General features: G+C 30.9%; 23 protein-coding genes, 2 long non-coding RNA genes and 3 pseudogenes across 32 annotated transcripts; 16 read left to right on the top strand and 12 right to left on the bottom strand.

The window, feature by feature from the left end:
- Positions 1–6,832: 6,832 nt before the first annotated feature.
- Positions 6,833–8,909, bottom strand: LOC124946053 (annotated as a pseudogene).
- Positions 8,910–22,623: 13,714 nt separating this feature from the next.
- Positions 22,624–23,943, top strand: LOC124944841 (heavy metal-associated isoprenylated plant protein 7-like). The gene is made up of 5 exons (XM_047485186.1): positions 22,624–22,632; positions 22,723–22,921; positions 22,985–23,196; positions 23,264–23,345; positions 23,430–23,943. Exons 1-5 carry the CDS (start codon positions 22,624–22,626, stop codon positions 23,825–23,827), a joined length of 900 nt encoding a protein of 299 aa, XP_047341142.1. The 3' UTR covers positions 23,828–23,943.
- Positions 23,944–36,884: 12,941 nt separating this feature from the next.
- LOC124944840 (11-beta-hydroxysteroid dehydrogenase-like 4A) lies at positions 36,885–39,183 on the top strand. The gene is made up of 6 exons (XM_047485184.1): positions 36,885–37,070; positions 37,630–37,822; positions 37,938–38,026; positions 38,165–38,296; positions 38,390–38,521; positions 38,899–39,183. The coding sequence occupies exons 1-6, from the start codon at positions 36,885–36,887 to the stop codon at positions 39,133–39,135; spliced, it is 969 nt and encodes a 322-aa protein (XP_047341140.1). The 3' UTR covers positions 39,136–39,183.
- Positions 39,184–41,408: 2,225 nt separating this feature from the next.
- Positions 41,409–46,756, top strand: LOC124945678 (DEK domain-containing chromatin-associated protein 1-like). Its single transcript, XM_047486148.1, has 12 exons — positions 41,409–41,586; positions 41,670–42,158; positions 42,248–42,281; positions 42,424–42,503; positions 42,597–42,656; positions 42,862–42,972; positions 43,057–43,137; positions 43,268–43,321; positions 45,089–45,599; positions 45,953–46,050; positions 46,133–46,163; positions 46,253–46,756. Exons 2-12 carry the CDS (start codon positions 41,757–41,759, stop codon positions 46,399–46,401), a joined length of 1,611 nt encoding a protein of 536 aa, XP_047342104.1. The 5' UTR covers positions 41,409–41,586; positions 41,670–41,756; the 3' UTR covers positions 46,402–46,756.
- Positions 46,757–50,526: 3,770 nt separating this feature from the next.
- On the top strand, positions 50,527–77,715 carry LOC124944673 (protein MICRORCHIDIA 7). 4 transcript variants are annotated; one of them, XM_047484993.1, is made up of 22 exons: positions 50,527–51,089; positions 51,441–51,515; positions 51,623–51,657; positions 51,733–51,811; positions 55,512–55,604; positions 55,747–55,831; positions 56,786–56,861; positions 58,540–58,668; positions 64,862–64,960; positions 65,044–65,145; positions 65,589–65,750; positions 65,841–65,936; positions 70,898–70,949; positions 71,026–71,137; positions 71,213–71,274; positions 71,357–71,403; positions 76,146–76,535; positions 76,620–76,672; positions 76,753–76,840; positions 77,014–77,136; positions 77,230–77,414; positions 77,449–77,715. In XM_047484993.1, the coding sequence occupies exons 1-21, from the start codon at positions 50,693–50,695 to the stop codon at positions 77,311–77,313; spliced, it is 2,439 nt and encodes an 812-aa protein (XP_047340949.1). In that variant the 5' UTR covers positions 50,527–50,692; the 3' UTR covers positions 77,314–77,414; positions 77,449–77,715. The 4 variants fall into 4 exon arrangements, with proteins under 4 accessions (XP_047340949.1, XP_047340948.1, XP_047340946.1 ...); XM_047484992.1 differs by having other exon boundaries at positions 65,589–65,936; positions 76,146–76,524; positions 76,621–76,672; XM_047484990.1 differs by having other exon boundaries at positions 65,589–65,936.
- Positions 77,716–81,135: 3,420 nt separating this feature from the next.
- LOC124944839 (TPD1 protein homolog 1-like) lies at positions 81,136–82,854 on the top strand. Its single transcript, XM_047485183.1, has 3 exons — positions 81,136–81,220; positions 81,291–81,362; positions 82,520–82,854. Exons 1-3 carry the CDS (start codon positions 81,136–81,138, stop codon positions 82,852–82,854), a joined length of 492 nt encoding a protein of 163 aa, XP_047341139.1.
- Positions 82,855–82,923: 69 nt separating this feature from the next.
- LOC124944674 (RNA pseudouridine synthase 7) lies at positions 82,924–87,458 on the bottom strand. 2 transcript variants are annotated; one of them, XM_047484995.1, is made up of 12 exons: positions 87,315–87,458; positions 87,147–87,190; positions 86,934–87,011; positions 86,753–86,853; positions 84,989–85,076; positions 84,515–84,593; positions 84,332–84,414; positions 84,016–84,081; positions 83,863–83,919; positions 83,615–83,743; positions 83,235–83,443; positions 82,924–83,148 (listed from the first exon to the last, which is right to left on the bottom strand). In XM_047484995.1, the coding sequence occupies exons 1-12, from the start codon at positions 87,418–87,420 to the stop codon at positions 83,049–83,051; spliced, it is 1,140 nt and encodes a 379-aa protein (XP_047340951.1). In that variant the 5' UTR covers positions 87,421–87,458; the 3' UTR covers positions 82,924–83,048. The 2 variants fall into 2 exon arrangements, with proteins under 2 accessions (XP_047340951.1, XP_047340952.1); XM_047484996.1 differs by having other exon boundaries at positions 83,863–83,916.
- Positions 87,459–87,795: 337 nt separating this feature from the next.
- Positions 87,796–90,615, bottom strand: LOC124944643 (glutamate-1-semialdehyde 2,1-aminomutase, chloroplastic-like). Its single transcript, XM_047484952.1, has 3 exons — positions 90,350–90,615; positions 89,696–89,869; positions 87,796–89,054 (listed from the first exon to the last, which is right to left on the bottom strand). Exons 1-3 carry the CDS (start codon positions 90,554–90,556, stop codon positions 87,987–87,989), a joined length of 1,449 nt encoding a protein of 482 aa, XP_047340908.1. The 5' UTR covers positions 90,557–90,615; the 3' UTR covers positions 87,796–87,986.
- A 1,639-nt stretch (positions 90,616–92,254) lies between these two features.
- LOC124944837 lies at positions 92,255–92,788 on the bottom strand. The gene has a single exon (XM_047485182.1). The coding sequence runs from the start codon at positions 92,786–92,788 to the stop codon at positions 92,255–92,257; it is 534 nt and encodes a 177-aa protein (XP_047341138.1).
- A 35,160-nt stretch (positions 92,789–127,948) lies between these two features.
- On the top strand, positions 127,949–130,147 carry LOC124944836 (bidirectional sugar transporter SWEET13-like). The gene is made up of 6 exons (XM_047485181.1): positions 127,949–127,994; positions 128,126–128,162; positions 128,264–128,477; positions 128,964–129,125; positions 129,243–129,362; positions 129,956–130,147. Exons 1-6 carry the CDS (start codon positions 127,949–127,951, stop codon positions 130,145–130,147), a joined length of 771 nt encoding a protein of 256 aa, XP_047341137.1.
- Positions 130,148–153,438: 23,291 nt separating this feature from the next.
- LOC124944835 lies at positions 153,439–154,949 on the top strand (annotated as a pseudogene).
- Positions 154,950–156,369: 1,420 nt separating this feature from the next.
- Positions 156,370–157,348, bottom strand: LOC124944834 (annotated as a pseudogene).
- Positions 157,349–164,558: 7,210 nt separating this feature from the next.
- LOC124910342 (squamosa promoter-binding-like protein 13A) lies at positions 164,559–167,411 on the top strand. The gene is made up of 3 exons (XM_047450976.1): positions 164,559–165,217; positions 165,393–165,523; positions 166,764–167,411. Exons 1-3 carry the CDS (start codon positions 164,838–164,840, stop codon positions 167,255–167,257), a joined length of 1,005 nt encoding a protein of 334 aa, XP_047306932.1. The 5' UTR covers positions 164,559–164,837; the 3' UTR covers positions 167,258–167,411.
- A 3,633-nt stretch (positions 167,412–171,044) lies between these two features.
- LOC124945354 (F-box/LRR-repeat protein At5g63520) lies at positions 171,045–176,168 on the top strand. Its single transcript, XM_047485775.1, has 10 exons — positions 171,045–171,407; positions 171,480–171,587; positions 171,678–171,770; positions 171,859–172,002; positions 172,146–172,238; positions 172,321–172,360; positions 173,029–173,172; positions 174,469–174,650; positions 175,247–175,365; positions 175,484–176,168. The coding sequence occupies exons 1-10, from the start codon at positions 171,165–171,167 to the stop codon at positions 175,938–175,940; spliced, it is 1,623 nt and encodes a 540-aa protein (XP_047341731.1). The 5' UTR covers positions 171,045–171,164; the 3' UTR covers positions 175,941–176,168.
- On the bottom strand, positions 176,108–177,442 carry LOC124945355 (thylakoid lumenal 15 kDa protein 1, chloroplastic). Its single transcript, XM_047485776.1, has 7 exons — positions 177,165–177,442; positions 176,999–177,094; positions 176,832–176,904; positions 176,702–176,763; positions 176,550–176,631; positions 176,398–176,458; positions 176,108–176,326 (listed from the first exon to the last, which is right to left on the bottom strand). The coding sequence occupies exons 1-7, from the start codon at positions 177,363–177,365 to the stop codon at positions 176,275–176,277; spliced, it is 627 nt and encodes a 208-aa protein (XP_047341732.1). The 5' UTR covers positions 177,366–177,442; the 3' UTR covers positions 176,108–176,274.
- Positions 177,443–179,408: 1,966 nt separating this feature from the next.
- On the bottom strand, positions 179,409–182,789 carry LOC124944833 (cucumisin-like). Its single transcript, XM_047485180.1, has 9 exons — positions 182,722–182,789; positions 182,525–182,622; positions 182,310–182,447; positions 181,723–181,822; positions 181,131–181,644; positions 180,728–181,050; positions 180,521–180,632; positions 180,226–180,439; positions 179,409–180,156 (listed from the first exon to the last, which is right to left on the bottom strand). Exons 1-9 carry the CDS (start codon positions 182,787–182,789, stop codon positions 179,522–179,524), a joined length of 2,202 nt encoding a protein of 733 aa, XP_047341136.1. The 3' UTR covers positions 179,409–179,521.
- A 1,636-nt stretch (positions 182,790–184,425) lies between these two features.
- LOC124946122 (gamma carbonic anhydrase-like 2, mitochondrial) lies at positions 184,426–186,513 on the top strand. The gene is made up of 2 exons (XM_047486687.1): positions 184,426–184,906; positions 185,976–186,513. Exons 1-2 carry the CDS (start codon positions 184,507–184,509, stop codon positions 186,350–186,352), a joined length of 777 nt encoding a protein of 258 aa, XP_047342643.1. The 5' UTR covers positions 184,426–184,506; the 3' UTR covers positions 186,353–186,513.
- Positions 186,514–188,182: 1,669 nt separating this feature from the next.
- Positions 188,183–188,568, bottom strand: LOC124910294. Its single transcript, XM_047450921.1, has one exon. It carries the CDS (start codon positions 188,511–188,513, stop codon positions 188,304–188,306), a length of 210 nt encoding a protein of 69 aa, XP_047306877.1. The 5' UTR covers positions 188,514–188,568; the 3' UTR covers positions 188,183–188,303.
- Positions 188,569–193,078: 4,510 nt separating this feature from the next.
- LOC124944832 lies at positions 193,079–194,774 on the bottom strand. Its single transcript, XM_047485179.1, has 3 exons — positions 194,589–194,774; positions 193,989–194,519; positions 193,079–193,750 (listed from the first exon to the last, which is right to left on the bottom strand). The coding sequence occupies exons 1-3, from the start codon at positions 194,772–194,774 to the stop codon at positions 193,079–193,081; spliced, it is 1,389 nt and encodes a 462-aa protein (XP_047341135.1).
- A 4,244-nt stretch (positions 194,775–199,018) lies between these two features.
- LOC124944689 (thylakoid lumenal 17.9 kDa protein, chloroplastic-like) lies at positions 199,019–200,671 on the top strand. Its single transcript, XM_047485016.1, has 4 exons — positions 199,019–199,355; positions 199,437–199,551; positions 199,658–199,727; positions 200,203–200,671. The coding sequence occupies exons 1-4, from the start codon at positions 199,054–199,056 to the stop codon at positions 200,421–200,423; spliced, it is 708 nt and encodes a 235-aa protein (XP_047340972.1). The 5' UTR covers positions 199,019–199,053; the 3' UTR covers positions 200,424–200,671.
- Positions 200,672–202,577: 1,906 nt separating this feature from the next.
- LOC124944831 (nuclear transcription factor Y subunit C-1-like) lies at positions 202,578–203,492 on the top strand. Its single transcript, XM_047485178.1, has one exon. It carries the CDS (start codon positions 202,578–202,580, stop codon positions 203,490–203,492), a length of 915 nt encoding a protein of 304 aa, XP_047341134.1.
- A 20,154-nt stretch (positions 203,493–223,646) lies between these two features.
- LOC124944690 (protein transport protein Sec61 subunit gamma-1-like) lies at positions 223,647–245,330 on the top strand. Of its 3 annotated transcripts, none has more exons than XM_047485019.1 (3): positions 223,647–223,811; positions 223,902–224,017; positions 245,151–245,330. In XM_047485019.1, the coding sequence occupies exons 1-2, from the start codon at positions 223,718–223,720 to the stop codon at positions 224,015–224,017; spliced, it is 210 nt and encodes a 69-aa protein (XP_047340975.1). In that variant the 5' UTR covers positions 223,647–223,717; the 3' UTR covers positions 245,151–245,330. The 3 variants fall into 3 exon arrangements, with proteins under 3 accessions (XP_047340975.1, XP_047340974.1, XP_047340973.1); XM_047485018.1 differs by having other exon boundaries at positions 245,143–245,330; XM_047485017.1 differs by lacking the exon at positions 245,151–245,330 and adding an exon at positions 224,603–224,816.
- LOC124944692 lies at positions 227,813–232,021 on the bottom strand. 2 transcript variants are annotated; one of them, XR_007099956.1, is made up of 8 exons: positions 231,168–231,182; positions 230,722–230,946; positions 230,252–230,378; positions 229,459–229,552; positions 229,264–229,381; positions 229,119–229,168; positions 228,547–228,590; positions 227,813–228,356 (listed from the first exon to the last, which is right to left on the bottom strand). It is a non-coding gene; the product is annotated as an uncharacterized LOC124944692 (long non-coding RNA). The 2 variants fall into 2 exon arrangements; XR_007099955.1 differs by lacking the exon at positions 231,168–231,182 and adding an exon at positions 231,844–232,021 and having other exon boundaries at positions 227,814–228,356.
- Positions 234,911–264,209, top strand: LOC124944691 (thylakoid lumenal 17.9 kDa protein, chloroplastic-like). Its single transcript, XM_047485020.1, has 4 exons — positions 234,911–235,212; positions 235,297–235,411; positions 235,520–235,589; positions 263,765–264,209. Exons 1-4 carry the CDS (start codon positions 234,911–234,913, stop codon positions 263,983–263,985), a joined length of 708 nt encoding a protein of 235 aa, XP_047340976.1. The 3' UTR covers positions 263,986–264,209.
- On the top strand, positions 236,745–237,920 carry LOC124944779 (nuclear transcription factor Y subunit C-1-like). The gene is made up of 2 exons (XM_047485124.1): positions 236,745–237,612; positions 237,712–237,920. The coding sequence occupies exons 1-2, from the start codon at positions 237,018–237,020 to the stop codon at positions 237,918–237,920; spliced, it is 804 nt and encodes a 267-aa protein (XP_047341080.1). The 5' UTR covers positions 236,745–237,017.
- LOC124944693 lies at positions 249,703–250,225 on the bottom strand. Its single transcript, XR_007099957.1, has 2 exons — positions 250,170–250,225; positions 249,703–249,870 (listed from the first exon to the last, which is right to left on the bottom strand). It is a non-coding gene; the product is annotated as an uncharacterized LOC124944693 (long non-coding RNA).
- Positions 250,238–257,075, bottom strand: LOC124910813 (TITAN-like protein; the record flags this gene model as incomplete). The annotated part of the gene is made up of 8 exons (XM_047451498.1): positions 256,909–257,075; positions 253,349–253,369; positions 252,862–252,988; positions 251,685–251,778; positions 251,490–251,579; positions 251,345–251,394; positions 250,779–250,824; positions 250,238–250,593 (listed from the first exon to the last, which is right to left on the bottom strand). Coding segments are annotated over exons 1-8 (951 nt in total), but the record flags the coding sequence as incomplete, so codon positions are not given.
- Positions 264,210–266,428: 2,219 nt separating the features above from the next.
- Positions 266,429–268,162, top strand: LOC124944515 (nuclear transcription factor Y subunit C-1-like). Its single transcript, XM_047484782.1, has 3 exons — positions 266,429–267,082; positions 267,164–267,297; positions 268,090–268,162. Exons 1-3 carry the CDS (start codon positions 266,429–266,431, stop codon positions 268,091–268,093), a joined length of 792 nt encoding a protein of 263 aa, XP_047340738.1. The 3' UTR covers positions 268,094–268,162.
- The last annotated feature ends 20,196 nt before the right edge of the window (positions 268,163–288,358 follow it).

Raw genomic sequence — 288,358 nt, 5'->3', positions numbered from 1 at the left:
TAGTTAAATTAAAAATATGTGACATATATTTATCACATACTATTTTAGTTAGATGTTAAATTTTTCGGGTTTTATCAATCCTTAATAACAAATTAAGGTAAAGTGAGGCATAGTTTAAGGATGATGCTGGCAATCTAAATAATAATAAAGAAACAACATATATATGCAATCTAAATTTATTGCAAAAATAACTGTCTGAATCAATCAAATTATAAAGCTACGTACATTATTTAGAAATTGTTCTATATATCGAGAAGGACTCTTTAGATTTGAGCTAAGATAATTATTATAATGCTCTACAATATTTTAAGAGCGCAAATATTATTCTCAAACACTCTTGTTGAACAATCGGTATGTTTGTCCTTTTATTACTATCACTGTGAGACCATCAATCAAGTCGATGTTCAATATTATTATTTTAAGACCAAAACTTGTGGATATACACTTTAGAAAGAAAAAAAAAATATATTGTTCTTGGAAAGTTGCTATATTGTTCTTTCAAAATGGTATCAAATTTTGTTTTTCATTAGTAAATAAACTATATATATTATGTTTATATTTGCCTTTGAAAAGTTTTTTAGTAGCGCTTAATCTAGATGCACCACCAAATTATAATTGAGATCAAGATTAAGATCGAGATCCAACTCTTTACAACATGGATCTTGATCCAACTAGCTCAAAGTTCATAAATATTTTACCAAAAGACATTTTAATAGTAATACAATAATTCTATAAGGAGTTATAAGAGGAAAGAACATATGGAGAGTAGTTTGACAACAATATTCCTATTGAATAAGGGAACATAGTACTATTCGAACATGCTAAGAATATCCTTACATTAATTAAATCTTAATATTGTTAGTTGGCAGCCATTTGGGGTAGTTGAATTATTATTAGAAAAATTAAATTGTTTTATACTTTTTAGATGGGCTTTATTTCAAAATATTATCTAATTTAATATTTGTATACACTGAAATTTTACGGCCATATATTTATAATTAAATTTTGAACTTGTTGAAATAAAATAAAATTGATCAAATAAATCAAATAATATCACTAATTCCCGTACTAATTAATAAGATGTAAAAAATTGTTCTAATTATAGTTAAGTTATAAAGTGAACAAAAGTTCATGTAATGTGTTTAAGGTTTAGTATACACTCTTTAATTTATAAAAAGTTACATTCACAATAACCCTATTTAATTCAGTTTTAACATTTGAAAAGAAAAATAATTTAAATTGACATGGTAGACAAGTATGACCATTTTTATGATTATTTAAAAATATAAAACATTCCATTAAACGGAAAAGAAATATAAAAAAATGAGTTAAATACAATAAAAATAAATAAAACTGAAGAAATAAAGAATGAAAAGATGACAATACCTCATCATGTTGTCTAGTGAACTATATATCATTTTATGATAGCTTTATTAATAAAAAAATTATATATTTCAAAATAAAATTTATGTAAAACAATTTATATTATGAATAAACAACTAGTAGATTATTTTTAAATAATTTTGTTCAATATAAATTATTAAAAATTAGACTAGGATATAAATATATAATATTGAATCAATATTTTTTTTATAAAAAAAAAATAATGGTATTCTAGTGAATTAAATAGAGATGGCTTAATTCTAAAAAGATAGTAAAATTGAAAGAAAAAAAAAACAGGCTTAGAAAGAAAGGGAAAGGAAACCTTTTAAAAAAAGATTAATGGTTGTATAAGTAAAGAAGCTACAATGACATATACTAGCCATTAAAAAGCTTGTAATGATGATTTGTAGTAGTTCCAATTTCACATCAAATTAAAGGTTTTTTTGTGAACTATATATGAGAAAAAAATAATTATTTAGTCACAATCTAGTTATAATTATTAGAGGGTGATGTTTAATTTGCAAAATTAATTACGCAACTAAATGAGAGAAAGCGACTAAACTTAATTATAGAAGAAGGAAATGAGATCATGATTCATGAACTTCCACTTTTTATAGTTAAGCATTATATTGTATCAAAAAATAAATTTATCACATTTTATCACATTCTCTCATATTTTTATTCATCCATTTGTCATTCATACTGGTAAAATCACTCCTTAAATTAGGTTAGTCAACACAAAAATTCATTTTTATAATCTTTAATATTTGTTCGAAAGAGTCATAAATTCGGTTAAAGAGTTAAATATTGTTCTTCAATAGAATTTACGAACCCAATAATATGTGGACAAAGTGTTTGTGTTTTTTTTCTATTTTTTAATGTGTTGTGATTTTTTTTTTCTCTTATGTTCATGATAGGTAACATTGTGTTTAAAGTATTCATTATACATGAACCATTTTTAAAAAAAAAATCTCATTTTTTATGTAAATGTTTTAAAGAATTTTACACAAAGGAACCTAGCTAATTCATGCAAAAAAAAAAAAAAAAAAAAAACAAAGTTGAATACTCAAAACCTTTAATAACCAATAACCCTAGCTAAGGGTTTCATTTTAACAAGCTTTGTCTATTTACACCAATGGACATTTTATCAGATTCTATTGAATTCCACCAAAATCCAGCAATGATTCGATTTAGGGTTTAGGGTGGAAATTGAAAATGGGTATAATATGATTAGGAATGCGCATATTGATAAGATAATAATATTCAATTACATGCATAAAAAGAAGCCATATTGGCAGCCATTAAATGTATGCCCATCGATTCTTTTTTCTTTTTTTTTTTAAATCACTGATAGTATTCACTTTAACTGCCTTTTGACCACATAATTATTCATTACTATCAATTCAAAACCATTCTTTAGATTAGGCTAGCACTTTCTTTAAAACAATATATATATATATATATATATATATATATATATATATATATATATATGCATTAAATGATTTTATAGTTGGACAGATGGAGAGAAGACCTTTGACATGTTGAAATACCCTCAAATAAAATAGTCCTTGCTCTTTTGACAAATTATCAAACAAGTCCTTAATGTTTAATATCCTATACATTTTGTTTTCAAAAAGATAACTTCAATTAAGGATAAAAGGATAAAAGGATTATAAGCTTTTTTAAATGAGAAATTAGATATAAAAAATGAGTCAAATATCACTATCGATTGTGTCACTAGAACAATAGACATTAAAAGATTTGAATGTTAACAAAACATTGTTATTACACTTCAATTAAACTTTGATACTCTATAAAAATTTTGGTCTTGTCAATTTTATTTCATTTAAAATTGTTTAAACAAAATATAAAAAAATATATATATTTAAAAAAGTAAATGCAAAATATGAAAGTTCAACATTGAGCAATAAAATAAATCACCTTGCACTAGTCAAAATTTTATTATTATAAACACTAGATTAGGAACAAGGTTTGAGTATAAATTTAAAAAAATTATTATTAATTTATTTATACATTTTTTTTGTAAATATCTAATTTGACTATGGATAAAACTGAAATATTATTTTACAATATACCTTATATATATTTATTTATTTAAATTCAAATTTACTCCAATTTAAGATTTCCAGACAAATCATTTTTTATGAGTTTCTTAATAAGATCCATGAAAGAGGGGCATGTCTAAGTTTTTTTTATCACTTCAGTTGTCAAAAAAGAAAATATAAATTAGAGTTGTTATTATTTGGGTTTAATTTGAAAAAAAAAATGGTTTTTAAGTATATATTATCTAAATATATTTATCTTTGATAAATAAATAAAAATAAAAATTAAATAATAAAATTTTATATAATGAATATAATAATTTGATTAAGAAAAAAAAATAGAATTTAAGGATAAATCCCAAATAACTATTTATTTATGGAAAATATATATTATAAGAAATTTTGTATCAAAGTTATGGAAAAGTTGACTTAAATGCTTTTCTCGTAAAGTGGAAGTGACAGGTTGATTGATTGAGATTGCATTCAATATTATCATGAAAATATGTATTTGTTTATATTTAAATATAAATAAAATTATGGGTTAATTATATATGCTAATTAGAAAATTGAATGAGCTTTAATTAAAAATGTTATTTAATAAAAAATAAGTTATTTAAATTTTTAATTGATTAAATTTTTATAATATTTTTATATTTAAATTTTATAATATAAAGTAAGATTATTTTAGATTTGATTTCGGTGGTGGATTATTTAAATAATTTAAAATAATTTAAAAAATTATAATTAGTGGTGATTTTAAGAATGTATAGTTTGTTTGGGAAAAAAATAAAATATATGAATATATAATCATAAAATAAAATAAATAATAATAAAAAAAAATAAAAAAAAAAATATTTTCATTAATTAATTAAACAATATAATTAATGAAAACTAAAAAAAATATACGACATTAAATTTGATTGAGTTATTTTAAATAATCAAAACAAAAAATGTCATACTATTTTATTTTAGACGTAGAATTAAATAATTAAGAAAAATATTTTTATTATTTCTCTCTAAAAAAAAGTCTTTCAAAATCTCATTTCAGAATTGTTTTTTTTAATATTAGAATCGTTTCGTTTCGTATTTGAGGTTATATTTTGTTCGGTAAGACATTAGTTAGTTAGTTTATTGAATTTTTTGTCCCAATTTTTTATAATTTGAATAAAATTATATTTTAGTTGATTGCTTTTGTTGCTCATTTATATCCATTGTTTGTGTGATACTTTCTCGAGTTTATACAATTTTTTTTTTCTTAACAAGAAAGAAGATATTCTATATTTCGAAGACTTTTTTTGTTTAATAAAATGTTTTTGAAGCCAAATTTTCATTTAGAGGCTCTTTTACATGTATCATCCATTTATTTGTACGAGTTTTTCAATAAAAAAGTTTTTGAAGCTATTATTTCATTTGGAGGTCCTCTAACATGTATCATTTCTTCATTTATAGTATTTCTCATTATTTTGACTATATATATAGATAGTTAGTTATCGAATGTCATAATATTTTGCGACGTTACTTACCAACTCACAGCCCACGGGTAAAGACAAATTTCATTTCTGCTAAGAATTGTTATAGAGATTATTCTGACATCGCATTATTGGTTTGTTCGGCTTGTTTTATTTCTTCTCTTATTGTTGTGGAACTCAACAAAGTTTGTATTTTAGAGTTATCCTAAAAAAATTAAAGATTGTAAAATCTTACACATTGGAATTTTAATTTTTACAAAATTGACGTAATATTTAATATATAGGTTTCCATTTAATTATTTTGATTATTTTGATAATATTTTGTATTTGTAAATTAATATTTTATATGTAACTCTTTGTTTGAATTAATGAGAAATAATTCTTTATAAAAAAAATATTTTTTATATTTTAATTATACTCCTACCATTAAAATTTAAAACACATGTTAACAATAAAACAAATAAAATATTAGTTCTACTTAAGAAAAACACAAATTAGTAAAATCTTATAATTTAAAAAAGAAATATATTAAAAACTATTCTTATCTAGAGCTGAACTAACCTTACAGAAGTCATATCAGTTCTACTAAGTTATTCAGTAATTCCTTTTGACTTGAGCCCTGTTCTAGCCGATCTCAGTAGAGGTCTTTTTTTATGGATCATCTGGGGAATAAGCATCGGCTAACTCTGTGCCAGCAGCCGCGGTAATACAGAGGATGCAAGCGTTATCCGGAATGATTGGGCGTAAAGCGTCTGTAGGTGGCTTTTTAAGTCCGCCGTCAAATCCCAGGGCTCAACCCTGGACAGGCGGTGGAAACTACCAAGCTGGAGAAGGGGCTAAGGTCGCTCGGTAGATAGGTTACGTAGCTCAACGAAAGCGATTCGGAGATATCAATATATTCAACTGCCCTATTATGTGGTGAAATATTACATCCTATATGCATAACAAAAGAGCATTTATCCCTATCATTAACTCGTTTTCAATATTTAAATTCATCTATTGTAAATGTAGATTTTTGGAGTTGCTTATGTTCAAACAAGAAAATGAGAAACAAAAAACAGCATCTTTCAAAAAAAAGTATTCTAACCAAGTAAATTTCTTAAGCCAATGACTTTGGAACCGTCGATTTTGATTTCCAAATTTTGTCGGCGGGTACTCATCCTTAATAGGTTGATATGATCTCATCTTGATATAAGCTCGTCTAATTTCATCCATTTGATTAAAATGATATTTCCATATCAGAATACATAATGTTGGATCAAGTTTAAGAGAACTTACATCAACATCAAATCTAGGAGATTTGTTAGGTTCTTGAGTAGAGATATCAAATTCTTTATTTAAATACCGAACCAAATCAATGTAACTATTTTAACTTGTTTATTAATATTAATTTATATTTTCTTATAAATTTTTGAAATAGTTTAAAATTAAGAAATATAAAACACTATTATTATTTTAATTTTTATATTTTACCCTTATAAATAATTTATATTATTAATTACATTGAAATAAATAAAAAATAATGTATAATTATTATATAAATATAATTTTAAAATAAATAATATTATTATATGATTTACATTATTTTATATATAATTTTTTATACTTTATTTACATAAATAAATCTTATTTATATATTAATTAAAATTTATGTATTATTATAAATATTTGTATATTAGAAAATATTGTTAGTATAAAATAAAATATTAGTTTAATAAAATTATGAATTAGTTTATAGATAAATTATATTAATTAAAAAAAATTAAAATTAAAGATGAGGCCACCTGACCTCAGGTTCAAAGTTTAATTACATAACCAACTGGGCTATGAGTTACATGTCAAACATTTATATAAAATATTTTATATTAAGTTTTTAATTTAGGTGGGGCTGGAGTATGTGGTTCCGCCCCTACATCACCCAACCCTAACCAACGAAGGCCCTATAGCCCAAGGAGGCACGCTCGAAAGAATAGGCACTAAAAAAAATGATGCTAAAAAGTATAATCCAATTATAACCGCAGTCAATCATGTCCTCCCCCTTCTCAAATCTCAGCCGACGATTCCACGTAAGTCGCTATCGGCGATACGCCAAGTGCGGACCCCACTACGGTTGTGCATGCATCGACCATGTAGGCTATTTTCGTCTACAAGCCCCGCTATTTCGGCCATGTATAATGTACCTGTCGTTATTTCGGCCATGTATAATGTACCTGTCGTGAATAACACGTGGACGTATAACAAAGTTGTCAACGCGAGCCAAACCTGGCTCGTGTTGAAACCGGAGAAGCTTATTGCTCCTGCGGTTGACTTAATCATGTGAAAATCAACTATCTTTTTGAAATATTCGTATCTCGAGTCCCCAATTAGCGTGTTAGGAAAATTTGTGACGGTTGTGCCCCGCATGAAATTATTGTCATAAATATTATTCCATATATCATGCTTCTTTTATTTTCTTTGTTAAGCAATGACATATTATTAGAAAGCCATATGAGCCGAGCTAGAACGTGGGAACGTTGTCGGGTCAGGACCCACAAGACCCACTCCTTATCCTTGGTTCGATTGTAACCCGACAAATGCAATGAAGAGCCCAATCCCAGCCGCACAAGCCAGCCGGACCAATGGTGGGTGGAGGTGGCTCTAGCCCAGGGTAACTTTCTAAAGTTATATATATTTAAAAAAATAAGTATTTGTCCAGATGGTGATGTAGACGAAGTTTATATGGCAGGTGAGGTGATCAAACCTGGTTTAATTAATTTTAAAAATTGAATTAATGGTTAATTTGTACTGACCAAACCGGAACCGGTTGAACATTCATAAATATTTTATTTTATATAAACAAATATTTATAATAATACATAAATTTTAATTTATATATAAATAAAATTTATTTATATAAGTTAAAGTATAATTAATTATATATAAAATAATATAAATCATATAATTGTATTATTTATTTTAAAATTATATTTATATGTTAAAAATTAAAATAATAATTTATATAAATATAAGGGTAAAATAATTTTTTATATTTCTTAATAAACTAATTCAAAAATTTATAAAAAATATAAATTATTATTCAAAACAAATTACTACATTTATAATAATTTGGTTCAGTTATTTAAATATACAAATTGTTATATTATTTATTTTTTTAAAACGGTTTATAAACATTAATATTATAATTGTCTTCTCAGCTCACTTCATAATATATTTTTTATAACAATTTTGTGGTTGTTTTTTTTTATTTTTATATTTTGTTTTTTCTATAATCTCATCAAATTAGACTGAAATCCATTACATTAGACTTTAATATTTTTTTATTTATAAAATAGTCTTTACTAATTTAATACCTAATTAATTTATCACACGTTTTTTTAACCTAATTTTTATTTAACTATACAATTTATAATTTATAATTTTTTTTTAAAATCGAGTGATCTTATCACTTTTTAAATTTTGTATATTGATTTTATTTTAGTAAAAGTAATCGTGGAACGGTTCAATTAATATGTTTACTTATTACCTGTTATAGTGTAATAAATATATCTTTACTATTCATGGGAAAAAAATTCCTTAAATTCTTTACTTCCCTTTGGGAAAAAATCCTGAATTCGTCCTTGAGCCGGACTGATTTGGTATAAGTCGAGCCAACTTTCCATGGAACCCCAAAACAGTAATGATGAGAAACACGATTCCTTCAACAAGAACAATCGCCATTGCGGTTTGGTATGAAATGGGTCCGGATCCATGAAACCCGACAAGATTATATGCCAAGTAAGCATTAGGACCCATACTCGGAGCCAAACCAAGAGGTAAATTGGCAAAAATACCCATGGCAAATGACCTAATCTTGATGATAATGTTGTTGCAACTATAAGATTCGTTTTCATATTGAAGAAGCATTTTAGTAAGAAACATCGGAATTCGAGACAAAACATGTCCCATTGGAGTCAGTTAAAATGGTGGCATTAACCCTAATTATGTACGCCATGGTGGTTAATAATGTGTTCACATTACCTTCTTCTTTTTCCCTTCTTATTTCTCTCTTCCCTTCTTATTTCTCTCTTACCCGATTCCGTCGTTTCCTTCTTTCTTCGCCGAATCCGTCGTCGCCGATTTGCGTCACTTAGGAGGCGCCTGCGCGCTGGAGTTGTGCCTAGTCTCTTGCAATATATAGTGGTCTTCTTCCCTTCCTTTGTTAACGTCGTCGCCGTTAAATCCACATGTCACCTCCCCTATCACCAAGTAAGGTATGTATATTCGGTTTCTTTCTATCTCTTTCATTCGAACGAAGATCTTGTTCCATTTCAAGTCTAAATGGATTTCTCTCATCTTTCCGGGCTGATTAGACTGTATACACGAACAAACGCCACATTCTTATTCATTTTTGCAATCCGTGAGTTTCTTTCTTCTGTTTCTTACATCACTTTACATATATGAACTCTTAATTACAATTGTATTCTCTTCGATTGATTTATCACGAGATTTGTAGGTAGAAACATTTATGCCTGTTTGAAAACTAGGGCGTGATCTCCTATTTGGTGTTTAATTGACCTGCAAACAACTAAAACAAGTTAAATTTGCTAGTTCAGATATAGCTAGATTTGGTGTATTGAGTCTCCTTCATCCTCGTGTTTAGTTATGAATTCTCTTTTATAATCCTGACTTATTTGTTTGCTAACGCAAACTAGTTCAGATAGGTATAAATCTTTAAGGGTGTGTTTGATGAGAGAGAATTGTAATTGAAATTGTAATTGGCATTGAAAAATCTAATTCCTATGTTTGGGAAAATTATAGAATTATAATTCAATTGTAATTCCTATGTTTGGGAAAATGATAGAATTGTAATTCAATTCCAATTATTTTGTTTGGAAGAAATTATTTTATGAACATAATTTTGAAAAATAATTAAAAGTAGCTTTATATCAATAATTTTATACAAAAATTCTAACAAGAAAATAACTTATTCAAACAAATTTTCAACAAGACAATTTTTTTTACTAAATAATAGCATAACATCAAACAAGTTATAATAATATTTTGATAGAAGATCAAAGTAACATTGAAAAGTTTATAATTTTGTATGCAATAAGTTTCAAGTATCTCCCTACCTATATATGAGATAAAAAAAAGTCTTAATAACAAAAGAAACACAAAATAAGAAATTAGAAATCTCATAACTTGATCACTTCTTTATTTGTAACAAAATCCATGCACGCTTCATACGCTCAGGGATTGTTAGAAATACTTTGTATTTCCTCTTATTTATTGTGAGTACATCAATAGCTTGTAGAAATTGTGTCTCCTCTAAGTCATAAATTTTTTATAGTTCATCAAAAACTTGTTGATCACTTGTCTTGTCAACATTGTATTCCTTACCAACCACGTCAGACATCTTGGATATTGCAGTGGCCATATCATTATGACGAGTTCTTTTAGAAGGTCGTTCTACACTAGTTGACTCTTTATTTAATTTTGAACAACTCTCTATAACTTCAAACATAGCTCTTGCGCCTTCATTAGCCGTTTCAGCTCCACTACCATTAGCTTTATCTTGTTCACAAATAATTGACAAATCTTCCAAATTCTCAACAATTTTACTTCTATAATGACTCGCATCTGGGTGTGTCTATAAACAAGTCACAAAAAATATATATATAAGTGTTATTTTAAAATAAGAATTCAAGCAACATAAACTAATATACCTTGACATAAGTTGTCCAAACTTCTTCACTATCCACTTTCACCACTTTTCTATCACAATCTCATCCAAATCCACTCGTACCAAGCATAACACTTATAACAGCGTAATATTTATCTCAAGTCTTAAGTCGCGATTGTATATTTTCCCTACTAACATTAACATTACATTGATTGTGTAATGCACTAACCGCAGCAACATATGCAACAGATTTCCATCCGTTAGGAGGATGATTTCCCAAATTATGTTGCTCAAGCAATACATTTATTAGCACATTATTCATCATTGATGTCCATTTGAGATACGATTTAGTCTTCATTCTCTTTATCTTTTCAAAATAAAGAGTGAAAATATAAGATTGATTAGAAAAGACACCAACAAAGATTTTATATTTATAAAAAAAAGATACACATCACCACAATTATATTAGTTTAACATAAACTAAAATTGTTCAAGTAGATATAAAATCACTAAAAACATGTAACTAAGTTCTACCACTCCTAACTTGATATTGACTATACATTTCTCTTGCCATATCATCCCTAAAATTTGTCCATTTACTACCACCTTGTACATTTGTTATGACATCTTCATAGTCCACATCAAATACTTTATTTGATTGTTGTGCCAAATCATAATCAACCTCATGCAACAATGGATAATCCAATTCACTTGCAATTTCACGAATGTAGTTATGAAGAACACAAAAAGAATTAATAATACGAACCTGTCATTCAAGTAAATTAATTATTGAGACAAATATTTGTGTATCTATGTCAAGAAAATAATATGACTAATTCTTATAATTATGTTATAAAAATTCACTTGTGTATTAGTACCAAAAAATGATGGTTGACGAAGTACTGCCCATCGTTTTTTCAGCAATCCAAATGTACTCTCTACTGAATTTCTTGCTAAAGAGTGTCGTAGGTAATAATTCCTTATATTTAGAAGGACGATTATCATGACTTAACCATTCATTTAGGTGATAACGAGTAGAACGATAAGAAACTAAAAATCTTGGAGTATTTGCATATCCAGCATCAACTAGATAATATTTTCCTAAATAAAATTCAAATTTATTAGTATCTTCTTAATGCTACTAATATAAATAAAATTTAAAAAACAATACCAGTCGGCACAAGAAATAGATCTCTTTCTCTCACTAATGCACTTCGTAAAACTTTTGAATCTGATGATGAACATTCCCATCCAGGTAAAACATAAAGAAATTTCAAACTCTTTCTATCACATACTCCTAAAACATTAGTTTTTATTTGTTGTTTCCTATTTCGATATCTACCTTGATCCTTAAATGGAATAGTCATCTCAACATGTGTTCCATCCAAAGCTCCAAGACAATCCTAAAAAATCTAAAATCAAACTATATAATTTCTACAATAATCTACAAATATATGTCAAACTTAATTTTGGTACTAACCTTGAACCATATCCATTTATGATCATTCTCATCAACATTCTCAACTTGATTAGGTAATCTTATAAAATCCTTACTTAAACTGAGAACCAATCGTAGTACTTCATGAAAGCGCCTACTAATTGTCTCTAATGAACGAATATAGATACCTCGAAGTACCCAAAGTTTTACTCCATGTCCCAATACAAGTAAGAACATGGCTACAAATTCTTCAACTATCACATTCTATTATCGTCTAAACTTTTTTCACGCAACAATTCACAAAACATAGTGAAACTGTGTTTTGTGAATCGTAATAAGTCAAAAAAAAGTTTTGTCTTTTTCTCCATATAATATTTTTAACAATATTTTTCTTAATGCATTATTTTCGTCAGTGTCATATCGTGGAACTCTTGGTATAGGTTGTTCTTGTAACCAATCCACAATTGCAATAGTGGTTTGAGTTATCATATCAAGAGTAATCTTTTTTTTTTACTTGTACTAAACTGTTATCATCCATTAATAAGATACCACGTTCTGCAAAATAAATAAATTAAATCAGGTTTATATGTATCATATGATGTTTTCATATTTCACAATTGCAATTAATGGCGACCAATCCACAATTACAATATGGCGACCAAAAAGGTATTGCGGATGTGTTAATTTATCCCATGTTTCAAATCATCAACCAACTTACCTTCTATTTGATTTTAACTCCAAATAACCTGATTTAAATTTATTCTACTTAAAAACTAAGATTACATAAATTTAAACTTTAAAACAGAAAAATCAGAAATGCATTTAGAATCAATCCTAGGCATCAAAATACTAATAAATAGTCATAATCTTACTAGATACTAACAAACATATTTATCAAACTAACACATATCCGATTCTACATACTTTAATCTTACCATATGCCCCATAAATAACCATAATCTTTCTTGATAATCATAAAGCATCACATACAAAAACAAAGAGTCTACTACTATTACACAAATACATGACATCACTCAAACCCTATTGTAAAATACCAGGATCTATCATTAGGATCAAATGTCTTTTTCTAACCAAATATTTGAATCTGAATATAAGTAAAAAACATTCCGATGAGATAAGATTTACAACAGTTAGCAGTTCGACTTGGAAGTTTGATCGGATAATATTCTCAATTAATAAAACTCAACGAAAGGAATATCTAAACGCATTCAGATCCAGAAACAAAAAAAAAATAGAAAGTGTTTCCAATGAGCGTTGAAGAGATATATGAAAAGTACCTGATGTTGAAGGAGTGATAGATCGTTGCCATTAGTGAGAGATCGCCGCCTGTCGCCGCCCGTCGTCGTCCGTTACATAATAGAAGAGAAAGAAGATTTAATTAGAGGGGAAAATGATACGGGCTCTGGAAAATGGGGAAGGAGAGAGAGAGGTGAAAGCTGGAAAATGGGGGAAGGAGAGAGAGGTGAAAGCTGGAAAATGGGGGAAGGAGAGAGAGAGGTGAAAGGAAATTGGTATGATCTGTTTGTTTGATGGAATTAGAATTCTTACCTATTTTGACCGGAATTCAAAAGGTAATAAATACATGGTTTATAATTCCATCAGAATTTAAATTCTAAATCCAATTCCTAAATTTAATTCTTCAAACAAACATCAGAATTGGAATTGACCCCTCCAATTTCAATTCCAATTCCCCCTCATCAAACACACCCTAAGAGAAATTTAAGTTTAACAAAGAACTTACTAGATCAGATACCTTCATTCCTATTTTAAATATGTTTGAGGTGATGATTTGTAGTTGTAATGACCACCGTGTTATAAGAGTATACTCTAGGAAAGAAGTTCATCAATGTAATCATTGCAGAAAGGTGTTCTTTAGTTTACCATAGGAGCAGAGGAACAGTTCCGCTTAATTAAGAAATTTCTCTTTTCTAATTCAGGTGAAATAGTGATTATCAATCTGGTTTGACACATAAATAGCTTATTTATGTGACGAAGATTTTGATTTTAATTTGAAATATGAATATGTTCTTACTTGACTGATATGTGAACTTTGGAAGTAAGATAAAGCCACACAAGCTTAGGATCCTAGCTTTGTGGATTTAGCTTGGAACTTGAAACTATTAATTCCAATTCTTATCAAAGTGGAACATAATTACTTTATTTCTTAAATTACCAACTAATTGTAGGTAAGAATTTGAAGACTAACAATGACTTTAATTTGAAATTTGAATAATGTTCTTGATTGACTGTTATGCGAAGTTACTCAAGCTTTTAGAATCTCATGCTTTGTGAAATTGGAATGGAATTTGAAATGCTTAATTCCAATTCTTAAGGAAGTATTACAGGATCCAGATCAGATTAGCTTTGTTTTTTAACTTGATAGGTTTTATTTGTGTGTGTGAAATATAAACTTATTTAAAATTTTAAAATTATTTTTTTGCAGATATCTTGCCACCTAAACGGGATGCTAGACGAGCACTATTGAGAGAATTGGATGCGCTTCGAGTGCGAAGACTATCGAGACCAATTGGTTTAGGGCAAACAGACGAGTCATTCGGCCTAAAACATATGTCGCACGATAAAATACGGCCTAAGTGTTAGTAAATATGCATATGCAATAAAATGATGTTTGATGTAGTTCTAAATTGTAACTAATTTTTCGTACCTGATAATTGTGTCGGTAAAGAATTTTACAGATGTACAATTATGTCGACAATATTTTTATCGACGTATGAATTTGTCGGTAGAGCATTTTACCGACATATAATTGTGTTGGTAAATCATTTATCAACTTATAATTGTGTTGATAAATCAGTTATCAACGTATTCATGTGTGAAAAAACATTTAGTGATATGTGATTGTGTCGGGAATCTTTTCTGATATATGATTGTCGACAAATCATTTTATTGGCATATGGTTGTGTCGGAAAATTTGGAAGATCTATCTCGTGTCTACTATTGCATTTTCCCATTCTATAAGAACTTTGAAATCTTTTATCGATTTATGTTTGTGTTGGCAAATTATTTTTCCAACTTATGATTGTGTTAGAAAATCATTTTACCGACATATAATTGTGTCGGTAAAGTATTTTATCAAGGTATGACAATCATTTTTCGGCTAATAATTGTGTTATTCGTACAAATTTATGTGTCGGTAAATCTATTTTACTTCTTCAATTCTCACCTCATTAAATTATGAAAAGGTTAATATTCTAGTGGCAATAAATGCACTGCAGTTCTATGTTAAATATCATTTCATGTGTTGGCAAAGATTAATTTTGGTGTAGCTGAAGATCAGTACTTAGGCCTTATTTTTTTTCTTATATTTGACTATTTTTTATTTCTTTTCTTTTTAATGAGATAATACATTACATTAAAAATGATACAAACTATGTTATTCTTTATTCTTTAGTTAAATGTTATCCTTAATTTCAATTTTATAAAGAATTATTCATCGTGCCAAGTTATGTATGTTCGAAACATCATTTATCTTTACTCGTAACAATTACACTTCAATATTATATCAATACATCCTAATTTTAATATAAGAAAATACAATATATTATTAAATTAAACAAAGAAGAATTTTCTTGTTTGCTCCGAGGTCAAAAATCACAGTTCTCTTAAAACAGTTTTATCGTCTCTCGTTTGTGCTGGAGAGTTTCGTCAGTGGCTACTTCCCATGGTACAACGGGACATGCAATGGTTTAGCACAAAAAATCACTACAATAACGAACTAGAACAAATACCTGAATCACAATCATTGAGTTTAAAGAGAACTAGTCGAGTTAAGAACTCGAAACTTAACTCGAAAAACGCTCACAAAGAACATGAAAGACTTTTGGAATTCCTTAGTGGGAAATGATATGATGATGTGTGGAAAGGAATATAAAGTGAAGGAATATATATAGTTGAAAACTAAACTTTAAAACCATTAATCAATTATTTAATTCAACGACTATTAATCCATCACTCATCCATCTAATGGTTATCTTTGATTGTCTTTTCATTATCTTACAATTTACATCTATCAATAAATATTTTATAGTTACAATATCAATTAATAAATGTCTCATTCAAGACATTAATGTTAATTATAACAATTAACAAATTCATTTTTATTTTGATTAAATTTCACATTAATTCTCATTGAATTTAGTATGAATTTCATTTAGATTAACTTCACTTTAATTTACATTTGAATTTGATGTAAATTTTATTTGCCCAAATATAATTTTCTTTTAATTAATAGAATTGGTTTAACTAGCATTAATCTCGTGCATTTGCATGAATAAGAATATTTATAAAATATTATTTATCTATAAATATTTTAGTTATAAATATTTAGATAAAATTAATATTATTCAAATTTAATTAATTTAAAAAGTTTTAGTTTGTAAAAATTAAGTTTAATCATAAACTTAATATTAACATATGTTTTATCCTCTCGGCGCACCCACGTAACCTCTCAATTGATCATCATCTTGTGACTCACACATTTTCATATTCATTTTTTAACTCATCGACAAATCACCCATCAATCTTAGTCAACCTCAATTGTTAACACACCTCTTATATCTCGTTAAACTCATCCACTAACCCTCCAATTGATCACCCTTATTTTGTGACTTACACTTTTTCATATGTTTCTTTATCCCTTGAAAAATCACCACTGCTCATAATCTTGTGACTCACATTATTTCATACGACAAACCACTCACCGGTCAACCTCTCTTTTACTCTCACTTTAACAATCTTGTGATTGGTGAAATAATTTTATTATTTTGTATATATATATATATTTTGTATTTAATATTTATTATCAATTAGTTAATTTTTATATTAACATAAAAATTGTTTATACCCATACAAAAAATATTATATATATATAATGAGAGAAAAAATGTATGATAAAAGATAAAATGTATTTATATAAAATTAATGATAGAAAAATAATATAATACAAATAAGGTAACCAAAAAAATTGTTTATATTTTAAATTAATATTAATATAAATAATTTTTTAGATGATATATGGTAAGAAAATATTATATATATATATATATATATATATTGTAATGGAAAATAAAATTTAATTAAGAAAGAGAATATAAAAGTGGAGAAAAAATACATAATGACTAGATCACATACTAATGACGTGGATTAAGTGGTGTTAGTTTACTCTAAACATTATTTTATATATATATATATATATATATATATATATATATATATATATATATATATATTTATATTTATATTTATATTGATTCCAACCCAAACAATTAAATTAATCAACTAACAAAGCACTCAATCATATACAATTTTGAAATAGTCATCCAAATAAATTTGAAGAATTTTTTTGTCTTCAGAACTTCCTGACAAATTTGAAGAATCATCCATGTCGGTTTATTTATATTCAATGTCACAACTTCCTGTATGAGAACAAATTTGCTTAGAGCTCTTGGAATTATTTATCATCTCTTCGGTTAGGAAAACAACAAAATAATATTGTTTTCTTTATACGATATTGACGTAATTAAGGGCACGATATGACTAGGGCATGGCCATACTTGATTATCAACCCATACCGGTTACTCATTTATTTTTATATAAATTTAAATATAGTTTTATAACTTCTTTTTAATAATATGTAACTTTGAAATATAATCATGATTTTTTAATCATTTTAAATATATATATATATATATATATATATATATATATATATATATATATATATATATATATATATATATAATATGTAAATATCAAAGTGGCCATCATTTAACCTCAAACAAACAAAGCAGGCATGTTCCCACCCATAAAACAAGTCAAGAACTAATGATGTGAATAAATGAGGAGGCAATTTTTATGAATTAAATATCAAATGCAATTGTTGAACCACCTAGGAATAATGAGTCAAACAAATATAATCCACTTCAAACATTTTATTTTTTTAAATTTGTTCCGTATCAAAAATTAATTTGTTAACAAATCAAAATAAAATTTGAAAAATTAACCAACAAACTTAATCAATAACTCATCTTTAAAAGTGATCTTAAATTCAATATTCCTTTAAGAAAACATATCACTATTATTAAAATTCGTTTTAAATTTACATAAGTTGAAATATTTTATTGTTAGTTAATTTATTGATAACATCAAATCATCTTTTTTTTCTTTTTTTTTTTTGTAAACAAAATTCCAAAATAATCAACATCAAACAAGTTTTTAAATGTAACTTTTGCTTAAAATAATATTTATATAAAACTAAGCTTTTAAAAATGAATACCTACTTTATATTTATTTTATTTGGTATACTTAAATTCCTTGATATGGATTTTTTTATTTTATTTTATTTTAATTAAAACTTAAAATTATATATTAATAAAAATGTATGAAACTAATATATTCATATAAATTATTTTAAAATAAATTATTTTAAAATAAATTATTTTAAAATAAATTATTTAAAAAAATATATTTTTTTTTAATTAATAATCATATAAATTATATATTCAATTATAAAATCATAAACATAAGTTAAAACCAGTTCGAATTCCATTCACAAATTTTAAACTATTATAGATTTTTTTATGAAGAAATAATAGTAGTTAAATATTTGAATTACAATGTTGGTTTGGACAAGTGAAGGTAAAAATGATGAGATGGTTATGGTATAAAATACTCACGGGACGAGAGATCGATCGTGATTGGTAGTTGATTTGTCAAGAAATAAGATAACGATAATAAATGAGATATTAGTGGTTAAAAATATATGAATTAGTTATTTGATTGATCAAAGTGTGAGGTCACAAAGTTAAAGGTTGATTGAGATTGGTGGTTGGTGGTTGGTTTGCGGATGAATAAAAGACGTGTGAAAGTGTTATTGAGATGTGGTTTGTCGATGAATAAGAGACCGATAACAAATGATCACAAGGTTATGCGATTATAAGTCGATTGAGATTTCTAGTTGGTTTATCGAGTGATAAAAGACTTGTGAATGTGTAATTGAGATTGGTGGTTAGTTGGCCGAGGAATAAAAAACGTGTGAAAATGTGATTGAGATCGGTGGTTGGTTTGTCGAGGGGTAAGAGGCGCGTGAAAGTGTGATTGAGATTGGTGGTTGGTTTATCAATGGATAAGAGGTGCATGAAAGTGTGATTGTGATTGGCAGTTAATTTTCAGAGGGATAAAATACACATAAAAGTGTGATTGGAATTGGTGGTTAGTTTTCCAATAATATAAGGCGTGTGAAAGTATGATTGGGATTGATGGTTGAATTGTCGAGAAATAAGTGGTCAATAACATTAGGATTGGTGGTTGATTTGTTGTGAGATAAAAGATCGATAACATTGGAATATTAGTGGTTAAAAATATGAATCAAATATTTGATTGACCAAAGTGTGAAGTCACGAGGTTAAATGTCAATTATGATTGGTGGTGGTGTGCCAAGGGATAAAATAGTTGTGAAAGTTTGCTTGTGATGTGGTTTGCCAAGGGATAAGAGGTTGGTAATAAAGGATAATGAGGTCACGAGATTAGAGGTCGATTGAAATTAGTGATTGGTTTGTTGAGGGATAAGAGTCATGTAAAAGTGTGATTGAGATTAATGGTTAGTTTGTCGAGCGATAAGAGGCATGTGTAAATGTGATTGATATTGGTAGTTGGTTTGTCTAGGGATTAGAGGCGCGTGAAAATGTGATTGAGATTGGTGGTTAGTTTTCCGAGGGATAAGAGATGCATGAAAGTGTGATTAAGATTGATGATTAGTTTTCCTAGAGATATGAAGTGTGTGAAAGTATGATTGGAATTGATGGTTGAATTTTCGAGAAATAAGAAGTTAATAACATTGTATTTGGTGGTTGATTTGCTGAGAGATAAGAGGTTAGTAACATTGGAATATTGATGGTTAAAAAATATGAATCAAATATTTGATTGACTTAAGTATGAGGTCATGAGGTTAAAGATCGATTGAGATTGGTGGTTGGTTTGTCGATGGATAAGATGCATGTGAAAGTCTACTTGGGATGTGGTTTTCCAAGGGATAAGAGGCTAGTAACAAAAGATCGTGAAGTCACACGATTATAGGTCGATTGAGATTGGAAGTTAGTTTACTGAGAGATAAAATGTTTAAAAGTGTGATTGAGATTAGTGGTTAGTTTCCGAGGGATAAGAGGCATGTGAAAATGTGATTGAGATTAGTGATTGGGTTGTCAAGAGATAAAGAGACATGTGAAAGTGTGATTGAGATTGATGGTTGGTTTACACGGGATAAGAGGTCGATAACAATGGTTTGCTGATGGATAAGAGACATATGAAGTGTGATGGGGATGTAGTTTGTCAAGAGATAAGAGACCGATAATAAAGGATCATGAGGTCACGATATTAAAAGTCGATTGACATTGGTGGTTGGTTTGTCAAAGGATAATATGCGTTTGAAAATATGGTTGAGATTTGTAGTTTGTTTGCCGATAGATAAGAGGCATGTGAAAGTGTGATTGTATTGGTGGTTGGTTTTCTAAATGATAAGAGGCCAGTAACATTGTCATTGGTGGTTGGTTGACCGATGAATAAAAGGGGTCGATAAAAAAGGATCATAAGATCACAAGATTAGAGGTCGATTAAGATTGATGGTTAGCTTGTCGAGTGATAGGAGGCATGTGAAAGTGTGATTATGGTTGTTGATTGGTTTGTCGAGACATTAGAGACATTGGAAAAGTGTGATTAAGATTGGTGGTTGATTTGTCGATAGATAAAATGTCGGTAACATTGAGAATGATGGTTGGTATGTCGGGGGATAAAAAAGATCGGTAACAAAGAATCTTAAGGTCACGAGATTGGAGGTCAATTAAAATTGGTGGTTTGTTTGTTGAGGGATCAGAAGTATGTAATTGTGAAAGTGTGGGATCATAAAATAAGAGGTCGTTTATGATTGATAATTGGTTTGCCAAGAAATAAGAGACCGGTAACTTTGAGATTGGTGGTTGGTTTACTTAGGGATAAGATGTCGATTCAGGTCAATGAGTGGTTTATCAAGGAATAAAAAAGGCGTATGAATTGTGATTGTGATTGATGGTTGATTTATTGAGGGATAAAAGACGTGTTAAAGTGTGATGTCACGAGATGGAGAGATTCATTAGAATTAGTAGTTGGTTTGGTGAGAGATAAAAGACGTGTGAAAGTAATGATGTCACGAGATGAGAGATCAATTGGAATTGGTGGTTAATTTGCCGAGGGATAAGATACCGATAACAAAAGATCATAAGGTTACGAGATTAAAGGTCGATTTTGATTGGTGATTGGTTTATCGAGAGATTATATGCATGTGAAAGTGTGAAGTCACAAGATGAAAGGTCGATTGAGATTATTGGTTTGCCAAGGGATAAGAGGCGGTAAGATTTAGTTTGTCGTTTGGTTTGTCGAGAGATAAGAAGTCGTTAAGAAATGATCGTAAGATCAACATAATAGAGGTCGATTGTGATTGATGGTTAAAAAGATATGTGAATGAGATGTTGATTGACCGAAGTGTGAGATCACGATATTAGAGATCGATTGAGATTGATGGTTGGTTTATCGAGGGATAAGAATTGTCTGAAAGTGTGAGATCACGATATAGATAGGTCAATTGGGATTTTGGTGGTTGGATTATAGAGGGATAAGAGACATGTGATAGTGTGTGAGGTCACAATATTAGTGGTTAAATGTATGAATAAGATTGTTGGTTGACCAAAGTGTGAGAATGAGGTCACAAGATGAGAGGTCGATTGTATTGATAGTTGGTTTGCCGAAGTGAGGGTAAAGAGGTCGCAATAATGATATGAGATGATTGATGTACAAAATACTCGAAGTGATATCACAAGATTAGTAATGAGAGGTTTATTGGAGAATAAAAAATATTAGTGTTTAAATATATGAATGAAATTGTTGATTTATTAGAGAAGTGAGGGTAAAGTGGTTGGTGATATGATAAGATGGTTGGTTTGCCAAAAGTGATGGTAAAAAATATTAGTAATGTTGAGATGGTTGAGTGCAAAAGTGATGTCACGAGAATAGTAATATGAAAGGTCTATTAGGTAAAAATAGATATTGTTGGTTGACCGGAAAATGAGGGTGAAAGATCGAAGAGGAAAATGTCGGCAAGCTGATGAGAAAAATGTTAAATGAATGTTTTCTTATCAAATTCGTTGTCCTTTTTTTATGAATAACGAAAACAACGATAAATGAGAGAAGAAAAATGATTACATTAAAGTCCTTCATGTTTAGACCATAAATGTTGGCAACGAAGAGTGTGATGAAGATGAGAGGATGAAAATGAAGATGACAACGACTAAAAAGATGATGCGAGTATTGTTTATTTCAACTTAACAATTTTTCTAGTTATAGACAGTGATATAATAAAAAAAATCACCAAATATTTGTACCATTTTAATGATATATCATATATCACAAATTCACAATCTTTTAATCCAAAGTAAAAAAAAAAAAACTAATAGTTGCATTATAAAAGAGAGAGAGAGAGGTAGAGAAAGAGCAATTTCTTTTCTCCCATCACTACTCAAAGAAGGAGAGAGAACACAAATGGGGGAGGTTTCACTCTCACCTCAAATTCATCAATTCCTTCACAAAATTACTTATTTTTCTTTCTCAATCTGCTCTGCTCTGCCATTTTTGTTACAGGCACAAGAACAAAAGAAACCAAACCATGAGGAGAATAAAATAGAAGAGAAGAAGAAACCAGATGAACCAGAAGAAGCCAAAACAGACGAAAATAACTCAAACCAAGCTCCACCGCTGCCACAAGAGATCATTCTCGGAGTTTACATGCATTGCGAAGGCTGCGCCAAAAAGATCAGAAGATGCCTCAAAGGCTTCATGGGTACATACCAATTAGTTAGAAATCATTCATTCAATCATTAAAAATTTGTTCTTGAATTTTCAGGAGTTGAAAATGTTCAAACCGACTGCAAAACCCATAAAGTTATTATCAATGGAGAGAAAGCAGATCCTTTGAAGGTCCTTGAGAGAGTACAGAAAAAGAGCCACAGTCAAGTCGACCTTCTCTCTCCTATCCCAATTCCGCCGGCGCCGGTAGTCGAACCACCGGAGAAGAAGACAGAGAAGAAAGAACCCATAATCCCAGAAGAACCCAAAGTAAGTTTTTATTTATTTTTACCAATAATTTGATATAATATGGTTTATCTTATATATACATCCTCAGGTGATTACGGTTATTCTGAAAGTCCACATGCATTGTGAAGCTTGTGCTCAAGAAATTAAACGCAGAATTCTTAAAATGAAAGGTAATAATTAATTATAACAAATAAAAATCAAATCTTTGATCTATTTTCCAATTACCCATATTATTAAATGGACAATCTTGATAGGTGTGATGAAAATAGATACAGATCTGAAAAGCTCTCAGGTAATCGTTAATGGAACTTTCGACCCACCGAAGCTTCTAGAATATATTTACAAACGGACCGGAAAACACGTTGTAATCGTGAAACAAGAGGAGGTAGAGAAAGCCAAGGAGGAGATAAAAGGAGACGGCGACAAGAAGGCGGCGCCGGAGGAAACGGTGGCGGCAGAAGGAGGGATAGAAATGGAAAAGGTGGTGGAGGCGAAGAAGAATGAGGTTTACTACCATTATAACCAACCTATGAATTTCCAAATGTACCCTCCGAGATTGGGAATGGATATGTATGTAGGGCAACAGAGTTATGGCCGATATGCCCCTCAGATCTTTAGCGATGAGAATCCGAATGCTTGTAGGGTGATGTAAAATGGGGGAGTAATGGAAGGGTAAAATGGGGATGAATGATGATAGTGAGATTATGGGCAGAATGTCCATGAGATAGATAGGGCCGCTGTCTTTTTTTGTTTGTTTGTAATATTCGGCAGGTGGCCTACACGTGTCGTGCTTTCTTGTTTGTATTTTTTTTTACTTTATCAAAAGAAAAAACTTATAGTAAGTTTTTGTACTTTTAACTTTTTCATTTCTTTTTATTTAGTTAAATCAAGAATATGTAATACTATTTTAATTAGATGTTAAATTTTTTGGGTTTTTTCAATCCCTAATAACAAATTAAGGTAAAGTGGGGTATTATTTAAGGATGGTGATAGCATTCTAAATAATAATATAGAAAAAACATATATATGCAAATCTAAATTTATTGCAAAAATAAATGTTCGAAGCAATTCATATTGACACTTTCTAGAGCTACATACATTATTTCATATCGACACTTTAGATTTGAGCTAAGGTAATTATTAAAGCGCTCTAAAAGATTTTAAGAATGTAAATATCATTCTCAATCACCCTTGTTGAACAATAGTATCAAAAAAAAGTATAGTTCTTGGAATGTTGCTACATTGTTCTTTTAAATTGGCAATTTGTGGAATAAAAGTACTTGTGATCCCCTTTACCAAAAGGCCTTTGTGTTTCTTGTGTTGAAGGAGTGGTAATGATAAAAATAAAAATAATATAATATTACATTTTTATCCCTACATGTGAGAGGGCACATTATTGGTCATTTGATAACCATGAGGTCTCCTTTGGTAACTGAGGATCCCAATTGAAATAAAAGCTATAATCTATTCTTTTAGTTAACAATTTGTCCCTTTGTGCTAGAAGAAGAAAAATTACACAAAATGGTATCAAAATTTGTTTTTCATTAGTAAATAAACTACATGTTTATATTTGCCTTGAAAAGTTGTTTTGGTAACTCTTAATCTAGATGCACCATCAAATTATAATTGAGATCAAGATCGAGATCCAACTCTCTATGTTGCTAAAATATTTTACCAATCCCAAATATTAGAGAGAAAAAAAAAACATTTTAATAGTAATACAATAATTCTATAAAGAGTTATAAGAGGAAAGAACATATGGAGAGTACCTCATAGTGTGGCAACAATATTCCTATTGAATAAGGGGACATGGTACTATTCGAACATGCTAAGAATATCCTTACATTAATTAAATCTTAATATTGTTAGTTGGCAGCCTTTTGGGGTAGTTGAATTATTATTAGAAAAATCAAATGATTTTATACTTTTTAGATGGGATTTATTTCAAAATATTATCTAATTTAATATTTGTATACACTGAAATTTTATGTCATATATTTATAATTAAATTTTGAACTTATTGAAATAAAATAAAATTGATCAAATAAATTAAATGGTTTACTAAGTTTAGCATAATTATAGTTAAGTTATAAAGTGAACAAAGTTCATGTCATGTGTTTAAGGTTTAGTATACACTCTTTAATTTTTAAAAAGTTACATTCACAATAACCCTATTTATTTCATTTTGAACATTTGAAAAAAAAAATTAATCCATTCAAGTATGATATGATAGACAAGTATGATCATTTTTATGATTATTTAAAAAAAACATTTCATTAAAAGGAAAAGAAATAAATAAAATAAAAAATGAGTTAAGTACAATACAAAATAAAACTGAAGAGATGACCATACCTCATCACTTCATGTTGTCTAGTGAACTATATATCATTTTATGATAGCTTTATTAATAAAAAAAAATTATATATTTCAAAATAAAATAAAATTTATGTAAAAAAATTTAAATTATGAATAAACAATTTAACTAGTAGATTATTATTAAATAATTTTGTTCAATATAAATTATTAAAAAATAGACTATGATAAAAATACATTAGATGTATATAAATATATAGTGAATAAATATTTTTTAATAAAATAAAATTAATGGTATTGTAGTGAATTAAATAGAGATGGATTAATTCTAAAAAGATAGTAAAATTAAAAAAAAATCAGGCTTAGAAAGAAATGGAAAATTTTGTTAGGTTAGTGTAAGCCATTAAAATCTTGTAATGATGATTTGTAGTAGTAGTTCCAATTTCACATCAAATTAAAGGTTTTTGGTGGACTATATTTATGAGAAAAGACAATTATTTAGTCACAATCTAGTTAGAATTATGTCAGCATAAAATATTTAAAAGGAACGTGATAAGATTAGAGTGTGATGTTTTTTTTACTTCATTTAAAATAAAAATGGTATAGATTCTAATGTAATGTTTTTCTTATTTGATATAAATAAATTTTGTAGATCATTATTTTATTTTATTATTATTCTAATTTTTAATAAACATAATAAATATATAACATCCAATAATGATATAAAATCCAAAGCAAAGTTAATTACGCAACTAAATGAGAGAAAACGACTAAACTTAATAAAAGATGAGATCATGATTCATGAACTTCCACTTTTTATAGTTAAACATTCTATTGTATCAAAATCTATTTTATCCCAATCTTTCATATTTTTATTCATCCATTTGTCATTCTCACTAATAAAATCACCCCTTAAATAAGGTTAGTCAACACCAAGATTCGTTTAGAAAATTTTACCATTTAAAAAGTCCACATTTTCTGTAATACTTTCTAATATTTTGTTCGAAAAAGGCGATAGATTCGGTTATAGAGTTAATCGCTCTTCAATAAAATTTACGAGCTCGATAAAAAAAAAAATATATGTTGGGTGACGTGTTTATGTTTTTTTTCTTAATTTTTTTTTAATGTGTGTTGACCTTTATTGTTTTTTTTATTATTTTCTCTCATGTTCATATAAGTAACTTTGTGTTTAAAATTTTTATTATACATGAATCATTTTTAAATAAAATCTCATTTTTCATGTAAAATTTTTAAAGAATCTTTACACAAAAGAACCTTATTCATGCAAAAATCGTCATCATTGCTTCCCACAAAACAAAACAAAGTTAATACTCAACACCTCTAAAAACCAATAACCTTAGCTAGCTAAGGTTTTCATGTTAACAAGCTTTGTCTATTTACATCAATCAATATTTTATCAGATTCTATTGAATTCCACCAAAATCCAGCAATGATTCGATTTAGATTTAGGGTGGAAATTGAAAAATGGGTATAATATGATTAGGAAAAGGCATATTAATAAGATAATAATATTCAACTACATGCATAGAAAGAAGCCATATTGGCAGCCTTTAAATGTATGCCCATCGATTCTTTTTTTTTTTTTAAATCACTCATAGTTTTCACTTTAACTGCCTTTTGACCCTGTCCATTGATCAATAATAATTAATACACATAATTATTCATTAATTACTATCAATTCAAAATCATTCTTTAGATTAGGCTAGCACTTTCTTTAAAACAATATATCTTTTCTAGCTACCAAAGTTCTTCTTTGAACTGATGCATAGCTGACGTCATTACTTCATGATCCGAGAACAAAAATTAAGAAAAATCATTATAAGTTTGATTGAGAATTTATCTCAAGTCAGTCAGCATGCATGATTTAGTGAAAACATTTTATCCAAAAATAAGAGGTGCATACTATATACCTTAATCTTTCTGGATTATGAGTTCGAGTCCATCAGGCGACAAATTATGTTCGTTTAGTTAAATTTGTTGGGTATGTTTGCAGATTATTGTGTTTAATCCGCGGGTGATTAGTCCCACTCCGAAAAAGAAGCGGAACCCATTCGTTGGAAAAAAAAGTGGATCACTACTAAGGATAGTATAAAATGGACTAAAATAGTGTTGAATTACCTCTAGTATTTATAAGTGAAGATTGAATCAGTCAGCTCTTATGGAATTAAATCTTTTGACATATTACCATCTAGAAGTAACATATGGTTTCTATTCAATTATTATATATTGGCATATATTATCATAACATTTAACTCTAATATGAGATGAAAACCCAAGATTAACTATGTTACCGAGGTGTCTCTAATATGAAGGATAGATCGTTTCCTTGTCCTTATCCGTAGTAAATTTGAGGGAAATCATCATCCATTGATCCTTGAAACCACGTTTGAAATGGAAAAATGTACTGTTATAGAAGAAAAATATAAGAGGGTCTGGATTCTTGTGTCATTAAATCAATAAAATTGGTAAGATTTTGTTCAATAACAATAAAAAAAAAATAGATAAAAAGTGTGAGGACAATGTTTGGATAATCGATTCATTGGCTTAAACTATTATATTATATTATATTATATTATATTATATTATATTATATTATAAACATAAAAGAACCAGAATTTCAAAAATAAAACAATAAATCATAATTTTTTATTAAGTTTTTTTTGTTAAGTTATGAAGTCTACCATTATAATAAATTCTAAAAGTTAATTAAAGTTTACTAAGTTTGTGTTTGAGTTTGGATTTGGATCTGACCAAGAGTTATTAAGTTTTATTATTTGAATATTTACCAAAGAAATATGTTATTGTTAAGGGTTACATTGATAAGACAGAATTCTAAAGAAGGATAAAGTGTGAAATAAAAACTCGGTATTTCTTCTTCTTCATAGTAAAATCTGGTGGCGGTTGAAGTGAACGTAGCTCATTTGAGTGAACCATTATAAATTTATGTCTTCTTGTGATCTTTTTTCTTGCAATTTTACATATCGTTTCAAGCACATCAGATTTGTGGATCCAAATTCAAACAATTGGTATCATAGTTGTTAGGCTAAATCAGAGCATTAGAAACAATGACTAGCGAGAATAATATAAGACACGGGATTGGAAGATTTAATGGAATAGATTATGCATTCTGGAGGATGCAGATTGAGGATTATCTTTATGGAAAGAAGTTTTGTGTTCTTTTAAGTGAGAAACTAGAGATGATGGATGCAGTTGAATGAAACTCCTTGATATATAAGTTTTAGGAGTTGTTCGATTGACAATAGTCAAGACTATTGCTAATGATGTAGCAAATGAGAAGACCATCATGGGTTTGATGAAAGCTCTTTTTAATATGTATGAGAAATAATCTGCTAACAACATGATATATTTAATAAAAAGACTGTTCAATTTAAGAATGATTGATAGTACTTCTATCACTACTCATTTCAACGAATTTAATACAATTGTGAAACAATTATTGTCTGTTGAGATTGATTTTATGACAAAGTTAGTGTCCTGTTTTGTTAGCATCTCTACTAAATAGCTGGGAACCTATGAGTACATCAAATAGTAGCTCTGTTGGAAATTTTAAATTGAAATTTATTAAAGTTAGAGATCAAATTCTTGTTGAAGAAGTTCATAAAATTGATTTTGATCAAACGTTCAAAGGTTCTACTCTGAATGTTGAAAACACGGATAGATGTAATGATAGGAATTTCAATTGAGGTAAGAGAATATTTATGTCGAGGGACATGAGGAGTCAGTCCAAGTCTGGGCAGATATTTTATTGCTGGAATTATGGTAAACATGGTCACTTGAAGAGTAACTGCAAAGTGCCGAAGAAAAATAGTGATGATAAAAATGATGTAGTCAACCTTGTCATAGAAAATGACATTGATGCATTCATCTGTCAGTTGATAGACCGATAGACTCATGTATTGGACTTGGGAGCATCTTTCCATACCACTGATCACAAAAAATTAATGAAAAATGATGTGGCTGGAAACTGTAGGAAAGTTTATCTCGTAGATAGTGAGTCACTAGATATTGTAGGCATGGGAGACATTAAATGGAAGATGGCAAATGGTTTTGTTTGGAAGATGAATAAGGTGAGACACATTCCATATTTAATGCGAAATTTGATTTTCGTTACACAACTTGATGACGAAGGTCACAATTTCAGTTGTGGAAACTCAAATGAATGGGGTTAGTGCATTAAATGGAATGGTGCGTGGAAGGTGACTAATGTGTAATAGTTGTTGTTAGAGATCACAAAACTGAAACATTATACATGACTTCAACATGTAGAGGCATAGTTGATGTTATTGTTGATGACTCAAAAAAACAATGAGTTGTGGCATTGTAGGTTAGGCCATATAAGCGAAAAAGGGATAAAAAATACTTTTAAAGAATTGTCAGATTTCAGAACTGAAGTTTGTTGAACATTAGTTATGCGAAACTACATTATTGGAAAAAAGAAATGTATAAGTTTTTTAAAGATTGAGAATGAGCTCAAAAAGAAAGACTGGAGTTGATACACACTAATGTGTAAGGATCTGCACTCATTTCTTATATTGATGAATCACACTACTACGTGACGTTTATAGATTATTTGACAAGAAAATTATGTGTTTACTTTATGAAGCACAAGTCTGAAATATTTTTTTTTATTTTTAAGAAGGGGAAGACTTTGGTTGAAATGAAACAAATCAGAAAGTTAAGTGTTTGAGATTCGATAATGGAGGTGAATACATTAATTCAGACTTTAGAGAGTATTGTGTTGTGAATGATCAGATCAATATGAGGAAGATTGTTCTTCGAACGCCTCAAGAGAATTGAGTGGTTGAACGAATGAATCGAACATTGAACGAGCGTGATAGAATCATGAGATTACATGTTAGGTTGCCTAAAATCTTTTGGACAGAAGCTATCAACATTATTGCCTACTTGATAAATAGATGATCCTCTATTTCTCTTAAATTCAGAATTCTAGAAGAAGTTTTGTTCAATAAAAAGATAAATCTTTCTTATTTGAAAGTGTTTTGGTTGTTTATCATATGTGCATATTAATGAGGGTTATAGGAGCAAGCTTGATCCAAAGTCTAATAATTTTTTCCATTTGTTATGGTGATAACGAGTTTGGTTATCATTTTGGAGATAATCAAAATTAAGAGATCATTCGTAGTAGGAACGTTATCTTCAATGAACATATTCTCTACAAAGATTGTGTTAGGAAGACCGGTATAGTCGATTTGAGAGATTTTTATGTTGAATGTATATTGACTATCAAAGAAGAACAATGTGTTGTTGAAGATGAAATCGTTGAGAATGTATCCTAGAGGCAAATCAACAAACACTAGTTATACAATTGAGAAGATCGTTAAAAATTATAAATTAGTCGAGAGGTGGTCCCCATCTCTAAATTATATCTTGTTGATAGATAGAGGCAAACATGAATGATATGAGGAAGCAATATAATTTGATAAATCGATTAAGTGAGAGTTTACGATGAAAGATGAAATGGACTCTTTGACGTCGAATCAAATTTGGGACATCACTGAGCTACCAAAGGGAAAAAAGCACTTCACAACAAATGAATATTCAGAATTAAATAAAACATGATAAAAGTATAAGGTACAAGGCAAGGTTGGTTGTGAAAGAGTTTTAACAGAAGGAATGTATTGACTACAATGAGATCTTCTCTCTAGTGGCCAAAATGATGACAATCAGAATTATTTTGAGTTTGGTTATAAAAGAATACCTTCATCTTAAATAAATGGATGTCAAAATTGTTTTTCTTCACGGTGATTTGGATGAAGAGATTTACATACGACAACCACAAGGTTTTGAAATCAAATAAAAATATGAGTTTGTGTGTAAGCTTCAGAAGAGTCTGTATGGTTTGAAATAGGCTTCAAGAAAATGGTACAAAAAGTTCGATAACTTCATGAAAGTAAAAAAAAAAATAGGTGTAAAGTTGATCATTGTTGCTATATTAAGAGGTTTGATAAATCGTACATTATTTTGGTCATCTACGTTGATGACATGTTGATTGATGGAGTAAATTTGTATAAGATTAACAAGCTGAAGAAAGAGTTGTCTAAGAAGTTTGCAATGGAGGATTTAGGTGTTGCAAACAAATCCTTGAGATGAGAATTTTTAGCTTTAAAAAAGTTCTCAAGTTTTCATAAGAAAAATATGTGAATAAAGTTCTTAGTAGATTTAACTTGTATTATGCAAAATCAGTTACTACCCCCTTAGCTAGTCACTTCAGACTATCTAAAGATCAGTCACTTTCAATAGAAGATGAGAAAAGTTACATGGCTACAGTTTCGTATGTCTTTGTTATTGATTGTATTATGTATGCGATGGTTTCACACGACCAGACATGGCACATATAGTGAAAGTTGTTAATAGGTAGACAATATTAGGAGACAGTAAAGTATATATTACGATACTTAAGAGGAGTATGGGTCTTACTTTGTGTTTTCGAAAGTCTAAAATGGGTTTGAAATGATGTGTTGACGCTGACAATGGTGGTAATGTTAATAGTATGAAGAGCACAACATGGTACATCGATACTCTAGGAGGTACTGCAATCAGTTGAGTTTTAAAACTGCAGAAGATTGTTGTTATTTTCTAGTTGCGAGACAGAGTATGTTGTTGTGATATAGACTGCTAAGTCAATGATGTAGTTGCAACCCTTTTTGCGAGAATTGGGTCAAGACTACAAAGGAATTGTATTGTGATGTGATAGTTAGAGTGTCATTCATTTGGCAAAGAATCTAGTTTATCATAACAGGACAAAACATATATAAGTTCGTTATCATTTCATCTGATCAATTTTAGAAGATTGAGTGTTAGCTCTTGAGAAGATTCCCGGGAGTGAGAATTCAGTTAATATGTTGAAGAAAGTTATGACAAACGAGAAACTAAAGTTGTGTGCAACTTCAGTTGGTCTTCATCGTTAAAACGCCAAATGAAAAGTCGCTACTGATCGAGAGAAGATGAAGTTAGTTTTCAAGTGGAAGATTGTGGAGTTATGAAGCCTACATTTATAATAAACTCTAAAAGTTAATTAAAATTTAGTGGGCTTGTGTTTGAGTTTGGGTTTGGACCTGACCAAGAGTTATTTAGGTTTTATTACCTGAATGTTTACCCTATAAATATGTTATTATTAAGAGTTACATTGATAAGATTGAATTCTAGATAGATAAAGTGTGAGGTAAAAATTATGTATTTTCTTTTTTTTCTTCATAGTAAAATCTGGTGGTGGCTGAAATGGACGTAACTCATTTTAGTGAACCACTATAAATATGTGTATTCTTGTGTTCTTCTTTTTTGCATTTTTACACATCGTTTCAAGTAGGTCAGATTTAGGGATTCAAATCCTAACAGTTTTCAGTCAAGATACGCACAATCAAAAAGAAATAAGAAACTAGACAAAGAAAGCAAGACGAAGACAGGCGTTACAAATAAAAACTTTTTTCTTCAACTACTTTTTCTTCTCTTTGTAAGTATTTTCCACCATTGGTGAAGATACATTTTAAATGTATGTGTCATCTTTAACAACAATGATATTTTTGAAGGTTTAGGTAATATGTTAGATCGTAAATCTTATTTTGTAAAAAATTGTGTAACCATTATAATCGATATAGTGAATAGTTTAAGCGATTCCGTTGTTTTTTACTCTTGTTGAATGATTTTTCACGCTAAAGTTTGCGATTTTTTTGAATGAATAAATATTGATATGTTGTAAACCTTGTAATTAAAATAAAAAAATTATTTCCCTCATTACTTTTTCTGAACTTCCTTTTATCAACCAGAATCATCGTTCAATCATGAAATCAAGTTTAAAACGAAAAGATCAAGTATGTTTTTATTATAGTGAAGTGGAGAAGATAATGACCAATTCTTATGTCATTAAACCAAATTGGTAGTGGATGGTTAAATACCTAAAATTTGAGTGTCTATCCAAAAATGTTCAAAAATTGAAATTTCAACAAACAAATAAAAAGTTATAATGCATAAATATGATTTTATCAATGCTATGGCATGAAATGATTTTATAGTTGGACAGATGGAGAGAAGACCTCTGTCCACCCTAATTAAGTAAAAATTTGACATGTTGAAATACCCTCAAATGAAATAGTCCTTGCTCTTTTGACAAAATATCAAACAAGTCCTTAAATTTTGTATCAAAGTTATGGAAAAGTTGACTTAAATGCTTTTCTCATAAAGTGGAAGTGACAGGTTGATTAATTGAGATTGCATTCAATAATATTGAAAATATGTTTTTGTTTATATTCAAATATAAAAAAGTTATGAGTTAATTATATGAGGATTGTTTGGGGTAGGGAATTTGAGAAAGGAAACAAAGAAGATAATGATGTGTCATTAAATACCGATTGAGAAAAGATAAATGGTGAGAAGAGAAAATAATTTTGTTATTTTTTTAGCGAATTAAATTATGCCACGTCATTTTCTCTCAAATTTTATTTCCCACCCATTTCTGTTAATTAGAAAATTTAATGAGTTTTAATTAAAAATGTTATGTAATAAAAAATAAGTTATTTAAAATTTTATAATATTTTTATATTTAAATTTTATAACATAGGGATTGTTCGGATTGAGGTTTTTTAAAAAACTTAGAGGGAGAAAAAAAATAATGTTTTGTGATAATTTTGAGATAGTGATTAATTATTTTTGATAAAAAAAGACTTAAAGTGTATTAATATATATGAATAAAATAAAAAAATAATAATTTGAAATATAGGGTATTTTAATATTTTAGTTAATGAAATAAGTGATGTGATTATTTAGAAGTGATTGATTAGAAAATTAATTTTAGTTGAATTTTTTTAAAAATTAAGGAAAATAAGGCCATAAAATAATATTACTTTAGATATAGTTTGGTGGTAGGTTATTTAAATAGTTTAGAATAGTTTAAAAAATTGTAATTAGTGGTGATTTTAAAAAGTATGATTTATTTGGTAAAAAAAATATAAGAATATATAATGATAAAAAAAAATTAAAATCAATAAAAAAATATTTTAATACTTTCAACTAATTAATTGAGCAATATAATAAATGAAAAAAAATGGTTAGTTTAGATGAATTATTTTAAATAATCAAGACAAAAAAATGTCATACTATTTTAGTTGTAAAATTAAATACTTAAGAAAATTATGTTTATTATTTCTCTCTTGAGAGTCTTTCAAAAAGTCATTTTGTTATTTGTCTCTCCAATATTTTTTTTTAGTATTACGAGATGTCTCGTTTTTTTTTTTCACCTCTAAAATTTTAGTTGACGTTATATTTTGTTTAATTTGATATTTTATTTAGTTTGTTGTTTATTTTTATCAATTATTTTTATGATGCTTTCTCGAGTCTATATAAATTTTTTTCTAACATGAACGAAAAAGATGAAGTTTAAAAATCTGAAGCTGACTTTTTTGTTCAATAATATTTTTTTAAGCCGATATTTCATTCAGAGGCTCTCTTACATGTATCATCCTTTATCTGTACGAGTTTTTTCTATAAAAAGGCTTTTGAAACTAATATTTCATTTGGAGGTCCTTTCACATGTATAATCTCTTTATTTATACTTGTTTCTCATTATTTTGAGAATATATGTAAATGGTTACTTATCAAATGTCACAATATTTCCCTACGTTACTTACTAACTCACGGCCAACAAGCAAAGACAAATTTCATTGCTGCTCAGAATTGTTGGTAGAGATTCTTTCGACATTGCATTATTGGTTTGTTTGGCTTGCTCTACTTCTTCTCTCATCATTATAGAACTCAAAAGAGTTTGTATTTAGAATTATCATACAAAAAAAATTAAAGATCGGAAAATATTCTTCATTGGAATTTTAATTTTTGTAAAATTGTCGTAATATATTTAATATATATAGATTCTCATTTAATTATTTTGATTGTTTGGATAATATATATAGATTCTCATTTAATTATTTTGATTATTTGGATGTTATTTTTATTATTTGAAAATTAATATTTTATATGTAACTCCTTATTTGAAATAATTTATTATAAAAAAAATATTTTTTAATTATACTCTTACCATTAAAACACATGTTAACAATAAAACAAATAAAATATTAGTTTTAGTTACAAAAACACAAATGAGTAAAATCTTAAAATTTAAAAAGAAATATATTAAAAATTAATAACAAAGTTGCAAATAATAAAAAAAGAAAAAATCAATTAATTTATTGGTAAAAATTAAATGCTTTAGCCAAAGAAATGGGGCACGGCTTCCCATGTCCCATGTCTCACTGTCATTTGTAGAAATCTATCTGTAATGTATTAACCATTCAAACCCGTACAAACCTCTAATCGCTTTCATTTAAATAAATCTCTCAAACTCTAGAATTTTTTTTTTTTTTTTTTTTTTTTGAGTTATTTAATCAAATCAATTTATTTATTTATTAAAATATTAAAATTATTTTTTACTTTTTATTTAATATAAATTAATTATTAAATAAAAATATAGAAATAAAGAATAATTTGATAAAAAAAATAAAAATAAAATTGTTAAGTAAAATCAGCCAGAGTAAAACCGTTAAGAACCTGGGTCAAATTGAATAATCGATAATTTATGAAACTGCTAGAAGTCTACGGGTTGGTTGGTTGGTCGATTTATTTAGCATCTATTATTAAAATTTAACGTTTTTTTTTTTTTTTTTTATGAAATAGACTTCTAACCATTTATTTGTGCATAGTTGTTGGAGAAGCTCTCCAATTAATGATGGCCCACTTAACAATATTTTCATTTATGTCTCATGTTCATAGGTATCTTTATGGGGATATTATGTAATATGTTTTTGTAAGTCCTTAAACTGTTGAAAAATTCAAAACTTCTAACTTTTTTTTTAACCCTTAAGTCTAGATTATTTTTAAGATTATCCCACTTGCTTTAGGTACTTAGTTGACTGATTTTGTTTTAGGTTAACCTCAATAAACTCATTTTGTTTGAATTTGTAGTCGTATATATACTATTGTCTTATTAGAAAGATTCAAGACTTACTCGTACTATTTTTCAAAATTCAACTAAATTTTTCAAATTTATTTTTATTAGAGTAAATTGTTATTTTATATTTTAAAAAAAAAGACATTGCTCTATATATATATTGGCAACGAAATATAACAAATAAGTTACAAATATAAAAGTCACTCCAATCAACCCTAGTTATTAAATACAAAATTAGAGGGGTTATTGTAAAAAATACAAAATTAAAGGGGTTAAATGAATCTCTTAAAAGTCAAGGGACTTTAATGATCATTGATTAAAAGTAAAGGGACAAAATTGTATATAAATTTATGTCGTTATATATGATCATAATTTGAGGTAGATGAATTGAGAATCTAAGATGGATTTTATTCAAGACATATTGGATATTATTGCCCCAATTCTATCAATCTTCTTGTTCCCCATCATCTTGCCTCTTATTATATTTCATAATATTATCAAATTCATTTCAAACAGTTTCTTTAAGAAGGCTAATCTCGCCGGAAAAGTAGTCCTCATCACCGGTGCTTCTTCCGGCATAGGAGAGGTAAGTTTCCATTCTATTATTTTAATCATTCTCAAAACAATTTTTATTTAAATAACCTCATTTCATCCTATATATATATACTTTGTTTAAGATAAATAACTCAATTTCTCACAATTCCATATCAATAATTTAATTCTTTCTTTAAAATGGTTATGTATTATGAAAATAGGAGATGATTAAGCATAACAAAACTACAAATTACATAAAAAAAAAGTAGATAAATAATATAAGACTTATAAAATAATATATAAAAAAAAAATCAATATTTTTATAAATTTAATTGTGTTTATTAGTGTTGACAGATACATAAATAATATAAATGAGACAATTCAGATCAGAAATTCACGGTTGGTTGTTCCATTAGTATCACCAGAAAATATAAACATTAATTATTTAAAAAACTCAAATACAAACAATATTGACCTACTACTAGTGATAAACTTGCATAACTTATAGTTGGAAACTCTTTTACTCAAATACTTGTGTGGATCGATCCATTTAAACTTTGTAATATATTATGAGCATTTTAAATTAATGTTATTAAAAAAAAAAAACCTAGCAACTCGCATATGAGTATGCAAGGAAAGGAGCTCGGCTCGTGCTTGTTGTGCGGCGAGAAGAGCGACTCTTTCAGGTGTCAGAGAAGGCGAGGCGGTTAGGGTCGCCGGAGGTGCTGGTGGCATGTGCCGACGTGTCAAAACGCAAGGACTGCAAAGAATGTGTTGCAAAAGCAATAAGTCATTTTGGAATATGTGAGTTTAATTAAGTTTTTCTATATTAGTTCTTTTAATAATTAAATTTTTATGTATATATACTTTTATATTTTGAAGTTTGTTTAATATATTTTGGTTATATTGTAACATGCAGTGGATCATCTAGTGAACAATGCAGGAATTCATAATCCAGTCTCCACTTTTGAAGATATTACTGATTTTGACTCTTTTATGCCCATGATGGTATTATTCATTTATTTATTATAATAGTGAATTTATTAATACACACTAAATATATTATAAAACTTCAACTAAAACCCAGGTCAAAAAAATCTCACATGTGTCAATATTACTTAATTAATAATATATTTTCTTTTGCAGAACATAAACTTTTGGGGTACAATTTATTTAACCAGATATGCAATTCCATACCTAAAGAAGAACAAAGGGAAGATCATTGCAGTAGCATCTTCGGGCGCATGGCTACCCATTCCGGGTATATCGATGTATAGTGTATGAAAATGCCTTCATTTTTATCCAAGTTACAAATTTCTTCTATACGATTTTATATCGAGTATTAGTAGAGTAATTAATCGAGCATTTCAGGCTACAAAAGGTGCGATGATAAGCTTTTACGAAGTTTTGAGATCGGAGATTGGATCAGACGTTCAAGTAACAATCGTGGCACCAGGTTTAGTGAACTCAGAAATGACTATGGCTGAAGAATTTATCAAGAAGGTAATTCAATTCAACCACTACTAATTAATGAAAATAATATGAAGTAATGAAGACACAATATAATACAAAATACTTGGATTTTGTATAAAAATAAGTTAACTTCTTGATATTTTAGTTAAAAGGTAATTCAATTGAAAAGGTTGTCCTTCATGATATTTTAATTAAATAGATATCCGAGTTTAAAAATTTGGATTACTTTTTTTATTAAAAAAAAATAGAAATTCTTAACCATCATAATAACACATTTAAATTAGAGATATTAAAACTACCACGTTTAAGTTATCATGAGTTATTATCGTATTATTTTTTAAGTTGCTTTCGATAATTGATTTGGCTTAGACCGTTCTTTAAGAAGGTTATGTTTGTTGCGTATGTAGGTAAATATGGTTCGTTCGCCGGTGGAGTCAGCAGAAAGATGTGCGAAATCGATCATAAGAAGGGCGTGTTATGGGGAGAAGTTTGTCTTGGAGCCTGCCTGGATGAGGACTGTGTATTTTTGGAACCAACTTTGTCCAGAGTTAACACAATGGATCGAGAATTGGATATTGCAAACACAATCTTGGTCTAGTCAATCTGGGTCTAGTTCAATGAATCATGGTTTAAAGGTGGAATAAGTGGGCTTGGACATTTTCACTACCACTTACCTGAGCTTGTTTGATATTATAGTTAATTGGGATTTTGTCTAAAAATAAATTGTGTTTTAAAAAAATGTAAGGTATTTGGATTTTTACTTGGATTAATTATTAAAAATGTGTTTTTTTTATTTTAAAAATTATTTTAATAATGAGTAAAAAATATTTTAATTGATAAAATAAGTGATTTAATTGTTAGAATGATAATAATAATAATGTGATATAGGAAAAATTATGAAAATAAATAAATTTTTTTTTTTCCAAAAAATCATACCAAACGAGCTCAGTACTGTAGTAATTAGTATATATAATAAATGGCAGCATTCAATTTCCCTGTTCATATATTGAGCTGTCATTGATTTGTTACCCAGTTTTTTTTCTTCATAGTATAATTTTTATTTTGTTTGAAAATACAATAATTGTTTTATATGGAACTTTTGAAGGAAAATTTTTTTCTAATTAAATAAAAGAAAAAGATTAATTATTTGAATTATATGACTCAAATATTATAATATATATATAATTATTTTTCTTGCATTTTTATAATCCTTACATTTTGTTAGCAAAAAAATATCCCTACACAATTCCTTCCGACTAATAGAAAATCTGTTTAAATCAAATATAAAACGAATAGACCAATATCCCTGACTAATATTCACTAGAATTAATAATAAAAAAATTCAACATAATATAATTAAAAAGTAGTTACAAATTATCTGTATATTACTCCAACCTAGTTATTACATGTATATTAAAATAAACATTAATTCTCTACTCTAGTTTAGCGGTAACAAGAAACTAACGGTAACAAGAGATGAATATTCTCAATTTCTTTAAGAAGTGATTTGAGTTCAACAAACTGAAAAAATTATAAGTCTTGTTAAATGTGTTTGGGAATTGTGTGTTTAACTATTTGTGGTTAAATTTTTTAAAAACAAACATTATTTTTTTTTAATTTTATAAACAAATACACCTATAATAAAATAAACTCTATAAGTTACAAATTTAATTTAATAAAAAATTGTTTAATGATAAAGTGTTTAAAATATAATAACTTCATTTAATATCATATGACTTAAATCTTATTTATAAATTAGGGTTTGAATTTTGAATTGTACAAGATTTTAATTATCACAATTTTATCTTGGTTCGAACTTTAATTTGTACAATATATGTAAAATATAATATTTATTACAATCTTATTCATATTTTTCACAAAATGGATGTAGATTTTTTTAATTTATCATATTATTTTTTTCTTAATTAATTTGTTAAATAAAATAATATTTTTTTTAGAATTTTTTTATTTTCATATTTTTTTTTAAAAGATAAATATTAAATCTATCTCTATTCAATTTTTCTCAAATACTTTATTAAATTACACATTTTATAGTCATCAAAACTAACTTTTACAAATTAAAATACACAAATCTCAAAAATAATATTAAATTATAAAAATCTTTCAAAACATCTATAAATATGAGCAGATTTATGTAAGGGCTAAGATAGGTTCAAGTACATCCAGAATTTATTTTTTTTTATTGTAAAAATGTAAAATTACCCTATAATTTCTTAAGTTTTTTAATTTAATGCACAATTTATTTTAAAAAATTACTTTTATTCATTCTCTTTTTATCTATAATTTTTATTTTTTATTTTTTAAAACTTTCCATGTCTAAAAAAACGAAAATAATATAATAAAATAATATTTGAGCAATTTAGTTGGAACCAATGTAAAATTTGAGCAAATGATCCTAAAAACAGGGTGAATTGCGTTTGGTGAGGGTAAATAAATTAAATAGCGCTGGTGACCCTTTTTTTTTCTAACGAAAATGTCCCTATTGTGTCATGCATCCTCAGGTTGCGTTACGCAATTTTTTATTTTTTAAAAAATTTTAATTATGAAATTTTTTGGACGAAAATGTCCTAGTTGCGTCACGCAATCGCAACACGCAACCGCGTCACGTAACCTTAGTTGTGTCATGCAACCGCGAGACGGAAAAAAAAAAAAAAAAAAAAAATCGATTGCGTCACGCAACTGGAATTACGTTACGTAATGATATAATTATCATTAAAAAAAAGAATATCAACGTCCGCACTGATTATTCAACCTATCTGTAGAGTCATTTGCTCCAATTTCTCCTCGAATCAATATGATAAAAACTAGTGAGATTTTTTAATTGAAACTAATTTAATTAAATAATAATATAAGTTACAAATATAGTTGACAATCTCACACCAAAATTGTAGAATTGGCATTTGCCGCGATTTCCAAAATATAACCCCCGCCTGCCTGCCTGCGCACGGCGAAGCCGATCCCGCTAACAATTTTGGCTATGAAAATTTGAATCCATCATCTTCTTACAATCCAATCTCCTCCCCGATAACCTATTTTTCAAAACCCTCGCAGCAGCAGCAGCTTCACCAACTCAAGTAAGTATCCCTTTCAATTTTTATCCGTAATTCATCTAAACACATACTTCTTCCTCACAATTTGTCTCGATCTATCTATACAGCTCCACCTCACCTAGGGTTTCGTCGATCTCGTTTCTCATTCGCGACTATCTGTTTTTATGTTTGTGCTTTTCGTCTGTGATTCGTGAATGGAGATAGAAACCCAAACCCTAGAAGCCAAAGAGCAGCAAGACAACACGGCTGCCGATGCGGTACAATTGCAGAAGTTGACGGATAAGGAGATAGAGAAAGGAATAGAGGATACGGAAGCTGAAACAGATAAGAAAGATGAGAACGAAGGGGAGGGTGCTGACATATTAGAAGTAAAGGAGGAAACTGAAGGGAAAGAGGAAGGAATTACAGTCAAAAGAGGCGGTAAAGGGAGATCTAAGAATTCGAGTAAGTCATCAGCCTTAGAGAAGGTTGAGGATGAGACCTTGAAAGAGCCAGTTACGCCACATGAAAGGCCGACACGAGAAAGGAAGACAGTCCAACGTTTTTCAGTACCCCAATCTGCAAGAAGTGTGACCAAGGTGGTTTCAATTGAGAAGGTAGTGTGATTGAAATCATTTTTTTAATGCTAAATGTTATAGACAATTGATATGACAATTTTCCTCATCAAAGATAAACATATTTGCAGGGTAAAGGCACGCCACTTAAAGATATACCAAATGGTAAGTATTTGGGTTCTATTTGATTTGTTTTCTTCAATCCTGAATTCTGTAATCATCAGTTTGCTCTGTTGCTTGGTGCTTTCATTCTTTTCTTGCTGTACTTATTTCTCTGTCAATGTGCTCTGAAATGTGAATCTTCCAGTGGCTTACAAGTTGTCCAAGAGAAAGCCAGATGATAATTTGCAGATTCTTCACTCTGTCCTTTTTGGGAAGAAAACAAAGGTAAAAAAGCTTACAAATTCTGTAACTAATTTTTTATGGTGCCAAATTTCTAAGTCGTTTAAGAAGTTTTTGGTTATAATTATTTGTTTGCAGACACACACATTAAAGAAAAACATTGGCCAGTTTTCTGGTTTTGTGTGGATTGAAAATGAGGTACTTCAAAACTAGAAGACTTGTTTTATTTATTTGTTTGTTATTAATCTCACTTTCTATCAATGTTTCACTTATTCCTTTTGTTTTCTGTTGTGAAATGTGAACATGAAGGTTGCAGGTTTAGATAATGTTGATTTATCATTTTGGCTAATCAATAGAGTAGTTGAAATTCTTGATGCTTTTCACTAATTATGTTTTTCAGCAGGAAAAGCAAAAGGGTAAAGTTAAGGAGAGACTTGATAAATGTGTCAAGGAGAAGCTATTGGATTTCTGCGATGTCCTGAACATTCCAATTAACAAGACTTCTGCAAAGAAAGTAAGTTTTTCTAGGTGATAGTTGTATGTGATTACTTGGATGGATGAGGAATTAAACTTTATCTTATTTGTTCAATACTTCAAGGAGGAAGTTTCAATAAAGTTATTGGAATTTTTGGAGTCTCCCTATGCTACCACAGATACCCTGCTTGCAGAGAAGGAACAGGTGAAAATGTTAATATTATCTCTCTTTCTGACAGATTTTGTGATATAAATACATTTGTTTATATTGTTCGTTACTCAGAAGGCATGATTTAGACATTTAGATAAAACCATTTACTTGTTTACATACACAGAAAAGCAAAAAGCGAAAGGCAAAGGGTACGAAATCTCGAGAACGGCTTCCCAAGGTTTGTTCTCTACACTTCAAAACTTTATGTAACAAAGTCATCATAGCTGTGTCCTTCGATGTTGCAATTGGATATGCACCAATTATTTTTCAACAATCAACTCCTTTCTTGTATTCATATTGGGTTAAAGAATATTTTATGTTTAGATGTGTTTGAGTGCACACTTGATTGTCAGTATGCTGAATTCTTCTAATGCTGTTTTATTAACATGGGATATTGCAATATTCTCTTGGGGTCTCATAGATGTTATGATCATCTTCATCCCAAAATCCACCCCTCTTTTGGTCTCTGGAGATCTGATGCTGTATAATTTGTTGATGTTCCTTTAATTGGTTCATTTAGTTTTTCGAACTTTGATTCATTTCTTTTCTTAGATTAGTTATATCTTATCATAAAACTCTGATATTTATTAAAATCAAAAGATGAAACTGGGGTTGCTAAAAGAGTTTTAAAAAAAATGTAGCCATGTATCTTATTTGGAAGTAGGCTTTGAACTAATTTTGCCTTTAATTTTAGTTTTGAAGTAATATAAAGTTCAGATAGGCTCAATATTCTGATGTACCAATTGCAAATTAAAAGATAGATGAATACTTAAATTGCCATGTGAATGGCTAGGTTATGAACTTAGGCTTTTAGAAACTCGCTTATGTGATAAGAAATATCTGTTTATGCTGATCATAGGTTCGTTCTGTTGATTCTGGGTATATGAGGTGCTTGTGCCAAGACATTTGTTTTGATTGCAAGGATCTCTTTTTATTTTTCATGAAAAAAATGTATGATTTGTTCGGTAATACACAGTTTTATAGGTTAACTTCTTGTTGCAATTATGTGCTCATGAAAATAGTGGGGTTAAATCTGTTCGATTTAGAGATGAAAGTTGCAGTAGTAGGTGTTAATCTTGTGTATGATGTTTGGCAATTGTGAACTCAAGCAATGTGAATGTACATGTTACCTGATGCAATCTAAAAAAACATCTGCATACTAATGGTTCCTAGACACCTCTATTTTCTCAAGCTGCCTGGAAAATCGATGTAGATTTCGATTGCAAAACTAGTCAGTTATGAAGTAGGCTTATTTTCTTGAGTCACATAAGGGACCCCATTTGGAAGAACTTATTATTTTTTGTATCTGGATCCGTTTCAAGATACAAAAACATTTTATTTTTTTTCTGAATTTGTCTCACTAATTTAGTTTCCAAATGTTTTTGTATCTGGAAACAGACCCAGATACAAAAACAATAAGTGTTTCAACATGGGGTCAAGGTTTTTGATTTACTTAGATCATTTTGAAACTAGTATTTTGTTCACTCACGATCTATTGGAAAATTGTCAAATGTTAAAAATGAAAAGTGTTTTGTCTGGCATACGATTTTGTTTTGGATCATGATCTTAGATTATAGTGTGATTTTTGTTGCATCATTTGGGATACATATTATTTTCTATATTAGACTGTAGTGTGATTTTTTGTTTCATTTGGTATAGAATTTTTTGTATCATTTATGATCAAATTAATTTTTGGATCACCATCATATTATTTTTTAGATGATTGTGATTTTTGATAAGATCAACAAGACAAATTTTGATACCGGAAAGCCCAGTGTAGGGTGGTAGTTGTGATAATTGTTAGGTTTTAAACTCCCTTGTATCAGGTCACAAAACCCAGTGTTCAGAAGTGACAGTTTGATGTATATATGAAACCATTTTTCTTTTATAAAGCTTGCAATAACATTCTCCTGTGTCTTTTGTTTTCCTTCATTTACACGAGTAGAAGACAAAGGTAACTGAAACTGGTGATAAGGATGAACAAATGTCTGAAGCAGAAAAAGATGGAGATGATGAAGATGAAGCTGTGCCTTCAGATAACAGTTCTGATTCTGAAGGTGATGCTGAGAAGAATCAGGAGCAAGAAAGTGATGATGTGAGTAAGTCAGAAGGCAAGGAAGAAGGATCTGAAGAAGACGATGAAGTAGATGAAAAGCCTGAAAAGGAACTGTCATCTGAGAAAAAAACAACTAAAAAGACTTTGAAAGAGCCTGAGAGTAAAGCAAGTGGCAAACCCAAACCTGCCAAGGAGGATAAGTCTTCAAAATCCCCGAGAAAATCTACTAAAAAGAAGCATGCAAGTGATGATGAGGAAGCTTCCGGATCAGCTTCAAAACTAAAGGTTGTCTCAGCAAATAAGAGGAACAAAGTTGACAAGGAAGACACAAAATCCTCAGTGAAGGAGAAAGGCACAAGAAACACGAAGCAATCAAAAAAGGTGTTGACAAAGGATCAAGGTATTAAGCTATCTGCTTTTGTTGATAAATACTGGTTTTAGATGTGGGATTATTGCCTTAACGCTTACCGTCAATAAGAAATAATACCATTGTGCTAGCCCCATCCCCATGGAAAAAAGCCCTGTTGGAAAAAATAATACCATTTTATGTATTTGTCTTAGTAGCTGAGTAATGAATTGATCATTTTGGTAACTGTAGTAGTAGGATATATTAGTAGTATAGGAGCAGTAGGGTAATTAGTATAGGGTTAGTAGAGTAATTAGTAGTTAGGGTTTTTTCTACCAAAGTCAAATCTTACTCTCCCTTCTCTCAAAATTTTATGATTATATATCAAATTTCATGGATCAAAACAGGAAAAGGAAAAGCTGGGAAGAAATCAAAGCTAGAGCCGATGAAAGAAGAGATACATTCAGCGGTTGAAGAGATTTTGAAAGAAGTGGACTTCAATACTGTAAGTTCCTCTGCTTCATATTTTTTCATTTTATTGCCTTCTGCACAAGAAGTGTTTTAACCTTTGTCTTGCTAATTTGCAGGCAACTTTGTCAGATATTATCAAATTACTAGGTTAGCTTCTTCTCGGCTTATTAGTTACAGTTGTTTTAGTTAGGAATCACACACTTGACATTAATATGTTTGACAAAAAAAATTCACAGGCAAACAGTTTGGGGTAGATCTAACGCATAGAAAAGCGGAAGTTAAGGAGATAATTACAGAAGTTATAAACAATATGTCCGGTGATGAGGAAGAAGAAGAAGAAGATGGTGATGATGACGACGACGACGATGGTGGAGATAGCAACTAACCTCTATCTTTGTTAATGGCTGATGCAGTTTAACCTTTGTAAGTGAATGGATGATGATGTTGAGCTCTAGGTTTGCTTTTTTAATTAGGAATTGAAGATTAGATTAAGCTGCTCCTCCTATATGTTAGTCTTCATGTTTTACTTTAATTATTATTGTATTGGTTTGTTTTAGTTTTTATATTTTACATATTTTTGGGTATAGAGTGTAATCTTTTTTAGTTGGAGTTTTCTTTTTTCATTATACATATATGGTGGATTTTCATGAATTTTAAGATAAGATGATAGAGTAACTCTTTTGTATGAATAATCAATGATTTAGTTTTAATATTATGTTTATTCAGATTGTTTCTATTTTCATACATAATCCTCAAAATGTTTTCTTCTCTCTATATTTTTATAGAGAAGTTGAACAACATTCATTATTTGTTGCATTTATTAAGTTTTCTACTATTTAAGTCGACTACTTAAGTTTGTGTTTTGTGGTCTTATTTAAATGAACTAAATTTTTCATCTCAAATTTTGTGATTCAAATAATACTTTCAAACAAGGACATTGATTAACCATTTGATACTTATAGTTATTTTTTTTTTTATATTTTCAATAACTCAAATTTTTCATATGAATGTCGTCTTATATGTAATCTCTTATTTCTTATTTTTTGTTCGAGTTTTTCAATGCAACTTCTACGAGCTTAAAATTGAGCTTAGACAAACTCTACAGATTTGAAGAATTTTTTGGCGAGGCTTTTGATTAACTTCAACTAGTATTTTTAATTTTTAATTTTTTTATAAGTCTTTATTTTCTTTTGCTAAAAACGAATTAAAATTCTATTTAAACCAAATATAGGACCTAGAATCTTCTTACAAACTCAAATTGAGTTCTCTCTCATTTTTTATTTCGCTTCAAAACTTTCCGTCTCATTTGTGTCATCCTTGCTGTTAGTTAAGGATGGCAATTTGAACCCGCCTCGCGAAAACCGAACCGAATTGTCCCGTTTGGGACGGTTTTTCCCCGAAACCGAACGAGGATGGGGCAGGGATGGTATTTGTGTCCCCCGCCCCGTTTTCACCCCGATTCTGCCGCGAATACCATAAACATAATTAAATATATTAAATCACCAATATATTTATTTATTTACTATAATTTATAAGAGTGTTGAAATTATTTCTTTATAATAATATAAAATTTTAATATAATATTATATTAAAAAATTGATTTATATAATTTTATTGTATAATATTTATTTATTTTTTAAAATAAAAATTATTAACGGTACCCCGCGGGATTCCCCGAAACCGAAAAAAACCGAACGGGGCATGGATGGTATTAAAAAAATCCCCGAAATTAAAACGGTGCAGGGATGATAATTGCATTCCCCGCCCCGAACCGCCCCATTGCCATCCCTACTGTTAGTGTGTCTATGTCCTTCGTGCCGCAGTTTATATTTTATTTTATTATTTTTTTCTGCAAGATAAACACCACATCAATATTAAATATTTTTTAATCTTATTATTTATACTAATTTGGTTTATTTAAAATAGTTAGGAATTTAATTAATTTGAAAACTGATTGATATAATATCGTTTCTAAACTAATTATTTATTTTAATCTTGTACAATAAATTTGTATATGTATTTCTAGAAAATCAGTTTATTGATTTGAATTATTAAAAATTATAAATTGGGTGTAAAAAATGAGTATATACAATAAGAGCTGGCCACGCGACATTGCTTCGTTAGATTTTCGCCCATTACAGAAAATTCGAAATTTTGAAAATTCAAAGAGAAGGTCACGACTTCGTTTATCATTACGATAAGTGTCAATTAAAAGCGTATTGATATATTCAACTAAGACATCTTAATATACCAACAAACTTGCATCAAACATTAAAGATCAATCATCAAGCCAAACCTCAAACATCAAACATAATGCCTCAAAACTCAAGCATCAAACATTAAGTCTCATGCCTCAAGACTCGAGCATCAATCACCTAGCATGAAACACAAAATAACAAGCATCAAACATCAATCATCAAGAATTAAGAATCAAGAATAAATCATCAAATCAAACATAATGTATGAAGACTCAAGCATGAAATATCAAACATCAAGTATCAAATATCAAACATCAAGAATCAAACATCAAGATTCAAGCATCAATCATCAAACATCAAACATCAAACATCAAACATCAAACATCAAACATCAAGCATCAAGCATCAAGCATCAAGCATCAAGCATCAAGCATCAAGCATCAAGCATCAAGCATCAAGCATCAAGCATCAAGCATCAAGCATCAAGCATCAAGCATCAAGCATCAAGCATCAAGCATCAAGCATCAAACATCAAAAATCAAACACCAAGCATCAAGCATCAAACACCAAGCATCAAACATCAATCATCAAGCATCAATCATCGAGCATCAAGAATCAAACATCAACATCAACATCAAATATCAATTATGAAACATCAAGCATCAAACATCAAACATCAAGCATCAAGCATCAAGCATCAAGCATCAAGCATCAAGCATCAAGCATCAAGCATCAAGCATCAAGCATCAAGCATCAAGCATCAAGCATCAAGCATCAAGCATCAAGCATCAAGCATCAAGCATCAAGCATCAAGCATCAAGCATCAAGCATCAAGCATCAAGCATCAAGCATCAAGCATCAAGCATCAAGCATCTAACATCAAGAATCAAACACCAAACATCAAGCATCAAGCATCAAGCATCAAGCATCAAGCATCAAGCATCAAGCATCAAGCATCAAGCATCAAGCATCAAGCATCAAGCATCAAGCATCAAGCATCAAGCATAAATCATCAAACATCAAGCATCAAACATCAAACATCAAGAATCAATTATGAAACATCAAATATCAAATATCAAACATTAAACACTAAACACCAAACATTAAACATCAACCATCAAACATTAATCATCAAGCATTAAACATCAATCATCAACTTAAGCCTCACGCATCAAAACTTAAGCCTCAAGCATCAAACATTAAACATCAACCATCTCAAATGAGTTATTAGGAGATTTTACCCAAAAACCCAACCATCAAATCTCCTATATTTTTATTTATCAAATCAATTCATTCATTAAATAAAATATCAAACTATTCTTTATTTAAATATTTTATTATTTATTAAAGATAATAATATTTAAATAATATATACACAAAAAAAAAAAAAAAACATTTTTTCCCCAAATTATATCAACTAATTTTTTTTATCCATTATTTACTCCCCTTCCCCAATAACCCCCGGATCAAACAAGCTCTAAGCATTAAAAGTGGATAAAATATGCTATTTGGTACACATTTCTTTCATTTATTTATTTAAATGTAGAAAAATCTCTACTAAATTTAAAACTTTCTTAGTGAGTTTTTTTATTCATTTATTTATTAAAGTCACAAAAATTAAAATAAATAATATTCGGTAAAACAATTCTAATCTAAAAAATATTTTGTTAACACAAAATATTTTTTACAACTTTCTACTTAAAACATATAAAATAATCAAAAGAATTTGTTTTAAAAGATTAATAATTAATAATAATTATTATTATTTTTATATAATTAAATACAAAATTAATTTAAATAATAATAATAAATAAATATCACCTAATTATAAATCATACTTAAAAATCGAATTATATGACTTCATTTATTTGAATGAGTAGTTTATTTATTTATTTTAATTTATAATTATAAATTCATTTTATTTATGTAAAATTTTAAAATTAAAATAATTTATAAATATTTTAAATAATAAATTTAAAATTGTAAGAATTTAAATAATTTATTTAAAACTTATTTTTTTTTTTAAAATCTTAAATACGTACAATTTTGAAATTGCAATCGTGTTTCTAAAAAAATTAAATGTAATATAACATTGAATTCTCAATTAAATAAATACCATTACTGTATTCCAACTTTTTATTTTTTTTAATACAAAAGGGTACATACTAATTAAATACAATTGAAATTAGACAAATGCTTATATCACTTATTTGAACAAGACCTAAGTTGTTTGATCTTACGTTACTTAAAACAAATTTAAGATACAAATATAAAATAATAAAAGTTGATTTATTTGAAAATAACAAAAGATGTAAGAAAACGAATTGATTCGGCTGCCGAATTGAAATAGGTCCCTCCTTCTTCATATAGAAAATTTTTCCAGATTCGTCGCTTGATATTCTCCCCTGTTGCTAGTTTGTATTTCGCGCTGTTTCTTTCTTTCTCTGAAAGTTTCATACAATTCGAACCAGCAGCTCCATGAAGTCGACTGTCAAATCGTCGGAGCCTGTTAATCTCATCGACCTCAGCACTAGCAGTAGCGATAGTTTCTCCGATTCCGACGTTTCTTCTTCGGCAACTTCAGGAGAAGATTTATTAACCAATAAACGCTCTAGGGTTTCCACCGGGGACCAAGGAGGAGGAACAACCTCTAAGAAGAAAACCAAAACTAAAAAGAAAAAGAAGGATTTTCATTCTGTCTTACCGGCTGATTTTCTTCAACCTCTTCCTAAAAAGAATTCCTCTCTTCCTCTGGGTATCCCGGGGAACGCAAATGCTGAGGCTAGTTCGTCTTCTCAGATCCAGGGTTGTAAGCAGTTTTGGAAGGCTGGGGATTATGCAGGAACGAAATCTGCCGATTTGGATTTCAATTCTGGTAATCTTTCTATGAAGAATCTTAGTGTTACTGGGTTGTCTTCATTTTAACAAATTTTATTTATCTTTCCATGCATTTCTAATAGATAGATAAGAATACCGATGGCTCAAGGCCAACATGTAGTTAAAGAGAAACTAGGAAGTCATCATACCTTATATATAATAAATAGTCTTCTTACAATGGTAAAATAATAATAAAAGACAACTAAAGAAAATAAGATCAAATGTCCCCAGAACATGATGTGGGACACAACAGAATTCCATGTTCAATTCATTTTGCTTTTCGTGGATGAACAACTTTTGCAATGTAATAATGTTTACTAAAATGCTAGACTTTGACCCTCCTCTGCAGGTGGAATGGACCATGTTCGAGTTCACCCCAAATTCTTACATTCAAATGCAACCAGTCATAAATGGGTTCTGGGTGGTAAAATTCTTTTCCTTTGTTACAGAGAGTTCATTATTTAGTTTGGCTAGTGTGATTCGAGTAATCTGATTAGCTTCCTTTATTTTCTCTGCATTTCTTGGTGGCAGCATTTGCAGAACTCCTGGACAATTCACTGGACGAGGTTTGTTCATTCGAGTAGCAGCACACAAAAAGTTTTCTCTTATCTTCTCTAACTTTTATTTTTCTGTTTGATTAGGTCTCAAGTGGAGCTACATTTGTGAAAGTAGACATGGTCATCAATAGGAAAGACAGTAGCAGAATGTTATTAATTGAAGGTACTTTCTCATGGGTCTCTTTTATTTTGTCTGATGTATCAATCGAATGGTTTGAGGATGCATCTTTACGTAAAGAAGAAAGTTATTTATTCGAACTATCTATGTTTTCTACAAGACAGTTGATAGTTAATTGCACTTTCCATAACGGAATGCCTAATGTAAGGCAGTTGATAGTTAATTGCACTTTCCATAACTGAATGCCTAATGTCGTAGCTCCGAATGGATGCATCTTTTGCTTATGTTCTATATAGTTTTTTTTTCAAGTTAAGTTTGCACATATAGAGTTGTCACAAAATGTGACTTGTCGCCAAAGTGACTTCGTAAAGATCTTCTGCTATTATTCACTGTCCCCCCTGGAAGGAATGAAAGGGGGGTAAAGAGAAGAATAGAGGGTAAATAAAAGACTTCAAACAACAGGTCACAAATTCCCCCTGGAAGGAAACAAAAAAATATTGAGACATTTAAAAGATCTTCTGCTATTATTCACTGTCAACTGGACATCTCTTCCAGATTTTGTTTTAAGATGAGATTCTTGGACATCTCTACATTCCTGTTTGTCTACCAGTATTTATGTTGCTTCATGCTACCACAAATAGTTATCTTCCACTAAAGATTGTGTTAGGATTTTTTAATTATGGCCGAGCCTTTCAAGTTCTTTAATTCAAGAAACGGGTTCTTGATGATGGAATTCAACACTCTAGCGCAGCGGATATAGAATTAGAGGAGAATTCGAGGTTAGGGAGAGAAGAGCCGAGGGGAGGAGAGAAATACCACTAGATCACACCTAGCGGTCCAAGAAGGGGGAGGAGGGCCGAGAAATAACTTAAACACCAAGTTCCAAAATATTCAATTCATAGCCCCAAAAAGTGGGGTGGGCATCACCATTTAAAGAGGTTGGTTTGCCCAAGAGTATTCGGTTACAACAAACTTTCAAAATAACCGAATTCAGTTTAAGAGAATTAAGAGAGAAAGTAAACAAAACAGAATTAGTCTATAAAAACATAAACGGGCCCATATGCACACTTGGGCCGAGAGACGGATGAATAAAATATTTTAGGGCCGAGGTTTTTGATGAGCCGCACGTAACATAATCCCCCCCTTCGAGGTTCGTCGACCCCGACGAAAAGAACGTGGACTGGTCAGCCTCTAATATGCATTTTCAACTTCAAAACTATTGCTTCGGTCGGGCTTCGGCACATTCAGCAAAGGTCGCAGCATAAGACCGTATTTTCACAAAAAACTTTCGGCAAAATCGCTTCAGTAGTGGAACTGGCCGGGTCCTTGCGGTCCTTTGCGCTGCTGGGTCGCTTGCCACTCCGCCCCTGTCTAGAATTTCTGTGCACCCAAGATCGAGTTTTTCAGTGTTTAGAGTTGGCCTTGGTTGCTGCAATGTTCCCAGCGCCTGGTGCAAAAATAATTTCTTCCCACTTCGATTAAACTCCATACTTGGCTCAAAAATCCAAGCCAAGTCTTTTTCCCGAACCAGCATAACAGCAGCATCGAATGAGCCATAGTTTCTAATTAGATCATTAGGAATATCTTCCAAAGTCATTGCAGCTAGTGAAACAGTTTGGCCTTCGGGCTTACTCTTTACTTGCATTTTGGCAGCAACAATATATTCATCTAAGGTCTTTTCCAGCTGGTTTCCATGCATCAAACTGGCCTGCGACCGAGGAATCCCTTTAAGGACCGTGGTTCTGTCTTGCTTATCATAGGATAGGGTCAGCTTTTCAAAGTCCCAAGAAGACGGGCCTAGAGTAATCAGCCATTCAATTCCCAACACAATATCATATCCGTCCATGGAAATTACCTTCATTTCTGTTTGGTATTCATTGCCTTCCATCGACCACTTCAAGTCCTTGCAAACACTAGAACATAAAACATTAGATCCATCAACCACTCTAACCGATTGTACCTGGGTTGCTATGCTTTTGTGGTCTATTTTCTCCAAAATCCTGCTATTGATAAAATTGTGGGTGCTGCCTGTATCGATCAAGATCACCACCGGCAGGTTCCCAACTTTGCCCAGAATCTGGAGCGTTTGGAAGGCTTTAGACCCGGTCAGGGCATGTAAGGATATGGCTGGTTCATCCCTTGAGCCGAGCAATGAAGGTAGATCATCCAAAACAGGTTCTTGGTCAGGTTCTTGATCTTCTTGATTGGCCGAGACCATGAATAACTTGGATTTACACTTATGGTTTGGTTGCCATTTTTCATTGCAAGAATAGCATAGACCCTTCTTTCGCTTTTCATCCATTGAGGCTGAGTCTAATTGCTTAACATGGCCCTGGTTTGCATTTGAAGAGGACCCATATGATGAATTCTTGAAGTCAGTATTGGTGCTCGGCCCGGCTGTGTTGGTATTGGACGGTGTGGGCAGCAATGATGTTTCAGCGCTGTACAAGTTACCACTGCTCATTAAGGACCGATATGTTGCTTCTTGGACTTTAGCCATGGCCATTGCTTCGTTTAAAGAATCTGGAAATCGCAGCCTGATGCAGTTTGCAATTTCTTCCCTTAGACCGGACAAGTAACAATCAATGACGTAGTCCCTTGGCATATGTAATAACTTTTGAGAGATCGACATGTACCGGAGGTTATATTCTTGAACCGACCCAACCTGTTTTAAATTCATTAGCTGTCTCATTGGTGTATCATGTATAGATGGCCCGAATTGAGTCATAAGGTCTCTTTTAAACACGGCCCAAGATAGGGCCTCCATATGATTTCGGTTTTGAAGATATGACCCGTACCACATTCTTGCTTCTCCAGAAAAATGAATGGGGGCGATTTCTAATTTAGTGGCATCCTTAGTTTTGTCGACTCTGAAAAATTGCTCGGCAGAAATTAGCCAGCCCTCGACATCCGACCCATCAAACCGAGGAAAATCGACCTTGGTTAGCCGAGTGGGAGGAGCATAGTGTTGATCGCGGTTCTGGCCAGGGTGCGGGGGCCTAAATGGTGAAGGACCGTGGCAAGAATTATCATCATAGGGGCTGTGGCGGGGTTCTTGCACGTTTCCAGATGCCCCGCTCTCAAGGGCCGCCATTCTTTCTTCAGCCATATCAAATCTACGGTCTATGGCAGTTTGCATTGCTGCTGTTTGTTGTGACAAGTTTTCAATTAGGGCCTTGAGCGCGTCCATTTCCGATTGCTGGCGAGTTTCTACCATGTTGAGAATCGGCTAGCTCTGATACCAAGATGTTAGGATTTTTTAATTATGGCCGAGCCTTTCAAGTTCTTTAATTCAAGAAACGGGTTCTTGATGATGGAATTCAACACTCTAGCGCAGCGGATATAGAATTAGAGGAGAATTCGAGGTTAGGGAGAGAAGAGCCGAGGGGAGGAGAGAAATACCACTAGATCACACCTAGCGGTCCAAGAAGGGGGAGGAGGGCCGAGAAATAACTTAAACACCAAGTTCCAAAATATTCAATTCATAGCCCCAAAAAGTGGGGTGGGCATCACCATTTAAAGAGGTTGGTTTGCCCAAGAGTATTCGGTTACAACAAACTTTCAAAATAACCGAATTCAGTTTAAGAGAATTAAGAGAGAAAGTAAACAAAACAGAATTAGTCTATAAAAACATAAACGGGCCCATATGCACACTTGGGCCGAGAGACGGATGAATAAAATATTTTAGGGCCGAGGTTTTTGATGAGCCGCACGTAACAGATTGTCAACTCAATATGTTCAACAGATAATGGTGGTGGCATGGATCCAGACAAAGTGAGGCAATGCATGTCTTTGGGATATTCACATAAAAGCAAGAATGCAGATACTATTGGTCAATGTAAGTCAATATATTATTATTAAGTTTTGTTGTTTTAATTAGTATCTTTGTACATTGATTGCTTTATTTCCTCTAGTCCTAGGTAGATTGAATTAATGGTAAGACAATAATTTTCTTGTTCTTCATGTTCCATGCTAATTAGATGGTAATGGTTTCAAGACAAGTACTATGAGGCTCGGAGCTGATGTTATTGTATTTTCACGCTGCGGTGGTCAAGAGGGCAAGATGTAGGTCTCTCTACTTAAATTCCACGTCTTTTCTTTTTCCTCTATCTTTTATTCAGATGAAATAATGAGGTATTACCGTTTTTATCTCCATGTAGTTTAGATAAATTCTTAGCTTCTGCTGTCTTTTACTACTATAAGCTTTTTATATGAAATGTTGCTAACAGTATATCTATTCTGCTAATGTTAATGTGAAGGTAGTATACTCTAATTTGGAAAGTCTTACTCTTCCACACTTGCTTTTGAGATGAAGGCATTTCTTGTTAGTAGTGTATACAAAACAATATCATAACCTCCTGATTTATTTCTCTACTTCAATATTTCAAGCTCTTCACAGTTTCCCTTTCCCTCTCTAGCTCAAATTTAAGGGTATTCAGTTTTTTCTTACTGTTGGGTTATGCTGTTGATGGAAATTGGTTGATTTTATTCTTAACTTTATGTTTTCTTTACAAGTTCCATGTAAAGTTTTGGATGCCATATTGTGGAATGTAATTATCATAATACTAGATTGGCTACCCTTTGTTACAATTTGGAAGTGTAGTGACATTAAAGTTATTGGGTAGTTATGGTGGTCATCAAAGTTATATTCCAGATTCTAATATGCAACCAGATACAATTATCTTTTTGTATTTCATAAACATGTTTCGCTATCTCATCTTCTAGCCTAGCAGCAAAAAAGAGGTGGATATCCCCAGCCTCCCTGGAGGTCCTGGGTTGACGAGCCCGTCAGACGGCAAGTTTTGCTCGCCTGGTTAAGTGTGTTTACCCGTTGTAACATTGAATTAACCAAAGGATATTTTTCTTATAATGTGACTATATGCAAATGTAATGCCTAATGTACCAAAATACCATTTTGTATCAAAACTTTGTTTTGCTTTAATTTCTTTTTCAATTGTGCTTTGAGAATCTAGACTTTCATGGGTACTCTTCATATTGTGTCACAATTGTTATTTGTAGGCCTACTCAAAGCATTGGCCTGTTATCTTACACATTCTTGACAAGCACCGGAAAGGAAGATATTGTAGTTCCTTTGGTAAGGAAATTAACTCGACATCTGCTATTATTATTTGACTATTACTATGTTAGATGTGGATGCTGATAGTTTTGTTTTGAAAACATTAAAATTGTTATTATACACAAAATAAAACTAGTTTGTGGGTAGTGCACATCTTTTTCAATCTACTCACATTAGAACATTCAAAATTCAAATGTCTCACACGAGAGAAACCATAGAACCTAAAACAAACCAAAAGAACAATCCAAAATCAAATAAAAAGTTCAAAACACCAAGTCATAATATGCACCATGGCTTTTCTAGGATTCCCCATTTTGTCTTCCACTCCTTTTTTCCAAAGTTACACTTCCCAAGTTTCATCTTCCACACAATGTCTCACTCTCCAAAGAATGAAAAATTGGTTTCCAATATTTGGAAAAATTCTATAACTCATCTTGTAGACTAAACTAACAACTCCAAATTAAGTAAGGTGCAGAAGAGAGAATCTCTTCTTGTACTATGGTACTACATTGTTTGACATATCCCCACTTTCTCTTTCACCTTTTAATTATGAGATTAGTACATTCACCTCTATCTATATCGTATATGATCATTGGTTTTCTCTCGTTGTCCACACAAAACACATCTTTGTGAAATATTAGCATATAATGTCATTGGTTTGAATACCTCTAGGTTGCCACACAAGCTTTGCCCATTGCACTCTTTCTACTCTTGATCTAATAAATTCCCAAACCTTGTTGAAAGTAAGTTATTCATTTTGCTACCTTTGTCATTTGACTAAATTATCTCTTGATTGATCACAATCTCTTGTAACATCCAATTCCTTAATAATTTCTCTTCCAATCTCTAATCTCCCCATTATTGCCAATTTTTCTCGTGAATTTGGTGAAAACTCATTCCTTAAATTTGGAAGCAAAATTGCCCTCATTGCTAACCAATATGATAATTGACCCTATGGGCTCCCAGGATTGTACCAAAAAGAAGTATTTCTTCCACTGCCAAGAGTAATAGAAACAAGTTGTATATCCAAGTCTCTATTTCTCCATAGTTGTCTTAAGCTCCTAGACAATGGCAACTTAAGTTGGATTTTTCAAAATTTATTTCCTTTGATTATATTAAGTGTCTTCTCCTTCACTTAATGTCCATTCATCCAAACCTTGTTCAACTCCTCATCCCTCACCCTAGCAAAATTACTTATTTTACTCTCCATTCTTGTCACGATCCCAATTTTGCATGCTCGACTCGTCCTTGTCAGATGGGTACGAAGTTTACAACGAGGCTTGAAGTTATTTGCAATTTTGGGGACCTGTGGGGAGAGGTCTGTACCCATTGCCATCCCTATCACAATACCCTTGCTACAGCTGAGCGCTAATACCATGTAGTATTTGATAGAATAATTGTGTTTTATTCCTCTGTGTTGTATCCTTTAAATCCATGATACATGAGTTACCTAGGATAACACTTGATCTCTAAAAACATTGGATACTACTTATATGTGTTAGTTACAGAGTATGATTTTATATATTTCTACTAATCTACAGTGATTATCTATACATTAAAAACATGGGATTCAAATGTTTCTTTACATTGACTGTTATCGAAGATAGTAGGATATGGTAATTGATTTATTTTTTCTCCAAATGATTGAATATGTTAGTTGATTTTAACATTTTCCTTGGCTGATAAATTTTGAAAGGTCGACTACCAGAAAGGAGTAAAGGGGTGGGACAGGATGACGAGGTCTTCCACTGCTGACTGGCATAAAAACTTGGAAACTATAATCCGGTGGTCTCCTTTTGCAAGTGAAGAAGATCTCCTTCGTCAGGTTATTATCGATTCATCTTTCTTTTTAGGATAGTCAGTTATTGACATTTGATTGTTAAAAGATTTTGTTGACGTATTGGCTTGAAATGTATGTTCTATGTCCAAAGTTACATTATACTCTAATAGAGTTCAAACTCTAGGGTTTAAACATTCTGATACAGAGGAAAGGGTTAGGGTAATTACCCTAAGATGATTTGAGCAGCAAAAGGAGTGTAGAGGGTTTTAGGACGTCCAAAGGTTATGAGGAAAAGGGTTTATGATAGGAGAATACAAATAGAGGACTTGTTAGAATTTAGTATGATGAAATTAGTTGAAAGTCCTGTTATCTCTCCTGAGGATCTCTTTCTTCTCTCATCTCAGTCTAGATTCTCACCCTAGGGTAGGGTTTTCTCTTCCCATCTCAATCTGTAATTCTTCCCTAGCAGGTAGGGTTTCCCTTATCTAAGTCTCAATTCTGTGTAATGTTATCATTGCTTTACAATTAATGTGTCTTTTATCATTTCAATTTCATAACTCCTTGCATCACAATCCATGAAGGGAATGAGAGATGCCAATAGAATTTTGGCTAAGATAAGAGTTCTAAAGCCATTCAGTAGTATTAATGCATAACACTATTCTAATAACCAGACTCTGGGATAAGATAAGAATTTGACCTGTTTTTATATTAGTCTGACCTTATTCTAATTAACTGGAAAATATAAATACCTATTCTAATAAACTGCAAAAGATAAATACTATTTGAATTTCTTCTGAAAAAGAAAACCTATTCTAAGAACTGGAAAAGATAAATACTACTTTAATGATTTAATAAATAGTCTTTCGTAACTATTTACCCTTTTTAATTCGAATCCCCTTGGGATTTATCTCTTTCCCTAGATTTGCGGTGTATCAGATTCCTTCATCATCCAGTTGCTGCTACATGTTTTGGCTAGTGGAGAGCCACTTAGATATATATGGGGCTTAGGAGGAAAAAATCTGCAGTTGTGAAGCTGCCCAATCATCTACCATTACAGATGGTAATGGGTCGGTTCAGGGATAGGGATACCACCGCCCCGATCCCCCGGACCTCTATCATCCTCAACGGGGATTTTATTATATACCATCCCCTCCCCGAAAGGGGACAGGGATTTCCCGTGATTCACCAAATATTCAAATTATTTTTTAAATGATATAAATAAATATTTTTAATATTTACTTTGAAATTTGAATAGCCAAGAAAAAGTTATTTACTTACCTTTTCATTCATGAACTTAGAAAAGAAGATTATATAGAAGAAAATGAGGAAAGATGAAGTATTTGTCTAAATTTTTTATAGCTAAAAAATCTAGTATGATAGGTAGATAGAGAGAAAATCATGATACTTTTTTTTTTATTAATGATGATTCCCGTCACTTAGGTTAGATAGATTGAGATTTGATTTACTTTTGAAAAATGTCAACTTTTCAATGAAAAGAAAACGCAAAATGCGTTTTAATGGATTACAAATGGGAGGGAGAAGAGAAACAAAAACAAAAGAATGGAAGGAGAAAAAGAAGACTAAATGCCAATAAGATCAAAAAAATTCTCAACATGTACAAGATCCCTTTTTCGAATAAAAACAAACGTGTGGAGCATAAAGCTTTTGATTCTTTCAATTCCAAAACTTTTCTCTTGGAATGTTCTTTTATTCATTTTTTCCAAATTGCCACTAAATTATGAGGGTATAGGCTTCCAATCATGATTGATGATATTTTTTGCTCCCCCACCTTATTAATTCTTTCCAGAAGTCAGCGACGGTAAGCGACACTTACCAATGAAAATTGAGAATGTTCTGCAGAAGAACCCACATGTCTGTGGCAAGGTCGCAATGGAGAAGAATGTGTCAATAGTTTCCTCGTTCCTTCTTACAGAGTCAACACCTATTGGCCAAATGTCTCGCCTTTGTTTTAAGTTTAACGGTAGTTAAAACTCTCAAATTAATTGCTTCCCATGCAAAAAATGATATCCTATAAGGGATTTTGGATTTCCACACTTCCTTCCAAGGGAACTCAGTTGGCGCCCCTTGGATGGTCGCATGGTTATAACACTAGTCTTAAAATCCTAGGAGCTAGACAGAATGAAACTATCGTTAGACTCCTGTTGAATTGTAACTTGCATAAGGGTCTCCACTAAGAGAGCGAAAAGGCGGCGATGTGATTCTCCATTCATTGAGGCCAAAAAAGTCAGTCACTCTAGCTTTCTTTTTATTAGAGATCTCGTATAAGTCCCGGAAGGAGTCCACCAATTTTCCCTTAGCATGCCATGTGTCGTTCCAAAAATTAATTTTCTTAAATCAATTTTCTTTCCGTTTCCCACTGAGGAGAGGAGAGGGTAAAGGGTCTTCCACATCCTTGTAATGTGCCCCCAGATACTACTAGTGAGATCTTCTTGAAAGAGGTATCCATTCATTATCGCGAAGTTCATACTCAAGAATGACTGACTGTCATTCTCATTTTTAAACCTCCACCACCAATTGTCTTGATTTTAAGACCACCTTCAAAGATGATAAGTTTTGTAATGTCCCACTTGACTAGATGAGTGACTCTTGTAGAGATACTGTTACCATATAGAAAGTTTCTCATGATGGATTCAATTTTGTTTGCCATAGAGACTGAGATAGGGAAAAGGGGCATAATGAAAGTGAAAATTGTGACAAAAGAGCACGGGGACAAATCTGCCGCCCTTAAAGAGAAGTTTGCTCTTCTAAAGAGCCAATCTGGCCTCCATTTTTTCAACGATTGGGTTCCAGATGTCCTTACAACTAGTCTTGGCTCCTAGAGGAAAACCTAAATACTTAGAAGGAAGATGACCATTTTTTAATCTCAAAAGTTAGCCAATACATGTGTTTGGATGTCACCAGTGAAAAAAAGCTCTGACTTGTCTATATTAATCTCAAGTCCCGAACACGCAAAAGACCACGGAACATGGAAGTTATCAGAAGTGGGCTCTACAAGACAAAGTGTGCCGTCTGCAAAAAAAAAAGATGAGTGATGAAGTTAGCCCGTCTCGATTTTTCCAAATTAATTCCCGTGAAGGCCTTGCGATGGCTGCCCTCTCGAAAAACTTAGATATTCCTTAGACGATCGTAAACAAAAGGGGCGAAAGAGGATCCCCTGTCTAAGACCATCGAGCTTTTTAAAAAAAAGCTAACTTCACCATTAATAATGATGGAGAACCTGGGTTTAGAGATGCATGTTTTGATCCACTTTTACCCGAAGCTCATCTTTTTGAGGATAAAAAGAAGGAAGTCCCAATTGACATGATCAAAAGCTTTCTTGATGTCTAATTTACAAAGGCAACCCCTCCCCCTTTTTCTAATGACAGAGTCAGTGCACTCGTTAGCGATAATGAGGCATCAAAGATCTGTCTTTCTTGCACAAAAGCCATCTGATTATGGGAGATAAGGTTCGACAGGAGGACTTTGAGCCTATTTGCAATAGTTTTAGCCATAATCTCGTAGAAAATAGAAACAAAGCTAATAGTCATGAAGTGTTTGAGCGCTCTCGTTCCTTGAATCTTTCTAATAAGAACAATGAAACTAGAGTTCCAACTCTTTTCAAAAGAGGGCGTCTTGTGAAAATGCTTGAACGATCTTAAGTAGTCATCTTTAATAATCTCCCAAAATTCTTTGATGAATGCAATACTGTAACCGTTGGGGCAAGAGTTTTATCCCCGTCGCAGCCATAAATGACTTTTGAGATCTCATCGATCGTGAACTCCCACTCAATGTAAACCTTTTGATCATTACAAATCTGTTGAAACGCAACCCCCGAGATTAAGTCTTCGCTTGCTCGTTCAGTAAGGAGATCTTTGTAGAAAGAGAGAATGAAGTCTTTAATGGTTGACAGATTGGAAGTCTCGACCCCATTAACCTTAAGAATAGAGATCTGGTTGATTTTTTACGAGAATTAGCGAAGTTATGGAAAAATCTCCAATTTGAATCCTCTCCTTGAGCCACAGACAACGCGATCTCTGCCTAGCATTACCCTCCTCTCATTTGTAAAGAAAATCTAGTCGCTTCATTAGAGTGAATCTATTGAATGTCTCAATGTCTGTGAGAGCACATTCTTTCTCCAACTTGTCAGACAAACGTTAGAAATGTTTGAATGGAGGGAACCAAAGTTGGTTTTCTTTCACTCTCTTATAATTTTTTTTTGAGATTTTAAGTTTGTGAAAAATGATAAAAGATGGTCTCCCCTCAACCGTTGGATGATTGGACCTCCACTTTAGGCACACAATTATGATAGGAGAGAAGAGCGTTTTCAAATCTGAATGGAGGTTTTGGTTGAATGTATAGGCCACAGGTAAGGGTAATAAGTTTGTGGTATAAAAGGCGATGTCGAGTTCTAAAGCATTGATTCTTTGAGGAGTATAGACTCTCCCAATCAGAGATGTAGAGAAATATGTCGATTCGAGACATACTCCCGTTATCGCTATCACTTCGCCGAGTGTATTTCGACCCCTCGAAGATAGGGTCAATAAGAAAGGAGTCATTTATGAAAGTATTAAACATGTCCATCTCCCTTGTAAACCCTCTCGAGTTTTTTCGCTTGGGGATCTGACGAGGTTGAAATCGCCACATATGCACTACGGACATGCAATATAATATTGTTAAGTTCCTGAATGAATCTTGGTTTATTATTGTAATCCACCGGACTGTACACAACACTGAAGGCCTAAAAATTCCCACTGGTGAGGCATTTGAATTTGATGCATATAGAGTATGAGCCTGCATTCCAAAGGACAATAATACCTCTTGAGTGTCCGTGAGCATTTAAGTTTGCCCTCTTAAAGTTGTAATTTCTGGTGAGGCCTATAAGAAGACCTTCTTCGAGGTCCGTGATGAGGGTTTCCCGAATGGTAATAATTTCGCACTTACCAGAGTTAATGTATGAAAACATTGAATTTCTCTTTTTTGGGTGGTTAAGCCCCCACATTCCACAAAATAATTTTACTTAACATAGAGAATTTGTGGAGTTGTGTCCCTTGTGCCTCCTCGCCAACATTAGAGGATGGTGGGAGATTTGATTAGTTTAGGTTATGCATATTTTCATTTTATTTGACCTAAAAGTTATAATACAAATATATTTATTCATATAATAATATATACATATGTATATATATACATATATAATGACATTATTTTTTTTTTGAAAAGCACAAGATGTGTTTAATGAATTACAGATGTGATGGAGAAGAGAAATGAAAACAAAAGAGCAGAAAGAGAAGAAAAAGAGTAAATGCCAATAAGTTCAAAAAATTCCCAAACCCGTACAAAATCCCCTTTCACGAATAGAAACAAACGTGTGGAACATAAAGCCTTTGATTCTTTCAGTTCCAAAACTTTTCTCTTGGAATGTTCTTATATTTATTTCTTTCCAAATTGTCCACCAACATTATGAGGGGTATAGACTTCCAATCATCACTGATGTTATTATTTGCTCCCACTTTATCCATTTTTTCGGAAGTCAGCGCGGTAATCGGCATTTCCCACTGAAACTTGAGAATGTTTCGCAGAAGGACCCACATGTCTCTGGCAAGGTCGCAATGACATTATTATAATTTTATGTATTCGGGCGGTTTCGGGTTGAGGATTGGAGCGGGGCAACGAATTACCATCCCCAGTCATCGTCTTTTGGGTTTTTCCCTATCCGCCCGTTTGTAGATCTGATTAGTTTTAGGCTATGCATATTTTCATTTTATTTTTATCTTGAAAGTTTTAGGCTATGAATAATATATAATATATATTCGGGTGGTTTCGGGATAAGTCTCAGGGTGGGGCAAAGAATTACCATCCCGGTCATTGTCTTTTGGGTTTTCCTGATCCCCAGTCAAAGCGGGAAAATCTGCCCCAATCGGTTTGAATTGACTTGGTTTCCGCTGTGGTGTTTTTTAATTGCCATCCCTATCTACCATTCTTGAAAGCTCATGTATAGAACCACTAAAGCAATTAGTTTATTATTCATAAATAGACAAGTTTCCAACCGCTAACTAAAAAAGAGATTACTATTGTTGTGGTTGTTCTTCTTGCCTGTGCATTGAAGCTATGTTCAGTTATGAATTTCTTCTCCAAGGCTTATGTGGACATGGGTTTGTTGGCCCAAATTATCCTGCCCTGGTTATGGCGCTCCTCTCTTGTTTTTAATGGGTTTCTTTTCCCTCAATTTTTGTTGCAGTTTTCTCGAATGAAAGATCAAGGTACATGCATTATAATATATAATCTATGGGAGGATGACCAAGGGACGTTAGAGCTTGATTTTGATGCTGATCCACATGTATGCCTTCAGGATGTCTTCCATTAAAAAAAATCATAGATAGTTTCTCTTTACAATACATACTTTTTTGCTTGCCTTTGCAGGATATACAAATCAGAGGGGTAAATAGAGAAGAGAAGAATATACAGATGGGGAAACAGTTTCCAAATTCCAAGCATTTCTTGACATATCGGCATTCATTCAGGGTAATCAGTTAATTACTGATTTTCTTACTCAGATGCGTTATAAATTTTCAGTTCCTTACTTTTTAAATATCCCCATGTGCTTGTTTAAACCGTTTTTTTAGAAAATAAATCTTGTTTAAAGTAAAAGTGTTTTTTTTTTGGGTTAAATGATCAAAGTATCCTTTGTATTTAATATTTAAACTTCATAAAAAAAAAAAGGGTAATTTGATATTTTGGTTGATGATATTATTGATGAAGTGATTGATGATGGGATAAAGGTTTATTATATTAAATTTGAATAACCATTTATTATATTGTAAATGCTGTTAAAAGATTGACTATATTTTTGTTTTATCTTTTAATTTCACAGAAATCCTGTAATGTTAGTTTTCAACTGAGCCATGTGAAAGTTCTCTGATTTCCTTTCATCCATGTGTTTTCTGCAAAATAAAATTAAAATGCAGAGCTACGCATCAATTCTCTATCTCAGAGTTCCACCTGCTTTCCGCATTATTCTTCGTGGTCGAGATGTTGAACACCACAACATCGTGAATGACTTGATGATGACCCAGGAGGTTACTTACCGTCCAAATCCCGGTACTGATGGAGTGCAAAAGGATTCCAATGTAATGATAGTTGCTAGACTTAATATTATATTAAGTGCTTTTAGGGATTTGCATTTTCTAATACATATTTTATTTACACATGGTAATCAGATGGTTGCTGTTGTGACTATTGGGTTTGTGAAGGATGCAAAGTCTCATATTGATGTCCAAGGCTTCAATGTCTATCACAAAAATCGGCTCATTAAGGTTTCCTTCCTTTTTCTAATCTTGTTGAAAATGTTTGATTATTTGTGTTGGCTATTATGTTATGTAACTAGAGCTAAATATATAATTATTATGAAAATGATTGGGGGAGAGAATTTGGGTGAGGGAATGGAAGAGGAAATGACGTAGCACAATCTGATTGGCTGAAAAAATCAAATAATTTCTCTCTTTCCTCTCACTTTTTCTTTTTTTAACCGATGAGGTGATGCTACATCTTCTCCCTCATTCCCTCTCCTATCACTCCTCCATTATTATTAGCATTTAGTTCCTTAGTAATGTTACCTTTTTTAGTATATATTAGTTAGACACCGTATGAAGATTTCAATCCTCATATCAATGAAGATTTCAATCTGATACAGAATTTCATTTAAGGGGAGAAGAGAAGAAACCTGAAAAAACTCTTCAAAATAATGACAATTCATTCAATTATTCAACATATTTGCATCAGTTACAAAGTACTTATTTATACTAATTAAACATAACTGAAAATAACTACCAGATAATTAATAAATATATAAATAACTAACTACTAATAATTACAACTAATTTAACTAAGTACCTATAACTTACTATATAATAATAATATCTACTAGACACCTGAAAAAACTCTTCAAAATAATGACAATTCATTCAATTATTCAACATATTTGCATCAGTTACAAAGTACTTATTTATACTAATTAAACATAACTGAAAATAACTACCAGATAATTAATAATGACAATTCATTCAATTATTCAACATATTTGCATCAGTTACAAAGTACTTATTTATACTAATTAAACATAACTGAAAATAACTACCAGATAATTAATAATGACAATTCATTCAATTATTCAACATATTTGCATCAGTTACAAAGTACTTATTTATACTAATTAAACATAACTGAAAATAACTACCAGATAATTAATAAATATATAAATAACTAACTACTAATAATTACAACTAATTTAACTAAGTACCTATAACTTACTATATAATAATAATATCTACTAGACATCACTCATACCATATATCATTACCCCTATAGAATTTCATGACCTCAATTGTGTGAAGTTGTGCCATTAAATAACTAAATACTAGTAATTACTACTTTTTGAGAAGAACAATAATTACTAATTAGTTAGTTATTTAATGGCACACAATTGAACTAGCTAGTAATTACTGCTAATTTAACTAATAACTTTGTTGGTAATGTTATTCAATTTCCTTGCCCAAGACTAGTTGAAATCACAATGCAACTTGTGCAACTTTGCACCCGATAACCAAAATCAAAGAGTTTGAGTAGAAAGAAAGATGAACACCAAAGAATTATAGTGGTTCGGCTAAATTGCCTACATGCACTTGCAAAGGCTGGGCTATGGCTTTCTCAACTAGAATCACAAAGTTTTACAAGTTACAACACACAAAGCTTTCAAGAAGAACTCTCCAAGATAGAATTGCAGCTATTGCTCCCTATTTATAGACCATGGAGGAGGAGGCCTTACAAGAATTAGAAAGCTAGACAATATGTATAAATGAGTTACAAACTCAAGCAACCTTTTGCAACAAAAATGTCTAGAACTATTAACACTTCAAAACAACATATAAAGCATTGACTCTGACGTACTAAGTTACTATCGGCCTATAAATTACTACACATCACAATAATACCTTATCATTTGCTCCCCTATAGAAATACTTGACCTCCATGATTGAGTGTTGTTGTACAACATTACACACACTGTCTTCATTTGCTTTTGTCATAAAAACCAAAAAATACTATATTGTGGCTTCCGTTCTCCGAGTTGGTACATGTCTATAGCCAATGGAGAGCTATCACACCAACCTAAATAGCTTAGGTTCTTTGGTGTTGCCACAAAGCATGAAGATCTTCTAACACATCAAGTGAAGGAATCAATGAAATCACTGTTTCATGTTTAGGTTGAGCACCAGCATTTTCATTGTCGATTGTATCCAAGACTTGTAAATGTGATGTTCGATTGTCAAAATTTTATAGTGTCTACATTTGTTGAATTCATGGGTGGCAAGACCTTGGTAGTTGGTTCTACTCTTGTCATTTTTTTTAAAAGGTCAACTTTTTTATTGAAATCGAGAGTGGAACGTAATAATCGTTCCTAAATAGTTTGCAAAAAATAAGAGAACTAAAAATACAATTAAGTTAGATTCCGATAAGTTCGAGATAGTCTCATCTCGTGCACATCCCTTTCTTGACTGATTTGAAAGTTTGAAGAGAAAAACCTTTAATCTTACCGGTCCGAAACTATTTCCTTGGTCCGAAACTATTTCCTTGAAAATTTCTCCTATTTCATTATTTCCATAATATCCACCACATAATAAGTGGGATGCACTTCATTCATTGCTAATAACCTCTCTCGAGCATCTCGAGATCTATTGTTCCCAAAAGTCCATAATGTTAAATATTAGGAGGCATGGCATTGATAACGTTTTGAAGAAGGGCCCAAATGGAAGAGGCAATGGGACAATGAAGGAGATTATGAATGGCCGACAAAGACGCATTTGTTAGCAAGGGAAAAACTTTTTTTTAAACTTGTCGAGAGTAAGAATACCTCTGTAACTAGCCTCCTAGGAAAAATAAAAAGAAAATTTGGAGGAATCTTTAGCTTCAAAAGCTCTTTCCAAGGATAATGCTCATCAACTCCCTCAACTAGAATTTAGGGATATCGAATGGATCCTTCAAAGCGAAACTGTCCATGGATTATGTAGAGATTGTTGTATCGATAAGGAGAGAAATGAGCATCTGACAACTTAGCAATCCCATCAGTGGAGAGCCTGTGGTTGTAAGTGAGTGACCAAACGATCTGTCCACCGATGAACCGGTGAACCTCAACAATTGTGGCCCCCTTCTTTTTAGAAGCTTCATAGAGATCGGAAAAAATAGCTGAATGGTGCCGCCAGGATGTCACGGTTCAGTCTAGAAGAAAGTCTTTTTGCCGTTTCCAACTGAGAAGTGAAGGAGGGGATGGAGAGATCCCCACAGTTTTGCGATTTGACCCCAAATGCTACTACCACGGTTAACTCTGTTGGCTAAATGGATCCATTCGAAATCCCTGATACCGTGTTTAGATGAAATTGCTTTGGCCCATAATCTGTTATCATCTTTATGGTATTTCCATCACGGCCTCGGATCTACAATGTGCCCTTCATCAACTGAGCTTATTTTACACATGAAATGTGGGGTCCACAATCACATTTGTTTAAAATAAACTCACTTTAATGGAGGGCACATCTGAGGGCACCTATTGTGTAACAACATATTCTCTCCCTTCCACCTCCCTTCCACCACCGCAAAGGAGTGAGTGTAAATGATCTAAGATCCTTGATTCAGAGTCCGCCCTCATGTTTACACAATTTAGTACTGTTCTAGTTAACCAAGTGGGAGACACGTGAAGAGCTAGAATTAGAAGTTTCTCATTATCGTCTCCATTCTTTTTACCGTGCCGGCTGGGATGGAGAGAATATACATCACATAAGTTGGGATAGCCGAAAGAGTACTCTTATAAGGGTGAGCCTCCCGCCTTTTGATAAGAGCTTACCCTTCAATGAGCTAACATTTGTTCCATCTACTTCTGTCATTTGTATGCATCCTTTATCCATTTTTTGGATATATTTTTTTTTGTCAAATTAGATATTGCAATTAAATATCATGTTTTTGGAACTATAGATCCAAATGAGCAACCAACGGACATAGACTGAAAGGTTGCCTCCATATTTTTGTAACCTTAACCCACTAAGGCATAATTTATGCATAGTCTGCCTTAATTGTCGCCAAACAAGCTGAAAAATGCCTCCTTTCTCTTTTCCTTTTTCATGTGCAAGACTAGCCCTAAATTACAAATGGCTCCTTCTGCTAACAAGGCACATAATTTTCTCCTACAAAAAGGCGTCGGCTATGTTCTTCTCCATGACAAGACACCAAAACCTTCTTAACGCTGCTATGTTCCAGATGGTGACGAAGGTGGCCAGATAATCTTGGTGATGAAATTGGGCAGCCGATGAAAATGATTATTGTTTGTAGCTCAATCTAATTAAGCTTTATTACTAATTTAACTAACCTTATAATTTTCTATATAATAATAATATTTACTACGTATCACTAGACATAAAAGACGTTTGTTTTCTCCAACTCCAATCAAGTTTATTGAGCAACTCAAGTGACCAACTAAGTTTATTTAATATAAGTCTATTATATAACCCATATTTATAATCACTTATTTGTATAGACTTAAGTAAAAATATGTTAAAATTAAAATATCTATTTCTTATTTTAAAAGAAGAAAAAAACTAAACACCCTATTCAAAAAATTACCAAAAAATCACTTAATTCTTCTAAATTTAATAGAGTTATTGTTATATATAAAGTTGTATTAGTTTTTCATTTTTTTTTCTATTTACAAGTACAATAAATCTCCTTCTATTTGATCCTATGTATTAGATTTTTGATAATTATTTTAAAAAGTCATCTCAAAAATATAATGTGATCCGATCTAAACAAATTATAAAATAGAGAAGAGATGAGAGAAATTAGAAATATATATATTTCTCATTCTCTCTCCTATATATATCTCGGTAATAAATTATTAATATTGATTTTAATTATTTAGTATATCAAATTATATAAGGGTATAATAGTAATATATTTTGTCGGATATTAGTTTTAGATATTATAAAACTAATTTAAATATTGAGTACTTAAATTTTAGATGTTTCTATTTAGTTAATTTAATCTTTTATCTTCCGATTAAATTATGAAGTACTTTAAAATTCAGTTTTCAGTATTCAAATCTTAATTTTTAGTTTTATCACTTCCATTTAGGTCCAATAACTAAAGAAATCTCCCTTGATCTCCACTTTCTTCATGTTTATTTGAATTTTTTGTGCTCACCAGTGTGTTAACTTTAAATTATTTATTCTTCAAGCCATTTTGGAGATTGTGGAATCCTGCTGGAAGTGGTGGTCGTGGAGTTATAGGCATGTAAACTTTCCATCAATCAAATCTCAATCTCGATTTTGATGTGTTGTTGCTCATATTGTTTTTCCTGTGCAGGAGTATTAGAAGCCAATTTTGTTGAGCCGGCTCATGATAAGCAAGGATTTGAAAGAACAACTGTGCTCTCAAGGCTTGAGTCTAGACTAATACAGATGCAAAAAACCTATTGGTTAGATTTTACCTTTTTTTTATTTAAATTTGATTTTTAAACATATTGATGATTTTCAAACATGCACTTCTATAGGACAAAAAACTCTCATAAGATAGGTTATGTCTCCCGCAACAAAGATGAAGGAGATGGTAGAGGTATTTGTTGTCAAATTTGTTGTATGAATTCATTAATTATTATTTTTATTCATCTCTCACAATTGTGTTTCAAAATTTGCAGAAAGCTCACCTGAATACAATCCTGGATCGACACCTCGTCCTAAACAGGTTAGAGTCTTGTTTGATATGGGGTTATTTGAATAATCAAGTGGTTATTTGAAAAATAAAAACCTTTATAGAGAGCTTCATCAACTTTATCGGTTTCTCCTTTTGACACATAGGAGTAGTTATACTTTTGCAATCCTCCATTTTGAACTTGTTTAAGATCTGATTGGCATACTTCTTCTGATAAATATGTCATCTCTTCTAAATCTGTCATCTCAAAAAAACTTTGTATATCCCTTTCAAATTCTTCAACAAACTTAGCATTGCTTCCTGTAGCTAACAGGTCATCAACATTTAAAGAGATGACAACAAAATTGATTTCGTCACTTTTGACATAGAGAGTTGCTTCACTTAGACTTTTTTTTAAAGCCCAACTTCATCAAATACTCATCAATTCTATTGTACCAGACTTTTGGAGTCTGTTTCAATCCATACAAGGTTTTCTTGAGCAAGTAGACTTCATCTTCATGCCCTTTCACAACTAACCCTTCAGGTTGCTCAACATAAATCTCCTCTTTAAGGATTCCATTTAGAAACGTAGATTTAACATCTAGCTCATACACTTTTCAACCCTTTTGAGCCGTCAAAGCAAGTAACAATCTAATGGTATCTAATCTAGTTAGATGGGCAAATGTATCAGAAAAATCAACACAAATGATCTGGGCATACCTTTTAACAAAAAGCCTTGCTTTGTGCTTGTTAATGGAGCCCATTGAGTTCAGCTTGGTTTTGAACACCCACTTCACTCTATCACCTTTCTGTCCCTTGGCCTCTTTACAAACCTCCAAGTATGATTTCTTCTCGATCATGGTGATCTCCTCTTTCATTACAGTTCTCCATTTTGGATTCTTTTCAGCTTCCCAATAATCTACAGGCTCAAGGACTGCAACATTGAAACTCTGGTAAATATTGGAGAGCAATCTTGTACCCCTCACTGATCATCATCCACCAACTCTTCTTCATTCAGTTGAGGATATGGAGTTGGTTCTACTTCTGCCCAATTCAACTTGTTATTCTTCATGAAGTGTACATCTCGACTTATCACAATCTTTCTGGTTTGAGGCTGACATATTCGATAAGCCTTTGAAACTGTGTTGTACCCCACAAGCCTTTTTGTATAGCTTATCTCTCTTGATCTTTACATTAGAAAAACACAAACACCCATATATTTTAAGGTTTTCACAGAAGGCTTTAAACCATACCATGCCTTAAAGGGTGTCCTTCCTTCCACAACCTTTTTGGTAGCTTGTTGAGTAGAAAGACTGCAGTGTTTGCAGCCTTTGAATCTTGCAGCCACTTTGAGCTTCTATCCACTTTTTGAATCTCAAAAACACACTACCAACTTCAGACTTGAATTTGAGGAAATAGATCAAACACATCCTTATATAGTCATTAATGAAAATTATGTAATACTTGCTCCCATTCAGTTAAGGAGTTCTGTGAGGCCCAGGTATGTGTGGATTAATTTTAGCCTCTCAAGTGGCTCTCCAGGTTGCTTGCTTGATAGCAAGTCTTGATTGCTTTCCTAATTGACAAGCCTTGCATTCTGACAAGTTAGTTTCTAATTGAGGCAAATTCAACACTGCATTATGATGAAAATTGTCTAGCCTTTTATGCTTGAGACATTGTAGCTGAATAGGCTGCTTGCTCCTCCTTTAGTGGATTTAGCTCAAAACTTTTTCCCTTGACTTTGAGAACACATTCACCCATCTGCATCTTTGATTAGGCACTCTTTGCCCTCAAAGATCACCTTTAAGTCTCTTTCGAGTAGTTGACCAACACTTTATAAATTCTGAGGAACTGCCTACCGCCATAGTCCCTTTTCATTTGACTTCAAGGTACTCTCCATTGCCAATCTTGAGCTATTTGTTGCAAAACAAGTTGCCACAAAGAGTTGCTCCTCCTGATCTGCAATTCGAATCACAATTCTTTGCTGAAAGTTCACTTGAGTCACATCCTTCTATTGCAGATTACTTTTGCAAATATTTTGGTGATGCCCCATCATATACACTTCTCACACTGCACATCTGGCCTTCTCCAGCATCTAAAAGGTGCATGACCTTTCTTCTCTCTACTTGTGCCTGGAGAATTTGAACCTGCATTTTCCTTCTTGCTTTTCCAGTTCTTCTTCCCTTTTTCACTTTAACTTGATTGCACTTTTGCTGACAATGCTCCTTCTACATACTCCTCATTCCTCATCAATCTTCTATGTTTTTGTGACAATTCTGATTAAAAAGATAGATGTTTTTGTGGGTTTCTCACACTCACAGCTCACTCAAGAAGATTGCTCTCATACGAGTTTGTTAGTTATTTCAAGCTAAGAATACTTTTCTAAAATACCAGTTTGTTAGTTATTTTAAGTTAAGAATACTTTTCTAAAGTAGAAGAAGAGATGTTAGGGAAAAACTTTGTAATTTTAATTAAGCTGAAATCATTTAAATACAACCAAATGGCTAAATAGTGAAGCTAAAAAATAGGGCAATACATGGACATAATTTCCTAGAAACCACCCACTATATTAATAATTAATTAATCAACCATAAACTAAAACTGAAATGCTAAAAACAAGAGGAAATAGGGGAAATAACAGCAGCTCCAAGCAAACTTCAACATGAGCCTTTGTAGGAACTTCTTTCTTCTCTTTGGCATGCCATTGTCACCTAAGAGTGCATCACTTACTCCTTGTTGAACTAGCAAGGCCCTCATCTTCATCCTCACTAGGCCAAAGTCATTCTTCCCCGTCAACATCGAACAGATGGTAAGGCCCTCATCTTCATCCTCCATAGGCCAAAGTCATTCTTCCCCGTCAACCTCGAACCGTGTTGCCATCAGAACAAATAATGATCACCTACCGAGAATACTTTTAAGATCTTCAAATAACTCTCTAAGAGTCTTCTTCACAACCCTTATCATCCTACTAGGCTTTGATACCAATTGTTAAGATTGAATTCCAAAATTAATAGCTATGCTAAATGATCCAAACCTTCATAGAACAGAAACCAACCAAGAAGAACTTCAATGATCAAGAAACATAAAAGAACATGGAGGTTTGGAAAATTGCCTACATCCACTTAACCAAGACTAGACTATGGTACGATCTCGGTTACAAGGATGATATACACAAGAATGATCTCACAATGTACATTCTCAAGACTACTCAATAAGGTTCTCGGCTAGAAAATGATTCTCATGAGATTTCTCTCTTGCTAGTAGTAGTTCTCTTGTTAATCGTGATTCTCTCAAATGTAGTATATTTCTAATGAATGCCTACTCCTCTATTTATACCATAGGAAGATAAACTTGCAACAATAGAAACTAAGACAAGATAGACTAAATGCAGTTACAACATGACATTATAAACTAGTCTTCACACTTGTCTTGAAGAGTCATTATGAAGCATACATCTCAACATCAGGAATGATAACGAGGCGTCAATCCAATAGGCTAAACTTGAGAGGCCTCAAAGAATGATTTGGTCCCTACTCTCAAGTCCTTTCAAACAATTTGCTTTCTCTCTTGTAGGGGTGTTCAATATTTGGTCTGAACCGAATATCCGACCGAATTCGAATTCACCGAATTCGAATAAACCGAATTCGAATTATATTTTCGGTTTTCGAATCGAATTTTAAACCGATTCGAATTCAAATACGGTTTTCGGTTTGGTTTTCGAGTTTAGGTTTCAACTCGAAAACCAAACCGAAAACCGAATTCATTTTTATTATTCATTATTATTATTTATTTTTATTATATAATTTATTACATATTATATATTATATTATCATGGCCTCTTACTAAATCTCTAAATTAAATCCATAATTCCTCATTCATTTTCCCCTTTCTCTAGCTGTCCACACCTCTCAACCGCCATATATTGTTGTCCTCGACACTGTTTTACTTTCGTCGTTCAATTGTCGAATATATATTGGCGTTAATCACTAAGCTAAGTTTGCATGATTTATATTTTTTTATAATTTAAGTAGATAAGATCTCTTTAACAACTTATTTATTTTGTTAACTCTTTTAAAAAAAATTATAAGTATGGGATGTTCTTTATTTGGTCTAAACCGAATATCCGACCGAATTCGAATAAACCGAATTCGAATTTATTCAAATCGGTTCGGTTTTCGAATTTGCTTAAAAAAAATAAAAATTCGAAGAACCCGAACCGAAAATTCGAAGAACCCAAAAACCGAACCGATGAACACCCCTACTCTCTTGTTGTTGTGATTGGTTCTTGTGTGGAAGCGGGAAACTGATGTAATTTGTCACGTGTTATTATATTTCACAATCTTTATAGGTAATTTGTTTATATTTTATGGGATTGGGTATTGTAGGCCCATTATGACTATTAAAGTATTGGTGTATAAATGGTAGAGAATAGCAATTGAATGACATAATATGAATGGTGAAGAAAATGTTCTTATCTCCTTTATAAATATTAGCTATTCTATTGATCCCATTCTCATTGTTATCTGTTACAAATTGATGTTGTGATATTTGGTTATTTATGATTAATCTAGAAAACCCACATCCAACATGGACTTGTTTGATGTAAATAAGGGGTTATTTGGATAAATGACCAAAATGTCATTATTTAAGTTATAAAAATAAAAGGATAATATGGTATTTTGGTTGATGATTTGTACTATGTAATGATAAATTGAATTGTTGATTATTTGAAAATCTCATATAAAAAAGGTTTATAAGTTTTTAAAAATGAAATGTATTGGACTCATTTATGACAGGTAAGCAAAAAATCTGAAGTACATGGTAAAATAAGTGCCAAGGATAAAGGGAAAGCACATATGCTCAATAAAGGAGACGATAGTGTACAGAACCAGCGCCAGCACCAAAGATCTAGGAATGATTTGACCTTGTTGCCTCCACCATCACCATTGTCTTCTCGACGTGAAGGGGGTAGTGATGACATCATACCTGCGAATGATTATGCACTAATCCTCCGGTTGCCTGATGTCGAAGACATCTTGCCTGTTGCTGCCAGGCCTTTGGGAAGTGACAACTCTCCTACAGTTAGGTCAACAACTTCAAGCTTTGGAAACAGAGGAACTGATCAAGATTGTGAATCGAATGCCATACCTACTTCAGTCATCGATCTTAAACAGGGTTTTTCAAATGTAGGATTTAAGTTTAGAAAAACATTCATCTTCTATGATTATGGATGTTTAAGTTGATCAAATGTGCTTATTAATGACTGATAGGGAAATGGCGAGTTAGAACGGTTGAGAGAAGAGAATCGGCAATTGAAAGAAAGGTATTGTTTAATTGAAACATAATTTATAGTCTTGATTAGTCTTCAGCTGTTTTTGATACATTCCAATCTGGTTTATGTAGATTAAAAAGAAAGAAAGATGAAATCATTGGTGATTATGTGCGGGATTTGCAGCTTGAGAAGAACAAAAGTAAAGATTTAGAAGCAAAGGTAGGTTACTATTTCTTTTCAGGTGTTCTTTTGCGATAATCATGCAGAATTTGAATTTACAAAGGATATGTTTGATTCAACAAAATAAAGTTTGAAGTACCAATTATCATCAAATGATAATTCAAGTAAACACTTAATTATTTAGATTAAGTGAAGTTAATTATTGTTTTTAGCTTGAGGAGTCAAACAAGAAGATTCTGGAGATGAACAAGGAGCAGCAATCATTAATTGAGATTTTCTCAGAAGAGAGAGAGCAACGTGATACAGAAGAGGAGAAATTGAGAGAGAAGTTAAAGGTTAGTTATTTTTCTTGAATGTAACATGTTTTTTTGTTTCTTATAATGAATGAAAGATCCTAAAGCTTTGAAAGTTATTTCCGAGAAATGTAGGATCTGCAGGACAAGCTTACAAGGTTGGAAGAACAACAACGAGTAATCAAACGTGGGGAACCGAGTAAAAAGAGAAGAAAGTAGTAGCAGTTTATGAAGATGTTTTATTGTTTGAGAGATGCAGTTATATAGTAGGAATCCACGATGCGTACTACATTTTCTCGAAAATCTTTGATAAATTTAACATCTCCCTTCTCAAAAATCTTTGATAAATTTAACATCTCCCTATGTAGGATTCAAACCTACATATTTTGTGATGAGATGTTTACTACATTATATAAAACTGTTTTACAGATTTAACATCTCCCCAGGTAGGATTTGAACCTACATATTTTGAGATTTAACAATTCCCCAAGTAGGATTGTTATCTGCATGTTTTGCAGGGTGATGCTTGTTAGAACTTTTAACAGATTTAACATTTCCCTAAGTTGGATCGGAATTTTGGAACCTACATGCTTTCCATATTACATTCTTTGGAATCCTTAACAGATTTAATATTTTGTAGGCTTTACTATTAGGCAGTGTTTGTTCAGCAGTATTAGACTGTATATATAGGATAATAATTCAAACAGTATATTTGATTAAGTGTTTGGTTAAATTTTTTATATAAACAGTAGTTAGAGGTTATATAATTTATATATCAAACTAGGTACAAATTTATACCTAGTCAAACCAGTTACAAAGTAGTATAAAAAATTATTTCCAAATTTACCCCACTCGTTTCTCATTTTTATTTTTCATATTATATTTAAATTTGTTTTTATATTTAAATTGTTATATTTAAATTTATTTTATATTTTAGTTTTATACTTTATAATTTTATTTGGAATAGGTTGATCTAATGTACATTGATTATTGATCGATAGACAAGTATCTTCCATTTTACGAAGATTGGTGTATTGTATTTTAAAAAGATCGAGCTAATGATATAGAGTATGAAAATGTTGGAAAAGAGCCTACATCGAGGTCAGTTTATGCAAGAACTAATGATGCAAAAAAAGGAAAACCAAATAAGAGAATTAAATAATTTGTATTTGACATGTTATGTTAAATACACATTTTTAATCATAATTTGCTAAATCTATTTAACTTTGTTATTAAAGAAAATAATATATGGTGTCAATCCTATTAATTATGTGAGTAGTGTGAGCAACTTGGTTGTCAATCATTTTATTATATCTAAAAAGAAAATTATTTATTACTATAGTCATGATTTAATATAGTGGTAATAAATTTAATTTAAATGAGATTCTAAAGAGTTTAAGACTTTCCCATGAACAAATAAGTAAAAAAAACTATAGGTAAAAAATAAAGTTTCAATATTAAACCTGAACAAAGAACTATATTTGTTAACATCATTTTATAACATAGCACAAAATGTGTTCATAAATTTATGGTAACATTATTTTATAACATAGCACAAGATGTGTTCATAAATTTATGGTAATATTATTTTATAACCTAACACAAAATGTGTTCACAAATTACAAGCATTACAAGAAATAATAAGAAAAATTAATAAAGAGAAATAATAAAAAAAAATTAAGTAAATATTAATTTAACAATTAAATTAAATTTATATAAATATAAAGGGGCAAAAATGTCTTTTACATTTTATACAATATTTTATACTACCAACCAAACAAAAATTTATAAAATCTATACAATTTATAACCCTCTTATACTTTCAACCAAATACAAATAACATATATAACTTATACCTCTTAATACCCCTTATAACTTATAACCCATACAATTAATACCTATATAACTAATACCATCTAACAAACGTTACCTTAAGGAACAAAGGGTATTAATATATAATGATAAAATATATTTTTTTTAAATAGAAAATATTTTAATATTTTGATTATTTTTTAAATTAATGATATAATTGAAAATAATATTTGATTATGATTGTGTTAAAAAAAAAAAATTCAACCGAAGGTCTTAATCTATGTTTCACGGGTAAGACATTTATCACTATATAAACAACAAGTTTGATAGTAAGCATTACTGAATCTTTATAATCTTTTTTAAAGATATAGATCACTTAATTTTTATATCACATATCCTAGTTTGATACAAAGAAATAATGAAAGATTGTTATTTTTCCTATAATTTTTTCTAGGGTTTATTTGAATTACAATGATGTGGTAACTATTTATTTGGATTCACTTATTAATTAGTTTATCATCTTCTAAAGCTAATGTTTGGACAATTTTAAATGAAAACACCCAAGGAGTGAATAACAAGAAGAAAATTAGACAGATTATAAAATAAATAAGCAATAAAAACAAAAAACAAAATTGAAATGTAAAATTAACTATAAAAAGAAACACAATGCTAGTGCCTTTTTGTCAATCCTCCGTAGAAATATATATATATTGAAGTAAATGATATATTGTGAGATTTTACACTAAGATGTATCTTAATGTGTTAGATTTTGAGATATTCTTTTAAACTATTGTGAGGTTTTACACTAAAATGTATCTTAATGCGTTATATTTTGAAATATTCTTTTAAACTAATAATATTAAAATATTATACCACGTGGATTATTTGGTTTAAAATAAATGTCTAACTTTTAATGATCGTAGTCGTCTTATGCGTATCATTCATATTATTATTATAGTTCTTACTGAGATTTATTCTATAAAGTCAGTAAAGTCCGTCGGGGAGTTAATTGTTCTTCTCGACAACTTACAAGCTCGATAACCTATTATATAATATTTTTTTTATCATGTTTTGTCGTTGTGCTTAAACGATTTTAATTATTTTTAATATATATGTAACCTTTAAAAAAATGTAGATTAACTAAAGTGACATTTTGACTATTTAGCATAGTTTTAAAATACGCGGTTCGACTGACGGTTCAAGCTGTCCGACCGCGACAATGTTAGATGAACGGTCCGACTTCTAACTTTAATACGGGTTTACCTTTTGAATCAGTCAGAATCCGATCTAACCGTCTAACTTCAATACGGTTACCTTTCAAATCGGTTAAAATTCGGTCTGTCTAGCTTCAATACGGTTGGTTATCTTCTGAACCTGTCAAAATTGACAGTCTGACCGGACGGTTTGAATAAAAATTAGAACTGAAAATTTTCGATTTAAAAGGTTATCTCTTACTTTATGCGTTTCTTTTTCTCTCCCTAAATGATTGTGACCGTTCTGGTTCAATTGATTCCAAAAAGGGAGATCATTTTTCACCGATTATTGTAGATATTAATAATAGCTATAAATATTAATGATAAATAATAATAGTTATAAATCAGTTGAGAGAGAAATTGTATTAGCTGGACACAAATCCGAGTTATAACTGAAACGATTTTTAAAACATTGATATATATAGTAGATTTCGAGTTTGGATGGATAGGTTCGAGTTAACATATTAGCGGATTGAGTGATAAAATGAATTTATCATATTTAATAATTAATATCAAAATCTTTAACATAACTTACCTATTAATTTATAATTCACTTAAATCCAACTAAATTTATCTAACTCAATTTCATTAATATTATATATCTTTATTTCATATTAAAATAAAAAACTTCTTCATTTGTTGGATTATTGCAATTGGTTGTACAGTTTCTATATATATATATATATATATTATATAGTTTTTGCAATGAATACATGAATGCATTCGGTTGGTATTCGAGACTAGAGTTTTAGCGCCTAATTTTGTGAAAGCTTTTCCTTTATCAGCAGCATCGCTACGATCGATAACAGAACAGACGCACGTCGTTATCACCATTGATGTAATTCATCTCTCTCTTTTGCTGTAATTCAATTTGTCTATATGCTTGAATAGATCTCATCTCTATCTCTTCCAATCTCCCTACGGTACTTGTACCTTTTTATTCATTTCACGCAGCTGTTTTTGATCCCATTTCATGATGAACACGATAACCAGGCGACAGCGAATACCGATTGTTGCCGCGATCAATTTGCTTGGATTGTTACTGATGATAGTTGTTGCAGGTAATTATTAATTCAATCCTATCAAACAATTGATGAAATTCTAGGTTTGTTAATGCAATTCTAATTCTAGGTCTACATTTTCGCCGAAGAAGCAGCAGCAGCGTAAATCTCTCTGTTCCTAATCGGAAGCTTCTCCATAGTTGTAAGTACTACTGTTCCTTAATCCTTATCGTTCGTTTTCGTCTCTCCGTTCTGTATAATCAAAATTTGCGCAACCAACCGCCGCCGGTAATCTGCTCGGTTGGTGCATGAATGATGAATCTCTCCGGTCTGTCTTTGCTCAGACGCCGGCGCCGGTGACTACAATTCTGTTGCCACCTTTTAATATTTTATTCAATCAATAAAAAAAATATTTTTCAAATAAAATTAAAAAAAAAAAAACTGCTCTTAGTCCTTAAAGCAGTGTATCTGATCTAGTATATTTTAATAAAATCATAATTTTATCTATATTAAAAATAATCATAATTATAATTATAATGGGAATTCCCTAATTATAATGACTTAAGTTAGACTATTAGCCTTCTAAAATCAATATAAGAAAAATACTTACTAATAAGATTTTTTAAAATTGATTGGAGTATTATGATTGTGAAAGTCTACCAACTTTTTAAAGTATTAACTTTCTAAAATTAATATAAATAAATCATAATTTTATCTATATTAAAATTAATCATAATATATTTTGTGATCATTGATCAATGTTCATGGCCAAGATTGGTAGTATTATAATTCACAATATATAAATGCTTAATATAATTATATTATATATATAATCTTCCCCAGATCAATTCTATACATAATTTACTTAACAAATAATGAAAATATTGAGTTCGACTTTTACACGTTAAAATACATAATCAACGGCGGATCTAGTTCTTAGTTGTAGTCTTGGTGACCCGAAATATATTGTATACATATAACTAAGTAATTTAAGTGCATTTTGTGAAAAACAATTTAGTTCTGGCTGATTTTAAATCATAATTTCGCACTTTACATATAATTGTGAAATTTTGGTATCTTCGTAAAAAAAAAATATTAAAATTAAAAAAAAAAAATTGTTTGTGTAGTATTCAAAATTTAGGCAATTAGTTAGATATCACATTCATTCTGGTATAATAACAGCAAGTTCATTGATGATAGCAATTCGCCTGAATTGTGTCAGGATTGCACGTTAGACATCTTTTGTTAAATGAATGATTCTTAATTCCATTTTGATTTGTTGCTTTCTCTTCTCCCTTTTAAGGTAATTATTTGACTTCTTCTTCTTCTATATCTAATTTAAATTTTCTACTTACACAGTGGCAGTTGAACCCAGTAGAATGTGGGGAGATAAATGCTCAAAATCTGATATAGTCATTAACCAGGGACAGACAGGGCCACTCTCTAGTGGAATCCCAACTTACACCGTTGAAATAATGAACGTTTGTGTCACTGGCTGCGACATTTCAGGTATCCGTCTTAAGTGTGGCTGGTTTAGCTCTGCCCGTCTCATAAATCCCAGAATTTTTAAGCGCATTCGGTATAATGATTGTCTCGTGAATGATGGGAAACCTTTAGTTTATGGCCGAACTGTTTCGTTTCAGTATGCTAATACCTTTCTTTACCCTCTATCCGTTTTGTCCGTTATTTGCTAGAATTTTCATGCAGAAACTGTATAGTATTAGTATGTAGGCTAAGAACATGTTCAAGATGCAAAGAATAGAATATTATTTCTTTTGTTTTGCTTTATGTTAATGTGGTTGATGAATTCTTGAAAATATTGAGTACAATATATTATTTGTTATGCATTTAAATAGGTGGTAAGTGAAATAACACATTAAATAATCTTTTAGAAGCATGCCCAATTTGGGTAAGGGCATTCATAATCCCAATCAGGGCCTGTGTATCTAACACAATGCAGCCATAGACCCTCTTCATGTATGTCATACCTGCCATACATAAAATACAACTTGTGAATACTGGGAATTAACTAAGTGTGTATAATTGATATTGCTTCATAAATAAATTCTCATACCCTTTTGGGGCCAAATTTGGACAATTGGTACACATAGGATCAATACTGAAATCTTCTTCCTCAGATTTCTCAACAGATTCATCAGATTTCATGTTATTAGTGTTGTTTACCCCAGTCCTATCAGCACTAGACCGATTTGCAACAAAATTCGACAGGTAGAGCAAATCGTTGGCTATTGGATGACCCGTATGTTGCAAATGAACTCGAATCTGCAATAATCATTAAAAAAAATCTCTGTAACAAAAGAAATATTACACTATGATTTGAATTATGAACTATAAAACTAATTTGTATATCACACTATAGTCTGAATATTTACATACTAAGGCAAAATATCACATGACCTATAAAAGTTAGAAAATGAAATGAGGTGTACTTACTTGATGAGTTCTTCCTGTGACTGGTTCGCATGAAACAATGCTATGAACACCATTTGTGCTAATTCTTTTAAATTTTGTACACGCAGTTTTGCCTTTCAGTGGACTATCACTATTGCCAGATGAAGGCACCTGAGAGGTTTGTGATAAATATAAGTTATTATAAAACTAGGTTCCACTAGAATAAACAGATACATGCATGCAAAATGAGCTATGAAATCAAAAGATTAGGTAGAAGACTATAATCATACCTCTACTGTGCTCCTTCCTTCCCGAGCATTATAATTTATGTTTGCATTCACAACCTGCTGAAATAAGAATGAACATGATAATATTTCATTTTAGTCTTCAAAAAAGTAATAGCATAGAAAATCTTTGCTTTTTTATTCTACTTTTTGTAGTACCTCAACATCTGGAAATACACCTATAACCTTTGCAATGTACTGTTTATGCACCATACCAGCTTCAATCTGGATTAATCACGTAACATTTAGTTAAGATGACCTAACTTGAGATACACTAATCTTCTCTGAAACAAATTGCCTCATTCAAGAGATCCCAAGTAACAATAGATGATCAAATAATAGCCAAAAAATAGGGCCTAACAAGATCATGCACCGACTTATCGACTTGATTTTTCTTTTCAACAAAGAATCTTTTAAGAAGATTCACAAAAGTCTTTTAGGAGTTCTATCAAAACACCTTATATATGAAAGCTACCTGCTGTCTGAAAACATCTGCCTTGGAAGCATTTCTTGCCAAGATAAGGAGCCCAGAAACCAAGCGGTCCAGTCGATGAATAGCTAAGGTATTATTGTTAATTGGAAAATACCAGAGTAAATAAATGTCAATAAGAATTATCACTTCTAGAAAAAGAAACTACAGTAGCAAGTGAAAGGATACGAAACAGAGGTGCCAAATCATGTTCTGCCTGAAGGATGCCAACAACTGTATTTTTGCGATACTGACCACATGGGTGCACCTATATATATTGAAACAAAAAATCAAAATATAATAGTCTTTCCCCAACAACACCATGGAAGAAAACAAAATTAAACCCCCAAAACAAGAAGTGCAGTACAAAGTAATTTAGGAGGGATCTGTTCCTTTTCGCACTTTCGAAATACTCGAATGTGTGAGTATATCTCCTGAAAAACCCACAGTTATTGTTAAAGTGGATTTTCACAGAAGAGAAACAATTTTCAAGAAAAACCGTGGAGACTCATAGCTCACTGGTTTAATTCATTCATGTCCTCAAGATTTTGATTCGAGTCTTTACACCGGACCATATAAAAAAAAAATCAAGAGAAACCCTAAAAAAAATTCAAGAAAGAAGGTCCAGCAGTAATAGGGAAAAGGAAAAGCAAAAGAACATACAGGAACAGAGGCAGGCTTGCAAATGGTCAGTACATCAGAATCCTTGTGCAAAACATTAACATCCAATGCCATCACTGGTGGTTCATGCCTAAATATATAATGGTCAGTTTCAAAACCACACCAAATAAAACATTCATTACAAAAGAACAAAAATGAGCATAAAACCCACAAAAGTTACCATTTTTGTCAGCCTAAGTCCTTATCGCTACCTTTCTATGCAAAATAAATAAATGAAAGTGAAACGGAAAGGATAGTGATTAAGACACTGGAGTCGGGTCATACACAGATGTCACAGCTCTTTCTCAACACTACTCCTGCATGAGTAGTGCAGGTAAAGGAAAATAATCTAAGATGTAGGTTATGCATAGACCATAGGAAACTGAATGAAGCTACAATGAAAGATAAATTTCTTATTCCCTTGATTGAAGAACCTACGGATGAACATTATGGTAGTTGCATATAGACTAAGTTGGATTTGACAGTTGGATATCATCAAATAAGGACACATGAGGCTAATGTGCACAAGACTGCTCACACAACACATGAGAGTCACTATAAGTTTGTTGTGATTAGGGCTGAGCATTAAATGGATTAATCCGAAATCCAATCCGAAATACTAATTCAGATTGGATATTTCGGATTGGACTGAATTCGGATTGGATTAGGGTTATCCAAATATCCAAATAAGATATATTTTCCATATTTTTTACTTATTTATCCACAATATATTATTTTTAATTTTACCTTATAATGTAAAATAAATAAACTTATTACACAATTAGATAAAAAAAATTAAATTGGATTATCCAAATAAGATATATTTTCCATATTTTTTACTTATTTATCCACAATATATTATTTTTAATTTTACCTTATAATGTAAAATAAATAAACTTATTAAACAATTAGATAAAAAAAAATTAATTGGATTATCCAAACCATACTTAATCCAATCCGTATTAATCAATATTACGGACTGGATTAATATAATTTGGATTTAATATGGATCGGGTAAAACGGATTGGATTTAACCATTTGCTCACCCCTAGTTGTGATGCCCTTTGGGTTAACAAATGCACCATGAACCTTTCAAAAGCTCTCTTGTGAACTGTTTAGACCTTATTTGAGAAAGTTTGTGCTAGTCTTTTTAGTACCACTGTACCAGCCTAAAAGATTGGCTGCCCTTTCCAGTTCCAAAAAATTTATTCCCAGCAGAAGAAAAGTCACAAATTAACACAATTATGGCCATTTCAAGAATTGAACTGATAACCTCTTCGACAAAAATAAAAATCATACGACTAGGAGTAATCCATGTCAGAAGTGAAAAAGTTACTTACAACACTATTTATCATAAAGACATATCACGCTGCTTTAAAGCATTTACCAGAGCATCCATCGTATCCATCACCCACGCAAGAAAAATGGTTGTATAAATTGATGGGATTTGATTTCAAGGTGCAATACGAAAAAAGGTGAAGCTCTTTGCCTAATGTGAAGTCCTCTTTTAAGTTGTAAACGATCTTTTTAAACGAGCTCTTAACGAACCGAGCTTGAGCAGCTCGTGAGCCCAACTAAATACATACGAGCCGAACTCGAGCTCGAATATATGCTAAACAAGCCGAGCTCAAGTTCCACCTGGAACTGTTTGGCTTGGGTTTTCCTTCTTCTCATCAATTTTATATATTAAGCATTATCAGGGATTCAGGCTGATACTCAAATACAAGGTTTATTATCATATCAAAAGTTAGCAAGAACAGAACCAACCTGTGCAGGAAATGGCTTATCTTTTGAGATGACTTGACTATGTACGAAACAGGCACTAATTCACCATCTACTTGTATTCGTCCAGATTTAACAGCAGAAACCTACAATGACAATGAAGATAGATACATTTTCATATATTTTCATTGATTTCAATAAAGAAGTTTAAGTGATTATAACATACATAGTAATCATAAGGCCTCCCCTTGAATTCATCAGCAAAAAGGTCAACAATAGACTTTCCTGCCCATCGATTCTTGACCTGCACAATGATACTCCAAGTTAGCAGAATAGAGTAAAATCTGCTCAAAGTTAGGGCATAAAAAAGGAAACCCTAGAACCAGAACAATGATACTCCAAGTTATCACTCTTAGAGAAGGTAAGGATTTCAACTTACGTGAGAGATAAACTCGAAGTAATAAGGCTTCACATATCGTACGCCTGAACCGTCATATCCCCGCCGGAAAACAAAAAAGAAGAAAAACTAAGAATAGCTTAAAACTTTCGATTATTAACAAAATGCGAGAGATTTAGATGGAAAAGGATGATAGATTGAAGTATTTACCATCTTGGAAGATATAATCTTGGCGCTCCGGCGGGTTGGCCGGCGACTGCCAGACAATCTCCATTTCTTCTTCGCCGTCGTCACGCCGTCTTTTCATCTCCGGCATTCGCAAATATATATAGTGTGATTACCCGCTCTGGTCTATATGAACGTGGAAACTTAGAACACTATTCCACTTCAAGTGTTTTAAGATTGGTAACGACGTCGTTTTGAACACGGAAATATTAGTTGAAATATCTTAAAAATTGTGTTGCAAAACGATTTTCTTTTTGTTTACACGGATTTTATAAATTAATTAAAAGATAAACTATTATGTTAAAGTAAAAAAACAGACATTTATTCATTTGTGTGAGAAAAGTCGAGAAGTATCAATTGAGACATTTTTTTTAAATATTATTTCTAAAAAATTGGTCTATTATTCTCAATAAAGCTTCAAGATGATACAGCATGCAAAGAAACGAAAATCTTGATATTTGATGAGTAAGAATAAAGAGAAACATTTCATCATTAAATACCACAATGTACTCTCTATATCTCTTGTTACATCTCGCTGCTAACTAAATCAACACCACAAAGTTCCATAAAGCTACTACACACACAATACACCAATATTTCAAAATAACACAAGAAAAAAGCTCTAACCCAAGTGCGCGAAAACAATACAAAACGCAACTAAATTCGACGAAGAACCTTCTCAGCCGCTTCGATGGTATGCTTAATATCCTCTTCCGTATGAGCTAAGCTAGTAAAACCAGCTTCAAATTGAGAAGGAGCGAAGTACACACCTTCCTCGAGCATTCCCCGAAAAAACTTACCAAACTTCTCCGTATCGCTCTTCTTAGCATCATCAAAATTATAGACGGGTCCTTCAGCAAAGAAAAACCCAAACATCCCACCAATATGTCCACCGCAAATAGCATGCCCTGTTTTCTCCCCAGCCTCGATAATCCCCTTTACGAGTTCCCCCGATATCTTATTCAAATACTCGTAGTTCCCACCCTCTCTCAACCGCTTAAGCGTGTGGATTCCCGCGGTCATTGCCAACGGGTTCCCACTTAGAGTACCGGCCTGATACATTGGCCCGGACGGTGCAACCATCTCCATAATCTCCCTTCTTCCACCGTACGCACCAACCGGAAGCCCTCCCCCGATGATCTTCCCCAAGGTAGTTAAGTCGGGCATTATTCCGAAATACTCCTGGGCACCACCGTAAGCTAATCGAAAACCGGTCATGACCTCGTCGAATACGAGAAGGGCGTCGTTTTCTTTTGTGATCTTTCGGAGTTGTTCGAGGAAGCCCGGTTTGGGGGCGATGAAACCGGAGTTTCCAACTACGGGTTCGAGGAAAACGGCAGCGATTTCTCCCTTGTTTGCTTCGAAGAGTTTTTTTACGGTCTCAATGTCGTTGTAGGGAGATGTTAGTGTCTCAAATGTGGCGGCTTTGGGAACTCCGGGGGAATCGGGTAGGCCTAGAGTGGCCACGCCGCTTCCTGCTTTTACGAGGAATGCATCAGCGTGACCGTGGTAGCAGCCTTCGAATTTGATGAGCTTTTCTCTGCCGGTGTAGGCTCGGGCTAGACGAAGAGCGCCCATGCATGCTTCGGTTCCTGAATTGACGAAACGGACCATTTCTATACATGGGACCGCAGAGATTACAGTCTTGGCTAGGTCGTTTTCTAGAAGGCATGGTGCCCCGAAACTAGTTCCTTTCTTCATTGTCTCCGCCAATGCGGCTAGTACCTGAAAGATAAATGTTTGTACATGAGAAAATTGAAATATATACAAAAACCCTTATAATTTGTGTTTATGTATTTGGATTCTGATGAGAAGCCACTAATAAATTTCTGAAACAAAAATAAAATGTGTTTTCAATTATGACAGACTATTTTCAAATAAGCAAAATGTGTTTCCAATTATGAAAACTCATACCTACAAGATCATGAATTCAAGTCTTCGACCAAACCATTTTCAAATACACTTATTACTGATTTGAATTCAAGAAGTCATGGTGAAAGTTATAAACTTGTGATAAAGCATTCCATCTTAACAAATGCCCTTAATAGATTCAATTATGAAAAGTCATGCCTGCAAGATCATGGATTCATGTCTTTGACCAAACCATTTTCAAATAAACTTATTACTGATTTGGATTCAAGAAGTAATGGTGAAAGTTATAAACTTGTGATATTGCATTCCATCTTAACAAGTGCCCTCAATAGATAATGCAAACATTAAGTGACAAATAGCCTATACTATTTGGATCAACTGTTTCAAAGCTACTGCAGTCTGCAGTAGGATATACTTAACACGATAAACTATAATAGGAACACATTTTCAAGAGATCAATGTTGCTATTAAGGAAAAAAGAAAAACTTATAAACCTCATCATCTGCATGACCAATGATGGCTGGACCCCAAGAACCGACATAATCAATGTACTCGTTACCATCAATGTCCCACATGTGAGAACCCTTTACTGAATCCATCACAATTGGCTGCCCGCCAACAGATTTGAATGCTCGGACAGGGGAATTAACACCCCCTGGCATCAACTCCTACCAAAATCATAAAATAATTTAAAGAAATCAGTTAACATCATTCAAAAAAAGAACACCAAAAACTCTATATGCACATATTGAACAGTCAATCTTGATAAATCTCTATTAACCAACTGATAATGCCCATAGATTTCTAGGGTCCAAAAGTCTTAAGTAACCATAGGTTATAACTGTATTTTAGTCTTTTGTACTTGATGTACTTTCTATGAATACAAACAATTGTAAGCCCTAGAAAAATCTATAGAATGTGCGACTAAATCATATAATGTATTCATTTCTTCACACTGTTCTCTAATGTTTGATTTATTACTCAACAAGAGTGATAATCTAGCACTAATAGTATGCCAAAATGCAATGATCATAAAACCTAACTAAAATAATAGATACAAGATGATGCTGAATAATGACTGCACTAATGCTCCTCTACATTATAAGGTTTTGAATAGAGAATGATTGAGGAATTGCGATTGGATTTACCTTAGCGGCATTGAAAGCTTCTTCTGATTTCTTTAGAGTGAAGGTCTTCTTCTTCTCATCAAATGATACAGCCATTTTAACAGCACATCGACCGGAAGATCTTGACGAAGATGATGATGATGATGATGAAGACGACTGTGATAAACTAGGTCTCTGGCAGTGTCTCGACGCCCATGAAAGACCTACTCCGGCGATCTCCACAGCCATTGTTTCTCTCTCTAAAGCTTTCTTTTTCAGTGCTGCGATTGAGGGATAAGAATTCTGATAAGAGAAAGGTAAGATTAACAAATCGGAAGGTCAAGATCGGCGATCCATACTTATTCCAGTGTTGCCGTTTCCAGAATAAGATGTCTGAATCTGGCTGTTGATTTATGGATTCCAAGTCTTTGAATACAATCTGGCCGTTGATTATTCAAAGTATTAAGTTGACTGGTAAATAAGGGAGTAATATCAAATTGGAACCTAAAGTTTCAAACTTGACAACAAAAAAAATATAAAATTATTCACATGGGATTAGTTTGATTAAGCTATAACTTAAGTCAAACTTTAACCGAGGAACTCATAGCAACTGATCCATTTGTAGCCCTATTTTGAATCACTTTTGATATTTTAGACACAAAGAATTGTGACTTGAACTTTTTATTAGGTTGTTTGATTTTGATTTAAAATTCTTACGTTACACTACGATTTTTAATAAATATTTATTCGATCAAGTTTCACTTTGATCAAATTCAAGGCGAGCTCGAGCTGACTTATTAAATATTCGAGTCAAGCTCGAGCTCATAATACTTGTTCGATGATTGTCGAACTTTTTCGAACCTGATAATAAATAATATTTATTTATTTATTTTAATATTAAAATTTAAAAATAAATAATTTTTATTTATAAATATTTAAAAATTTAATTTTAGTTTAAGTTTTTCAAATCGAGCCGAATTTGTATGTAAATATTCGAGTCTAGCTCGAGCTCAAATTTATAAATTCGTTCAAACTCGAGTTCAAGCCAAGCTAATAAATATTTAATCGAGTTTGAATCGAGCTAATAAATATTTAATCGAGTTGAGCTTAAAAATGCCTTAAATTCAAATAAACCCATAATTATATGCTTGTGATAGCTTACTAAATAAATAAAAATCAATTTGAAATGGTTCTTCTATGGCTCACTGTCAAATTAGGAAGATGGCTTCAAGAAAAGGATTGTGGAATAAAAAATGATGATAATTTGAAAGACCTTATCCTGAAGTTTGATTAAAAATTGAGAATGATTTAGGAACTTTTAAGTTGATTGAAATAAGTGATGTTTTGCTGGAATTTTAGAAGTTAAATGGCTTTCAGACCACTTTCTAATCACAATAATGAATTCAAAATCTTGATGTTATATTTTGATATTTGATCCTAAATGCAGTCCTAAGTACAATAAACAAGTTTCATTTTTAAATGAAGATATCTTGTTCAACTCAAATAATTAGAAATCTATTGAGAAAATGGCTAAAAACATGTTTTTCCGTGAAAATAAAACTTGAAAGTTAATCTGAACTTGAGTACTATTTAAACTTTAATTTTTCATAATATATATTTCTAATATCATAAAACATAATTGTAGTTTTTATATTCATATATGTTGAGTTCAAATGCTCAATAATATTAACTAACTTAAATTTTTTTTGGGAAAATGATTTATTGTCATTTTGTTAAAAAATCCCAGAAAGATATAATCAAAGTTCAAAAGAAAGACAAACAATCGAAAGAACAAGTCTTATGACTTTTACACTTATTACAAACAAAAACAATAAAACTCTTATATCGCCTTAAAATTTTCCAAAGAAGTTACTTCCTCGTATGAAATCTTCTAATCCCGACATATATTACATTCGCGTTCGCCTTTGGGGATCCTCCTCCATGTCCTCATAAGAGTCCCACAATCAAAGACAACATCGTTCCAATTTGATCAATACTCCAACGCACTCTTTCGAACACCCGTGCGTTTCTTTTAGCCCAAACATGATACACTATAGAGGCAAAACCGCACTTGAAAACGTTTGCTGGAAATTTGTTAGCCTTAGTTCTATCTTGGGCAGCAGCTATAATCTCTTCCCACGCCTCCGGAAAATTTGAAATAGACATCACCGAAGTGAACTTATTCCATATATGCCTTGTAAATTGACAGCCCCCGAGTAAGTGATCAATCGTCTCCGCATTCCCATCACAAAGTAAGAAACTAGCATCCGAAATGTCCATGTACGCTTGAATTTGATCCCGAGTGCTAAGTCTTCTACGGAAAGACAACCAAAGTATGAAACGGTGCCTTGGGATGACTTTGGACGACCAAACAAGAGATGCCCAATTAACGACTTGACCGCTTTCTCTTATGACGCTCCAAATCTTACTAGACTTTAATTTTCCTTCCTCCTCAGCATTCCGCAAGTGAACACCAGCCATATCGCTCAATTGAATACCGCTCAAATGATCAAGAACTCTCATTCCCCCCGAAACCCGTCTAATAATGGAATTCTAAAGACCACCGTGAATATCATAAACTGTGGCAGCCGCACGTCTCTCATTATCCTCATACCTCGAAACTCCTCCCCATCAATAAGTGGCCGGCTCTCAAACCACGAGTCATGCCAGAAAAGAGTAACCCGTCCGTCCCCAAGTCGAATGTCAAAGATCGATGCAACGCTGTTTTTTAATTTCGGAATCTTCTTAAGGGACCACATCATGTCATCCTTCACTTTGCTTATCCAACACTAAGTTCTCTCTTCATGAATCTCGAGTGAACCCACTTGACCTACAACGATTTCTGTTTCCCTTATATTGTCCAAAGATGTTTATAAGTAACTACTCAGTTCCACTCAATGCAACTCCTCAAACCAATGTCACCTTCGTCTTTCGGCTTACAAACATCATTTTACTTTTAGATGTTAAACTGTTTAAATTGAATATTTTGTTGAGTTAGACTTATGTTTATACAATACGATTGAATTTCTATTAAACATACATTGTTGAGGCTGATATTTTATAAAATGATTGAGAAGTGAATTAAAAAGTCATTTTAAGCACTGTTTCTTTAAAAATGATTTGGTTTTATGATTTAAAACTTGGCCTACACCTTTGATTTAAATACACATTTGATTTAAATTGAAATGTTTGAGCTAATTTTATGATTATACATATTACAAGGTGTAAGTCTTCATTTTATATGTTGTTAAGATCAAATTGTTCTAATACCAATTAAAAGGTTGGACCAAAACTAGATTTGGTTAAGTTTTTTAAGTTTTGTGCTTGTGGACTTAATTTTTGTTTTTATCATTTGAACTTTGAAAAGTTGCAATTCTAAAAGAGCTAGGTACGGTGTAATTAGTTTGAATGAATTATTTTTAGATGGTCATCACCCTAGTTAAAAAAAATTGAATTGATTGAAGATTTTCATTGACCATTTTTTTAAATGGTTCATATAATAATATTATAAAATTGTCTAATATTTTCGTTTCGGAATTCGTTTCCACTAGTAGGAAAACATCTTTGGGCAATTATTTTGGGCTTTGACATTGAAATATTTATGTTTACTTATCTTGGTATGCCTTTTGGTGCTAAAACCCTCTCCAAAGTCTCTTGAGATTTGATTATCTCGAAAATGGAGAAAAACTTACTTATCTGGAATAACAAAATGATTTTGAAACGTATTCGCTTGATCTTCATCAATAGTGCATTGACATCTATGTCCAATTTTATGACATATTTATTTTTTATTCCTAAGCGTGGCCGTGAAATGAAAAAAATTATGTGTAATTTTCTTTGGAGATACTCTGAGTCATTTGGTCATTTGGTGAGTTGGGTGAAGAGATTTGAGGATAAAGGGAGTTGGAAATTAGAGTTTTGATTCATTTAACAAACCTCCCTTTTCAATATGGTGAAGCAATTTCTCTTCGAAGCCTAACAATTTATGGGTCGATACGATAAAATGCAAGTATGGACTGTTGGCCCAGGAAGAGAATCACTCACAAAACTTTGAGAAATTTCTATAAAATCTTAAAAAAACAATTACAAGAGTTGTTATCTCTCTCTTATTTTTCTTCCTCTAATAAGAGTAACATACACTTTATTTATACTAAATAAAAAAAAACTCTTAATTTTCTAATTTAATGAAATTTATTGAAAATATTCTATTTTCCTCATTATTGCAAATATTTTGTTTTCTTCATCATTGCAAATCTGCCGTTTTCCTCATTAATGCAGATCTTCCATTTATTTGTAAACGTTGTAACAGCCAGGAGTACTACAACATTCTCTCCCTTAGTCCTGGCGTGGTTCGAGATCACGAACACCAATCAGGTGTCGCATCATCACCAGTTTTGATGCTGGCAAAGCTTTCGTAAGTATGTCGGCCTTCTGTTCATCCGTTCGAACAAATTCTACTTTGATTTGACTTCCTTCAACACACTCTCGAATGAAATGATATTTTGTGTCGATGTGTTTGCTACGCCCATGAAAAACTGGGTTTTTCATGAGTGCAAGTGCAGACTTGTTGTCAACGTAGAGCTTCACTGCCTTAGGTTTCGAACTACTTAGTTCAAACAACAATGATTTCAACCAAAGTGCTTGACACGCTGCCGCTGCTGCAGCCATGAACTCTGCTTCACATGAGGATAATGCCACTGTTTTCTGTTTGTGGGAGTTCCACAAAACAAGACTATCGTTAATGTAGAACGCCATGCCCCCCGTACTTTTCCGGTCATCTAGGTCACCTGCGAGATCACTATCAGAGTAACCCACTATTTCCTCGTCACCGCCTCCTTTTCGAAACACTAGACCTAAGTGTATAGTGCCTTGAAGGTATCGAAGCACCTGCTTCACTGCCTTGTGATGTATCTCAGTTGGCCTCTCCATGAATCTACTGACAACACCAACAACATAAGAAAGATCTGGTCTTGTATGAAAGAGATATCGCAAACAACCAATGACTCTTCGATATTCAGTTGCATCAATCGGCTGTCCTTCGGGATCCTTATAGAGTTGAGCCCTATGCTCCATTGGTGCCTTTGTTGAGTTACAATCAAGCATTCCAAATTGGTTCAGCACCTTTTTGGCATATGTTGTCTGCTTGATCGATACACCTCCTTCGAACTGATCTACCTCGATTCCAAGGTAGTATGAAAGCAATCCGAGATCACTCATCTTGAACTCCCCCATTATCTGCTTTTTGAAAAGTTTGACACCCTTTGGATCTCCACCTGTTAAAATAAGATCATCCACGTAAATACCAACAATAATTCGGGTATTACCGTTGCCTCTTGTGTACACCGCTTGCTCTTGTGTACACTTTTCGAAGCCCATTTTCTTCAAACTTTTGTCCAACTTTAGATTCCACGCACGAGGAGCTTGCCTTAGGCCATACAATGCCTTTTTTAATTTAAGCACCATATTCTCCTTCCCTATTGCCTTGAATCCTTCCGGTTGAGTTACGTACACTTCCTCTTCCAGTTCTCCATTGAGAAAAGCTGACTTTACATCGAAATGATAAATTTTCCAACCACAATTGGCTGCCAAGGCAAGAATGACTCGAATTGTGTCCATTCGAGAAACTAGAGCGAAGGTTTCTTCGAAGTCAATGCCTTGTCGTTGCACATATCCCTTTGCAACTAAACGAGCTTTGTGTTGGATCACCTCACTATCTGAGTTTTTCTTGAGCTTAAATACCCATTTGAGTCCAATTACCTTGTGTTCGACTGGCAATGGGACGAGAGACCACGTCTCATTCTTCTCGATGGCTTCAATTTCTTTAGTCATTGCTTCTTCCCATTGTGGTTGTCCAACCGCTTCATTGTAGCAAGAAGATTCCTCCGTCTGTGCTAACATCAAGTCTTCAAAATCAAGTGTCACTCGAGGTGTTTCTTCCAAGATATCGGTCATGTTCTTGTATCGAATAGGTCCTTCATCACTCCCAATGTGTCCACCTGACCATGGAGTGGGTAAACCATCGCCTTGGTCTGTTTGTTCAGTCACTTGCTCGAGCTGTGGAGGATTCGAGACAACCTCTTGGAACATTTTTGAAGTATATTGTCCTCTTGTCGATCCACTCTCAAATGGGATCGTTCGAATTCCAACATGCTCGTGATTAACCTCTTCGTAAACTTTGAAGGGTTGATCACTCTTTTCATTTTGCCAATCCCATGCTGCACTTTCTTCGAACACAACGTCACGACTCACATGGATCTTGTCATTTTGTGGTTCGAGCAACCTGTGTGCCTTACTTCCTTCTTCGACACCTAAATAGACAAACGACTGACTTCTGTCGTCTAACTTTTTTAGATGGGGAGTGGTCACCTTGGCATGCGCAGTACACCCAAAAACACGAAGGTGCGCTAGGTGTGTTTTCATTCCAGTCCACATCTCAAATGGAGTTTTGTCTCGAACAGCTTTGGTTGGAACCCGGTTGAGAAGATAGACTGCATGACGAACTGCCTCCCCCCAATACTTGCTCGGGACTGCCATGCTTTTGAGCAACGACCTAGCCATGGCCATCACTGTTCGATTACGCCTCTCCACCACACCATTTTGTTGAGGAGAGTATGGTGTTGTGAATTGTCGCTCTATCCCTGCTTCTTCACACATCTCTCTAAATTCCCTCGAGAAGAATTCACCTCCTCTATCTGAACGAAGGACTTTATTCGAAGTCCGGTCACATTCTCGACCAATTGCTTCGTCTTCTTAAACGAAGAGCATGCTTCGTCCTTTGTTTTCAACATATGGAGCCACATCCACCTGGAATTATCATCAACAATCAACATGAAGTATCGATTTCCTCCTAGGGTTGATGGCGTGATTGGCCCACATAAGTCAATGTGCAACAATTCGAGTGACTTTTTCGCTCGAAACTTGGCTTCTAACGCAAACGGCTGTCTCGTTTGTTTTGCAACTAGGCATGTTCGACAAAGTTGTTTTGGAGGAGAAATTTTTGGAACACCAGCAGCCATTTCCTTATTTATGAGGGACTTTAGTGCTTGGAAGTTAACATGACCGAGACGAGCGTGCCATAACCATGCTGGATCTTCAAGATTAGCTAAAAGACAAACCGTTTTTGCTAATTTCAAGCAAATTTGATATAGTCGATTATGCGTTCGTCTCACTTTCATGATAAGGCATGAAGGGTTCTTAGCGAAGACTTCAAGCTCTTCTCCGTCCATCACCACCCTGTGACCTGTCTCGGTAAGTTGCCCGAGACTCACTAGATTACTTTTTAAAGAAGGAATGAAAAAACTCCCTCGAGAAGCCACTGGTCGCCATTTTTGCATTCGAACATGATAGAACTTTTACCACAAATTTGTACCGTAGAACCATCTCCGAACTTCACCTTTCCAGGGACTGCCTCGTCTAGTTCAAAGAACTTCTCTTTATCGCCAGTCATGTGATTGCTAGCGCCATTGTCCAAGAACCAAGCATCTCTTGATGTCTCATCGTTCTTAGCTTCTAGAATTTCCGGAGTCAACTTCATTTCATTCAGCATGACAACATTGATTGGAGGAATCTCCTCCGAGATTGCCATAAGTAATGCTGGTTCGACGTTGTCTGCGTGGGTAAGGTGTGATACCTCGTTCTTCTTTGCTCGACATTGTGTTGAGTAATGTCCCATCTTGTTGCAATTAAAACAACGAATGTGACTCTTGTCTCGAGGAGCTCCTCGACCACATGAACCACCTTCTTTGTCTTTCCGAGATGGTGCTCTTCGGCCTCCTCTCCCTTGGCCTCTACCTCGGGTTCTACCTCCTTGACCACGGGTCCCACTATCTGTGGAATCCTTTTTCCACTAGTTCAATGAGTCTTCCTCGTCCTTTTTAAACCGTGCCTTCCACTCCTCCTGAGTGAGTAGCACTTGTCCTTCGTTTCCTCCAAAGTTTGTGTTTCCTCGAAGACCTTCAGCCTTCCAACAACTTCCTCAAATGTTAACGTCTCGAGGTTGTAAAACTGCTCTATGCCGGCTACCACACTGATAAACCTTTCTGGCACGGTGTCGAAGAGCTTCTTTACTATCGCAATATCATTTAGTGTTTCTCCAAGGCTTGAGTACCTGACTGATATGGATGTGAGTCGACCAACATATTGATCGAGCGACTCACTGTCGTTCATATGCATCCTATCAAACTCACTCTTCAATGTCTGCAATCGTGCATTCTTCACTCGGTCTGCGCCGACGAACCTCGTCTTGAGACAATCCCACAATTCCTTCGCCGTCTTCTTATTTGCCACCTGCATTAGAAGATCCTCCGAAAGTGCTTGCAGAAGATGTGACCTCACCTTCTTATCAAGTCGGACATCAATCTCTGTGCCTTCTACTGACTCGACTGCCTCCCATACTCCTTGGTCCTCCATCATAGCCTGTACACATATCACCCAACTGATGTAGTTCGTGTGTGTTAGCTGCGGATAGTGGAATATGCCATTGTTTTGCTGCGCCCCTGATGATCCTGCACCCTTCGACATTTGATCCCACTGGATGATTTTGGGCATTCACCTGATGCTCTGATACCAAATGTTGGCCCAGGAAGAGAATCACTCACAAAACTTTGAGAAATTTCTATAAAATCTTAAAAAAACAATTACAAGAGTTGTTATCTCTCTCTTATTTTTCTTCCTCTAATAAGAGTAACATACACTTTATTTATACTAAATAAAAAAACTCTTAATTTTCTAATTTAATGAAATTTATTGAAAATATTCTATTTTCCTCATTATTGCAAATATTTTGTTTTCTTCATCATTGCAAATCTGCCGTTTTCCTCATTAATGCAGATCTTCCATTTATTTGTAAACGTTGTAACAGCCCGGAGTAATACACCATGGACAAGATTAACATGGATGGTTCACCATCTAACCCTAATTAGCTGATTGTAGTGTTTGGAAAGACATCTTCACTTTGTAGAAGTTTTTTTGTGGGCAGTGCAAATTTTCAGCAGACGACGACTCATCGATCAACTTCTTGTAAAGATTAGATAAAATACTTGCATGTTATGTAATAAGAACTAGGCTATATATAGCACTAGTTAGTTACATCAGACTCAAAATTAAAGAAAACTAAGGCTGAATAATAGTCACGATTACAAATAGAATAAGACTTAATCAAAGTATACTAAAAATCCTATAAGATAAGAGTTTATTCCATTTAGGACTAAAGACTCGGACAACTACTGACTCTTTCAATCTCTCCCTTAAGCTAATGTCATGAAGAACCATTAGCTTACTTCTGCAAAATCACACATACCAAGCGAAACTTGAAGTTTTTTAAAACACATCTACCTTCAATGGCTTGGTCATGATATCTGCAATTTGATCAGCACTTGCACAATGAACTAAAGAGATATTTCCTTCTTCTGATAAATCCCTTAAGAAGTGAAAACGAGCATCGATATGCTTGCTACGACCATGCATAATTGGATTTATGAATAACTTGATTGTGGATTGTTGTCACATTTTATGCTTGTACAACTCTTCCCTTCATAGATCATCACCTTGAGTATCCTCTTCATTCAAATGGATTGAGAAACACATACAACTGCCACACATTTTTCTTCGGTAGTAGATAGTGTCATAATAGGTTGTTTCTTCGAACTCTAAGCTACAACTCCTGAACTGAGTAGAAATGCATACCCACTAGTACTTTTCTGATCGTCACTGTCACCGAAATAATCGTTGTTAGTGTAGGATTCAATTTCCTCTAGTTGACTCACTTTCTTGTAAAAAATCTCCAGATTCATCGTTCCTTTGAGGTATCTAAGAACCCTTTTTGCGATTTGCAGATGAATCATGGTGGGCTTAGTCATGTACTTGCTTAGAAGACTTGTACCATACATTAGACCAAGCCTCGTGGATGTGAGGTACATAAGACTTCCTACTATTTGTTTGTAGTAAGTCTCATCCATAGGTACTCCCTCTGCATCGTTGTGAATCTTCATCCCTGACATAGTATGACTGCTTATTGAATTACTCTCCAGCATCCCAAATCTTCTCAAAACTTATTCTACATATCTTCTTCGACAGATAAATATTCATTTTTTTCTTTTGTAAAACTTCAATACCCAAGAAATAACTCATACATCTCAAATCCGTCATAAGTGATATTCAATTAAAAAAGGTTGGCATGAATGATGATGACCTTAGGTGCATGTTTTGAGTTTTAGTCTTAAATTGATTTGAATAAATGAACTGATTGTGATGAACTTGTATGCTTTGATTTCACGAGATGCAGTTAGATTTATGATTGATGCTTAGTATATTTGATTGCCAATAATGTTTGAAGATGATAAATTGAATTTGAACTAGAATAATATGCTTGAAGATAATAAGAGTCATGTTCACATCACATATCAATTAAAGGAGAGAGTGATTATTAGACTATTTCATTCTTGTTCATATATTGTTGTATTTTTTAATATTTATATAATGTATTTTATTCCCGTCAAGATCGTGTCAACTATGATTGTGTCGTGATCGTGCTTGTGCCGTATCCAACTCATGAACCCAAGTGAGATAGTGAAAATTATTAATGCATGAAAAATTATTGGAGATTATGAAATGTATTACCCATAAAGTGATATCCTTTAAAACCATTTTAGAACATTATGATTTCATTTCTTCACATGCTCTATTATTTATGAGGATACAAAACTTATGAAAGAAATAGTTGAACATTACTTTTAAGTTTGAATCTAAAATTGGAATTTTTGTGTTCGTGATCATGCTAACTTGTGTTTGTATCGTGTTCAATCTACGACCCCGAATGAGATAATATTGTATCTTGTAATTCTTTACCAATATCTTGTTAGATCGTGCTGGCCTAGTCCGTTGTTCTGCAATGCTACTTCTCTAGTACAAAGTTTTGAAGAAAATGATATCATTTTATTGATAACTATAAAATCTTCTCCCATGTAAGTATTTAAATAAGTATAATTTAAAAATTAATAATGAATAATGTGAAAGACATAATAATCTCCAACTTTTTTTTCTTTGTTGTTCGACATCCCGACCTTTACATCATCTGGATTAACAAGTCGACGAGAAAGTTTCAATCAAATCAGTAAGTAGTTGACTTTTTAGTGCAATGCTGCCTCATTTACTATTGAATGTTGAAGAAACATAATGTCATTCTTTTAATAACTATAATCAACTTTGTTATCTTTTTAAAACTATTTATATAGTTATTTACCTATTCTATTCGACTAAAAAGGTAAAAGTAAATTTCATATTATATTTATTTACCGTCTACATATGTAATACTGGTTGATAAATATGTTTACAGGTACAAACCGCGAGGATGTTAGTTTTTAACTTTGTAGATTTTGAAGCGTCTTTTCAACCCAATATATGCTTGGTGTTTTGGGTTAGTGTATTTGCAGCACCACTTTCACTTGTGATATGTGGTCATTCTTTTATTTATTTCTAAAAGACTTAGAGCTCATTTGTGTTTGTAATTAAGGACTATTATTTTTCACAATTTTGCAAAAATAAGTAATTAAAAAAATGTACAATTTATAACATTTTACTTGTCACTTACCCTTACCATAAATGACATAATTTGGTTTATTTATGATCTTTTAATCATCTACATGATCATGCATGACTCATGCTTGTGTCATGTCTAAGTGAAATATTATCCGTTAAAATTTTTAAACTAGTTCTATAAATTCCATTAATGAATGAAAATTAGAATGTGGGTAATAAAATCAAATAAAATTCACATGAAATTCAAACGTGAATTAAAGGGTGAAATTTGATCCAAATGCATAATTTGAATCAATTAATTTAAATTAATTTATCTGAAATGCCTTGATGATCAATTAACAAAATGTTGTTAATTTGTAGTGTAACTTACATGAGTTTGTTATTATTATTAATTGTTATGATATTTTAATAATATTATTAACAAATTGGACAACCATGTAATTGAATTGTAAATGTCTTAATTATTTTGGCAAACAATTACTTTATAATGAAGAGAAAAACGTTAAAATAATGAAGAGACAAACAATGTCAACCGTTGTATCAATTGATGATTTTATTTAATGGTTTAACTTTTCAAAAATATAAAACCCCTCATCTCTAATCTCAAACCACTTCATCCTTAATTTTCTCACTCTAGAATTCCAAAAGCCTTATTCTTGTTGTGTGAGTGTTCTTCGAGTTCTTCGCTCGATATTTTTCGTTAAAACCCGGTGATAGTTCAGGTACATTGATCAAGTTCAATGCGTAGTGATTTCAATACAAAAGCACTCTTAGATTTGTTGTACCCTGAGAGACAACTATCTGTGATAAGCTCCAGCACAAACGAGAGACGTTGTAACTGTTTTAAGAGAAATGTGTGTTAAACACATGCCTCGAATCAACCATTTATTCGGTGATATTGTTCTTCATTATTTCATTTATTTCATTTACTTGTAATATCATTTTATATATATTTTCAGTAACTTAATTCAAGACAAGATATCTAACAATCTTAAAATATTTTATTTGTTCTAAGCTATTTAAGAGCTTGCGTCATCGATTTTTTTTGTCTTTGATGTTTCAGAAATACGAGATGCGATGTTACGAAAGAGATGATGTTCATTTCGAAAAATGAAAAGGGTTTATCTTAAGAAATAAAAAAATTAACAAATAAAGATAAATCTTTATTGTATATAGATATGTTGATTATTAACACATTTGTTCTTATATTGTTGAAGCTTAATTTTATAAGCTAATATATTTTGATATAATTTTATTTTTAAAAGAATCAAATAATACATTAACCAATTTTGAAGTAATTTTTTAATATGAAATATGATATTTAATACAAATTGATTAACTCTAAATAAAATTTTAAAGTTTATAAATAAAACAATAATTTTCAAAAGCGGATTAAAATGCACTACAAATAGATATTCGACACGTGCAGCTAGAAGGAATCCACGTCATCTGAGCTGTGAATTGTGGTCAGAGGGAATTATTTGAAACAGAGTTAAAAAGAAAAAGACAAGATGCTTTTCCTAACAAATAGTCCAAAATATGTTTAATCACCTACATCTCGGATCACTTTATGCTTCATACACCTCCAATCGTGTCATCTTCATGTCTTGACACGTGTCTATTTGTTCTAATCAACCGCCATTCATCTCCCATGATATGTGAAATGAAATCAGATGAGAGATGGCTTACTGAATCAAATTCCTAATCGGAGAGCGCGAGAAACTTCTATGGCTTGTATGATTCTGAATTCTTGGATTCTGAGCGTTTTTTCTTGGTGGTTGACTGATTATATTATCACCCTTCGACATCATTCAACTGGCTCCGACCCTTCCTTAGGTACTTAGTATCCTCTTGCACATCATTTGAGTTATGATTTATTCTCTGTGAGACATTGGAAATTTTTTTTGCTGTCATTTCTATAGGCGTTGAGCCTAAATCTTACAGACAGACCTCTCGTGATCCTGGATGACGTGCAACCATGCAGAGTGAAATACGAGCCTTGGAGGACAATGGAATGTGGAGTTTGGAGGATTTACCTCAAGGGAAGAAGGCATTGGGCAGTTGCTGGGTCTACAAGATCAAACACAATTCTGATGGGTCAATTTAGCGCTTGAAAGCACGTATGGTTGTCTTTGGCAACCATCAACTTGAGGGGATTGACTACTCTGAGACCTTTGCTCCAGTTGTCAAAATGAGTATTATTCGGGCCTTCCTTACAGTTGTTGCTGTTCGGGGTTGACACTTGCACCAGATTGATGTGCATAATGCCTTTCTCCATGGTGATCTGACAGAGGAAGTATACATGCGCCTACCACTAGGTTTTGAGTTTGGTCATACCAACAAAGTGTGTCGCCTGCGTAAGTCTCTCTATGGACTGAAACAGGCGTCTTGTTGTTGGTTTGCCAAACTGACAACTGCCTTGCTTTCTTATGATTTTATTCAGTCTCGTTCGGATCATTCTCTGTTTTCCTTTGTGACAGTGATGTTGTCTTACATGTCTTGATATATGTGGATAACATGATAGTATCAGGGAGTGATTTGGGGACACTAGAGACCTTCAAACAATATTTATCATCATGTTTTCATATGAAGGACTTGGGGGATCTGAAGTACTTTTTGGGGGTTGAGGTTGCTAGGAGTGCTGAGGGCATTTTTTGTGTCAACGGAAATACGTTCTAGATATTATTTCCGAGTGTGGTTTTCTGGGTGCTAAGCCTGCTGGTTTTCCTATGGAGCAGAATCATAAGTTGGGGGAGTCAGTGAGTGCGCAGATGGAGGATCCGGAGAGCTATCGACGGTTGGTGGAGAGATTAATATATTTGTCTTTCACAAGACCTGATATAGCTTACTCTGTACATATATTATCTCAGTTTATGCGTGACCCATTACAGGATCACTATCAGGAAGTATTACGGGTTGTGAGATATATGAAGAATTCCCCAGGACAGGTTATACTCTTGAGAAGTGATTGTGATCTTCGGTTATCTGGATGGTGCAATTTGAACTGGGCATCCTGCCCCAAGTCTCGCAGATCGGTTACTGGGTGGATGGTGTTTCTTGGCTCTTCTCTCGTGTGTTTGAAGTCCAAAAAACAGCCAACTGTGGCCTTATCTTCCGTTGAGGCTGAGTATCGATCTTTAGCAGCTTTGATTTGTGAGTTGAAGTGGCTACAAGGGGTCATGGTGTTCCTTAGAGTACCTCAATCGGGTATGCATGTGTACTCAGACAGCCAATCGACTCTTCATATGGCTCTGAATCCAGTGTTTCATGAGCGTAACAAACACATTGAAGTGGATTTACATTTCTTATGGGATCATATCCAGGATGAGACTATTGTTGCTTCCCATGTTCCCACGACTTCTCAATTGACTGATATTCTCACTAAGCCTCTTGGGAAACAATAATTCGACAATTTTAGATCCAAGTTGGGTATCTGTGATTTGCATGCTCCAACTTGAGGAGGTGTGTTAGACTATGTTATATTAGTTGATATTCTATTATTATATATGATTAAATGGGCCGGAAATACGGCCCATTAGGTTATAGAATGTTCATTTATATATACTCTACACAAACCTTATTCAGGGTTAAGAATGAAATTACATTTGACAGAAAGAGTGTTGACTCGTCATCGTGTTATTATCGTGTCAATTCTGTGTTGTGATCGTGTTGTTTCGTGTTTGTTAGGTGACGATGTTTAAGGCCTACAAAGGGTGGTCCATGGATAAGATTTCTCTTGGAAATTCGGTGAGAACATTTGGAGAACTACGCTCTACTTAATTTTTCTATTTTTATTGGAATTCAAAAGATAAAAGGTTCACAGTATATGATAACCATATTCTGAGTTATTGTACAACCGAAGAGTTTCCTTTGCCTGTAACCTAGGTACAAGTGTTATTGATTCGCGAATGATGATGGCTTCTAGGTAGGCAATTGCAACAAAAACGTTTACCAAGAAAAATGATTGGTCATGATTCATGTCAAATAAAAAAAATACATAAGCATAACTTTTCATTTTTCTTGTATTGTCTTAACAATAGTTCATTTAGCCCTTGATAAGTTTTAATTCATTTTTGTACAACTTTGACATTCTAATATACATGTTTGAAAATTCTCCCGTAATTCTGGAGTCGGAATACTTTGTGGCCTATTCTGTACTCGTCATTTTTATATATTTTTCATGCTTTAGACATTCTAGTTCAAAATAAAAATCCAATAAAAATATAAAACAATTTAATAAATTATTTCTAACAAAAATACCCAAAAATATATATTTTCTTTAGATCTAATTTAAATTTTATTTAATTCTCTAACTTTTTTTTTTTAATTTTGTTTTTATTTTTTTATTTTTCAGTTTTTATTTTGAATATTTACGCGCAACTGGTAATTATCCATTTTATTTATTTTATTTTCTATATCTTAGATACTTAGTTGCATATTTATGATTAATTGTAAATGAAGTAGGCTTAGGATTTTGGATGAACTTATAGACACATGTTTAAGTATTAATTAAATAAAAAATTGTAAACAATCACACTTTGCATCATCTCTCACACCCTTGTCAATTTTTTTTCTGTTTATGAGAAACTACTTTTTGAAAATATATTGGATCAATGCCAACTATACTTAATGTGTTCTAACTTCCTCTATTAAATATTCAAAACCATATTTTCTAACATTTTCAAAATATAAAATGAGCTCCTTCATTTTTGTAATTGCATCATAAATTTCCATATCTTCTTCTTGTTGAAGCAAATACATAAATTAATTAAGAACTCAAAATATTTTAATGTAGACATTTTTGCCTTTAACATTTTCTCTCCCAATATAAACATGCTTCTCTGTAATGAATAATTCAACCAAAACATTGAGCATTAATATATGCATTTATTTGCATAGTTTGATTTTCTTAATCTATGCATTTCCAAATTTTAACGAGCAATGATATGCATTTATTTGCATAGTTTGATTTTCTTAATCTATTCAAAATTAATACTGCATAGTTTTTCCATTAAAATTAGATTTTATTCCATTTTTATAATAACTGAAGATTTTATTCCATTTTTATAATAACTGAAGATTTTATTCCATTTTCATACTATTAAATGATGCACCTAAAATACTCCTTCTATTTAATTATTGAGTATTTATATGCATTAGTATATTTCATGGTGAATGCAAATTAAGTTGAGAGTTTAGGATATTATTTTTTTTTTCTTGTAGACATACCTATACTATTCTCAAGACATCAAGAGGTGCTATGGAGTCCAAGTTTATTATAAGTTTTACCCTTCCTTTCCTTCTCTTGTCCCTTATTATAAACACTCACTCTGCATGTTCCTCTAGTGACACAAACAAAGACGAGTTCAATAGTAAAAGATTTCATTTGGGTCCTCCACTAGGAGAGGTCCATATCATCAGCAATGTGTCAGATGTTCGAGGAGCTTTGACATTGAGATGTAAGTCAGGTGACGATGACTTAGGCCTACAAACGGTGGTCCATGGACAAGATTTTTCTTGGAAATTCGGTGAGAACATTTGGGGAACTACGCTCTACTTTTGTCATTTCTATTGGAATTCAAAAGATAAAAGATTCGACGTATATAATATCTCTATTAAAAGTTATTGTACAACAGAAGGATTGCCTGTAACCTACAAGTGTTATTGGGTGGTGAATGAAGATGGTTTCTATGTAGGCAATGACAACATAACGTTTACTAAGAAAAATGATTGGTCATGATTCATGTCAAAAAATTTCATTCAATAAGATTAATGCTTTGCTTACCTAATAAAAAAAATGCATAAGCACAACTTTTCATTTAATTTTCTAACTTGATTTTTTTGATTTTTCAGTTTTTAATTTAAATATTTAAGCACTACTGGTATTTACAATTTTATTTATTTTATTTTCTATAGCTTAGATACTTAATTTCATATTTAGGTAATTAATTAAATAAAAAATGGTAAAAAACAATCACACTTTTAATTATGACTAAGTCTTTAAGTACCACACCAAACAATGAGTACGGGACATATCACCAATGTCTTTTTTCACGTATAACTAAACAAAATTTTTAAAACAAATCGCATTTCAACTAATTTTTAAAAATAAATTGGGTGGCGAATTTTAAAGTAAAAAACTAAGTCCCAAATGTTCAGACCGACATCTCGACGACCTTAATGGTTTTGTACCCGATGTTGTCGGTCGGATCAGCCTCTCGGTTTGAGTCCATTTCGTTTTGATCGGTCGCATTTTCAAAACGAAATTTTTTTTTAACGCATTCACAATATGCTTCCATAATGACATTGTAAAATTAATGATCCCAATTTTACTTCTCTAGGTAACATTTCCATCAAATTATTAAGTTCTTTAAATAATTTATCCATCAATGTAGATTTATTGGTTGTCTCTCATGAAATTTTACAATTTAGTTCAATCTTTCATCAATTTCTTTTCACTACCACTTGAATTTTACATTGAACAAAAATTCAAAGAGTTCTTTATAACGTTGAAATTTCTCAAATCAATCTCGATGCGATAAAAGCTTGATCTATAATGTGGAGAAAATATGTAATTCTAAATTTATCATCTAATGGTTGGCATCATCTCTCACACCCTTGTTAAAAAAAATTCAGTTTATGAGAAACTATTTTTTAAAAAACATTAGATCAATGCCATCTTAACTTGCAAGTGTTCTTTCTACCTTCCTCCATTAAATCTTCAAAACCACATTCTCTAACGTTTTCAAAATATAAATCTTATCTCCTTCACTTTTGTAATTGCTTCATAAATTTCCATATCTTCTTCATGTTGAAACAATTTACTAACATGATTAATTTTTGTCTAAAACTTTGTACCAAATACATAAAATAATTAAGAACTCAAAATTTGTTAAAGTAGACGTAGCCTTTAGCTTTTATTCTCACAATATGATCATTTTTTTCTATAATGGATAATTCAAGCAAAACATCTCTAAATTTAATACTTATATTTTTTTATTTTTTTAACGCTTTCAATACGACTTTCCCAACGAGTCGTCGACAAGGGCTTAGGTGTTAAATTCTTCACAAATGTTTTAAGTAAATTTTTCCGCTGTGTTGAACCTGAAATAATGTCTAAATGTTGAGTAAATATTCAAAAAAATATTTTGTTTGGTCATAAGATTTTGTCATATCACATATAACAAGATTTAAACCATGACATTACGATGGAATATAAAATGCTCTAGGATTTACATCAAGTAACCTTGCCCTCTTATATCAACAATGTTGAGTTGAAGTTCAATCAAAACATCTTATAGTCATTTAAAAAGTCCAAGCCAAGAAAGAACTCAAACACCTTGACAATCATATCTTCAATATCCACACATCTTATAACAATCCTCATTTGTTATTGATGATTTATATCTGAGGTACAATATAGGATAATGGAAAAATATTATTCTTTTGAAATCTTCTTGAGGATTCTTTCTTTTATCTCTTCGGCCAACAAATTTATCAATTCATTTTCAATATTTTGACTAAGATATTGATTGTGTATCTTTTTTCTACCATAAGTTGAAGTTGTTCTTTCATAGTATGATCAAATTCCCAAAAAAAATCAATAAGTTGATAAAAAAAAGTTCATTACTATTTTCATAAATCTTCTCACTAGACCCATAAAAAAGAAAATTATTTTGAGATAGATACTTCACACTCCCAATTATTCGATTTAATATCAACACTCAAAATATTTCTCTCTTTGTTGATTAGTTCTTCCATCTTCTTGTCTATTGTTGTAGTTTTTTTTCCAATTCATTACATCTTAAAATATTGAGGATGTGTTATAAATTACTTTAATGGTCTTTAATCTTTAGATAAGGTTACTCCAATAATTATTTCCTCTGACTAATTTACTTGTCATAATTTTATGCTTAAATAGTTTGCAATAAAAAAAGACATTATTCAAGTCATAACTTACTTGTCATAGTTATGCTTAAATAGTTTGCAATAAAAAAAGACATTATTCAAGTCATTTGAATAAATAAGTCATTTTCTTTCTTGTTTCTCACCATTGAGAAGAATATAAACATAAAAATTCTAGGAAAAATGTCTCCCACTTATACCATCTTTATGAAACTTATCTTTTAAAATCTTAATAGGACATCGTTGAAAAGATTATCCTTTTAGAATAATTAATAATATTTTCTCAAAATCCTATATTATAGTTTACATCAACATCTTCAATTTCAAGCCTAATTGTAAGTTCTTCATTAACACATCCATCCCTAATATTAGCATTCATCTCCAAGACTATCATTTTCTTCATTATAAACTTCAACCTCAAGATTATCATCCATAACCATAGTAATACACTATCATGTTCTTCATTTCAACTCGACTCAAAGGTAAAAAAACTATGATTATTTTTGTTTTCTTTAGAAATTGAACTCACTAATGATATTTCTTTCATTTCCTCATTTCGTTTCTTGAAATTTCTTTTAGAAGCACCCGACTAATATTTTTGAAACTTTATTCAATCTTAATCATTTATATTCTTTTTCGTCATTTAAATCTAAGACATTAAATTTTAAGATTTAAGATACATCATAGTTTGTAAAAAAAAAAGTCATACAATTAAACTTAAGTAATTAAGATATTAGACATTCTAAATTTATAAATTAATTTATAAATTCTTAGATAAATTAATAATAAATTAATACATTAAGTAAGATTACTTAATTAGATCGGAAAAATACCTGGTAGTCGGGTGATATGTTTTTTTTTTTGATTTTTGAAGTTTGATTCGATAATATTGGTGATATACATTCTAACTTCTAAGATCTCTAGAATGAGAGAAATATAAGTGATAAAAAATAGAAAGATAGACATATGAATAAGAAAATAAAAATTAAGTTTAAGGACGTCAAAGGTGTAATCTTGTATAACACTCATTTTTGACAAAAAAAAATTATAACTTTTAAAAATCCCGATCCAATTTATTGTAAGTTGACCAAATCTGTTTTTGTTCAATAGAGTGGTGTTTCGGAAACAGGCAGTGTCTATGTCCTGGTTGTTTGACTAGGTTTGTGTAAGCGTTGTACTCAAACTAAACCTTCTAATAAATATATTTCTCAAAGTTGAGAAGAAGGAGTGACGTAGAAGAGTTTACTCTGAACATTCATAAAAAAAACTTTGTGTCTTGTGTTCTTTTCCTTTCGCATTATCTTACCTCTTTATCTGTCGCTTCAAGTTTAAATAAATAATTTCGCACTTGATTCCAGTCAAGAGTTTGTGACGACTTACGAAGAATAGAAATAGATATTATCTTCTAACAGAGATAATATTGAACGAATGTTTTTGCGGTTAACAATATTTAGTCAACCCCTACTATAGTTGACTCCTTTCCTAACACTTTAACATCAAATTCATGTCTTTGTCTTGGTAGAATCTAGTATGACATTTTTTACTCAAGTTCATGTGGCCAATATGTTTGGCATATTTGATATGTTCTTAACATCATCATATATTCATATTTCATTACTGCAACTATTGGTTATATTAATCTTATTTTTTCTTGGTTTGTCTAGGAAATATTATATCATCTATGATATTTATTTCACCCGTGTAAGTTTGTCTTGATGACACTGCTGTAGAGATACAAATACGAATCGGCACGATCACGAGCACACAAATTCCAGTTTATAAATTCAAATTTAAAAGTAGTATTCAACCATTTTTTAAATAAGTTTCGTATCCTAATAAGTAATAAACAATGTGAAGAAATTTTATTTTCTAAAAAAATTCAATTCGTTCAAAACTACTTTTAAATGGTTGAACACTACTATAAAATTTGAATTTAAAAACTGGAATTTGTGTGTTCGTGATCGTGCCAGTTCGTGTTTGTATCTAGTCCAGTCCACGACCCCAAATGAGATAGTTGTGGGACGAGTATAAACATGAAACAACTCACCAAAAGTTTAGAGTATTATTCAAATTATAATATCCAGGAGGAAAAATCCGGTCCGATTAAAAAGGATATCAGACCGTACAAAATTTAACACCAACTCAAATCTGAGATCAGAAAAGTAAAACGAGACACCCTCCGATCGATGTTAAACAAGTCATTGAAGGGCAAAACAAAATGACTTTTAACCTTCTTTAGACGATTTTTATAGAGTGAAATAAGAAAAAAAAAATTTAAACTTAGGTCATTAACCTTGCCTTAAAAAATCAATTAAAATCAAACTTACCCTAAATAACCACCAATTTTGTATTCCCTCCATAAATTCAGATTCCATCCATCCCTCCATTATAATTTGGCATATCAAATATAATTGGCATTTAAATTCATATTTTTCACGTGTATAAACATCAATATAAGTGTAAAATTTATTACAAGCAATGAATTATGAAAGCGTTTGTTTCTACTTTTAAATGAAAGTATTTGAGAAAGTAGTTAGTTATTAATAACTATTTTCATCGAAGAAATAAATTAAAAGCAACTTAAATTTGTTAATTAATTTATGGTCTTTTAATCAAGACACATCATGCACAACTCGTGCTTGTGTCATTATTAAATGAAATAGTATCTTGTTCGTGTGATTTCATAATAATTTCGTGATGGATCGTGCTGACTCATCCCGTTCCCCAATGTTTAAGTAAAACTGAAAAATTGAAACTCTCGGTCTTATAGTTTATTTGTTCCTATCTTTTTCCTGTGGGGTTTGCAACAATAGAAAGTGCAGGAAAGTCGATTGACGGTAGATTGGAGGCCCCTCCACGAGTAATGGACTTACCCACTTATCCATAACACTTATCAACAAACAGTTTTATGGTGGAAAAAGGTTTACATGATATATCGGAGCGGGACTTCTTTGGGAAAAAGAACTTGAATAACTTCGTTTTTTTAAGGTTTTCTGAAGGAGTCATCATTTTCTATCACGAATGCTATTTCATTTACAACCCCGGCCCATGCATCTTACCAGAGACGAGAGTTCAACTTGGCATTGAGCTAGAGTCATTTCTTCCTCGACTATGGGTGGAGTATTCGCCAATATCTTGGTCATCTGACCAAGGAGCATCACGTTGGCTTTGAAGCAGCTGCATGGTACACTCGTTTTCTTCCAAGAAAGAGAAGTTGCATGGTACACTCGTTTTTTTCCAAGAAAGAGAAGTCAATAAATGACGAACTCCATTATACAGATGATAGGACAGGGCTAAGGCAGTAATCTCGACGGAGATTAGGATGAACTTCCTGAAGGAAGACTATGATTATGCTTACAGGTGGCCCTTGGTCAATTGCAGATCACTACTGAAGGCTTCAGAAGTGGCTGGCGACCTAACTTCAAGCCGGCCGGGCATAAAAGATTTGGTTATTAGGTAAAAAAGAAGAGGTATAGAGAGAGAACGGAACCGATAGATTGCTCCCTACAAATTTATGCTGTAATATCTTCCAAATGGATGAAAACGTGACTGAATTTGTCCTAGTTACTCTTCGGAACGGAGTAGAAGAAGGGAAGAGGTTCTCGAACGAGGAAACAGATCTAATGACTTCAAAAGAATTGAATCCGGTGAAATTGAATTCTCCGTGAAGATGTGGAGTACCAAGGCTTACAGAAGTACCAAAACAACCACAATATGCACCACTTCCAATTGAACAAGCCTCCCACAGAGCGGTAAGACCTCTTTGGTAGGGATGACACACAATTCCTCCTTTGAGTAGCTAACACTGTGTTTTGGCGGATAGGGATTTAGGGATAGAAGACCAAGAGTTTGTCACACCATCACGAATTAAAATTTTTTAGAATACAAAATTTCTTATAACTATTTATATTATTGGAAGATGCCAACTTTCAAATTATTTTGTCCGTCAATGTTCTATGAATCTATGTATTTTGCTTGTTGGTTGAATCAAAACAGAGAGTTATTAATAATAAATAATTATTAGAGATTAAAAAAGTATTTCCCAAAAAGTTATTTCTTTTAAAACTATGGTAGAATATTATGGTTTCATTTCTTCACACATGGTCTATTATTTATGAGGATACAAAAACTTAATAAAGAAATGGTTGAAAAACTACTTTAAGTTTGAATTTAAAAAATGAATTTTGTGTGCCCATGATTGTACCGATTCGTGTTTGTATCATCTCCAACTCACGACCTCGAATTAGATAGTATTGTGTCATTCTGTTCCGTTCCGTACTAATATTATGTTAGATAGTGCAGTGCAATCTACTTCACTATTACCGATTTTTTAAGAAAATAATTTGATAATAATGATATCTCTAAAATCTTCTCACCCATGTAAGTTTTCAAATAAATATAATTTGAAAATTGATAAAGAATAATGTAAAAGACATACTAATCTGATAAAAAGAATTGTACTTTAAGTGCGATGATGTTGCTCTACTATGGAATGTTGAAAAAACACAATGTCTTTTTTCTAATAACTATAAACCACTTTGGTATCTTAATTGAACTGCATATATAGGTACAAATCGCAAGAATGTTAGTTATGATCTTTGTCGGTTTTAGAGTTATCGTCGTTTCAATTCAATTTGTTGTGAAGGATTATTTTACCGGATTGCAGTTGTGGAACGTATAATGTTTAGTGTTTTTAGTTAGTGTATTCGTGAACCGCTTTTAATTATCTACGTGGTTGTTTCTTTTATTTAATTTTAAAGACTTAGAGCTCATTTATGTTTGTAATCTATGATTAAATTTTATTTTCTACAATTTTGCAAAATCAAGTGATTGAAACAAAAAATGCACAACTTATGTCATTTTATTGTCATTCACCTTGAAAATAAATGACCTTATTTAGTTTATTTATGTTCTCCTAATCAACTATATGATCGTGTGTCGACTCGTGCTTTTGTCGTAATAATCCAACGATCCGAGTGAAATAATATCTTGTCGTGTGGTTCCTACTAATATCGTGTTGGATCGTGTTGACACATGTACATTACGTTGCTCTAAATAAAACTATGAAAAAAAAGTCTATCAACTTATTTATAGAATTTCATTAATATCCTTAACAAAATTTATGCTAGCTACTTAAATTGTTTCAAGATGCTAACTTTTCAAACTATTTAGAACATCAATGTTCCATTTTGTGCAAATGACTATGATTATATATCTTGTTGCTGGGTTGAATCAAAACAAAGGGTTATTGATAAAAACAATTATTGGAGATTATGAAAGGTATTACCCACAAAGTTATTTCCTTTAAAATCATTGTAGAACATTATGATTTCATTTCATCACATAGTCTATTATTTATGAGGATACAAAAACTCATGAAAGAAATTGTTGAACACTACTTTTAAGTTTGAATTAAAAAAATGGAATTTGTGTGCTCGTGATCGTGTCAATTCGTGTTTGTATCGTGCCCAATTCACGAACCCGAATGAGAATATTTTGTCGTCAAAGGTGTAATCTTGTATAACACTCATTTTTGACAAAAAAAAAAGTATAACTTTTAAAAATCCCTATCCAATTTATTGTAAGTTGACCAAATCTGTTTCTGTTCAATAGAGTGGTGTGTGTTAGGAGTTCGAAAACATGCAATGTCTAAGTCCCGATTGTTCGACTAGGTTTGTGTAAGCGTTGTACTCAAACCAAACCTTCTAATAAATATTTTTCTCAAAGTTGAGAAGAAGAGGTGACGTAGAAGAGTTTACTCTGAACATCCATAAACAAACTTTGTGTCTTGTGTTCTTTTCTTTTCGCATTATCATACTTCTTTATCTGCCGCTTCAAGTTTAAATAAATAATTCCGCACTTGATTCCGGTCAAGAGTTTGTGACGACTTGCGAAGAATAGAAATAAATATTATATTCTAACAGAGATAATATTGAACGAATGTTTTCGCGGTTAACAATACTTAGTCAACCCATGCAATAGTTGACTCCTTTCTTAACATTTTAACATCAAATTCATGTCTTTGTAGAATCAGTATGACATTTTTTACTCAAGTTCATGTGGCCAATATGTTTGGCATATTCTTAACATCATCATATATTCATATTTCATTAATTATTGCAACTATTGGTTATTTTTTCTTGGTTTGTCTAGGAAATATTATATCATCTATGATATTTTCTTTCACCCGTGTAAGTTTGTCTTGATGAGACTGCTGTAGAGATACAAATACGAATCAGCACGATCACGAGCACACAAATTCCAGTTTATAACTTCAACTTTAAAAATAGTATTCAACCATTTTTTGAAATAAGTTTCGTATCCTAATAAGTAATAAACAATGTGAAGAAATTTTATTTTCTAAAAAAATTCAATTCGTTCAAAACTACTTTTAAATGGTTGAACACTACTTTAAAATTTGAATTTAAAAACTGGAATTTGTGTGTTCGTGATCGTGCCGATTCGTGTTTGTATCTAGTCCAGTCCACGACCCCCAAATGAGATAGTTGTGGGACGAGTATAAACATGAAACAACTCACCAAAAGTTTAGAGTATTATTCAAATTATAATATACAGGAGGAAAAATCAGGTCCGATTAAAAAAGATATAAGATTGTACAAAATTTTAACACCAATTCAAATCTGAGATCAGAAAAGTAAAACGAGACACCCTCCGATCGATGTTAAACAAGTCGTTGTAGGGCAAAACAAAATGACTTTTAACCTTCTTTAGACGATTTTTATAGAGTGAAATAAGAAAAAAAAATTTAAACTTAGGTCATTAACCTTGCCTTAAAAAATCAATTAAAATCAAACTTACCCTAAATAACCACCAATTTTGTATTCCCTCCATAAATTCAGATTCCATCCATCCCTCCATTATAATTTGGCATATCAAATATAATTGGCATTTAAATTCATATTTTTCACGTGTATAAACATCAATATAAGTGTAAAATTTATTACAAGCAATGAATTATGAAAGCGTTTGTTTCTACTTTTAAATGAAAGTATTTGAGAAAGTAGTTAGTTATTATTAATAACTATTTTCATCGAAGAAATAAATTAAAAGCAACTTAAATTTATTAATTAATTTGTGGTCTTTTAATCAAGACACATCATGCACGACTCGTGCTTGTGTCATTATTAAGTGAAATAGTATCTTGTCGTGTGATTTCGTAATAATATCGTGATGGATCGTGATGGATCGTGATGGATCGTGATGGATTGTGCTGACTCATCCCGTTCCCTAATGTTTAAGTAAAACTGAGAAATTGAAACTGTTGGCCTTATAGTTTATTTATTCCTTACATATTTATATGATATATTAATATTCATACTTATTTGTTCGGTTTAGTTGTTATTGTTTTTTGAACGAATTAAAATTTCTTAGAATACAAAATTTCTTATAACTATTTATATTATTGGAAGATGCCAACTTTCAAATTATTTAGTCGTTAATGTTCTATGAATCTATGTATTTTGCTTGTTGGTTGAATCAAAACAGAGAGTTATTGATAAGAAATAATTATTAGAGATTAAAAAAGTATTTCCCAAAAAGTTATTTCCTTTAAAACCATTGAATATTATGGTTTCATTTCTTCATGTTGGAATTAAGCTAATTCCATTAATAAATGGAAATAAGATTGTAAATAAATAAAATCAAATAAAATTCACACAAATTCAAACGTGAATTAACGGTGAATTTAATCCAAATTATAATTAAATATTAATTGTTTAATTAATATTTAATGCCTAATTAGAAAATTAAAGCATAATGTTAGGATAAACATTTAGCTTTAATTGGCATATTGGCTAACGTATGGACTCTTCAATTAGCTAGCATTAGCATTGAATGTCTAACATTGCATTTCTGCAAATCAACGTATAGGCTGATGTTAATTAGTTATGGATTAATTAACAAATGAATGAGCAATATTTATTGCTAATAAATGTTTGGATGGTTTTATTTACAAGTTTAATTCTCAGCAATATATACCCATTCATTATTCATTTTACATCACTTCATCATTTTCTTTCTTTCTCACTCTAGAATTCCAAAAGCCTTCTTCTTGTTTTGTGAGTGTTCTTCGAGTTCTTCACTCGATATATTCCGTTGAAACCCGGTGATAGTTCAGGTACTTTATCATGCTCGTTGTGTAGTGATTCCGGTGCTGAATCACTACTAGATTCGTTGTACCCTGGGAGACAGCCATCTGTGATAAGCTCTAGCACACGGGGAGACGGTGGAACTGTTTTAAGGGAAATGTGTCTAACACATGCCTCGAATCAACATTTTATCTGGTGATTTCGTTCTTTGTAACATTGTATTTATTTAATTTGTTTGTAACATCGTCTATATATATTTTTCTGTTATTTTTCAAGACAAGATTTCTAACAATCTTAAAACAGTTTCGTGTGCTAAGTTATTTAGCAGCTTTTGCCGTCGAAAATCTTTGTCTTTGATGTTTCAGAATCTGAGTCGCGATGTTGCAAAGGAGATGATTGCTTATTTCGATAAGATAATGTTGTTCATCTAAAGGAATAAAAGAATCTACAAATAAAGATAAGTCTTTATTTATACATATAATGTTAATTATTATTAATATTATTTGTATGAAAGCTTACTTTTATAAGCTAATATATGTTGATGTAGATATATATTCTAAAGAAAAATGATGTATATTCATTATTTAAACATTTTATACAAAATAAATTAGAAAACAATAATTTATTTTATTTTTACTTAAATGTTTGTTGGTTATTAAAATTATTAATAACAAAGAATAAAAATAAGAAAGTAACTAATATGTTAGCTTTCAAGTTTTAGAAAATTAATGGTGTTAAAATTAATTATAATTGAAACATATGGTTTCAGTTTTAAAATAATTAATTATAATATATACATTCTTTTTAATTAAGTAATATAATTAATAAGAATATGGTAGGATGATTTAATAAATAAAGAGAGATGATATCTTTATTTATACATATCTTTATTTATACATTGTTTTATATATTACATTTTATTATGGTAATAAGTTATCGTTTTAAATGTGTATATATTCATTGGTTGACAGAGTCTAGTCAAATATGAAGTATAAGTTGTCTCTAGAAAGAAGATAAAAGGTCATAAAAGGGGTACAACAATGAAATGACGCATTGGTGCAGTGGTTCAAAGTTCAGACGCAATAGTGTGTGACGGAAGGGAGGTCCCTTGTTCAAATCCAACTGATAAGATGATTTCTTTTGTAGAAATCAGACGTGATAAAATGACATTAGTCATTTACGTTGATTTCTTTTATAGAAATCGGACGTGATAAAATGACACTAGTCATTTATGGTGGAACCATTCAAATTTCTTGTATAGAAATTATTAGATGAATGGAGCCAATGATTTCTTTCATAGAAATCTTGTGTTATAAAATGACACTAGTCATTTATGTTGAAACCATTCCAATTTCTTTTTGTAGAAATTATGAGTTGAATGGGGGTAGTCAATGATTTCTTGGTAAAAATCAGACTCGTTAAAATGACTCTATCCATTAATGTTGGAGATGAATGAGGTAGTTAATGATTTCTTTGTAGAAATCAGACTTGAGTCATTGATGTGAAAATCATTATAATTTCTTTTGTAAAAAATATTAAATGAAATGAAATGGGGCACTATAGAAATTATGTGATTCATAATGACAGAAAATGAATGTCATATGTATAATGAGATTAAATAAGTTATTTGTTTTAGAACTTATTCTAATCATGCATTTAAAGAGACACGACTATGTTAGTCGAAATTGTCTTCGCAAAAATTTTCTTGATGAAAATAATCTACTCAGATGTATTATGAGCATGCATAGTCATTTAACGTCGATTATTGTTCAAAACATGGCAATGTAAGTGCTTCGATTAAGATATGAAATATATTTGTAGTTATATTTAATTTGATTATGTGCTAATTGATTATTAATATAAATCATGTATATTAGCTAATATAAAGATGATTCATGTTATTCATAATAAGTATTATTATCTATTTTTATTTTAATAGATAATTTTGTAATTTGTCACAAATCATGTGTTCTTTGATTGACAAAGATTTGTTATAGAATGTTAAAGGTCATCTAATTAATTAAGAAACGAATAATTGATGACATGAATATTTATTTATATAATTAGTTAGTTTTATATTTGATTAAAGATAAATGATCAACATCTAATTAAGTGTAATAATTAATATTCTAATTAATTATCATGTATTTTTTAAACGGTATTTTTAATGATAAATGAAGTTGTGTATATATTTGTTTAATAATATATATGACATATTATTTATCTGATTACGTTTCTATGTTATTAACTATATATATTATAGTTGTTTTGTCATCGTGGTGACTAAAACGAAAGAAGCAATAATATATAATATCATATATATGGATATATTAATTTAATTAATATATTTGATATACATTGTTCAATTGCATCATTAAGACTTACTTAATTTGATAATCTTGAAATCAAACAATTACAAGGAAAGTCTTGTTTGATTTGAGAATAATGTGGCAAACGTGCCGATATTGCGGTATGCAAACGTGCAACCGAAAATAAATGTTTAAGCGGCTTTGGCCAAAGATGCTTGAAACATTATGATTTCTTTTGTAGAAATCATGTGATATGGTGAATATTTATTTGATTAAATATTCTAATTTCTTTTATAGAAATTAAGTGTTTAAATAAATATTTTAATTGATTAAATTTCTTATGTGGAGATTATGTGAAGAATGATTTATATATGAATAAACATTCTAATCTCTTGTATAGAAATTATATTTTATTCAATTAATTATTTATGATATAGTTATCTTATTCATATAAGTATAACAAAAGAATTTTGTAAAAGAATTGTGTGACAATTTCTTGATTAGAAAATCATTGATTTAAATTATACAAATGTGTGTGATTTAAAAAAAGGGTACCAACACGAATGTGGGGGCAAATATTTTTATTGATTATAACACAAAAATAATTGTGTATATTATGATAAATAAAAAGATAATTTATTGTTAGAGAAATCTGTTCTCTATAAAAGATAAAGTTGCGCAACTTTACAAAAAGAAAGAAAATAACAAGAAAATGTCTTGTTTATATTTGTTGAGTTGGTGTTCAAATCAATATTTTAGATTTGAGGATTTTGAAATCAAGAAATGTGTCATATTTTGACATTATTTTCATAAAACTTTGAAGAACCAATGTCTTCAAAAAGATTTATGAAATAAATGAAAAAGAAAGTTTATAAAGTCTTGATATGACTTATAACAAATTTTATAATAATGATATGAAAATTTGATCATACTTTTATTAAAAAGTGGATGTGACAATTATATATATCATGAAGACAATGAAAATTATTTCATTACGTGTCTTTTGTATGATATTTTTATCGTTGAAAATTACGATAAAAATAATTAAATCCATAAAGGATATGAATTGCACTAAACGAAATATCATGTTGTTATCAAATGATATATTGATATTATTAAATGAAAGACTTTACGTCTTAAAGTGAATATGTTCACACTTAGAAGTGCAATCTACGTATGGAAATCTTCTAAGAAATTTATGATGGATAGATTAAACGTTATAATCTATATTTTTGACTTATGTCGAAAAATAAAATATTTTTATGTAAAATATATAATCGTTTACACGAAGGCAGAATAGTTCAAAGACATTTTGTCTACTAGTTAGCCAAGTAAACAATATTTTCATAAAAAATTAAATGATAAGCATGTACGAATGACTATGCTTCTTATTAGAAGATGTTCCAAGGTTAACTAAGAATGTACCAACATAAATTTCTAATTATTGTGATAGTAATTAGAAATTGGACAAGCTTAGAGTCAGTGACAAGTCTAGACATACACGTCTTAGACATAATGTCATTAGACTATACTCTCTAATGGAGTTATCAAATTTGACTATGTAAGTCAAAGATAACATTGTGGATCCACTAATCAGATTATTGAATAGAGAGATAGTTTGAAGTCTTTTGAGACATCAGCCTACTATAAGTTGGTATGAAGGAAAACCCAACCTATGCAGACAGGAGATCCCAAGAACTAGGTTCAATGGGACAACCTAATTGTACTAACTTGGAAAGTTATTGTTGAGGATTAATCCTATAACGAAACAATATATATTTTGACGAGGATAAGCATATCGCTTTTAATGATTCTTTGTGAGCAAAGAGATCACCTATGTGAGGGAGAAGTGGGGCCGCTTCGAAAGAATTGCACGGCTCAATTCTAGACCCTCTCACAGAACCAGGCGCGTGTTCCATGGCCAAAATGGACACATCCATGAGAGCTTGACATGTATCAGGGAGAATTCTATGTGAAAGTGTGTAATCGTTTACACAAAAGGCAGAATAGTTCAAGGACATCGAGTCTACTAATCAGCTAGTAAAGTTATATGCTTTCACAAGGGAAGGTTCAAAGGGTTACACCTACCTATCCTATGTAGAATTCAACTGTTGAACCTTCACCGGGTTAATCTTTCAATTTCCATTAATGTGGGGGATTGTTGGAATTAAGCTAATTCCATTAATAAATGGAAATAAGATTGTAAATAAATAAAATCAAATAAAATTCACACAAATTCAAACGTGAATTAACGGTGAATTTAATCCAAATTATAATTAAATATTAATTGTTTAATTAATATTTAATGCCTAATTAGAAAATTAAAGCATAATGTTAGGATAAACATTTAGCTTTAATTGGCATATTGGCTAACGTATGGACTCTTCAATTAGCTAGCATTAGCATTGAATGTCTAACATTGCATTTCTGCAAATCAACGTATAGGCTGATGTTAATTAGTTATGGATTAATTAACAAATGAATGAGCAATATTTATTGCTAATAAACGTTTGGATGGTTTTATTTACAAGTTTAATTCTCAGCAATATATACCCATTCATTATTCATTTTACATCACTTCATCATTTTCTTTCTTTCTCACTCTAGAATTCCAAAAGCCTTCTTCTTGTTTTGTGAGTGTTCTTCGAGTTCTTCACTCGATATATTCCGTTGAAACCCGATGATAGTTCAGGTACTTTATCATGCTCGTTGTGTAGTGATTCCGGTGCTGAATCACTACTAGATTCGTTGTACCCTGGGAGACAGCCATCTGTGATAAGCTCTAGCACACGGGGAGACGGTGGAACTGTTTTAAGGGAAATGTGTCTAACACATGTCTCGAATCAACATTTTATCTCGTGATTTCATTCTTTGTAACATTGTATTTATTTAATTTGTTTGTAACATCGTCTATATATATTTTTCTGTTATTTTTCAAGACAAGATTTCTAACACTTCACACATGGTCTATTATTTATGAGGATACAAAAACTTAATAAAGAAATGGTTGAAAATCTACTTTTAAGTTTGAATATAAAAAACGAATTTTGTGTTCCCATGATCGTGCCGATTCGTGTTTGTATCATGTCTAACCTACGACCTCGAATTAGATAGTATTGTGTTGTTCCGTTCCGTACCAATATTGTGTTAGATAGTGCGGTGCAATCTACTTCACTACTACCTATTTTTTAAGAAAATAATTTGATTATAATGATATATCTAAAATTTCTCACCTATGTAAGTTTTCAAATAAATATAATTTGAAAATTGATAAAGAATAATGTAAAAGACATACTTATCTGGAAAAAAATTGTTGTTCCACAGCCCAGCCTCTCACACCATCTGGAATAACAAGTCCAGGTTTTAATCAATTTCGTATGTCGTTGCACTTTAAGTGCAATGATGTTTCTCTACTATGGAATGTTGAAAAAACAAAATGTCTTTTTTCTAATAACTATAAACCACTTTGGTATCTTAATTGAACTGCATATATAGATACAAATAGCAAGGATGTTATTTATGATCTTTGTCGGTTTCAGAGTTATCGTCGTTTCAATTCAATTTGTTGTGAATGATCATTTTACCGGATTGTAGTTGTGGGACGTATAATGTTTAGTGTTTTTAATTAGTGTATTCGCGAATCGCTTTTAATTATCTATGTGGTTGTTTCTTTTATTTAATTTTAAAGACTTAGAGCTCATTTATGTTTGTAATCCATGATTAATTTTATTTTCCACAATTTTGCAAAATCAAGTGATTGAAACAAAAAATGCACAACTTATGTCATTTTATTGTCACTCACCTTGAAAATAAATGACCTGATTTAGTTTATTTATGTTCTCCTAATAAACTATATGATCGTGTCGTAATAATCCAACGATCCGAGTGAAATAATATATTGTCGTGTGGTTCCTACTAATATCGTGTTGGATCATATTGACACGTTACGTTTCTCTAAATAAAACTATGAAAAAAAGTCATCAACTTATTTATAGAATTTCATTAATATCCTTAACAAAATTTCTGCTAGCTACTTATATTGTTTCAAGAGACTAACTTTGCAAACTATTTAGAACATCAATGTTCCATTTTGTGCAAATGACTATGATTATATATCTTAGTTACTGGGTTGAATCAAAACAGAGGGTTATTGGTAAAAACAATTATTAGAGATTATGAAAGGTATTACCCACAAAGTGATTTCCTTTAAAATCATTGTAGAACATTATGATTTCATTTCATCACATGGTCTATTATTTATGAGAATACAAAAACTCATGAAAGAAATGGTTGAACACTACTTTTAAGTTTGAATTAAAAAAAATGGATTTTGTGTGCTCGTGATAGTATCAATTCGTGTTTGTATCGTGTCCAATTCACGACCCCGAATGAGAGTATTTTGTTGTGTTATTCTGTACCAATATCGTGTTAGATCGTGCTGTGCAATCTGCTTCGCTACTCGCGATTTTTGAAGAAAATAATGTCATTATATTGATAACTCTAAAATCTTCTCACTTATGTAAGTTTTCAAATAATTATAACTAGAAAATTGATATAGAATAATGTGAAAGACATACTAATCTTCAAAAAAAATTCTTTGTTGTTCCACAACCCAACTTTTTACACCATCTGGAATAATAAGTCCACCACAAAGTTTCAATCAATTACGTATGCAGTTGCAGTACGACGTTGCTGCTATACTACAGAATGTTGAAGAAACACAATGTCGTTTTCTAATAACTATAAACAACTTTGGTATCTTAATTAAAACTGTTTATATAGTTATTTACTTGTTCTATCCTATTAGAAAGGTAAAAGTGAATTTCATATTATTTTATTTATATACAATCTGCCTATAGATGAATATTTATAGAGGTACAAATCGCGATGTTAGTTATGATCTTTGTCGGTTTTAGAGTTATCGTCGTTTCAACTCAATTTGTTGTGAAGGATTATTCTACCGGATTGTAGTTGTGGGACATATAATGTTTAGTGCATTCGCGGCACCGCTTTTAATTATTAATGTGGTTGTTTATTTTATTTAATTTTTTAGACTTACAGCTCATTTGTGCTTGTAATCCAAGATGAATTTTTATTTTCCACAATTTTGCAAAATCAAGTGATTGAAACAAAAAAAAATCACAATTATGTCATTTTTTTGTCACTCAACTTGAAAATAAATGCCCTAATTTGATTTATTAATGTTATCCTCATCAACTATATGCTTGTGTCGTGTCCATCCGACGATCCGAGTGAGATAATATCTTGTCGTGTAGTTTTGTACTAATATCGTGTTAGATCGTACTTACACATTCCGTTGACCATGTCTAAAAAAACTATAAAAAAAAGTGAACTTTTTTTTTCTATATAATATTTGGATGGCTAGGTCTAGGCCTTGTAGTTTAATTTATACATTAATATCCTTACTTATTTGTTCTTTTTCATTAAAAGAAATATAATTTCTAAGAAAACACAATTTCTGCTAACTATTTATATTGTTGAAAGATGCTAACTTTTCAAACAATTTAGTACATCAATGTTCCATTTTGTGCAAATGACTATGATTATATATCTTGCTGCTTGGTTGAATGAAAAAAAAGAGGGTTATTGGTAAAAACAATTATTGGAGATTATGAAAAGTATTACCCACAAAGTGATTTCCTTTAAAATCATTATAGAACATTATGATTTCATTTCTTCACATGGTCTATTATTTATGAGGATACAAAACTAATGAAAGAAATGGTTGAACACTACTTTTATGTTTGAATCCAGAAGCTGGAATTTTGAACTCATGAAGTCTAGTTTATTTCTAAGATGATACAAAACCAGAAAAGAAATGAGAGAATCTTGAGCACAATATAATATTTCACATTATTGTATATTTGAAAATTGAGATAACATAATTTACAGTTCTACAAATGTTTTGGGCTCATTTATAAACCAAACTCAATCTAATCAAAGTAAAATGTATATTAGTGAGATGAAAAATAAAATAAAAGAAAAGAAAAGAAAAGAAAAGAAAAGAAAAGAAAAGAAAAAAAAAAAAGTTATCCTTGAGATTGGGAGAGAGAGATTACATAATGAGATATCATTAATTAATCAATAGTGATCATGACATGGATTATCTCCCTCTAATTAATTACTAACCCATTTCAATTCCCATCAACTAGTATAATTCCACTCACTTCTTCCAATTAGTACTCCTTTATACATAAATACATATCATAATCACATTAAACCTTGTACCATTGACATTTGGCCATTACCCCAATTCATTTGCTCCTTTTAGAGGTGAGTGAAACTCTATATAACTCTCTTCTATATGAATATTTTAAGATTTTCTCCCTAAAACACACTTTTTTTTTACACTTTTGTTAAAATTTATTATTTAAATATATATTATTTGATTTATCTATTCTAAATAAAATCCTTGTAAGTTATTAATTTTTGAGGTGAAAATAGTAAAAATTTACAAAAATGATTCAGAAAACACTAAAGTGATTAATTTGATTAGTATTTAAAAAAAAATAAATTAGAATCTTATGTCTGATTTAGATTTGAGTTATTTACATATAAAAATGTTTGGTATCGGTTATATTATGCTGGGTTAAGCTGAAAATATTTAGGATATAAAAAAATAAAAATAAAAGATATTTTGTTTGAATAATTGATTGATAATAATATGTGCAAGTATCATGTAGATTATTTAAATAATCATTATCTTACTTTTTTTTTTTTTCCCTATGTGTGTCAATTAATATGTGCTTTAGTTGTACTTGTCATCAGAAAACAATACAATCTCCTATTAAAATAAAATAGCACCATCTATGGTGATATTTCATTTTCAATATTTAATACTACTAGTTGTTGTGTGAATTTAAATTCCACTTCTCAAATATTTCTTCACTTCAAAAGAGCAAGACCTCAAGTTTTTAGTAAATCTATAAATAAGCCCTCAAAGTATTAAATAATTTTTAAATTCTCCCTTAAGACTATTCATTAAATATCCATTTTCTCTCACTTTGTTTATAATTATTGAAGTATAGAATATTTTAGAATAACCTAAACACACAAATGTATTTACAACCATGGTGAAGTATAAGAGTAGTATAAATTGTTAACATTTATGAACCCTTAAAAAAATATCATAAGCAAATGAGTTTGTATTATCCTTGCCTAAGCACAAAATGGAGTGTTTAGTAAGTATTAAACCCAAAATTATTGGCATAAGCTATTACTCCCTGTCTAAGCATATTATTTTTCATCGTTTAAACTGAAGAACAGACTAAGACATTACTTTTGATTCAATTCAAGACACATCTGAAAATGCATACAAAGAATGTACGAGGTAATAAAAATTTTGAACGAAAAGTACTATGCATAAAAAATAAGTGCCCCCGATATAAGTATGGAGCTGGGTATTATTTTATATGTATTATGTATACTTTTAAGAACTAAGTTAGGTTTAGCTACTTTGGAATCAAGCCACATGGCATCTTGGTACGAGGTAGATCATAAAGTATTGGCTTAAGAAGTGTTTTATGTCTTAGTTGAAGTCCTTGCTAGATAGCTTAATCCTTTGTTTGACACCTAAACATGATTAATCTAATTTCTTAATTTTATTATGGCAAAGTACACTGCTTATTAGTTGTAATTATTACTATCTTAATTAATTGTTAATCTCTCATTTGCCTTTCCTACACTATATATATGTAAGAAAGAATTATATACCCCTTACCCTTCATTTTCGTACCACATCCCTTCTTCTTTCAAGAGAAATCATGTTTTCTATTCAAAACCCATGGATTTTTACTTTTGGAGTACTGGGTAAATTAATATTTGTTTATTTTAATTTAACTTTCTACCATATTTAAAATCATAATTAAAGAGCTAATAAAATCATATATAATAGCGCTGCCAAATATCATTCTTATATTAATTATTAATTAAAATTGCAGGGAATATTGTGGCATTCATGGTGTATGTTTCACCATTGTAAGTTATATTATAATTATACAAAATGTAGTTTTAATACGACTTTTTAGTATTATTTATATTATTTATCATATTTTGTTTTTGTTTTTGTTTTTTGGAAGGCCGACGTTTCGGAGGATTATAAAGAAGAAATCGACTGAGGGATTTCAGTGTTTCCCCTACCTCATCGCACTTCTAAGTTGCATGTTGTGGGTTTATTATGCATGTAATAAACAAACCAAAGATTACCTTCTTATTAGTATCAATTCCCTTGGTTTCATCATAGAGGGCATTTATATTGCTCTTTATGTTACTTATGCTCCAAGAAAAGCCAAGGTATGTATGTAGATGTTTTTAACAACAGTTTTGTGGTGAAAAATCTAAAATAAATAAATAAATTAATAGTGTAATAGAAGCAAAATACAACTCAAAAAGAAAACAAAAGAACATCAAATTCTCATGTTTTAAGGTCTATCTTATTATAATAACTCAAATTCAAATTACATTTCTCAAAATGCCTGACACGGAGAGCCAGCCGGCCTAGGGTAAGCTGGGCTTGGGCAGCCTTTTAATTAATAAAAACAAGATATTTAATAAATTTACACATAAAATGATTTAGCATAATGGTTTAGAGATTAAAAATTGATATTTTTTATCTGGTCATGATATCAAATCTCACAATTTTTTATTTTATTTTTATCAGTTTGTAACTAGAACTAAGATAACAAATTTTTTATTTTTTTTTTTCTACTTGGGGCTGGGGCATCAAAAGATCGTATCATAATTGATATATATGCATCAATCGATGCTTTTCTATTGCAGGTGAGCACTTTGAAGTTACTTATGCTTTTAAATTTCATGGGGTTTTCTTCAATTGTCCTATGCTGCACATTTTTGGCAAATGATTCGAATCGAGTTCATGTTTTGGGATGGATTTGTCTTTCATTCTCTATTTCGGTTTTTGCAGCACCTTTGAGCATCATTGTAAGAGTTAATTTACTACTTTTTACAATCATTAAAAAAAGATGAAAAACATCTTAGTTGTAGACTATATTTGATTAACTGATCCCTTTTTTTGTCTAACAAAATTTGACAATACAGAGGCAGGTAATAAAAACAAGAAGTGTCGAGTTCATGCCATTTCCTTTGTCTTTCTTCTTGACACTAAATGCAATCATGTGGTTCTTCTACGGATTTCTCCAAAAGGACTTGTACATTACGGTAATCGCACTATCCTTTCTAAACTCTAAAAAAAACATCATATTGATCAATATTCTATAAAGAAAAAGACTATTACAACCCCAATATTTAACCACCGGATCCAAGATGAGAAACATGAATAATTTTTTAATCTGTCTAACTAAATACTGTTTTCAAACATGAACTCATTTAAATTCATGTCCAAATGAGAATTTTGAAAGAAAAAAGTTTCTAAATAGGGCCATGAGTGACCAATTAAGTTGGAGATTTATATAGAACTCTAGTCCGGGCCGCCCGGGATGCGGCAAGCTAGGGTCCTTCCTCCCCGGGAGCCCTACAATTATTTTTAAAAATTACCCTACCAAGATTTGAACTTAAACCTAATTGAAATTATTATAATATTTAAGTGATCTAACCAACTCAATTAGATTACATAGGTTATGTTTAGTACAAAATTATTAATATTTTCAATATAACAAGTAAAAAAAAACTAAGAACAATTTTGTTTTTGCCTAGTACCCCAAAATTTGGACCGGCCCTAACCCTAGAGCTAATAATTATTATTGTAAAAGAACAAATTTGAGTAGTTATATTTGAGTGAACATTTGTAACAGCTGCCAAACATTTTGGGGCTTATATTTGGGATAGTCCAAATGGTCATCTACATTATGTACAAAAAATGCATCAAGGGAATTGTAGAAGAACATGAGCTGCCAACGGTTCAAAAACATAACATCAGCCCAATATCTGCTTCTGATCCAATATGCTTCTCCCCTGAAGAGACAGAAAGAGGACAAATGCCATGAAAAAAAACCAGATCTCTTGATTATATGTTCATGGAGCACATTTAGTCATCCACTATTGGCTTATAATGTTATCTTTTCATAGTATATCTTCTTCACTCTTTAGTTCTTTATTTTCTATTGTCCTTTTCGCCTTTCTTTGTTTTTAGAATAATATCGTTTTACATGTATCAAATTATGGAAAGAAACTCGTGTTGCTTGTTCAATTCGCATCAATTAAATTTTGATTTCACTTGTTTTATGTTGTGTTTTCTACTTGCTAAATTTTAAAATTTGCTCAAATCTCTTATCATTGTTTTCCTTTTCATGTGAACTCTGTAAAATTTTAGCAAATGAAATGGCAGAAAGATGTGATATAGTTTATAAGAGCTTTTTATTCTATCATTTTTTTTATTGTGGAAAGATGAGAGATAGTTTATAGGAGCTTTTCATTCTACCATTTTTTGTATCGCTTTGTGATTTTCTTGAAGTGATAGTCATTGAAAATGTGGCACAACCTCTGTTATTAAGGAAATTAAGTGCATTCATATTTTTCTTGAGGGATGAACATTAATTATGTTAAAAATAATGCAACCCGCAATCAATTACAAAAACTAGCACACAAAGTGAAAATAGGACCGTGCAAAAAAAACGGAAACCGATAATCCAACTATCCAACCGAACTGATAACTTACCGATTTCATTATAACGATTTATTAGTTAACCGATTCTAACGGTTCAGGTAAACCGGTTCTAACGGTTCTGGTTAACCAATTTTTTACTGGTTAAACGGTTTGGTTTTGGTTAAACTATTTTTCTAGAGGTTTAACCGGTAATAATTTAATTATGTCCGTTTATATTAGTTATTTTGTAAATATTAGATATATTATAAATAATATATAATAATATATACATATACTATATTTTTTTCTAATTTTAAATTATAATTTATATAGAATTGTTATAAAAAAAATCTAATTTATATTAATATTAATTTAAAAAAATATACTTTTGAAATATATTATATTGTTATGATAATATAATATATTATAAAATATTTTTAAATATATTTATGAAATATTATTATAATATATTATATTGTAAAAATAATATAATATAGATAAAAAAAATGGAGAATAAGCATCAAAGTCCGGCGCAAACAAGGAATTTTAAAAAAAATCATTTAATAAGTTAAATTTAATTTAAAAAATGGAATTATTGGTTCACGGTTAAATCGGTTAACCGACTGGAACCAATGGTTTCAAAACTGGTAAAACTGATACCAATACTGGTCGGTTAACCGGTTTGTAAAATAAGAGGTAAAATACGTCTGCTCGCGCTTGCTTTAGACCACGCCTGAAGATATACGTCTTTTGAGATGTATCTGCGCAAAGATAATTTTCACAACTTAGTTTTGTTCAGACCACATCATTAAAACTATGTCGTACTTATTCTCTTAAGTTTGTTAATTAATTATTTATTTTTTAATTAATTTTCTGTTTTCAATATTTAACTTAATCTAACAATTTTCCCCTCTTTGATGATGTTAAAACTTAGTTAAAATATCAAGTTAAGAACGCGTGCTCAAAAACTAGCCAATATATTTATAAAAAATAAAATACATAAGGTAGTAGTTTGAGATCTCTCCCTTTTAAATCCTGAGTATTCAGCCTCAGAAACCTTTTGGGCCGAACATAAGATTTTCCAGTCGTCCTCCTCCTTGACCACCACCACGGTCATCTCCACGACCACCTCCTCGATAAGTTTGACAACTGCCTCGACCTCCTTGGGCTGGCTTCGTTTTGGAATGAGTGCCACGAGCATGTGTTCTCCCTTGATTTCTACATTCCCCCTTTTAACATGATTAGGGCTAGTATTAACAAGAATTCTCGCTTTAGCAGCTTTGGCAATCGCATATTCTTTATCCTGGAAGCGCCGAGCGACCGCGTCAATATCTGGAGGATGAGGGATTCAATCGAAGACTTTGTCTCATTGTGGCGCTCATTGTTAAGAGACTCGGAATTAGCATGAAGATCATTTCTCTGAGTGATCATAAATTTCTGCATCCTGGACATCTGAGATCGCATCAACTCCACTTTGTGCGTAGTCTTCATCAAATCTTTATGTGTACTCCCTTGAACCGAGGATAATTCGGCATTAATAGAGGAGTTCACAGCAGATTACTTCTCAAGATTTTCTAGAATATAAGAGATAGAAAGGATGCTCTGATGCATCGGCGCTAGATCGTCCATGATGAGCTTGCGGAGATTCATAGCTCCTGGAGAGGCCGCCTCCTCACAAGAGGGAGTAGAGGATACAATGTATGATCCGACTGAAAGAGAGCGAATAGGACTAGAATGAATGCATACTTGTATGGATTGCTCTGGTTCCTTATCTTGAGAAGATACTCGAGACATATTGATTAACGCCCTAGATTCACCTCCAACTCCTTGGATTTCGATGCATAAATCTTTGACAAAACCCAATATATCTTCAGAATTGAGAGGTTGATCAGGGAGGGACTTATTGAATTTTGAGGGAGAGGGTCGATTGGATATTTGAGGGGAATACTTTCTCTCTTCAGACGCATTCTCTTTAGATGCCCTCTAGGAACATACATGTTCACCCTCAGCATACGGGATCTACTCTTGTTCAAATGGCTTAGAAGGTTCCCCCTTAGCAGATGAGGTCTTCTATTGTTCGGTCGTTAGAGGAAAAATTTCTAACGCTTCCTTCTGAGAAGACGTGGGCTGCTGCTCAAACGTTAGATCAATTTCCTTCTCAACTTGAGGAAATATCTTCTGTGCTCCAGAAGAGATGAGCGTATGATTGACCGAATAATAAACAGAGAACCACCTTTGTTCAATAGACGATCTATTATGCTCGATGAAGTGAAGAGCCGCATGCTCGTCATCCACCGAGAGCAGATGCTCCGCCGTAGAAATAGAAATCGGCTCACCTTAAGTGAAAGGAATCTCTTTAATAAAGAACATTTGTTCAGACCCGTCTGAACAGTTCAGATCTTCTTGAGGCACCTTACTCCGAAGACCATCGGAATGAGACGACTCAGTCCCATGGACGTATTGAAGATCCATTGAATAGTACGATTCCATGATAAGTTTAAGACGCTGAATAACCTTCGCAACAGTTTTAGTTGTTCTTCCAAAGGGTTGAATTTTTTCTCTCTTTGACAGAGTATTGGAAAGAGCGCGCGTCCTCTAGCATTAGCTACAACTAGCTCTCTCCTCTTGAGATCCTCGTTGACGATTTTCATTTTAGTCCGGAGAAGACAAACTTTTCCATTTCAACATCTCCTTCCATTCTTTCGTCACATGTTTTCTTGTGATTACATCACTAAAACTCGTGTGGAGCCTTTTAGAAAGTCATTTATCGAACAACTCGATTTTCATAGACGCTTTAACCTCAACGTCCTCCATGATAAGATCGAGTGTTTGAGAGACTTCAGATGAGAGTTCGGGAGTTTCATTAGTTATGTCTTTTCCCTTCCCTATGACTTCAGCAGGTTTGGGACTAGGAACAGGCTCTCTGAAAGAGATACCTCAGGCTGCTCTTAGCATAGCAAATGGAGAGACAGTCTTAGGGAAAACATCTACTAGAAGTGTTGTCTAAAGGGATGCGTAGTTAGACGAGGTCGTCTAACTCCTTTAGACGTTGTCTAAAGGGATGCGTAGTTAGACGAGGTCGTCTAACTCCTTTAGACGTTGTCTAAAGGGATGCGTAGTTAGACGAGGTCGTCTAACTCCTTTAGACGTTGTCTAAAGGGATGCGTAGTTAGACGAGGTCGTCTAACTCCTTTAGACGCTGTCTAAAGGGATGCGTAGTTAGACGAGGTCGTCTAACTCCTTTAGACGTTGTCTAAAGGGATGCGTAGTTAGACGAGGTCGTCTAACTCCTTTAGACGCGGTCTAAAGAAGAACGTCTGATGTCTTGCCTTAGCAGCTGTTTGAAGGAAGCATCCGTCTAACCACGATTACTTAGTTGGCTGCTCCACTTCTTTCAGCAGTCTGACAAGACATCTAAGTCTATCATATGAATGAATTCCACTTACGCGGATATCTCTCAATTACCTTTCCAGTACAAGACAAGATTAGAGGATATTCGGCGCACTACCTGTTCGGTACGACCACAATCCAAATTCTTAGAGTTTGTTGTACTCTCGTACTAAGAGGAGGTTGTCCAACGGACACATGACACGTGTCCACAAAGAATATTCGATCATTGGTGCACTTCAACAATATATATATATAGAAGTTCGAGGACAACAGTCGAACTGCTTCAAACATTCGATTCAAGAAAGTCTCAAAAGTAAAAAGTAAAAATCTCTTACTATCTAGCTGTGAATACATTGTAATTGAATATTGTCTTTTCTGTGAGAAACCTCAGTATTGTAAGTTGAACAGAGGATGTTTTGTTCAACAGAGAGTTAGCTAGATCAGTAAGCTTTATTTGATTCAAAACCTTTAGTGCATATCCTTCTGGTTGTGGAAAAGGGGTGGCGTAGGAGTTTTATCTCCGAACATCCATAAAACTCCTTGTATTCTTTACTTTCTTCCATTCACATTTAGTTGTCTAAATCTTCAATCCGACGAACAGTTCCGCACTTGAATCTATTTCTACAGTTTGGAGGATTGTCAAAGAATATAAACAAATACTAATCTCTCACAGAATTATTATTGAAGAGTTTATCGTAAGTTGTTCACTATAGTCTGACCCTAGTCTCTATTGTTAACACCGATCCCATCATAATTATTTTATTCAATTTGACGGACTAATAATTATTTTCTCAACTTGACGAGTTAATAATCATTTTTCTCAATTTGTTGTTGTTATTGTTCGAGATGTCGAGGAAGGAATCGATGTCGATGGTCAAGTTTATGCATTGTAGTTAACTAATTTATTCACGTACTTATTTTAAGATTGTTATATTATCTGTTCAATTTGGAATTAAAATTTCTAAGAAATCAAAACTTTTGTTAGCTACTTTAATCTAATTGGAAGTTGCTTAATTTTCAATTTGTTTAGTCCGATTTATGGCGTTTAGATGAGGTCCGCGATAAAAAATATTAAGTTCCTGATTTGGGCGTTTGGAGGCGAACAGCAATGAAGTATATATTGTTTCCGATTTGGGTGTTTCGAGGCGGACCACGATGAGGAATATTAGGTTTCAGATTTGAAGCGTTTTGAGGCGGATCACGATGAAAAATATAAGGTTTCTCATTTTTGACGTTTTTAAGCGGACCGCGATAAAGAATATCAGGTTTCTGATTTTGGGCGTTTCAAGGCGTACCTCGATAAAGAATATCAGGTTTTCAATTTCAGGCATTTGAAGGTGAACCTCGAAGACGGACCGCGATGAAGAATATGAATGAAACTTGAGGGGTAATATAGATTGTTCTTGAAGTGTGTCATGTAGAAAGATATTGCTCAAGTCAAACTCATGGATAGACCAAAACATGGTAACAACCAAGAAGAAGATTGTTCGTGTAGTAGTGAGTTTGATGACCGGTTTGTTCAACAACATAATCAATACGTAACCTTTTTGTCGTGAGTTATCAATCACCGATTACTATAATTATAAAATTAATAATAAAAAATTTGTAAGAAGCGGTGAGAAAAAAAAAATGGAAATCAATCTTAAAAAAAAATACATCAACTTTGTTGTTGTAAAAAGTTAGACTTATGTTTATACAATAAGATTGGATTTTGATCAAACATGCACGGTTGAGTCCTGATATTTTATAAGTTTGATTGAGAAATGGAGCAAAAAGTCATATTTAAGAACTCTGTTTTATTTAAAATCGATTAAAATATTTCTTCATGTTTTAAAACTTGTCCTACACCTCAGATATAAATTGAAATGCTTAAGCTAATTGTAAAATTATAATACATATTAGAAGATGTAAGTCTTCATTGAATATGTTGTTAAGATTAAATTGTTCTAGTATTGATTAAAATGTTGGACCAACAACACTACATTGTTAAGTTGTTTTTTCTAAAGTTTTTGAGTTTTTTTATTTGTAATTAATCATTTGAATTTGAAAAAAGTTACAATCCTAAAAGAGCTAGGTAGGTGTAATGAATTTGAATTAATTATTTTTAGATGGTCACCACCCTAGTTTAAGAAATTGAATTGATAAGGATTTTGGAAATTCAAAATGGAATAGAATTATGAAATTGAATGGTTAAGAAACCGATATTTCAAGACTATTCTTAATATGATGATAATTCATATTCATTAACAAATTTATATATTTTTTTTCTTTCAAATAAAGCATAATTTTAATGAGCATTATTAATATGCATTTCAAAACTACCAAATTTTAATGAGTATTAATTTTAATGAGCATTATAGAAATAACTGAAGATTTTATTCCATTTTCATACTATTAAATTAAGTAACTAAAATAATCCTTAGATTTAATTGAGTATTTATATGCATTAGTATATTTCTTGATGAACACAAATTAAGTTGAGAGTTTAGGATAATATTATTTTTCTTGTAGACATACCTATACTATTCTCAAGACATCAAGGGGTTCTATGGAGTCCAAGTTTATTATAAGTTTTACTCTAACTCTTATTCTCTTGTCCCTTGTTATAAACACTCACTCTACATTTTCCTCTAGTGATACGAACAAAGAAGAGTTCAATAGTAAGAGATTTCATTTGGGTCCTCCACTAGGAGAGGTTCATATCACCAGCAACGTGTCAGATGTTCGAGGAGTGTTGAGGCTGAGATGTAAGTCAGGTAACGATGACTTAGGCCTACAAAGTGTGGTCCATGGACAAGATTTCTCTTGGAAATTCGGTGAGAACATTTGGGGAACTACGCTCTTCTTTTGCCATTTTTATTGGAATTCAAAAGATCAAATGTTCAATGTATACGATAACAAAGTTAAAAATTATTGTATAACCGAAGGGTTGCCGGTAACCTACAAGTGTTATTGGGTGGCGAATGAAGATGGCTTCTATGTAGGCAATGACAACAAAATGTTTACCAAGAAACATGATTGGTCATGATTCATGTCAAAACATTTCATTCAATAAGATTAATGCTTTGCTTACCTAATAAAAAAAAAATGCATAAGCACAATTTTTCATTTTCTTGTATTGTTATAACAATAGTTCATTTAGCCCTTGACAAGTTTTGATTCCTTTCTGTACAACTTTGACATGTTTGAAAATTCTGCCGTAATTCTGGATTTGGAAGCCTTTGTAGCCCATCTTGGACTCTGAAGCCTGAGTGGCAGATGTCATCATTTTTATATATTTTTCATGCTTAAGACATTTTAGTTCAAAATAAAAATTATAATAAAAATATAAAACAATTTAATAAATTATTTCTAACAAAAAAAAATTCCAAAAAAATATATTTTCTTTAGATCTAATTTAATTTTTATTTAATTTTTTATTTTCTTTTTTAATTTTTGATTTTTGATTTTTGATTTTTGAAATTTTATTTTGGTTATGTACGCTCTATTGGTACTTGTCAGTTTTATTTATTTTATTTTCTAAAAATAATCGCTTTTCAATAAATGCAAACTTTTTCTTAATATTTAAAAATAAATTGGGTGACGACTTTTTAAGTCCAAAACTCAGTCCAAAATGTTCATAACAACGTCTCGACGGCCTTAGTGGTTTCGTACCCAATGTTGTCGGTCAGGTCAGCCTCTCGGTTCGAGTCCGTTTCATTTCGATCGGTCTCATTTTCAAAACGAAGAGACGTTTATGGCGCATTCACAACATTCTTCCCATAATGGCTAAGTGTTTAAGTATACACCTATACGAAAAAATGGGCATGTGAAACATATCGTTGATGTTTTTTTTCACGTGTAACCAAACGAAATTTCTAAAACAAATTGCGTTTCAATAAACGCGAACTTTTTCTTAATTTAAACAAAAAAATTGGATGACGACTTTTAAAGTCCAAAATTCAGTCTGAAATGTTCAGATCGGCGTCTCGATAGTGGTTTCATACCCGATGTTGTCAAGCGGGTCAGCCTCTCGGTTCGAGTCCGTTTCATTTCGATCGGTCGCGTTTTCAAAATGAAGAGACATTTAAGGCACGTTCACAGCTTTTAAAGTCCAAAACTTAGTCCGAAATGTTCAGATCGTCGTCTCGATTGTGGTTTCGTACCCCATGGTCTCAAGCGGGTCAGCCTCTCGGTTCGAGTTCGTTTCATTTCGATCGATCGCGTTTTCAAAATGAATAGACATTTATGGAACGTTCACATGCTTCCCATATATTTACCTTATAAAATTAATGATCTCAATTGATTTTTTACTTCTCCAGGTAATATAGTCTTCAACTTACTAATTAAGTGCTTTAAATAATTCATCCCATCAATATCGATTTGTTGGTTGTCTCTCAATAAATTTTTCTAATTTAGTGCAATATCCTTCGTCAATTGTTTTTCACTAACACTTGAATTTTTTATTGAACAAAAATCGAAAGAGTTCTTAATAACGCTCAAATTGATCAAACTGATCCCGAAGTGATAAGAGCTTTTGATCTATAATGCGGGGATAATTTGTAATTCTAAATTTATTCTCTTAGGATCGATTAACATTGGCATAATCTCTCACACCCTTCTCAATTTTTTTTCGATTTATGAGAAACTCATTTTTTAAAAAACATTGGATCAATGCCATCTTTACTAGTAAATGTTCTAACTTCCTCCAATTAATCTTTAAAACCATATTCTCTAACATTTTCAAAATATAAAATGAGATCCTTTCAATTTTTTAATTAAATCATCAATTTCCATATTTTTTTTGTTAAAGCAATTTACTAGCACAATTAATTTTTTTATAAAACTTTGTACCATATACATAAACTAATTAAAGAACTAAAAAATCTCTTAAAGTAGACATCCAAAAGCCTTTAGCCTACAATGTTGATGAAGATTCCAAGTCGTCATTCATCGTCCACAAGCCCGAAACTTGGCCCAAACCGCGACTACCTCCTCCATTTGCTGTCAATTGGAGTAGGCTCACCACCTTCAAACGGCAACTGTGGATGCTCTAGTGCACCATACAAGTTGTATGAGGTATCAAAAGAAATTTAAGAGAGTTATCTACAAGGAGGACGTGGCCAAAGGAGATGCTAATATGTTATACAATTGGTGTATGCATTTCTGAACTGTTTTCCTAATAGTTGTTGACCTATTACATAATTATATATGTAACAACCCTTAGAATAGCCACACACACCTCACACTAGTAGAAAATAGGTCTTCTGTAACGACTGCTAGTAACGGCACTCGAACGCCCTTACTAATATTTTTTATCAGTAACGGCTATATTAAACCATTACTATTATTGATCAAAAGCTTTTAAATATGTACCCAACAGGATGTCGTTTGGTTAAAGATTCAGGTTTGGGCACAAGAAAATGTATCAGCCCCAGTCTAGTATAATCTAGGCTGGGCAGCCATTTAATAAACAAAAACAATATATTTAATAAATTTACTAGTTTTAGCATAATGATTCACAGATTAAAAATAATTTTTATTTGGTCATGATTTCAAATCTCAAAATTTTTTATTTTATTTTTATCAGTTTTTTTAACTAAAACTAAGACATGAAAAATAAATAATTAGGGCTGAGCATCAAAAAATTCTGGACCGACTCTAACTGACACGTTCATATTTGTAACCACACAATCGTATCATAATTGATATATATTATGCTTTTCTTTTGCAGGTGAGCAATTTGAAGTTACTTATGCTTTTAAATTTCATGGGTTTTTCTTCGATTGTCCTATGCTGCACATTTTTGGCAAATGATTCGAATCGAGTTCATGTTTTGGGATGGATTTGTCTATCATTCTCTCTATTTCGGTTTTTGCAGCACCTTTGAGCATCATTGTAAGAATTAATTTACTACTTATTTTTACAATCATTATAAAAGATTAAGAACATTTTAGTTGTAGACTATATATTGATTAATTGATCCCTTTATTTGTCTAACATTTTTAATAATGGAGCACATTTAGTCATCCACTAATGGCTTATAATGTTATATTTTCATAGTATATCTTCTTCATTCTTTAGTAATGTCTTTATTTTCTATTGTCTTTTCCGTCTTTCTTTGTTTTTAGAATAATCTCGTTTTACATGTATCTAATTATGGAAAGAAACCTGTATTGCTTGTTCAATTCGCATCAATTAAATGTTTATTTTACTTGTTTTATGTTGAGTTTTTTACTTGCTAAACTTTAAAATTTCGCTCAAATCTCTTACCATTGTTTTCTTTTTCATGTGAACTCTGTAAAATTTTAGCAAATGAAATAGCAGAAAGATATGATATAGTTTATAGGAGCTTTTCATTCTACCATTTTTTGATCGCTTTGTGATTTTCATAAAGTGATAGTCATTGAAGATGCGGCACAACCTCTGTTATTAAGGAAATTAAGTTTTAAGTGACTAATGAGCATTATTCATATTTTTCTGGAGGGATAAAACATTAAATATGTTTAAAAAAATGGCAAACCATAATCAATTATAAAAACAAGCACACAAGGTGATAATGCTTTTTATGAAAGGTGATGATTTAATAAGAACTACAATATTTGCTAAGGTATTTTAAAAAAAAAAAAAAGCTAATATTTATGTTATTGTAAAGTAATTTTATAAGACGAATGACACTTTCACATCAATAAAAATTTATAACTTTTGATAAGACTTTTTCTAACACCTTAATTATGCAATTTTCACCATTTAAACTCATTTTCACTTTATATTTAATTATTTGCTTCAACATTATTGTTTCATAAAAAGATAAATTGTGGATTAATGAACTTTTGATGATACATGTTCTAGAATAATTGGCTATGGAATAAAGTGAACACTCATAAAAAAAGAAAAAAAATTAGAAAAAAATATCCATCAAATATAAAGAAAGTGTCAAGAAAAACTATAAAATTTACTATAAAATTAAGATTTGAGACAATTTATAATCTTTGTTTGTAATCTTTGTTTGTATGTTTGATTGCTACTAATCATTTTTTTAGGGTGGATTGATTGTCATCCTTTAATCCTAACTAAGGTTTGTCTAGTTTTGATCTTTGACCCTCCCACTTTTAGGATTTTAATGAAATTGTTTTAATCATTTTTTAAAAAAAAATTAATTTATAATATAATATATATATAATTAAAATTAAACAAATAAATTAAATAATTAAAATTAAATAAAAAATTAACTTAAATAATATAAATAAAATAAAATATATTATATTATATAAACATAAATTATAGGAATAAAAATAAGAATCTCCTAATCTCAGTCTCTTTTATTTTATCTAACAAAAATTAAATAATTTATATAATAATAAATAAAGATATATCTTAATAAAAAATCATATATTTTCTAATAATTACTCGTAATATTTGTTTAAAATTTTACAAATTATAAAATTTAATATTTAACTAACTTAATATATTAATTAATAATTTAAAATAACCCATCACATGTTAAACTAACTTAAATCACTTAGGTAGATTAATAATCCATCGAGAGAATAGTTCTTTTTTGGTAGGACCCCAAAAATTCGGGAGCAAGGGCTAATAATTATTATTGTAAAAGTACAAATTTGAGGCGAAGAAATAGGAAAACATGAAATAATTTAAAAAATCAGATTAATTAATTAAAACGTGTGGTTTAACATCTAGATCACAAAGAAAATTTATGTATACACAAGTTGGACAAAGCAATAAAATTCAGGCAAAATGTAAATGTCTAAGCCCTATCTTGTAGAGAAAAATATGGTGAGTTATTTTATTATTTTTTCAGAATTTAATAAAAATAATATAGAACATCAGCTAATTAGAAGAAGTTAAATAAAACTAGAGCCCAAATAAACCTACACTGTTAAAGAAATTGAATTGAAAAATATTATTTTGGAAATTCAAAATGGAATAGAATTTTGAAATTGAATGGTTGAGAGTTCGATAGTTCAAGATTATTCTTGATATAATGATAATTCATATTATTTTTTGGATAGTGATCAATATTATCTTTGTAGATCATTAACCAATTTAGATTTTTTTTTTCTTTCAAATAAAGCCTAATTTTAATGAACATTATTAATATGCATTTCAAAACGACCGAATTTTAATGATCATTAATATGCATTTATTTGCATAGTTTAATTTTCTTATAGGAATAACTGAAGATTTAATTTCATTTTCATACTATTAAATGATGTACCTAAAATATTCCTTAGATTTAGTTGAGTATTTATATGTATTAGTATATTTCATGGTGAATGCAAATTAAGTTGAGAGTTTAGGATATTATTTTTTTCTTGTAGACATACCTATACTATTCTCAAGACATCAAGAGGTGCTATGGAGTCCAAGTTTATTATAAGTTTTACCCTTCCTCTCCTTCTCTTGTCCCTTATTATAAACACTCACTCTGCATGTTCCTCTAGTGACACAAACAAAGACGAGTTCAATAGTAAAAGAATTCATTTGGGTCCTCCACTAGGAGAGGTCCATATAATAAGCAATGTATCAGATGTTCGAGGAGCATTGACAGTGAGATGTAAGTCAGGTAACGATGACTTAGGCCTACAAAGGGTGGTTCATGGACAAGATTTCTCTTGGAAATTTGGTGAGAACATTTGGGGAACTACGCTCTATTTTTGTCATTTCTATTGGAATTCAAAAGATAAAAGATTCGCCGTATATGATAACTCTATTAAAAGTTATTGTACAACCAAAGGATTGCCTGTAACCTACAAGTGTTATTGGGTGGTGAATGAAGATGGTTTCTATGTAGGCAATGACAATAAAACGTTTACTAAGAAAAATGATTGGTCATGATTCAAGTCAAAACATTTCATTCAATAAGATTAATGCTTTGCGTTCCCTAATAAAAAAAAATGTATAAGCACACATTTTCATTTCTTGTATTGTCATAACAATAGTTCATTTGGCCCTAAGTTTCAGTTTCTTTCTGTACAACTTTAACATGTTTGAAAATTCTGCCGTAATTCTGGATTCAGAAGCAATTGTGGCAAATGTCATCATTTTTATATATGTTTCATGCTTAATACATTTTAGTTTAAAAAAAAAAATCCAATAAAAATATAAATCAATTCAATAAATTATTTCTAAAAAAAATACCAAAAAATATTTTTTTTCTTTAGATTAACTTTTATTTAATTTTTTGATTCTTTAGATCTAATTTAATTTTATTTATACAATTTGTTTTCATGTTAATGAAAGTAATATGTAAATATCTTAATTTGAATTTAAAAATATTTATAGTATAATTAGGTTTTTTATAATATTTTTTGTTTGGCTGATATTTATAATTAATTTTTGAAGACATTTAAGTTATATATAAATATTTTGTGAGATTATTCAAATAATTTTGAAAACAATAATTATATTTTATTAACTCATTTCATTAATTAAAAAGTATTTTTTTTATTATACAATAAAATATTTTAAGAACTCGTTTGACGTGTTTTTTTTTTATTTTACTCAAAACTCAATAATTCTATCATATATTTTTTTAAACTATCAATTCATTAATAAAAATATTAAATTAATTTTCCTTATTTTTATAAAATTTAAATTTTAAATGCAATAAGACATTATAATAATTCGACAATTAAAAACTCAAATATTCTATATTTTTTATCAAACCAAATATTTAATAAAATCCACTAAAAATCTTCAAATAATCAAACATCAAACAAGTTTAAGTGATTTAAAAAAAAAATTAAATCTCTTTCAAACAAGTTAATTTAAATAAATTCAACCCCAACAAATCCTTAATACTTAAGGAAAATATTTTATAAAAATACTGGGTCAAAATTTTGTTTCTTCTAAGTAATTAAAGTGATAAATTCTTTAAGGGAAGAAAAAATCGAAGACACGGGTCAACTAGACCCTTGATCATCGAACATGCATCCCTCTATTTGGACTTCTACATATGAGTTTGAATCAGGGCTGAGTCTCTTGGCATTGGGTTCGGTCTTGGTTTAGGTTCTGACCTTTTGACTGACAAAGACACGGGTCAATGTGTTGAGTTATGGAGCCTACACTTATAATAAACTCTACATTGTTAATTAGAGTTTATTGAGTTATTTAGGTTTATTACCTTAATGTTTACCCTATAAATATGTGATTATTAAGGGTTTACATTGTAGAGATAAAATTTTAGAGAGATAAAGTGTGAAGCAAAAACTCGGTATTCCTTCTTTTTCTTCATAGTGAAATCTGGTGGTGGCTGAAGTGGACGTAGCTCAATTTGAGTGAACCACTATAAATTTGTGTCTTCTTGTGTTCTTCTTTTTTGCATTTTTACAGATTGTTTCAAGCTGGTCGGATTTGGGAGATACAAATCCTAACAACTGGTATCAGAGCAGCTAGGCTAGATTTGAGCATTGAAAATGATGACAAGTGAGAACAGTATAGGACATGGGATTGGAAGATTTGATGGGACATATTATGTCTTCTGGAGAATGCATATTGAAGATTATCTCTATTGAAAGAATCTTCATGTTCCTTTGAGTGATAAACTAGAGAAGATGGATGAAGCTGGATGGAAACTCCTTGATAGACAGGTTTTGGGAGTTGTCTGATTGACGCTAACCAAGACGGTTGCTCACAATGTAGCAAAGGAGAAGACCACCATGGGCCTGATGAAAGCTTTTTCTGATATGTATGACAAACCATCTATTAACAACAATGTACACTTAATGAAAAGACTCTTTTACTTAAGAATGGTTGATGGTACTTCTATCACTACTCATTTGAATGAATTCTATACAATTGTGAATCAATTTCTATCTGTTGAGATTGATTTTAGGGATGAAGTTAGTGCCCTAATTTTGTTAGCATCTCTACCAAATAGTTGGGAACCTATGAGGGTAGTAATTATTAATTCAGTTGGAAATGCTAAACTAAAATTTGTTAAAGTTAGAGATCGTATTCTTGTTGAAGAGGTTCGTAAAATTGATTCTGGTGAAACGTTCAAAGGTTCTGCTTTGAATGTGAAAAACAGGGGTAGAGGTAATGATAGAAATTTCAACCGAGGTAAGAGCAGATCTATGTTGAGGAGCAAGAGGAGTCAGTCCAAGTCTGGGTGGACATTTGAGTGCTGAATTGTGGTAAACAGGGTCATTTGAAGAGGAACTACAAAGCACCGAAGAGAAATAGTGATGATAAAAATGATGCAGCCAACGTTGTTACAGAAACTGTCACTGATGCGTTACTTCTTTTTGTTGATAGCCCGATAGATTCATGGGTTTTGGACTCGAGAGCGTCTTTCCACACCACTACCCACAAAGAATTAATGGAGAATTATGTTGCTGGAAACTGTGGGAAAGTTTATCTCGTAGATGGTGAGCCACTGGATATTGTTGGCATGGGGGACATCAAATTGAAGATGGCAAATGGTTTTGTTTGGAAGATTAATAAGGTGAGACACATTCTAGGTTTAATGCGAAATCTAATCTTTGTTACACAACTTGATGAAGAATGTCACAATTTCAATTGTGGAAATGGTGCATGGAAGTTGACTAAAGGAGCAATTGTTGTTGCTTGAGATCACAAAACTGGAACATTATACACGACTTCAACTTGTAGAGAAATAGTTGTTGTTGTAGTTGATGACTCGAAGAACAGTGAGTTGTGGCATTGCAGGTTGGGCCATATGAGCGAAAAAGGGATGAAAATTCTTTTGAAGAATGGACAAATTACAGAACTGAAGTCTGTTGAACATCATTTATGTGAAAACTGCATTCTTGAATACAGAAACAGGTGAGTTTCTTAAAAATTGGGAAGGAGCTCAAGAAAGAAAGGCTAGAGTTGGTACACACTGATTTATGGGGACATGCACATGTTTCTTCTATTGGCGGATCACAATACTACGTGATGTTTATAGATGATTCGACAAGAAAGGTATGAGTATATTTTATGAAACACAAGTCTGGAGTATTTGCTATTTTCAAGAAATGGAAGGCTTTGGTTGAAAATGTAACAAATTAGAAAGTTAAGTGCTTGAGATCCGACAACGGAGGTGAATATATTAATTCAGATTTCAAAGAGTATTGTGATGTGAATGAGATCAGTATGGTGAAGACTATTCCCCGAACGCCTCAAGAGAATGGAGTAGTTGAACGAATGAATCGAACATTGAACGAGCGTGCTAGAAGCATGAGATTGCATGTAGGACTGCCTAAAACCTTCTGGGCATAAGCTATAAATATTGTTGCCTACTTGATAAATAGGGGACCCTCTGTTCCTCTTGAATTCAGAATTCTTGAAGAAGCCTGGAGCAATAAAAAGGTAAACCTTTCTTATTTGAAAGTGTTTGGTTGTTCATCATATGTTCATATTAATGAATGTGATAGGAGAAAATTTGATCCAAAGTCTAATAAATGTTTTTTCATTGGTTATGGTGATATCGAGTTTGGTTATCGTTTCTGGAATAATCAAAATAGGAAGATCATTTGTAGCAGAAATGTTATCTTAAATGAACAGGTTCTCTACAAAGATTGCGTTGGGAAGACATCAAATGGTGATTCTAAGTTGGAAGAGACTAGTACCGTTGATTTGAGAGAATTTTCAACTAAATATATACCGACTGACACAGAAGAACAATGTGTTGTTAAAGATGAAATTTTTAAGAACGTGGCTCCAAAGGTAAATCAACAAACACCGGTTATACAGTTGAGAAGATTGTCAAGGAATCGACAACCAGTTGAGAGGTGGTCTCCATCTCTGAACTATATCTTGTTGACAAATAGAGGTGAACCTGAATGTTATGAGGAAGCAATACATTTGATGAATCGATTAAGTAAGAGTCTGGTATGAAAGATGAGATGGACTATTTGATGTTGAATCAGACTTGGGATCTCACTAAGCTACAAAAAGGAAAGAAATCACTTCACAACAAATGGATCTTCAGGATTAAAGAAGAACATGATAAAACCATGAGGTACAAGGCAAGGTTGGTTGTGAAAGGATTTCAACAGAAAGAAGGTATTGACTATAATGAGATTTTCTCTCCAAGAGTTAAATTGATGACAATCAGAACTATTTTGAGTTTGGTTGTGAAAGAAGACCTTCATCTTCAACAAATGGATATCAAAACTGTTTTCTTCATGGTGATTTAGATGAAGAGATTTATATGCGACAACCAGAAGGAGTTGAAATCAAAGGAAAATATGAGCTTGTGTGTAAGCTTCAGAAAAGTCTGTATGGTTTGAAATAGGCTCCAAGGCAATGATACAAGAAGTTTGATAGCTTCATGAAAAGTAACAATTTTCTGAGGTGTGAAGCTGATCATTGCTGCTATATAAGGAGGTTTGATAAATCGTACATTATTCTACTCCTTTACGTTGATGACATGTTGATTGTTGGAGAAAGCTTGTATGAGATTAACAAGCTAAAGAAAGAGTTGTCAGAAAAGTTTGCAATGAATGATTTGGGTGCTGCAAAACAAATCATTGGGATGAGAATTTTCAGGGATGAAGAAGTTCTCAAGCTTTTACAAGAAAAATATATGAAGAAAGTTCTTAGTATGTTTAACTTGTATGATGCAAAACCAGTTACTACCCCCTTAACTAGTCACTTTAGACTATCTAAAGATCAGTCGCCTTCAACAGAAGAGGAAAAAAATTACATGACCACTGTTCTGTATGCCTCTACCATTGGTTGTATTATGTATGCGATGGTTTGCACAAGACCAGATATTGCACATGTAGTGGGAGTTGTTAGAAGATTCATGAGCAACCCAGGTAGACAACATTGGGAAGCAGTAAAGTAAATACTACGATACTTAAGAGGAAGTATGGGTCTCGCTTTGTGTTTTCGAAAGTCTAATATGGGTTTGGAAGGATATGTTGATGCTGACAATGGTGGTGATGTTTATAGTAATAAGAGCAAAACATAGTACATTTATACTCGAGGAGGTACTGCAATCAGTTGGGTTTCAAAATTGTAGAAGATTGTTACTCTTTCTAGTTGTGAGCCAGAGTATGTTGTTGTGACAGAGGTTTCTAAAGAGATGATGTGGTTACAATCCTTTTTACTAGAATTAGGTCAAGACTACGAAGGAAGTGTGTTGCGATGCGAAAGTCAGAGTGTCATTCATTTGGCAAAGAATTATGTTTATCATGGAAGGACGAAGCATATACAGGTTCGTTATCATTTCATTCGGTCATCTTTAGAAGATGGAGTATTAGCTCTTGAGAAGATTCTCGGGAGTGAGAATTCAGCTGATATGTTGACAAAAGTTGTGACAAATAAGAAACTGAAGTTGTGTGCAACTTCAGTTGGTCTTCTTCGTTAAGACACCGAATGGAAAACCACTACCGATCGAGAGATGATGAAGTTAGTCTCTAAGTGGGAGATTGTTGAGTTATGGAGCCTACACTTATAATAAACTCTACATTGTTAATTAGAGTTTATTGGGTTTTCTTTTTGGTTTTGGGTTTGGGCCTGACCAAAGTTATTTAGGTTTATTACTTGAATGTTTACCTTATAAATATGTGATTATTAAGGATTTACATTGTAAAGACAGAATTCTAGAGATAAAGTGTGAGGCAAAAAACTGTATTCCTTCTTCTTCTTTATAGTGAAATCTGGTGGTGCCTGAAGTGGACGTAGCTCAATTTGAGTTAACCACTATAAATCTCTGTCTTCTTGTGTTCTTCTTTTTTGCATTTTTACATATTGTTTCAAACTAGTCGGATTTGGGAGATACAAATCCTAACACAATGCCCCCTTTGACCGGCCCCTTGCCTCATCCTTCACCATCTTCGCTTGGATCCTTGCATCTGGGCTTGGCACCTGCCGAGACTCCGCCTTCCTTGAACTTCGTTTAAAAAACCGATCTGATATGATGATAATTCATATTCAAAATAGAGCTTAATTTTAATGAGCATAAAAACAAATATTGAGCATTAATATTCATTTCAAAACAATCAATTTTAATGAGCATTAATATGCATAGTTTGATTTTCTTATAGAAATAACTGAAGATTTTATTCCATTTTTATACTATTAAATATATGCCTAAATTATTCCTTCTTGGATTTGATATTAATACTTTTTTAATAATGAGAATTTAGGTAAATTAGAGTTATTTTTAAAAGAAAATTGTTTGGTATCGATTATAAAATGTTGGGTTAAGATGAAAATACTTAAAGTTATAAAAAAAATTAAAAGATATTTTGTTTGAATAATTGATTGATAAAAGAATAGGTGAAGTATTGTAAATTATTTAAATAAACATTATAATACTTTTTTCCCTATGTGTGACAATTTAATGTGCTTTGGTTGTACTTGTCATAAAAAACATTACAATCTTCCTATTAAAATAAAATAGCACCATCTATCATGATATTTCATTTTCAACATTTAATATTTGTGAATTTAAATTCCAATTCTCAAATATTACTTCACCTAAAACAAGCAAGACACACTTTTTTTAGTGACTATAAATAAACCCTCAAAAGTATTAAATAATTTCAAAATTCACCCTCAAGACTATTCATTAAATATCCATTTTCCCTCATTTTGTTTATAATATTGAAGTATAGAACATTTTAGAATAATCTTGTTAGAAATAATAATAATAATAATAATAATAATAATAATAATTAAGGAGTCTTAGGTTGTTAAAGAGTTTCTTGGATTGTCCAAAACTCTTGATCTTTTCTAGTAAATGAGACTCTTCATGTCTCTTAGTTTAATGTTTAAGTTATGTTTTACTTTATTTAAGTTTTGTAATCGTGTTATTTTCATTAAGTTCAATAGACAGATTTTTTTAAGGTTATTTTCATTCTCTAAATTTTCTATTCACTTTCTAATATATTTCTTCATATTTCGATCATCGAAGTCCTGATCAAAATTAAAAAAAAGTATTAATATCAAATCAAAGAAGGAATAATTTAGGTATATTATTTAATAGTATGAAAATGGAGTAACCTTTAGTTATTCCTATAAGAAAATCAAACTATGCATATTAATGCTCATTAAAATTTGATTGTTTTGAAATGCATATTGATGCTCAATATTTGATTTTCCTGCTCATTAAAATTAGGCTCTATTTTTAATATGTATTATCATCATATCAGGAATAATCTTCAACTATCGGTTTCTTAACCGAAGCTCAAGGAAGGCAGAGGCTCGGCAGGTGCCAAGCCCAGATGTAAGGATCCAAGCGAAGGTGGTGAAGGATGAGGCAAAGGGTCGGTCAAAGGGGGCATTGACCCGTGTCTTTGTCAGTCAAGGGGTCTGAACCTAAACCAAGACCAAACTCAATGCCAAGGGGCTCAGCCCTGGTTCGAACTCATATGTAGAAGTCCAAGCAGAGGGATGGAGGTTCTTTGGTCAAGGGTCCAGTTGACCCGTGTCTTGTATTTTTCTTCTCTTAAAGCATTTATCATTTTAATTACTTCACAGAAGAAACAAATTTATTGATCCAGTATTTTTACAAAATATTTTCCTTAAGTATTAATTAAGGATTTGTTGGTGTTGAATTTATTTAAATTAACTTATTTAAAATGACTTAAACTCGTTTGATGTTTGTTTATTTGAAGAATTTTAATGGATTTTATTAAAATTTGGTTTGATAAAAAAAATAGAATATTTAAAATTTTAATTAATTGAATTATTATAATATTTTATTACATTTAAATTTTAAATTATAAATATAAAAGAAAATTAATTTAATATTTTTTTAATGAATTGATAGTTTAAAAAATATATTTGATAGGATTGTTGAGTTTTGAGTAAAATTTTAAAATAATTCCACATGAAACTAGTTCTTAAAATATTTTATTATATAATAAAAAACAATATTTTTTAATTAAATGCATTAAGTTAATAAAATATAATTATGTTTTTTCAAAATTATTTGAATAATCTCACAAAATATTTATATATAACTTAAATGTCTTCAAAAATTAATTCTAAATATCAGCCATTTTAAATTCAAATTAAGATATTTACATAATATTACTTCCATTAACAAGAAAACAAATATGTATAAACATATTATTACTAAGGAACCACATGACTTGATTCCAAAGAGCTAAACCTAACTTACTTCTTAAAAGTATACATATAAAATGATACCCAACTACATACTTCACAAAAAAAAAAAATTTGTTATTACTTGGTAAATTCTTTATATGCATTTTCAGATGGTATTGTGGTTTGGATCAAAAGTAACGTTTTTTCTAGTAAATTATGCTTCACCTGGGTCAGTTGTTTAGTTTTATTCTTCATGTTAAATAATGAAAATCAGACAATTATATGCTTAGACAATAAGAACATTTAAATTCCATAGTTTTGGGGTTTAACACTTACCAAAATACTTCATTTTGTGCTTAGGTTATAATATTTTGTAAGGGGTTAAAAAATTGTATCAATTCACAGTCGTAAGTATATTTGTGTGTAACGTTTCTCAAATTTTATATTGTTGTCAGTTGTCACGATAAAACGCTAAAATGTTATATATTTAAATATTATAAATAGTGTGGGAAAGTAGATATTTAATGAATAATCTTAATTGTGAATTTTAAATTTACTTAATACTTTGAGGGTTTATTTTTAGGTTTATTAAAAAAAATTGTCAGGTGTTTCTTGTTTTAGGTGAAGTAATATTGGGAAATTTGAGGAAATGACCATAAAGAGGGGTCAAATTACGGATGGTGCGGGGATAATTTTTATAGCGCTGGTGACCCCAAACTTTTTAATGACCATTATACCCCTGCGTCACGCACCCTCCAGCTGCGTGACGCACCCTAAACCCTATAAAGTCATAATTTTTTTTTCATTTTCGATTCATTTTTTCTCTCATCCATTTCTTCCCTGTCTTCTCCGCCGTGAACCCTAATGGTGGCGGAGAAGACTTTCTCTTCTTTTTCATCGCCGAAGAACCAATCGAAGAGGCACCGTCGACCATTCCACCATATTCAATGGCCTATAGCTGCGAAGAACTTCCAACGGCGAACTGCGGCTCCAACGGCGAACGACGACGGCCGAAGCAAAAATTTCCACTATATTCGTTTATATTTTGTGTTTATTTCGTTTATATATGACTGTTTGTGTTGATTTCCTTTACAGAACGTCATTGATTCGCCCTGATTCGTTGAATGCAGGTTGATTGGTTGGTTGATTGGATGCGTCACGCAGGATGCGTCACACATGATGCGTCACGTAGGATGCGTCACGCAAGATTCAGCTCAAATCCCTTCCATCAATTCAGGTAACAAACAAATGTGTTTCTTGTAGAGTTGGTTAATCCATCCAGTTTGATTTGATATCTTTAGTTATCTGGAAATCGTCCAAGAAAGAAAATTTTATTTATTTGTTTGTTTGTTTTTAGGATCCTAATAATAATAATAATTTGTTTCTAATGTTTAATCAATTGGTTTGTTTGTTTGTTTTTATGAACAATATTACAGTCCCATCTTGTTATGGAGAAAACAATGATATGATTATCCCATCTCCAAGATCAGAGAGTGAAATCCTTTCATCAACTCATGCCAAGGCATTCTCATATAACGAGCTAAGGAACGCCACCTGAAGGCTTCCAAGGTCACAAGGAGTGGTTGGTATGTTTTTTTTTCTTTTTTTTCTGGTTGTAATTATTTTGCTTTGTTTTTGACTTCTTCCAAATATTATTATATACAGACGGAAGCTATAGTACAAATCTTGTTGGGAGATCGATCAACAATGTTATTGAACCCTAGGCATTTATAGTAGATTTCTACATGTTTCCTTCATTATCTTTCAAGTAAATCATTTAGATAAATTATTAAGAATAATAAGAGAATATTCTCATGATCTCTTATTTGGATTGTCTGGAGAAATGATAAGTTGATAAAATTCAGAAAGTGAGCTTTGAGAAATTCACTACACTTCCATTGAGGAGGGTTTATAGAAAAATTATAAGTTAAAGTATTTTAAAAGCATATTGCAGTTAATCAGCTTCTAGATTAGTGGTGGTTATTAGTAGAAGTTATATTTTGGTTAGAATGGCTATATAGCAGATTGAAATAATTAACAATCTAATCAATGCAGAAATATATATACAGTTTTTCCTCTTCTTCTCAAAAATTAACATGAAGTATGGACCTTTATGCTTTTTCAAAATATCTACTTGAGTGTTCTATGAGTGATCGGAGAAAATATAGCTTCACTATTATACATTCCAAGGAGAGACTGCTAGACAATTACTTCAGATTTATCATCAATCAACCGTTAATTCTTCCACTACCAACACATAATGGACTACAGAAATTAGCTGGGTAAATGTGCTTGTATGCAGGAAGGGTTACCCCAGAAAGTGTCATGTTTAGCTTTGGAACAGTGCTTCTGGATCTTCTCAGTGGGAAACACATCCCACCAAGTCATTTAAGTGCTTCTCCATGTTTTTTTAGGTTGTATTAACAGAGTAGTCCATAAAAACAACTTCTAATAATTGCAAACATTGTTTATACCAGGTGTAGAATATTTTATATTAAATGAGTAATTCACTCATGTAGGTTGGTGCCTAGACCTTAAATTGAGAAATTTGAGACAAAATTAAAATTGCATTCTTTATTAACAAACGTTGTCCTAATGCAGGCGCTTGATATGATGCGTGGGAAGAACATTCTTCTTTTGATTGATTCACACTTGGAAGGAAATTTTTCAACTGAAGAGGCTACTGTTGTTATTAATATAGCTTCAAAATGTTTGCAGTATGAACCAAGAGAACACAAGAGACCCGGTTGCTACCCTTGCCCCATTGCAGAATAAACCTGATGTGAGTTCATTGTCTTTCTTTCACTCTAGTTTATAATTTGTAGCAATTAATACAATTATATCAATTCCTCCTCCATTCCATTAATACAATTATATCGATTCCAATTCTATAGTAGTTGGAACTAAGGTCTTCAAAGAATTATAAGTTCATTTATTTAATTCATTTTGCAATTGAAAGTGTCATATTCACACTAATTATAAGTTCATTTTGAAACACTTTATGATCTGTATCCAGATCGAGATGAGAAGTCTTTTATATATTGATGATACGTTGTTTCATCAGATTCAATCTTATGTGATGCTTGGTATCCCTAAATATGAAGAGGCACCAGCCACCCCTCAACATCCTCTTTCACCAATGGGCGATGCCTGTCATAGAATGGACCTCACAGTCATCCATCAAATCTTGGTAACAACTCACTATAAAGACGACGAAGAAACTAATGAGGCATTCTTTTTTGCTAATGCCATTTTGGTGCAAACACAAGCGCTTATTTGTTTATTTGATTTGTTCCAGCTTTATTTTCAAGAATGGACACAACAGATGAAAGACATGATAGATGCAAGGAAGCGTGGTGACTTGGCATTCCGTGATAAAGATTTTAGAACTGCTATAGATTGTTATTCTCGGGTATATAAAAATAAAACATTTTGGTATGTAATATATGTATATTTGGTTGTTTATAATTTGATTATGGTTATAAAAATGTTGCAGTTCATAGATGTGGGAACGATGATTTCCCCAACTATATATGGAAGACGAAGTCTATGTTATCTTATGTGTGAGCAACTTGATGCAGCTCTCCGAGATGCCATGCAAGCTCAGTGTGTCCTCCCCGATTGGTCGACTGCTTTTTACATGCAGGCGGTTGCCCTTGCAAAGCTGGACATGCACAAAGATGCAGCCGATATGCTTAACGAAGTTGCTGCCCTAGAAGATAAGAAGCACAAAGGAGGAGGAACTGGCAGATGACATTTTTTCTATTTTATTTGATTCTTCTTCTTGTTAATGTTATTGTTGTTGTTGACTTTGACAGAAAAATTGTTGTATTTATATATATATATATATATATGCAAATGTATTGTTTTGGGGTGACATGCAATTCTTACAGAAAAATCATAGAAAAGGGAATTAGGAAACATAAAATTCAGCTTTGCCATCAATAAAGAGGCGCATGAACTCTTCACCATCAACAGTTTCTTTCTCTATGAGAAGTTGAGTAAGCTTATGGAGAATGTCAATTTGGCTTGTGATTATTTGTGATGCTCTCGAGTATGATTTATCCACCAGCTCCCTCACTTCTGCATCCACAACATCTGCTGTCGCCATTGAGTAATCTTTCTGTGAATACATCTGCAATCACAAACACAACACAGACTAACTCTGTTACTACACATAATATTTTCATCAAATCAATGGATTTCGAATTTTCGATCAACACTTGTTGACCCAAGAAGGGATTTCCACTGCCTCCACCAATGGCAATCTGGCCGATCTTCTTACTGAACCCAAACCGCTCCACCATCTGTCTAGCCACTCGCGATACTTGCATAAAGTCATTTGATGCTCTTGTTGTTACGTTGTCTGGGGTGCGTTACGCAGATGCGTAACGCAACTGCGTGACGCAACTGTGTTACGCAACTGCGTTACGCACCCGGATTCCGCCGCAACGGTGGCATTCACCTACTCAATCCCTAATCACTAAACCCTAACAAACAATGCGTCGAAGGAGAGAAATAAAGGAAAGAAGAAGAATACAGTTTACAGATTATGAATATATAATGAATCTGAAATGCAAAAAACTACAAAATGATTCATTTGTGGTAAACTGTAATCTGAAGGATAGCAGCGGACATCTCCTTCGTTGGGATTCCGCCGTCTTCGTCGGGGGTGGTCTTTTTAGAGAGAAGGAGGAGATTGAGAAGTGAAGAAAGAGAATAAGAAAGAAAGAAATGAAATGGGAAGAACTGAAATTTTTTTAATTATATAGTAAGGGCATTGTGGACTTTTCACAATGCCCTCGGGTGCGTCACGCAACTGGAGGATGCGTGACGCAATAGGGGTATTTTCGTCAGAAAAAAAAAGGGGTCACCAGCGCTATTTAAATTAGTCACCCTCACCATCCGCTATTAGGCATCATCTTTACTGTCATTTCCTCAAATTTCCCAATCAATCAACTGTTTCAAATTTCATCATTTGGATTCAAATACTTTAATTTAAATACTATTATGATATTTTTTATTTTAAAGTAAGAATATTTTCATATTTTTATTATAAGTTAGTTTTTTAATTAAATGTTATTTTTTATATTTTAAAATAAGATACAAATATTTTAATGTTTACTTAAAATAATTTATTCATACCCCCGTTTAACCATCATCACGACATAATCGTAAAATCCAAGAGTCACCTAAATCGTAAAATTCAAGAGTCACCTAAACTCCAATCTCACCAATTAAACTGTTTGATATCGAATAAGTCAACAGCATTAGAATCATCGTCACAAATGTCGAAACCGCATCGTCATTCCAATTTAATGTCTTTCACCACTTTCATCAATATCATCACCCCAACCATAACCAACTAAGGCCTATAGAACACGAAGGCAAACTCGAAAGAATAGGCAAAAAAAACGACGCTAAAAAGTATAATCCAACTAACCGTTGTCAATCCTGTCCTCCCCCGGCCTTCCCGAATCCCAGCCGACGATTCCACGTAAGTCGCTATCGGCGATACGCCAAGTGCGGAACCCACCACGGTCGCGCATGCATCGACCATGTAGGCTTGATAGTCACCTTCAAAACTTCCATTTTCGCCTACAAGTCCCGCTATTTCGGCCAATTGTGTATAATGTACGTACCCGTCGTGGATAACACGTCAACGTATAACAAAGTGGCCGACGCGAGCCAAACCTGGCTCGTGTTGAAACCGGAGAAACTCATTGCTCCCGCGGTTGATTTAATCGTGTGAAAATCAATTATCTTTTTGAAATTTTCGTATCTTGTATCTTGAGTTGGAAAATTTGTGAGGTTGTGCCTCTAATGCATGAAATTATTGTCACAAATATTATTCCTTATATCATGCTTCCTTTTATATTCTTTGTTAAACAATGACATATTATTAGAAAGCCAGCCCAGCCGAGCCAAGATCTTGCCCGCGGTGCATTGACCAGTCGTCGGGTCAATGCTGAGCAGGCGGTGATTGTAACCAACGTTGTTGTCGGGTCAGGACCCACAAGATCCACTTCTTGGCTCGATTGTAACCCGACAAACCTTATGCATTGAGCATATATTTGGAACTTGTTTGATCTTGGGTTTTTAGCAAATAAGTTTGATCAGAAGCCTCTAGAAACTTTAGAGTCTCGAAATAGCAAGAACCAGAAGCAAGTTGATAGTCGTCGATCATGAACACCATATATGGTAGGGAAAATTTCTCTGGTTTTGAACGGAAATGTTGAAGATGATAGTATTATTCAAGAGATTTACATGCACAATTTTTGTATTTTGTGGAATTATCATACATTTGGAATATGCTATGTTTGGATCGTGATTTTTGTATAATATAAAGTTTCTAGAGGCTTCTGGTCAAACTTATTTGCTAAAAACCCAAGATCAAACAAGTTCCAAATATATGCTCAAGCCTCAATGCATAAGGTCTCGAAATGGAAAAAACCAGAAGCAAGTTGATAGTCGCCGATCATTAACACCATATCTGGTAGGGAAAATTTCTCTGGTTTTGAGCGGAAATGTTGAAGATTCACATTATTAACCACGGCGTTAGGTAAAATCGTGGTTAATAAATAATCACATTTACCACAGTTTTACTTAACGTCGTAGTTAATGTGTTTTGGTGTCAACTTATTAACCACGGCATTATCCATTACCGTAGTTAAAAATGTTTGATTAAGGAAATATTATCTTGTTAATTATGTGTTTTACAAAAAAAAAATCAATCTCCAAACGTGTAACACCAGATTCTCTCAAATTGTCTAACTATTTGGAGGTGGTCTTCGAGAAACTCCCCCTAAAATTGGTCAAGGAAGTTGACATGAGCTTGGACTTAAAGGTTTTTTTTACCTAATCTCTTACCAATCCTATAAATACCCGCCCTAAATGTGAACCAAGAAAATGTTTCATTTAAAGAGACCTTCTACACCCTAAGTTACATCTTATGAATCAACAAAAAAATCATTAAATCCTACACCATATCATATCATTTTTTTTAATTATCTTGTTAATTATGTGTTTTACAAAAAAAAAAAAATCTCCAAACATGTAACACAGAAGAGATTGATGATCATTGAGAAAATTATGTAAAGAACGTACTAAGTGACTGCAAGAATTGATTTATCCTTGTTATCTTTAACCAATGAGCTTTTAACCAATATGCAACTGTATCTGTTCTTAAATATCTTCAATTTCCTTTTAACAAATTAATTGAAGAATATCTCAAATGATCGAACACGGATTGCATGTTGGTTTGAAGGAAATCAGTAGTTTAGGAAAAGTGGTTTCATCAATATACAATCAGACTCTTCTTCGAAATCTACATCTTGAATTAATCATTCTAACTAATTAAAGATTGATGATCTTTGAGAAAATTCTACAAGAAACATGTTAATAAGTGACTGCATGAATTGATTTCTCCTTGTGATTTTTAACCAAAACTCTAATCTGAATATTCATTATTAAGGACGACGTTATCATAAAATCGTGATTAATAAACTATTTATTAATCACGGTTTTATGATAACGCCATCCTTAATAATCAATAATCTGGAAATTTTAGTGAATAATTATTAAGGACGGCGTTATCATAAAATCGTGATTAAATAATATTTTATTAATCACGGCTTTATGATAACGATGTCCTTAATAATCAATAATCCGGAATTTGTTGGTGAACGATTATTAAGGACGACGTTATCATAAAGCGGTGATTAATAAACTATTAATCACGGTTTTATGATAACCCCGTCCTTAATAATCAATAATCTGGAAATTTTAGTTGACGATTATTAAGGATGGTGTTATCATAAAACCGTGATTAAAAAATAGTTTATTAATCACGGCTTTATGTTTTCGCTGTGGTTATTAATTTTCTCTAAAAATGCGGGAAAAGCGCGGAAAAATATGACTTTTAGCCACGGCGTTCATCATAAAACCGTGACTAATAATAATGAAGGGAGTGTGGCAAGAAAACCAAAACATTAGCCACGTCGAATATAATGAAAGTCGTGGTTAATAATAATACTTATTAGTGTGGCGTTACATAATCGACACTAAAAAAAATTATTAACCACGGTGAATTGATCGCCGACACTAAAAATATTATTAACCACGACGTATGGTCGTTGTGGTTAATGTTGGTCGTTAAAAATACTATTTTTACTAAGATTCATCGGCTATGATTTATCTCCACTAAGACTATCTCTTCCATCTAGGGAGTGATGTTTGTGACTGTTATGTCAAAAGCTCAATGATTACATATTAGTAAGTAGGTCTTATTTGTGACTTGGCTCGGTCTCAACAAGCATTTACTTTGGAGTTGTCTCAATTGGAGTTGTGTTGTGCTGTGATTCTGTCCTTTGGGTTGGGCTGTTAGAGGGCGACACAATTTATAGAAAGAATGTGCTCATCAAAGATGGTGTAACTTTGGGCTGCAAATTAAAATATATATATATATATATATATATATATATATCATCACTTAGTAAATTTCACTCATTCCATTTTAATTTTTTAAATGGTCTATATCCCTTATAATGATAACTTTAACTAACAGTGATTTTTTCAACTATGGACTATGGATGAAACTATTTGATTTCTGCTATATTAAATGTTTCATATTTTAGTTCATATATTTTGGAAAGTGAATTAGTTTGAATGAAGACTTTTTAGATTTCATTATAATGAATTAGTTTGATATTTTGTTTATCCTTTAATTTATGTATTAATAATTATATAGAAGGTATATAACATATGATTGGTTACATTCAAATAATATAGATTTTAAGACTGCATAGATAAATGTAAAAATTGTTGGCATTTGTAACAAAGTTTATGATTTTTTTATTAATTATTTTGAACTCTTAGAATTTTGATTATCTAAATAATGAAAGTTTTAGAATTTTTTAAATCTCAAATTATAATGATTTTTTTAGACTATGACAACCTACCCAAAATTAAATATTGTTAAAATATAGTTAAAAATTATGGATTATAATTATAATTCGTCCAACGGTTTTCGATCTGAATTACTTTGTTAGGATATTTTTCCCCGGTTTGGGAATGGAGAGGATTGGTATTTGTGTTCTTTGTCCCCGATCTCACTCCGAGTTTATCCCATACACTAATAAACACAATTAAACATATAATATCAGCAATATATAATTTTACAAATATTTTTTTACAATATACATAATATTAACAAATGCACTAATATAATTTATTTTTAAAAAATATTTTTGTTGAAAATATATTTAGCGTTGCAGGAATTCAAAAAATCGAACCGGGTAGGGAAGATAAACATTCTCCTGCCATCCGTAAGAGGTAAGAGGACTAAATTACTTTTTTATACCAAATATAAAAAAACTCAATTTCAATCTATGCCATTAAATATTGTAATCCAAATTTTGAGGATAGTAAAAATTAAAGATTCATAAGTCTTTTAAGGCTTTTGTTTCATTTTTATTATACCCATTTTCGTTATTCTCACTCAATGGTTGTGGTAGTGCCAACATATAATTTATTTTTTTAATTTATTTTTCTATTTTATCTTAATTTGTTTAGTAATGTTATTTTATTTTTATATTCATGTGACCCGTGCTTTATTGACCTTTTCAAACTTTCATTGCATTGATTTTGAGGAGTTTGAATCGACTTTGGATTCAATGTATATTTTGATAAATAAAAAATATGTAGTATTATTTAAAAATAATTATCTATTTATGGTGTAAAATTTGTTATTTAATTGAATTTCAGAATTTTTTATAACTAATAAAAATAAAATTAATTTGACTTTTTACTTTTGACTGTTTTAAAAATAAAAATAGTAGTTTTTAAAAAGAGTGGATAAAATATGGTACAAATATCTCAAGTAGTTATTTATTCTTTTATAATATCATAAGGAAAAAAAAACATTTATCACAACTAGTTCACTTTATAGTCAAATAAATATATTTAATATAATAATCTTATATCTTGGTCTAGTTTAACATGAGTTATTTACACTAATTTTTAAATAACTCAACATTCAATATATTTTAAAATCTAACTTTACATTATTTAAATATCATATTATATTTACTTTACCTTTAAAATATTAATAAAAACATCTTACAAAATCAAAGCCCTTATCCTCTTGAAGCTAATTATTACAATATACAAACTTTGCAAGTTGGAAAGATTGAAAAATTCATTGATGAGCATTGACACTTATATCTACCTCCCCCAGCTTTTGATCTGTACTTTCATAAAAATTTATATTTTTTTAATTTAATAAGTTAATGGCTTTTATAATTAATATTTTAATTATAAAAGAATAAGTGAGAAAATGATATTCTTTGGTAGATGCTCTTAAGATGGAGGCAAAAAGATCCTGATTTCATGAAACATGATAGTATTATAAATTCTTAATTGGATTTTGCTTAAGCCAATGTTTGTTTGAAAAAAACATGAAGTGAAAAAGATGCCCAAAACTACAAGATGCCATCAAACGTGAGACATTAATCACATGTTTTTTGTCTTTAGTATTTAATCTCTTTTGTGTACTTTTTTCTTGTGTCCCCATACTTGAAAGGAACTAACAGCCTGTCTTTATCCCTTCTTTTTTTTTATTTTATCAAATTTTAACTTTCAAAACCCAATTACATAATCCATATACTTTTATTTTCTTTCTTTTATCACATAATCATAGAATTAAATGTTTTTATAAAACAAATTATTAATCTATTTAATTGTGATGAGGGTAAAAACCCACAAAAGAATAAATTAGTTATACTTTGTTATGATCTAATATGTTATAAATTATTGAAATCTGATTTAAACATTAACAAAAATCATCAATTATGTTAAAAATATATATTAATATTATATTATTTTAAATTTATAATATAATATATTTTAGGTGTTAAGTAGACGTTATCGTTAAGTTTAAAAGACTCTCGTCCATATAATATTATGTGATTTAAAAAAAAATTAAAACTAATTTAGAGCATCAAAAACAAAATATGAGCTCGTTTGATATTGATTTTATCTAAAAATTTACCCATTTTTAAGAAATTTTCTATCTATCACATTAGGATCCTTTTAACCATCAAATAATTCATTATATCAATTAAAATATTTTTATTTTATTTCTATTAAATTTAAATTTTAAATACTAAATAATATTTTAGTAATTAAACTAATTAAAACTAAAATAGTCTTATTTTCTTTAACAAACAATATTTTTTTTATTACAAAATCCCAAGATCAAACAAAGTATTCACACCTACCAAACAAAATATATTAATTGGCACGCGCTAAGTCTTAAAAACTGATAATTAAATCTAAATGTTAATCAATTTAACCAAACCAAAATTATTTTGATTTGTTCAATTTTTGTTGGGTATTACACACATCATTATCAGTTTTTTTATTGGGATTTAATAAGTCAATATCTTTGTTTAAATTAGAGCATAAACTTAAATTTTAAGTTAATTTCTTTAACCATTGAACTATTGTTTTAGCAAGTAAGCACATCTAATTGGTCATATTGTCTATTTTAACTTTAGTCTAATGTGTGTTAAACTAAGTTTTTATGAAAAAATAATTAATGTAAATAAAAAATGGGCCTTACCTTAGATTCTCAAATCAATCCTTGGACCCTTTATTGTGTGGTCAGTGGTGGGTGGAAAGGAGTACTTGAAGTTGAACATTAATGTTAGGCTTTGCAAATGGACTTTTAAAATTGAGTTTTAAAAGTCAATCATCACTCTCATTGTTTATTTTTAATTCTTTTAAGTCTATTGTGTCTCATTATCATCCACAAATCTCTTTATATCTTTCAATCATCCAATTTACTCTTATTATCTTTAATATCACTTTTTTAATTTTATTTTAAGAAATTAACAAGACTATAAAAGATGTAAGATTTTTATTTTCAAAAGATGAGATGTGAGGTGATAGGTCATTTTTTCAACTTTTTATTTAAAAAGTTTGAATAATAAAATTGGACCACGCTCAAATCTTGATGGCAACAAACTCAAAATTCATTTGGTTTTTCAACAGGATGAGATTGATTGATATAGGATTTTTTTTTAGATTTTTTGAATTTTATTCAATTTTTTATAAAAAAAATTTCATGGTCACTCATTTCATCAAATACATTTATTTCTCTTTATAAAATTTAAATTTTAAATACAAGGTTAGTTCGAAATCTTACATATAAATAGTAAAATTACTTTTTCACATTTTTTTTTATTTCTAATAAACTTTTAAATCTTTATATATTTTAATTTATAAACATATATTAATAAAATAAGTAATATGATATGTTTACAAACATAAAAGTTGACAGTTAGACCAAAAAGGTGGAATGAAATGAGTTATATTTAAGAACCTAAATAATGTTCTTAATTTATATTAAGCTGTTTATTATTTTTAAATATAAATATAATTAAAAAAATCATTTTATCTCTTATATTATAATAACATCAGTTAATTTATTAAATAAAATATTAAAATATAATTTATTTCTTTTTAAATATTAATTTTTAAATTTATTTTCAAAATAAATAAATCAATGTAGAGACTTATAATATGATGGTTTATATTTTTATATTTTATCAAATATTTTAAAATCACTATTCTTCTAATTATTAAATCACTTATAATTGATTTTTTATAAAATTTAAATATAAAAAACTATTATAATAATACAATAATTAAAAACTCAAATAATTTAAAACAAAATCTAAAAAACCCTTCAAATAACCAACATAAGAGCTTGTTTGACATTGGGTTTATAGAATTTTACCCAAAACTTAATATATATATTTTTTCACTTTATTTATTATATGACTCATTTTATTTATTAAAATACTTTTTATTTTATATTTTATCTATTATCTTTCTATTTCATCTTGTTTAGAAGATGAAAGGATAATTAAACTGTAAAAAAATATTTTTTTAATAAATTTAAGTCAAACAATTTTTTCTATTATTAAAAACTCATATAAAACTAAAAAAATCCAAAATCAAACCAGCTATGAATTCAAATATATACCCACCAAAAGCCAATCAATCAACAAGCTCTAAGAACATTAAAAAAGAATGGATAAAAACACTCTAGTTAGTCTTGTTATGTTGATCTTTTAAATAATTTAAAAAAGATAACATCTTTTTTTTATGGATTACATCACTTAAATAATAAAAAATTGAACAGTGACAGCTAAAACAGTAAAATATGATGAAACATGTCTAAATGAAGTATGAACCACCCATTAATGGAGCTCTTCATTTGTCTTTGTCACCCTACCTGTATTATCTATTGTACTTTCTTCCAAATTTATTTGTTTGTATTTATTTATTTCATTCATACACTGCTCTCTCACCACTCCTAAATTTTTATTTTCAAAAAAAATTATTTCTCTTCTTCCCTAACTACCCACTCTGCCCCCTTCTTAATTCAATTTTAAATGGAATCCATGTCAGGGGAATGAATGGTTGAAAAGCTCAAACAGTCTCTTCTTCTTCTGTACTTTTCTGCATCTCTCTTTTGAATTAACACCCATTAGTCCATTCAATCTCATTTCACTGATTCATCTTTCCAATTTCTTTTTAGGGTTTTTTACATCTGCAAATTTCTTAGTGTTTGCTTACTGCTTTTCCATTTTCAGTCTCTCTTTTCCCCCACATTAATGGATTGGAATCTAAAGCCACATGATCATCTGGGTTTAAGTGAATTTGACCCAAACCCAAATATGAATCTAGCAAATGGAACTGGGTCAGATAGCTTTAACTTCCATGGAAACTTTTCAGTTGATCTGAAACTAGGGCATGTAGAATCTTTAGATGGTATGAAGAATATTCAAAGTGTGCCCAAAATAGCTTCTTCTAAAAGGGCAAGAGCAGTTAACAATGGAGGTCAGCCAGCTTATTGTCTTGTTGATGAATGTTCTTCAGATCTTAGTAATTGCAGAGAATATCATAGGAGACATAAGGTTTGTGAAGCTCATTCTAAGACTCCTGAGGTCACAATTGGAGGCCATAAACAGAGGTTTTGTCAGCAGTGTAGCAGGTATATATGTTTATATATTTATAAATCTCTAATTGGAGAAGATGGGTTATTATTATAATAAGCCTTTGTTTGATCTGAACATACATGGTTATTTTCAAATAAAACATTCATTTTTCATCAAGATCTTTTGACATGTTATGATCTTTGTTCTCTATGTTTTTTTGATTGGATTTAGGTTTCATTCTTTGGGGGAATTTGATGAAGGGAAAAGAAGCTGCAGGAAACGTCTTGATGGTCATAACCGTAGGAGAAGGAAACCTCAGCCAGAAGCATCTCGTTTAGGCAGTCTTTTGCCTAATTATCCAGGTTTATTAAAAATTGGTGTTTGTCTTCTTTGGAAGCTTTTGATTATTTGAAAGTTTATTGGTTTAGTTTCAAATAAACTTACATATTTTGTTTGGTCTGATGAATTGGTTTAGTTTCAAATAAAAGTGATTTTGTGAAATGACTAAAATACCCTTCTTTTTATTATTATTTTTAATTGAAAAAGAGTTGGGCTTGTTACATATGGGGTAGCAAGATTTTATTATTATTTTAAATATTGTTTGGTGAAAAGGTGTTTATTTAAGTCATATGACCAAAATATTTTGACTTGTTTGGTGGAATTATTTAAATATATTATTTATCCATTCAAATAATTAATTTATTAATCAAGATAGTTTCTAGTTTTTAAAATATATTTTTTCATTAAATATTAATATGCTTTTATTTTTTCACCATTTTTATAACTTCAATAGCTCTTTTGACTTTGATTATGTGACAGTTTTATTGATTGAAATATTTTTTTTTATTTAAAATTTATAAAATAAAGTAATAGTTTTATGGTTGGAAAGATATACAATGAAATTGACAAATTTTAGATTAAAGTTTCAAAAAAATCCACATAAAAACTAGCTCCAAAAAAGGTTATTTAATTGGCCATATTATTTAAATTTAAAAATATTATAAATAATAAATTTAAGCTTGTTGTGGGGAAATGGATTTTTTCTTTTTTCAGGTTTTTTTTTAAAAAAAAATTTGTTTGATAAATACTTTAAAAAAAATAATTTTTTTATGTTAAATTATGAAAATATCCATATTTTAATTTTTCTTATTCTTTTATAGAATTAATAAAAGATAATTTTGATATTTAAATATATAAAAAGAGTAATTAGATAATTGAAATAATGAATGAATAGATAATTGAGTTTTGAGATAAAATCCTAGTAAAAAAAACGAAAAAAAACACACATCAAACTAGCTTTAAGGGTATTATTGTTGATTTAATGATTTGAATTATATGAAACAAATCCTTGTATCTAGATTTATTTGAAATCACTTAAGTAGAGTTGTTTAAACTTGGGTTATTTTTAAAAACCTTGTATCCATGTAATGACTTTTTTCATCAAAGTACCTTTACTTTATTTGTGTAATGTTATATTTTAATCTAAAAAAAATATTTGATTTTGACTTCAAACTTCAAATAACACAAATAACCCCACTTCAAAGAAGATGTGCCTTAGTTTGTTTTTTGAAAGTAACCAAATTGGTGTAATATTATTTTCAGGTGCTAGAATGTTTCCTTTCTCTACTCCTGAAACATACAATTCCATGGCAGCTCTAAACAACAACAACAACACCACAACCTGGCACGAAGGCTTTCGATCCGACTCGTTTCCTCCTTCATCTTCTCGCGCCTTCAGAGACGAGGCGAAGCAAAAGCAACAGCAACAGCAACAACAACAACAATTCAACATGCTATGTGGAACTAATCTTTACTTGAGCAACCAAAATGGTCCTGACTCAACATCGATCGGGCATCCAACAAAATTCTTGTGTGATGGTTCATCTCAAATCCTCGGCTCTGGCCGTGCTCTCTCTCTTCTGTCATCATCGCAATCACAATCACAAACGCAGACATCCGAGATGATCGGTTTGAATCCTAGGTTGCAATATGGAGGAATGGACAACATGGATTCGGTCATGTTTCAGTTGGGACCTGAAGTCGCGACGACTCCTCCTGAAACCCCACAAACACTTCCTTTCTATTGGGATGGTTGATCGAAAATCTCAATCTATTTATCCATGAACTCATGTTTTTGTCATTCTCCTTATTGTCATAACAAAACATGTTTTTTGTTCTTTCTTTTATGAATGTATGCATTGCTAGTTTGCTACCTTATGAACCTATGTTAGAGTATCTTTCTCTATTATATGTAATATTTTATATGAAGAATATTATGCATATTTCTCATAATTTTATTAAATTTAGATGTGTTTGCATAAAAATAAATAGATATATTTAGCTTAGTGTCTGAATAATTCTGCTTCTTAAAAAAAGGTCTCTTTTTGAAATTTATATGAAATATATTTGCAAAATTCTTAGTGATTTTGTGTAATATAAACTAAAATATTTGAAAATAATAAAGATATTTTAAAAAATAATTATCAAATTCAAATTTTAATAACTAAAATTTCAGTGAAGATATATCTATATGATAATTTATGTACGGTAATTTAAAAAAAAAAATCGTAATGATTGAGTAATGAAGTAGAATATGTCAAACAAATCAATCAAACACTGTCGAAAGAATATTTATCAAATACATTAAGCGATGGTGAAGATTGTTCTGGACGAAAGGTTGATAAACAAAATCGAAAAATGTTAACCATATATAAATTGTAAAAAAAAAAGTGAGAAAAACATAAAAATGATAATTATAAGAGGGCCTCAAAATATATGTTGTAAAGACTGAAGTCTTTTATTGTTAAGGAGAGACAAACACATGAGAAATAATTATTGGATAATATGAACATCAAACAACCTATTAACTGCTTAATTATAAAAATTCAGAATGAAAAATTCTATTCTAATAAACAAGATACTCATCGAATAAAACACAACACTAACTCAAATTTGAGTAATGATAAAAAAGATAAAAACACTCTCTTATATTAAAATATATATATATAATTAGAGGACTAAGGAGAAAAAAAACTTTTTAACTTTGTTACTTTTATAACTTTTTAACGAGTCTAATTTTGTAAAATCTAATTATAGTAATAATATATATATATATATATCACAAAGTTAAAATATGTAATAATATAATTCATATTAAACTAGCTCTCATCTTTATCCAAAAAAACAAAAAGATTAGTATTCTATTATTTTTCTTGGTTAGATGGTGGCTAACAAATTATTGGTTAATGCGCAATTTTATATTACATATTTTAATAATTTATTATTAATAAAATTATAATAAATTAAAATAATTAGAATTAATAAATAATTTTAAAATATAATTAATATTTTTTTAAATAAATAAACAAGTTTTTACCTAACCCACTAAAATAATCAAAGGATAATGATAAGAGATGAATTATTATTCACAACTATATATTTTAATAAAATTAACAAGCCTTCACATTTATTATTTATATAAAATAGTAATACTATATTTTTTTTTTGTTAATAATATATATAATATATATATTAAAATGATTTACATATATTAAAATTGATAAAAATGTGCATAAATACACTACAAAGCCTGACATTAAAAAAAATAAAATAATAATTAATAGGTTATTAAGCTCGTAAGTCTTCGAGAAGAAACGATTAATTCCACGACTTACTCTATTGACTTTTCGGAACGAATCTAAAAAAACATCATAACAATAACATTATAAATGATACGCATTGAACGACTATGATCATTGAAAGTTCGACGATTTCTCTTCAATTATATAGTACATCAAAAAATAATTTGGATGATAATAAGTAGGTAGGCATGTCATATCAGTCGCATCAATCAAAACTTCACAGTAAATACCCAAAGACAAGGGCGAATCCAGGATTTTTGTTTTCACTGGGCTGAAAATATTATTAATATATATATATGTATATATATTGATGCTTAATTTTTAAAGTGTCCGAATTGCCGGATCGAGAGTTGTGGTTAATTTGAATACTTGGGTCGGATTTTGGGTTGACCCGCCCATAAATTTAAAACGATTAAAAATAAAATTAAAAATGCTAGAGGTATGTTTCGAACTTGCAACCTAAAAAAAATAAGTACAATATTTTAACTAATTAGGTTACTAAGACTTTATATTTTAAATTCAATGGACGTTTTAACATTAATATAATATCAACTTTTTAATTAATTAATATATATATATATATATATATATATATATAATGATGCTAAGTAAATGAATACTTAGGTCGGATTGTGGGTTGACCGACCCATAAACTTAAAACAGTTAAAAATAAAATTAAAAATGTTATCCGTAATTTTTTTCATAGTTTTCTATATTATTATTCGTGCAATAAATAAAAACATTAATCAAATCGTTCCATGAATATCCTTACTAAAATAAAATAAATATATAAAATCTAATTAAAGATAAGAATATTTCATTTAAAAAAAAACTTATAAATTTAAAACTATATAGTTGAAGAAAAATTAAGTTTAAAAATATAAAAAGTTAAATTAATTAAATTTTAAATAAAAAAAATAAAATATGAAAATAATAATAAAATTATAAAATCATAATAAAAATATATTATTAAGTGAATAAAGATTTAGGAAAAAAATTATTTAGAAAAAAAATTAAAATAAAATTGAGGGAGAGGCAGGATTTGATCACCTGACCTCCCCATTATAGTTTCAATCCAAAGCCAACTGGACTAAACAACATATTTGTTATTTATATACTTATACATATATTTTGTTTTAAAATTCTACCCTGGGCTAGAGCCCACCGCCGCCCGCCACTTCGCTCCGCCGTTGCCCAAAGACTCATCCATCACCCAATAATCATAACAATACTCCACAAAAGACTCTATATATTAGTTACCCCTCGACACTGTAAAAGTAAGTGAGTTACGATTCAACCTCCCCGTGACACATACGACTAACCATAATACAACATTTTTTTATTCATATGTCATTAATAATAATTTCATCGTGAATAACGCTTCATTCAAAGAACGAGATTTTGGATGAAACTTTTAACTCCCAAAGTTTTTCTCAACAAAAAATATATTGAATCATCTTAGCAAACAAATTGTAGTAGTGCCTCACAAGGAAATTATCCATGTCTTGTCAACACATAATGTCTTATTCAGACGAGAACACTTGCTTGCATCCAAATAAAACTCTATTATGAGACGAAAATTCCATTATGTTTAGTCTTTTCTATGTCTAATTCGGATAGCGAAATCACTAGACCGATGATAAAAAATTATTTTTTAACTGTGATATTTCTACATATAACAATGAAATAAAGTTTATGATACGTCGTTGCTAGACTTTTGACACTACACTAAATGTCGTCCAAAAAACTTATCGAAAAACCATATTTCACAATGAATATAGACTGCTCACGAAAACTTTTCAACATAAAATAATTTCTTCTCCAAATTTTAAACTCTACTGAATAATTAGACATTTTGATGAACCAAATAGATTAATTATGACAATACTTATATTTGATTATCGATGTTCAAAGACTATTCGACTTCGTTGCAAATCTACTTCAAATTTTTTTTATTAAAAGAAACAAGATCTCGATTCTCATACAAATTTACGCATTAAATTACATCATATATGTGCCTATTTTCATCACTTTTAATGAGGATTAGACGACTTTGAGATTATTTTATTTTTTTATCTAAACAATTAATATTACATTTTTAGTGATAATAGGGTTTTTAAAGATAGAAATTTAACCCTTAATAACATACTTGATTGATAGGTTATATTATAAAATGGATAACAAAGACCTAATAAGAAAAATCTGTCAATATAAATAGTGAAGTAGACTACACCCCTCCGATTTGTGTCGATTTTGCTCCATTTCTCGCATCCGATTATCTGAATCTGCGATTTGGGTTTTGGAGACGGGGCACGCCTGAATCTCCTTCTAGAATTTCCATTTCCGAGTCCAGGAATCGGTTATGGATGAACCTGAATCATCTTCAGAAATTATATCGGATACTAAAAGAGGGAAGGCTATAGTCGATGTCTCTAACGGGATCGAACATATCGGAGAAGACCTCCTGCATAACGTCCTCTCTAGGCTTCCGGCCACATCCTTTGCATCAGCTGCATGCATTAACCGCTCATGGAATCGTATTTGCAATCGCATCCTTTCTCGCCCTAAGATGGTTTCTGCCATTTCTACCACGGGTTCACTAACGGTGAAATGATCTCTCTTTGTTTAATCCTTTTTTTTGTTTTTCTTTGATGGCTGCTGATAGTTTCTAATGCAGGTTGATGTGACAAGGGTGCTCGAAAAAGTTCTTCAGGAACCAATTCGACCACATTTTGCTATTGTTTCTGTTAGTCCTTTGTATAGTTTGACCACAGTTCATCAGCTTGTATGTTTCAAGTGTTCTCTTATGATATTTACTCTGTTTGTTATCAAGGGTTGTTGTTACATTTCATTTTAATAAAGAGTTCTGATGCAGATAACACAGAAATTTGGCCCAAATACTGCGGTGGTTACTTCTGAATCGACTGGAATCATGGGAACTGACTGTTCTTTGAATACATTTACAGAAGTATCCTATATGGCTGAGTTTTTTCTGAGATTGATAATTTCTGAATGTTCACAACTTTATCTGTTTCTTTAACTATAATTGTTTTCAGATCCAGTGGAGAGTATTCAATATGTGGGATAATATGGATGAAGCAGTTCCATCTGTCTCTGATCAATTAAAATATGGAATCATGCTAGCTGTGGGCTATGTTCCTGGACTGAAAGTTAGCGCCATCGCACTGAAGAAAACTAAGGTAATTTACATAGTATTTTGTGTTCTAATCAAAAGGGAAATGGCACATACTATAGGTGTTTTCCAAGGATGTTGAAATTTGTGGACTTATTTGTTTTATTAATGAATGAGGAGGGTTAAACATAACTCGTGTACTGTGACCAGGCTCCTTTGATTGACAATTTTGTGATGGATATAAAGAACTATGTCGCTTCTGTTTCAAATAATGAGCCTCCCGCTGGAATTATAATGTTTGGCGTAAGTTATTGTTTTTAGTTTCATGTTCTTTTTATGGTTTGGGGTTTGTTTGTTTCTAATAGATATATGAATAATCTTCCAGGCTCCTGGAGCCGGCATGAAACTTGTTCTCTCTACATTGGGTGAGTAGTTGAATATATTCATTATAACCTCTCTCACCCACAGCTTGTGTAGGCAGCTCACAAGATTTTCAGCGTCTTTCTTTATGTTTTGTTCCCCTTTATGAAATGACAAGGTCCGGGCATGAATATAGTTTTCATAATATTTGTCTGTTTTGATTTACCATTTTATTTTCTATTTCATCATGATATCAAAAAATTTATATCTGTTAGGTACTTAGGTTTGCAAAACAATCATATTAAGCCAAAAATATCATGATGAAGAAAAAATCTCTATACCAAGCAAAACAATACACTATAATTGGGATCATTATAAAAAAAAAATAGTTTGTATAGAAAATGAAGCAACAAAAATTACTACAAACTGAATCACCAAAAAGTAATCTAATAATGATGATCCAAAAAAACATATGAAACGAAAAAAATCACTATTTTTCAATGAAATCATTAGTGTCAAAATTACTTGTTTCCAAATAGTCTCGTTATAACAAAAGATGCACTTGGATGATGAAGTCCCTTGGACAACAATTGTAGTTTCCTTTGAAAGCTCTCTATTCATTTTTGACAAACTGATCTTTGTGACTGATTTATTAACTTTCAAATGCATTATCTTTAGCATTGAGATTGGTCAAGTTTTGTTTTATGTACTCATAGTTCTGTTCACATGCCAGATAATGCCATGCCCTTGGAAACACCCATTATTGGTGATGAGAGCTGCCGATTTATGCACAGTGTCAAAAGCACCACTGGGAGTTATCGTAAGGATTATGTTGGTGTTGCCCTGGTATTCGCACGTGACAAAGACAGACCTCGTGGTACAAATACTACATCTTTTCATAGAATATTTTAATCGCAAATTTATCAAAGGAATCTTTATGCCAATGATATATGGGAAGAGTCTAATCAGCATATCAAAATTTGAAAAAAACATTTTCTTTGGGAAAAAGAAAGCTAAATCTTCTATATGAGTTGTCTCGAATCATTCAAGAGAAAGAAAAAAGGGGTAAAGGAAAATGATTGCCTCTAAAATAGGTCTAGAGCTTCCAAGGATGGAACTACTAACAAGCAAGACCAAAAAGAAACCCAAATAAGCTACATAAATATAGCTGAGGTTTAGGGTTTAGCGCTACATTTTTTTCCTTTTCAAGAAAAATATAGCCCAGGTTAACTGAAAGTCTAAGTTAAAAACTCTTCCATGTCCCAACCTTGGTGATGAGTGTGAACCAACCATTGTTTTTTTTTTCTTCCAAACCAAAAGGAATCAGAAAATTTATTGATGAAAATCATTTTGTTTCTTTCCAGTCAAATACACCAAAGGGTGCAAGCAAATATTGCTCCACTAATTCTCTTTTTTTTTTCGGAATTAAAGGAAAATTAGAATGACACTCCACAGTCACGGCCCTTGACTTTACCAAAGCCATCCGTTAAGTAGAAATCCATCTGTAAGAGGTATTTCATCCAAAAATATTTTTTGAAGCGGCAAGCAAACATGATTGGAGAAAGAACATCTGAAACAAAAATCACAAATACCTTCCTCAGAATCTAAGGAAAGGAATTACCTACATGCAAAGTGGATTCTTTTTTCTTTGGGATCATACATTCCACATTGATTGCCTCATGAAAACCAAGCTTGGATTGAATTCTTTGATGCATTAGGAGGATTCCAAATTTGTGTCTATTTCATATGTTGTAAGAGTTACTAAAATAATTATTTAATGCTCAATTGAATGGGAAAGGGAGGATATTTACGAAGTGTTTTGACAAACTGCTGTTCTCCCTTTAACCTGTTAAAATTTTACTTTATTCCAAATTTCTAAACATGCAATGGAAAATGATAAACATTTAACAAATCTTGGTTTATGTAACAAGTAACTACTAAAATATTATCACATTTGAAAATGACCAAATACATTTACTGATAGTGGAAAGGTCATAGATGGGAAAATCCCTTGAATTCAAGGTATATGGGTCTTGATAATCTTCACTTGTGTTCACTTAGTGGGTATTATTGTTGGTTCAAGCATGGGAATCTCAACAGTTTCTCTACCTTTAGTCTGTTTAATTTTATCAAGTATACTTACAGGAAGAGATTTTACGGTTATTCTTTTTAGGTATTGGTGAAATTGAATTCCATGTTTCTCTATCAACTGGTCTGTCAGCTGTGGGGCCTATGTACACAGCAGTTTCTGTTAAAGAGAGATGCAAGGTTTGTTCTACGTGGCTTACTGCAAGAAGAGAAGGAGATGCGGAACTTCTTGATGGATGTCGAATGATATGTGACACTAATGATGAGGTTTGATTCATTAATTTCTTGTGATGAATTTTTGACCATGTTCTCCACTAAAACACATGATAATGGTTTATGGTGTTTGTTATTGATTCAGCTACATGTTTTTCCTATTCCTCATCTCCTTATTTTTTGGGTTCCGGTTCCATTTCTTGAGTAGGACTAGAGAAGAGAAACTTGAATGCACAATTACTTCCACTCTTGAATTTATTCCAATGTAGCTACTACTTATTGCCTCAAAATTTAGTTAATAAAATTGGAAGATTATATAAATTTCTTAAGAATTATAATTTTATGTTTTTTCCAAACGTAGGAATTGAAATTCTAGTTCCAATTCAAATGCTAATTCTACCTATCCAATTATAGCATTAGAGAATATTTTCTAATTTAGATTATTTCCCTAATGTTGATTCTCTCTAGCTCATTGCAACTGCAAAATTCTAAGAGATAGAACTTTCAGACCTGTAGAGTGAAACAAAAGAGTATCAAAGACTATTTTGACTGTGTGAATGTGGGGTTATATTCGAGTAACACACACATTGTTCCTTGCATGTTTGTTAAGAATGAATTATTTCTGGATAATTTGTTTCTTTGTTGTGCAGATTGGCGAGTTTAATGAATATCCTGTTTTATACATTGGGGTAACTAAACGAAGAAAACACACTGTTGGGTTGGGGGATGTGAGGTGGGTAACTTCCTTGGAGTTTCATGAAGTAACAGGGTACGTTGATTTCTCTTTCATTTTTTTTTCTGGAAAATAAATTGGATCTGAGATGAGGAAATCTTATAATCCTATTGTCTAATTCTCGTTGGTTTTTTCACTAAAATGTTTTCTGCAGAGGAGATGACGAATACCTATTTGTAGATAGCAACGGAATTAAATCCTCAGACACTTTCCAATTCTACTGCTCAGATGCCAATACTGCTCTATCTACTTGTCTCAATGTCTCAGAAACCTTAAAACGCGAGAAGCTTGAATGGGGGAATTCTTCTATGAACAAGAAGGAAGCATTTGGAGGTTTCGTTTTCGCTTGTTCTGGCCGTGGGGATTCATTCTTCGGAGGCCTTAATCAGTATCAAAACCCTAGAATTGATAGCTCTCCCATGGTAGAGAATTTCCCTGAAATTCCATTATGCGGAATTTACTGTGGTGGTGGGGAAATCGCACGGAGCACTTCTGAAAGTTATATAAAACCGGGGGATGAAACTACAAGTGAGCATTTGCGTACCTGTCTGCATGCCTTTAGTTCGGCTTACCTAGTTATGACATATAATGTTCAACCTTTTGAAGAATAGATCGTTCTTTTTGCTTGTTTTTGGAAAAAGCTAGCACAATGGAGATGCCAACTGTAGTTGCGGTTTTAAATGTTACTTTTAATATACACTTTATGTGATATGCTTATTCTACCTTATGACTAAACTAAGAATCAGATGCTGTATTGTTTTTGAAATGTTTTTATTGATGGTAAACATTTGGATAGATATCTCTTTTAAGGTCAAACAATCTAAAGATAGTTGACAAAAGTAAATACATCATATAATTGTGTCTCAATAAAGAGCAACTATTTATAAACATTTCAAGTTAAAGCGGGATTAATCACTAGGATTGTACATATCATAGACAATTCAGTTAGTTACATAGAAGCGTTTCACGGGTGGCATTACCAGTCTTCGAGTTTACCCTACAAATTGATTCGAAAGTGTTAACAAAAGATGTCTAAACCCTTTAAGAACTACTGAGATGCAAACTTACCCATCGGCGACTTTGCATAAGTACTCGCGTTGATCCTCTCTCAAAGGCACGTCCGTGAAATCTGATAATTTCAAATATGACAAGATTTATCATAAATTTCGGTGAAATAAACTCGAAAACATCAAAGATTGATCAATAAATTGGAGTTGTACCTGCACCAGTTACATTTGATCCCTTGAAAGATGTATTCCCAGTTGTTAATGCTCCTTCAAGATTAGCATTACTCAAATTCACCTGCATATATAGATTAAGCTCAATAAATCCATCCTATTTAAAAAGATGATTAAAATAAGAAAATCACCACCTTAGCCAAATTTGCCAATGAGAAATCTGCACCTCTAAGATCAGCATCAGAAAGATCAGCTCCTAAAAAAAACAAGAATAAACATGTTTGTTTGTTTGATTGAGAAGAGGTTTGAATTAAAATTGAATACCAGTTAAATCTGCATCAAAGAAGCTGGCTCCTAATAAGTTTGCTCCTTTGAAATTGGCTTGTCTCAGAATAGACTGTTTGTTTTCAGAATCACAGAGTTATGGGTTTGGTGCTAATGAATCTAATGATTGGATTGAAGGAAGAATAGTTGAGAAGATACAAAGATACCGTTTTGAAATCTTGTTTGATTAATGTTTTTCCAGTAAAATCTTTACCGGTTAAATCCTGTCCTCTGGTAACTTCAGAACCATATGGGCCTCCACCCTGTATACAAGAGAATTCGAAATCAGTTTGAAAGATAAGGGTTTGATTGAGAAATGAATGAATGGATTACCTTGTAAGCAAGTGCTGGATCGATGAAGAAAAGGGAAGAGGGGAGAAGGGCTAGAAAACAAGCTTTTCCAATTGATTGGCTGATGGAGGAAATGAGGGTTTGTTGAGATGAAGATGGAATGTGAAAGGAGGGTTGTGATGATGGTTTAGGGTTTGAGGGAAGATTGGAACAGAAGATGAGTGAAGCGTTAAGAACTGCCATTGTCAAGAATCACAAAGCTGCTTCTTCTTCTTCTTCTTTGGATAGAAGATGGATAATAATAGATAGTCCCCACAAGCTCCCAATTAGTTTATTTTTTCTTCCAAGTTCTTAGCCATTGGCAATTTTTATTTTATATTTTTGGAAAAAAAGTCTAGTTATACCCTATTATGCATGTCTACTTTGAATTTTAGTAGGAATTATTAAATACAGTTTGTACTTTCAATTGTTAATAAGTCAGTGGAATTATTATAATTTTAGATATTTAAATTTTTTTTAATTGATAAAATTTTTCTACAGACAAAATGTTTGTATTCTTCTTTTATCGTGTTCTTATATCATGCTGTTTTTGTATTTTTAATGAATTTGTCACGTTTTTAGATGAAAGAGTTATTTTAAGATGACTTGGATGTAATTTTTTTTTAAATTAAATATTTTTGAGAACTACATCTTATAAATTGTAATAGGTTGTTTGGAAGAATAAAAGAAATGTGATTTGAGGAAAAAATCAAAAAAGATTTAAATTTAGTATTTATTTTTCCGAGAACTTCGAAACAATATAACTTATGAAATTTAAATTTTAGTCAGATTTACTTAAACGAGGCTCGAACTTTGTTTCATATGTGATTCAATTATCATAATTTTAATCCTTTAAATTTTTTCCAAATAGACAAAATGTTTGTCTTCTTATTATAACGTATTGTTTTTATTTTTCTAATTAATTTGTCATATTTTTAGCTAAAAGTAAGAGGTTATCGGTTCGTTTTTTTTTCGAATTTTTATTTTTTTTAAGAAAATTCAAAAACGAACTAATTTTTTTTTAAAAGAGTTAACAAAATAAATAAGTTGTTAAAAAAATCTTATCTATTTAAATTATAAAAAAATATAAATCACGCAAACTAAACTTAGTGACTCACCGTTAATATCGGCAATTGAACGACAAAAGTAAAAAGTAAAATAGTGTTGATCACGACAATATAAATGACGGTGGAGATATGTTGATGATTGTGGTGTTATTATGAGTGAAATAGATAGATACGTGAAATTTTTTAATATTCTTAAAATTAGATAAGGTGGACAATTGGAAAGAGCACAAAGGCCAGGAAGGTGAACACTAAAAAAGGAAAGAAATGAGGAATTATGGATTTATTAGATTATTGGACTGAATATTAGGGATTTAGTAGGAGATCCATAATAATTTAATATATAATATATAATAAAAATAAATAATAAAATTTGAATTCGGTTTTCTGTATGGTTTTCGAGTTGAAACATAAACTCGAAAACCAAATAAAAATAGAAAACCGTATTTGAATTTTAATCGATATAGAATTCGATAGAAAACCGAAAATATAATTTGAATTCGGTTAAGACTAAATATTGAATACGGCTTAGTTGAAAGATTCATTTCAAAAAGATTCATTTCAAGACGTTTTGAACGTATTTTTTAATTAAATATTTTTTTTGAAATCTACACATTTTAAATTGACTAAAGGTGGTTTGGTTAACTAAAAAAAATGTGACTTGAGGAAAAAATTAAAAAGAGATAAATTTAGTATTTATTTTTCACATAAAGGAAGATATAATTTTGTGTAAAGTATACCAATTTAGACGTATTTATTTATTAAATTAAGTAATTTTTTTTACAAATATAATAAATTATTTAAAAAAATAAAAAATACTATATTAAAATAATAGTTCAGACACTAGTTTGAAATAAAGCCTCAAAGTAATAGTTCAAATTCATACTACACAATTAAAAAAATCGAGCAATTTGATAAATTTTGAACCAATTCGGCAAAAATGATAGCAAAATCATTTAGACCCATTAATGTTGTTTGATTGGACATGTTTTGGAAGCATAAGACACATAATAAATTCGAACACATTATTTTCGGGACTTTTATTGTTTTGAGAATCATATAATGTGTTACGGAAATTGTAAACAATTTTTTTTAATCATTTGTAATGATTTCTTTAGTGATTATTAGGCTTCTAAGGGCTCTTGAAATTGTGCATGAGGAATAGGAGACAAGTTTTATTACAGAGATGAAACAGGATCTAGTTTTATTGAAAATTGAACACAAGATCCATTTTTTCTGTAGCACTACAAGAGCTCTGAAAGCTCAACCAAAGAAGGATTCGAAATGACATAGAGCTCAATTGCGACGCCCAAAGATCCCATTCTTATGATAAATTGAAGACCCTTTTCGAGTAGGCTTCTTGAAAGTCTTAACAGAATCAGAAAGATCATAAGGAGCACCAGGTAAATAGTTATAGACTACCAATGGAGCTCTAATTGAATGAGATCCATCAGACCATGTTAAGGACCCAGATACAATAGGTTGCTGGGAAATGGTTGGCCCCGAGACAGTCACCGTGAATGATTTCTTCTCTCCCACAGCCGAAAATGAAAGAGTAGAAGGCTCAATTGTGATTTTCACGCCAGGAGGATTGATAATGGTACAGTTATAGGTCGAAGTGGGTAGACCCACATTGGTGACAGTTCTTGGGAATACACCATTGATCACTTCTCCATCTTGAACATAAAGAGAAAAAGATGGGTAGTTTAGGTCCCAACCACGTCCTGGATTGGTGCTCTCACATGTGCTGTTGTCACCTGAGATGAGTCTAACTGTGGTTGTATTGTAACCCTGTTTGCAGAGGAAGTTGATATAATCTGTTTCAGAAGCATCGAAAACAAGCCCTGGATCAACAGCTCCTTGTGGATTTATGTGCCCAGATCCATACGAAAACTCAAGGTCCGGATGCTTGTTTGGGTCCATCACATAGGCTAAATCAAACAGAACAAGAAGATTAATTAAAACAAGGTAAAAACTTACCATATAAACAAATACCTTACCTGTTGTCATGAGAGCAGACTTGATGGCAGCAGGAGACCAGTTAGGGTGGGCAGCCTTCACATAGGCGGCAGCACCACTTGCGTGAGGGCAAGACATTGATGTACCCGAGATTATATTGTAGTTCACGCTCCTGCTGTCAGCATAGTATATGGAAGGCGGTGAAACAGGTGACCAAGCAGCAAGAATGTCCACTCCGGGAGCAGTAATGTCAGGCTGTTCATGATATGTTCATAATATCAATTCATTTTCAATAACAAGTTCTGAAATTGAAACAAAAAGTAATCAGATTTCAACCTTGAGAATGTCCGGGCTGATCGCGCTTGGACCTCTTGAAGAAAATGATACTACAATTGGAGCCATCACATCCTTCCATGTCTCCCCAACCAAAATAGTTGCAGTTGGGTTCCTAAATATATATGCACACAACTACACAATCATCATCATCATCATCAAGTAATAACATGAAGATCGAACAATTAGATGTTTAATTACTCTTCTTACTCTTCTGATCTTATATAATCCAAGACTTTGATACCGTCTTCATTACTGATCACAGTGGTTGGCAATGGGTAATTGAAGGCAAAATCAGAGTAAGTGGAGTCTACCATAATGGTACCGAGTCCATTAACAGACAGAATTCCAGACCCATCTGATAAACCATTGCATAGAACAATCTTTCCTTCAACTAGTAAAGAATTCATGGATCCCTCAAAACAAAAGCTCGAAATTTCTGGGTTAGAACCAACTGTATAGTTTGCTGCATCTCCTCCCCAAACCAATGGAAATGAAGTACCATTCAACTCAAAGTTATTTACAGACAATCCCTGAGAAAAATGGTAAAATTATTATAAACTCAATCAAAGATTCAAAACTAATCAATTAAACACTGAAATAAGAACCATACAGAGATGATTTGACCATTTCCAAGTGCAGCCTGCGCAACGAATTTCCTATCAATTGTGCTTGCAGCAACTGTAAGCGTCCACGGCGCAATGTTACAAACAGTTACCGGATAAGGCCCCGAATTCCCGGCGGAGTTTGAAGTTAGGATTCCGTTTCTCATGGCATGGAAAGAACCGATCGCGATCGGATCTTCGGAAAATGCGAAGGGGAAATCGGAACCGAGTGAGACAGAGATTATGTCGACTCCATCGGCTATGGCGTCGTCGAAAGCAGCGAGGATGTCGGCTGAATCGCAACCGAAGGACCAACATACTTTGTAAACGGCGATTCTTGCTCTAGGAACACCGCCTCTGGCGGTACCTTTGGCAAGGTTCAAGTAACTGACTCCGGTGACTTGCCGGCCGGCGGCCGTGGAGGCGGTGTGAGTTCCATGGCCGAGAGAATCTCTTGGCGATTTGAAGTCGGTTACATCGTACAAATTCTCACTGTTGTAATATCTCCCTCCAATAATTTTACTGTTTAGAAATAGACGGTTATTTTAGGGTTTGACTATTGGTCAACGGTAAGAAAATCTAAGTGGAAATTTAATTTACTTGTTGCATGTAAAATTTACTCCTTGACAAGCTCCTTTCCATTTAGCCGGAGGTGGACCCAAATCATTGTCACTAAAACTCTCCGACTCCGGCCATATACCTGAAAATTATAATTCATCCTACTGTTTTGATTAAGGCGATTTTTTTTCTAGTTTAATCGGTAATTGGCTGGGGATGATGCGTAAATATTTTTTATGTTTTCCTCTCTAATATTGTTTCAATTTCACGATTCTGTTCCGAACATTAATAATGATATAAATTGTCAATATATTAATATATTTATATTTATAAATTTATTTATAAAATTTTATCATTTTTTTTGAAAGTAAATGGTATAAAGATGTCAACAGGGATTTCTCAAAATCAAACATGGCAAGAATGGTAATAAAAAAATTTAGTTGTAAAATAAAGTAGGGATGGTAAATATTTTCTGTTCCAATTTGCTCAACATTCTTAATTGTCATGAATTTGAATATTTATAATCCAGTCATTTTTATTTTTATTTATTTATTTATTTTATGAATACTATATTAAGTTCTCAAGCATAAACCATAATAATAAATTTAGTATTGGATAATTGTTAATACCAGTGTCTATAAGAGCGACTACAACATCGCTTTCGCTTGAACCAAGATTGTCTTGGGTGAAACCCATAAAATCCCATGATCGCGTCGTGTGAAGTTGCATCCTATGATTGTCCATAACCGATACCACTCCTTCCATTCCTGCACTCATTATCACAATAAATATTTACGACTCGTTTTATAAGATTTATATAAAATAATAGAGTCATGTCACCAACCCGAAAACCTTGATGCTTCTTCATCGGTTAGCTTGGCTGCAAACCCATTAAAGCTTTTTCCATAACTATAGACAAGGGCCTTTTTTGCAGCATTGGCACTTCAATTACCATTTATCATATCAAAACATTATCAATTACTATATAATTTAAATGATAGAAGATAAATGGGTCATGTCTTGTATTAGTGAATTACTAACCTTCCCAACACATTGCTCAACATGGCATGATGTTTGGATGCATTTTCTTCTTCTGATGGTGCTCCCATATAAATGATACGCGTCTAGACAAGTTTGAATTAGAAAATAGTCTTAGAAAATGAAAGAAATGACGATTTATAAGTAGTTTGTATGATATAGAACGATCAAGATAACTTTGTTGGGTCATGCTAATTATTTATTGGTGACCCTAATTATTGAGTTGTATTGTCTTTGACGTATTGGGTTGTCAAAGATCGAGGTATACCCTAGCAAATTGGCTTACTCGTGGGCTGGCCTAATCAACTTCGAAGAAATTCGAAAAAAGATGTTACCTTTCTTTCATTGGTGCAATGACAATTCACCAAGAGAGCAGCAAAAAGAAGAGTAACTAATCCTAGTTTTCCCATTGAAGTGTGACTCTTAATAATGTGGAGATAAGATGGGAAAACTCAGACACATATATATATGGAAATGAAAATTCATAAAAACACTTGCAATCTCCGAAATGAGTGTCATTACTTTGTTGGCAATATACATATGATTTTGGCTTGGACCAATTAGATGTTTCTTCCTTTCTTGTTTAATCTCTCTTTCTTTCTTGTTGTGCATAATAATAAAATAAAATGACAGCATTTATGTATTTTGGATGAAGTTACATATATATCAACTTTATTTTTATGAATTTATTTAAATCTTTTACTTAATTTTGTTTCATTAATTAATTTTAAAATTTCCAAATATAATTAGGAGATGTATATATTTCGATATTTAAATCAATCTAATTTTTTATACATCTACTTTGTTGAATATAAATTTAAAATATAGATTATTGATCAATAAAGTTGAAATTTAGAATTATTCTTAAAATTTTACAATTTTCTTTTACAAGTCCCCTTTAATTAAACTTTTAAATTAGTTAAATTCTTATATTTTATCATTAATTTGTAATTAATTTTTGTACTAGTGTTATTTTTTAATTAATTTTATATACAAATAATAAATATATTTTTAAAATAAATTTATATAATTTAAAATAAATTTTGTATATTTTGAGTTATTTAATTTATTTAGTCTTATAAATAAACTTCTATTTATTTAAAAAAATATTGATAAGTAATGATTTTAAAGAGATGTATGTTGTTTTTTTTATTAAAAAACTTAATAGAATTTTAATTAACAATAATAATAAAATATTTTTTAAAAATGAAATAAAATGTATTTTAATAATTTGATTAATGGATAAAATATAGATGTAATAATGTTTGATTTAAAGAAAGTAACTAACTGATAAAGGGATTAATAATATAATTTAAATAATAAAATTGAATTTAAATATATAATAATAATAGTAATGTCATTTTATTTATTTTAAATAAATTTGTTTTTATTATCAATAATATTAATTACATAAATATTTTCGAACTCCTTAATATTAATCATTTATAGAGAAAGAATAAATTATTAATTATTAATTATTCTTCATTATTTTTCGGTGATATAGTTAATAAAAATTATCGAATTTTTAATAATTGCAGTATGATATTTGTTTCGAATTTAAAAGAGGTTGTAATGGAGAATGTTGAATATATGAACTAGATAATAATATTTCTAAATAATTTTTAGAATTTTTAATATATGAACAGATTTAAAAATTACATTAAAACTTGTGAACCTTTATTGTGTTGTACCCGAATCCGAACCCGAACCCGATTAGTCTCTCTCTACCCTGTTCTATCTAACTTTCTCAGTTCCATTTCTCTTTCTCAATCAAATCGTAATCTGAAAATGGCGAATCGATCAGCTCTTCTCCGACTATCTCAAAAAGCCCTAACCACCGCCGCTTCTCCTTCCCGGAATCGCCACCTCCTCAGCCGGAGGTTTTCAACAGATGTAGCGGCGGTGGCAACATCAACCAAGACAAATATAATTCAATCGCTAGATCGTGTAAAATGGGATTATAGAGGTCAGAGAAAGATCATCCCTCTAGGTCAGTGGATCCCTAAGACGGCCGTCGATGCTTATGTCGCTCCTAATGTTGTACTTGCCGGTCAGGTCACTGTCTGCGACGGTGCCTCCGTCTGGAATGGTGCCGTTCTCCGCGGCGATCTCAACAAGATCACTGTTGGGTTTTGTTCTAATGTCCAGGAACGATGCGTTATCCACGCTGCTTGGTCTTCTCCTACAGGTTCAACTTTCTTATTTTTCTTCCCTAATTTACTGCTTTTATTGCGAATTTTGTTCCTTGTCCTGCTGTTTTATTCAATTTATTTGCTCTATGACTGGTTTGAATAGAGATTTAACTAGATTTCTGAAATGAATCCAGAAGAATCCACTGGTGTGGATTGCTTCATTTCCAATTTTGCCCAACAGATAATCTCCTATGGAGGTGTCTGAGTTATCAGATACACATTGATTCATCTACCTCATTCTCAAACTCTTTGATAAGTTTTCTACAGGCCACTTGTTTAGTTCCTGGGTGATTAATCCCATGAATAGTTCTAACCAAGGTTACTGCATTCTTGAGAAGCCTTACCAATCATATTAACAATCCCATTAGGAGTTGTAGATTCTAGAACTGTACTGAATGGTTATAACATATTACTAAAGTTAGATGGATAGATATCAAGACTGTTGTTCTTCCCCAATTTTGAAAAGTTAATGGTCTATCTTCGAACAATTTGACCTTTTCACAACAAAGATATATTGTTCTTGCTATCCCTTCATCATGTCATACCGTATCCCCCACTTGATTTAGAACAATTTTAACAAGTTAAGAGTGGTGAATCCTGTATTTCAAATCAGACACCTTCGAATACTTCACAAACACCATCTTATGAGCAATTCCACATAGAGAAACTGATGGATGTAATCAAAGTGCATGATTCATATTCAAGTTAACTTGAGAATGTAAGTCTTAAGGACACATTGACATGTATGAAGGCAATGTGAGGTCTCATTGCAGGCCTATCAAGTGAACTTATTACCCTTAAAAAAGTAAAAGATTGCGTTGCTTTCAACTTATGAGTACTACCGTTTGATTCAATCAAAGAGCATGAAACAAGATGTCAAATCTCATTTATCCCTACCACTATGAATTCATCATCAGCTATGCATAGAAAGTGTTTTCTTACAACTAAAGGGTGATTGATCCCTCAATTTGGGATTAATTTCACTTTTCAAATAATAATCTCAATCATTGTAGTAAGTATTTCTCTTCTAGTGTGAATAATTTTATTGTTTCAAGTTCTTTATAGGGTTGCCTGCTGAGACATTCATTGAGAGGTTTGTGACAATTGGTGCATACAGTCTTCTGCGATCATGTACAATAGAACCCGAGTGTATAATTGGTCAACACTCGATCCTTATGGAAGGATCTCTAGTGGAAACTCATTCGATTCTGGAAGCAGGATCTGTTGTGCCACCGGGAAGAAGAATTCCTTCAGGTGAATTGTGGGCTGGAAATCCAGCAAGATATGTACGAACACTCACGCATGAAGAGACTTTGGAAATTCCTAAACTCGCTGTGGCTATTAATGATTTGAGCCGCGCCCATTTCTCCGAGTTTCTCCCTTACTCTACTGTCTATTTGGAGGTCGAGAAATTGAAGAAGCAGTTAGACATCTCCTTATAAATTTATCTTTTTTTTCTTTTGTGGCTGTCCGATATACTGGTCGTGCTTCTGCCATTGATTCGATTTCTTGTGGATACAATTGTTGTTTTTGTGACTCAATAATTATATACTGGATTTTTACATGAATATGTATTAATCAATTATTGGTTTGCTTCCATTGACATTAAAATGAATGTAACTCAATAAGCCTTTATTATCATCATCTTTCAGATAATTGACAAATATTGACAAATATTTGCATAATACAATTAAAATGGATATTACTCAATAAGCCAGTCTAACTAATGAATATTAATTAAAAATATTGGTTATAATCATGACTATAACCAAGTATGAGACGAGGGTGCATTTACCATCCAAACACGTTCTACTTCAACATTTTTGTTGAAAAGATGTTTTATATAATATATTAAAAACACATATTATTATAAAAAGAATTAAACTTAAAACTTTATAAAATGGGAAAAATAGATAAATATAGTATTGATGTTATACGTGTGTAATTATGCTGATGAATATTTATGGATAAAATTGAGACGAAGACACACAAATACAATCCACAATTCATTCCCAACAAACTAACTACGGGTTAAATCAGAAAAAAAAATGTGAGTTCAAATCGAAAACAGCAAATGGATTATAATTGATCCAATGGTTAACTCAGAAAGAAAAAAACGTGAGTTCAAATCGAAAACAGCGAAACAGATTATAATTGATCCAATTGTGAGTCGTTTTCAGTGAATGTAATTCAAATTTTGGATTGTGCCCATATAGACTCAAACTATAAATATTTTAGACGCTTTTTCTATTCGTTTTTAGTGAATGTAATTCAAATTTTGGATTGTGCCCATATAGACTCAAACTATAAATATTTTAGACGCTTTTTGCGTTTGTTATTTTATTTTAACTTATTAATTTTATTTTTTAATTGATTTACCACCCTTTAAAGTTGATTTGGATAACTAAAGAAATGTGTAATTTAAGGAAAAAAATTTGATTTTTTTTATTAAAGATAATATTTTATTTATTTAAAAAAAAAACTTGATAACAAGATAACTTTGTAGACTAATTTAGATGTATTTTTATTATAAATTAATTTTTTTTAGATATAACTTATATACGTGTTCAAAACTATTTGAATGTTTTAAAAATGTGTAATACATAAGAATAATTGGCTAAATGGGATCTATGTCAATGATGAAACCTTTCATTTGACTGTTTGTATTCATGTTTACTGTAATTTTGATTCATAAAATGTAACTTACTGTTAGGTTTGATTCAAATTTAGGACAAAAGTCTGGTTTTTGTCCTAATTAAACATTTGTATTCACCTTCTCCTTTTGAGTTTTATTAAATAAATGACTAAGTCATTTAAAATAATAATAATAATAAAATAATAGTATGTTAAAGTAAGAAACCTTAGAATTGTGATAGTTTGATCCAATATGAGAATTGGGTTTGGGCTGATTATATAATTACATAACATTGCATATAAATTTGTCCAAAGAAACTAACTTTACCTACTGATCAAACAGAAAGACTTGACAAAAAAAACATGAAAAGCAAACAAAAGAAAAAACAAAACTGAAAAGATATATATTATATATTTATATATATATATATACAAAGAGAAAGGGACAAGAAAAAAAGAACAGCTGGGGAAGACAAAGACAAGACGGCAAGATGAAAAGGAAAGTATATTCAAACTAGTAAACTACAATCATCCATATCATACTCCCAATTTCAGATCTACCTCATCTTATACATCTCAACTAAATCCATCATCCTTTACGCATCAATGAACACACAATCGAATATACTAACCAGATCAAACTTGAAAAAAAATAGACTTAGATAAAGTTTCAAACATCATACATTTTTCATTCAATTCAAATCAAATCAAATCACAATGAGAAAGTATAACAACATATCATAAAATGAAAACTTAGTCTTAACCTGTGTAGATATGGATCCCAACAGCGATGAGAAAGATAGTGATGAGGCCGAAATAGATGATGGCATGAACAAGAATGGAGGCTCCGCTGGTCTGCATATTTCCAAACTCCACCACCCTGCTTCGACCGGGAAGCTGGAACAGTAATCCCGGCGTTAATAGTACGAATAGAACAGTCGCTACCAGTACTGGTCCCCAATCCGCCATTTTTGTCTACTTTCAGAAAGAGAGAGAAATGGGAAGAAGAAGAAGAATGTTACAAATGGATGGAGGATTGAAGTCGGTGAGTGGTGTATCATGTGGGGTTTCGATCAAGGTATCATCCGACGGCTGTGATCTTCTTGTGTAAAGAATCTCTTGTTATTAACGTTTTATTTTTAAATAAAGAAAAAAATTGCTTTTAACTTTTTATGAAAGAATATTTATGATAGTAAGTAAATGCCAAATATTAAAAGTCTCTGCTTTTAAAGACTTGTTTGGTTGAGTGTTAATTAAGTTATGCTACATTGATTTATGGATTTTCAAAAATTGGGGATGGATTGGAGGAAGAAAACAAAAAGGAAAAAAATATTACATTTGTCTATTATCACATTTGTCTTAATAAAATAACCAAATTCATTGCTAGATTGAGACAATTTTCTATCTCTTTTAAATCGGTTAATTTACAATCCATATATGGAGGAAATTTACAACTATGAGATTGGTTAACTTCTTAAAGAGAATAATAAAGATCCAAAAGTTGTCAAATAAAAAATTTAGAAGCAAAATTTTGTAACTAGTAATATTATTGAAGGCTTGAAGCTATCTTATACTAAATCTAATGAGAAAGAAATACAATATCTAATGTGAGATAATTATATTCATTCTATGTGTTTTTCTTAACTTTCTAATTTAAATGTTTAATTCCGATTAAATTTTTTTAATATACTAAGACAAGATTTCTTTTATCCAACGAAATGATTACATGGATTTTCTATTTTGGGACATTTTGTAATGAAATGAATATAACTTAGTTTTTAAAAATATATATATATATATATATTTATTTATAAGAAACTGTAAAGAACATCAAATATAATGAAAACCTATTAAATCAAACCATGACAAGGGGAAATTTGATCAAATAACCTCAAAGATGAGGTTATTTGATCTGATGGTAAAGTGATAATTTTATTGCGCTCGTGGTGATTTTATTTTTTTTGGACGATTTTGCCCTTGTCGCGAAACGCTAAGTCACTTAGCGTTTCGCGAAGTGACGACATGTGAAATGTCCAAATTGCCCTTACTATTTAATATAACCTGGTGTACTTTTTTTTCCATTTTTTTCTTCTCCTTCTCTCTCTTCCCGCTCTTCTCCTCCTTCTCTCTAAACTCCGGCGACGGCGGCGGCGATCTCGTCGGAGAAGTTCGTTCGAAATCAACTATGAGCTCGACGACGTGCACGAGCACTGTTCCAATAGGTACGTCTATTTGAAGCATGTTTTATTGATGTTCGTTTTCTGAGATTGATTAGGGTTTACTTCCCGTTTCGCTAAGTGCCTAGCGATTCGCGAAGGACTTCTCGTTTCGCTAAGTGCCTTACGATTCGCGAAGGCCTTCCCGTTTCGCTAAGTTCATAGCGATTCGCGAAGTCTTAATTATCCGTCTCTTAATCAAATCATGTTTTTATATTGCAGCTGAAGTTTTCGTTTTCTATAATGGAGAGTGGAAACTTGATGCTGATGGAATACTGTTTTTTGATGCATCTTCAATCAAAACATTTGATCTACCCCAAAATACTCGTTATGCTGAATTACTTGATATACTCTACGATAGACTTAATCTCCAGATATCAGCATACGATTTAGTGCTCCAAGTGAAGTATGATATTCCGAATATCAGAAATCCAAAACCTGTTTTTATTGATAATGATGGGGATTTGAACACATATCTATCACGCTTGATTTTGGGTCGAACAGTGTCACCATTGTGTGTATCTGTAGTGGAGAAGTCAGCGTTTACTAAAGAAAAGATACCACTACTTACATACCCAACTCAAGAAAGTATACTACCACCACAACTTACTCAGAAATTTGTTCCACCTGTTGTACCCTTTGAATTCTTTGTTGAAAGTCAAAATGAAGCCGGAGAAACCTCTTTGCCTCACATCCCACTTACTCAGGACTTGCATGTTAATAGTGGTGAAAAAGCATCAATACCTATACATCCAAGTGCAAGAAGATCATCATTGGGTACACCAACTAGTGCAAGAAAGGCATCAAATGGTACACCAACAAGTGCAAGAAGATCATCAATGGGTACACCATCTAGTGCAAGACGATCTTCAATGGGTACACCATCGACAGACCCGACAGACACATCACCGCCAGACCCCACATTTGCGATGGCATTAACTAGTGAAACCGTATTGGAAGTTGGTTCGTTCTTTGAAAATAAAAAAGAACTTCAACTTGCTCTATATAAATATGCGATGGCCAATCATTTTGAATTCAAAGTGGAGAAGTCAAGAAAAAATCTTTGGGAACTCAAATGTTTGGATGAGACATGCAAGTGGAGTTTGCGGGCTGTGAAAGGTAAGTTTTCTGAGATGTTTGAGATCCGGACATTTGAGCATCAACACTCATGCTCAACTTTGTCGAGGCCGAAGAAAAAAATGCAAACACCAGCATGGGTTATTGGGCAGTGCGTGAAGAGCAAGTACATGGACCATCATCATAACCACTTGCCTAAGAAAATAATTGAAGACATGCAGACAACTTATGGGATATTTTTGACTTATAATAAGGCATGGAGGGCAAGGGAAAATGCTTTAATAGCGGTGCGAGGGACGGTAGAGGATTCTTATGGAATACTGCCATCATACCTTTACATGTTGGAGAAGTGTAATCCTGGTACCATAACCGACATACAGACAGACGAGCTCGATCACTTCAAGTATATGTTCATGTCCCTAGGCCTCTCAATTAGGGGTTTCAAATCCTTTTGCCGTCCTGTATTATGTGTTGATGCTAGTTTTCTTAAGCACAAGGTGGGTGGTCAATTATTGGTGGCTATTGCATTGGATGCGAATGAGCAACTATATCCTGTCGCATTCGGCGTTGTTGATTCAGAGAATAATAACTCCTGGACTTATTTCATGCAAAAACTGAGAGACGCAATTGGATTAGTTGATGATCTCGTCTTCGTATCCGACAGACACCCAAGCATCGCTAATGCCTTGTGTGCTGTTTTCCCAGAAGCAGACCACGGTGCGTGCACATATCACATAAAGATGAATATTGTGGCCAAATTCAAAAGTGATAAGTGTCATGCGGAGTTTGATTCGGCTTCAAGGGCATACACTGTCCACGAATTTAATCGTTGGTTTCAGAAAATCAAGGTTAAAGATCACCGGATTGCTGCCTATTTGGAAGAAATTGGGTTCCCAAGATGGAGTAGAGCATTTTTTCCCGGTAAGCGATACAATCAACTGACAAGCAATTATGCTGAGAGTTTCAATAGTCAGAGCAGGGAAGCCAGAAAGTATCCCATTTCAGAAATGGCTGAGTATTTAAGATTCACAATACAACAATGGTTTAACGATAGAAGAGAAAGAGCGTCTAATCACGAAGAAGTTTTATCTCCAAATTATGAGAAGGTGTTACGTGAGGGATTCGAGAAGGCCAGATTCTATACAGTCCAATCCCTTAACCGATTCGAGTTTTATGTGCATGACAATCAGTCCCATTTCAAAGTCAATTTGAAAGACATGAACTGCACTTGTAGAGTATTCGAAGTTTCGGGACTTCCTTGTACGCATGCAATGGCTGCTGCCCGTAGTCGGAATTTGGTTTCTTATGACTTCTGTTCAAGGTATTAATATCTAGCTCACGTGTTCATTCTGTTTAACCAATTAATAATTTTGTTGTGTTACACAGGTATTACACAACTGAGTGTTGGATAAATTCATATGCCGAGACATGTTATCCTCCCGGTGATGAAGAAAATTGGGATGTTCCCGAACATATCAAGCAACGTTCGTGTCTTAAACCAAATGTGAAGGTTAAGAAAGGCAGACCACAAACAAAGCGTAGGTCATCCCAGGGTGAGGTCCGTAAGATCCCGAGACGATGCAGCTCATGTGGTGGGCTTGGACATAATAGGGCAACATGCAAAGCAGTTATGCCTGCACCATCTACTGCACGAGCTTCATCATCTAAGCAGCATGACTCATCATCTAAGCAGCATGACTCATCATCTCAACAATATGAACCTTTAGCTTGATAGATACTATGTTGTAATATATGTTGTTAATTGAACTATGGTACTGGTATGTTGTTAATTCAGGTTTAATGTGTTAATTCAGGTTTAATGTTTATGTTGTATGTTCTAGTAGTAGTATATGAGTAGGGAAACGATGAGTATTAACTTATCGAAACGGGAGGAACTTAGCGAAACGGGAGGCACTTAGCGAAACGGGAGGCACTTAGCGAAACGAAAGGGACTTAGCGAATCGAAAAGTGCTAACTTAGCGAAACGGAAGGGACTTAGCGAATCGAAAAGTGCTAACTTAGCGAAACGAAGGGTACTTGGCGAAACGAAGAGTACTGGGCGAAACGAAGAGTACTTGGCGAAACGAAGGCTACTAACTTATCTTTTTTGTAGGTTGAAGGGTCAATTTACAATACATCAATTTACACAAAATAATTTACAATACATCATCCAACCACCAAAATATTCATCAAGGTTTACAATACATCAAAATAAGTTATCACTTTTACACAAAATAATGTTTAAGGTTCCATAATCTGATGGAATAACCTGACCGCCATCTTCTGCCTAAAAAACCCCATGTTTTCTGAGGTCACATTGTGCACGGGTTGATTAGCGGTCAAGTGTTCCATGTACATTAGCGTGAAGACCCCACAGTCCCCGCTCTCTGTTGCCCGTGGGACTTCTCCAACCTTAGCAGCAGCGGTTTTCACTTTGGGGTGTGGAAACCGTTTGTAAGTCATTGGTTGGATGGGGCCTTCGAAGTTGAAATTAGGATACTTTACCCTCTCACTGGGAGTGATTGTTTTGGCGAATATAATTGGAATCATGTCGCAGAAGGGTTTCAAATAAGGATCCAGATTCTTATAAAGATAGGCATCACAGTCGTACACTTCAATGCGGTACTTTTGAAGACGTGCTACACACAAAATCCAGTGTTTCTGGTTAATGTTCACTGGCATGTAGACATCGTCAATTGTTGACCATTCTGGCATATATCTATGTGGTGCGCCCATATAATAGTCTTTGAATTCGTCGACTGGAAATTTGGCAGGATCCTTAATAAAATCCCTGTGCAGTCGCCTGATTCTATCCGACAATACGCAATCCCCAATTGCCGCATGTGTATTTTTATATGTCTTGGGATAGCAGGAAATCCTTTTCCGCAGAAGATGGCAGAATGCATCGATTTCCTGCACAATGGGAGAATACAACATTCATTGAGTACATATCAAACAACATTGACTAAGTAAGTACTTTGCGAAACGAAGAGTACTTTGCGAAACGAAGAGTACTTTGCGAAACGAAGGGTACTTTGCGAAACGAAGAGTACTTTGCGAAACGAAGAGTACTTTGCGAAACGAAGAGTACTTTGCGAAACGAAGAGTACTTTGCGAAACGAAGATTAATGAATTGATTTGAACGACTTACCTCGTCTTCAATCCATGTAAGCCTTGTTACAACTCTAACCAACACTTCCTTCTTTGCTTGAACCGTATGTAAATCCGTTGTCGAATTATCGGTTTTTGGATCATCCAACCACGCCTTTACTTTATGAAGTAGCTCATCATCAAATTTTTGAAGGTGATTCACTTTCATAGGATCCTTTGTCTTGGGCATTTTTGACAAGGAAGGGTTGGTGTACGAGTCATCTTTTTTCGGCTTCCTCACTCTCCTCCCATAATTTCCTTTAGGAGGAGTATTGTATAACTGGAAATCGTCATTGTCATCATTGTCATCATTTGCCTTCACATCCCCCACAGTCTTCTCATCCTTCACCTTCACTTTCAAATCCTTCAGTTTCAGATCAACCTCCACATCATCCACCCTAGCCACACCATCCAGCTTCTCACCGTCCTCCAATTTAGCCTCAACCTCTATCTTTACGTCCTCCACCTTCGCATCCTCCACCTTCTCATCATCATCTACCTTCTCATCGTTGTCTTTTCTTTCATCCTCCACCTTCTCTTCATCATCGACCTTCTCATCGTTCTCCACCTTATCCTCATCCATCTTTTCATCATCATCCACCTTCTCATCGGTCTCCACCTTCTGTTCATCATCCACCTTCTCATCGGTCTCCACCTTCTGTGCGTCCTCCACCTTCTCAACGTCCTCTTTTTTTTCATCCTCCACCTTCTCATTGTCCTCCATTACATCGTCTTTCCCATCAGTCCCATCATTCACCTTCTCATCATCCCCCACAGTCTCCTGCATCGCTATCATCTCCTACAAAATAGACAAAATTCACACTTAGCGAATCGACAACAAATAATTTGCGAAACGGAAACTACTTTGCGAAACGAAAAATACTAACTTAGCGAAACGGAAACTACTTTGCGAAACGAAAAATACTAACTTAGCGAAACGGAAACTACTTTGCGAAACGAAAAATACTAACTTAGCGAAACGGAAACTACTTTGCGAAACGAAAAGTTCGCAGAATACCTCTTTCTTCTCCTCCTCCTGTTCAACCTTGCTCTTCTCAACTTCGACATCCTTCTTAGAATCCTTAACCTGCAAAATATGTACTGGTTAGATCAGATATGTACTTGGCGAAATAAAATGTAAAGTGCAAAATTCAATATCTCCATACCTCAGTAGTCTTTTCCTCTTCAACCTTCGCAGCCTTCTTAGAATCCTTCTTCTTACTCTTCTTCTTCTTTATATTATCCTCCATATCATCTAATCTGGTTAATAATATGGACATCCTTTTGTTGGATTTTTCTAACAACTGTGTGGACATATTAAAAACCATCTTCTTGAACGACTCAACGTGAGTTTGTTGAGTTTCTTGGATTGTGATTTTTAGCTCTTTGATGAGCTCTGTTTTCATCTTTTTCATCTCCTCTTTCAACTCTATTTTCAGCTCCTCCTTCATCTCATTAAAATCACATCCAACAGTAGAAGGTGTGTCAGCCCGAGGAGAAGGTGTGTCAGCCCGAAGACTTGAGGTCGCGGATGGGGGAGTAAGAATGCGGGCCGGAATCGATTCATAAGCAAGCTTCTTCTTCAAGTTGGCTGCTTCTTTAAGAGTAGCATCAGCCTTTCTCTTCCTCGTGGCAGGTTTGGGGGGAATCGGAGTAACTTCTTCATCTTCACTTTCATCATCTTCATCAAAATCATCTTTTATTACCTTCCCATCAGTAAATCCCTCAAAAAAATCATCAGCTGTCTCGTCGATTTGCTCAAATACATCACCACTGTATAACCTCTTCTCCATGGAGGACTCTTCCATCTCAGTCACATCCGTGGTCTCTAGGGCAGTCTTTACCTCCATCGATGTGTTTTTCCTGTTGGAATGATAGAGTAACAACCTTGGGCGTAGAGGGTCATTAATCTGATTCCTTCTGGCGAATTTAGGGATAAAGCTTTCGATGACCTCATACGTCCACACTTGAAGTGCCAATGCGAACCCATAGATGTTATATGCAAAAGGAGCATAAGGTTGTTCAGCCTTCTCCTTCTTGTCAAAAAATGAGGTACAGAGATGTTTCATGTTCTTGTTTAAACCCTTGAGGGTGGCTATAAAGGTGACCTTACCCCATGGATATTTGAGGAAAGTGTCCTTGTCTTCCACCATGTTGAGTATTTTTGGAAATATAACTCTTTTTGGGTCAAATGTGAATAGGTACTGGCAAATCAGTACTACCAGCCCCATCTTGAATGCATCTTCCTTGTCTTTGCATTTGAAAAAAGCCTTCTCGAAGTCGCACATTTTCACACTCATGCTCCCTTTAAAGTATTTAACCGAGAGAGGTGGACAACAACGCAATTTTTCTTGGTCCAACTCAGGATAAACGCCGAAACATAGGCCGGTAACTAACGCATACTCCTTCATACCAAATACAAGCTTTTGCCCATTCACCATGAAAGTTATCTCCTTGGAGTTTGAGCTTAACCTCCTCATCAACATTTGATGTACAATACTTCCTGAGAACTGCAAGAGGGGGGCTGTGAATAATGATCTGAACTGGGTATTGTACACACTCTCCAGAAGATCCATTTCCTCGAACTTATTCACAATCTTCTTCAGGGTGAGGGCACTTTTCCACGAAATCCGACCGGGAAACTCAGTAACAGTTGTTTCTGCCATCTACAAAAGGAAACAACATCATCAAAAATGTTAGAACAAACACATACAAACGTAAGAACTTAGCGAATCGGGAGGAACCTATCGAATCGCTAAGTGCCTCCCGATTCGCTAAGTACTTCGCGAATCGGGAGGCACTTAGCGAATCGCTAGGCACTTAGCGAATCGGGAGGAAGATAGCGAATCGAGAGGTACCGAGCGAAACCGTTAACTGAACATAAGACAGCATTACCGAATCGGAAACAATACGAAACTAATCAGAAACAAACAATAAACTTAACATGCAAAAACCCTAAACAAAAAATCTGAAACAAACACTTAAACTTAACATGCAAAGACCAAAATCCATAAGCAAAAAACCAGAAAATGATCGACCACAACTAGGTATTTAGCGAATCGCTAGGTCCTTACCGAATCGGAAGGTACTTACCGAATCGGAAGGTACCTCGCGAAACCCTGATGAAACCCTAATGGCAACAAAAATATACTGAACAGAAACCCTACTGGCAAAAAAATATATACTCAACATTACACTAACATGCAAAAACCACCAATGAACAAAAAAGCAGAAAATGATAATGAACTAACCTTAATGACGAACGAGAAGAAAGCAGAAATGATCGGGCTTGACAAGATTCAGTGAAGAGAAAATGGGTTAGAGAGAGAGAGTCGGGCGGTTGAAATGAAATGTTCTGAATTTTTTGAATATATAAGGTCTAGCGCGTGTGAGTACGCGCGTCTCTTCAACTTCCGTAGCGAGTCGGGAGGCACTTAGCGAATCGGGAGGCACTTAGCGAATCGGGAGGCACTTAGCGAAACGGGAGGCACTTAGCGAATCGGAGGGACTTAGCGAATCGGGAGGGACTTAGCGAATCGGGAGGGACTTAGCGAATCGGGAGGGACTTAGCGAATCGGGAGGGACTTAACGAATCGAGAGGTCAACGAGCTCCAGCTAAGAGAAGATGGTTTGAATACGTTTTCGCTACTATATTTTAATAACGAAATCGAATTCAAACCATTCTCCTAGCTGGAGCTCGTAGTACTTAGCGAATCGTCAAGTACAAAATTTTTTATTGGTTTCATAGGTAATCTATCTCGTTTGACAAGGTATCAACAACAAAGTCATGGTTTTGAAAAGAACATGTGTTAGCAAAACAAACCCTATAATTTTACATGGAAACATTTAGATTCTTCAGAAAAAATCTTTGAAGAAGCGATCGTTGAACTCCAGATAAGAGAAAATTGTTTGAAATTTATTTCTTTAGCTTAACGACTAACGAAATCAAAGTCAGCCAATCTTTGCTTATCTGGAGGTCAATGATAGATTCTTCAAAGGCATTTTCTGAAGAATCTAAATGTTTCCAATGTAAAATTAGAAAGTTTGTTTTGTTAACACATGTTCTCTTCATAACCATGAAGTGATGTAAATACCTTGTCAAATGAAGTTCATGATTAACTATAAATAACAAAAAATCTTGATACTTAGCGAATCGCTAGGTATACTTTGCGAAACGGTAAGTCCGTAGCGAAACGGAAAGTCCGTAGCGAAACGGAAAGTCCGTAGCGAAACGGTAAGCAGATCTGAAACGGAAACACATACGCTCTTATCAGACAGATTTTCTGCAAATATGAACAGACAACAAATAATAACCTAACGAAATGCTCAATGAACCAATATGAACCATATAAGAAATAAGAATCAACCAAAACGGAGAAAATGATGGACATAAAGAAATATGAAAAAGTTTTTGAAATGAAGAAAATGTAAACAAGAACATAACTGTTAGAATGAAGATCTACCTCGACGCCGTTCAAATAGTTAGAATCGGAGAACTCACATAAACCCTAGTATAAGAAACCTGCATGCAAAATAGATCTAGGGTTAGAAATCGACAATAGATAAACATAAATGAATTAGTTAGGTTAGAAGAGCTCTGATCGGGTTTGATTTGTATGGATATTGGAGGAAACGGAGATGTCGTCGCCGCCGGCCGCCGTCGTCGCCGGCCACCGTGAGTGAAGGAGAGTATTGGAGGAAGAGAGAGAAAAAAATTTAGTGAAATGAAATTATTTGGGTATTTATACAAACCTCTAATCCACTTCGCGAAACGCTAAGTGACTTAGCGTTTCGCGACAAGGGCAAAATCGTATAAAAAAAATTAGAACACCACGAGCGCAAAAAAAATTATAAAATTCCACCAGGTCAAATAAACACGTTTGCAAGGTCATCTCGTCAAATTTCCCATGACCAGCCTCATTTTGATACAAAATTTAAGCAAAATAAACTAAGAATTTCTCTTATTTTTATAAAAATAAATACTGAAAACAACTTCAACACCACATGTTTGGTCATGTACCATGTATGTAAACAAAAGGAGAGAAAAAAAAGAAAAGAAAAAAATCATGACTTGCATTCATCTCCTCCTCTTTCCTCCTCTCACCCAAACCAAAATAGTGAAGCGGTTCTCATTCACAAGAAACTCCAAATCTATCCAACCAAATTCAATATCTTCTTCTTCTTCCCAAAAACTATCAAACCCTCAAACCACCTTCTTCTCCGATTTAATCCCATTTGCATTAACAGCTCTCATAACCCTAATTTCTCCATTACCCTCCTATGCAATTCCTTCTCTCAAATCCTCTCCTCTTTTACCCACCACTCCATTCTCACAGTCCAAGAACTTACCCACTGGTTTGGAAGATGGGTAATTTCTCTTTTCATCACTTCCCTTTAATAATTTGTAGATGATTAATGAAAAAGTTGTGAAATTTCTGTTTTATTTCAGGAAAATCAGGCCCTGTCCTTCTGTTAATCCGGGTTGTATTTCCACTAATCCGAAATCTTCTTCCTTTGCATTTCCATGGGAAATTCCACAAGGTTCCATAGACAATGCTATTCAGGTTGAAAATTCATTTTTATTTATTTCTTTTGAGATCTTGGATTCTTGATATGTAAATGTATGATGAAACTATCACCAGTACTTTGATTATTTCTTTTGAGTTTCAGAAATTGGAAGAAGCCATTTTGAAGACACAGAAAAATGCAAAGATTATGGTTAGGGAAGACATGACTGATGGTAATTTGTGACACTCAATTTGGAAACATATGATTCATACATTTTTGACTATATATGTCTAATGTTTCAAATGAGATCAATTTTGATCAACTTCTTGATTTATAGTAGCATTCAATATTAATGATTTTTTTTTTTTAATTATGTTTCTATGATTACAAATTATTTTATAAATAATTAAATAAAATATATATTCAAATTGAAGAGAATCTTGGTTTGAATTTCAATTAAAGTTGTTTAAATGAATAGAGTATAGTTATATTCAAATTGAAGAGCTAAGTTCTTAAAATAAAAACGATATCAAATGTATGAATATATGTATAATTAAGTGTGTGATAGAAATGATCTTATTCTAAATCAATTTTTGAATGAGATACTTAAGAAGGATTCAAACATTGGCTTAAGATGTTTTCAAACAATTTTTTTTAAATATAGTTCATTTTGTTAAGTGTAAATGACTAGTTTAATGATTGATCAGGTCACTATTTGCAAGCAGAGATTGATAGTGGATTTGGACGTGACGTTGTGGAATTTTTGGTGAAAGGAGACGTAGTTTTGTATCGTTGTATGGCCACAAAAGTTACATATGTTTACCCATTCACCACCGCTTTAGGGGATTCCAAGGGCCAAGAAGAAAGATTAAAGAAGATCAATGAGTATTTGGGTTGGTTATCACCCGATTTTGATCTCGGTGAGTAGATAGGCCAATTCATTCATGTTTGTTTGTAATCTTCTTAAGCTAGTCCAACTCAAAATGGTGGTTGGTTTAGTCTGAGGTATGATGTCAAACCATATGTTTAGTGACTTAAAATAGTTCTTGAACACAAAGTCACAAACAAACACATTAATTACTTTTGTATATTGGTTTTGCCCATTCAAGGATAAGGCAATATTAAGAACCCATGGTACCTTTTTGATTTAGATGAAAATATGGTTATTTTTTAACCCCTTGTTTAACTTGTAGTTTGACATAATTTAGTGTCAATTTCATTCAAGAATATTGCAATTTTAAGAGCCCATAATACCTTTTTAATTTGAATGAAAATGTGGTCATTTTTTTTACTCATTGCTTAACTTGTAGTTTGACTTAATTTAATGTTAATTTCTTTAAAAATTTCCATAAATTAAATTTAAATTAATTTGTTTATTATTTTACAATTTGAGAAAAAAAAGCTTATAAAATTAATTTGGTCTATAGTTATTTTTAATCATTACTTGTGATTTTTTTTTTTTTCTGTATTGAGTATTTTTATTTTTTATTAATTCAAATTTAATTCAATTAGGAGTTAAATATATAAAAAAATAATTAATAAAATTTATACAAACAATTAATTGATAATTTTTATATCAAATTGTAAAAATAATTTACAAAACTAAACTACAAATCAAATGAACTTACAAAATAAATTTTAAAATACAATACTAATATATTGAGCATAATAAAATTATTTAATAAAAAAATAGCATTATTGAATTGTCCCCATCACGGTTTTAATTTGTATTTTCAGAAAAAGAGAAATGGAAATTTACCGGGAACAGGAACAGTGTGCGTTCTGATCAAGGTATCATCAGACACAGCTGTCATCTTTGGGCAAGGATTCTCTTTTTATTAACCGAAATTGTTTTTTTTTTTTAATTTTAAATAAAAAAAACTTTGTTTAACTTTTTCATGACATTTATGATAGTCAGTAAATGTCAAATATTAAAAGCTTACGACTTGTTTGGCTAAGTTATGTTACATGGATTCATAATTTTTCAGGACGGATTGATTTGGAAAAGATGTTAAGTTTAAAGAGAAAAAAAATAAAATTAAAACAATTAATATAATCAATATTTTTCAACATTTTTAAAATTTATAGAATAAAATAAAATACATTACTTTTTATTTTTAAATAGAATATTTGCTTAATTTTTTCTTTTTTGTATACATCAGATATAAAAATTATATTTTAGATAAGAGTCTAAATTATTTTAAAAAATTAATGTGATCTCTTGTAGGTGACATATAAGTTGAAATTGGATAATGAAAGGTGTCACAACACAAATAATACTATTAAAGACAAGATATATATAATATAATGAATAAATTTAATTTAAAATGTATTAAATTTTTAGGTTTTATCGTATAATTTAAAATGTCATTCAATTATACTAAAATCAATTAAGTAAAAAACTAAAAACAAAATTTGATGAATAAGTAGGCAACAAAACATACCAATGAACCGTGCCAAAAATTATAAATGTGAATAGTATCTACAACACAAATAAAATGATGCATCGTGTTTGTTTAGACACGAAAAATGTTTTAGACTCAAATCGATTATAATAATATAATTTTATTGTTAATGTGAAAATCATATTATTATTAAATGTGTATGTAGTATGTATGTTTTGACTTATTTTAAAAATACATTAATTATTTTATTTGTGTCAAAAAATGTCCCATATTTCGACTTAAAAAATGAGTTTCAAACTTATTTTATTTTAAAAAGTAGTCTCCAATTCTTGCCCTAGTTTATTAATAAACTGGTTAACCTATATGGATGGAAATTCGTGTTTCTCTAATAAAAAAATAAAATAAAATAATATTTAAATTAAATTTCATTATTTAAAAAATATATAAATATATAAATTAACAATTATATAAAAATATTATTTTATTAATTATAAATATAAGGTGGGCCTCCCTACCTGTATCATTTATCTCAACCCCTCTATTCCGACCTAATTTTTTCGAAAAAGAACAAAAAGAAATTAAAAATAATTAAATTTGTTCTGGTTTTCTATATAACACCACCTTCATAGGGAACATCAAATCCACAATCATCTTCCCTATTCTACAATTTCCTACCAATGGAGAATAACCAGCAGCTCAACCAGCTCAACCAGCAGCTCAACCAGCACCACCAGCAACAACAACACCAGCCACAGCAACAGCACCACCAGCCATCGCAGCACCACCACCACCCGCCACCGCAGACCGGAATGCCTCCTCCTCCTCCTCCTCCTCTGCCATATCCAACCCGCAACCCTTACCACCACCTTCTTCAGCATCAACGACAACAACTTCAGCGTTTCTGGAACCTCCAGAGGCAAGAAATCGAACAAACTACCGACTTCAAAACCCACCAACTTCCCTTAGCCCGAATCAAGAAGATCATGAAAGCTGATGAAGATGTTCGAATGATATCGGCTGACGCACCTATTCTGTTCTCCAAAGCATGTGAGATGTTCATCCTTGAACTAACTTATCGATCCTGGCTGCATGCAGAGGAAAACAAACGTCGTACTCTTCAAAAGAACGACATTTCTGCTGCGATTTCTCGCTCTGACATCTTCGATTTCCTTGTTGACATTGTTCCTCGTGAAGAGAACAGGGATGATGGTACTCATGGGATTGGAGGGATTATGAGCGCTGCTGGGGCTAGTAGCAGCAGCGTTCCTTATTACTACCCTCATATGGGTCAAGACCAGCAGCCGCAAACTAGTGTTATGATGGGACGTTCTTCAATGCCCACAATGCAGACCCTACCCCCATTGCCCCCAATGCCCCCAATGCAGACCCCAATGCAGACAATGCCAACAATGCCGACCATGCCTATGGTCGATCCGGGGATGTATGCTCAGCTGCCGTCGCAGGCATGGCAGTCGGTTTGGCAGACAGGGGTCGATGATGGCCCGTATGAAGATTGTGGGAATATGGGACCGGATCTCGATGATGGTCATGGAGATGGACATGCGTATGTTTACTCTTTCTCTTTACTTTAAATTTGGTCATGAAATTATTAGATCTTTAGATAGTGTTTGTAGATCTATGCATGCATCCATTTATTCTCTTATTTCTTGTATTTTGTGTCAAAGAGTTCAAGTTTTCACATTTTAGTTTCTTTTGATAGCTCAACTTTTTCATTTTAGATTTCATTTGACATTGAGCTTAAGATCTAGAATGTGATCTAGTCAAAACACTAATTTGTGATTAAGTTTAAAATCCAACTAAAAGTTAAACCTTTGAATATGATAGATCTACAACCAAATCAAATATTTAGGATAATTCTCACTTTCAAAATTAACTTACTAGTTTCTTTATGAACATTATTGGACAATTTTTTCATATGGGGTTTATATCAATATTTCAATTTTATGTGTTTTACAAATGAGTTTTTTCTTTAAACATCTTCAACCACCTTAAAAGATCTAGTCTTGTTTTATCACATTTGAAATACATCTTTCTCTAATTTATTCGTTTCTACTTTCTTTTTAATTCGGTTGGGGATTGAATTAGTGTCATTATTATGAAAGTCGGTTGGAGAATTGAATTAGTGTCATTATTATGAAATTGATTTAATACTTTACATTCATTTATGATTCATACAAAGACAACATATATAGATTTATTCAACCCATTAATACAATTAGTTTGATTATGGTATAATAGATTATTTTAATGAAATATAAAAAAGGTTATCAAACAAAGACCTAACACAACCCCTGCATATCGAACTACATTGGAATTGAGTTTATTCTAATGTTTGAGCATATATTTACGTCGGTTCCTTATCATTTTTTTGCAGCTAAAATCGACTGTCTCTTCTGTGAATCTGTGATGCAATAAAAGGAGGAGGGGATGGTAAGTTGAATTACTGGTCCAGTGAAATTGGTTGTTTGTTTTAATTTAATGAAAACTCTTTTCGGAATGTTTGTTTTTATTTTAAAAAACTTGTGAACACTTGGTTCAGAATCCAAGTAGTTGTTTGTATCACTATGATGTGTATCATGGTATTTCACTTTGGTTTTTCTATTAATCTCTTTTGCAGGTGATCATATCCTTTTTGGGATTTCTTATAATTTTTATAATTAATTAATTTAGTTGAGATATTAGGGTTAGGATGAACTTAGGTTAGGTGACCCATAAGCATAGCTAAATCCGAAGTTTGGAGTACTAGTAAAAAAAAATCTTACTTATTATTTAACTTGCATGTTATATTGAAAATATATAATAATTTAAGTTAGTTAATTAAATATTTTTTATTACAATAATAAACTAATAAGTACAAGATTGCAGGTTCAACCCTGGTATAAAGCAGTCAAAGATAACCTAAGAGAGGTTGAGGCCTATACCGCTATCTAAATGCCTCACCATAGGTCCAACCCTTATAGATGTAGCTGTATAATAGGATGTGCCTAGTTTGTTTTATACCTAAATTGTTTAAATGAACCATTATTATTTAGTTTATTTATATTTACACATAAGTTTAATACAAACTTCAATACATTAAAAAAAATAGTAAACAAAATTATTAAACTGTTTACATTAACCATTATATTATTTCACTTTGGTTTTTTCTATTAATCTCTTTTGCAGTTGATCATATCTTTTTTGGGATTGCTTATAATTTTTATAATTAATTAATTTAGTTGAAATATTAGGGTTAAGATGAACTTAGGTTAGGTGACCCATAGGCATAGCTAGATCCGAAGTTTGGAGTACTAGTAAAAAAAAAATCTTACTTATTATTTAACTTGCATGTTATATTGAAAATATATAATAATTTTAGTTAGTTAATTAAATATTTTTTTATTACAATAATAAACTAATAAGTACAAGGTTGCAGGTTCAACCCTGGTATAAAGCAGTCAAAGATGACCTAAGAGAGGTTGAGGCCTATACCGCTATCTAAATGCCTCACCATAGGTTCAACCCTTATAGATGTAGATGTATAATAGGATGTGCCTAGTTTGTTTTATACCTAAATTGTTTAAATTAACCATTATTATTTAGTTTATTTATATTTACACATAAAATTAATACAAACTTCAATACATTAAAAAAAATAGTAAACAAAATTATTAAACTGTTTACATTAACCATTATATTACATTTGGGTAATTGGGTGGTAGGTCAACTGGTATTAAAATATTTTAAATGAAAATTTTAATTTAAAATATATATTAAGTATTTTAGGTTTTAAGGTATAATTTTAAAACATAGTAAACAATTATATTTAATATGTTTCACAGCCGAATGTGTGAAACATTATAAACCTGATTAATAGGGACGACATTACACGAATGACCAATATCGTAACGTGCCTTAAACATGAATGAGTAATGTTGTGTCGATATATATGCCCAATTATAATGATATATTGCAATCACTCATATTTATTAATATTTTGAGTAATTTTAATTAAGAGTATAATGATAATTTTTATTTGAAATTGAATAATGTTGTGCCGGTATATATGTCCAATTATAATGATATATTGCAATCACTCATATTTATTAATATTTTGAGTATTTTAATTAAGAATATAATGATAATTTTCATTCAAAATTAAATTCAAAAAAAATGAGATACCACTCTATTTAAAAAAAAGAAATTGAAAGTAAATTGAAAGTAATATAAACGTTTAGGAGTTACTTAGTAAGAGAAAGAGCTTAAAAAAAACAAAATAATGGAACTTGAATTATCATAATCGAAATTTAAATGGTAAAATAATATTTAGATTTATTTCAAATAGGCAGGAATATGTTACATCATGAGAGCCAATGAAATGCTATCAAATTGTTAAGGATTGGGTGACATGGCCTTCTCTAAGCTTTTAGAGTTGCTGATTTATGATTTTAGTGTTTTTTAAAATATATTTATAATGTTTTTGTGATATTTTTTTTTTGTATTTTTTTTTAAATTTAAATGTGTTTCATTTATATCATATTAAATTTATTTTAATTTTTTTTTTCAACATTACTTTTGATAGTGCTTAATTTGATAGACATTTATCTTTAAAATTTCAAAATTTTACAATAATATGTGGGAAGATAGAAATATTGTCAATTTAACTTGGATCTTACATTTTTATATAATTGATTGAAGAATATTAATTGAATAACATAACTATTTAGAAGAATTTTGAATATATAAAAAAAATTAATAAACATAATAAAAAATATCAATAAACAAAAAACTTATAACCCATATTTTTTATTTTATTTTAACTATTATGTTCAAATGCATTACCAAATTTCAATTTAAATCTTAATAAACTAAGGCAAATTATTTGGAATGAGATTATTTAAAAATTTTGTTTGATATGAAAATATGAAAGGTTGAGTTACTTGTTAAAATATTTGGGATATTAATATTTAATAAAAAGAATTCAAGATAGTTAAAATCGTTGGACATTTATATAATCAAAAGTTTACATAAAATTTGTATGAGTTTTATCTAAAAATATATTAATATTATTTTAATATAAAATTATTAAAAAAAAATAACACTAATCATAATTATAAAATCGTTAAACTAATATTTTATGTTTATAGCAAATTTAATTCTTTAAAAAAAACTAATTAGAAAGATAGGTGAGAGAATATTCAAATAACCCCCATCAAATAACCTATACTGTCTTCTCAGAATAGTTCAAATCATAGCCTATAACTTAAATCTATAACTTAAATCTGAGCTTTAGATTTCTCTATTTATAAGAAACCCAAATTGAATCAAAGGTGACTACCGCAAAGAAAACCCTGTGAAGAAGACCATTGCAAAAAATACAGCTACCGCGAACAAGACGATCGCAAAGAAGACAAACACCGCGAACAAGACGTTAACAATTATTATTTTTAAACTCAACTATAATGTCTAAACAGTAATGTTATTTTTAAGCTAAACTTAGTTTGTAATGTCTGAATTGTAATATTATTTTCAAACTAAATTTAATTTGTAATGTCTGAACTATAATGTTATTTTTAAATTGAACTAGATTGTCTAAATTATAATATTATTTTGAAAATTGAACTGTAATGTCTGATAAATTAAAATATAATGTCATTTGAACTTTACTGTCATTATAATTGAACTGTAACATCTTATAATCTCAATTGTAACGTAATGTCATTTAAATTGAAATGTAATTTCTTATAAACTGAAATATAATTTCTTAAAAACTGAAATGTATTGTGTTTTAAAACTAAAATGTAAATTCATATAAACTGAAATGTGATTTTTTATAAATTGAACTATAATGTCTGATAAATTAAAATGTAATGTCACTTAAATTGAACTGTAATGTCATCTAGCCTCAAGTGTAACGTCATTTAAACTGAACGGTAATGTCATTTAGCATGAAAGTAACATCATTTAAACTGAATTGTAACGTTTTTTAAAACTGAACTGTAATATGTTTTTAAATTGAAATTTAGTTTCTTATAAACTGAAATGAAAAGTTTTATAAACTGAAATGTAAATTCTTATAAACTTATAACTCTTGGTAAAACTCTTTTTCGATTCCGTGGCAAGCTCGAGGTTCGAGAATTTCAACCTCGGTCAGGAATGTTTTTAAAATAAAACATTATTTTAAAAGATTTTAAATAATTCCCGACAACTTTTAAAATTAATTATAAAAAATAATTAATTTTGGGTTCAAGTTTAAATAATCCGGGGATTTGCTGTAATCAAATTACAATTTGATTTTTTAGAAATTCGTTGTTTAAATTAATTTAAAAGATTATTTATTTGAAACAAAGTCGTCAATTGATTTTTGGAAAAATCAATAAAAATGGCATACACGTACAACGTATTTTTAGTTAGAGTTTTCTTTTAGTTCGTAGATTGGTGATACTCGGGAAAAGGGCTTACGCGCTTCATTCTCCGTACCCGTTTTGAAAATGGTCTCTAATTATAAATTTGACTTTTGAAAATCGCTTGTCTAACATTTATTTTTACAAATTATTCTTCCGATTCTAAGCATGCATAAGATTTGTGTGTTATTTTAAAAAATTATAACAACAATTATTTAAATATTTTTACATGTTATTGATGATAACTTAGGGAGGAAAGTACATGAAGAACATCAATTTAAAATCCATTAGGGTTTAAAAATAAATCATATATGAGCCTGTCAAAATATTTTTATGGAAATATCCCAAAATTATTTTGATGTCATTTTCTATTTTTTCTAGATTTTTAGAAAATAGTTTAGGTTCCAAAATTATAAAAATAATTTTGGAATTTTAAAAGGGGAACCAAACAGGACTCAGGACACCGTGTTCTAGGTCCTGAGTTCATTTTATCGGTCGGGGGCTAAGATCCCTCGGTCGGGGGTTAAGATCCTCGGTCGGACATCTCGGTCCTAGATGAAAAGCTTCGGTCTGGGTGCTAAGAATTCTTGGTCATGGGCTAGAATTCTCGGTGGAGTGCTAGAATTCTCGGTTGGACCTCTTAGTCCTTGGTGAAAGTCATTGGTCCTGGGTTCGGGAGTTCTCATTTGAGTACGAGACTCCTTAGTCATAGGTCTAACTTCGATCAGACGTAAAAATCCTCGGTCGGATCTCTCGGTCCTAGGTGAAGAACAACAGTCGGACTTCTCGATCCTCAATGAAGAACATCGGTCGAACCTCTCGGTCGGACCTCTTGGTCCTAGGTTAAATTTCTTGGTCGGACCTACTGGTCCTTAAGAACATCAAAATTGAAGGTTTTGCAATTTTGACAGGAGCTTGGAATCTTCGATCCAAGGGCCTGGGTAGCTTCACAAAGCTCCCAAGAACATTTAGAACATCATCCCAATATATCAATTGACCTGGATGGTGATCAATTTGTTCAAAACAGTTTTAGTCAAAATTTTGGTTTTTGGTTTTGAAGTTGTTTTGAAGTGTAAGGAGCTAGTCAATAGCTTCCTTATACTTCATACACTTGATTGATACCAAAACAAGAATAATGACTATTCGTTTGGAGCAATTCAAGAACTTAAAATTTTCAATTATTTTGAAAATTTTGATATTGATCAAACATGATCGGGATGGATCAAACATGATTCAAATAGTTGTCCAACGTCTTTTGAAACATGATGGGAAGATTTTGAGATGTTGTTCTTTAGGATTAGCCCAAGAACAACAAACCCAATTTTGGATTTTTTAAAATTCAAATTTGAGTTTTTTTTTGTTTAAGGTTGATTGATTGATTCTAACGTAAATAGTAAACTTAAAAATGATCCTATAATCGATTTTCAATACTAAAATTCAATAACTAGACAGTATACAAACTTATGAAAATTGAAATATAAAAATTTCAATTTCAAACTGAAAATACGAATTAAAGGATGATTGGAAGCATTTCAAGGATTGAAGAACACTCCTTAGACCTTAGAGAAGCATTTGGGATGCCTGGATCCAAGCTTTAGAGCCTTATGCAAAGATTCCGAAAATTACAAAGAATTTTTATGGAGGATTTCAATTTTTTTTAATTTGAAGATGGAGAGTGGATCTCTTGGTTTCGGAATTATTGAGAGAGGCTATTTATAGTCTTCCTGAGTCGGTGGAGGCTTCAAGTGGATTGAATCAGCCGAAAGCCATTAATGGCGTTTTGGTTTTCTTTATTCAATTTGTTGATATAGGCAGTGATTATTCCTATAGATATAAAATAAATGATCGCCGTGGTAGGGTGATCATTTTACATTTTGAATCAACCGAAAGGTTGAGAAACAACCGAGTTCCATCTTTGAAAAATCAAAGATCGCGGTTGTTTTTATTCTTCCAGCGATCACGAGGAAGAAGATAACCAGGCTCAAAATGACGTCATTTTGAGTGTAAATGCGGACGCAGAGCGTTTCGTCTGTGTTCCATCAACATTCCGTCTCGATCTGGTTGTTCCGTTGCGATTTAGTTTATTAGACTTTACATTTCCGTTTATCAGACATTACACTTCAGTTTATCAAAAATTATATTTCAATTCATGAGGTGTTACAGTTCATTTTATATAACATCATAGTTCAGTTAATAAGAATATACAGTTCAGTTCAAACACATTGGAATATATGGTAATTAAAACACATTAAAATTTATAAGTTAAAACAAGAATTATTAAGAGTCCTTATTTGCATGCACTGTACATTTTGTGTTGTCCACAGAAAACTAGAGAAGACATATACAATGAAATCACGCTTGAAGTCGTCATCCACATCTTTATTTGCCATTATTCTCTCTTGCATGGATTGAGTTGTATGAGCTCCTCCATTATTATTCATCATCCATCATCTCCTCTAAATCCTTTGGCGATCACGAGGAAGAAGACAACCGGGCTCAAAATGACGTCATTTTGAGTGTAAATGCGGACGCAGAGCGTTTCGTCTGTGTTCCATCAACATTCCGTCTCGATCTAGTCGTTCCGTTGCGATTTAGTTTATTAGACTTTACATTTCAGTTTATCAGACATTACACTTAAGTTTATCAAAAATTATATTTCAATTCATGAGGTGTTACAGTTCATTTTATATAACATCATAGTTCAGTTAATAAGAATATACAGTTCAGTTCAAACACATTGGAATATATGGTAATTAAAACACATTAAAATATATAAGTTAAAACAAGAATTATTAAGAGTCCTTATTTGCATGCACTGTACATTTTGTGTTGTCCACAGAAAACTAGAGACGACATATACAATGAAATCACGCTTGAAGTCGTCATCCACATCTTTATTTGCCATTATTCTCTCTTGCATGGATTGAGTTGTATGAGCTCCTCCATTATTATTCATCATCCATCATCTCCTCTAAATCCTCTGCATTTTGAGGTGTTTAACTCCATCAGATTCATGTCCTTTAGACTCCGTTATTTCAACGTCACCTCTAGGGAGGTTCAGTACGCACTAAATGTCTACTTCGTCTGTTTTTAGCATCTCCCCATTACTCAGCATTAGAGCACTCCTTCTAGCATCGAACTTGCTTAAGAGGTGAATGGAAGAAGCAAGGCGTGAAGACCACAAGGTGAATGGAAGAAACAAGAGGTGAACTAGCATGTTTGTTTCGAGAAGACCACAATTGTTAACTTGGACGAATGGAAGAATCAATGGGTGAAGAAGCGGAGACGACGGGTGAAGAAAGTTTCCTCTTCGATACATTGCTTCTATAAAAGAAATAAAATGACAATAAGGTTTTGAAAACATTACAATCAAATTTTGACAATCAAGTTTTGAGAAGATGACAATTGTTACCTAGGATGAATGGAAGAAGCAAGGGTGAAGAAGCGGAGACGGAGGGTGAAGAAAGTTTATTCTTCGATACATTGCTTTTGTAAAAGAAAGAAAATGACAATCAATTTTTAGAAGATGACAATTGTTACCTTGAAGGGATGGAAGAAGAGAGGGCGAAGAGTGAATAAACTTCTCTTAGATACCTTGACTTTGTAAAATAAAGAAAATGACAATCAAACTTTGAGAAAATTACAATCAAGTTTTGAGAAGATGACAATTGTTACCTTGTAGAAATGGAAGAAGTGGAAATAAAAGAAGCGGGAATGGAAGAAACGAGAATGAAAATAGAGGAGGCGGGAATGAAGAAAGCTTCCTCTTATATACCTTCAAACTAAAAAAAAGAGATTTAATAAACTAAAATGTAATGTAATGTCTTACAACCTGAATTGTAATGTCTTATAAATTAAATGTAATATCTTACAAACTAAACTGTAATATCTTATAAATTAAAATATGATGTCTTATTACTTAAACTATAATATCTTATAACCTAAATTGTAATGTCTTATAACCTAACATTTGAAGTCTAACATTTCTAACATTTTATTTCACTATATAAAATGTTTTAATCGATTGTTACATTTCAACGTTGTCGGAGAACTTTCTATTCTTAGATTTGTTCACTTCGTTCAAACTCTTTCTTGCTTGATTCTTAATCTTCTTGGCTTCATTATTCTTCAATGAATCAAATACACCATTTGTTTATCTAAATTCTAAACATCACAGAATTCAAGTAGTTTAGAAGAATATATATTTATTACCATTTCAAGATTAAAGAACTGAACATCTTGATGTAGAACAGAAAGGCGATTGAAAGAGTGCCATCTGAACTTGATGTAGAATGAAAAGGAGAATGACAAAAAGGCGACTAGAAGAGTGCTAACGGAAATGTAAAACAGAAATCGCAGGCAATTGATGGCTAAGGTTTGAATCTCCAGACGATAGGCATGCAATAGTTTTTTGGGTTTTGTGGGTAATAAGAATATGAAGAGACTATAAGGCGCACTAAGATTTTTGGATTTTTTTTATTTTTTATTTATTTCCTCGCTGGAAGCCACGTGGGAAGTCGCTCCTCCGGCACTACAACAAAACATACTTTCAGCGACCCTTATATGCCAACCCATATTAAGCGTGGGTAAAAATTAAAAGAAAAAAACTTTTGCCAACCTTTATATCTATATCACCACCTTTATTGTTTTTATATACCAACTTTGTAACTTTGTTAAAATCTTTATAATTTAAATATATTCTAAATTTTAATAATTTTTATGTTTTATTTTAAAACTTTTTGTAAATATTTTATTTTAATTTTTTAATTTTTTTAAAATTAAATTTGACTTAAAATTTTGTTAACATTAAAATTTAATTAATATTTTTTATATAAAATAATTTTTAAACTTTTTATAGTATTATTAATATATGTCTTTTATTTAATTATTATTTAAATTTAATTAAATTAAAAGTAAAATATGAGAGAGTTCATTAGTAGTGTATGAAGTGTTAATATGACATTTATCCCACATTGGAGAAAAAGAAGAAGTTTTTGGTATATAAAATATGAGAGAGTTCATTAGTTTCTGAAGTGTTTTTAAGGTTATAATGTGTTGGAATATGTGTTTAGGGGTTATGTTCATTAGGTACTTGAGAGATGAAGGGCAAATGTGATAATAGTAGAGATAAAAAATAACAACTAAAATGAAAATAGAAAAAAACAAATTTAAAAAAAATTAGTTTAAAAATAAAATAGACTTTTAGCGACGTTTTTTTATTTTGCCAACGCTTAAATAAGCGTCGTTAAAACTTTTGCCTTTCGGCAACGCTTGTACCGACGCTTAAATAAGCGTGGTAAAAACTTGCGCCCACCCTGCTTCTGGCGACGCAAGAATAAGTGTGGGTAATGTTTTTGGCGACGCTTTTAAAGGTTGGGAGAAGTCTTTTTAAGCGTCGCCGAAAGTCATTTTTGTTGTAGTGCGGTTGTTTCCTATATCATTATTCTTATTTAAAATAAGCATATTTACTATTTGAAGGTTTGAACTTGAGTTGTTTATTAAATGAGGCTCTAGTTTGGATTATCATATTTATGACTGACTATTTTAATAATTAATTTTTTTACAAAAGATTAAACGAAAGTATTCTCAGCTCTTAATGCTAAGTACTTTAACTAAAAAAGAACGATTCACTTATCTTCTTACTTTAACCTACTATTTTTATTTTCTTATTAATTTATCATATTTTGTAAAAAAATAAAACAATATATTATTTTTTATTTTTCCATTTATTTTCACACCTTACACATTTTTTAACACATTCAAACTATATTCGAAATTGGTAAACTGTATCTCAAATCTTTCTTAGATTACACATTTTTTTAACCAAAATTAACTTCGACAAATTAGGATACGTAAATCTTAATAAAAATACTTTATGGTAAAAACAATACATTCAAAACATTTTAAGTATATCTCATTGATTGGATCTAATAAGGTAAATAGTATTCTTACATCTAACTCTAGTAATCCTGATAATATCACTCTCGATGGGGTAATGCCTGAAGATTATGTGATTCTGAGCAAGGCTATAAATACGGTGAAGATAAGCCAAATCAATCCTGATGATAGCCTGAATATTAGAAGTATAGAAGATGAGAACCTAGATGGGAAAGTTGATAAGCCGACCATAAATAGTTTTAAAAATAAGGACATGAAGAATTCATGTATTCAAACTAGAGGAAAAATAGGAAAGCAAAGTGACCATGATATGAAAGTTGGTTTGATCTCCGAAAGAGAGGATTCCGAAATTGGAAATAAGTCAGATGTTAAGGCTGATAAGAATGCAATAGACTCAATAATGTATGATAGACAAGCATTAGTTGTTAATACAACTTCAAGTGATGTCAATTATGGCTGTATGTAGATTGTATTGCAAAGCATGGATGTAAATGAATATTCTAAGGGGAAGAGTGACGCTAGCTCAATTACCATCGAAAGCAGAATTCATATAATGCATTCATCTTCTACCAATACAACTTAATCCCCTGCTACTGTAAGAATCTCATCAGAATCCGATGGTGACACACATGAAATTGACAGTGCAGTAGTCCCTAAATTGGCAATGACAAAAAAAAGAGTGTAGAAGAAAAAGAGTAAAAACAAGAAAAAGAGTGTAGAAGAAAAAGAGCAAAGATAAGATTGATGAGGAAAGTCCAAAATTTAATTATTTCATTCATCCCTGAATATCCTAACTTGGAATATTAGGGGGCTCAATGATCTCACCAATGCAAAGAGATCAAAGGAATAATTGAAAAACACAAGGTTATTGTTATTGGCATATTGGAACCGAAAGTTAAGCTAAATAATGTGGATCGAATTGGCTCACATTGTTTTGGTGATGATTGGAGGTTTATCCATAATGCAAACTCTCAAACAAGAAAAATTTGGGTTGGTTGGGATACTACTCTAGCTGAAGTCAGGATGATGTTTAATAATGATCAAGTCATCATGGTTGAAATTAAATGTAAGAGAACACAATTGTACTAATATGTGGCAGTGGTATATGGGGATAATTCAGAAATCAGTTATGGAATAGCTTAAAGGATTGAATTGATGACCGTAGACCATGGGCGGTAATGGGGGATTTTAATGTTACAATGTTTGAAAATGAGAGAAGTCTAGAAGCGAAAACTATCTGGGGGTATGATTGACTTTAATAATTGCATTAAGGAGATTAGTTGCATGGAACCTACAAATCCAGAAAATTACTTCACATTGTCATTGATGAGAGGAAATAATAAAATGTGAAGGAGTCGCATTTATATGGGCTTAATCAATGAGACATGGTCTATGAAATACCCAAATAATCATATTCAGATTATTAACCATGGGATTTCAGATCATTTCCCTATCAAAATGTCATGAGAAAATGTGGAAAAGGTCAAAAGGCTTTTCACATTCTTTAACTTTTGGATGCTTAACGAAAATTTTAATTGTTTTCTTGAAAGGGTGTGAACTGTTCCTATTAATGGATCTAAGATGTGTCAAGTTTATGAGAAATTAAGGAATCTCAAGGCTCATCTTCAAAAACTAGACAAACATTATAGTAATATATCCTTGAAAGTTTTAGAAGCAAGAACCAAACTTGAGAGAATTCAAAGTCAATACCTGAAAGGTAGTGAATTGAGCCAAGATTTACAAAATGAGAAGGATGCGTTGTCTAACTTTCGGATTTTAAGCTTGCTTGAGAAAAGTTTTGCTAAGCAAAAATCAAGACAAAATTGGTTGTCACTTGGAGATAAGAATACAACTTTCTTCTTTCGAAAATATGCAGCCAAAAAGATTTGAAACCGTGTTGTGAGTCTTAAAAATGAGGATGGTATCATCACTCAAGAACAAAGAGATATCCATTAAGAGGCAATCCGCTATTATCAAGCTTTTATTGGAACTAAGAAATGGTCTTACCGTATCAGATTGTCAATGGCAAGGTCACAATAGAGAATAATTGGAGATTAATGGAGGAATTACTATAGAGGAGATCAAGCATGCTTTGTTTAGTATGAATGAAGATAAAAGTCTGGATTTAGATAAGTTTAATGCAACATTTTTCAAGGACAACTGGATGGTGGTGGGCCAGAATGTGTGTGAAGGGGTCATGGAATTCTTTCAAAACTGACGGATGCTCAAGCAATAGAATATCACTACTCTCAATCTTGTTCTTAAGAACTTCATATCCAAAAAGATTCAAAATTTCCGACTTATATCATGTTGTAATGTTATTTATAAAATTTGTTGGATTTTGTTTGGACTCCCAACTCTGAAAAAAGGCCCAACAGTGGTTCAAGTTCACTTTTAATTTATTAAAGATAATGTAGTATTTTAAAGGGTTATGTTATAAACTAATAGCTCTAGTATTTAAAGAGCGGCAATCGTCATTAAGAAGTAGAAGTCAAAAATTAAAAGAGAGGAAGAAAGAGAAAATATAATAGCAGATTTTTGTCTACAGACGCGCATGGTTCATCAAACTAACGATCGGAGATTCAAACGAAGTCCGGTTGAGCTGAGATTTTTTCGAGAGGTCGATAACTTATTCCTCTACATTTTCAATGGCCGGATCAAGGTTTGAACGTCTCAAAGTTTGTTTTTCTGGGGTTTAAAGGTTCTGCGTAATTTGAGTTTTCTTATTTGATTTGTTTGGGACCAAAAAGTTTGTATCTTTTTTGGTTATTCCCTTTTATCTTTCTGTGATATTAAAAAGTTGTTATACCTTAATTGTATTTCCAACTTTGATTATAGTGAAGCTTGAATTGGACGTAAAGTCCCGTGGTTTTTACTCCTTGATTTTAGGAGATTTCTCACGTAAAAATATCATGTGTTCATTGTGTTATTTATTTCCACTTTTACTTGTACTTTATTTGTTCCTAAGTTTTTCAATCAAGTAGAGATATAATATACATTTTCCCAACAAAATTATCACAAAAATTATCTCAAAACGGTTAAAATCTGTTATTTCTAAGCTCGTTAGTCCCGGGCAATCAATTTTTATGCATGGTAGATCTATTTCTCATAACATTCTCCTTATGTAGGGCCTCTTAAAAGGCTAGGGTAAGAAGTCAATCTTTCCCCGGGTAGCGTTTAAGATTGATATTCAGAAAGCGTTTGATCTATTAAATGGAATGTTATTCATGATTTTTTGGTTGTGTCTAAATTCCCATATATTTTTGTTGAGTAGATTATGTAGTGTTTCGACTCCTCACTTTATTGTTAGCGTAAATGGTATCCATGATTTGTTTTTCAAAGGAAAAAATTGGGGTAAGACTAGATTCTCTCTCTTCTTATCTTTTTGTCCTTATCATAGAGATACTAGACTACATCTTTATGATGTTGTTAAGGAATCATCTATATATCTACCATCCACAATGCATAGAGGAAAATATCACACATATTTGTATTGCAGACGACTTGTTCATTGTGGCACACGCTGATGTTGACTACATAAACACTATTAAAGAAGTATTAACTCTTTTTTTTTCTAGTATTACAAGTTTGTTCATTAATGAAGGAAAAAGTTTGGCGTTATATGGTGTTGTGAAAGAGGAAATAAAGGCGATTATTTATGGTATCTTGGGTATTAATGAAAGCAGTCCTCCAGTTCGTTATCTTGATATTCTGCTCTCATCCAAGCAGGTTCAAATATCTCATTGTACACCATTGATTGAAAATGTGAAGAGTTCTATTATGGGATGGGCTATGAAGAGGTTATCATATGCAGGTCGTATTGAATTAGTCATGAAGGTGGTTATGGGAATTATCGGTTATTAGGAACAACAAATTGTTCCCCCAAATAAAGTCATGAAAGAAATCGATCAACTAATGAGGAACTTTATTTGAGGGAGTCAAGGACGCAGAGGAAAGAAGGTGAAATTACTTGATATTTGTAAGCTGAAGGAGGAAGGAGGTATTGGTTTTAAGAATTGTGTTGATTGGAACAAAACCCTCATGTATAGGCATTTTTTGGCACTAGAAAAGAAACAAGATTCACTTTGGGTTCGATGGGTGCATTCGAGATTCATAAGGAAGGAGATTAACATTTGGACGTGCAAAATTAAGATGGAAATGGTGTGGTCTCTAAAAATGATTTTGAAACTCAAAGATGGTACTAGTAAGATGCTCAAATTCATATTAGAAATAGGACTGAAACTATGTTTTGGCATGACCCTTGGTTCGAGGATCAATCGATTACACTTAATAGAGATTTTGCTCTTACTCGAATTAGGAGGGAATGTCAATTGGCTACTATTCGTCAAGTCAAGAACGGAGAATAGAACAATCTTCTAAGGAGTATACTATAAGGAACGATGATTCTCAATTTTATATCTTCTTATCATTTTAGTGATCGTGAAGATTCTCAGGTTTGGAATGTTGAAAGTGAAGACATGTTTTTCTCGAGTCTAGTGTGGGAAGTTGTTCATGCTAGAGGAGAGCTGGTAGCATGGTTTCATTTGGTGTGGTCCTCAAAAGTTATTCCTAGACATCAATTTATCTTATGGTTGACATTTCGTGAAAGACTTAATACGTGAGATCGAATTAAGAGGTACATGAACATTCTGTAGTCAAATTGTCTTTTATGTGTGGGAAATGAGGAAACCATTGATCATCTTCTTGGGGGCTGCCTATTTGCTTCTTTGATTTGTGATAAGTTTTCCAAATCTATGGGTCTTCTTAGTTTTCCAAGAGATTTGATGGATATTAAAGAAGTCGCTCTCACCAAGGCTAAGGGTAAAGATTTCACTTCAAACATCTTTAAGTGTTTCTTTGACAATATTGTTTATCACATTTGAATGAAGTAAAATGTGAGAGTTTTTTCAAGAGTTAGAAATGATAATGAGCATGTTTGGAGGGATATCATTTTTATGGTAACTCACTTATCCGAACGTGGAGGCAAATTCCCACTTGTGAAAGAAATTAGTTGATTTGTCAAAGATGGAGTATTGTTTATGAGGAAGTCGCTAGTTTAAACAATTTCAAAATTGCGTATTTTTTTTGTAATTATGGTTATTGTTTGGGTATTCCATTCTTCATTGTTGTCGTTTATGACTTTTAAAATCAAGTTTAGGGATTATCTAGCTTGATTCAAATAACTCATGTCTATTTTTTCCCTTTTAAGGGTTTTTTTTTATGGAAATGACGCTAACTCGTTTTCCAAAAAATAATATATCTCATTTATAAACGTCATAAATTAATTAGAGAAATGAAAATAATACGCTAAAATAATAAGATGGTTGTTTTGTCAATTTTAAAAACAAAACTCAAATGCCTACAAATTTTATAATTCAAGCTCCATATGGCTGAATTCAAAGTTCAAGTATATTTGATAAAAATGACAAAACTTTGAACTTCAAATAACAGTTGGGAAGAATATCAATTTTATTTACAAAGTTGGAGTGAGGTGTCAAATTTATAAAGTCGCAAAATTCTATTTTTGTACATAAAGTTGTCAAAAAGTGTCAAATAAGATAACAGAATCAATCTAACGGGGTTAAATTTGTATCAACGTGGCATCCACGCATCTATCATATATATATATATATATATATATATATATATATATATATATATATATATATATATATATATATATATATATATATATACTTTAGAATTTTCTATTTCAGCGCGCTTTGAAATTATGGGTGTCTTCCTCTTGAGTTTTCTCAACAACAACTTGAGATTCATCTTCCATTTTCATCATGATCGATCATTCGCATTATAACAAATTTTCTTTTTCTCTTCACCTTGATTCTTTTTACTTTCTTTCCTTCACTTTTTTTTTAGAATCCTTCTTGTTTTCTTCTACAACGGTTTGATCTTTGAGTTTAGCCTCCTCTATTTATTTTTATTTTCTTTTTTGTTTCTTGACTTTTCTGATTTTTTTGCTCTTCTTCTTTATCTTTATCACATTTATTGTGCAGGAAAGAGTTACAGAAAGCACACTTCTTTGATTTCAATTCATAAGAGATCTCCATGACATTGTGATTTCCGTTCCTATCAACAATTGTCATTTTCATTGGTAGGACATTCTTGTGATGCACTTCAATGTTAATTCTAGCAAAGGACAAATGTTCTCCTCCTTCAGTTATTGGGTCCATATATAATGGTTTCCCAATTGTATCTGCAAAATGACTAATTGCTTCAGCATTGTACATGGAATGAAATGTTCTAGAGCTTGAACAAAACCAGAGTCGTTTCCCTTAGTTTGCTCTGTAGATTCATCTCTTCTGAGCACTTTTCCAGCTTCATGCAATTTGATCATATGTAATTTTCCAGGTTTTCTTTCAAATTTGAGTCATTTTTGAATTGAAGGAAGTAGATGTCATGTATGTTTGCAAAAACTTTTTCAAGCCCCTTTTCTCCCAATTATTTAATTAAAACGTCTTTGATAGTTATGAATGATACTCTGTTTTTCCTAATAAAGTTTACAACCACCACAAACTTTCAGTTTCAATACATTTCTCCTCTACTTTAAAAGACAGTTTGAATTCAAAATGAGAGTTGAGTACCTCTACCTATGTTTGGATATCCTCAAGTAGACTTTTCCTTTATATGAATGGTATTCCGATTTCTTTTCTGCTTTATTCTTCCATACCTCGTTGACTTTCCATGTTGAATTACTTCTATAGTGTAAGTCTTGGATTTGGAAGCCTTTATCAGCTTCTTCATTGCATCAACTGACCATTTAACTATCTCCTCATATTTTATTTTTTTCAATAAATTCCAGTCTAAGAGATAATGAATATTTAGTTGGACTGTTATTTGTTGAGCTTTCTCTTTATTGATTTTGATTTCTCCCTTCTTAGCATGCATTAAGAGTTTGGTAATCTGCTTTTAAGACCAAACAGATTGACTCTTTCGTTATAATCAACCTTCCATACTCTCTCTTTGTTGCCCTGCTTTCATATATTATTTTTTACAGGAATTTCTGCATTATCTATTGATTTAACATTGCTTTCCTCCTACTTTTCTTGGATAACTTCATCAACTATCCTTTAAACAAAAATATTAAAATATTCATCAAGGGAAACTAGGTACGATAAAAATTAATATTTCTTCATGTCTGTCCATATTAGGGTTGCGGCGAAGGTCGCAATGGACCAATTATTGTCGCGGTCAAGAGAATGGTTACGACGACGGCTGTTGGTGGAGAGAGCGGTGGTTGCTGGTGAAGAGGTCAGCGACAACGACTGCTGGTGAAGTGAGGAATGGAGAGGATGGAGGTTAGGTCTATAAAAAAGACATGTTATTTTATTTTTTTTATTTATTGAGTCTAGGTTTGTTTGAAATGAAAAGAAAAATAACTTAAAAATATAAGTGGATGTGTGAATACAAATTTAACTAGATGGTTTATGTTATTTTAAATATTTTTGACAACTTTGTATAAAAAAATAAAATTTTACGACTTTATAAATAAATTTGATACATTGTTACAATTTTATAAATAAAATTGAATAACAATTAGATCATTTAAAATAATATTTTATCTAATAATAAACCAATATATTAATTTATAAAATAATCATGGAGAATACAATAAGTTGAATCAAACAAACTTAGAATGTAGTAAAAAATTAGAATATTGAATAATAAACTTAAAAATAACCTGAAATAATAGATTTTTAGACTTTGACCAATTCAAATAAATAAAATAAAATTATTCATAAAGAACACGGATTCATAACGTGGATGCTAAAGATCTCTCATTTTCCATAGCCTCTACACGTATTCGTATTCAGCTTCTTTCCTTCCCCGTATATAGGGTTTCAACACTTCCTTCTTAGAGTTAGAAGAAGAGAATAGAGATGGACGCCTTGGATTCCGTCGTGGATCCGTTGAGAGATTTCGCAAAGGACAGTATCCGACTCGTTAAGAGGTGTCACAAGCCCGATCGCAAAGGTAAACAACAAACAAACAAACCGAATCTGTATTAAATTGATCTGAAATTTCATTTCAATATCTGATTTTGCTTTTGTTCGTGTAGAATTCTCCAAGGTTGCTGTTCGTGTAGACTTTTCCTTTATATGAATGGTATTCCGGTTTCTTTTCTGCTTTATTCTTCCATACCTTGTTGACTTTCCATGTTGAATTACTCCTATAGTGTAAGTCTTGGATTTGGGAGCTTTTATCAGCTTCTTCATTGCATCAACTGGCCATTTAACTATCTCCTCATATTTTATTTTTTTCAACAAATTCCAGTCTAAGAGATAATGAATATTTAGTTGGACTGTTATTTGTTGAGCTTTCTCTTTATTGATTTTGATTTCTCCTTCTTAGCATGCATTAGGAGTTTGGTAATCTGCTTTTAAGACCAAACAGATTGACTCTTTCGTTATAATCAACCTTCCATACTCTCTCTTTGTTGCCCTGCTTTCATATATTATTTTTTACAGGAATTTCTGCATTGATTTAACATTGCTTTCCTCCTACTTTTCTTGGATAACTTCATCAACTATCCTTCAAACACAAATATTAAAATATTCATTAAGGGAAACTATGTATGATAAAAAATAATATTTCTTCATGTCCGTCCATATTAGGGTTGCGGCGAAGGTCGCAATGGACCAACTATTATCGCGGTCAAGAGAATGGTTACGACGACAGCTGTTGGTGAAGAGGGCGGCAATTAGGGATGGCAATGGGGCGGTTCGGGGCGGGGAATGCAATTACCATCCCCGTCCCGTTTTAATTTCGGGGATTTTTTTAATACCATCCCCGCCCCGTTCGGTTTTTTTCGGTTTCAGGGAATCCCGCGGGGCACCGTTAATAATTTTTATTTTAAATAAATAAATAAATATTATACAATAAAATTATATAAACGAATTATTTAATATAATGTATATTGTAATATATTAAAATTTTATATTATTATAAAGAAATAATTTTAATATTCTTATAAAATATAGTAAATAAATAAATATATTGGTGATTTAATATATTTAATTATGTTTATGGTATTCGGGGCAGAATCGGGGTGAAATCGGGGCGGGGGACACAAATACCATCCCCGCCCCATCCTCGTTCGGTTTCGGGGAAAAACCGTCCCAAACGGGGCAATTTGGTTCGGTTTTCGTGGGGCAGTTTCAAATTGCCATCCTTAACTGCAGTTGCTGGTGAAGAGATCAGTGACAACGACAAATGGAGAGGATGGATGTTAGGTCTATAAAAAAGACATGTTATTTTATTTTTTTTATTTATTGAACCTGAAAAAATAATAGATTTTTAGACTTTGACCAATTCATATAAATAAATAAAATTATTCATAAAAGAACACGGATTCATAACGTGGATGCTAAAGATCTCTCATTTTCCATAGCCTCTACACGTATTCAGCTTCCTTCCTTCCTTCCTTCCCTCCCCGTATATAGGGTTTCAACAATTCCTTCTTTGAGTTGAGAAGAAGAGAAGAGAAGAGAATAGAGATGGACGCCTTGGATTCCGTCGTGGATCCGTTGAGAGATTTCGCAAAGGACAGTATCCGACTCGTTAAGAGGTGTCACAAGCCCGATCGCAAAGGTAAACAACAAACAAACAAACAAACCGGATCTGTATTAATTTGATCTGAAATTTCATTTCAATATCTGATTTTGCTTTTTCTTCCTGTAGAATTCTCCAAGGTTGCTGTTCGTACTGCGATCGGGTTCGTCGTTATGGGTTTTGTTGGGTTTTTTGTTAAGCTCATCTTTATTCCCATCAACAACATCATTGTCGGCTCTGGTTAGGTAATTATTATTATTATTATTATTAGGATTTCCTTTGATAGTAAGATTGCTTGCTTTTGCATAATCATGTTTTGAAACATAGGTGTTCAATGTAGCTTAGATGCATTTTGATGTTTTTCTTTTTCTTTTCTTTTTTTTTTGTCTGAAATGGTTCAAGAAAAGGATTACAATGTTTATGTTTTCTTTCTTCATTGCTAATCTTTCCTTACTGTTTTGGGTTTCTCCCATGGACACATAGAATAGAGAACAGTTTCCCAAACTAACCTTGTTTGGCGTTTACTTTCTCAAACTTCTTTGAACTGTGTTTGTTGAGTTTCCAATACAATTCAAAATGATCTTGTTGATGTAAAAATGTGGTATATTAGTTGATGATTTAGTGATGGCCCTTCTTGTAGAATAAATTATATACTAAAACAAGAACACTTGTTCTATTCAATTCAATTGTATTGTCTTCTTACACCTAATAGTATATTATTATTACACATTGAGGTTCCTGATTTATTGTAACTATAATTTGTGGTTGGTAGAGCTCTATTTATGATCATTTTCCTGGCAGTTCTTAGATTGGTAATTTTCTTTTTGCAGGCTTTCAGGACTTACAAGTTTATAGGAAGAACACAAACACAAATTTTTAATCTAGTGGATGGAATTCAGTGTTAATGTGGAATTTCTGATGTTGTTACATCTTATTATACACTAGAGAGAGATAATGTTTATTTTTGTTTTAGGATTCTTCTTTCATAGACATGGACTTCAGCTTCTTAATAAATAAAGTCTAAATTTCTATTATTTTGCTTTAGCATCTTGCTCTTGTACTCGTTAGAAGTTATTAGTGAAATAAATAAATAAACCATATTTAAGTAAAAATTGTATGTTGAAAATTATTTTAAGTTATCATTTTGGTAAATTTTAATGCTAATCTAATGTGAAATTTCAGCATGAGCTAAAAGGAGTCAAATGGACAACATTTTATTGTGCCATATAGTTCAAAAAGAAATGCAAAGTATTTTAATGGATTAAACACATTATTGATAAAAGGAAGTATTTTATGAAAATTATATATAAAATTTATCAAGTAAAAATAAATTTATTTATATTTTGTAAATAAAATGTGAATGTTAATTATTCTGTTGTATAGGTAAAATAATGTTAATTTTTTTTGGTTGAAATAAAATATTTTTTAAAGTAGTATTTTAGTATAATTATATTAATTATTAAAAGATGAGTGATAAAGGGATGAAATATGAGAGAGAATGATGTGCCATCGTATTAGTGGTTAAAAAAAATATATATATCAATTAGTTGAAAAAAAAAGTGAGGAAATAGAGAAGAGAGAAATTATTTTAAGAGAAATGACAGAGGAGGGAATTTGAGGGAGGGAATGATGTGTCACTACATTACTGTTGGAAAAATGATAAACAATGAGGAGAGAGAAGAGAGAAAAAATTTTGTTATTTTTTTGGCTAATTAAATTGAGCCACATCATTCCATCCTCATTCTATCTCTCAAATTTCCTCTCTCAATCATTTCTCATTCATCTCTTATTTTAATTTTTAAATAATCACATTATGTCAAGTAGGTCTCTATAATCCCCTTCCCTAATTATTTTTTTTATTAAATAAAGATAAAATTAAATAAGTTTGTGTATATTAAAAAAAATGTTTCTAAAATCTTTTTAAATTTTGATTTCTTTTAAATGAAATTTTCTATTCTTTATTTATACCAACCAAGTAAGCCAATGTTAATTTATATAGAACTATAATTAAGCTTAATATCTGCCCTAAAAAAGAGTATAAAATGAATATAATTAGTAAAACTTGAATTAAAACATAATTGTAACAAGATGAGAACATAATTTCTAAAATGATGATGTCAAAACATAATTTGTTTAATGTCTTATCTAAAGTGGTGGTGACATGACATAATTTGTTTAATATATTGTTTAAAGTGATGGTGACGAGATATAATTTGTTTAATGTCTTATCTAATGTGGTGGTGACATGACATAATTCGTTTAATATATTGTCTAAAGTGATGGTGACAGAACATAATTTGTTTAATGTCTTATCTAAAGTGGTGGTGACATGACATAATTTGTTTAATATATTGTCTAAAGTAATGGTGACAAGACATAATTTGTTTAATGTCTTATCTAAAATGTAAAGTGACGGTGACATGACATAATTTGTTTAATATATTGTCTAAAGTAATGTTAGTTTAATATCTTATCCCAATCACTTTAATAAACAGATTAAGGGCAGTTTGATGTGGAGGTTATTTGAATTTTATCAAGATTTTATTCCAAAACTCAAATATTGCATCACACATTTAATCAACAATTTTATTCACATAAATACTAAAATTATCCTTCACTTAAATATTTTATTTTTTATTCATAAAAATTCACTTTAATATATATATATATATAATATTTGTTTACATTTTAATATTTTCTAATATAAATTAAATTTTAAAATTATTTTATTTTAAATATTTTTATTAATTATATTAAATTAAAATTAAAACAAAATATAAATTCAACTATAACATACCATTTTATTTAATATAACATTTAAATTTTAAATAATTTAAATTAATAAATAATTATACTAGAAAATAAAATTAATATATTTTTATTAATTTATAAATATATCTCATCTAAATTAAATATTTATAAAGAATTTTTTTAATAAATAAGATTGTGTTAATAAAATTTAATATTAATATAAATTAAATTATGAAATTATTATTTATTTTATATAGAGAGAGTGTGAGAAAAAAGAGTAGATACGAAAATAAAATTTAAAATCTGAGTTTTTTCATTATTTAGTTAAACAAGAGTTAGTTGGGATATAAATTGATAAGAAACTCAATCGTTTAATTAAGTGATAAAAAAAAATGGATTAAAGGAGAGAAAAATGGTAAGTACCGAAGAAAAAAATATATTTTTAATTTAAATTATTTTGAATTTTTCAAATCCAATCCGGAGTTTAATTTAAATTATTTTGAATTTTTCAAATCCAATCCGAAGTAAACTCGATCCAAATTTAATTCAAACTAAAATAATTAATTCAGTTCAAATTACTCCATCAAATTCTCACCTCTTCAATTATGAAAATATAATTACTTAACTTATATTATTAGTTAATGTTTAATTATAAAAAAAATATATATTATTAAATTTTTAATGTTATAATTAATTTTGTTTAATTATATTTGTATATGAGAAAGAAAGACACAACAATAAATAAAAAATATGAAATGATTTATAAAATAAAATTTAAAAAATATATTTTTATTTAAATAGTTTGAATAATATGGATAATCCTAATCCAATCCGAATTTAATCTGATCCAAACTCAATCCGATTTCAATCCAATCCGAATTAGTATTTCGGATTCAAATTGAATTTCGAATAAATTGCACACAATGCTCAAATCTACTTCTGCATGTAACTCATATTTTCTCACAAGTTTGCAGAAAAACAAAACAAAATCTATTTACAAAAACATATTTATCTTCTCAAAACATTCAAATAGATATAATATTAGAGATGAATGTAAGAAGATGTAATATTTCTAGAATGAATTACATCTAATGCACTTACTTGTAGATGAAACCACATCTCCTTTTGAGAACAAAACATCACTCGTCTCTGTCATTTTTGTGCAATATAAAAAACAAACATGAATCTTTTAAGGAAACTGTCCATTAAAAAAAGCTAAGAATTGGAGACTTTTACAAGAATCCTATTCTTTCATCATATATTATATAGGACATATCAAGCCAAAGCCTTTTTAAGGCCTTGTTTCATGAAATATTAAATAATAAAGATATTTTTTTAGTCATTTTACCCAAAAAAGCCCACCTTTTGGTTACGACAATCATTCAAACAATTCATAATTTGAGCTTACCATTCTTTTACCAACATATGGCTGAATCTTAATCGACGCTTCAGATTCAGAATCACCAACTTTATAATTAGTTGATTTTTTCTTCTCTTCAGACTCAAATTCTTTTCTAGATTTCTTCCGAGTACCTGATTGCCAAACACTTCCAAAATTTGGAAGCCAGTTTGGATACACATCTCTGGAAACAATCTCTCCCCTTTTCTCCATTTCCATCTCGATTTTTCGTTGCTCTGCCCAAGCAGCTCCCACTCGATTTGGGTTCAATTTGCTTTTCCCTCCTTGCTTCGAAAGAGAACCACTTGACCGGCTTTCAGATTTTAGTCCAACATTCAGATGATCAAACCAAGGAGGTAGTGCTCCTGAGTGCACATTTCCTTGACCATCTTGTTGTTGTAGAGGGATGGAGATTTTAGTTAGGTTATTCAAGCCTGAGGAGGAAAATGTAAATTAGTAAGACTTATATTAGACAATACAATAGGCCTATTTGAAACACTTTCTGTTTTTGGATTGAGAAATTATCTATTTTCAAATGTAATCTCATTTGGATCCACAAACGAGACAGAACAGTGTTTCCAATAGGGGCCAATTACAGTAAAAGAAAACGAACTAAGTGCTCACCTTGATTTACAATCTCTGTTTACCGCTTCTCCGTCTAGATGGACCTATGTCTCAATCAAGAAAATCAAAAAGCTTTCCAATAGAAAGAGAGCAATAATGCTCAAACTAATGTCTCTATTCATGTGCATACTTTGACTTTCTAAACTAAGAATGTGTTTTGATAACACAACTTATAACTTTATCATTTGAATTAAGTTCATCTTATAATTGTTATTTAAATTCATCTCAAATTAAATAAAAAAAGATGACTTAATTAGATACGTTATCAATTACATAACTTGATAATCTCGTATGAGTGTCCACAAGATAACTTTAGTCTTTAAAAATTAACCAAATTACGTCGTTAAAAGGGTAAAATAAGGTATAAGTATTTTTCTTAACATTAATTTCACATTTTATCAAATCAACTTGCATAACAAGTACTTCAATTTTAGATATTTCCATTTGGTCTATTGAGAATTTACTTTTAGAGACTGATCTCGTTCGGCACTTAAATTTTTCAGTTTTATCAAACGCACCCTTGGACCTTCTAAAATAACTATGAAATGCTCAAGGTCAATGAATATGCTTACCCCTCCTCCAATACTGATGGAATCTTTTCTAGCATAAGTATTACTGGTACCTGAGTCAGATATGTATTTAAAAGAAAAACATTACAATTACATTCTTCAAATTACTTCAAACTATTATAATAGGAGATGTACATTGCAGACACACCTTTTAAATAGTTTGCATTGCATGGAACTGTCTCAAACTGTGAGCGCATATACAGAGTCTGATTGTCTCTGACTGAAGAGAAGTCTGAGCCTGTAAATTGATGTCTCTCATCCGTATTCTTTTGTAAAGGCAAAACACCATTCATATAACTAGAATTAATTGACTGATTAATATTTTGATTGATAGTATCTATACATTTAGAGTTGAATCCATTGTGGATATCATTCAGAGGTCCATGAGTCGTTTCATTTGCACCATCACTTTTAAGTAATCTGCACTTCTTCTCCCACTAAAATAACAAAGAGGGAAACTCAATGAGTTATTTGTTGATAACTTGAAGAAAAAGTAAAAAAAATCTCATAGACAAATGGAGATAATTGTAGCCACTCTAGTTGTTCATTACAAGAGAGTTTATCAAAATAAAATGGACCCATTTGGATAAAATTATGGTTTTTGTATCTTGATACGTTTGAAAACTAAATTTAGTTGGGGGATTAAAAAAATTATTTTTGATTTGCATCTGTAAAAACAATAAGTTTTTCCAAAATGAGGACATTGATATCACCTCTTTGGGTAATTGTTTTTGGTTCCACAATTGTCATAAAAAACTTATATTTCTAAGATTTGTTACACTGATCGTATAATTGAATTAAATTAGTCTTGGTTGAACAATATTTATCCAAGTTTTGAGGAACTCTCCCTATGTGGTTTGAAGCGTTTGTTTTATTATTTGAGCTATTGACAAGGTGTTACTTTATAGTAAATTATCGGGTCAAATATCTCAACATTTCTCCACAATCCACATGATTTTTACATATAGTTTCAGTAACTTACAAGTGAAGTAGTTCAAGTAAGAAACCTTCTAGGTTGCACATCAACTCACATCATAACAAGATAACATGCACTGAAAGAGTTGTAGATCATGGATATAAAATATTGAAGAAAATATAAGGATTTCAAGAACAATAAACAATATCATAGGGAATACCTTTACTACGTCTGCTTCCAAAATCCTCAATGAATCCACCTTATCCATCTTACCACCATGTTTCCACAAAAAACTCTTGGTGTTCTTCAGATGACTCGCACTCGCCAGATGATGAATTGCAGTGCCACTACCAATCAATAATGTTCAACTTACAAAATATATTGAATAAAGGGGACAACAATATTCCCTTTAATTTTCTCACGTTGCACTAGTAAAACTTCAATTTCTACCATAATTGAAAGGCCTATACTCATGAAAAGAAGAATTCGGATAAAAAATCATACCGTGATTGTTTTTCAAAACTTAAGCTTGCTAAATTTGCAACCATTTTAAGAATTCAGAAACAAGTTCAGCCAGAATGATAACAAGTTGGCCAATGCTTTTAGGTATTCTACATCAAATCTATCATTATATTCAGAATTCAAAATTTCACTTCCATGTATCAACGGAAAGCAGAGAGGAGTACTTACAAGGCAAAGAAGCTGGGGAGTTCTTCAATATCGCAATTGCAGAACACGCACCAAACACGATTCTCGGAACCATGGGGGACAGGATTCTTCAGGTATGAGCGGATGTTGGAGAGCTTCTTATGGAATCGAGAGATGATAGAGGATAGTAAATTGACGTGACTGGGAAAGTATTTGTGACGACTGTCTTGATTATGATTGAGGTTGCACACCTCACAATAACTTCATCTACATTAATTTCATACAAAGTTCACAAATTGAAATTCGTTTTTTTTTTTTGTAATCTAATTCAACAATACAGAACTGTTGGTGTTCTACTACTCTAAGATCAGAAGAAAAGAAACAAAATTTTCTAGAAAAGGGAAGACAATTTTTTCTATTCAATCAGTTTTTGGAAATCCAATACACAAACCCATATGTTAAGCGGAATCAAAAGCATATGAACTTACAGGTTAAAAAAGGAGACAATCTTGCTGATCCCTAGAGCTAACAAAGGGGATCTACTACCTCTAATGCATCAGAAAAATAGGTTATTCCAGCTTTCCTTTGCCAAAATCAAGTATGAGATTCTACTATAAAAACATGATAGTTCTACCTAAACAAAGGTCATGTTCATTTTCACTTCTATTAGCTATCTATCTATCTATCTATCTATCTATAACAACAACACATTCAAAACAAGTTTACTCATGTATTAAGAGAATGCCTAATCAAACACAAGTCCACAACTATAAGCTCCATGTTGATTATCTCGGATCTCTTTCTTCAGATCAAAAGAAGAGATTGAGAAGCGTTAAGCTTAAGGTTAAGGTTTATAAAAAAAACTCAATATTATCTCGGTTCTACAACAATACTAATCCTTACACCCTAAACCCTAACATTAAGCTTAACGTTAGGGTTTATCTCATATGGGAGTTCAAGTCGCCCTTAGCGTTTTAAACAATTCGCAAGGGGACTCCATTAAAAACAGGTGAAATTCAGTTAAGAAGAAACAAGATTTCATCCCTATCTATCAGATATGTATTGGAACAAGTAAACAAATGAGTAATCCTTACATAATGTAAGGGAAATCTAATATCTCAAGTTGTTTTTAGACAATTGTGAAATTTAAGCCCTTCGCCATACCTTGAGCGCCGCCGACACAGGCGAGAACGACGACTGAGAAAGGAAACTCCGGTGTCGGTAGGAAGTAAGAACGACTAAGATGTATAGTGTTCTGATTGATGCTTCGAGAATACGAAATCTACTCCGAGCGAAGCCAAGCGGTTGGTCCGGCGACAAAACAAGGGAAGGCCATCGGGCAGGGGTAGGCAACCGGTTAAGGGCACGCGACCGGACAAGGGCTACTAGATCTGGCGAGCGGCTGGACAACCTATGCTGGGCGCGAATCATTCTTGTTATTCTTGTTAATATGGTATCAAACGTTATTTATTGTAACTAGAATTATTAAATTTTGTTTTGTGAAAATAATTGGGACTTTGAATTAGTTTTCAGATTACCTCTTCAAATTATTTAATGTTTAATTTAAATATTTTTTACCATTTTATTTTTTAACTTTTAATTCATTTATTTTTATTTAATTATACATATTTTTAAATAATATAATTAATATCAGTTAAACTGATTAATATCAGTTTGGTTTGTATTTATGCAATAATGCATGAAAAGTTGGATTATTCGTTTATAAGAGTTTAGTTGTTCGATTTTGTCAGTACATACCAAGATGCACAACAAAATATTGACAATAGGATCAAATTGATCTTTCGGTTATGTTCGAAAAAGTGTTACTAAGTATAAATAAAACAATAAAACAAAATCTAAGTAATAATTAACTATTGAAATACCTTATTGGTAACAGAATATTTTATTAGAGGGTACAATGATTCCACTAATAAAATATATTTATATTTTACTAGTAAAGATTACTTACAAAATTTGTGGCAATGCTTATTGGTTATTAAATAAGATGTAGGAAATAGTGTTCACTTTTCTAAGCTTTCTTTCATATTATTAATTGGAGTATTTAGATGCAACCATATTAAAAAAATAACCTTTAGTAGTTATTTATTGATGAGATGTTGAATTATTTGGACAGGCCCTATACATCAATGTTACCTAGGCCTTTTTCGCAGCTGGTTAGGATAAGAGAAAGGGTGGTCTGTCTAATGTGAGTTATTTAATTAAGCATCAAATTTATCACCTTTTTTAAATCATTGATCAAAATACTCTAAAACACTATCTATTTTTAAAATATAACAAATAACCGTTTGTTTATTCAAATAAACCCAGATCAAACAAGGTTAAACTGAAAAAAAAAAAAAATTCAGATAAGGCATATATATATATATATATATATATATATATATATATATATATATATATATATATATATATATATATATATATATATATATATATATACTTTCATAAAATGTCTTACCATGTTTTGATCTAAATGGGGTTTGAGATTACGAAAAAGTTAATTATTTAGGTAAAATGTGTATAAAAAAATTGTATTTATTTATAAGAAACTATAAAGAACATAAAATATAATGGAAAACCTATTAAATCACACCATGACAAGCCTCATTTTGATACAATTTAAGCAAAATAAACTAAGAAATTCTGTAATTTTTATAAAAAATTACTCAAAACAACTTCAACACCACATTTGTCATGTACCATGTATGTAAACAAAAGAGGGAAAAAAAAATCATGACTTGCATTAATTGAATCTTGGTTCGAATTTCAATTAAAGTTGTTTAAATGAATAGAGTATAACTCGATTATTATTAAGGACGTCCTACACCATAACTAAGTTGTGCTAACTTTTTAAAATAAAAAGATATCAAATGTATGAATATATATATATATAATTAAGTTTTATGATAGAAATGATCTTATTCTAAATCAATTTTTGAATGAGATACTTAAAAAATGGTTCAAATTCTGGCTTAAATGTTTTCAAACAAATTTTTTTTAAATATATTTCTTTTTGTAAAGTGTAAATGACTAATTTAATTATTGATCAGGTCACTATTTGCAAGCAGAGATTGACAGTGGATTTGGCTGTGACGTTTTGGAATTTTTGGTGAAAGGAGACGTGGTTTTGTATCGTTGTATGGCCACAAAAGTTACATATGTTTACCCATTCACTACCGTTTTAGGGGATTCCAAGGGCCAAGAAGAAAGATTAAAGAAGATCAATGAGTATTTGGGTTGGTTATCACCCGATTTTGATCTCGGTGAGTAGATAGGCCAATTCATTCATGTTTGTTTGTAATCTTCTTAAGCTAATCCAACTCAAAAGGGTGGTTGGTTTAGTCTGATGTATAATGTCAGACCTTATGTTTAGTGACTTAAAATAGTTCTTGAACAAAAAGTCACAAACAAACACATTAATTACTTTTTTGTATATTGGTTTTGCCCATTCAAGGATATGGCAATATTAAGAACCCATGGTACCTTTTTGATATGGATGAAAATATGGTCATTTTTACCGTTGTTTAACTTGTAATTTGACATAATTTAGTGTCAATTTCAATCAAGAATATTGCAATTTTCATAATACCTTTTTAATTTGAATAAAAAGTGGTCATTTTTTTACCCACTGCTTAACTTGTAGTTTGACTTAACTTAACCTTAATTTCTTTTAAAAATTTTCATAAATTAAATTTAAATTAATTTTTTTATTATTTTACAATTTGAGAAAAAAAAGGTTATAAAATTAATTTGGTCTATAGTTATTTTTAATCATTACTTGTGATTTTTTTTGTTCTGTATTGAGTATTTTTATTTTTATTAATTCAAATTAAACTCAATTAGAAGTCAAATATAAAAAAAATCTATTAATAATAAATAATAAAATTTATACAAATAATTAATTGATATTTTTTATATCAAATTGTAAAAATAATTACAAAACTAAACTTTTTAATGAGATATTATAAAAGAAAGAATCACTTTAATAAAGAACTCAATTGATTTTTTAAATGATAAAATTTGAAATAAAATACATCAAATCAAACGAACTTACCAAATAAATTTTAAAAAACAATACTAATGAAAATTATTTAATAAAAAAAATAGCATTATTGAATTGTCCCCCACTGTTTTAATTTGAATTTTCAGAAAAAAGAGAAATGGAAATACCGGGAACAGTGTGCGTTCTAAAAAAAATAAAAAAAAAATCATGACTTGCATTCATCTCCTTCTCTTTCCTTCTCTCACCCAAACCAAAATAGTGAAGCGGTTCTCATTCACAATAAACTCCAAATTTATCCAATCAAATTCAATATCTTCTTCTTCTTCCCCAAAACTATCAAACCCTCAAACCACATTCTTCTCCGATTTAATCTCATTTGCATTAACAGCTCTCGTAACCCTAACTTCTCCATTACCCTCCTATGCAATTCCTTCTCTCAAATCCTCTCCTCTCTTACCCACCACTCCATTCTCACAGTCCAAGAACTTACCCACTGGTTTGGAAGATGGGTAATTTCTCTTTTCATCACTTCCCTTTAATAATTTGTAGATGATTAATGAAAAAGTTGTGAAATTTCTGTTTTTTTTTTTCAGGAAAATCAGGCCCTGTCCTTCTGTTAATCCGGGTTGTATTTCCACGAATCCGAAATCTTCTTCCTTTGCATTTCCATGGGAAATTCCACAAGGTTCCATAAACAATGCTATTCAGGTTGAAAATTCATTTTTCTTTCTTTCTTTTGAGATCTTGGATTCTTGATATGTATATATATATGATGAAACTATCACCGGTACTTTGATTATTCCTTTTGAGTGTCAGAAATTGGAAGAAGCCATTTTGAAGACACAGAAAAATGCAAAGATTATGGTTTGGGAAGACATGACTGATGGTAATTTGTGAATACATCAAACGAACTCACCAAATAAATTTTAAAAAACAATACTAATATTTTAGAGCGATAATAAAAATTATTTAATAAAAAAAATAGCATTATTGAATTGTCACCATCCACGGTTTTAATTTAATTTTCATAAAAAGAGAAATGGAAACAGTGTCATCAGACACAGCTGTGATCATCTTTGGCAAGGATTCTCTTGTTATTAACGAATTTTTTTTTTATTTTTTTTTTAAATGTCATTTATGATAGTCAGTAAATGCCAAATATTAAAAGCTTACGACTTGTTTGGCTAAGTGTTTATTAAGTGATGTTAAGTTTAAAGAGAAAAAATAAAATAAAAACAATTAAAGAGATTAAGAATTAATATTTTTCAACATTTTTAAAATTTATAGAATAAAATAAAATACATTACTTTTTATTTTTTAAATAGAATATTTGGGTGATATTTTTTTGTATACATCACATATAAAAATTTTATTTTAGATAAGGGTCAAAATTATTTAAAAAAATTAATGTGATTTTGATAAGTTAAACCAATATAATATATAGTTGATCTCTTGTAGGTGACATTCAAGTTAAAATTGGATAATGAATGGTGTCACAATACAAATAATACTATTAAAGACAAGATATATATATATAATATAATGAATAAATTTAATTTAAAATGTATTAAATTTTTAAGTTTTATCGTATAATTTAAAATGTGATTCAATTATACTAAAAATAATTAAGAAAAAAACCAAAAACAAAATTGGATGAATAAGTAGGCGACAAAACATACCAATGAACCGTGCCAAAAATTATAAATGTGAATATTATCGACAACACAAATAAATTGATTCCTCGTCTAAACACACGAAAAATGTTTTAGACTCAAATCAGTTATAATAATTTTATTGTTAACGTAAAAATCATATTTTATTATTAAATGTGAGTGTAGTATGTTTTGAATATTTTAAAAATACATTAATTATTTAATTTGTGTCAAAAAATGTCCCATGATTTTGACTTTAAAAATAAGTTTAATTCTAAACTAAAACTTATTTTATTTCAAAAACCAGTCTCCAATTCTTGCCCTAATTTATTAATAAACTGGTTAACCTACATGGGTGAAAATTTGAAACAATTGTTTCTCTAGTAATAAAAATTCAATAGAATAATATTTAAATTAAATTTCATTATTTAAAAAATATAAAAATTAACAATTATATAAAAATATTATTTTAATTATAAATATAAGGTGGGCCTCCCTACCTGTATCATTTATCTCAACCCCTCTATTCCGACCTAATTTTTTCGAAAAAGAACAAAAAAAAAATAAAAATAATTAAATTTGCTCTGGTTTTCTATATAACACCACCTTCATAGGGAACATCAAATCCACAATCATCTTCCCTATTCTACAATTTCCTACCAATGGAGAATAACCAGCAAAACCAGCAGCTCAACCAGCACCACCAGCAGCTCAACCAGCAACAGCAGCACCAGCAACAACAACAACACCCGCCACCGCAGACCGGAATGCCTCCTCCTCCGATGCCATATCCAACCCACAACCCTTACCACCACATTCTTCAGCATCAAAAACAACAACTTCAGCGTTTCTGGAACCTCCAGAGGCAAGAAATCGAACAAACTACCGACTTCAAAACCCACAAACTTCCCTTAGCCCGAATCAAGAAGATCATGAAAGCTGATGAAGATGTTCGAATGATATCGGCTGATGCACCTGTTCTGTTCTCCAAAGCATGTGAGATGTTCATCCTTGAACTAACTTATCGATCCTGGCTGCATGCAGAGGAAAACAAACGGCGTACTCTTCAGAAGAACGATATTGCTGCTGCGATTACTCGCTCTGACATCTTCGATTTCCTTGTTGACATTGTTCCACGTGAAGAGAACAGGGATGATGGTACTCATGGGATTGGAGGGATTATGAGCGCTGCTGGTGCTGGTAGCAGCAGCGGCGTTCCTGATTACTACCCTCATATGGGTCAAGACCAGCAGCCGCAAACTAGTGTTATGATGGGACGTTCTTCAATGCCCACAATGCAGACCCTACCCCCAATGCAGACAATGCCAACAATGCAGACAATGCAGACAATGCCAACCATGCCCCCAATGCAGACAATGCCAACCATGCCTATGGTCGATCCGGGGATGTATGCTCATCCGCCGTCCCAGGCATGGCAGTCGGTTTGGCAGACAGGGGTCGATGATGGCCCGTATGGAGATTGTGGGAATATGGGACCGGATCTCGATGATGGTCATGGACATGGACATGGACATGCGTATGTTTTCTCTTTCTCTTTACTTTAAATTTGGTCATGAAATTATTAGATCTTTAGATAGTGTTTGTAGATCTATGCATGCATCCATTTATTCTCTTATTTCTTGTATTTTTTGTCAAAGAGTTCAAGTTTTCACATTTTAGTTTCTTTTGATAGCTCAACTTTTTTATTTTAGATTTCATTTGACATTGAGCTTAAGATCTAGAATGTGATCTAGTCAAAACACTAATTTGTGATTAAGTTTAAAATCCAACTAAAAGTTAAACCTTTTATGAATATGATAGATCTACAACCAAATCAAATATTTGGGATAATTCTTACTTTCAAAATTAACTTACTAGTTTCTTTATGAACATTATTGGATAATTTTTCATATGAGGGTTATGTCAATATTTCAATTTTATGTGTTTTATAAATGAGTTTTTTCTTTAAACATCTTCAACCACTTTAAAAGATTTAGTCTTGTTTTATCACCTTTGAAATACATCTTTCTCTAATTTATTCATTTCTACTTTCTTTTTAATTCGGTTTGGGGATTGAATTAGTGTCATTATTATGAAATTAATTTAATACTTTACATGCATTTATGATTCATACAAAGACATATATAGATTTATTCAACCCATTAATACCATTAGTTTGATTATGTTATAATAGATTATTTTAATGAAATATAAAAAAGTTTATCAAACAAAGACCTAACACAACCCCTGCACATTGATCTACATTGGAATTGAGTTTATTCTAATGTTTGAGCATATATTTACGTCGGTTCCTTATCATTTTTTGCAGCTAAAATAGACGGTCTCTTCTGGGAATCTGTGATGTAATAAAAGGAGGAGGGGATGGGAAGTTGAATTGCTGGTCTAGTGAAACTTGTTGTTGTTTTAATTTAATGGAAATTATTTTCGGGATGTTTGTTTTTGTTTTAAAAAACTTGTGAACACTTGGTTCAGAATCCAAGTAGTTGTTTGTATCACTATGATGTGTATCATGGTATTTCACTTTGGGTTTTTCTATTAATCTCTTTTGCAGTTGATCATATCTTTTTGGGGATTGCTTATAATTTTTATAATTAATTAATTTAGTTGAGATATTAGGATTAGGATGAACTTAGGTTAGGTGACCCCATAGACATGGCTAGATCCGAAGTTTGGAGTACTAGTCGAAAAAATCTTACTTATTATTTTACTTGCATGTTATATTGAAAATATATAATAATTTTAATTAGTTAATTAAAGATTTTTTTACTCCACTAATAAACTAATAAGTACAAAGTTGCATGTTCAACCCTGGTAAAAAGCAGTCAAAGATGACTAGGAGAGGTTGAGGCCTATACAGCTATCTAAATCGCCTCACCATAGGTTCAACCCCTATAGATGTAGATGTGCCTAGTTTGTTTTATACCTAAATTTTTTAAATTAACCATTATTATTTAGTTTATTTATATTTATACATAAGTTTAATACAAAATTCAATACATTAAAAAAAATAGTAAACAAAATTATTAAACTGTTTACATTAACCATTATATTATATTTGGGTAATTGGGTGGTAGGTCAATTACCCAAATATATATTAAACATTTTAGGTTTAAGGTATAATTTTTATAATTAATTAATTTAGTTGAGATATTAGGGTTAGTTTGAACTTAGGTTAAGTGATCCCATAGGCATGGCTAGATCCGAAGTTTGGAGTACTAGTCAAAAAAAATCTTACTTATTATTTTACTTGCATGTTATATTGAAAATATATAATAATTTTAATTAGTTAATTAAATATTTTTTTTACTCCACTAATAAACTAATAAGTACAAAGTTGCAGGTTCAACCCTGATATAAAGCAGTCAAAGATGACTAGGAGAGGTTGAGGCCTATACAAGGAGAGGTTGAGGCCTATACAGCTATGCCTCACCATAGGTTCAACCCTTATAGATGTAGATGTGCCTAGTTTGTTTTATACCTAAATTGTTTAAATTAACCATTATTATTTAGTTTATTTATATTTACACACAAGTTTAATACAAACTTCAATTTATTAAAAAAAATAGTAAACAAAATTATTAAACTGTTTACATTAACCATTATATTACATTTGGGTAATTGGTTGGTAGGTCAACTGGTATCAAAATATTTAAAATGAAAATTTTAATTTAAAATATATATTAAACATTTTAGGTTTAAGGTATAACATAGTAAACAATTATATTTAATATGTTTGACAGCTGAATGTGTGAATAATAGGCACATGACACGAATGACCAATATCATAACGTGTCTTAGAGCATCAGCAACACATAAGACCTCTGCCTCTTATTTTGTCAAATTTATATTCCACCTCACACAGAAAAAGGGCACACAAAACACTTCAATGCTTCAGCCTGCCCTCTTATCTAAATAATTTAAAAGTGAATTTTATTTATATTATTCTAAATAAATAACTAATTTATACTATTATAACTAATATTCCTATATTATAAGAAAATTTGAGAATTTAAACCCTTAAACGTGTTAATATAATTAATAAAAAAATATATTAATTTATTTAAAATATATATTTATTAATTAAATATATAAGTAATATTCCTATATTATATATATTATTAAATATATATATATAACTAATATTAAATAAATTGAAATATAAAATATAAAATATTTTTATAATTTAAAATATATTATAATATTAAAACATTACAATAATAAATTTTAAATTTGAGAATATATAACTAATATTTCTAGGAAAATTTGATAATATATAACTAATATTTCTATATTATAATAAAATATAAAATATTTTTATAATTTAAAATATATTATAATATTATTATAATTTAATATATAATTAATATTCCTATATTATATATATTATAGTAAAATTTTAGAATATATATTTATTTAATGTTATTATAATGTTACTTAAAAATAGTAAGAAAAAATATTATAATTAAATATATAACTAATATATTATGTAATTATGAAAATGTCAGAGTAAGGCATGACCGGGCACTGCCCTCTTTTTGATTTTATCTACAATGCAAAAAATGAAAAAAAGCAATGACCTGTCATTTTCCACGCCAATGCGGGCAAAGGTCATGCACTATAGATGCTTTAAGTATGAATGAGTAATGTTGTGCCGATATATATGCCCAATTATAATGATATATTGCAATCACTCATATTTATTAATATTTTGAGTAATTTTAATTAAGAGTATAATGATAATTTATATTTAAAATTGAATAATGTTGTGCCGATATATATGCCAAATTATAATGATATATTGCAATCACTCATATCTGCCATTTTCTGCGCCAATGCAGGCAAAGGTCATGCGCTGGAGATGCTATTAAGTATGAATGAGTAATGTTGTGCCCAATTATAATGATATATTGCAATCACTCATATTTATTAATATTTTGAGTAATTTTAATTAAGAGTATAATGATAATTTATATATAAAATTGAAAAATGTTGTGCCCATATATATGCCAAATTATAATGATATATTGCAATCACTCATATTTATTAATATTTTGAGTATTTTAATTAAGAATATAAAGATAATTTTCATTCAAAATTAAATTTTAAAAGAAATGAAATACCACTTTATTTAAAAAAAATAGTTGAAAGTAATATAAAAACGTTTTAGTAGGAGAGGGAGCTTAAAAAACAAAATAATGGAACTTGAATTATCATAACAGAAATTTAAATGGTAAAATAATATTGAAAAATGATATAAAGCGCGACTTGAGAAAGCGAATAATACAACTTGAGAAAGCGAATAATACAACGATGTGGATAGGTAGAATATTCTCTCATCTTATTAATTATTTTCTCTCTCCTCTTATTAAATAATTTCTATCATATAATTCTAGTTAATGGCCTAGGTTTAGAATTTAGAATTTAGGATTTAGAATTTAAGGTTTAGAGTTTAGGTTTTAGAGTGTAGGGTTTAGGATTTAATGTTTAGGGTTTAAGGTTTAGGGTTTAGTTAAACATATTATTTAAATATTTAATGTGAGAGTTTGTTGTAAATTATTGAGTTATTTTATCCGATAAGACGATAAGAGAGATAATAATAAATGGGATAAATTAATTTGTAGTGATAGAGAGAGAAATTATTTAATAAAATGAAAGAGAAATTAGTTAATAAGAGGAGAGAATATTTTACAAGCCTTAATTATTATTATATTTTTATTTATTTATTAATTCCACCTGTTGGGCACATATGCATCGCTCTCCCAGTAGCTGTCTCCCCAGGAGAGATATGTATCCCTCCTCAATAATATTTAGATTTATTTCAAACATGCAGGAAGATGTAACATCATGAGAGCCAATGAAATGCTATCAAATTGTTACAAGGATAAGGATGGGGTGACATGGCCTTTTTTAAGCTTTAAATTTTAGAGTTGCTGGTTTATGATTTTAGTGATTTTTTAAATATGTTTAGAATGTTTTTGTGATATTTTGTTTTTTTTTATTTTGTTTATTTAATCGAGTTTCATTTATATCATATTAAATTTATTTAAATTTATTTTTTTTTCAATATTACTTTTGATAGTGCTTAATTTGATAGACATTATCATTAAAATTTCAAAATTTCACGAGAATATAGGTGGGAAGATGGAAATATTGTCAATTTAACTTGGATCTTACATTTTTATATAATTGATTGAAGAATATTAATTGAATAACTTAACTATTTAGTAGAATTTTGAATATATAAAAAAAAATTAATAAACATAATAAAAAATATCAATAAACAAAAAACTTATAACCCATATTTTTTTATTTTATTTTAATTCTTATGTTCAAATGCATTACCAAATTTCAATTAAAATCTTAATAAACTAAGGCAAATTATTTGGAATGAGATTATTTTAAAATTTTGTTTGAAATGAAAATATGAAAGGTTGAGTTACTTGTTAAAATTAAGGGTGGGAAAAATTACCGATATTATAGGTATATCGAAAATACCGATATATTAGGTATACCGAAAAATAGGTAAGGTGTGATATCGTTACCTATTTGTAAGGTAATGGTATGAGATTTTCAAAATTTTGGTATATCTAGTTATACCGAAATATCGAAATAATATTTATAAATTAAAAAATATATATTATATAATACTTATAAGGAAATAAATAAACTTGATATTAATTTAATTAAAAAATAATAATTATATTGTAATATATTTCAATGTATGCAATCTGTTGAAATTAAATTTTATAAGATATAAAGCTAATTTTATTTCACTATAAATTGTTTGATTTCTTTTTTTCAAAACAAACCTAATGGAGTCAAGTTCATCTCAAATACAAAATATGACTCGAAAGAGAGCAAGAATAACTTCAAAACCAAAACTGATTATAACTCCTAAACAAAGTATGAGTATATTTTGGGAACACTGTGAAAAGAAGACAAAAGAGTTGATTGATGGAAGAATACAATCAATCGGGGTATGCAAGTACTGTCAAGTTGAGATTCCAACCATTTCTAGAAGTACCAGGGAGTTGAAAAACCACTTATTAAAAAGGTGTAAGTTGAGTCCACTCTATTAAACAAATAAAACCTGTATATGTGATAAAAGTCAAACTATATTGACGAACGAGACGATGGAGCAAGAAAGTGCTTTGGTTTAACATACTTTTAACCAAAAAAGTTATGAAATAAAATTGTCTGAGTTTGTGATCCTCGATGAAGTGTCATTTAAAGTTGTCGAAGGAAAGAGGTTTCTCAGCTTATTACATGAAGCACAACCGAGGTTCAAGGTTCCTGATCGAAAGAAAGTTGCAGGTATGGTTTTTGATTTATTCTTAGTTGAGAAAGCTAAGAATCAAAGTGTGATTAATGACCAAATGGTAAGTATCACAACTGATACTTGGACGTCCATTCAAAACATAAATTACATGGTAATTACCGCTCATTTTCTAGATAGTGATTGGATATTACACAAAAGAATAATAAACTTTACAAAAATAACTAGTCATGTTGGGAAAGAAATTGGCAAGATGGTTGAAATTTGTTTGAGAGAGTTGGGATAGAAAAAATATTTTTAATTGTAGTTGACAATGCTTCCTCTAATGATACTGCAATTTATTATTTGAAAAGAAGAATGAAAAGTGAAAATAAATTATTTTTTGAAGGAAAGTACTTATATTTTAAATTTATTAGTATCCAACTATTATTTATTAGAATTATTTAATATTTATTACACTATATAAATAATAATTGAAATATATATATATATATATATTAAAATACAAATAATCAAATTTATAAAAAATAATTATATTTAAATTATATATCAAAATATAAATAATCTAATTTATAAAAATAATGATTTAAAATATAAATAATTTAATTTATATAAGTAATAATTTAAAATATATACATCAAAATATAAACTTTATATATAATAAATTTTAAATGTAAAAAAAATTAATAAATAAATAAAACTGAGTTTGAATAGTAAATTAGGTTAGTTTTGGAATGAATGAACAAACTAGGTTAGTTTGGGAAAGTGAACGTTAAACAAGGTTACTTTGGGATTCAATGTAGCTTAGATGCATTTTGATGTTTTTTTTTTTTTTTTTTTTTTCTAAAATGGTTCAAGAAAAGGATTACAATGTTTATGTTTTCTTTCTTCATTGCTAATCTTTCCATACTGTTTTGGGTTTCTTACTTGATGTTGTCACTTTCTCCCATGGACACATAGAATAGAACACAACTTCTTTGAACTGTGTTTGTTGAGTTTCTTCATTAGAAACATACTAAGATTGGAAGAATTTCAATGAATTAAACTTTTTATTAGCTAACAAAATGGATGTTGAATGTAGTTTTGTTCTTTTTACATTTGCTTAATGTTTGTAGATAAATTGTTTCTAGGAAATAACTTCTTGTAGTATTCTTGATTTGGGTTTTTAATGTTGATATTCATTTGAATAGATTAGAAGAACTTGTTTGATCTTGGGTTTATTGCCCAATACAATTCAAAATGATCTTGTTGATGTAAAAATGTGGTATATTAGTTGATGATTTAGTGATGGCCCTTCTTGTAGAATAAATTATATACTAAAACAAGAACACTTGTTCTATTCAATTCAATTGTATTGTCTTCTTACACCTAATAGTATATTATTACAAATTGAGGTTCATGATTTATTGTAACTATAAATTGTGGTTGGTTGAGCTCTATTTATGATCATTTTCCTGGCAGTTCTTAGATTGGTAATTTTCTTTTTGCAGGCTTTCAGGACTTACAAGTTTATAGGAAGAACACAAACACAAATCTTTAATCTAGTGGATGGAATTCAGTGTTAATGAGGAATTTCTGATGTTGTAGAGAGATATAATGTTTATTTTTGTTTTAGGATTCTTCTTTCATAGACATGTACTTCACAGCTTCTTAATAAATCAAGTCTAAATTTCTATTATTTTGCTTTAGCATCTTGCTCTTGTACTTGTTAGAAGTTATTACTGAAATAAATAAATAAACCATATTTAAGTAAAAATTGTATGTTAGAAAATTATCTTAAGTTATCATTTTGGTAAATTTTAATGCTAATCTAATGTGAAATTTCAGCATGAGCTAAAAGGAGTCAAATGGACAACATTTTATTGTGTCATATAGTTCAAAAAGAAATGCAAAATATTTTAATTGATTAAACACATTATTGATAAAAGGAAGTATTTTATAAAAATTATATATAAAAAATATTAATTAGTTGAAAAAATAAAAAAAAGGAGAAAATAAAGAATTGAAAAATTATTTTAATTTTCAAACAATCAGATTATGTCAAGTCAGTCTTTCTCTCGTACCTTCCCCTAATTATTTTTTTTATTAAATAAAAAATAAAATAAAATAAGTTTGTGTATGTTAAAAAAATTGTTGCTAAAATTTTTTTAGACTTTGATTTCTTTTAAATGAAATTTTCTTTTCTTTGTTCATACCAACCAAGTAAACCAATGTTAATTTATATAGAACTATAATTAGACTTAATATCTTCACTAAAAAAGAGTATAAAATGAATATAATTAGTAAAACTTGAATAAAAAAGAATTGTAATAAGATGAGAAGAATTAAAGTGGATAAATATAACCCTATTAAAATAAGAAATAATGAATTAGAATGAGAGATATTTCAACTCATTCATTTTATTTATAAATTATTTTTCAATAACTTAAAAGATATAACATCATAAAATAAAATTTACAAATAAAAATAAAATTTACAACAGTATTTTGCTACATAATTTGTAGGTTTTTATCGCTGCAAGGGAAGCCATGAACATGTAATAATTTGTTTAATGTCTTATTTAAAGTGGTGGTGACATGATATAATTTGTTTAATATATTGTCTAAAGTAATGTGACATGACATAATTTGTTTAATTTTTATCTAAAGTGGTGGTGACATGACATAATTTGTTTAATATATTGTCTAAAATGATGATGACATGACATAATTTGTTTAATATATTGTCTAAAGTAATGTGACATGACATAATTTGTTTAACGTCTTATCTAAAGTGGTGGTGACATGACATAATTTATTTAATATATGGTCTAAAGTGATGGTGACAGAACATAATTTGTATAATGTCTTATCTAAAGTGGTGGTGACATAACATAATTTGTTTAATATATTCTCTAAAGTGATGGTGACAAGACATAATTTGTTTAATGTCTTATCTAAAGTGGTGGTGACATGACATAATTGGTTTAATATATTATCTAAAGTGATGATGACATAACATAATTTGTTTAATTCTTATCTAAAGTGGTGGTGACATGACATAATTTGTTTAATATATTGTCTAAAGTGATGGTGACAGAACATAATTTGTTTAATATGTTTAATGTCTTATCTAAAGTGGTGGTGACATGACATAATTTGTTTAATATATTGTCTAAATTGATGATGATATGACATAATTTGTTCAATGTCTTATCTAAAGTGATGGTGACATGACATAATTTGTTTAATATATTGTCTAAAGTGATGGTGACCGGAGGACATGATTTGTTTAATGTATTATCTAAAGTGATGGTGACATTACATAATTTGTTTAATATATTGTCTAAAGTGACGGTGACAAGACATAATTTGTTTAATGTCTTATCTAAAGTGATGGTGACAGAAAATAATTTGTTTAATATGTTTAATGTCTTATCTAAAGTGGTGGTGACATGACATAATTTGTTTAATATATTGTCTAAATTGATGGTGATAGGACATAATTTGTTCAATGTCTTATTTAAAGTGGTGGTGACATGACATAATTTGTTTAATATATTGTCTAAAGTGATGGTGACAGGAGGACATGATTTGTTTAATGTCTTATCTAAAGTGATGGTGACATGACATAATTTGTTTAATATATTGTCTAAAGTGATGGTGACATGACATAATTTGTTTAATGTCTTATCTAAAGTGGTGGTGAAATGACATAATTTGTTTAATATATTGTCTAAAGTGATGGTGACATAATATAATTTGTTTAATGTTTTATCTAAAGTGATGATGACATGACATAATTTGTTTAATATATTGTCTAAAGTGATGCTGACAAGACATAATTTGTTTAATGTCTTATCTAAAGTGGTGGTGACATGATATAATTTGTTTAATATATTGTCTAAAGTGATGGTGACAGAACATAATTTGTTTAATGTCTTATCTAAAGTGGTGGTGACGTGACATAATTTGTTTAATATATTGTCTAAAGTGACGTTGACATGACATAATTTGTTTAATATATTGTCTAAAGTGATGTTGACAGGACATAATTTTATTAATGTCTTATCTAAAATGATGGTGACATGACATGATTTGTTTAATGTCTTATCTAAAGTGGTGGTGACAGAACATAATTTGTTTAATGTCTTATCTAAAGTGATGGTGACATTACATAATTTGTTTAATATATTGTTTAATGTCTTATCTAAAGTGGTGGTGACATGACATAATTTGTTTAATATATTGTCTTAAATGATGATGACAGAACATAATTTGTTTAATTCTTATCTAAAGTGGTGGTGACATGACATAATTTGTTTAATATATTGTCTAAAGTGATGGTGACATGACATAATTTGTTCAATGTCTTATCTAAAGTGGTGGTGACATGACATAATTTGTTTAATATATTGTCTAAAATGATGATGACAGGACATAATTTGTTCAATGTCTTATCTAAAGTGGTGGTGACATGACATAATTTGTTTAATATACTGTCTAAAGTGATGTTGACAAGACATAATTTGTTTAATATATTGTCTAAAGTGATGTTGATATGACATAATTTGTTTAATGTTTTATCTAAAGTGGTGGTGACATGACATAATTTGTTTAATATATTGTCTAAAGTGATGGTGACAGAACATAATTTATTTAATGTTTTATCTAAAGTGGTGGTGACATGACATAATTTGTTTAATATATTGTCTAAAATGATGATGACATGACATAATTTGTTTAATGTCTTATCTAAAGTGGTGCTGACATGACATAATTTGTTTAATATATTGTCTAAAGTAATGTTAAGGGCCGTTTGATATAGATGTTATTTGGATTTTATCGAGATTTATTCCAAAACCCAAATATTCTATCACACATCTAAATTTTATTCACATAAATACTAAAATTATCCTTCACTTAAATATTTTATTTTATATTAATAAAAATTCACTTTAATATATATATATATATATATATATATATATATATATATATATATATATATATATTTATTTACATTTTAATAATTTTTAATATAAATTAAATTTTAAAATTATTTTATTTTAAATATTTTTATTAATTATATTAAATTAAAATTAAAACAAAATATAAATTCAACTATAAGATACCATTTTATTTAATATAACATTTAAATTTTAAATAATTTAAATTTTAAATAATTTAAATTAATAAATAATTATACTAGAAAATAAAATTAATATATTTTTATTAATTTATAAATATATTACATCTAAATTAAATATTTATAAAGAGTTTTTTTTAATTTTTTTAATAAATAAGATTGTGTTAATAAAATTTAATATTAATATTAATATAAATTAAATTATAAAATTATTATTAATTTTATATATGGAGAGAGTGTGTGAGAAAAAAAGAGTGATATGAAAATAAATTTAAAATCTTGATTTTTTCATTATTTAGTCAAACAATAGTTATTTGGGATATAAATTGATAAGAAACTCGTTTAATTAAGTGATAAAAAAAAATTTGATTAAAGGAGAGAAAAATTGTAAGTAGGAAGGAAAAAATATATATTTTTAATTTAAATTATTATGAATTTTTCCGAATTTAATTTAAACTAAAATAATTAATTCGGTTCAAATTAGTCCATCAAATGTTCACCTCTTCAATTAAGAAAATATAATTACTTAATTTATATTATTAGTTAATGTTTAATTATAAAAAATATATATTATTAAATTTTTAATGTTATAATTAATTTTGTTTAGTTATATTTGTATATGAGAATGAGAAAGATACAACAATAAATAAAAAATATATTATATTGAGATGAAATGATTTACAAAAAAAAAAATTAAAAAATATATTTTTATTTAGATAGTTTGAATAATATGGATAATCCTAATCCAATCCGAATTTATTCTTATCCAAACTCAATCCGATTTCAATCCAATCCGAAATAGTATTTTGAATTCGGATTGAATTTCGAATAAATCACCCAAGGCTCAAATCTACCTCTGCATGTAACTCATATTTTCTCACAAGTTTGCAAAAAAACAAAACAAAACAAAATCTGTCATATCTATTTACAAAAACATACTTATCTTCTCAAAACATTCAAATAGATATAATATTAGAGATGAATGTAAGAAAATGTAATATTTCTAGAATGAATTACATCTAATGCACTTACTTGTAGAGGAAACCACATCTCCTTTTGAGAACAAAACATCACTTGTCTCTGTCCTTTTTCTACAATATAAAAAACAAACATGAATCTTGTAAGGAAACTGTCCATAAAAAAAACTAAGAATTGGATACTTTTATGAATCTTTTAAGGAAACTGTCCATAAAAAAAGCTAAGAATTGGATACTTTTACAAGAATCCTATTCTTTCATCATATATTATATAGGACATATCAAACCAAAGCCTTTTCAAGGCCTTGTTTCATGAAATATTAAATAATAAAGATATTTTTTTAGTCATTTTACCCAAATAAGTCCACATTTGGTTACGACAATCATTCAAACAATTCATAATTTGAGCTTACCATTCTTTTACCAACATATGGCTGAATCTTAATCGACGCTTCAGATTCAGAATCACAACTTTATAATTAGTTGATTTTTTCTTCTTTTCAGATTCAAATTCTTTTCTAGATTTCTTCCGGGTGCCTGATTGCCAAACACTTCCAAAATTTGGAAGCCAGTTTGGATCCACATCTCTGAAAACAATCTCCCCCTTTATCTCCATTTCCATCTCGATTTTTCGTTGCTCTGCCCAAGCAGCTCCCACTCGATTTGGGTTCAATTTACTTTTCCCTCCTTGCTTCGAAAGAGAACCACTTGACCGACTTTCAGATTTTAGTCCAACATTCAGATGATCAAACCAAGGAGGTGGTGCTCCTGAGTGCACATTTCCTTGACCATCTTGTTGTTGTAGAGGGATGGAGATTTTAGTTAGGTTATTCAAGCCTGAGGAGGAAAATGTAAATTAGTAAGACTTATATTAGACAATAGGCCTATTTGAAACACTTTCTGTTTTTGGATTGAGAAATTATCTATTTTCAAATGTAATCTCATTTGGATCCACAAACGAGATAGAACAGTGTTTCCAATAGGGGCCAATTACAGTAAAAGAAAACGAACTAAGTGCTCACCTTGATTTACAATCTCTCTGTTTACCGCTTCTCCGTCTAGATGGACCTATGTCTCAATCAAGAAAATCAAAAAGCTTTCCAATAGAAAGAGAGCAATAATGCTCAAACTAATGTCTCTATTCATGTGCATACTTTGACTTTCTAAACTAAGAATGTGTTTTGATAACACAACTTAGAACTTTATCATTTGAATTAAGTTCATCTCATAATTGTTATTTAAATTCATCTCAAATTAAACAAAAAAAGATGATTTAATTAGATACGTTATCAATTACATAACTTCTCGTACTCGTCCACAAGATAACTTTAGTCTTTAAAAATTAACCAAATTACGTCGTTAAAATGGTAAAATAGGGTATAAGTATTTTTCTTAACATTAATTCCACATTTTATCAAATCAACTTGCATAACAAGTACTTCAATTTTAGATATTTTCATTTGGTCTATTGAGAATTTACTTTTAGAGACTGATCTCGTTTGGCACTAAAATTTTTCAGTTTTATCAAACGCACCCTTGGACCTTCTAAAATAACTATGAAATGCTCAAGGTCAATGAATATGCTTACCCCTCCTCCAATACTGATGGAATCTTTTCTAGCATAAGTATTACTGGTACCTGAGTCAGATATGTATTTAAAAGAAAAACATTAGAATTACATTCTTCAAATTACTTCAAACTATTATAATAGGAGATGTACATTGCAGACACACCTGTTAAATAGTTTGCATTGCATGGAACTGTCTCAAACTGTGAGCGCATATACAGAGTCTGATTGTCTCTGCCTGAAGAGAAGTCTGAGCCTGTAAACTGATGTCTCTCATCCGTATTCTTTTGTAAAGGCAAAACACTATTCATATAACTAGAATTAATTGACTGATTAATATTTTGATTGAAAGTATTTATACATTTAGAGTTGAATTCATTGTGGATATCATTCAGAGGTCCATGAGTCGTTTCATTTGCACCATCACTTTTAAGTAATCTGCACTTCTTCTCCCACTAAAATAACAAAGAGGGAAACTCAATGAGTTATTTGTTGATAACTTGAAGAAAAAAAAAAATCTCAGACAAATGGAGATAATTGTAGCCACTCTAGTTGTTCATTACAAGAGAGTTTATCAAAATAAAATGGACCCATTTGGATAAACTTATGGTTTTGTATCTCGATACATTTGAAAACTAAATTTAGTTGGGGGATTAAAAAAATTATTTTTGATTTGCATTTGTGCAAACAGACAAAAACGATAAGTTTTTCCAAAATGAGGACATTGATATCACCTCTTTGGGTAATTGTTTTTGGTTCCACAATTGTCATAGAAAACTTATATTTCTAAGATATGTAGATGTCATATGACAATTGTTTTGGGCAAATATATTTGTACTGTTCGTAAAAAGAACATGCCACATGCAAAGATTCCATGAGAATAGAAGGTTTGAGAACATGTATAGAGAGGTGACCATAGAATCACAGGAATATGATCAATTGGCAAGTGAAAAACAAACTGAATGTAATGGACCTAGGCTACGATGGGTCTGACTACGCCCATTAGATGAAGAATATAATTAATTAGTCAAATATTGTTAGCTTACTACAATAAATAAAGTAGCTAGGTTATTTCTTATCGGATTATATATGTTGAAAGACAAGACTATTCCTCTCTCAACTCAGGCTATTTCTTTCTCATCTCCTTACTTCCTTCTTGTATAAACCCTAGAGATTTGTTACTCTGATCGTATAATTGAATTAAATTAGTCTTGGTTGAACAATATTTATCCAAGTTTTGAGGAACTCTCCCTATGTGGTTTGAAGCGTTTGTTTTATTATTTGAGCTATTGACAAGGTGTTACTTTATAATAAATTATCGAGTCAAATATCTCAACATTTCTCCACAATCCACATGATTTTACATATAGTTTCAGTAACTTACAAGTGAAGTAGTTCAAGTAAGAAACCTTCTAGGTTGCACATCAACTCACATCATAACAAGATAACATGCACTGAAAGAGTTGTAGATCATGGATATAAAATATTGAAGAAAATATAAGGATATCAAGAACAATAAACAATATCATAGGGAATACCTTTACTACGTCTGCTTCCAAAATCCTCAATGAATCCACCTTATCCATCTTACCACCATGTTTCCACAAAAAACTCTTGGTGTTCTTCAGATGACTCGCACTCGCCAGATGATGAATTGCAGTGCCACTACCAATCAATAATGTTCAAACTTACAAAATATATTGAATAAAGGGGACAACAATATTCCCTTTAATTTTCTCACGTTGCACTAGTTGCACTAGTAACACTTCAATTTCTACCATAATTGAAAGGCCTATACTCATGAAAAGAAGAATTCGGATAAAAAATCATACCATGATTGTTTTTCAAATCTTAAGCTTGCTAAATTTGCAACCATTTTAAGAATTCAGAAACAAGTTCAGCCAGAATGATAACATCTAGGCCAATGCTTTTAGGTATTTAACATCAAATATATCATTATATTCAAAATTCAAAATTTCACTTCCATGTATCAACGGAAAGCAGAGAGGAGTACTTACAACTTACAAGGCAAAGAAGCTGGGACTTCTTCAATATCGCAATTGCAGAACACGCACCAAACACGATTCTCGGAACCATGGGGGACAGGATTCTTCAGGTATGAGCGGATGTTGGAGAGCTTCTTATGGAATCGAGAGATGATAGAGGATAGTGAATTGACGTGACTGGGAAAGTATTTGTGACGACTGTCTTGATTATGATTGAGGTTGCACACCTCACAATAACTTCATCTACATTAATTTCACAATAATTTCATACAAAGTTCACAAATTGAAATTCGTTTTTTTTTTTTAATCTAATTCAACAATACAGAACTGTTGGTGTTCTACTACTCTAAGATCAGAAGAAAAGAAACAAAATTTTCTAGAAAAGGGAAGACAATTTTTTCTATTCAATCAGTTTTTGGAAATCCAATACACAAAATAATCAAAAGTATATGAACTTACAGGTTAAAAAAGGAGACAATCTTGCTGATCCCTAGAGCTAACAAAGGGGATCTACTACCTCTAATGCATCAGAAAAAGAGGTTATTCGAGCTTTCCTTTGCCAAAATCGCTCAAGATTCTGCCTCCCTCAGAACCACGAACACCGTTCTCCCCCTTTATCTTATATTTCTTCTTCGCGATCGTCGTGCTCCAGAGACGATTTCCTTCAGCGATTCGACAGTCAGATCTTTCCTAAATGAGCTTCTATTGTCTTTGTTTAATCCTCTGGACTCCAGGTGAGAGAAAAGAACAGACACGAAGCTGAAAATATGAGAAGAAATGAACAAGGAAGGAAGGGGAAAGCCGCTGTTTGGTTTTTTGCTTTTTGGGTCTGGTGCCTTAGCCCCGTTTGGTTTGAGATATTTTTTCTTCTTCTTTAATCTTTATTTCAAGTTAAAAAAATATATAATATCATTTCAAGTTATTTTTAATTGGTTGATTTATTTATTTTTATTAAAATGAGTCCCAAATTTAAATTATAAATTCGGTGAAAAATACAGTGTTTATATTATAAATTTATAACATCTCCTCAAGGATGAGGAAGTGTTATTGATTAAATAAAAAGAAAATATAACTTAATTAATAGATTTTGATTTTTATAATAAATATATCAAAATAAAAATACTATAAAATTCATGAATTTTGTAATTCAAAAATTATGTAAGAATATTTCAAAAAATTTATATGATTTTATTTGCGATTTTGACAATTTTACTTGTTTAAATGGTTAATAATATTTGCAAAACATATTTGATTCAATACTATATTTGATCAAACATATTTGATTCAATACTATATTTGATATAGTGACGAATAGTTTTCAACCAATAATTTACATCATTTTAGGTTTTAATATATTTTTGTTGTCATATTAATCATATTAGAGAATAAGATAAGTCATGAATTATGGAGTAATTAATTAAGCATTTACTAATTATACATATAGAAGAAGATTATTATCCTGATTAGACTTGAGGACATTTTTTAGTTTTATTCTTTTTTTTACTGATTAGGAAATGAATTATAGGCATGACAACAAAATTATATAAATAAATATTTTTTTAATTAATAATTTAGTTTAAACATTAAAAATAAAGTCACTTACTTTTAATATTTTTTGATAGAAAATATTTTTTTTTATTTAAATTAGATTAAGATTTAATTAATACATGTTGTACATTTTTCATAGGTGGTACATTTTACTTGTTTTATTTTAACTTTTATTTTCAAAGTATAAATAAATTTATTTGTAACAAATAATTATCATTATTAATTTTCAAACTTTCTCATACTCTTTGTCTAAATGAAAAAAATTTCTCCAGTCTAAAATATCATAGAGGGACCATCTTCCTTCATTTATGTTCATAAAATATTATTTAAAAAATTAATTTAATAAATAATGTTATATCATGTTTAAAATTGAACATAAATTCACATTGACTAAATCATAAGCACTAAATCTTAATTCATAAATCCTAATCTTACAAAATTAACTTGAGGGGTAAATATTGTTATAAGAATTAGATAGAATATCTCAACAATAATAATAAAAAAGAATTATGATCTAGATAAAACAAAATATTTATAAATAAATTCTAACAATTGATTCCTAACTAACTAACTAAACATTATAAATGAGTCCTATAAAAAATCACGTATACTAGTTTAATAAATATTTAGTTACACCACTTAATTTATAGCATCTTTTAGAGAGAAAAACAAATTTGACAACCGCGGTATCGGAAATTTTTAGCCACGAGTTTACGGCATAAGAATCAACTGTTTATTCTCTTCTTTTAAATGATGTACAAATGTCTTTGCTTCTTATTAGAAGATGTTCTAATGTTATCTAAAAATGTACAACGAAAATTTCTAATTATTATGATAGTAATTTGAAATTGGACTAACTTAAAGTCTAGACATACACGTCATAATATAATCTCATTAGACTATATTCTTTAATGGAATTATCAAAGTTGACTATGTAAGTCAAAGTTGACTAGGGTTTAGGGCTTGACTATAGTGCATTAAAAAATATCGATTTAGATTAACTTTGACTTTTTTAGAGTCGCCACCTAATTTACTATTTGAGAAATCAGGAAAGAAAATGTTTTGCGTGTTCAAATGCATTTTAGAGATTATGTTTTTGGTTTGGTACTTTGTTACACGTGAGAAAAGACTTTCGCGCTACATCTCATGTGTCTGTCACATGACAGTCTCTACTTTAAATTTTTTGTAATTTAAAAGAATATTATTTTACAACTTATTTATTTATCTAATATTAGGACATGCGTCTAAATGTAATCCAAGCCTAAATATATGTCTAGTTTTGTATCATTCTGTTCCTAGAGTATGCGTCTATGTCAATGTCCTAAATCTAAAACGTAATGAAATAAAATCAAATGTTACCTTTGAACGAGAAGTGAGGCTAAAAAAATAGTATCTACAAAAAGAAAGTTTAAATGTTAGTTTGAAAAATGAATAGAATCCAAACAAACATTTATTTAAACTTATTAAATTTATATATATATATTAAAAATTATTTTTATTTTTTGGGATTTTTCTTAACAGAGTAATCAAACAAGTCCTAAATAATGTTTTTGTTGAAAATAATTATTGTTTTTGTTGCTTTAAACTCTTTTGTGGATTTTTTTAAAATGATTAAAGCATTTAATGATTATTTTAAACAATTGGTAACTTGGTACAATTGTTTTAAATTAAAAACGCCTCTGGCATAGTCGCCGAAGTACCAATGCCGGTCACGGACTAAATAATTCTAAACCAAAGCCAACACTAACCGAACTAACCAGTAACAAAACAAAACAAAAGCTTGAACATGGAAACATAAACCATTTTAATTATGAATCGAAACAAATAAAAGACCTGCAACAATAATTCGAATTTTCAGACAAAAACAGAGTTTTTATTTCAGATTCATTTGATCAAACGTCTAATTAAACCAAATCAGAAACACTCATATAACATATAGGAACTACACCATAACACAAGATCAAACACTGTACGTCTAGAAGATTAGAAAACTATTTTTCTTCATTATCCATCTGATTTTTGGAAAGTTACAAAGCTACATCATAAATGGGATTTAGAAGTTTACAAAGCTTACTAATGTCTCCAATGAAGCATTCAGATTGATCGCACACAAAATTGAGGCTTCCAACTGCAAAAAGCCAAGATCCAGAAAAGACTGAGGGCCCATTCCTAGGATAAGTCAACCTATGAAGTTGCATAGGTCCCACTTTTGTAGGGCCACTTTTTTATAGGTCCCATTATTTAATATTTAATAGTATTATACAATTAATTTTATTTTTTTTCTTATTTCTCTTTTAATATTATATATATATATATATATAACTTTTCTATTTCTTTTTTAATCTCTATTCTAATATATTATATAATATATATATAATTTATATCTCAATTTATATTATTAAAATTAAAAAATTACTATTTTAGAGGTCCCAACTCACTCAAGGGTCGGCCAAGACTCAAGAACACGAGCCCGTCAGGCGGCAAGTTCTGTGTCTGGTTAATTGGTTAAGTATGTTTGCGGGCTATGTACTTAACCCGCGGGGATTAATCGCACTCCATAGGAGTAGCGGAACCCAGCGTTCTAAAAAAAAAAAAAACTCAAGAACAAATGGCAATGGCAATCTCCATTTTTTTTTTTTTTTCCAGCCTATCTCCTTTGATCTTCTTATATAGTAGTTTTCTCCCAAGCCTCGTATCCTTGCGTTTTCGTCCTCATCCGACTTCTAAAACCAGCGGGAAAGGGGTTCTGTCTTCTGGTCTAGTCTGGTCTGTTTGGCGTTTTGTTCGGAAGCAAGCTGTTTGGTCAAGAATTGGAAAGGAGAAAGGTAGTAAGTCTTGTTTGATTTGGGATTTTTTTTTTGTCTTGACATGCTTTGTGGCATTATTTTTAAATGGGATTAATAATTAATGTTTATAATGAATACCTCAAGAGGGGGAGGAGATATAATAATATTTATATATAATGATATTGATTGATTTCTCTTAACAACAAAATTTATAGAATATAAACATTAAAATATCATGTTTTAGATTAATATTAAATTATTAAATTAAAAAATGATAATGATATTGATTGACTTCTCCTAACAACAAAATCTATAGAATATAAACATTAAAATATCATGTAATTCAATTATTGTTCTATTGTTAAATTTAGAAATTAGTTAGATCTGATTTTAAACCTTTTTTTTCTTTTTTTTTTGTTTTTTTATTCTTTTTAATTTTTTAATGAAATGATATTAAGTTGTTTTTTAAAAAAAATATTAAAAAATTATTTGACTTTGAAAAATTAACAAGGAATTATTTTATCTTACCAGAAACTATCTCATCATATTTAATTTATTTTAAAGATTAGTCATTATGATTTTACCCTTAAACCTTAAAGATATTGAAAGGAAAGTGAAACTCCAATTCTAAATAAGTTAGTTAATTGTATTGGACAAACAATCTACATAATTGAATATTAAACTACCAACTACATTTTTATTTAAGGTCTCATCTGAATTTATTATATATATATATACGATTCTTCTTGGAAAATTTCTTATCATAGTTTTTTCAACTATACTAATTCAGGGCAGATTTGGATTCAAAATTTTGAAATAATTTGAATTATTTAAAAATTAATGATTTATGATGATTTTGAATGTACATTTTAGTTTATAAAATGCTTAAATTTATTATATATAATGATAAAGTAATAAATAATAATTTAAAATATAAGATATTTTAATATTTTTGAAACGCATTGAGTTGAAGCGAGAACATGTAGACATATTAGTTCTTATTATTTAAAATAAAAAAATTATTCTTGATAGGACAAACTCTTAACCTTAAATGCTAACTTTGTAGTTATGAGTTCTAAGTTATATTATTGATATTTTTTTATGATAAAATTTGTGACGATAATTAATTCAAATGTTTCAAAAAATTATGTGGTTAAACAAGTCAAATGTATTTAGGAGATTAATGAAAAAGAAAATATGTGAGTAAATCAAGCACAATTCAAAAAAACTAGACAAGCTAATAAACCTAAGAGAGTATACTCTACTGATTATCCCAACTCATCGATCTACTATTGTAATCATATTACAATAGTGTATGAGTTCTAATTTTGTTTATACTCATCATTTATTGATATCTTTTTTTAAGTTATTTGAGTTTTTTCTTCAATAACGAATTATACATCTTATTATAATCTGTACATAATTGTTTTTTGGACTATTTACTTTTGATATTTGACAGCGATATCTACAGTTAAATTAATCAATATAATGCACTTTATCACTTAGAAAAAGAGAAAAAAAATATAAACTTGATTAAAAAAATGGAAAAAAAATATGTAGAAGATAGAATTAAAATTATTGGATTAAAATGATTTTTAGGACTGAAAATTTGTTTATGTTAAAGTCGTAATACAATTCATTAAATCAAACTATCAAAACATATAATTTCAAACCAACCCTAAATACAAAATGAACAAAGCAAATCAAGCCAAAGAGAATTTGTCCAATTACAAGATTATGGTCCCTTTTTATCAATAGAGAATACAATTCTTGAATAACATGAAGAAATGCGCATTATCTAAATTAATGTGTTTAATGATAAGAAATGAATTTTAAAATGAGGGATCAAATGGTAGATATACAAATGTTTTAATATCAATTGAATTGGAAAATTTTGAGCCACAAGCTTGATTCCACATAAAGTTGTGTAGAGGGTAGCCAAAGTTGATGCAAGTGAATGGTCACATCCCACCTCACATTTATATGTTGCCAAATACAATGAGTAGTCTTTTTGTTACCTATCATTAATATTTTCCCCTTTTTGAACATCTTGATCAAAACATGTGTTTTACATTTACTTAATTAATTAAATAATAATAATATATATATTTTTTTTTCAATTTCTCATGTTAATATAATTTTTTCTTTCTCAAATATGATTATTTATGTAATGTAAATATCACAGGCACAACTTTCTAATTAATATTAAATTATTATTAATATTAAGAAACTAGTCCAATATAACGAAGTTAACTTAAAATAATTTTATTGAGAATTGAATATAAAAATTATAATCTTTTGAATAAAAAAATTATCTTAAACTAACTAGTAAATTATGTTATAACTAAATTATGATAAACCTAAATTAGAGTGACATAAAATTAGTAATTATATTGTTGTGTTTGTGTTAAGACATTCAAGTGGATAAGATTACTTTTCACAATATAATTATCTTATAACAGGTTAACAAAAAAAAATGTATTCCATAAACTAATATAACAAACAATAAGAGTGATACATAAAAGATGAAAACTCGTACTAACTTTATACTTTTAACAGAAATAATAATAATTTTATTATCAAATAAATAAAAGTCAATCGCTATTTAGGACTCGAACTATGATCATTTTATGAAATGAGACTTAAACTTTAAATTGTGTCATATAATATTTTAATTATTAAAATTTTAGCCATTAATTTTTATTTTTACTTTCTTACTTTAATCTAATATTTTTTTCTTAATTAATTTATCTCATTTGTAAAGATAAAATATCAATTCTTATTTTTTTCGATTTTTTCAATTATTCTCACTTGTTATATATATTTTTTAAGGTATTATAACAATATTTGACATTTTTGAACACATATATTTAAAAAAATACTCAATTTAAAACATAAATACGTCTAAATTGGTAAATGAAACACAAAGTTATGTCTTCATGAATATTTAAGAAATAAATACAAAATCTTGGTGTGTAGTGACAAACTTGGGTTATCTTCATCAAGAAAATTCAAGTGCCCCCAACATGTAATATAATTCACCTATTATTAAATGTTTTTGTTTAGTTTGGAAATCCATTATTTCTTATGTTTTGCGCAGACATGTCACCCTTGTTAAAAAAAACTACTAGCATACACATTTTAAAAGTGAACACTATTTCCTACATCTTATTTAATAACCAATAAGCATTGTCACAAATTGAATTGTATACACATTTGAATTGTATATGCATCTTTGATAAGGAAGAAGGATTTCTTGAAAAAATTGATGTTCGCTACAAGGAAAGATTGATAGCTAAAGACTACGCTCAGAAGGAAGGAGTTGATTATAATGAGATATTTTGTCCTATTGTTAAATACTCTTCTATTAGAATTTTGTTGGCCTTGGTAGAATATATGAATTTGGAGCTAAATAAACTAGATGTGAATACCGCACTTCTACACGGTCATTTGAACGAAGAAATCTACATGTCTCAACCAGATGGATTCAAAGTTGCTGATAAAAAAATTTGGGTTTGCAAGTTGAACAAATCATTGTACGGATTGAAGCAATCGTTGAGACAATTGTACAAATGACTTGACAAGTTTATGATGGACCACAACTACACAAGAAACAAATTCAATTCTTGTATGTATTTGCGCAAATTGCAAAATGTGCCTTATATAATCCTATTTTTACTAATGTATGTTGATAGCATCAAAGAGCCAATATGAAATTGACAAATTGAAGGCTCAATTGAGTAGAGAGTTTGAGATGAAATGAATAGGAAAAACCAAATATAAACATTGTTTAGATTTGGTAAATATCTCACGTATTTGAGTCGGCGCTGAAGAACGCCAATTGGAAGTACTTAAGAACTATTATTTAATGATGAAGATTTATATTGGATACTTTTCCAAGGTAGAAATTTGTTATTTTTTGGCACAATTAAAAATCTCACGTCGGATGAAGATGGGAGTGGGATAAGTTTTTTAATTTATAAAAAAAACTCTATTCACAATTAGAATTTCACACCGGAAGATGATGAGAGTGGGGAAGTTTCTTAGTCTATAAAAGAAATTCTCCTCTCTTTGGTGCCACCCAATATTTGTATCTCTTCTTCCTTATTAATTGGTAAATTTAGTGCCCGGAGACACAGTCAACATTTGGCCAAACTCCGTTATAAAATTCTTAGTGTGTTCTTTCATTTGTTTATTATTTTATTATGTTAGTTTTCCACAACATTGACCTCATTCATGTCGCCCGCAAAAAAAGGGAAAATCCCATAGACTAACAACACTAGTCAACTTAGAAAAAGCTTCGTCTTTAGTTGTGGAAGGACATTCCCATAAACAGTCAAGATAACCCACCTAAAGTCATCCCCACGTTTTTTCAACTGAACGCTCCCAGAAAATCTTCCAATACTAACATCCATTTTTTCCGAACATGTCATCATTCCATGCCACTAAAATCCCACCTACAGCTCCCACAGAATCAAAAAATTTTAACCACAAAGCCGCCAATTACAAATATCCCGAACAACCCATTAATCTATACACTGCATATGCATCTTCGTTTCATTGAAACAAAAAATACCACATTTGAGATTACCTAATAGAGACTTAAGTGTCATACGCTTATTAGTACCATTGAATCCAAAACCGTTCTACATAATAATCTTTCCAATCATTAGGTAATTGATTATAATACACCTTGATCGGCTTCGAAACTCGTTTCTCAGTATTTAAATAGCGGATAGGAAGTGTAAGCTTTCTCATTTCTCTGTGTTGATAGCTATATGGAAGTGAAGGAATTTCACAAACTTTCGAACACCTCCATTTCGGCCTCAAGTACTGCCTCATGGACAGGGGATCTATTAACATTTAAAGACATATTGTGGGTTGAGAAACCCACACAAACCTCATCATCAATATCATACTCAGTTTCTGTGATAACATATTTTTCTAATGAAATAACATACATGTACACATGTGGTTTATGATATAAAATTCAAATAGGGGTGTCAAAGGAAATATTGGCCATAAGAGACAAAAACTCATCCTCAAACAACTTCAATGTGTCCACATTGGCAGCCAACTCAGATATAAGATGTGGGAACGTCGTCCCACGTTCATTAAACACTGTCAATTGAAGCTCAAGACGTGGTGGAGATCAATCTGATGTAACAATAATGTCACAAACATATGAAAAAGATGAAGGTGGTGTCTCTAAAATCGAAATAGAATCCTTAATAACTACACTCATTATTAGAGACGACAAAATCAGAGTCATTCCCACTAAGGTAGTGATAAAATCCAAAAATTGTCAAATACAAAATTTAGAAGCAAAATTTTGTAAGTAATAATACTCTTGAAGGCTTGAAGCTATCTTATACTAAATCTAGTGAGAAAAAAATACAATATCTAATGTGAGATAATTATATTCATTTGATGTGTTTTTCTTAACTTTCTAATTTAATTGTTTAATTCTGTTTAATTTTTTTTTTAATATATTGAGACAATATTTGTTTTGTCCAACTCGAAATAATTACAACCGTTTTCCTACTCTGACATTTTTAAATGAAATGAATATAAGTTTTTTCAAACAAAATAAATTGTATTTATTTATAAGAAACTATAAAGAACATAAAATATAATAGAAAACCTATTAAATCACACCACTTTTGATACAATTTAAGCAAAATAAACTAAGAATTTTTGTTATTTTTATAAAAAAATTACTCAAAACAACTTTAACACCACATGTGTCATGTACCATGTATGTAAACAAAGGAGAAAAAAAAGTCATGACTTGCATTAATTGAATCTCGGTTCAAATTCCAATTAAAGTTGTTTAAATGAATAGAGTATAACTCGATTATTATTAAGGACATCCTACACCATAACTAAGTTGTGCTAACTTTTTAAAATAAAAAGATATCAAATGTATGAATATATATATAATTAAGTTTCATGATAGAAATGATCTTATTCTAAATCAATTTTTGAATGAGATACTTAAAAAATGGTTCAAACTCTAGCTTAAATATTTTCAAACAATTTTTTTTTTTAAATATATTTCTTTTTGTAAAGTGTAAATGACTAATTTAATTATTGATCAGGTCACTATTTGCAAGCAGAGATTGACAGTGAATTTGACCGTGACGTTATGGAATTTTTGGTGAAAGGAGACGTGGTTTTGTATCGTTGTATGGCCACAAAAGTTACATATGCTTACCTATTCACTACCGCTTTAGGGGATTCCAAGGGCCAAGAAGAAAGATTAAAGAAGATCAATGAGTATTTGGGTTGGTTATCACCCGATTTTGATCTCGGTGAGTAGATAGGCCAATTCATTCATGTTTGTTTGTAATCTTCTTAAGCTAGTCCAACTCAAAAGGGTAGTTGGTTTAGTCTGAGGTATGATGTCAAACCATATGTTTAGTGACTTAAAATAGTTCTTGAACACAAAGTCACAAACAAACACATTAATTACTTTTTTGTATATTGGTTTTGCCCATTCAAGGATATGGCAATATTAAGAACCCATGGTACCTTTTTGACTTGTAGTTTGACTTAACTTAACCTTAATTTCCTTTAAAATTTTTCATAAATTAAATTTAAATTAATTTGTTTATTATTTTACAATTTGAGAATAAAAAAGTTATAAAATTAATTTGATATATAGTTATTTTTAATCATTACTTGTGATTTTTTTTTCTGTATTGAGTATTTTTATTTTTATTAATTCAAATTTAACTCAATTAGAAGTCAAATATAAAAAAATCTATTAATAATAAATAATAAAATTTATACAAATAATTAATTGATATTTTTTATATCAAATTGTAAAAATAATTACAAAAACAACTCTAAAACCCTAACTTCTCCATTACCCACCTATGCAATTCCTTCTCTCAAATCCTCCCCTCTCTTACCCACCACTCCATTCTCACAGTCCAAGAACTTACCCACTGGTTTGGAAGATGGGTAATTTCTCTTTTCATCACTTCCCTTTAATAATTTGTAGATGATTAATGAAAAAGTTGTGAAATTTCTGTTTTTTTTTTCAGGAAAATCAGGCCTTGTCCTTCAGTTAATCCGGGTTGTATTTCCACGAATCCGAAATCTTCTTCCTTTGCATTTCCATGGGAAATTCCACAGGGTTCCATAGACAATGCTATTCAGGTTGAAAATTCATTTTTATTTCTTTCTTTTGAGATCTTGGATTCTTGATATGTATATGTATGATGAAACTATCACCAGTACTTTGATTATTCCTTTTGAGTTTCAGAAATTTGAAAAAGCCATTTTGAAGACACAGAAAAATGCAAAGATTATGGTTAGGGAAGACGTGATGGGAATACATCAAACGAACTCACCAAATAAATTTTAAAAAACAATACTAATATTTTAGAGCGATAATAAAAATTATTTAATAAAAAAAATAGCATTATTGAATTGTCACCATCCACGGTTTTAATTTAATTTTCAGAAAAAGAGAAATGGAAACAGTGTCATCAGACACAGCTGTGATCATCTTTGGCAAGGATTCTCTTGTTATTAACGATTTTTTTTTTTTATTTTTTTTTTAAATGTCATTTATGATAGTCAGTAAATGCCAAATATTAAAAGCTTACGACTTGTTTGGCTAAGTGTTTATTAAGTGATGTTAAATTTAAAGAGAAAAAATAAAATAAAAACAATTAAAGAGATTAAGAATTAATATTTTTCAACATTTTTAAAATTTATAGAATAAAATAAAATACATTACTTTTTATTTTTTAAATAGAATATTTGGGTGATATTTTTTTGTATACATCACATATAAAAATTATATTTTAGATAAGGGTCTAAATTATTTAAAAAAATTAATGTGATTTTGATAAGTTAAACCAATATAATATATTATAGTTGATCTCTTGTAGGTGACATTCAAGTTGAAATTGGATAATGAATGGTGTCACAATACAAATAATACTATTAAAGACAAGATATATATATATATATATATATAATATAATGAATAAATTTAATTTAAAATGTATTAAATTTTTAAGTTTTATCGTATAATTTAAAATGTGATTCAATTATACTAAAAATAATTAAGAAAAAAAACCAAAAACAAAATTGGATGAATAAGTAGGCGACAAAACATACCAATGAACCGTGCCAAAAATTATAAATATGAATATTATCGACAACACAAATAAATTGATTCCTCGTCTAAACACACGAAAAATGTTTTAGACTCAAATCAGTTATAATAATTTTATTGTTAATGTGAAAATCATATTTTATTATTAAATGTGAGTGTAGTATGTTTTGAATATTTTAAAAATACATTAATTATTTAATTTGTGTCAAAGAATGTCCCAACCTTAAAAATAAGTTTAATTCTAAACTAAAACTTATTTTATTTCAAAAACCAGTCTCCAATTCTTGCCCTAATTTATTAATAAACTGGTTAACCTGGGTGAAAATTTGAAACAAGTGTTTCTCTAGTAATAAAAATTCAATAAAATAATATTTAAATTAATTTTCATTATTTAAAAATATAAAAATTAACAATTATATAAAAATATTATTTTAATTATAAATATAAGGTGGGCCTCCCTACCTGTATCATTTATCTCAACCCCTCTATTCCGACCTAATTTTTTCGAAAAAGAAAAAAAAAAAAAAAAAAAAAAAAAATTAAATTTGCTCTGGTTTTCTATATAACACCACCTTCATAGGGAACATCAAATCCACAATCATCTTCCCTATTCTACAATTTCCTACCAATGGAGAATAACCAGCAAAACCAGCAGCTCAACCAGCCCCACCAGCAACTTAACCAGCACCACCAACAGCAACAACAACAACACCAGCCACAGCAACAACACCACCAGCCACCGCAGACCGGAATGCCTCCTCCTCCGATGCCATATCCAACCCACAACCCTTACCACCACATTCTTCAGCATCAAAAACAACAACTTCAGCGTTTCTGGAACCTACAGAGGCAAGAAATCGAACAAACTACCGACTTCAAAACCCACAAACTTCCCTTAGCCCGAATCAAGAAGATCATGAAAGCTGATGAAGATGTTCAAATGATATCGGCTAAAGCACCTATTCTGTTCTCCAAAGCATGTGAGATGTTCATCCTTGAACTAACTTATCGATCCTGGCTGCATGCAGAGGAAAACAAACGGCGTACTCTTCAGAAGAACGACATTGCTGCTGCGATTACTCGCTCTGACATCTTCGATTTCCTTGTTGACATTGTTCCACGTGAAGAGAACAGGGATGATGGTACTCATGGGATTGGAGGGATTATGAGCGCTGCTGGTGCTGGTAGCAGCAGCGGCGTTCCTGATTACTACCCTCATATGGGTCAAGACCAGCAGTCGCAAACTAGTGTTATGATGGGACGTTCTTCAATGCCCACAATGCAGACCCTACCCCCATTGCCCCCAATGCTCCCAATGCCCCCAATGCCCCCAATGCCCCCAATGCAGACAATGCCTATGGTCGATCCGGGGATGTATGCTCAGCCGCCGTCCCAGGCATGGCAGTCGGTTTGGCAGACAGGGGTCGATGATGGCCCGTATGGAGATTGTGGGAATATGGGACCGGATCTCGATGATGGTCATGGACATGGACATTCGTATGTTTTCTCTTTCTCTTTACTTTAAATTTGGTCATGAAATTATTAGATCTTTAGATAGTGTTTGTAGATCTATGCATGCATCCATTTATTCTCTTATTTCTTGTATTTTTTGTCAAAGAGTTCAAGTTTTCACATTTTAGTTTCTTTTGATAGCTCAACTTTTTCATTTTAGATTTCATTTGACATTGAGCTTAAGATCTAGAATGTGATCTAGTCAAAACACAAATTTGTGATTAAGTTTAAAATCAACCTAAAAGTTAAACCTTTTATGAATATGATAGATCTACAACCAAATCAAATATTTGGGATAATTCTCACTTTCAAAATTAACTTACTAGTTTCTTTATGAACATTATTGGACAATTTTTCATATGAGGGTTATGTCAATATTTCAATTTTATGTGTTTTATAAATGAGTTTTTTCTTTAAACATCTTCAACCACTTTAAAAGATCTAGTCTTGTTTTATCACCTTTGAAATACATCTTTCTCTAATTTATTCATTTCTACTTTCTTTTTAATTTGGTTGGGGGATTGAATTAGTGTCATTATTATGAAATTGATTTAATACTTTACATGCATTTATGATTCATACAAAGACATATATAGATTTATTCAATCCATTAATACCATTAGTTTGATTATGGTATAATAGATTATTTTAATGAAATATAAAAAAGTTTATCAAACAAAGACCTAACACAACCCCTGCACATTGATCTACATTGGAATTGAGTTTATTCTAATGTTTGAGCATATATTTACGTCGGTTCCTTATCATTTTTTGCAGCTAAAATCGACGGTCTCTTCTGTGAATCTGTGATGTAATAAAAGGAGGAGGGGATGGAAAGTTGAATTGCTGGTCTAGTGAAACTTGTTGTTGTTTTAATTTAATGAAAACTATTTTCGGGATGTTTGTTTTTGTTTTAAAAAACTTGTGAACACTTGGTTCAGAATCCAAGTAGTTGTTTGTATCACTATGATGTGTATCATGGTATTTCACTTTGGGTTTTTCTATTAATCTCTTTTGCAGTTGATCATATCTTTTTGGGGATTGCTTATAATTTTTATAATTAATTAATTTAGTTGAGATATTAGGGTTAGGATGAACTTAGGTTAGGTGACCCCATAGGCATGGCTAGATCCGAAGTTTGGAGTACTAGTCGAAAAAAATCTTACTTATTATTTTACTTGCATGTTATATTGAAAATATATAATAATTTTAATTAGTTAATTAAAGATTTTTTTACTCCCCTAATAAACTAATAAGTACAAAGTTGCAGGTTCAACCCTGGTATAAAGCAGTCAAAGATGACTAGGAGAGGTTGAGGCCTATACAGCTAGCGTATACAGCTATCTAAATCGCCTCACCATAGGTTCAACCCTTATAGATGTAGATGTGCCTAGTTTGTTTTATACCTAAATTTTTTAAATTAACCATTATTATTTAGTTTATTTATATTTATACATAAGTTTAATACAAAATTCAATACATTAAAAAAAATAGTAAACAAAATTATTAAACTGTTTACATTAACCATTATATTACATTTGGGTAATTGGGTGGTAGGTCAACTGAAATCAAAATATTTAAAATGAATTTAAAATATATATTAAACATTTTAGGTTTAAGGTATAATTTTTATAATTAATTAATTTAGTTGAGATATTAGGGTTAGGATGAACTTAGGTTTAGGTTAGGTGACCCCATAGGCATGGCTAGATCCGAAGTTTGGAATACTAGTCGAAAAAAATCTTACTTATTATTTTACTTGCATGTTATATTGAAAATATATAATAATTTTAATTAGTTAATTAAATATTTTTTTACTTCACTAATAAACTAATAAGTACAAAATTGCAGGTTCAACCCTGTTATAAAGCAGTCAAAGATGAGTAGGAGAGGTTGAGGCCTATACAGCTATCTAAATCGCCTCACCATAGGTTCAACCTAGATGTAGATGTGCCTAGTTTGTTTTATACCTAAATTGTTTAAATTAACCATTATTATTTAGTTTATTTATATTTACACACAAGTTTAATACAAACTTCAATTTATTAAAAAAAAATAGTAAACAAAATTATTAAACTGTTTACATTAACCATTTTATTACATTTGGGTAATTGGTTAGTAGGTCAACTAGTATCAAAATATTTAAAATGAAAATTTTAATTTAAAATATATATTTAACATTTTAGGTTTAAGGTATAATTTTAAAACATAGTAAACAATTATATTTAATATGTTTGACAGCTTAATGTGTGAAACATTGTAAACCTGAATAATAGGCACGACATTACATGAATGACCAATATCATAACGTGCCTTAGAGCATCAGCATAAGACCTATGCCCTTTTATTTTGTCAAATTTATATTCCACCTCATAGAAAGGGGTACACATTCTACTTGGGCAAAACACTCCAATGCTTCCACCTCTTATCTAAATAATTTAAAAGTGAATTTTATTTATACTATTCTAAATAAATAAATAATTTATACTATTATAACTAATATTCCTATATTATAGGAAAATTTGAGAATTTAAACCCTTAAATAACGTGTTAATATAATTAATAAAAAAATATATTAATTTATTTAAAATATATATTTATTAATTAAATATATAAGTAATATTCCTATATTATATATATTATTAAATATATATATATATATATAACTAATATTAAATAAATTGAAATATAAAATATTTTTATAATTTAAAATATATTATAATATTAAAAACATTAAAATAATAAATTTTAAATTTGAGAATATATAACTAATATTCCTATATTATAGGAAAGTTTGATAATATATAACTAATATTTTTATATTATAATAAAATATAAAATATTTTTATAATTTAAAATATATTATAATATTATTATAATTTAATATATTATAATATTATTATAATTTAATATATAATTAATATTCCTATATTATAGTAAAATTTAGAATATATATTTATTTAATGTTATTATAATGTTACTTAAAAATAGTAAGAAAAAATATTATAATTAAATATATAACTAATATATTATGTAATTATGAAAATGTCAGAGGAGGGCATGACCGGCATAAAGGGCACTGCCCTCTTTTTGCTTTTATCTACAATGCAAAAAATGAAAAAAAGCAATGACCTACCATTTTCCACGTTGTCCGTTGTCCGATGCGGGCACAGGTCATGCGCTGAAGATGCTCTTAAGCATGAATGAGTAATGTTGTGCCGATATATATGCCCAATTATAATGATATATTGCAATCACTCATATTTATTAATATTTTGAGTAATTTTAATAAAAAGTATAATGATAATTTATATTTAAAATTGAATAATGTTGTGCCGATATATATGCCAAATTATAATGATATATTGCAATCACCCATATTTTTTAATATTTTAAGTATTTTAATTAAGAATATAAAGATAATTTTCATTCAAAATTAAATTTTAAAAGAAATGAAATACCACTTTATTTAAAAAAAAAGTTGAAAGTAATATAAAAACATTTTAGTAGGAGAGGGAGCTTAAAAAACAAAATAATGGAACTTGAATTATCATAACAGAAATTTAAATGGTAAAACAATATTGAAAAATGATATAGAGCACGACTTAAGACAGCGAATAATACAACGATGACGTGGTGGATAGGTATTATATTCTCTCATCTTATTAATTATTTTCTCTCTCCTCTTATTAAATAATTTCTATCATATAATTCTAGTTAATGGCCTAGTGCGTGGCGGACAGGTGAAATTAAAAAAAAATATAAATTCATAATTCATTAGGGTTTAGGATTTAGAATTTAGGATTTAGAATTTAAGGTTTAGAGTTTATGTTTTAGAGGGTAGGATTTAAGATTTAGGGTTTAGGATTTAATGTTTAGGGTTTAAGGTTTAGGGTTTAGTTAAACATATTATTTAAATATTTAATGTGAGAGTTTGTTGTAAATTATTGAGTTATTTTATCCGATAAACGAGAGATAATAATAAATGGGATAAATTAATTTGTAAAGATAGAGAGAAATTATTTAATTAGAGGAGAGAGAAATTAGTTAATAAGAGGAGAGAATATTTTACAAGCCTTAATTATTATTATATTTTTTTTATTTATTAATTTCACCTGTTTGCCACATAGCATCGCTCTCCCAGTAGCTGTCTCTTAGGAGAGATATGTATCCCTCCTCAATAATATTTAGATTTATTTCAAACATGCAGGAAGATGTGACATCATAAGAACCAATGAAATGCTATCAAATTGTTACAAGGATAAGGATGGGTGACATGGCCTTTTTTTAAGCTTTAAATTTTAGAGTTGCTGGTTTATGATTTTAGTGATTTTTTAAATATGTTTAGAATGTTTTTGTGATATTTTGTTTTTTTTATTTTGTTTATTTAATTGAGTTTCATTTATATCATATTAAATTTATTTAAATTTATTTTTTTTTCAATATTACTTTTGATAGTGCTTAATTTCATAGACATTATCATTAAAATTTCAAAATTTCACGATAATATACGTGGGAAGATGGAAATATTGTCAATTTAACTTGGATCTTACATTTTTATATAATTGATTGAAGAATATTAATTGAATAACATAACTATTTAGTAGAATTTTGAATATATAAAAAAATTTTAATAAACATAATAAAAAATATCAATAAACAAAAAACTTATAACCCATATTTTTTTATTTTATTTTAACTCTTATGTTCAAATGCATTACCAAATTTCAATTAAAATCTTAATAAACTAAGATAAATTATTTGGAATGAGATTATTTTAAAATTTTGTTTGAAATGAAAATATGAAAGGTTGAGTTACTTGTTAAAATTAAGGGTGGGAAAAATTACCGATATTATAGGTATATCGAAAATACCGTACTATAATTTATCGAAAATATCGATATATTAGGTATACCGAAAAATAGGTAAGGTATGATATCGTTACCGAAATTATTTGTAAGGTAAATGTATGAGATTTTCAAAATAGTTATACGGAAATATCGAAATAATATTTATAAATTAAAAAATATATATTATATAATACTTATAAGGAAATAAATAAACTTGATATTAATTTAATTAAAAAATAATAATTATATTGTAATATATTTCAATGTATGCAATCTGTTGAAATTATATTTTATAAGATATAAAACTAATTTTATTTCACTATAAATTGTTTGATTTCTTTTTTTCAAAACAAACCTAATGGAGTCAAGTTCATCTCAAATACAAAATATGACTCGAAAGAGACCAAGAATAACTTCAAAACCAAAACTGATTATAACTCCTAAACAAAGTATGAGTATATTTTGGGAACACTGTGAAAAGAAGACAAAAGAGTTGATTGATGGAAGAATACAATCAATCGGGGTATGCAAGTACTGTCAAGTTGAGATTCCAACCATTTCTAGAAGTACCAGTGAGTTGAAAAACCACTTATTAAAAAGGTGTAAGTTGAGTCCACTCTATTAAACAAATAAAACCAGTATATGTGATAAAAGTCAAACTATATTGACGAACGAGACGATGGAGCAAGAAAGTGCTTTGGTTCAACATACTTTTAACCAAAAAAGGTGTGAAATAAAATTGTCTGAGTTTGTGATCCTCGATGAAGTGTCATTTAAAGTTGTCGAAGGAAAGAGGTTTCTCAGCTTATTACATGAAGCACAACTGAGGTTCAAGGTTCCTGATCGAAAGAAAGTTGCAGGTATGATTTTTGATTTATTCTTAGTTGAGAAAGCTAAGATTCAAAGTGTGATTAATGACCAAATGGTAAGTATCACAACTGATACTTAGACGTCCATTCAAAACATAAATTACATGGTAATTACCGCTCATTTTGTAGATAGTGATGGGATATTACACAAAAGAATAATAAACTTTACAAAAATAACTAGTCATGTTGGGGAAGAAATTGACAAGATGGTTGAAATTTGTTTGAGAGAGTTGGGAAATAAAAAGTATTTTTAATTGTAGTTGACAATGCTTCCTCTAATGATACTGCAATTTATTATTTGAAAAGAAGAATGAAAAGTGAAAATAAATTGTTGTTTGAAGGAAAGTACTTATATTTTAAATTTATTAATATCCAACTATTATTTATTAGAATTATTTAATATTTATTACACTATATAAATAATAATTGAAATATATATATATATATATATATATATTAAAATACAAATAATCAAATTTATAAAAAATAATTATATTTAAATTATATATCAATATATAAATAATCTAATTTATAAAAATAATGATTTAAAATATATATCAAAATATAAATAATTTAATTTATATAAGTAATAATTTAAAATATATACATCAAAATATAAACTTTATATATAATAAATTTTAAATGTAAAATAAATAAATAAATAAATAAAACTGAGTTTGAATAGTAAACTAGGTTAGTTTAGGAATGAATAAACAAACTAGGTTAGTTTGGGAAAGTGAACGTCAAACAAGGTTATTTGGGAAACCGTTCGGTGTTCAATTTAGCTTAGATGCATTTTGATGTTTTTTCTTTTTCTTTTCTTTTTTTTAGTCTGAAATGGTTCAAGAAAAGGATTACAATGTTTATGTTTTCTTTCTTCATTGCTAATCTTTCCATACTGTTTTGGGTTTCTTACTTGATGTTGTCACTTTCTCCCATGGACACATAGAATAGAACACAACTTCTTTGAACTGTGTTTGTTGAGTTTCTTCATTAGAAACATACTAAGATTGGAAGAATTTCAATGAATTAAACTTTTTATTAGCTAACAAAATGGATGTTGAATGTAGTTTTGTTCTTTTTACATTTGCTTAATGTTTGTAGATAAATTGTTTCTAGGAAATAACTTCTTGTAGTATTCTTGATTTGGGTTTTTAATGTTGATATTCATTTGAATAGATTAGAAGAACTTGTTTGATCTTGGGTTTATTGCCCAATACAATTCAAAATGATCTTGTTGATGTAAAAATGTGGTATATTAGTTGATGATTTAGTGATGGCCCTTCTTGTAGAATAAATTATATACTAAAACAAGAACACTTGTTCTATTCAATTCAATTGTATTGTCTTCTTACACCTAATAGTATATTATTACAAATTGAGGTTCCTGATTTATTGTAACTATAATTTGTGGTTGGTAGAGCTCTATTTATGATCATTTTCCTGGCAGTTCTTAGATTGGTAATTTTCTTTTTGCAGGCTTTCAGGACTTACAAGTTTATAGGAAGAACACAAACACAAATCTTTAATCTAGTGGATGGAATTCAGTGTTAATGAGGAATTTCTGATGTTGTAGAGAGATATAATGTTTATTTTTGTTTTAGGATTCTTCTTTCATAGACATGTACTTCACAGCTTCTTAATAAATCAAGTCTAAATTTCTATTATTTTTGCTTTAGCATCTTGCTCTTGTACTTGTTAGAAGTTATTAGTGAAATAAATAAATAAATCATATTTAAGTAAAAATTGTATGTTAGAAAATTATCTTAAGTTATCATTTTGGTAAATTTTAATGCTAATCTAATGTGAAATTTCAGCATGAGCTAAAAGGAGCCAAATGGACAACATTTTATTGTGTCATATAGTTCAAAAAGAAATGCAAAATATTTTAATTGATTAAACACATTATTGATAAAAGGAAGTATTTTATAAAAATTATATATAAAAAATATTAATTAGTTGAAAAAAAAAGAGGAAATAGAGAATTGAAAATTTATTTTAATTTTCAAACAATCAGATTATGTCAAGTTAGTCTTTCTCTCGTCCCTTTCCTTAATTATTTTTTTTATTAAATAAAAAATAAAATAAAATAAGTTTGTGTATGTTAAAAAAATTGTTGCTAAAATTTTTTTAGATTTTGATTTCTTTTAAATGAAATTTTCTTTTCTTTATTCATACCAACCAAGTAAACCAATGTTAATTTATATAGAACTATAATTAGACTTAATATCTTCACTAAAAAAGAGTATAAAATGAATATAATTAGTAAAACTTGAATAAAAAAGAATTGTAATAAGATGAGAAGAATTAAAGTGGAAAAATATAACCCTATTAAAATAAGAAATAATGAATTAGAATGAGAGATATTTCAACTCATTCATTTTATTTATAAATTATTTTTCAATAACTTAAAAGATATAACATCATTAAATAAAATTTACAAATAAAAATAAAATTTACAACAGTATTTTGCTACATAATTTGTAGGTTTTTATCGTGCAAGAGAAGTAATGACATGATATAATTTGTTTAATATATTGTCTAAATTGATGGTGACATGATATAATTTGATTAATTTTTATCTAAAGTGGTGGTGACATGACATAATTTGTTTAATATATTGTCTAAAATGATGATGACAGGACATAATTTATTTAATGTCTTATCTAAAGTGGTGGTGACATGACATAATTTATTTAATATATGGTCTAAAGTGATGGTAACAGAACATAATTTGTTTAATGTCTTATCTAAAGTGGTGGTGACATAACATAATTTGTTTAATATATTGTCTAAAGTGATGGTGACAAGACATAATTTGTTTAATGTCTTATCTAAAGTGGTGGTGACATGACATAATTTGTTTAATATATTATCTAAAGTGATGATGACATAACATAATTTGTTTAATGTCTTATCTAAAGTGGTGGTGACATGACATAATTTGTTTAATATATTGTCTAAAGTGATGGTGACAGAACATAATTTGTTTAATATGTTTAATGTCTTATCTAAAGTAGTGGTGACATGACATAATTTGCTTAATATATTGTCTAAATTGATGGTGATAGGACATAATTTGTTCAATGTCTTATCTAAAGTGGTGGTGACATGACATAATTTGTTTAATATATTGTCTAAATTGATGGTGACAGGAGGACATGATTTGTTTAATGTCTTATCTAAAAAGATGGTGACATGACATAATTTGTTTAATATATTGTCTAAAGTGACGGTGACAAGACATAATTTGTTTAATGTCTTATCTAAAATGATGGTGACATGACATAATTTGTTTAATATATTGTCTAAAGTGATGGTGACGTGACATAATTTGTTTAATGTTTAATCTAAAATGGTGGTGAAATGACATAATTTGTTTAATATATTGTCTAAAGTGATTGTGACAGAACATAATTTGTTTAATGTCTTATCTAAAGTGATGATGACATGACATAATTTGTTTAATATATTGTCTAAAGTGATGCTGACAAGACATAATTTGTTTAATGTCTTATCTAAAGTGGCGGTGACATGATATAATTTGTTTAATATATTGTCTAAAGTGATGGTGACAAAACATAATTTGTTTAATGTCTTATCTAAAGTGGTGGTGACGTGACATAATTTGTTTAATATATTGTCTAAAGTGATGTTGACAGGACATAATTTGTTTAATATATTGTCTAAAGTGATGTTGACAGGACATAATTTGTTTAATGTCTTATCTAAAATGATGGTGACATGACATGATTTATTTAATGTCTTATCTAAAGTGGTGGTGACAGAACATAATTTGTTTAATGTCTTATCTAAAGTGATGGTGACATTACATAATTTGTTTAATATATTGTTTAATGTCTTATCTAAAGTGGTGGTGACGTGACATAATTTGTTTAATATATTGTCTAAAATGTTGATGACAGAACATAATTTGTTTAATTCTTATCTAAAGTGGTGGTGACATGACATAATTTGTTTAATTTATTGTCTAAAGTGATGGTGACAGGACATAATTTGTTCAATGTCTTATCTAAAGTGGTGGTGACATGACATAATTTGTTTAATATATTGTCTAAAATGATGATGATAGGACATAATTTGTTCAATGTTTATCTAAAGTGGTGGTGACATGACATAATTTGTTTAATATACTGTCTAAAGTGATGTTGACAGGACATAATTTGTTTAATATATTGTCTAAAGTGATGTTGATAGGACATAATTTGCTTAATGTTTTATCTAAAGTGGTGGTGACATGACATAATTTGTTTAATATATTGTCTAAAGTGATGGTGACAGAACATAATTTATTTAATGTCTTATCTAAAGTGGTGGTGACATGACATAATTTGTTTAATATATTGTCTAAAATGATGATGACATGACATAATTTGTTTAATGTCTTATCTAAAGTGGTGGTGACATGACATAATTTGTTTAATATATTGTCTAAAGCGATGTTGACACGAAATTTGTTTAATATTTTATCGCAATCACTTTAATAAACAGATTAAGGGCGGTTTGATGTAGAGGTTATTTGAATTTTATCGAGATTTATTCCAAAACCCAAATATTCTATCACATATCTAATCAACAATTTTATTCACATAAATACTAAAATTATCCTTCACTTAAATATTTTATTTTATATTAATAAAAATTCACTTTAATATATATATATATATATATATATATATTTATTTACATTTTAATAATTTTTAATATAAATTAAATTTTAAAATTATTTTATTTTAAATATTTTTATTAATTATATTAAATTAAAATTTAAACAAAATATAAATTCAACTATAAGATATCATTTTATTTAATATAACATTTAAATTTTAAATAATTTAAATTAATAAATAATTTAAATTAATAAATAATTATACTAGAAAATAAAATTAATATATTTTTATTCATTTATAAATATATCACATCTAAATTAAATATTTATAAAGAGTTTTTTTTAATTTTTTTAATAAATAAGATTGTGTTAATAAAATTTAATATTAATATTAATATAAATTAAATTATAAAATTATTATTAATTTTATATATGGAGAGAGTGTGTGAGAAAAAAGAGTGATACGAAAATAAAATTTAAAATCTGGATTTTTTCATTATTTAGTCAAACAATAGTTATTTGGGATATAAATTGATAAGAAACTCTTTTAATTAAGTGATAAAAAAACTTTGATTAAAGGAGAAAAAAATTGTATGTAGGAAGGAAAAAATATATATTTTTAATTTAAATTATTTTGAATTTTTCCGAATTTAATTCAAACTAAAATAATGAATTCGGTTCAAATTAGTCCATCAAATGTTCACCTCTTCAATTAAGAAAATATAATTACTTAACTTATATTATTAGTTAATGTTTAATTATAAAAAATATATATTATTAAATTTTTAATGTTATAATTAATTTTGTTTAGTTATATTTGTATATGAGAATGAGAAAGATACAACAATAAATAAAAAATATATTATATTAAGATGAAATGATTTACAAAAAAATTAAAAAATATATTTTTATTTAGATAGTTTGAATAATATGGATAATCTTAATCCAATCCGAATTTATTCTGATCCAAACTCAATCCGATTTCAATCCAATCCGAAATAGAATTTCGGTTTCGGATTGAATTTCGAATAAATCACCCAATGCTCAAATCTACCTCTGTATGTAACTCATATTTTCTCACAAGTTTGCAGAAAAACAAAACAAAATCTATCCTATTTTTTTACAAAAACATACTTATCTTCTCAAAACATTCAAATAGATATAATATTATAGATGAATGTAAGAAAATGTAATATTTCTAGAATGAATTACATCTAATGCACTTACTTGTAGATGAAACCACATCTCCTTTTGAGAACAAAACATCACTTGTCTGTCTTTTTTCTGCAATATAAAAAACAAACATGAATCTTTTAAGGAAACTGTCCATAAAAAAAAGCTAAGAATTGGATACTTTTACAAGAATCCTATTCTTTCATCATATATTATATAGGACCTATCAAGCTAAAGCATTTTCAAGGCCTTGTTTCATGAAATATTAAATAATAAAGATATTTTTTTTAGTCATTTTATCTAAATAAGCCCACCTTTGGTTACTGCGTATTCTATATTCTATAGTTCTAGTTGCTGTGTAAGTAGATCTACTAGCATCAAGTATTCCAACAGATGTAAATGAAAGAGTATCGGTCATTTCTTTCTGTTGATGAAGTCCCTTTCAGATCTTTACGAACAATCATTCAAACAATTCATAATTTGAGCTTACCATTCTTCTACTAACATATGGCTGAATCTTAATCGACGCTTCAGATTCGGAATCACCAACTTTATAATTAGTTGATTTTTTCTTCTCTTCAGACTCAAATTCTTTTCTAGATTTCTTCCGGGTGCCTGATTGCCAAACACTTCCAAAATTTGGAAGCCAGTTTGGATCCACATCTCTGGAAACAATCTCTCCCCTTTTCTCCATTTCCATCTCGATTTTTCGTTGCTCTGCCCAAGCAGCTCCCACTCGATTTGGGTTCAATTTACTTTTCCCTCCTTGCTTCGAAAGAGAACCACTTGACCGGCTTTCAGATTTTAGTCCAACATTCAGATGATCAAACCAAGGAGGTGGTGCTCCTGAGTGCACATTTCCTTGACCATCTTGTTGTTGTAGAGGGATGGAGATTTTAGTTAGGTTATTCAAGCCTGAGGAGGATGTTGAAATTGAGTTGATGGGTCAGGCCCAATTAAATAGGCCCAATTAACTAAAGTGTCAAAAGCTTAAGTTTGTTAAGTTAGTTAGGACAAGTTGTTTATATATATATGAGTAATTCACACAAGAGGGTTAAGAGATTTTAGAGGTGTGAGTGATATATATAAAGAACGAGGTGTAACTGAAACGTTTAATTGTGATAGTGGAATCGAGTTCATAACAGAGCTCGACGGAGATGTAGACCATCTTTTTTGGGTCGAACTCCGATATCAAATCTTGTGTTGTTTTATTGGTTTCTTGCTGTTATATTTCTTAGTTCTTTGATTGATTAAGAGGGAAATTCCCTACAGTGGTATCAGAGCTCGGTTTGGGCAAGATTAGAATCAATCTTGAAGAATCTTGAAGAATCTTGAAGAATCTTGGAAAGGTCTTTAATGCTGGCTAGTGATACGGATAAGGAAGATTCCGGCTCAGGCGCAGAAAGAGACAAAGTGGACAAGGTTCAATATTATACAAGAAAGAGATCAACACAGAAAACAGTACCTTGGGAATTCCAGTGGCAGTCCATCTCAAGCATGAAGACTGACATTGACAAATTCGATGGCAATGGAGATTTTCGCATTTGGCAGCGGAAAATCAGGGCTCTCTTGGCACAGCAGCATCTTCTGCGAACTCTAGAAGAACCAGTCTCATGGCCACTAGAGATGAATAAAGATCAAAAGATCGAGATGACAGAGACAGCGATTGGTACAATCATTTTCCATCTCTCAGATTCTGTAATCCGGTTGATAGACAATGAGAAGACTCCGGCATCGATGTGGAGGCGTCTAGACGAGCTGTTCCAATCCAAATCTTTGATTAACAAGATTTACTTGAAGGAAAGGCTGTTCAGTTACAAGATGATGCAAGAAAAGACTCTTACTCAAAATCTTGATGAGTTCTTGAAACTCAATATCGAGTTGGCAAACTCAGGCGAGAACGAAGCAATGAGCAATGAAAACCAGGCAATAATAATCCTCAACTCTCTTCCCGAATCCTACAAAGAAGTCCGTAATGCAATCAAATATGGACGAACAAGTATCACTCTTGAAGAGGTGATTTCGGCATTGAAGTCGAGAGAGCTGGAATTAAGAACAGAAAAGAAAGCGAGTTCGAATGGTGAGAATTATATGGCCAAAGGGAAAAACTTCTTCAAAGGGCAACCTCGCACCAATAACAAATCGAAAGACAAGAAAAGCAAAACATCACAATCAGAATCTACGGAAACAAGAAAATGCTATCATTGTGGAAAGGTTGGTCATCTTCGAAACCACTGCTATAGCTGGTTAAAAGATAACAAGAAAAAGCAAGTGGAGACTAAAGAATCAGCGAATTATGGTGATGGCTATGATAGTGGAGAGGTCTTAATGGCGTCAATGGAAGATACTAAGAGGGACTGGGTTCTTGATTCCGGTTGTACTTTCCACATGACGTACAGAAAAGATTGGATCTCTAATTTCCAGAAACTGAATGGTTGCAAGGTGCTGATGGGAAATAGCAATGCATGTCAAGTAGAAGGTATTGGAGATGTCAGCATAAAAATGTTCGATGGTGTTGTAAGGGTTCTGAAACAAGTCAGGTTCGTGCCTCAGCTGTCACGAAACCTCATCTCTCTCGGGATTCTTGATGACTTGGGATACACAAATCAGATAGTGTCGGGGAAGATGAAGATAATGAAGGAAAACAGGTTAATGATGCAAGGTATCAAGCAAGAAGGTTTGTATCAGCTGATTGGTGAAACTGTGTCGAGACAGTCTGCACTTATAGTTTCAGATGAAGACAGGAAGGCCACGATATGGCATCGGAGGCTCGGTCACATCAGTGAGAAGGGTTTGCAGATTCTCAGCGACAAGAATATATTAGGCTTAGATAGAGTCAAGGGTCTAAACTTTTGCGAGCATTGCGTGTTAGGCAAGCAGCATCGGCAGAAATTTAAGACCGGGGTTCATAAGTCCAAGGGCGTGTTGGAGTATGTCCATTCAGACTTATGGGGTCCTGAGAAAACATCGACGCATGGAGGTAACTCGTATTTCTTGTCAATCGTAGATGATTATTCTCGTAAAGTATGGGTTTATCTATTGAAACACAAAAGTGATGCTTTTGAGAAGTTCAAAACATGGCAGACTTTGGTTGAGAATCTGACAGGTAGAAAATTAAAGATCCTAAGAACAGATAATGGGTTAGAGTTTTGCAACGAAGTGTTTGATAGTCATTGTCGTGAGCTAGGGGTTCAAAGACATAGAACAGTTCGATCCACACCCCAGCAAAACGGCGTTGCTGAGCGAATGAATCGGACTTTGTTAGATAAGTCTCGATGCATGCTTTTCGGGGCAGGTTTGTCCAAGTCTTTCTGGGGAGAAGCTGTAATGACAGCAGCATATTTGGTGAATCGATGTCCGTCGACAGCAATTGAGTTCAAAACTCCTGAAGAAATGTGGACAGGTAAACCTCCAGATTTGTCTCATCTTAGACCATTTGGATGTACAGCCTTCGCTCATCAAAAAGAAGGCAAATTAGAGCCAAGAAGTGTGAAGTGTGTGTTTCTTGGGTATCCTCAAGGAGTGAAAGGTTATAGGCTGTGGTTAAAACAGTCTGGTGGTTTTAAAACCATAAACAGCAGGGACGTAGTATTCAATGAAGAGGAGTTTGTGTGTCTCTCTCAGAATCAATCTAATCAAGGTGACTTGGGTAAAAGCGAGCAGGGGACTGGTCAAGTGGAGATTAATGCAGGGGATCATGGTCAGGTGGAGCCATTGATTTCAGATCAAAACACTGAAATGGTTGCTGATAATCAGGAGGAATTTACTGGTACAGATGTTGAACCTGTTGTGGCACAAGACGAGGAAATTACAGCTCAGTCGGAAGTTAGTTATCAACTCGCAAGGGACAGGGAAAGGAGGCAACCAAAACCCATCCAGAGGTATGGGTTCTCAGCTTATACCGATATGTTGGCATATGCGTTTATGACAGCAGTTGAGTTAGATAAAACTGAGCCGGAAGATTTCAAAGAGGCTTTGAGTTCTAGTGATAGATCCAAGTGGATGGAAGCTATGAAGGAAGAAATGAATTCACTTTATAAGAATTCAACTTGGGAGATTGTTCCAAGGCCTGTCAAACAATCTGTAATCAAGTGCAGGTGGATCTATAAGATCAAGGAAAGTATTTCGATTCAAGAGGGGGTCAAGTACAAAGCAAGATTAGTTGCTAAAGGGTTCTCTCAAAAGGAAGGAGTGGACTATAATGAGATCTTCTCACCAGTTGTTAAGTACAAAACCATTCGGATAATGCTCTCGCTGGTAACTCAGTTCGATCTTGAGTTAGAACAGATGGATGTTAAGACTGCGTTTCTTCATGGAAATTTAGAGGAAACCATATACATGGAGCAGCCAGAAGGGTTCAAAGTTCAGCAAGAGAAGAACATGGTGTGTTTGCTTAGGAAGTCGTTGTATGGACTCAAACAATCACCAAGGCAGTGGTATTTACGGTTTGATGCGTTTATTACTCAACAAGGCTTTATGAGGAGTAGCTATGATACTTGTTTATACTTTAGAGGGAAGAATATACTTGAAGCTGATTATCTTCTGCTATATGTAGATGATATGCTACTAATCAGCAAAGAAGCTTCAAGTGTGAAGAAGTTGAAAATTGTTCTAAGTTCTGAGTTCGATATGAAGGACTTAGGCAAAGCTGCTAAGATTCTTGGGATAAGGATTAAAAGAGACAGGAAGAATGGTGTAATGACTCTCAGCCAGCAAGGGTATCTCGAGAAGGTGATTGACAAGTTCGAAATTCGAGGAGCCAAGCCAGCAAAGTTGCCGATCACGAATCAGTATCTGATGTCGTCTGTGAACTCGGCAAAAACCAGGTCAGATCAGACTTACATGGAAAAGATTCCGTATTCAAGTGCAGTTGGGTCTGTGATGTACTCAATGGTCTGTACCAGGCCAGACTTGGCACATGCGATTAGTGTCTTGAGCAGGTTTATGGCGAGTCCAGGCCCTGAACATTGGCTCGCAATGAAGTGGTTACTAAGATACATAGCCTCGACTACTAATGTGGGGATATGTTACAAGAAAAGAAGTGGAGCAGATGTTAGTGTAATTGGTTACGTGGACTCAGACTATGCAGGAGATAAAGACTCAAGGAAATCAACTTCAGCTTTCTATTTTTTGGTGAACGGTAACTGTATCAGTTGGAAGAGCCAGTTGCAATCAGTAGTGGCCTTATCAACAACAGAAGCCGAATATATCGCAGCAACTGAAGCTGTAAAGGAAGCAATGTGGATTCAGGGTCTGCTGCAAGAACTGAAGGTGTTCAAAGGACCTGCGACGGTGTTCACAGATAGCCAAAGTGCACTACACTTGTGCAAGAATCCCGTGTTCCATGACAGAACAAAACACGTGGATATCAAGCACCATTTCATTCGAGAGAAGATAGCAAAAGGGGTGGTTTCAATCAACAAGGTTGGAACAGAAGATAACCCTGCTGATGTTGGAACCAAGGTACTACCTCTAAGTAAATTCAGGTATTGTTTGGATTTGCTTAGAGTTCAAGAGATTTAGTGCAATGAAGGCTTCGAGCAATGAAGTGATGAACATATTCGATTTCACTAGAACAAGAGAAGGACCCTTCAACCCAAGGTGGAGATTGTTGAAATTGAGTTGATGGGTCAGGCCCAATTAAATAGGCCCAATTAACTAAAGTGTCAAAAGCTTAAGTTTGTTAAGTTAGTTAGGACAAGTTGTTTATATATATATGAGTAATTCACACAAGAGGGTTAAGAGATTTTAGAGGTGTGAGTGATATATATAAAGAACGAGGTGTAACTGAAACGTTTAATTGTGATAGTGGAATCGAGTTCATAACAGAGCTCGACGGAGATGTAGACCATCTTTTTTGGGTCGAACTCCGATATCAAATCTTGTGTTGTTTTATTGGTTTCTTGCTGTTATATTTCTTAGTTCTTTGATTGATTAAGAGGGAAATTCCCTACAGAGGAAAATGTAAATTAGTAAGACTTATATTAGACAATACAATAGGCCTATTTGAAACACTTTCTGTTTTTGGATTGAGAAATTATCTATTTTCAAATGTAATCTCATTTGGATCCACAAACGAGACAGAACAATGTTTCCAATAGGGGCCAATTACAGTAAAAGAAAACGAACTAAGTGCTCACCTTGATTTACAATCTCTCTGTTTACCGCTTCTCCGTCTAGATGGACCTATGTCCTCATCCGCCTTCTAAAACCAGCGGGAAAGGGGGTTCTGTCTTCTGGTCTGGTCTGTTTGGCGTTTTGTTCGGAAGCAAGCTGTTTGGTCAAGAATTGGAAAGGAGAAAGGTGGTAAGTCTTGTTTGATTTGGGATTTGTTTTTTTGTCTTGACATGCTTTGTGGCATTATTTTTAAATGGGATTAATAATTAATGTATAAACTATTTATAATGAATACCTCACGAGGGGAAGATATAATAATATTTATATATAATGATATTGATTGACTTCTTCTAACAACAAAATTTATAGAATATAAACATTAAAATATCATGTTTTGAATTAATATTAAATTAAAAAATAGTTGTAATTTAATTATTGTTTTATTGTCAAATTTAGAAATTGTCTAAATTTGATTTTAAACTTTTATTTTTTATTTTTTTTTTCTCTTTTTTTGGATTTTCATTCTTTTTGGTTTTTTAATGAAATGAATTAAGTTGTTTTCAAAAAAAAAATATTAAAAAATTATTTGACTTGAGAAATTAACAAGGAATTATTTTATCTTACCATAAAAAAAAACTAGCTATCTCATCATATTTAATTTATTTTAAAGATTAGTCATTCTCTGATTTTACCATTAAAGATATTGAAAGAAAAGTGAAACTCTAATTCTAAATAAGTTAGTTAATTGAATTGGACAAACAATCTATAGAATTGAATATTAAATTACCAACGGTTAAGGAACCAAACAATCTTACTCTACAAAATCTGCAAGTCAAAGATGCAATCAAGTCACAATATATTCCTCCATAATCTTAGTGATTGCACAGCTAATTGCTCCACATATTTAGACTTTACATATAACAAATTGTAATATAAATAACCTGTACATTTCTCATTCATATATACAATTATTCCTTTTCAATCATACATCTTCTCTACATGGTATCAGAGCTCTAGATCCTACAATGTCATCAAACGCCTTCTCCGTCCCAAACCCTAATTACTCCCGACCCCAATACTCTAAAGACAACAGCCGACAACCCTCATCCAACACCAAATCACCTGATGTTTGCCAATATTGTGGCTACACTGGTCACACCATCTCCGTCTCTCGCCACTTCTCTCGCGCCCATCCTAACTTTACACTCAAACCCTTTGTACGTCAATCTCGCTACACTCGTCCTCAAGCCAACACTACCTATTCATCTCACGCCCCTCCATGTGACTGGATTATAGATAGCGGTGCTACTCACCATGTCACACATGATCTCGATAATCTATCCCTTCACACTCCTTATACAGGCAACGATGATGTTATCATCGGTGATGGCTCATCTCTTCCAATCTCTCACACAGGTTCATTCACTATCATCTCTCAAAACAAATCTTTACTCTTTCAAAATGTTCTTTATGTTTCAAAAATTGCACAAAACATTATTTCTGTCTCCAAGTTTTGCCTTGATAATAATGCACAAATTGAGTTTACCTCTTCTTCCTTTCGTTTCAAGGCTATCTCCACGAACACCATCCTACTCCAAGGAACTTTTAATCATGGCATGTACACCTAGTCTTCTTCCTACAAATGTGCCCTTCAAACATCACTCACATCATCTACTTCAAAGCTATCCACCACGTCTGCTCTCCTATGGCATCACAGTCTTGGCCATCCGTCATTTAAAATTTTTTCTTATATTTCAAATTTATGTAATTTAGGTTCAATTTCATCCCTTGATTACTACAATTCTTGCAAGATTAATAAAGAACACAAACTTCCTTTCTCTCAATCCTCTCTTACGTCTACAGCTCCCCTTGAATTATTATTTTCAGATGTTTGGACCTCACCCCACCTCTCACATGACAACTACAAATATTATCTAATCTTTGTGGACCATTACACTAAATATGTATGGTTTTACCCTCTCAAAAATAAATCCGACTCTCTCACAGTCTTTCTTGACTTCAAAAAATTAGTTGAAAACTATTTCAAAAGAACGATCATAACCCTATTCTCTGACAATGGAGGCGAGTTCATCAAATTGGCTCCCACCTTACGCGCTAATGGCATCTCACATCTTACTACACCTCCCCATACCCCTGAACACAACGGCTATGCAGAACGCCGTCATCGTCACATTGTCGAAACTGGTCTCTCTCTCCTATCTCATGCCAATCTACCTGTCACTTACTGGACACATGCATTCTCCACCGCTGTGTATCTCATAAATCGATTACCTACACCAACCTTACAAAATGACTCTCCCTACTATCGACTCCTAAATGTCAAACATATCTATTCCCAATTACACTCCTTTGGCTGTCTATTCTACCCATTACTACGACCTTATGCTTCAAATAAACTAGATCATCGATCTCAACTATGCATTTATCTTGGTCGTTCCCTAACTCAAAGCGCTTTTCTGTGCCTAAATCTTACCACAAACAAAATCTACACTTCTCGTCATGTCACTTTCATTGAGCATGATTTTCCATTCCACCGTCTATCAAACCAACAAAATTCAACTTCGCTTCCCTCACCTCACGAATGGTTTCCCACTCCTCCCATACCTATTTCATCACATAACCCTAAAACACCATCCACCACTACCACACCCCCACAGAACACACCTCCTACGCCACCACATCCATCACATAACCCTACAACACCGTCCACCACTGCCACACCCCCACAAAACACACCTCCTACGCCACCACATCCACCACCCCCCTCCGCCCATTCTCCCTCGTCCTGTAACTCGTCTCACAAACAACATAACCAAACCTAACCCAAAGTATGCCCAACTTACCACTATCTCCTCACCCACGTCACTACCAACCACCCCCAAACAAGCACTCTCCATCCCTCATTGGCGTGATGCTATGCTTGCTGAATACAATGCTCTCCGGAAACACAATACATGGACTCTCGCACCACCTAGTGAAGCTCGAAATGTCATTGGTTGTAAATGGGTCTTCAGAATCAAATATAATCCTGATAACACGATTCACAAATACAAAGCTCGGCTTGTCGCAAAAGGTTTTCATCAACAAGCTGGTCTTGACTACTCTGCCACCTTCAGTCTGGTTATCAAACCAGTCACGATTCGACTCATCCTCTCAATTTCTCTCCAACACAACTGGATATTACGCCAACTCGACATCAACAACGCCTTTCTCCAAGGTGATCTCCAAGAGACAGTCTTCATGTAGCAACCATCCGGCTTCATCGACGCCAACAACCCTTCTTATGTGTGTCGTTTAAACAAAGCCATATACGGGTTAAAACAGACTCCACGCGCATGGTTTACAGCCCTCACCTCCTATCTACTACAATTCGGTTTTACAGCATC

Source organism: Impatiens glandulifera, chromosome 7 (genome assembly GCF_907164915.1).
Source record: "Impatiens glandulifera chromosome 7, dImpGla2.1, whole genome shotgun sequence".
NCBI lineage: Eukaryota > Viridiplantae > Streptophyta > Magnoliopsida > Ericales > Balsaminaceae > Impatiens > Impatiens glandulifera.
The sequence above is the reverse complement of the archived record's forward strand: the minus strand, read 5'-3'. Positions and strand labels throughout refer to the sequence as shown.

Bases quoted from the DNA above. Each gene is read 5' to 3' on its own strand.
- LOC124944841 (XM_047485186.1), top strand. The intron at 22,922-22,984 runs GTACATACCAAT...TTGAATTTTCAG, and splicing joins ATGCCTCAAAGGCTTCATGG to GAGTTGAAAATGTTCAAACC. The intron at 23,346-23,429 runs GTAATAATTAAT...CAATCTTGATAG, and splicing joins CAGAATTCTTAAAATGAAAG to GTGTGATGAAAATAGATACA.
- LOC124944840 (XM_047485184.1), top strand. From the start codon at position 36,885: ATGGATTTTATTCAAGACATATTGGATATTATTGCCCCAATTCTATCA. The intron at 37,071-37,629 runs GTAAGTTTCCAT...AAAAAAACCTAG, and splicing joins CTTCTTCCGGCATAGGAGAG to CAACTCGCATATGAGTATGC. The intron at 38,297-38,389 runs GTATGAAAATGC...CGAGCATTTCAG, and splicing joins CGGGTATATCGATGTATAGT to GCTACAAAAGGTGCGATGAT.
- LOC124945678 (XM_047486148.1), top strand. From the start codon at position 41,757: ATGGAGATAGAAACCCAAACCCTAGAAGCCAAAGAGCAGCAAGACAAC. The intron at 42,159-42,247 runs GTAGTGTGATTG...ACATATTTGCAG, and splicing joins AGGTGGTTTCAATTGAGAAG to GGTAAAGGCACGCCACTTAA. The intron at 46,164-46,252 runs GTTAGCTTCTTC...AAAAATTCACAG, and splicing joins AGATATTATCAAATTACTAG to GCAAACAGTTTGGGGTAGAT.
- LOC124944673 (XM_047484990.1), top strand. From the start codon at position 50,693: ATGAAGTCGACTGTCAAATCGTCGGAGCCTGTTAATCTCATCGACCTC. The intron at 56,862-58,539 runs GTAAGGAAATTA...AAATTTTGAAAG, and splicing joins AAGATATTGTAGTTCCTTTG to GTCGACTACCAGAAAGGAGT. The intron at 70,950-71,025 runs GCATGTAAACTT...TTTCCTGTGCAG, and splicing joins TGGTGGTCGTGGAGTTATAG to GAGTATTAGAAGCCAATTTT.
- LOC124944839 (XM_047485183.1), top strand. From the start codon at position 81,136: ATGAACACGATAACCAGGCGACAGCGAATACCGATTGTTGCCGCGATC. The intron at 81,221-81,290 runs GTAATTATTAAT...TTCTAATTCTAG, and splicing joins ACTGATGATAGTTGTTGCAG to GTCTACATTTTCGCCGAAGA. The intron at 81,363-82,519 runs GTAAGTACTACT...CTACTTACACAG, and splicing joins TCGGAAGCTTCTCCATAGTT to TGGCAGTTGAACCCAGTAGA.
- LOC124944674 (XM_047484995.1), bottom strand. From the start codon at position 87,420: ATGCCGGAGATGAAAAGACGGCGTGACGACGGCGAAGAAGAAATGGAG. The intron at 84,082-84,331 runs GTAGCTTTCATA...TGATTAATCCAG, and splicing joins CAGATGTTTTCAGACAGCAG to ATTGAAGCTGGTATGGTGCA. The intron at 83,444-83,614 runs GTAAGTACACCT...TGATTATTGCAG, and splicing joins TCACAGGAAGAACTCATCAA to ATTCGAGTTCATTTGCAACA.
- LOC124944643 (XM_047484952.1), bottom strand. From the start codon at position 90,556: ATGGCTGTGGAGATCGCCGGAGTAGGTCTTTCATGGGCGTCGAGACAC. The intron at 89,870-90,349 runs GTAAATCCAATC...TGATTTTGGTAG, and splicing joins AAGCTTTCAATGCCGCTAAG to GAGTTGATGCCAGGGGGTGT. The intron at 89,055-89,695 runs GTTTATAAGTTT...TTTATCTTTCAG, and splicing joins TTGGTCATGCAGATGATGAG to GTACTAGCCGCATTGGCGGA.
- LOC124944837 (XM_047485182.1), bottom strand. From the start codon at position 92,788: ATGGCTGGTGTTCACTTGCGGAATGCTGAGGAGGAAGGAAAATTAAAG.
- LOC124944836 (XM_047485181.1), top strand. From the start codon at position 127,949: ATGTTTTCTATTCAAAACCCATGGATTTTTACTTTTGGAGTACTGG. The intron at 128,163-128,263 runs GTAAGTTATATT...GTTTTTTGGAAG, and splicing joins ATGGTGTATGTTTCACCATT to GCCGACGTTTCGGAGGATTA. The intron at 129,126-129,242 runs GTAAGAGTTAAT...TTGACAATACAG, and splicing joins CAGCACCTTTGAGCATCATT to AGGCAGGTAATAAAAACAAG.
- LOC124910342 (XM_047450976.1), top strand. From the start codon at position 164,838: ATGGATTGGAATCTAAAGCCACATGATCATCTGGGTTTAAGTGAATTT. The intron at 165,218-165,392 runs GTATATATGTTT...GATTGGATTTAG, and splicing joins TTTTGTCAGCAGTGTAGCAG to GTTTCATTCTTTGGGGGAAT. The intron at 165,524-166,763 runs GTTTATTAAAAA...TATTATTTTCAG, and splicing joins TCTTTTGCCTAATTATCCAG to GTGCTAGAATGTTTCCTTTC.
- LOC124945354 (XM_047485775.1), top strand. From the start codon at position 171,165: ATGGATGAACCTGAATCATCTTCAGAAATTATATCGGATACTAAAAGA. The intron at 171,588-171,677 runs GTATGTTTCAAG...GTTCTGATGCAG, and splicing joins TGACCACAGTTCATCAGCTT to ATAACACAGAAATTTGGCCC. The intron at 172,361-173,028 runs GTGAGTAGTTGA...TTCACATGCCAG, and splicing joins ACTTGTTCTCTCTACATTGG to ATAATGCCATGCCCTTGGAA.
- LOC124945355 (XM_047485776.1), bottom strand. From the start codon at position 177,365: ATGGCAGTTCTTAACGCTTCACTCATCTTCTGTTCCAATCTTCCCTCA. The intron at 177,095-177,164 runs GTAATCCATTCA...TCTTGTATACAG, and splicing joins ATCCAGCACTTGCTTACAAG to GGTGGAGGCCCATATGGTTC. The intron at 176,905-176,998 runs GTATCTTTGTAT...GAAAACAAACAG, and splicing joins TCAAACAAGATTTCAAAACG to TCTATTCTGAGACAAGCCAA.
- LOC124944833 (XM_047485180.1), bottom strand. From the start codon at position 182,789: ATGGGAGCACCATCAGAAGAAGAAAATGCATCCAAACATCATGCCATG. The intron at 182,448-182,524 runs GTTGGTGACATG...TAATGAGTGCAG, and splicing joins AGAAGCATCAAGGTTTTCGG to GAATGGAAGGAGTGGTATCG. The intron at 180,440-180,520 runs GTTGAAATCTGA...TATCATGAACAG, and splicing joins TCAGCCCGGACATTCTCAAG to CCTGACATTACTGCTCCCGG.
- LOC124946122 (XM_047486687.1), top strand. From the start codon at position 184,507: ATGGCGAATCGATCAGCTCTTCTCCGACTATCTCAAAAAGCCCTAACC. The intron at 184,907-185,975 runs GTTCAACTTTCT...AGTTCTTTATAG, and splicing joins TGCTTGGTCTTCTCCTACAG to GGTTGCCTGCTGAGACATTC.
- LOC124910294 (XM_047450921.1), bottom strand. From the start codon at position 188,513: ATGGCGGATTGGGGACCAGTACTGGTAGCGACTGTTCTATTCGTACTA.
- LOC124944832 (XM_047485179.1), bottom strand. From the start codon at position 194,774: ATGCAGGAGACTGTGGGGGATGATGAGAAGGTGAATGATGGGACTGAT. The intron at 194,520-194,588 runs GTGGATGATGAT...GATGAAGAGAAG, and splicing joins AGGTGGAGACCGATGAGAAG to GTGGAGGATGAAAGAAAAGA. The intron at 193,751-193,988 runs GTAAGTCGTTCA...CCCATTGTGCAG, and splicing joins TTACATGGATTGAAGACGAG to GAAATCGATGCATTCTGCCA.
- LOC124944689 (XM_047485016.1), top strand. From the start codon at position 199,054: ATGACTTGCATTCATCTCCTCCTCTTTCCTCCTCTCACCCAAACCAAA. The intron at 199,356-199,436 runs GTAATTTCTCTT...GTTTTATTTCAG, and splicing joins CCCACTGGTTTGGAAGATGG to GAAAATCAGGCCCTGTCCTT. The intron at 199,552-199,657 runs GTTGAAAATTCA...TTTGAGTTTCAG, and splicing joins CCATAGACAATGCTATTCAG to AAATTGGAAGAAGCCATTTT.
- LOC124944831 (XM_047485178.1), top strand. From the start codon at position 202,578: ATGGAGAATAACCAGCAGCTCAACCAGCTCAACCAGCAGCTCAACCAG.
- LOC124944690 (XM_047485019.1), top strand. From the start codon at position 223,718: ATGGACGCCTTGGATTCCGTCGTGGATCCGTTGAGAGATTTCGCAAAG. The intron at 223,812-223,901 runs GTAAACAACAAA...TTCTTCCTGTAG, and splicing joins TCACAAGCCCGATCGCAAAG to AATTCTCCAAGGTTGCTGTT.
- LOC124944691 (XM_047485020.1), top strand. From the start codon at position 234,911: ATGACTTGCATTCATCTCCTTCTCTTTCCTTCTCTCACCCAAACCAAA. The intron at 235,213-235,296 runs GTAATTTCTCTT...TTTTTTTTTCAG, and splicing joins CCCACTGGTTTGGAAGATGG to GAAAATCAGGCCCTGTCCTT. The intron at 235,590-263,764 runs GTAATTTGTGAA...ATTATTGATCAG, and splicing joins TTGGGAAGACATGACTGATG to GTCACTATTTGCAAGCAGAG.
- LOC124944779 (XM_047485124.1), top strand. From the start codon at position 237,018: ATGGAGAATAACCAGCAAAACCAGCAGCTCAACCAGCACCACCAGCAG. The intron at 237,613-237,711 runs AAACTAGTGTTA...AGACAATGCCAA, and splicing joins GGGTCAAGACCAGCAGCCGC to CCATGCCCCCAATGCAGACA.
- LOC124944515 (XM_047484782.1), top strand. From the start codon at position 266,429: ATGGAGAATAACCAGCAAAACCAGCAGCTCAACCAGCCCCACCAGCAA. The intron at 267,083-267,163 runs CAGACCCTACCC...ATGCCTATGGTC, and splicing joins GTTCTTCAATGCCCACAATG to GATCCGGGGATGTATGCTCA.